Here is a 288,358-nt window from a genome sequence, read left to right on the forward strand (position 1 = left end):
ATTTGACAACCTGCGACTTTTTTCTATGGGGTTACTTAAAAACAAGAGTTTTTCAGAACGATCCACCCAGAACTATCCCAGCCCTAAAACAACGAATTCGGGACGAAATTGAAGAAATACCGATTAATATGCTGCAAAATGTAATGGGAAACTTCCAGGCCCGGCTGCAGAAGTGCATAGATTCCGATGGAGGACATTTGGCAGATGTTATATTCAAAAAATAATTTTTTCAGTTTTTGTACAGTAAATGGCTACCTTTGCACTTTATATTTATAACCATTAAATTAAAAAAAAATTTTCTTAAAGAATTAGTTACTTATTTAAATCTTCCCATTTCACTGGCTAACCCTGTATTTCTGTGTGAGACTACGCAACGACTTGTTGAGTCCATACCGTGTCGTGCTGCTGCAATATGACAGGCAAAAGGAGATCTGGCAAGATATTATGAATATCCCATGGCTTTTGCCACCTCAGTGTACGTCGGAAGTGTAAGTTGTAGTCAGAATTTTTTTTTGTGTAGTTGTGACTGCATTATGTCGGAGTAAAGCGGATTCGAAAGTGGGAAAGTCGTCAGTGCTCGTGTCGTGGTCACGTCTGTAAACAACGTAGCGAAAGTGTTTAGCGTGTTAACAGGCACCGTGTCGAAGATTTATACCGCATACAGGAAACGCGGAGAAACCGTAAGGACTAGGATCACGTGCCGATGGGACGAAAACCTGAACCGATCTTACGAAATTAAACACAGATACATTGCCGTAGTATTACACAATCACCCTTCAAGTCCTTGGTGCCATAATTGCAAATACAGTCGAGAAAGTTTGTAGTGACAATGGAACGCCGTCGATTTAATCACGGGAATCACTGGCAGATAATTCGTCGCCACAACATGATCCCAACTTCTTCGGCTGCGTCCGAAGATATCGAGGAAACACAATCCTATTACAGCATAAGATATCTTCCGGCTATGTATTACCAACGACTATTTAAACTGTTTTAGCGGCAGCAGACCTAAGAGCGTATAAACTTCTAAACGCATTTATAGGCGAAGGACATATAAGGATATACAAAAAGTATTTTTTACGTTTCGCGTTAACAGTCCTCTTTTTATGTTAACCCTCTAGCGTGCACGCTGGTGTATGAAGTACACCACATTTAAAACCATATGGTAGTGGCGCACCAATCAGAGTTGCGTGATTGTTTTGTTTCCACTACTACGGTTGACAGCAATCTTGTGGCGCCCTTCATGGCAAATACCATCACCCGAATACCCAGGAACATCACTCACTGGAAGAAGAGTCAAAATAAGCGAGCAAGAGACTCAGCTTATCTCTAGATACTCTACCGTTTCTGTAAACTCGACGGTCAGAGTTTTCGAAGTATTTGTGAGGTACTTTACGTGTATTTTATGTAGCGATGTTCTTAAATGAAATTGTGACTCAGTGGTTAGTGTTTTCCGACGTGTGTTCGAAACCCGATTACTGTTTTCATTTATTTTATTTTATTGCATTTTTATCGTTCTCATTTACCTACCCATTTCTGTAGAAAGTAACTACATGAATTATCAAATTATGGGAACAATGGCATTATTTTATTTGTAAAATTACAGCTGGATTTCACAATAAGTGTCGCACATTTATTGTCTAACACCTATATGTGTGCATTGTATGTTTGGAGGGTTACTATCTTTTTAAATTCTCATATTTTGGTATTTAAGTCTCATAGCAATTGTTTTATTTTATTTCTACATCTACGTCTACATTTATACTCCGCAAGCCACCCAACGGTGTGTGGCGGAGGGGACTTTACGTGCCACTGTCATTACCTCCCTTTCCTGTTCCAGTCGTGTATGATTCGCGGGAAGAACGACTGCCGGAAAGCCTCCGTGCGCGCTCGAATCTCTCTAATTTTACGTTCGTTATCTCCTCGGGAGGTATAAGTAGGGGGAAGCAACATATTCGATACCTCATCCAGAAACACACCCTCTTGAAACCTGGACAGCAAACTACACCGTGATGCAGACCGCCTCTCTTGCAGAGTCTGCCACTTGAGTTTGTTAAACATCTTCATAACGCTATCACGGTTACCAAATAACCCTGTGACGAAACGCGCTGCTCTTCTTTGGATCTTCTCTATCACCTCCGTCAACCCGATCTGGTACGGATCCCACACTGATGAGCAATACTCAAGTATAGGTCGAACGAGTGTTTTGTAAGCTACCTCCTTTGTTGATGGACTACATTTTCTAAGGACTCTCCCAATGAATCTCAACCTGGTACCCACCTTACCAACAATTAATTTTATATGATTATTCCACTTCAAATCGTTCCGCACGCATACTCCCAGATATTTTACAGAAGTAACTGCTACCAGTGATTGTTCCCCTATCATATAATCATACAATAAAGGATCCTTCTTTCTATTTATTCGCAATACATTACATTTGTCTATGTTAAGGGTCAGTTGCCCCTCACTGCACCAAGTGCCTATCCGCTGCAGATCTTCCTGCATTTCGGTACAATTTTCTAATGTTGCAACTTCTCTGTATACTACAGCAACATCCGCGAAAATTCGCATGGAACTTCCGACACTATCTACTAGGTCATTTATATATATTGTGAAAAGCAATGGTCCCATAACACTCCCCTGTGGCACGCCAGAGCTTACTTTAACATCTGTAGACGTCTCTCCATTGATAACAACATGCTGTGTTCTGTTTGCTAAAAACTCTTCAATCCAGCCACACAGCTGGTCTGATATTCCATAGGCTCTTGCTTTGTTTATCAGGCGACAGTGCGGAACTGTATCGAACGCCTTCCGGAAGTCAAGGAAAATAGCATCTACCTGGGAGCCAGTATCTAATATTTTCTGGGTCTCATGAACAAATAAAGCGAGTTGGGTCTCACACGATCGCTGTTTCCGGAATTCATATTGATTCCTACAGAGTAGATTCTGGGTTTCCAGAAACGACATGATACGCGAGCAACAAACATGTTCTAAAATTCTACGACAGATCGGCGTCAGAAATATAGGTCTATACTTTTGCGTATCTGCTCGACGACCCTTCTTGAAGACTGGGACTACCTGTGCTCTTTTCCAATCATTTGGAACCTTCCGTTCCTCTAGAGACTTGCGGTACACGGCTGTTAGAAGGGGGGCAAGTTCTTTCGCGTACTGTGTGTAGAATCGAATTGGTATCCCGTCAGGTCCAGTGGACTTTCCTCTGATGAGTGATTCCTGTTGCTTTTCTATTCTTTGGACACTTATTTCGGTGTCAGTCATTTTTTCGTTTGTGCCTTATTTAGAGAAGGAACTGCAGTCCGGGCTTCCTCTGTGAAACAGCTTTGGGAAAAAGTGATCAGTATTTCAGCTTTGCGCGTGTCATCCTCTGTTTCAATGCCATCATCATCCCGGAGTATCTGGATATGCTGTTTCGAGCCACTTACTGATTTAACGTAAGACCAGAACTTCCTAGGATTTTCTGTCAAGTCGGTACATAGAATTTTACTTTCGAATTCACTGAACGCTTCACGCATAGCCCTCCTTACGCTAACTTTGACATCGTTTAGCTTCTGTTTGTCTGAGAGGTTTTGGCTGCGTTTAAACTTGGAGTGGAGCTCTCTTTGCTTTCGCAGTAGTTTCCTAACTTTGTTGTTGAACCACTGTGGGTTTTTCCGTCCCTCACAGTTTTACTCGGCGCGTACCTGTCTAAAACGCATTTTACGATTGCTTTGAACTTTTTCCATAAACACTCAACATTGTCAGTGTCTGAAAAGAAATTTTCATTTTGATCTGTTCGGTAGTCTGAAATCTGCCTTCTATTACTCTTGTTAAATAGATAAACCTTCCTCCCTTTTTTATATTCCTATTTACTTCCATGTTAAGGGTTGCTGCAACGGCCTTGTGATCACTGATTCCCTGTTCTGCACTTACGGAGTCGAAAAGTTCGGGTCTGTTTGTTATCAGTAGGTCCAAGATGTTATCTCCGCTAGTCGGTTCTCTGCTTCATTGCTCGAGTTAATTTTCGGATAGTGCACTCAGTATAATGTCACTCGATGCTCTGTTCCTACCACCCGTCCTAAACATCTGAGTGTCCCAGTCTATATCTGGTAAATTGAAATCTCTACCTAAGACTATAACATGCTGAGAAAATTTATGTGAAATGTATTCCAGATTTTCTCTCGGTTGTTCTGCCACTAATGCTGCTGAGTCGGGAGGTCGGTAAAAGGAGCCAATTATTAACCTAGCTTGGTTGTTGAGTGTAACCTCCACCCATAATAATTCACAGGAACTATCCACTTCTACTTCACTACAGGATAAACTACTACTAACAGCGACATACACGCCACCACCGGTTGCATGCAATCTATCCTTTCTAAACACCATCTGTGCCTTTGTAAAAATTTCGGCAGAATTTATCTCTGGCTTCAGCCAGCTTTCCGTACCTATAACGATTTCAGCTTCGCTGCTTTCTATCAGCGCTTGAAGTTCCGGTACTTTACCAATGCAACATCGACGGTTTACAATTACAATACCGATTGATGCTTGGTCTCCGCATGTCCTGACTTTGCCCTGCACCCTTTGAGGCTGTTGCCCTTTCTGTACTTGCCCGAGGCCATCTAACCTAAAAAACCGACCAGTCCACGCCCCACAACCCCTGCTACCCGTGTAGCCGCCTGCTGCGTGTAGTGGACTCCTGACCTGTCCAGCGGAACATACACTCCTGGAAATTGAAATAAGAACACCGTGAATTCATTGTCCCAGGAAGGGGAAACTTTATTGACACATTCCTGGGGTCAGATACATCACATGATCACACTGACAGAACCACAGGCACATAGACACGGGCAACAGAGCATGCACAATGTCGGCACTAGTACAGTGTATATCCACCTTTCGCAGCAATGCAGGCTGCTATTCTCCCATGGAGACGATCGTAGAGATGCTGGATGTAGTCCTGTGGAACGGCTTGCCATGCCATTTCCACCTGGCGCCTCAGTTGGACCAGCGTTCGTGCTGGACGTGCAGACCGCGTGAGACGACGCTTCATCCAGTCCCAAACATGCTCAATGGGGGACAGATCCGGAGATCTTGCTGGCCAGGGTAGTTGGCTTACACCTTCTAGAGCACGTTGGGTGGCACGGGATACATGCGGACGTGCTTTGTTCTGTTGGAACAGCAAGTTCCCTTGCCGGTCTAGGAATGGTAGAACGATGGGTTCGATGACGGTTTGGATGTACCGTGCACTATTCAGTGTCCCCTAGACGTTCACCAGTGGTGTACGGCCAGTGTAGGAGATCGCTCCCCACACCATGATGCCGGGTGTTGGCCCTGTGTGCCTCGGTTGTATGCAGCCCTGATTGTGGCGCTCACCTGCACGGCGCCAAACACGCATACGACCATCATTGGCACCAAGGCAGAAGCGACTCTCATCGCTGAAGACGACACGTCTCCATTCGTCCCTCCATTCACGCCTGTCGCGACACCACTGGAGGCGGGCTGCACGATGTTGGGGCATGAGCGGAAGACGGCCTAACGGTGTGCGGGACCGTAGCCCAGCTTCATGGAGACGGTTGCGAATGGTCCTCGCCGATACCCCAGGAGCAACAGTGTCCCTAATTTGCTGGGAAGTGGCGGTGCGGTCCCCTACGGCACTGCGTAGGATCCTACGGTCTTGGCGTGCATCCGTGCGTCGCTGGGGTCCGGTCCCAGGTCGACGGGCACGTGCACCTTCCGCCGACCACTGGCGACAACATCGATGTACTGTGGAGACCTCACGCCCCACGTGTTGAGCAATTCGGCGGTAAGTCCACCCGGCCTCCCGCATGCCCACTATACGCCCTCGCTCAAAGTCCGTCAACTGCACATACGGTTCACGTCCACGCTGTCGCAGCATGCTACCAGTGTTAAAGACTGCGATGGAGCTCCGTATGCCACGGCAAACTGGCTGACACTGACGGCGGCGGTGCACAAATGCTGCGCAGCTAGCGCCATTCGACGGCCAACACCGCGGTTCCTGGTGTGTCCGCTGTGCCGTGCGTGTGATCATTGCTTGTACAGCCCTCTCGCAGTGTCCGGAGCAAGTATGGTGGGTCTGACACACCGGTGTCAATGTGTTCTTTTTTCCATTTCCAGGAGTGTATGTTTATTCTCCAGGAAGATTTGGTACATCCCCTTAGATGATACCGATCGTAGACACATTCGAAACACAGGTATTCCGAACACCACAAACATCACACGAAGGCAGATTTGCCACACTGGGGAAAGCAACGACGTTAGCACTGGTGAAGATTTCGCAAGATTTTGGCAATAATTTCGCGGCAAGTCTTGCATAACGGATCACTTTTCCGAAAACTGGCGCTTGCAGTTGATTATTAATCAAAATGCTCTACAGGAATTTCACCGTAAGCAAATTCAAGTAATTTTTTTTCATTTTAAAAAATTCATTCATCTAACATACTATTAGGAGAAGAATACGGACAATGTTATATCGATATACACCGGAAAACATTCATGTAGTAATCTTCTGCAGACATGGGTATATAAATGAAAAACAAAAATAAAAGTAATAATCGGGTTTCGAAATGGGGTGCAGAATTATAAAGCTGTGACGCTAACCTTTGCCGCTTTACGTTTAAGGACACGGCAGGGTAAAACGCAGATGAATTACCTGAAAATATCTAGAAAACTATGACCCACGTTTACTTTTTTTTAGAAATTGTCGAGTGTCTACATATAAGCCGAGACATGTTTTATTATTTTGACACCTCTTCCACTGAACGAAGTTTCCGGGAAATCTGATAATAACGCATGCCATGTTGTTCTCGTCAATATTCTCCGGATTTATACACCTCTAACGTCCAGACGCGTCGCCGCAAGCGTTCGATCTTGTCAGCGCAGTTGTCTGTACTATTAACACATGCTGCGCCACCATCAGTGTAAGGTTTTTAGATACAGGAGTTTTGCAGTCTTTTTCTCTATATTGCTCTGCAACTACCTGTGAGTGTGTAGGGACATTAAGTCAATCGTAGAATAAATTGGAGGTACAAAAATATGGATGCACCTAGTACGTGCAACGCCACCGTTCAGGTTGTTTCGTGTCTTTTATTGGAATATGGAGACTTCACGGCGAATCTTCGATGGTGACAAGTCTCAAGACGTTGGCAGACTGAACGAGATTCTGTTTGATAACACTCTGGAGGACGACAACCTTCCTGATACCGACACTGAAGACGAACAACTTGTAGAAAATTCGTAATCCGATCAAAGCTGTGAACAAACGGATGACGAAGAAGAATCAAGCGATCATTTATACTACAAGGCGATACGAATGAGGAACAATAAGGCCATTGACTTGATGCAATGGAATAAACGTCCGAACAGGATAAATCTACACTATGTGTTCAAAAGTATCTGGACAACCTAAAAAACATACGTTTTTCGTATTAGGTGCATTATGCTGTCACCTATTGCCAGGTACTCCACGTCAGCGACCTCAGTAACATTAGACATCGGCAGGCCGGCCGTGCGGTTCCAGGCGCTACAGTCGGGAACCGCGGGACCGCTACGGTCCCAGGTTCGAATCCTGCCTCGGGCATGGAATTGTGAGATGTCCTTAGGCTAGTTAGGTTTAAGTAGTTCTAAGTTTTAGGGGACTGATGACCTCAGAAGTTGAGTCCCATAGTGCTCAGAGCCATTTGAACCAGCCATTAGACATCGTGAGAGAGCAGAATGGGCAGCTGCGCGGAACTCACGGACTTCGAACGTGGTCAGGTTATTGGATGTCACTTGTGACATACGTCTGTAAGCAAGATTTCCACACTCCTAAACATCCCTAGGTCCATTGTCTCCGATGTGATAGTGAAGTGGAGACGTGAATGGACACGTACAGCACAAAAGCGTACAGGCCGACTACGTCTGTTTACTGACAGAGACCGCCGACAGTTGAAGAGGGTCGTAATGTGTAGTTGGCAGACATCTATCCAGAACATCACACAGGAATTCCAAACTGTATCAGGGTCCACTGCAATTGCTATGCCGGTAAGGCGGGAGGTGAGAAAACTTGGATTTCATGGTCGAGCGGCTCCTCATAAGCCCCACATCACGCCGGTAAATGCCGAACTACGCCTCGGTTGGTGTAAGGAGCGTGAACATTGGACGACTGAACAGCGTAAAAACGTGACGAATCACGGTACACAGTGTGGAGATCCGATAGCAGGATGTGGGTATGACGAATGTCCGGTGAACGCCATCTGCCAGCGTGTGTAGTACCAACAGTAAAATTCGGAGAAGGTGATTTTATGGTGTGGTCGTGCTTTTCATGGATGGGGCTTGCACCCCTTGTTGTTTTGCGTGGCACTATCATAGCACCGGCCTACATTGATGTTTTAAGCACCTTATTGCTTCCCAGTGTTGAAGAGCAATTTGAGGATGGCGATTGTATCTTTCAACATGATCGAGCAACTGTTCATAATGCACGGCCTGTGGCGGAGTACTTACACGACAATAACATCCCTGTAACGGACTGGCCTGCACAGAGTCCTGACCTGAATCCTATAGAACACTTTTGGGATGTTTGGAACGCCGACTTCGTGCCAGCCCTCACCGACCGACATCGATACCTCTCCTCAGTGCAGCACTCCGTGAAGAATGGGCTACCATTCCCCAAGAAACGTTCCAGCACCTGATTAAACGGATGCCTGCGAGAGTGGAAGGAATCATCAAGGCTAAAAGTGGGCCAACGCCATATTGAATTCCAGCATTACCGATGGTGGGTGCCACGAACCTGTAAGCGATTTTCAGCCAGGTGTCCGTATACTTTTGATCACATAGTGTAGGTAAACAAAATTTACTTACTCACCTTCCTGGGATCAAAGGTTAAATCCGACGTGAGGCTTCTTGTTTTCGACGATGCAGTTCTGAATTCATTCGTTACAGGGACCAACCAATGCGCGGACAAAGTGAGACAGCCTTCACCCGCCCTAGGAATGCTCATTCAACAAACCTGGTTGAAGTCAAGTTTTTATTGCCTTGTTATAACTTGTTGATATTCAGCACGTGATGCGCCTAAATTTGGAAGAGATGTGTGATACCAACGGTGACGGTGCGGAGTCGTTTAGGCTCACCATGTCGTTTGTCGCTCCCGATTTAAATGAGATGCATCCGATTTGAGGACAGCGAGATGCGAGCAGAAAGGAAAACGACCAACCGAATTGCTCCAATAAGAGAAACATTTGATAATTTGTTGCTAACTGCCAGGTAGGTTACTCAGATGGTGAAAATGTTACTGGAAGCTTTCTGTTTGTATTCTGGTTTTCTTCAGTACATCATGTCCAATTAAACAAAGTGTGGCACAAGATACACTGACTGACAAAAGTCATGGGACAACGATATGCACATGTACAGATGGCGGAGGTATTGTGTATGCAAGGTATAAAAGTGCGGTGCACCGGCGGAGCAGTTATTTGTACTCAGGTGGCCCACGTGAAAAGGTTTCAGACGTGATTGTGGGTGCACGATGCGAATTAACAGACTCTGAACGCGGAATGGTATTTGGAGCTAGACGCATGGGACATTCAGTTTCGGAAATCGTTAGGGGAATTCAGTATTTTGGGATCTAAAATGTCAACAGTGCGCCGAGAATTGCAGTGCAGGCATTACAACTCGCCAGCGTTAAGGGGCTCCGGAACGCCCTATACTTGCAATGTTAAAATAACGCTTATAAATTACATCTTTCCTCACAAAGTATTTGAGGTAGGAAGTTGAACTTTTTACAGATTATTTATTGGAATATGGGCTACAACTTAACACAGGGATTTTACAAAATTCTAGTTCAGTTATTAAAGATGATTTTTTTTTTCGATTGTAATGAAAATTCACAACATTTTTTTGCAATTTTTTATTTATATATTCAAAAATATACAGTTTTTTGGAAAAAAGGCTGTGTTAAATTATGCAGAAGGTACTGTGTAAGATTTACTGAAAGTTTGAAACAAATATGTTTGGAAGATCCTTAGAAAACATGTAATTAGTATGAGAAAATAAAAGTTTTGGGAATCGAGCGACAAAGATTGGATTAACTTTTTAGTGCATTCCAGGTCCATAGGATGGATTATCTTCATCCTCTGCAAACTCCTCCTCCAGCTTCCTCTTGTTCCTCCTCCTGTTTACTCTTGCTTGTATTTCTAGACTCTTTACAGCCCTGTCTGCAGCCCGAAGGCGTTCCTTGTCTAAAGCAAGCATCGCTCGTTGTTGTGTTCGTAGATTTTGCTACCATTTTCTTCAGTTGCAGTTACTGCAACACTGTTCCAAAAGGTGGTCATATATGAACACTTATCACATTTCAGTTGTATTTCACTAGCAAGTCCTACGTGCTTTATTATGTTATTATGGAGAGTTCCAGACCAACTTCACTACAATGAATACATCTTACACAGTTTGAAAAAATTCCTTTGAGAACCGACATATCAAATATTTCATTCACATCCGATTCGCGCATAAAACATTCATAGTTTTCTCTCATTGAACCAAGCTTCTTCTGTGAAGTATTTTCTTTCCCACTTTGACTGCTATCGGCAGGTGTACTTGAGAGGTTAGGTTCACTCACTTGGTTATCGTCTTTATTGTTTACAGTAATAAAACATACCTTTGGCTTTCCAACATTTCTCCTTTTCTTAAAAGCCTTCAGAGGATTTCTAATAACTTTACTTTTACTCATTATTATACTTCAACAAAACAGAGACTCAAGAAACAGAATTAATTACGAATATTTTCGAGATAACGACAGAGTAAATAAACATGAAACAATCGACAATCACACCAGCGATATATATTGAACCATCACAGGTTAGCCACAACACATACTTTCTCACATCACTAAAGTGTACCTGATGAACACGGACGTTAATAATAACACCATTTGACAGCAGTTTAACAGCGCCACAGTGGGTCACGCCCATGTAGAACATATTTCAAAAAAAATTTGAAAGTAGTTGTAGTCTTCGGAATTGAATAAATTATATATCTATTAAAAGGTAATAGTCTGCAGATTCAAAAAACGCAAAAAAGTAAAAATTGAACTTTTCATGATTTTGAGCCTTTCCGGAGCCCCTTAACGCACTGGCCCAAGGTTTTCAGTTAACGACCGAGAGCAGCGGCGTCTGAGTAGAGTTGTCAGCGCTAACAAACAAGCAACACAATGTGGGATGTGCTACGAACGTATCCGTTAAGAGAGTGCGTTAATGGAATGTGTCAACAGACGTGCGACGTGAGTCCCTTTGCTAACGACACGACATCGCCTGCAGCGCCTCTCCTGGGTTGGTGACCATATCGGTTGACCGTAGACGGCTGGAAAACGGTGATCGTGTCAGATGAGTACCGATTTCAGATGACAAAAGTTGACAGTAGGCTCCGACTGTGGCGCACACTCCATGAAGCCATAGATCCAAGTTGTCAACAAGGCACTGTGCAAGCTAGTGGTGGCTCCGTAATGGTGTGTGGGCTCTGTGTTTACCTGGAACTGAGTGGATGCTCTGATCCACGTGAACCGGCTGTTTGGAGACCATTTGCAGCCAGTGATGGACTTCATGTTCTCAAACAAGACGGAGTGTCTTGTCTGCGATTACTTTGAACAACGTCCTGGACAGCTTGAGTGTATGATCTGGGCACCCAGCCGCCCGTTGTAACCGAGCGGTTCTAGACGCTTCAGTCCGGAATCGCGCTGCTGCTACGTCCGCAGGTTCGAATCCTGCCTCGGTCACGGATGTGTGTGCTGTCCTTAGGTTACTTAGGTTTAAGTAGTTCTAAGTCTAGGGAACTGATGACCTCAAATGTTAAGTCCCATAGTGCTCAGAGCCATTTGAACCATTTGGGCACCCAGAACGCCCGACACGAATCTCATCGAACATACACTACTGGCCATTAAAATTGCTACACCACGAAGGTGACGTGCTACAGACGCGAAATTTAACCGACAGGAAGAAGATACTATGATATGCAAATGATTAACTTTTCAGAGCATTCACACAAGGTTGGCGCCGGTGGCGACACCTACAACGTGCTGACATCAGGAAAGCTTACAACCAATTTCTCATACACAAACAGTAGTTGACCGGCGTAGCCTGGTGAAACGTTGTTGTGATGCCTCCTGTAAGGAGGAGAAATGCGTACCATCACGTTTCCGACTTTGATAAAGGTCGGATTGTAGCCTATAGCGATTGGGATTTCTCGTATCGCGACATTGCTGCTCGCGTTGACCGAGATCCAATGACTGTTAGCAGAATATGGAATCGGTGGGTTCAGGAGGGTAATACAGAACGCCGTGTTGGATTCCAACGGCCTCGTATCACGAGATGACAGGCATCTTATCCGCATGGCTGTAACGGATCGTGCAGCCACGTCTCGATCCCTGAGTCAACAGATGGGGACGTTTGCAAGACAACAACCATCTGCACGAACAGTTCGACGACGTTTGCAGCAGCATGGACTATCAGCTCGGAGACCATGACTGCGGTTACCCTTGACACTGCATCACAGACAGGATCACCTACGATGGTGTACTCATCGACGAACCTGGGTGCACGAATGGCAAAACGTCATTTTATCGGGTGAATCCAGGTTCTGTTTACAGCATCATCATCGTCGCATCCGTGTTTGGCGACATCGTGGTGAACGCACATTGGAAGCGTGTATTCGCCATCGCCATACTGGCGTATGACTTGGCGTGATGGTATGGGGTGCCATTGGTTACACGCCTCGGTCACGTCTTGTTCGCATTGACAACAGTCTGAACAGTGGACGTTACATTTCAGATGTGTTACGACCCGTGGCTCTACCCTTCATTCGATCCCTGCGAAACACTAAATTTCAGCAGGATAATGCATGGCAGCATGCTGTAGGTCCTGTACGGGCCTTTCTGGATAGAGAAAATGTTCGACTGCTGCCCTGGCCAGCACATTCTCGAGATCTCTCACCAATTCAAAACGTCTGGTCAATGGTGGCCGAGCAACTGGCTCGTCACAATAAGCCAGTCACTATTCTTGATGAACTGTGGTATCGTGTTGACGCTGCATGGGCAGCTGTACCCGTACACGCCATCCAAGCTTGTTTGACTGAATGCCCAGGCGTATGAAGGTCGTTATTACGGCCAGAGGTGGTTGTTCTGGGTACAGATTTCTGAGGATCTATGCACCCAAATTGCGTGAAAATGTAATGATATGTCAGTTCTAGTATAATATATTTGTCCAATGAATACCCGTTTATCATCTGCATTTCTTCTTGGTGTATCGATTTTAATGGCCAGTAGTGTACATAGGACTTAAGCGAGAGGTCAATCCACGCACAAAATTCTACACCGGGAACACTTTATAATTATGGTCGGCTACAGAGGCAATATTTCTGCAAGGGACTTTCAACGACTTGTTGAGCTAACTTGGAGTTGCTGCATGCGCCGAGAAAGAAGAGGTGCGACACGATATTACGAGATGTCCCATGATGCAAAAATGTACTACGCCTGCAAGATGGAAATATATACTGGTTGATCCTGCCTCGGGCATGGATGCGTGTGATGTCCTTAGGTTGGTTAGGTTGAAGTAGCTCTAAGTGCTAGGGGACTGATGACCTCAGATGTTAAGTCCCATAGTGCTCAGAGCCATTTGAACCATTTTTTTTTTTAGCAAGGATGTGTCTGAAAGTTCGTGAAATACAAAAATTCGTACATCAGCAACCTTCGGCATACGCGCAGGATAGTTGTGTTGATGTAGGAACATTATTGTTCTTCTGTATTACTGAATATGACAGTTAATGGGAATTTGCAGTTCAAAATGATTTACATGCGATTTGCAGCAGCCAATTTTTCGAGCCAGATGATAGTCGATGATCGAAACCGACAGAAAATTAACGAACTGCCAAATGTCACGAGTTTCCTGAAAGATATATCCGCGGCTGACAATTGCCTAAAGGAAACATTTGAATCGTAATGGTCGAAAACGTATTCTTGTATCTCATAAGACGACTTCCTGATTAGTGCAAAATACGTAGGAAAATGCTATGCAGAGGTCAAAGAGGGCATCCATCAGATCAGGAAGTTCGACAAACTGCAGCAGAAATCTACCGTATAAGGACTGTCGCTGGACGCTCGACGGACGGTGGTTAACCTCTCCAGTCACATTTTAAGCGATGCAGCCACACCAATTCTGGCTAAATGGATGAATTTCGCACCAAAACGAGTTTCGAAATAAGACATAATCGAGGCTTCGATTCGTCATCTACCACAAGATGAGGCGGAAGGAATTAAACAAGAAACGGTGCAGGTCCTTGTAATGTTATGTGTGCCTCACTGCTTTTTTAAAAACTAATTTGTGTCTGATTTTATTCTGAGAAGCTCAATAATGTATATAAATACCGTAAATGTAAATGTGATTCAAAAAGCATTGAAGTGAAGTGAAGGGCAGCTGGACAGCAAGAAACTCTTTAGCGCACAATCCCCGCAACGATAGTAGTTATGAATCTTTGAGTATCGACTCCAAAAAAAAAAATTGATTTTATTAAAAAACGACTGTTAATCTGTATCTTGTGGAAAGAGGACGTGTTGCTAGGCCATCGCTCAGAACGTATTGTTACATTTAATGAAAATTGATAGTTTAGTGATAAAACCGAGTAAAGTATGTGTAAGAGTTGCCAAACATTTATGTATACAAATTTTCTGGAAGTGAAGAATAGAAATATCTTGTTTTTGGGAAAGGAGGTGAACTTCATTGTCGTCGCCGTCTATTAATCGACAGAATTGAAAGTGTACAAAGTTCACTAAAATATAGGAAAAGAAATGCATTCTTGATTTTTTTCATTCAATAAGTAACAACCTCTCATAATTTCTTAATTACAGTAACTGGATTATGTTCTTGTACAATAGTATGGTGCTGAACTCCACTGACCAATTTTGATATAGCAGGACGTGTAGTTTGAAGGAAGTTTGTGTGCCAAGCAGTCTCCTTTTCTCACGCAAAGCAGATTGTTGTTTGATCTTATTTAGTTACAACAGTGGTCCCTTACGTACGAAAAGCTACGAAAACTTGGGCTCAAAGCTATCCGCAATACGGCCGAGTAACTAACAGAGTCGTATTTTAAACCTTAAAGAACAATAACTTCCTCCAAATTGTAATACCTCACCAACTGGTGCAGAAGCTGATCATTCAAGGAGGCAGCCACCAAAATTCAGGTACCCGTTACGGCTTAAAGTAAAAATCTCAATCAAAAGTCCGTCTCTCTCTCTCTCTCTCTCTCTCTCCAAACACATACACAAATATTCATATTATTAAAAAAAGTCATTTTATATCCTGACTCACGCAAAGTCTCTGAAACAAAACATCAGCAAGGAGGGACGGCACGCTATCGCGAAAATGAAGAACGGCTCTCATTTAGTAATGACACGAGCAGACAAGGGAAATGAGACATTGTGTTGGACACGGAAGATCGTAACAAACGGATGAAGGATCTTCTGAGTGAACCCATTTATAAGAAGCTTAAGGGAGAACCGACTGCCAAGATAATTAAATCGATGCAAGCACTGCTAAAGCAAACTAGAATGAATTTTCACACGGCCAGAAGACTCATCCCACAATTTCCAAAGGCACCAAGGATACATGGTGTACGGAAAGTCCATAAAGAGGCCTTTCCTTTACGACCGATTGTTAATACCATTAATCCACTAAAGTACAGTCTAGCAAAGGGACTGGCTCCAAAGCTCTGACATTTGGTGAGCCACACACATTCATACGTTAAGGACTCCACTCACTTTGTAGAACTTTTACAAGAAAAGTGTATCTCGGCCACAGATCTGATGGTTAGCTTCGACGGGAAGTCTTTATTCACTAGTGTACCAGTCAAAACACCATGAACATCTTGGAGGAACGCGTGGCACCCAATACCTGTGAGCTAGTGCTCCACTGATGGACGATCATCTATTTCAGGTGCAAAAGGGGAATTCTATGAACAGACAGACGGTGTAGCTATGGGCTCTCCTCTCTCGCCTATTGCAGCAGACATCTTCATGGAAGCGTTTGAAGAAACAGTGCTCCAGTCCGTACCATTGCGCCCAAAATGTTGGCTTCGATATGTTGGTGACACCTTCGTTATATGGCCACATAGGGAGGAAGAGCTACGAAATTTCCACCAACACATCAACCAGGAGCACAGCAGAATCTAATTCACTATAGAGATAGAAAATAGTGGGGTGCTGTCTTTCCTCGACGTGGAAGTTCACAGAAAGCCTGATGATAAACTGGGCTATAGAGGACACGGGATGTCAACCAGTACTGACTGGTACCTGCATCCCTCATCACAACCCTACGCAGAAGAAATCCGCCCTGCACCAAGAGGCCTCACAGGATCAGCGATAAGGAGCATCTAAATGGTGAACTACAGAAACAAGTCCATTTTTGGTGCCAATGGTTATGGGATGAAACTAACAGAAAAACTATGGCGACACAGAATGAAGGCAATAGAGGAGAGCAGAAGGTAGCACGAAACATCGCTCTACTACCATACTTTCGACGTGTCGCTGAACGGTCGGGAAAAGTTCTCCGCCGAGCAGGCATCAAGCCGATTTTCCGAACCAGCAACGGAATAAAAGATGTTCTTCGCACAACGAAAGACGCAGTCGACAAACTACGTGCTGCTGGAGTTAACGAAATCAGGTCAGAATGTGGTTTAGTGTATGTAGGAGAGACGGGGCGACCAATCAGCACACGGATATCTGAACGCGATAGATATATCTCACTAAAACAACACACCAAGACAGCGGTGGCAGAACACCAGGATGAGTGCGGCAAACAGATTGAATTTGGCGAAGCTCGCATACTGTCGAAACAGCCTCCTACTTTTATGGGCAAGATTAGAGAGCCAATAGAAACAGCCAAGCGACCCGCCAAGATGAACAGAGAAGACGGGTACCGACTTCCGACGTCTTGGCTGCCAGCAATAACAGCGTTACGGCACGACGGCCCACGTGAAGCAATGCACAAAAGCGCGTGCAGACCGCGGGTACATAGAGTACTGGCGCGTCTCAGCCGGCGCTAGAAAGCAGGAAATCAAAGTAACGTCACAACTGCCGCCTGGTTTTCCATTCGCCGATCTACACCAATCACAAGCAGTAACGCAAACACCAATCAAAACGTAAGGGTTTCCACCAACGAAAAGAAATAATAAACCCAACAAAGAACTTCTAACATCCCTCCCCTTCATCCCTAACAACCTATCAGAATTACGCTACTGGCCATTAAAATTGCTACACCAAGGAGAAATTCAGATGATAAACGGGTATTCATTGGACAAATATATTATACTAGAACTGACACGTGATTACATTTTCACGCAATTTGGGTGGATCGATCCTGAGAAATCAGTACCCAGAACAACCACCTCTGGCCGTAATAACGGCCTTGATACGCCTGGGCATTCAGTCAAACAGAACTTGGATGGCGTGTACAGGTAAAAGCTGCCCATGCAGCTTCAACACGATACCACAGTTCATCAAGAGTAGTGATTAGCGGATTGTGACGAGCCAGTTGCCCGGCCACCATTGACCAGGCGTATTCAGTTGGTGAGAGATCTTGAGAATGTGCTGGCCAGGGCAGCTGTCAAACATTTTCTGTATCCAGAAAGGCCCGTACAGGACCTGCAACATGAGCTTGTGCATTACCCTGCTGAAATGTAGGGATTCGCAGCGATCGAATGAAGGGTAGAGCCACGGGTCGTAACACATCTTAAATATAACGTCCACTGTTCAAAGTGCCGTCAACGCGGACAAGAGGTGATCGAGACGTGTAATCAATGGCACCCCCCACCATCACACCGGCTGATACGCCAGCATGGCGATGACGAATACACGCTTCCAATGTGCGTTAACCGCGATGTCTTCAAACACGGATGCGACCATCATGATGCTGTAAACAAAACCTGGATTCATCCGAATAAATGATGTTTTACCATTCGTGCACTCAGGTTCGTCTTTGCGTACACCATCGCACGCGGTGACACTTCTTGATGGTCCAGCACTGAAATCTGCAACAATCTGTGGAAGATTTGCACTTCTGTGATGCAGCGTCAAGGGTAACCGCAGCCATGGTCTCCGAGCTAATACTCCATGCTGCTGCAAACGTCGTCGAACTGTTCGTGCAGATCGTTGTTGTCTTGCAAACGTCCTTATCTGTTGAATCAGGGATCGAGACGTGGCTGCACGATCCGTTACAGCCATGCGGATAAGATGCCTGCCATCTCGACTGCTAGTGATACGAGGCCGTTGGGATCCAGCACGGCGTTCCGTATTACCCTCCTGAGCCCACCGATTCCATATTCTGCTAACATTCATTGGATCTCGACCAACGTGAGCGGCAATGTCCCGATACGATGAGCCGCAATAGCGATAGGCTACAATCCGACCTTTATCAAAGTCGGAAACGTGATGGTACGCATTTCTCCTCCTTACACGAGGCATCACAACAACGTTTCACCAGGCAACGCCGCTCAACTACTGTTTCTGTATGAGAAATCGGTTGGAAACTTTCCTCATGTCAGCACGTTGTAGGTGTCGCCACCGGCGCCAATCTTGTGTGAATGCTCTGAACAGCTAACCATTTGCATATCACAGCATCTTCTTCCTGTCGGTTAAATTTCGCGTCCGAAGCACGTCATCTTCGTAGTGTAGCAATTTTAATGGCCAGTAGTGTAGATAACAGCTAGGTCCGGAGGTATAAAACAAAGTTTTCTCATTCAGCAGTAAACAAAAACACACTGAAGAAGGTCACTTGCAACAGTGACCGAAACGTCGGTAGTTCTTCATATTGACAATGCGGTCATAGACCGAGAAAAATTTTATTGGCGTTTGAGACATTTTAATTTTTTTTTTCGTGTAAATAAATCTTGACTACGTTACTTCACAACACCAGATATCTTTCTTTTTACGGTATAACTGATCGCTTTACTTTCTCAAAACACCAAGGTGTCTCACGGATACTGTACGTGTTAACAGCTCAAGAGCCAAATAGTAATTTTTTGGCTTTTACAGAAGCAATTCATTAACATTGAATACAGAGTTTCAAGACAGTGGTGGAACAATCTGCTCTCCGATGACAATCGTCGACTCTACCTGCTGAAGTGACACGCGCCGCCAGACGCTGCTTGGCGGGGAACACCGTTGGAACATCTTGGCTGCGTTCTCCTCGGAAGGGCGAAGTTTTAAATTACACGTTTGAGAAATCGTTCACGCAGGAGAATCGTACAAACTTTTGGCCATCGAACAGAGCCCCGTCTGGATGACACAGTAATAAGCATCCCTGTCGTAGAGAAACAACCAAAGCCGGCCGCTGTGACCGAGCGGTTCTAAGCGCTTCAGTCCGGAACCGCGCTGCTGCTATGGTCGCAGGTTCGATACCTGCCTCCAGCATGGATGTGTGTGATGTCCTTAGGTTAGTTAGGTTTAAGTAGTTCTGAATCTAGGGGACCGATGACCTCAGATGTTAATGCCCAGAGCCATTTCAAACAACTGAAAAAGTTGAAAACAAAAAAGTCGCCAGATCCGGTTGGAACCCCAGATCCGTTTTGCAAAGAGCACTCTACGTGATTGTCCCCTTACTTTGCATTTATCGCGTATCTCTCGACCAGCGCAAAGTGCCAAGTAACTGGAAAAAGTGGAGTTGACTCCTGTATATAAGAAGGATAAGAACAGACCCGCAAAATTACAGACCAATATCCTTAACATCGGCTTGCGGCAGATTTTTGGAGCGTATTCTGAAGTCGAATATAACAAATTTCCTACATCATTCATCCCCACTACGGTCGGAGGAAGGCAATGGCAAACCACCTCCACTAGGACCTTGCCTAGTACGGCGGTGCGGGTCCCCCGCATCGTCCCCTACAATCTGTCAAGGAGTATGGGACCCCATGATCATCATCAGAGACCGAAAAGCTCATGTCCACGAATCAGCACGGCTTTAGAAACCATCGCTCGTGGGAGAGCTAACTTACTGTTTTCTCACATGATATACTGCGAACTATGGGTGAAGGGCAACAGGCTGATTCCATATATCCAGATTTCCGAAAAGCGTTCGACTTGGTGCCCCACTGTGGACTGTTTACGAAGATATGTGCATACGGAATAGGCTCCCAGATATGTGGGTTACTCGAAGACTTCTTAAGTTGTAGCACCCACTGTGTTGTCCTGGACGGCAAGTGTTCATCGAAAACAAGCACAACATCGGAAGTGCCCCAGGGAAGTGTAATAGGACGGCTGCTATTTTTCATAGACACAAATGATTCGGCAGGCAGGGTGGGCAGCATTCTGTGGTTGTTCGCTGATGGTGCTGTGGTTAGAGGAAGGTGTCGAGGACAAGTGGCTGTAGGTTGATACAAGATGACGTAGACAAGGTTTCTAGTTGTTATGATGAATGACAGCTGCCTGTAAATGTAGAAGAATGTAATTTAATGCGGATGAGTAGGAATAGCAAACCTGTAATGTTCGGATACAGTATTAGTAGTGACCTGCTTCACATAGTCAGATCGTTTAAATATGTGGGTGTAACGTTGAGAAGCGATATGAAATAGAACGAGCATGTGATGATTCTGATAGGGAAGGCGAATGGTCGATTTCGGTTTATTGGGTGGATTTTAGGAAAGTGTGGTTCATCTGTAAAGGAGAACGCACATAGGGCGCTAGTACAACCTATTCTTCAGTACTGCCAGAGTGTTTGGGATCCTTAAGAACTCGGATTAAAGGAAGAAATGGAAGCAATTCAGAGGCGAGCTGCTAGATTTGTTACCAGTACTTTCAATCAGTATGCAAGTGTTACGAATATTCTTCGAGATCTCAAGTGGAAATCCCTAGAGGAAAGAAGACATTCATTTCGAAGAACACTACTGGGAAAGTTTAGAGAAACAGCATTTAGAAGCTGACTGCAGAACGATCCTACTGCCGTCAACGTACGTTTCGCGTAAGGACCACCGTACGCTGACTTGTGGAGTATGTATGTAGATGTATGTATGTAGATTGTTGTTCATCAGGGAGAGGAGTCACCATTGCTGAAAACCATAGAAACCTTGAAGAATAAGGAACAGATCAAAGTAGAAGTACAATCAATAAACTAAACATTGTGAAACAAGACCTACGACTCCATAGGGCGGAAATGAGGATTCGTCATTCCAGCTCATTTGCGGCCAGAGATCCTGAAGTATTTCCACTATTTTCCAACATCTGGTAACATAGATTCGTCAAGACACTAGACCGAATCGGACGCAAGTATCACTGGCCAGGTCTCTGCCGATTCGTTAAGCACTATGTGAACCATTTTAAGAACGTCGGTAGTATGGACCGCAATTATCTCTGGGGCGTCTGGTACTAATCCCAACTGTGGCAGCGAGGTACCACAGAACTGAAAATGAACTATTGGCAACATTGCCGAAATCGACCAACGGGCCGGCCGAAGTGGCCGTGCGGTTAAAGGCGCTGCAGTCTGGAACCGCAAGACCGCTACGGTCGCAGGTTCGAATCCTGCCTCGGGCATGGATGTTTGTGATGGCCTTAGGTTAGTTAGGTTTAATTAGTTCTAAGTTCTAGGGGACTAATGACCTCATCAGTTGAGTCCCATAGTACTCAGAGCCATTTTTGAACACACAGTAAGCAGACAGGCAATTAAAAACTCAGTCTGGTTTCTGTTCGCACGAGATAAAAAAAAAGCACAATTAGCGATAGGATGGTAGCTGTTCGCAACGCTGACAGGGGACGCACAACACTGAACATTCACTTAAAACACGGTGGCAGATGGGGGTGGGGGAGGAACAGAAATATTTTTTTTTTTTTTTGCTTTATTGTACTTCAGTTCACCATCCGGGGCGGACTGGCAGCAGCATATGCGCTGCTCTTCAGCCGAAAGACATTAATTATACAATAGAAGACACTTAAAATTAAAGGAGAAAATGTGGTGTACATAAACATAAAAGGGGGAACATAATCGAAGAGAACAGACAAAAAGGGAGCGACTGTAAAATGGAGATAAAAACCTTAAAAAGTATTGCACACAAAAAAACTCACACTGGGACAATTGATAGAAGACAAGGCGAAGTATGGCTGGAGCATGAAAGCAGCGATAGACGGCATAGCACATAACGATCACTGATGGTAACACTAAGTGCAAGTCCAGCACACAATTAAAATCTCAGCTCTGGATGCACAGGAGAACAGCACCAAACACAACACTGACGTAGCACACTGACGACGATGAGCAAACACAGGATCTGCCAGGGGCATGGACATGAGGGAGACGGGAAGAAGGGAGGGAGAGGTGGAGAGCAGGGAGACGGGCAGGGTCGCATCGAAGAGGGCTGGGGAGGCAAGGACGTGGGAGGGACACATTTGAGGATGGGGTGCAGGGACTCAGGGGGGAGGAGGAAAATCCCCTCTGGGAGAAGAAGGGGAAAGGAAAAGGGGGCCATGGGGAGGGGAGGTAACAAGGCCAGGGTACAGTTGGAAGGAAGGGTAGATGTTACGGCGAATTTCCCTAACGAAGGAGATGGAGGGTGTGGAGATGGAGAGAGGGAGGGATAGAGCGGCAACAGGCGGGAGTGGAGAGGAAGGACGAAACCAGGGGTTGGGGGGATCAAGCCTGCAGACAGTGTAAAGGATGCAGTAAAGTTGGAGTAAGAGGAAGAGGTGGAGGAAGGAGATGAGGTCATACAGGAACTGTGTTGTGGAAGGAAGGCAGATACAGAAGGCAAGACGGAGTGCATGGCATTCAAGGATTTGGAGAGCCTTGTAAAAGTTGGAGGGGGGGGGGGAGGGGGCAGAGATGCAGACCACGCTGGCATAACAGAGGATAGGATCGATGAGGGATTTGTAGGTGTGGAGGATGGTGGAAGGATGCAATCCCCATGTGCGGCCAGACAGGAGTTTCAGGAGACAGAGGTGGTAATGGACTTTCTGCTGTAGGGGTCCAGGTGAGGTGACGGTCAAGGGTGAGGCCAAGGTATCTCAGGGTGGGGGTGAGCTGGATGGGATAACCATAAAGGGTGCTGTAGAAATCGTGGAAGGAGTGGGTGGTGTGGCCTATGATGACTGCCTGGGTTTTGGAGGCAGTGAGACAAGGGAGCTACTGGTTACACCAAGTGGTGAACTGGTTGAGGTGGGTTTGGAGGGTGCATTGGAACTGTTGAATGGTAGGATAGAGAGACAGGATGGTGGTGTCATCAGCATATTGGAGAAGGTGGACAGGTTGGGGTTGCTTGAGTATATTGGTGGTGAACAGGAGATAGAGGAGAGGGGAGAGGACGAAGCCCTGGGGGATGCCTGCAGTGGGTTAAAAGATACGGGAGCTGGTGTTGTGGAGGGTAACATAGGAGGGCCATGTGAGAGGTTGGAAACGACCAGACAGACAAATTCGATAGGCAGGGCATAGGTTTGGAGTTTAAAGAGGAGACCAGGATGCCATATGCGGTCATAGGCATTTTAGGGGTCGAAGGAAACAAAAATAAAGGAGCGGTGGGAGTTAAGCTGGAGGGAGAGAAGGTGGACAAGGTTAAGGAGTTGGTCTCTGGCAGAGATGGAGGGTCGGAAGCCACACTGAGTAAGGGGGAGAGAGAAAGTTGCTAATGGATACAACGGGAGAGGATGGATTTGAAGACCTTACTGAAGACAGAGGTGAGGCAGATGGGGTGATAGGAAGAGGCGACAGAAGGGGGTTTGTTGCATTTGAGGAATAAGAGGATGCAGGAAATCTTCAACAGGTCATGGTAGAAGCCGGTAGAGAGGATGATGTTATAGATTGGCGAGGACAGTCAGGAAGAAGGGTCTTTTTCTAAGGTGGCAGTAGGTGACACAGTCGTGACCAGGGGCCATGTTGCATTTGGACTGAAGTTTAATGTCGTGTGCTGTGATTGGAGTGTTGATGTTGGAGGGGGCAACTGCCCCAAGTACTGGAGACTAGGAGCAAGTGAAGCGACCAAGGTATGGGCCCGTTCCATGACAGTGGGGAAGAGAGAATAATCAAAGTGGGGATCATCAGGGATGGAGAAGACCTCGAAAAGGTGGGAAGCGAAGTGATTGGCCTTACTGAGGTTGTCAGGAAGGGGGCGGTCTTTATGGAGAAGGTGATAATGGGGTGCGGACTGGGAACCAGTAGGGCGATGGTAGGCAAACCAGTACTTGGAGGAGTTGACAGGGAGGGTGGTGTTGAGTCACGTACAGGTCTGGCCCCAGTCCCAACGCATCTTTGCTGTAATAAGGTTCTGTGTGTGTCGCTGTATTTGCCAGTGGTGTAGGAGTGTATCCCTATCCCAAGTGCACAGGAAGGAGCGATAGAGGCGGCAGGATTCGCGAAGGAGGAGGACAGCCCACGGATGGAGAGTGGGAAGGTGTGGGTGGATGGTTTTAGTAGGAACATGGGCCTCCACGGCGTCAGCAATAACCTTATGAAGGAAGGACGTGGTGTGGATGATGTCGTCAGGATAGTATTAGGTAAGAGGATGGCTTTCAACCTGGATGGCGATGGAGTCCCAGTAGGTATCCCAGGTGGCACGACGGTAGTCATGGACTGCTTTGGGAGGGAGTGACAACCAGCGGGGGGGGGGGGGGTGAGTAGACATTATGATGAGTAGGACGAGGAGGTGTTCACTACCTGTGAGGTCAAGGATGTCGATAGTGATACACCCAAGGAGGTTGGCGAAGGCAATGACAGCATCAGGGGTGGTGGTGCTTTCATGACAGGCATGCTGGGGAAGGGGAATAATGTCACCTTGGGTCATGAAGAGGTACTGATGCGACTGCCAAAGGGCAGCAGGGGAGTCGCTATGGATTTTGATGTCGGCAGCAATCACATATGTGGAGAAGGTGCAGTCGATGTGGGAGATGAAGTCAAAGGGAAAAGGAACAGTGGACCGGACAAAGATGGTGGTGCAGGTAATGGTGAGGAAGGGGAAGAGGATGCTGAGGATAAGCAGTGGGGACATTGAGGAGGGGTTGTGGCCAGATGGGGATGTGCTTAAGGTGGCCAATGGTGACTCCACCCTGCGCTCTAGGACCAGTGTGGTGGAGGAAATAGGTAGAGGTGCAAAGAGTATGGTGGGGCTGGAGAAAAGTTTCGTTCAGGAGGAAGGTGTCGACCCGATGGTTGGAGAGTGTGTTAATGAGTATTGTTGGTGCTGAAGGATGCAACACTCATGCCACCCATGGTGGGAAGAGAGCGAGGTGAAGAGAGGGGAGGGAAGAGGCTTAAACTAGGGTGTCGAGGTGGGTGAAGGTGAAGTGGGCTTGGTTGTGGGAGTAAGTGACAAAGGTGTTCAGGTGGAAGATGGAGCAGGTGGCAAAGGAGATCTGTTGGAGGGTGTGGGGATGCTGAAAAGAGTGAATGTTTTGGAGGACGATGGTGAGAAACTGGATGATGTCTTCAGCTATGGGTGGTGGGCAGAGGGAATTGATGAGGTGGACGGGGGATCAATGGGACGGATAGGGACAGTAAGCTCAGGGGTGGCAGGAGGGGGTTTAGCTTTACACTTTTCAGAGCAAGTGGGATGGGGGCCATTGCAGGTATTAAAGGAAGGAGGGTTGGCAAGGTTGGGGCAGTTTTTAAGGAAGTGGGAGGCCTTGCAATAGAGACAGGTGGGAGGGTTTTTGCAGTTGGGGGTCAGGTGATCATTGTACATGAGGCAGCGCTGGCAGCAGTATGATTGGGGAGGGGATTTGGAAGATTCAAAAGGGTGGCGACGGTGGAAAATCAGGGCAACCTGGGTGAGGAGGTGGTCAATGGAGGGGGCAGACTGAAAAGACCTGCATGAGATAGGTGGGACTGGAGGTATTGTGGATATGGCAGGCAGAATGGATTTCCAGGTCCAGGTGTGAGTTCAGTTCCACCAACACCTCATCCTCTGTGATCACTAGGCTGAGCTTGGTGATCATGGCAGTGTAGGTGGGGGGAAAACAGGGAGGCTGGGGCCGAAAGCGAGAGAAAGAGGAAAGGAAGGGTGTCAGGGATACATGGGGGCCAAACATAATGTGCGGGAGTTCACAGAGGAGGTCCGTGTGAAAGGAGGTGAAGGGGGACTTGATAAGGACTTATTCCCTGCGAGGAATCAACTGGGAGATGAGAGCACCAGGTGGATACATTCATATCTCCATGGTGAGGGTACAGGCGTCAAGGAACTTAGGGTCCAGGTCGACAGGACAAAGGTGTGGAGGGTGGGGGCTGGAGTATGGATGTGAGGAGGAGGGGTAGTGTCCATAGAAGATGGTGGGGGGGGGGGAGGAGGTGGTGACGTTTTGTTGGAAGAGGCGGGAGTAGAGTCGGCAATGACGCATTTCTGTGGTTTTTTGGAGACTGTTGGAGGAGAGGAGGGATGGGGAGGAGAAGGAGGTGGTGGGCGGCAGATCCCAGAGGCATGGTGGAGGTGCTGTAAGAAGCAGCTGATTCAGTGGTGGCGATTGTGACCTAGTGTGACGTGATGTGTGCGGAGGACACAGATGATGAAGTGACTGGGGGGGGGGGGGGGGAGGGGCGTGAGAGGGGAAGCCGACCGCCTGAGGGGTGGCAGTGGAGGTGTACATGAAGGCAAGGGCAGGAGTGGGAGCTGTTGTGGGTGTGGAGGGTGGGGGAAGGGTGTAGATGTGGGGGTAAACAGCAGGGGAGGAGATGGGGGAATGGTGAGTGGGGAGAGGGGAGGCGAGGTATGAGGATGAAGGCCAGGGGTGGCACTCCAGGAAGTGACAGTGGAAGAGGGGGAGTGTGAGGTGTAGATGACAGTGGAGGTGGGAAGGCTCATTATGGACGGACGACGACGGATGGACAGCAGTCGGTGGCGGCGGCGGCTGTGACGACAGATGGCGGCCGACGGACGGCAACGGACGGACGGCAGGCTGAGGCGAGCACCAGGTGACGTTGGCGGTGGCGGCGAGCCCCGGACGGCGGCGAACAGGCAGGCAGGCAACGGCGATGGCGGACGAATGAACGACAGTGGCTGGCAGGCAGACAGACGGACAGAGAGACACAGCAAAAGCAACAGGCGCTTCGGAAACGCAGATTTCACCCTGAGGGTAGCCCAGGCTCTGCAATCTGTCGTATTCGAAGGAGGGGATGCAGGAGATGCAGGAACACAAAATCATGTTACATAAACAAGTTGTCTCATAAGTAAGTGTGAGAACATATCTGTGATACATAAAAAGGCTGGAAACTTCCACAACTGACAATTGTAGTGAAGCTGTGATGTAAATTAGGTTTCTAAAACAGAGACGTACGCCCTTTTTCACTTTATCTAAACATCAACTAACATGACCGTAAGTGAAACGATCGTCACAGATCGTCACAGAGACATCACAATGTGTATCATGCAGTATATGATATGTCAAAGAATAAGGTAGTGGGATTGTGTTTATTTAATATTATAGTTACATTATCTTTGTTACATTACACTGTTTATAACATGGAGATCCAACATCAAATCTCCCATGGGAATATCGTAAAATGCATTATCGTAATATAGATACCAAGAGTCATGGAGGATGAACATCGTGAGAGAAATTGTTGTCAAATATTTCATGCATTATATAGAATAAGTAAATGGTTATAGATATGTGACATTTACCCTTCCTTCCAGCTGTAACTTGGCCTTGTTCTCTACCCCTACCCAGGCCCCTCCTTTTCCTCTCCCCTCATTCTCCCAGAGCAGATTTTCCTCCTTCTCCCCCCTGCCCTGAGTCCCTGCACCTCCTACTCCTCCTGTTTCCCTCCCACGTCCTTCCCTCCCCAGCCCTTTTCGGCGCGCCCTTCGCCCGCCTCCCCCTTCTCGCTCCCTCTCCTCCCCTCCCTCCCTTTTTCCTTTCTCCCTCGTCTCCATGCCCCTGGCACATGCACTGTTTGTTCATCGTCATCAGTGAGCTACGTCAGTGTTGTGTTTGGTGCTGTTCTCCCGTGCGTCAAGAGCTGTGGTTTTAATTCAAAAAATGGTTCAAATAGCTCTGAGCACTATGGGACTTAACTTCTGAGGTCATCAGTCCCTTAGAACTACTTTAACCTAACTAACCTAGGGACATCACACACATCCATGCCCGAGACGTGATTTTAATTGTGTGCTGGACTTGTACGTAGTGTTATTGTCAGTGATTGTTAAGTATTACGCCGTCCGTCGATCCTTTTATGCTCTGCCCATACTTCGCCTTGTGTTTCTTAATTGTCGCAGTGTGTGTGTTTTTCTGAGCGCTACTTTTTACGGTTTTTATCTCCATTTTACAGTCGCCCCCTTTTTGTCTGTTCTCTTCCGTACTGTTCCCCCTTTTCATATCTACAGGGTGTGTCAAAAATGACCGGTATATTTGAAACGGCAATAAAAACTAAACGAGCAGCGATAGAAATACACCGTTTGTTGCAATATGCTTGAGACAACAGTACATTTTCAGGCAGACAAACTTTCGAAATTACAGTAGTTACAATTTTCAACAACAGATGGCGCTGCAAGTGATGTGAAAGATATAGAAGACAACGCAGTCTGTGGGTGCGCCATTCTGTACGTCGTCTTTCTGCTGTAAGCGTGTGCTGTTCACAACGTGCAAGTGTGCTGTAGACAACATGGTTTATTCCTTAGAACAGAGGATTTTTCTGGTGTTGGAATTCCACCGCCTAGAACACAGTGTTGTTGCAACAAGACGAAGTTTTCGACGGAGGTTTAATGTAACCAAAGGACCGAAAAGCGATACAATAAAGGATCTGTTTGAAAAATTTCAACGGACTGGGAACATGACGGATGAACATGCTGGAAAGGTAGGGCGACCGCGTACGGCAACCACAGAGGGCAACGCGCAGCTAGTGCAGCAGGTGATCCAACAGCGGCCTCAGGTTTCCGTTCGCCATGTTGCAGCTGCGGTCCAAATGACGGCAACGTCCACATATCGTCTCATGCGCCAGAGTTTACAACTCTACCCATACAAAATTCAAACGCGGCAACCCCTCAGCGCCGCTACCATTGCTGCACGAGAGACATTCGCTAACGATATAGTGCACAGGATTGATGACGGCGATATGCATGTGGGCAGCATTTGGTTTACTGACGAAGCTTATTTTTACCTGGACGGCTTCGTCAATAAACAGAACTGGCGCATATGGGGAACCGAAAAGCCCCATGTTTCAGTCCCATCGTCCCTGCATCCTCAAAAAGTGCTGGTCTGGGCCGCCATTTCTTCCAAAGGAATCATTGGCCCATTTTTCAGATCCGAAACGATTACTGCATCGCGCTATCTGGACATTCTTCGTGAATTTGTGGCGGTACAAACTTCCTTAGACGACACTGCGAACACCTCGTGGTTTATGCAAGATGGTGCCCGGCCACATCGCACGGCCGACGTCTTTAATTTCCTGAATGAATATTTCGATGATCGTGTGATTGCTTTGGGCTATCCGAAACATACAGGAGGCGGCGTGGATTGGCCTCCCTATTCGCCAGACATGAACCCTGTGACTTCTTTCTGTGGGGACACTTGAAAGACCAGGTGTATCGCCAGAATCCAGAAACAATTGAACAGCTGAAGCAGTACATCTCATCTGCATATGAAGCCATTCCGCCAGACACGTTGTCAAAGGTTTCGGGTAATTTCATTCAGAGACTACGCCATATTATTGCTACGCATGGTGGATATGTGGAAAATATCGTACTATAGAGTTTCCCAGACCGCAGCGCCATCTGTTGTTGAAAATTGTAACTACTGTAATTTCGAAAGTTTGTCTGCCTGAAAATGTACTGTTGTCCCAAGCATATTGCAACAAACGGTGTATTTCTATCGCTGCTCGTTTAGTTTTTATTGCCGTTTCAAATATACCGGTCATTTTTGAAACACCCTGTATGTACGCCATACTTTCTTCTTTCTGTTATTTTAAATCTTTTCTTTTGTATAATTACTGTCTTTCGGCTGAGGAGCAGTGCCTATGCTGTTGCCAGCCCGTCACAGATGGGGCACTGAAATGTAATCAAGAAAAAAAAGGTTATAGATATGGATACGAATAACAAAAACCTTTCATAAAAGTTTTGAAGATAATTGAATGAGATCAAGCGTTCAAAAAAATAGCAACACAGCCAGGGAAAATGGAGGAGTAGGAGAAGGGTGGGGTGCAGTGCGGAAGGGAGGAAGGGGAAAGAAAAAAGTAATATGTTGGCAGATAGCATCTGCATCAGGTCCAGAAACTGGACACTCGCATTACGCGTTAACATCTTCAGTCCCGAGGTATCACGTACGGCACCCTCAGGTTTCATTTCTTCCTCAGGCGCGTACGTAGCTAAAATTTTTCTCACGTGTGGTATCACGTGCAATATGCATCGCAATTGCGACAGCTGACTTGTTTGTAATTTTGCTGAGCGCCAGGAGGTGATAGCACGACTACGAACTTCGGATTCTACAACAGCTCAGAATTTGCGGCGAAATAAACTTAAAGACATATTTTTCTGCTACAAGTGTTTTCACGTACTTTAATAAATTATTAACGCTGTGTAGTCATTACACAGTTAATAGCTAAGTATAAATTAATATTATAACCGATTTATGGGCTTTATACTTTCTGATAACACGTATGAAGCCTTGGGGCTCAACGCCGACTTTGTTTACGTTAGCGGAAATGAGATTACAATTTTGACAGCCATGTTGAAAAGAACTGGTGGAAAAGCGAGGCAGAAGCCTGCAGAGGCTTTCGTTGCACAGTGTGAGCAGTGCAAAGTGTTCCTTCGCTTCACTAATAACATAAATTGATTTAGCACATTCCAAAAAAAGAAAAAAATTTAAATTAGCACAATTAATGTTAATACTGTGGTAATATAAAGAAAAGCAACAATACGAATTCTTTGAGAGATTTTGCTATTGTAATTTTGTTTAATATTTTGAATTCTTTGCTTAGAGTAGTTGAGTTCTGATGAGTAAGTTCGTATTTTGACCTACACTATGTGATCAAAAGTATCCGGACACCCCCAAAAACATACATTTTTCATATTAGGTGCGTTGAGCTGCCACGTATTCCATTTCAGCGACCTCAGTAGTCATTAAAGTGCGCGTCATTTATGTTGGCGGCCGAGTTTAGGTTCGTTCTGCGCATCTGACGTCAAAAACTACAGTCAGCCAATGAACAGAGAACGACGTTGCCAGATCTCGACTGCAGAGCAGAGCACGGACGAGTGTCTTCAGTTTTAGAAGCGTTCAGTCATAAATAAAGTAATACAACAAAAGCAATGTCTTGATAGCAGACTTTGTTTTATAAAAAGTTTGGAAAAACGATTCTTTATACCAATTGCTTCATATTCTATTAATTAATTAAACCAAACAAGCAATAAGACCCCTAATTCAGGCGATAGCAAGGAAAGGTGTTTGTATCAATTTCACGAATCGCTTTTTCGCGACAAAGAACAGCGGCAATTGTTTATTTCCTATTGTACTTCGACGAAGTGCGAGTAATTCATAGGCATACCAACAGTGTTTGTCAGAATTTTGCGTGAGCTGTTAGAGTCCTTCTGGAAATACGTTGCAGGACGGGCTGCGCTAGCGTAACGGTTAAGGCGTTGGGTAAGGAAACTTAAGGTAAAGAGTTCAAACCTTGAGCGATGCTAAATATTTTCTTCATTTAAAAACAATATCGAAGTGTCTTACTTCACGAATTTTATTCGTTTGAATGCAATTTTTTGAAATTTCTAGTTCTTTGCCTCTTCATTAACCCTTTCGCTGCTATAGACACGTGCTCCCCGCATTCCGCGCTGTGCGCGATTTTGTCATCACTGCACTGCCCGCCTGTGCAGACACATGGTGTTCCCACTGCTTTGACACGCTTATCATTCGATTTCACAAAAACTATTTGGCCCAAAAATTAGATTTTTACACATATTCTTGACTGATACCTTCCCCCCCATAGATGACTTAATTGTGTTTGGATGTTTAACCCCGTTATTGTGCAGCATTAAATGTAGTAAACCATTGCACGAAATTTTGAAGAGTTTCAGAGGTAAAAGTCCATGGCGTATACTTTCCGTATGGTCGATTTTAGTTGCCACAATGTTGAGAATGAAATGTGGACAAGGTACTTAAATTTCATATAAAATTTACTGTATAACAATATCTCATTTAATTTACGTACCACATCGGTGTCGTATGTAATATTGAGAAATATTCCGTCTTTCGCGACTGTAATAAAAGTATTATTTACACCGGGCGCGTTTGGCTTTATTTTAAAGCACTTCAATCAATGAAAGGTATGGTACATACACAATGGTACTCATGTTCTCTTTCTTGTTTTTGTTCCACAGTCCCAGTTTTACCAATGGTATTGAAATATATTCCTCTTTTGCAACTGTAATAAGTGACTTACTTAGACCAGACGCGTTTCTCTCTTTCGAAGCATCTTCAGTGGACAGTATTTTGTCTCCTCCATTGCCAAGTCACCTTTCGTAGTTTTGTGCTGCGGTAACACAATATTCAAAGTTTGTGTCGGCTGTTCAGTGTTTTAGCAAATAAATGCTGTTTGTGTGTGCCACACACAAAAATTACATTTGACATAGCTCTGAGCACTTCGCTGATAGACGGTATATTCAAGTCCTAATGTTTTTGTAAGTCCACAGTTTTGTTTAATGTATTTTGTCTACTTCCTTTTGATTGATTGAAGTGCTTTAAAATAAAGCCAAACGTGCCTGGTGTAAATAAAACTTTTGTTACAGTCACGAAAGACGGAATATTTCTCAATATTACATACGACACCGATGTGGTACTTAAATCAAATGAGATATTGTTATACAGTAAATTTTATATGAAATTTAGGTATCTTGTCCACATTTCATTTTCAACATGGCAACTAAAATCGACCATACGGAAAGTATACTCTATGGACTTTTACCTCTGCAAACTCTTCAAAATTTCGTGCAATGGTTTACTACATTTAATACTGCATAATAACTGCGTTGAACATCGAAACAAAATTAAGTCATTTATGGGGGGAAGGTATCAGTCAAGAAGATGTGTAAAAATCAAATTTTTGGGCCAAATAGTTTTTGTGGAATCGAATGATAAGTGTGTCAAAGCAGTCGGAACACGATGTGTCTGCACAGGCGGGCAGTGCAGTGATGACAAAATCGCGCACAGCGCGGAATGCGGGGAGCACGTGTCTGCAGCAGCGAAAGGGTTAATGCGGCCGTGGTGGCTTTACTTCATGAACTGCGCGCTCCCCCCTAAACGTAAGCTTGCCAACTATATGCTATACTATGGCGCTGCTTCTCTTGGCGCGTGCAACTGGAAACGCAGCAATCTCCCGTGTCTGGGCGGGCATGCGCGAGCCGCCAAGATAAAAGACATCGTGAGAGACCAGGATGGGGCACTCCGCGGAACTCAAGTACTTCGAACGTGGTCAGGTGACTGGATGTCACTTGCGTCATACGTCTGTACGCGATATTTCCACACTCCTAAACATCCCTAGGTCCACTGTTTCCGATGTGATAGTGAAGTGGAAAGGTGAAGGGACACGTACAGCACAAAAGCGTACAGGCTGACCTCGTCTGTTGACTGACAGAGACCGCCGACAGTTGAAGAGGGTCGTAATGTGTAATAGGCAGACATCTATCTGGACCATCACACAGGAATTCCGAGCTGCATCAGGATACACTGCAAGTACTATGACAGGCGGGAGATGAGGTAACTTGGATTTCATGGTCGAGCGGCTGCTCATAAGTCACACATCACGCCGCCAAATGCCAAACGACGCCTCGCTTGGTGTAAGGAGCGTAAATATTGAACGATTCAATCGTGGAACATCGTTATGTGGAGTGACGACTCTCGGTACACAATGTGGCGATCCGCTGGCAGGGTGTGGGTATGGCGAATGCCCGGTGAATGTCATCTGCCAGCGTGTGTAGTGTCAACAGTAAAATTCAGAGGTGGGTAGTATTATGGTGTGGTCGTCTTTTCCATGGAGGGGACTTGCACCCCTCGTTGTTTTGCGTCGCACTATCACAGCAAGGGCTTACATTGATGTTTTAAGCACCTTCTGGGTTCCCACTGTTGAATTGCAATTCGGGGATTGCGATTCCATCTTTCAGCACGATCGAGCACCTGTTCATAGTGCACGGCCTATGGCAGAATTATACTACAGTAACATCCCTGTAATGGACTGGTCTGCACGAGGTCCTGACCCAGCACCTGATTGAACGTATGCCTGCGAGACTGGAAGCTGTTATCAAGGCTAAGCGTGTGCCAACACCATATTGAATTCCAGCATTACCAATGGAGGGCGCTACGAACTTGTAAGTCATTTTCAGCCACATGTCCAGATACTTTTGATCACGTAGTGTATCTTAAAAACTAAAAAATAAGAAGATTATGTGTAATATATGTTGCTGTTCCTTTATAATGAAGAAACTTGGGGCTGCAGGGTTGTATGTGTAAGTGTCCAGCCTGAGTCCTAAGGTATCATATATGACACCGTTTCTAAGAAATAGACTATGGTTCCAAACATGTTTTGAGGGTTATTCATTGTTAAGTAGCATTAACACAAAGCAATTAATACAAAAGTAGCCCACTTCTACTTTTAATAAGTGCTCGAGCCTGAAGAGGTTCAACATGCCTTAATGTTGAACTCAAGCGCTGGGAGCCAGTTCTGCCCATCGTGACACTTGCATACAACATTACAGAGCAAGACACTACAGGTTTCACACCGGTTTTTTTTCCGTTCCATGGTCGCGAGGCCGAAACGAGAATGGATGCTCTGCTCCAGTTTCAACTGCACGATAATCAGCATGATTGCGTTAAACACGTACATCTACATCTACATTTATACTCCGCAAGCCACCCAACGGTGTGTGACGGAGGGCATTTTACGTGCCACTGTCATTACCTCCCTTTTCTATTCCAGTCGCGTATGGATCGCGGGAAGAACGACTGTCTGAAAGCCTCCGTGGGCGCTCTAATCTCTCTAGTTTTACATTCGTGATCTCCTCGGGAGGTATAAGTAGGGGGAAGCAATATATTCGATACCTCATCCAGAAACGCTCCCTCTTGAAACCTGAGGAGCAAGCTACACCGCGATGCAGAGCGCCTCTCTTGCAGGGTCTGCCACTTGAGTTTGCTAAACATCTCCGTAACGTTATCACGGTTACCAAATAACCCTGTGACGAAACGCTCCGCTCTTCTTTGGATCTTCTCTATCTCCTCCGTCAACCCGATCTGGTACGGATCGCACACTGATGAGCAATACTCAAGTATAGGTCGAACGAGTGTTTGGAAAGCCACCTCCTTTGTTGATGGACTACATTTTCTAAGGACTCTCCCAATGAAACTCAACCTGGTACCCGCCTTACCAACAATTAATTTTGTATGATCATTCCACGTCAAATCGTTCCGCACGCATACTCCCAGATATTTTACAGAAGTGACTGCTACCAGTGTTTGTTCCGCTATCATATAACCATACAATAACGGATCCTTCTTTCTATGTATTCGCAATACATCACATTTGTCTATGTTAAGGGTCAGTTGCCACTCCCTGCACCAAGTGCCTATCCGCTGCAGATCTTCCTGCATTTCGCTACAATTTTCTAATGCTGCAACTTCTCTGTATACTACAGCATCATCCGCGAAAAACCGCATGGAACTTCCGACACTATCTACTAGGTCATTTATATATATTGTGAAAACCAATGGTCACATAACACTACCCTGTGGCACGCCAGAGGTTACTTTAACGTCTGTAGACGTCTCTCCATTGATAACAACATGCTGTGTTCTGTTTGCTAAAAACTCTTCAATCCAGCCACACAACTGGTCTGATATTCCGTAGGCTCTTACTTTGTTCATCAGGCGACAGTGCGGAACTGTATCGAACGCTTTCCGGAAGTCAAGGAAAATAGCATCTACCTGGGAGCCTGTATCTAATATTTTCTGTGTCTCATGAACAAATAAAGCGAGTTGGGTCTCATACGATCGGTGTTTCCGGAATCCATGTTGATTCCTACAGAGTAGATTCTGGGTTTCCAGAAATAACATGATACGCGAGAGAATAACTTGTTCTAAAATTCTACAACAGATCGACGTCAGAAATATAGGTCTATAGTTTTGCGCATCTGCTCGACGACCCTTCTTGAAGACTGGGACTACCTGTGCTCTTTTCCAGTCATTTGGAACCTTCCGTTCCTCTAGAGACTTGCGGTACACGGCTGTTAGAAGAGGGGCAAGTTCTTTCACGTACTCTGTGTAGAATCGAATTGGTATCCCGTCAGGTCCAGTGGACTTTCCTCTGTTGAGTGATTCCAGTTGCTTTTCTATTCCTTGGACACTCATTTCGATGTCGGCCGTTTTTTCGTTTGTGCGAGGATTTAGAGAAGGAACTTCAGTGCGGTCTTCCTCTGTGAAACAGCTTTGGAAAAAGGTGTTTAGTATTTCAGCTTTACGCGTGTCATCCTCTGTTTCAATGCCATCATCATCCCGGAGTGTCTGGAAATGCTATTTCGTGCCACTTACTGATTTAACGTAAGACCAGAACTTCCTAGGATTTTCTGTCAAGTTGGTACATAGAATTTTACTTTCGAATTCACTGAACGCTTCACGCATAGTCCTCCTTACGCTAACTTTGACATCGTTTAGCTTCTGTTTGTCTGAGAGGTTTTGGCTGCGTATAAACTTGGAGTGAAGCTCTCTTTGCTTTCGCAGTAGCTTCCTAACTTTGTTGTTGTACCACGGTGGGTTTTTCCCGTCCCTCACAGATTTACCAGGCGCGTACCTGTCTAAAACGCATTTTACGATTGCCTTGAACTTTTTTCCATAAACTCTCAACATTGTCAGTGTCGGAACAGAAATTTTCGTTTTGATCTGTTAGGTAGTCTGAAATCTGCCTTCTATTACTCTTGCTAATCAGATTAACCTTCCTCCCTTTTTTTATATTCCTATTAACCTCCATATTCAGGGATGCTGCAACGGCACTGATCACTGATTCCCTGTTCTGCACTTACAGAGTCGAAAAGTTCGGGTCTGTTTGTTATCAGTAGGTCCAAGATGTTATTTCCACGAGTCGGTTCTATGTTTAATTGCTCGAGGTAATTTTCGGGTAGTGGTTCAAATGGCTCTGAGCACTATGCGACTTAACTTCTGAGGTCATCAGTCGCCTAGAACTAATTAAACCTATCTAACCTAAGGACATCACACACATCCATTTCGGATAGTGCACTCAGTATAATGTCACTCGATGCTCTGTCCCCACTACCCGTCCTAAACATCTGAATGTCCCAGTCTATATCTGGTAAATTGAAATCTCCACCTAAGACTATAACATGCTGAGAAAATTTATGTGAAATGTATTCCAGATATTCTCTGTTGCTCTCCCACTAATGCTGCTGAGTCTGGAGGTCGGTAAAAGGAGCCAATTATTAACCTAGCTCGGTTGTTTAGTGTAACCTCCACCCATAATAATTCACAGGAACTATCCACTTCTACTTCACTACAGGATAAACTACTACTAGCAGCGACAAACACGCCACCACCGGTTGCATGCAATCTATCCTTTCTAAACACCGTCTGTACCTTTGTAAAAATTTCGGCAGAATTTATCTCTGGCTTCAGCCAGCTTTCTGTACCTATAACGATTTCAGCTTCGGTGCTTTCTATCAGCGCTTGAAGTTCCGGTACTTTGCCAATGCAGCTTCGACAGTTTACAATTACAATACCGATTGCTGCTTGGTCCCTGCATGTCCTGACTTTGAACCGCACCCTTTGAGGCTGTAGCCCTTTCTGTACTTGCCCGAGGCCATCTAACCTAAAAAACCGCGCAGTCCACGCCACGCCACGCAACCCCTGCTATCCGTGTAGCCGCTTGCTGCGTGTAGTGGACTCCTGACCTATCCAGCGGAACCCAAACCGCACCACACTATGGCGCAAGTCGAGGAATCTGCAGCCCACATGGTCGCAGAACCGTCTCAGCCCCTGATTCAGACCCTCCACTCGGCTCTGTACCAAAGGTCCGCAGTCAGTTCTGTCGACGATGCTGCAGATGGTGAGCTCTGCTTTCATCCTGCTAGCGAGACTGGCAGTCTTCACCAAATCAGATAGCCGCCGGAAGCCAGAGAGGATTTCCTGCAATCCATAGCGACACACATCATTTGTGCCGACATGAGCGACCACCTGCAGATAGGTGCACCCTGTACCCTTCATGGCATCCGGAAGGACCCTTTCCACATCTGGAATGACTCCCCCTGGTATGCACACGGAGTGCACATTGGTTTTCTTCCCCTCTCTTGAAGTCATGTCCCTAAGGGGCCCCACTACGCGCCTGACGTTGGAGCTCCCAACTACCAGTAAGCCCACCCTCTGCGACCGCCCGGATCTTGCAGACTGAGGGGCAACCCCTGGAACAGGACAAGCAGCCATGTCCGGCCGAAGATCAGTATCAGCCTGAGACAGAGCCTGAAACAGGTTCGTCAGACAAACCGGAGAGGCCTTCCGTTCAGCCCTCCGGAATGTCTTTCGCCCCCTGCCACACCTCGAGACGACCTCCCACTCTACCACAGGTGAAGGATCAGCCTCAATGCGGACAGTATCCCGGGCAACCACAGTCGTAGTCCGATCGAGGGATCCGTGGGACGAGCTGGCCGTCCCCGACAAACCCCCATCCGGACCCCCACAGTGATGCCCATTGGCAACAGCCTCAAGCTGTGTGACCGAAGCCAACACTGCCTGAAGCTGGGAGCGAAGGGATGCCAACTCAGCCTGCATCCGAACACAGCAGTTGCAGTCCCTATCCATGCTAAAAACTGTTGTACAAAGAACGTCTGAACTAATCTACAGAGAGCACAAACAAATCGACACAAAATTTAAACGGTTATTAAAATACAAGATTGCGTAGTAAATGCAGTAATGCTGCTACTTGCGCACTGCTGACACACTGCTCGGCGGCGGAAGGAGGCTACGCGATTTTACACTATTCGGGTACTAAAACGCGATGCTACAACTCTCAAATACTGTAATACGCTCGAAATTTATGAATTAAACAATGTAAGTACCAAAAACACGCAAAGAAATTAAGAATTAAACTATGTAACAAATAAGTGAGCCAGGAGTATACGACTTTCTGCTGGCAGCTGCTTATCCAACGGCGGCAGGGGCATCACCAGCGCCAGAAAAGCAAGGCAGCTGACTCGCATATGGGTCCTGGATGCCAGTGAAATACAGTCCAAGACATTTTTATGCTTGTTCGGACAGTGGGACTAACGGAGAAGAAGCTAATACGATACTTTTGGCTGTCGCATCCTTCATCGCCAGTCGGACGTCGCACCGGAAATGAAGCATTACGAACCTTCATCAAGAAAACGAAAGCTTAGATAAGTCGTCCATGTCCTCAGTACGAAATCCTGCTGCAGCCCACAGGCGCAGAACGACGATGGGAAGTGAACACTCAGTGAACGCTCTCGAAAATGCAATGGGAGGGGATACTTTCGACGCTAATCGTAGTCAAGAGGCTGATACAACACGACCTGTAAACGAGGGTCCGTCAGCGCCCCCATATGAAAGACTGTTGTCAAGACGTAGACCCAGGGTGCTGTAGCCGGCTCCAGTTTGAACATTTGAAACGGCGGATAGCCGTTTCTGTAGGACAGAGAGCAATGCTGTGCGGTCTGGTGTACGCTGGTGTCAATAATAAAAGTGCCTTCGGTTCTCACTGTTGTACTTCGATGTATTGTAGATTACACCTAACAAATCCACCTATGTAAATTGTCAGTATGTTTGTTGTTTTCACAGACAAAATGTTCCACATCGTGGGGAGGATGTGAATATGGCATACGGAACGTACCAAAGGCTAAACTGAACTAAACCTGCTCTCAGTTGCTCGGTTGTCTTGTTTCCTGATCTTCGCACACTTCCGCAAAACGCCGCGCTCCAGACAGTTCTTCTCTGAAATGGCATGTCTTTCTCAAATTAGTGCTCTGCTTGTTACTAGTAGACTTCAGTCGATGAGTGGTGCTCTCTAATTCTTAGGTCTTACTTGTTTCGTCAAATAGGAGCTATTGTTCTTCCAAGCTTCAGCACACTTTCTCTTCGTCTACTACGTGGTCCCTTAATGTTATGTCATTTTTGTTTGTAATCCCTGTTTAGGAACTCCTAAATAATTTCTTCTCCCTTGGGTTTACCATCAAGACATATTCCGTGCTCTGTAGACTGTTCCTTCCGTTCAATAATAATTTTTCCTCACTTTGCTGAGGATTACTATGTCTCCAACAAATGTTAAAATTTATAATTTTTCATCCTAAATTTTAATCCTACTCCTGAACTTGTCATACCTTCATTGTTTGAACAATGAAACAGTAGAGGAGAATACTACATCCCTGCGTTAAGTCCTTTCTAATTCTGTCACTTCTCTCTTTGTCTCATTGTTCTCGCTTGGCCTTTGTAGATATTGTATATTATCCGTTTTCCCTTACAACGTATACCCATTCGGCACAGAATAACAGACATATTGCAGTACTTCACGTTGTCTGATGCTTTGTATATGACGACACATTCTATGAAGGTGTTTTAATTTTTTCTAGTTTTGCTCGCGTTTTGCAAGGGTAACTTCAGAACTGCCTCTCTAATTCCTTTACCTTTCCTAAATTCTGACAGATGTTCATCTAACAGGTCATCAGTTTTCTTTAACATTGTTCTCTATACTATCTGATTAGCAGTTTGTAAGCCTGATCCTTCGAGCAGAGCAGTCCGGAACCGTGTGACTGCTACGGTCGCAGGTTCGAATCCTGCCTCGGGCATGGATGTGTGTGATGTCCTTAGGTTAGTTAGGTTTAAGTAGTTCTAAGTTCTAGGGGACTGATAACCACAGCAGTTGAGTCCCATAGTGCTCAGAGCCAACCCAACCCTTCGAGCAGACGAGATAGCAGTTCTCGCTGTTATTTGTCCCTGACGCCGTTCACAATTGTTTAAAAGTGGAGTTCCTTTTGCACATTTAATTTCCAAGCTTTTGGTTGCTTTTAAATTCTACAGAAGTTATTCTGACGTTTCTACTTGCTTGACTTGTTCTTTACGCTTTCGAAATGTCTCTACGATATTGCTGTATTCATTTATTTTTCTGAATAATTGTTGTATTTACTTCTTGCGTCGATCAAACGACACATTTCGACGTTTCCACCCCTACACTTATATTTTTCTACGTAACTTTTGTGATCGCTCTTTTCAGTGTAATACATTCCTCCTTAACTACTTAATTTGGTATTCGTTATCGCATATGTATAGCCTCAGGCAGCTTCAAAAGCGCATCATGGTTCTTCTTAAATGTTGCAGCCCACTTCATTGTAAATTATTTTTTCCTTGCAACTCTATTAAACTTCACCGTACTACAAAAAAAGTCAATATATGCCCCTCGTACGTCTTGTAATCTAATTTCTGAATTCAAAATCTCTGCACCATGAGGATTCAGATGATAACTTCATCAGTCTTTGTGAAGACACTGAGCTCTAATTCGGGTTGTTGTCTGGTCATCCTGCCAAGCGTAGAAAAATATGAAATTTGTTTAAAAAATACTCATTCGAACTTTCGACTGGATCAGATCTCGAAACTGGACACTTGCGTTCTGCGTTAAATACTCTTAGCAATTGAGCTATATGGACAGGCGAAAGGCGAAGCTCTGAATTCTAATAGAACTATGGCACAAAATGTCAGTCTGTCAGCAAGTTTCGTAACAACACTGCAGGCTGTAAGATTCATTCAGTCTATCCTATGATAGAATTACTAACGAACTCTATGAACAACAGACGATAACTGCGAACAATAGAAGCTTATGTTATTCACTAAGTAATTTCGTAAACTCCATACAGTCAATCCCCAGTACGACCGGAGTGATTTCTCATCTCTTCGCTGTGCGCTTGTAAATCGGATTACTCCACAAAGCAAATGGAAAAGAGTTGCTGGATAATCTAAATTAAAAACAGTCGGATTTCCTATTGTTATCCTCTCACCATAGCTGTTGAAATCCCTAAGAACTTCCTGAGAATGAAATTTTTGGATGTTCGTACGGTCAAGAGATTCTAAAAGATTTAGCTATTAACTGGAATTAATAAAAGGACGCGATCATGTTCCTATCTTAGCTATTTACGTTTGAAATAAATTATTCTTTTATTTTACCATGAGAAGCCGGTTTCAACTCCATTATAAAGTGTAATATATACGATAGCGTGCGTCATTTGTTTATAGCTGACGTTACTTGATTAAGACCATACAGTGTTGAAAGCGGCTAGTCCTGGCGAAACAAATGAATCAATCGAGACGGAAATGTGGCTCTATTCCACGCAGAGTTCGTAACGGTTGCGGAACACACCACGGCAAAATCTTTTGAAATAGGAATAGGCTTATGGAAATAAGTCACAGCAGAATAAAGGAAGGTGAGACGCGTTGACGTATGTTCACTACCAACACATCGAATGCATAACCCAAAAAGAGTGTATAAGTTGAACTAAAGCAATACAGATAGTCCACTAGTTTAAAACCATTTGTGACAAACACATTAATCTCTACAGTTGTTATACACTGACAGAAAAAAATCGCTACACCAAGAAGGAACTGTGCGACATAAACGAAAGTTGGTAGCCGTGTTTCCAAATCCGAAAGATGGTGTCCATCCATATTCTGCGCCAGTCGCATAAGAGTGGCACTAGTAGACCACTATGAAGACGAAAATCAGATTTGCTTTAAATACACGTTGTAACGGTCTCGGCGTTACTTATCTTTGAGATTGGATGCGGTGATTTCATGTTAGTCAAGAATGCCTTTAAGGATACAGGGTACTAATAAATGGTGGAAAAATCGAAATTTTTTATGACCTTATTAAATTCTACAGTCTTTCCTGATTACATTGATATATACATTATAGGGTTTCAAATGAAAAGTACCTATATATACCAAATTTTAAAGTTACGGTCATGTATGGCACCACGCCCCCTTTTTTTCTGTTACAGAAACCAGTATTATTTCGAAAAGAACTGTGAACTTTCTGTTCCCAGTGATTATACGTATGATACATTGTATATGTTGGTAACAGTGCAGGTTTCAAGTGTCTGTAAATGATTCTCTTAGTTAGAATTTACTTTTGTTTCGCTTAAGCAGTTTGTTCACTCGTTACTGAATGTTTGTTGCCCAAGTGTTACATATATTTGTGGAAGTACATATCCTTTAGTGTGCAATAAATACGAACTATGCCACGCATCAAGAAATTCGATAGAAGGAAATTCCGCGGTAACCAGTTCACAAACAAAGCAAGCCACACTGTTGAAAGTAATCTGTGTATCAGTTCTTCAGGGAAGAAACTCCCACATGGCACACCTGCTGGTGATTCAAATTTTTGTGTTAACAATGACGCTGATGTAATAGATTTGTTGTTGTCGATGTGGGCATCTTATCTTCTTTGATAAAGGAAGTGGCGAAATGTAAACAACGTGATAGTGTAGGCTGTCTGGAAATAAATGAACAACAAAGTAGCAGGAAGGGTTTATCGTCAAAATTAGTTGTTCTGGGTAGATCCTGCAACAAATCTACCTCGAAAATGACTTCGAACATTGTGCATAATTCATATGATGTGAATTTGAAGTTAGTGTTTGCAATGCGTGCAATAGGAAAAAGAAAAAAGGCTGCTCAAACGGTTTTTGGTTTGATGGACCTTCCTCCTCCTACTGCCAGTAGGTTCAGCAAGTACATAAAAATACTTTTAGGTGCCTTGACGGTTGTGTCTAAAGCAGTAGAAGAAACTGTAAATATTAGCAGAACCAGGGACATTGCTGTAGCACTTGATGGGACATGGCTACGTCGAGGATATCGTTCCTGGAATGGTGTTTTATGTGCTACTTCTCTGGAGAACGGAAAAGTTGTTGATGTTGAGTGCTTACCTAAGTACTGCCACACCTGCCATGGTAACGCTGAAGGACATATTGAACATCAGTGTTCTAATAATTGTGATGGTTACAGTGGAGGTATGGAATGTGATGGAGCTCTAAAAATATTTCAGAGATCGCTGCCCGTTTATAGCGTTAGATATACGAAGCACCTAGGCGAGGGGGAGTCTAAAGCTTTCAATAAAGTTAATGAGTTCCTTGTTTATGGTGATGCCCTGGTAACAAAACTTGAGTGTTGTGTACATGTGCAAAAGAGGATGGGTGCTAGATTGAGGAAGCTACGAAGAGAAATGAAAGGAAAGTTGCTATTTGATGGATAATCTCTGTCTGGCAGAGGCATATTGACAAATAGACTTTATTCACAGTTATTATGGACTGGTCATTAGACGAACTGCACCTCTGAATGATGTTAAAGTAATGAAAAAAGCTGTATGGGCCACCTACTTTCATAAGTTGTCTACAGATGACCACCCTGTTCACAGACTTTGCTCCAAAGAAGCAGACTCTTGGTGTGGTTACCAAAAAGCAAAATAAAGTGGTCACATATAACATCATAATGGTTATCTTCCTGAGTCTGTTATGAATGAAATAAAACCAATTTTTAGAGACCTGAGTGACGGTTGTTTTGCTTAGTAAATGCCTTCATGGGGATCACTCAGAATACAAATGAAAGTTTCAACCATTGCATATGGGAAAGATTACCCAAGAATGTTTTTGTGGGGCATACATTAAAAGTTGGTGTACTAGATGAAGTGATATGTTTCAATGATGGAGTGATAGGAAGATTGGAAGTCCTGAGAAATTTAGGTACACAGTGTGGCTCTAATATGGAAGACCAATTGCTTGTGTGTGACAGACATGCGTGCATGAAGCAGAAGTATTTGCTCTTCAAGTTACCGAAGAAGCAAGAAGTGCTAAAAGGAATGCCAAGAGGAAGCTTGAATATGAAGACTATCCTTCAGGAATGTTCTGATGCACAGTTTAATTTGACTCATGTTTTCATTCGCAATTTTTCAGAATTCAGATACAAATATTTCCTTAAGTTTATAAAGGATTGCTCGAATTTTTTTCTGTAACTTGCAATATTCCATACATATGTAGTATATCCAAGTTTTATTGCAGAAACAACTAAATTATAGAAAAATAACATTTTAATATACATAATAGGTGGGATTAAATAGGTCCAGTATCTCAGCCATCATGTCATGCTTATCTGGTAAAAATTTGGTCTCCTTGAAATGTATACCATTGGATTAAATGGTACCTCAATTTGAGGAAGCATTTTGGAAAAAAATTGCGTCAATTTCTTTATAATTCTTTTAATAACTCTGAGCATTTTCAAAAATATTCAAAATACTTCTAATTTGTTTAGAAAGTGTGCCGCATTACCTGATAACAACAAAACATCTGTAAAACATAAACATTATAAACAGTGCCTGAAAGAAATAGGTGTTGATTTTTAGATAATATCGAGCCAGAAAAGTACCCTGTATCTTTAAAGCGACATAGACGCTATTATCAACACTTAGTTTGAACGAGGTCTTGAAATAGGGCCATGAGAAGATGGATGTTCTTTCTGCGATACTGCAGAAAGACTTGGCAGGAGTGTTGCCACCGAATATGGATTCTGGCAGCGATAGTCATGAAAACGTGCGGTCGCAAGAAGACCAGTCTCCGGACGGCCACGTGACACTACGAAGAGGGAAGACCGTCGTGTTCGGCATATGGCCCTGGCGCAACGTACTGCGCCTGCAGCAGCAATTTGGGCAGAGTTGGGCACACGAACTGATAGAAATTGGTTACTCCAAGGATAGCTCCGAGCCAGCGTCCCTGTAGCGTGCACTCCACTGACCACAAAACCACCACCATTTGCCCCTTCAATGACGTCAGACGAGAGCTCATTAGAGGTCATAACGGAGGTCCGTTGTGTTTTTTGATGAAAGCTGGTTCTGCTTCGGTGGCAGTGATGGCGATGTGTTGATTAAAAGGGGGCCAGTTGAGGGCCAGCAACCAACTTGTCAGCGCGCTAGACACACTGGACCTAGATCTGGAGTTATCGTATGTTATGCGATGCGTAGTTATCCCACGCATTCTGACGGCAAATCTGTACGTCTGTCTGGTGATTCGACAGGTTGGACTGCCATTCATGAACAGCATTCCAGGGGTGTTTTCCAACTAGATAATGCTCGACCACATACCGATATTGCAACTCAACATGCTCTACAGAGTGTCGACATGTTGCCTTGACCTGCTCGCTCACCACATCCGTCTCCAATCGAGTTCATATGGGTCATCATCCGACGACAACTCCAGCGTCATCCACAAGCAGCATTAACCGTCCCCTGCGTTGACCGCCCGGGTGCAACATGCCTGTAACTCCATCCCACAAACCGACATTTGACACAAAATGCATGCACGTGTGCATCCCTGCATTCAACATTCCTGGCGGTTACACCTGTTGTTAATGTACCAGCATTTGAAACATGCAGTGGCTTATCTCGCGCTTATATTAACCTGTGGTCTTGCAGTGCTGATCAATTAAATTTGTTACCTAGATAAATGTATTCCCGAAATTTCATTACACTACATTCATTATGTTGTGGCTTGGCAAGACAACCAAGCCACTATGAGGAAGCCGAAAAACATGCGTTTAAGCTCACGCAGGCTGGCGTGAGGTCTGGAACAGGTAAAGTAATTGAGACTAGCAAATAAAGTACGTAGCTGCTGGAATACTTAACTTTAATTCATAAATGGTGAACATCGCTCTTGACGGTACATGTTTTACAGCATCAACAGTGGCTGGTAATGGCGCCTTGCTAGGTCGTAGCAAATGACGTAGCTGAAGGCTATGCTAACTATCGTCTCGGCAAATGAGAGCGTAATTTGTCAGTGAACCATAGCTAGCAAAGTCGGCTGTACAACTGGGGCGAGTGCTAGGAAGTCTCTCTAGACCTGCCGTGTGGCGGCGCTCGGCCTGCAATCACTGATAGTGGCGACACGCGGGTCCGACGTATACTAGCGGACCGCGACCGATTTAAAAGCTACCACCTAGCAAGTGTGGTGTCTGGCGGTGACACCACACATTATGTTTTAGTGTTGCGATTATTTCCGCCGTGTATGTGCTAGTGCTTATGGATATTTTTTTTTCAGCGCATATTTCTTAATAATATTATGACAGAAAAATTTTTTACATGTTGATTGTACAAGATACAAGTGTTTTATAACAAGTTTGTTACCATGGAATGTACTATTACGCATTTAATTGATTAAATATTTGGTTAATGTATGGTATAAACTTACGAAATGGGTCACACACTTTCTTTTACAATGTGCTGTGATATACGAGACATATACAACAAGTAAATACTCACAGATCTTTCAAAACTGCAATTGACAAACACATTTTATTAGTCTGGTCAGTCTATTGTGCAGTTTAGTTCCGTACGTGATATACTCTGTTTCTACACAATTGATGCCGTAATGAGTAATGCGTGTGACATTGTTTGACATAGTGCTGTAACCATGGAGTAAAACCTGTTCGTTCCCTTGGTTCAACCTTTTGACATGCATGACTATTTACAAACTTTAAATGAAGGAAACTGGTAAGATTTTTAGTTCTTAAAACATGTTTTTCGTGGCACCTTACGTTTTGTACGTTTCATTGTATTTAAAACTTTATTTTGTTTTCTGATAACCTTTTTGCACTAGGTTTTATTTCCTCAGAAAATAACGCAACGTCTCTGGAATGCTTGTACAGAAGCGAAATTTACGGCCCTAAATATTTCACAGTGGAGTACTTGTTACATACCCATCTGCGATGATGGTTTGGCACTGATACTGTTATCAGAATACTGTTAATGATCTGATGATGGCAGTAGGACGAAACCGCTCATTGTGAATCATACTGTACATGCGATCAGGACGGACATTCATCAGTAAAGAGCCAAATATGACCGTGCACACTTTTGCAGACTTTATTTTTTCAGTGGATATATTTCTTTAATAGTGGTGTTGCGGATAATGTTTACTGCATAAATCATTTTTTACTGTTTTTAATTTAAGAACGTCTGATGAAAATTCCTCAGTACATTTCCACTAACATGAATTCAATGAAATTTAGTGTCTCTAGCAAACCTAATTTTTATTGTCCATACATTACACTGGTTATGTTATATTTTTATTTTGATTCGCAGCTATATGGTTTTACACGAACTTCTTATTATGTGTTCTAGCACGCGTAAAATACGTGCATCTGCACGCAAGCAGGCTGTTATACTCTGAGTTTTGGTGTCTTGATATTCTACGCTCTTGAAGAAAAGTAGAAAAATTATTCAACATTTATTTCACTAGGCATGGGCCTCTTGGACGTGGGATGCAACTTGCCTTCTCTCGACCTAAGAATTTACCTACCCAGTCACTTAGCGGAGGGCCTGCGATTTAACGTTGGAACAGTACCAACGCTGCAACTTGCGATGTTTCAGATTAGCAAATCATCTGTAGAAAATTTACAGAAAAAGAAATCACAGGGCCGACTAAGTATTCGACAGCAGACGTTTGCATTTGAGATCAGATTTTTCTTATATTCCTCTCGACATATCGTTTACTTCTTTTTTAATTACGACATAATACAATTTTATATTCGTTTCTCGATCCTAGCTTCCAAAGTCTCCTATCTTTCTAGTCTCCCGCCTGCAAATTCCATTCTGACGTCTCTCTTCTCACTCCCTCTTCCCATGAGGTTTTTGGGCGGCCTCCTCGTCTTCTGTTACTTGGAACCTTTTCCATCATCTTCTTGGACCATCTTTCGTCACCCAGACTACATACATTCCCATATCATCCCAACCGTTTTGCTCTGATTCATTAGAATATTGCCTAGGTCCATTCTCTTACATACGTCTTCATTTTTCATTTTATCCCGTGGTGTCAACGAAAGCAACACCTTTGAGGTAGAATTCAAGTACCGCTCTATTTCAAATAACTTTATGTAGGTTGAAAGGTGGCTACACTGAGCCACAGCGCCAGAGATTGCGCAGAGATTGCGCCAAAGAGTTTTATTCCGCCGCCTCCACTGGCAGTGCTTGCTGAGATGTCGTAGTGAAAAGTTCTTGTCGAGAAGTCGTGGTGGAGAGTGCTTGTCGAAATGTGGCAGTAGTCAGTGCTTGTTGAGAGGTGGTAGGAGTCAGTCGGTGTTGAGATGTTGTAGTAGGGAGTGCTTGTTCCATGTTTTATGCAGTTGTTTGATGGGCTAGAGAACAAATGTTGTTAGAATGGAGATATTGTAATGATCAGAGTGGTTTTCGTCAATATATATGAAGGTAAAAAATTCCCTTTTTTTCATTATTTCAGTGTCTTAAATAATGCATCATTACAGGTTCAGTCAACAAAGCATCCGGCTCGTGTTCTTGTATTAGAGTGTAATTCTGGTTTTCTTGCGCAATTATAGTATTTCTATTTTTTTTAATTACTTCAATATAAATTGTATTTAAAATTTCTTGTCTTATTGAAGAAGAACCGTGCCAGATGTGTACGTTGAATCACACTTCCACACACAGAACAATTACACTTGTGTTTTAGTTTCGTAGGTTTTATAGTTGCTGGGGACTTAATTAAATAACTGTGTTAACGAAAATTTTCTTTCATTCTTTGTTGTTATTCTATGCAGTCAGATTGCGTACTAAAACTAGTCAGGGCCAACCATTTACGAGACTTCGTAACCGAACAGACAGTTACTAAATCAAAAAATTAAAATTATTTGCATTAAATGTATAATTAAGCCCCCATGCACGTGGCGACCGCTGCTTCGGATCGTCCCTTGGAATTCTTCTGATTGTAAAAATAGTAGACAGTAGTATTGTTGTAGTAATTTGTAGTTTAGTAATTGTAGTCTATATTGCATGTGTAGATTTGGTAATTGTCATTCTTCTAATGGTATTTTTTGTTTGTTTGTAGAATTTAATTTTTGTTGTCTTGTCTACGGGTTTGACAATTTAGTGCAATTATTTCAATTGTTCGTTAATCGTGTTTGAGGGAAACATTTCGTGTGAATGGTATTGTTGAAGATAAGGAGTCATTGTGTATAATTTTCGTACAGTGACGAGTTTTGTACATTTTGTAAATGATTACGCGATCGATGAAAAAGGCAAAATTGATGAATAGTGAGAAGGACAAAATTGTTAACATGGCGAACTCGCCAACACAGGAGAACAGTATGATGAATGATGAAGTTGAAAACAATTTAATAAGTCGGGAAGATAGTCCGGAACCATTTCAAAATTTTTCTCAATCAGAAAATTCACAGAATAAGAGATTAACGATAGAAGATTCTGAAATAGTATCGAACACAGATAGCTTTATGGCTATGCAGCAGGAAGTTAGTTTTGCGGGAAATGTTAGGGGCGAAAAGAATTTCGAACCGGCTAATATGGAGCAGTTGATGGGTGCTATATTAAATTTGGGAGCACGAATGGAAACACACTTTAGATCTGAATTAAAAACACAGATGGGAACAATGGAAATACGGTTAGACTCATTGGGATCACAGCTAGGATCTGAATTGAAAACAGTGGCAACACGGCTAGAAGCTGAGATGGAAACAATGGAAACACGGTTAGACTCACAAATAGGAACAATTAAAACTGAGATGGTAACAATGGAAATACGGTTAGACTCACGAATAGGGACATGTTTCAAAAATATGAAAGATGAATTAAAGAAAGAAATCAAAGAAGAAGTACAACCGATTTTGAATGCTCACAATAATAGATTAATTGCAGTAGAGATTAGACAAAAGGAACAGGATAGAGAACAGGAAGAAAGAGATCGCGTGATAGTACAAAAATTTTCAGAGTTAGATTTACAACGTGCACACGATAAGGAAGAAATATTTGAGAGAATCGAGGAATCCGTACCAAATGACAAAATAAATAACCTAACACAACAATATGAACAGTTAACTACCAAATGTGTCAATACTGAAACCCGAGTCGCGACACTTACGGAAGACGTAAATAAACAGAAAGAAAAATTAAGTGACTTATCGGAAAGAGTTGAGGAGATTTCAGATAAATTGACAAGTCTTAGTTTAAATGGGGACAAAGATTCAGATGATACAGCACCATTGCCATTTGCAGAAACCGAAGAGTATCAGAACATAAATAAGCATGTTGAAAAACAGGGAAAATTTAATGAATGCGTTAAAAGGGAAGTTGAGGCATTACAAAAGCAAGTCAAACAAATTGAAGGCGAAATCGTAGGAAAAGACAGCAGAAGAAATTTAGAATCACAGATAGCAGAGGGCTTTGAAGAAAATAATTTGTTTCATTTACGGGATGCAACAAGAGAGCGCCAGGCGCGTGAACTTGACAATAATCGACATTGGGACACGGACAGGCGCGGTAGGTCTTTGTCGCCACGAGGAGAAAACTTTGACTATAAATACTTCTTAACTGTTCGGAAATTTAAGATCTTTCGTAATTCTAAGAATGACATAAATCCATGTGCATGGTTAGATCAATTTACGTACGCACTTCCACCAAATTGGCCACTAAGTCACAAACTGGAAATTATGTGCGGCTATTAAAGTCCTCAGGGGATTCACTACACTAAGTGAATATGTGCCGTAGCGTGCATAGGGCCCCGATCTGTAGTGGTGCTATTTCCCTTTTAGTTTTCTGCACCGCTGCCTACTCTTTTACTATTCTTTGCATCTGTCAAAACAACTCTTCGATTATCAATCTATCTAGAGAGTCGTTAAAGAATAACCGGATATGACTATTTTACCCAAAGTAGATTTCGGAAATTACCATTTGGACTTACTGTATCTTCTGCAGCATTCATTCGTAGTTTAAACGAAATCTTACCCGTTTGTCTTCGTGACAATATTACTTCATATGTTGACGACATTCTTATTGCTAAACGTTCTTGGAGTGAACACAACAAATTTTGGATTCATTATTACGTATTTTTGCACGAGTTGGCATTACAGTGAACTTGGAGAAATCTGAATTTGGTCGTTCTCAGGTGAAATTTCTCGGTCACATTATTTCTACAGAAGGTATTCTTCCTGATCCAGAAAAACTAGACGCTATTCGTAATTATGCTGTTCCTACCACAAAACGTGATGTTCGTAGTTTCCTTGGTGTCTGTAATTTTCTTAGACGCTTTGTTAAATTGGACGATTTGGCCACACCTCGTTTATGTGAACTATCTGGAAAGAATTCTAATTGGTGTTGGGATGAGGAAGCTCAATCAGAATTTGAACAACTTCGTGATGCTTTAGTTGCTGCTCCACTTCTTTCACATCCGGATTTATCTAAAGATTTTTGTTTGGCGACGGACGCATCATACAAAGGCCTAGGTGCACATTTATTTCAAGAGATAGAAGAAAACGGCGTTGTAGTACAGAAAACTATTGCATTTGGAAGTCGTGTCCTCTCTAAATCAGAAAAGAATTATTCGATTACGGAACTTGAAGCTTGGCTGTTGTATGGGCTTTTACAAAATTTCGCATATTTTTATATGGCAGACATACTAAGGTTTACACCGATCATCGAGCTCTGGACTTTCTTATGTCAACAAAATTAACTCATGGAAGATTGTCACGATGGGCGCTGTACCTACAGGAATTTGATTTTAGTATTGTTTACATACAGGGTTCTTCAAATATTGTTGTTGATGCTTTATCACGTGCACCTATGGGTTTGAAACAAAGTGCTGATGAGGACTGCAAAGAAAACCATTAGTGTTTGATGTATATTCAAGGTGTTGCGTTTGAGAATTTTATTTCGTCTTCGCTCCAGGACATCGCTAAGGAGCAAAATAAGGATCCAATCTGGAAGGACATTAAGGAGAAGTGGAGGAGAAAGGAAAGCGTAGCGATCAGACAGTATTATTTAGTTCGTAATGACATTCTTTTTAAACGAAAATCGGTCGACAACTCTGTTTGGTTAGTTTGTATTCCTGATGAGTCGGTCAATAAATTGATTTGGTACACACATTTCAGTTATGCACACTTTGGTCCCAGAAAATGCTTTCATAAATTACGAGAAAGTTGCTACTTCAGTAATATGGAAAAACGTATTCGATTTGTTCTTGCCAAATGCAAATTATGTCAAAAGGCTAAGCCGCCAACTATTTCTCACAGAGCACTGTTGTTTCCTATCATTCCAGCGAAATTAAAGGAGATGGCTGCAGTCGATTTGTTTGCTCCAGTGGTTCGTTCTACTAATGGTTTTGCGTACATTTTGGTAGCAGTGGAACTAACATCAAAATATGTGTGTTTTACACCTTTACGCAAAGCAACAGCTCGTTCAGTATCTAATGCTTTCATCAAACATTTTCTTAAAGAAGTGGGTCATGTTGATAAGGTTATATCAGATAATGGATCACAGTTTCGCTCTAAAATTTGGCCTCATACTCTACGGCGTCGTAAGATTAAACCAATTTTCATTTCACTTTTTCACCCTCAATCTAACGCTTCAGAGAGATGGATGAAGGAAATCAATAAATCGTGTCGTCTTTATTGTCATCAGAATCATAGAACGTGGGATCAGTATCTTCATATTTTTCAAAACATTCTGAATGAACTCCCTAATGATTCAACTTCTTTACTGCCTGCATTAATATTAAAAAATAAAGCACCGACAAATCGTATTTCTGAAATAGTTCCTCTCCCGCCTGCACGGAAACTGCGGCATTCTGAAGTTGTCAACCTGGCTCTACGAAATATTGCATCTGCAGCTGCTAGAAGAGAGAAATCAGCTAAGCGTCCTGGTCGTTGAAAAACTTTGTCAGTTGGTCAAAAGGTATTAATTAAGTCTCATCGTTTGTCTCACAAAGGAAAGGGCTTGTGTCGCAAATTTTTTCTGCTTTATAACGGTCCATATAGAATTCGCAAAATTATTCATGATAACACTGTCGAAGTAGAAACTCTCAAATCTCGACGCTCGAAGGGAATACATCATACATTGAACGTTAAAATTTTTGTGGAATGACACACTTTGAGAGACTAATAGTTATACGAAAACACACGGAGAAATGCAAGGATATCGCGCCGTGTTCCGGCGGCGGCACATACTCAAAGCAACAGTCAAGTCTGCGCGCCGCACAAGGCAGTCGTTGACCGCAAACAATCACTTTCTACGTCACGCGCCTACAGCTGATCGAGCGCTCAGTGCGAATGCACTGACAGCCGTAAACAAATACACAGTCTAATTTCTCCGAATAAATTCATTATAAAGCTATAGTGACTTGATAAATTATGTTATTAACGTTCAGTATTTTTCAGGATACGGTTGTATAAAATATTTAAGACCTTCAGGTAAATTCTGTGTGTCTCCGACGTTAAGAGGACTTGCTATCGAGAAATTTTCAGGAAGAATGTAATTTCGAAGAAGAAACTAATAAACTAAAAAGGTAACTATTAATTGAGTTTATTTTTCAGGAAACATATTTCCCCTTAGGTACGTACTTTAGACGTAATTTGCTGCTCGCGATTACGTGATTTACACTTTGTGTTAACTGATTTTGACAATGACTGATTAATGAACAGGGTTGTTACTTGTGTATATTATGCATCGCTTGGCTGCTATGCTTTTTCACTGATGTCATATTTTTCTATTATGTGCCTGCTGTGCTTATTTATTTAAACTATAATTGTCACCTGATTAGTTGTGCTGATATGGTTATGTATGTAAGTTATACTTTGTGATTTATCTGCTTGCGCCTTCATGTTTACTTATTAAGATTACATATGAACATTTATTTGCTTATGCTGATATGATGCTAATGACCTGTTTATTATGTAAGATACATATGTGCTGCTTTGCGTATGGATTGCATATTTACACATTTCTGTTTTGTTGTCATAACTACTCTTCAATTTGGAATATAGCAATGCTGATGTACAGTGTACGAACATAGAGTTTAGGTTACACTATGGTATTAATTATTGTTCGCTTGGCAGAGCCACGTTGTGGAGATTGTGCTGCATCCACTTGTTGACATTCTGTTCTCTACTGGTATATTTACTCGCTGTTGCATGTTTTGCTTACGCTCAGTGCCTTATATTTTTAAGATAAGAAAATGAACTGCTATAATTCGACGAACGACATTAGTACAAGAAACTTCATTGAAGTCACATGAGCTGGAGGTTTTATGGAAGCTGTATAAATTTATGCTAATAGGAAGGAAGCTAACGACATGACATACCAACACTAGGGTTAGACCATTGACAGTTATTACACTGCATTCTTCGTGAGCAATTGAAATAGGAAGTGACACTTGACACAAGAAATACTCCACATGTATGTTTCTGATTTGCCATGATTCTTGAAGTGGTGTACACACTGTGAAATATTACGATTTATTCACTCAAAGTCTTATTTGATCTTTCATACTACATACTCGTACTTACTTACTGAGAGTTATTCGAACTAAAGGCTGTTAGAGGTCATGTATGCATTTCTTTTGTTTAATGATGGATAAGGTAACCAAAATGTATCTTATAATTCATAATGTGTAGAAGATTTGGGTCAGATGGATTACACAGAGGTTGTGTGTGGACATTGTGTCTTCGGATTGCATGGGATGATGAATTGAGGTGTGCACTAGGATTTTGTCTGTACTTGTTCGAGGAGACTGGCTAGAGGAAAGAGTTGTTATGGAAGTGAAATGATATTGGCGATAAGGTTTATATGTATCGACGTATTGAAGAGGTATTATTGAGGTATTGAGATTATGTGAAGTTGATGATTATTGGAGTTTTGGTGGACAAGAGGTAAGGTAAATGATATTGATGATGTTTATATGTATCGACGTAAGAGGTATTATTGAAGTATTAAGATTATGTGATGCTGATGATTATTGGAGTTTTGGTGGTTAAGAGGTAAAGTAAGTGAGGAGCATATTTTTTTTTTTGTTGGTTTATATGGAACAAGGAGGATGAAGATAGCAGACTAGAACACTCAAGTAGAAGGAAGATTGTCTACACACACACTTTGTTAAATCACTAAGCAGTATATACTTTTTTTTTGGAGAGAGGAAGCATTTGCATATCTTGGCACACTGACAGTTGTTCAGCAACTGTACATTTGATTTGGCTTGGCAAACATTGGTCTTGACATGATGACTATGACGTTGACTATTATTGACTGTTATACATTGCTGCCACTACTACTTGATACACAAGTTGAACATCAAATTTGGACAGAATTGCATTTACACAGTTAACACTATTCAACTACACAGTATCACTTAATGTAGATGAATGATGAGTGAGTGTGTTTTGTGTGTTTACCTTTCCCAATCCCAAATAATTGGTATCAACCTATCTCTTAAATATTATTTTATTTGTTTGTAGTGGCTTGCACTGACACCCATAAATATTATAGGTTTACTGATATTTGTGTATTTGTAATATTTAATATGACAATTATCTGATATCATTTGTGTGTTTCTTATAATTTGTATGTTTAGTGTAAGAGCATTGATAATAATTTTGTAAAAGCAATTGTGTGTGCATTCAAACTGTTGTTCACACCTGCACCTGTTCAACATTGATGTGTGACACTTAGAAATGTTTAATTTCTCCTGATGAACTGTGTGATTAGTGATAGTGAATATTATGGACTGTTACTTGCACTTTTTCTACATGATTGGTGCCACTAGGAGATGTTTAATTTCTGCTGATAAACTCTGATGAACAGTGTGATTAGTGATAATGAATATTATGGACTGGTGTCTGCACCTGCTCAACATTGCTGGGTGCCATTGATGAAACTGTTTCTACTGACATAATGTCACTTGTTGCTGTCTGCGCCTGCTCAACATTGCTGGGTGCCACAGATGGAACTGCTTCTACTGAAATGATGTCACTTGTTGGTGTCTGCACGCAGATGGAACTGCTTCTACTGAAATGATGTCACTTGTTGGTGTCTGCACCTGCTCAACATTGCTGGGTGCCACTGATGAAACTGTTTCTACTGACATAATGTCACATGTTGGTGTATGCACCTGTTCAACATTGCTGGGTGCCACTGTTGGAACTGCCTCTACTGAAATGTCACTTGTTACTGTCTGCACCTGCTCAACATTGCTGGGTGCCACTGATGGACTGCTTCTACTGAAATGATGTCACTTGTTGGTGTCTGCACCTGTTCAACATTGCTGGGTGCCACTGATGGAACTGTTTCTACTGAAATAATGTCACTTGTTGGTGTCTGCACTTGTTCAACATTGCTGGGTGCCACTAATGGAACTGCTTCTACTGAAATAATGTCACTTGTTGGTGTCTGCACCTGTTCAACAATGCTGGGTGCCACTGACGGACTGCTTCTACTGAAATAATGTCACTTGTTGGTGTCTGCACCTGTCAACATTGCTGGGTGCCACTAATGGAACTGCTTCTACTGAAATAATGTCACTTGTTGGTGTCTGCACCTGTTCAACATTGCTGGGTGCCACTAATGGAACTGCTTCTGCTGAATGATGTCACTTGTTGGTGTCTGCACCTGTTCAACATTGCTGGGTGTCACTAATGGAACTGCTTCTACTGACATAATGTCACTTGTTGGTGTCTGCACCTGTTCAACATTGCTGGGTGCAACTGATGGAACTGCTTCTATTGAAATGATGTCACTTGTCTGTGTCTGCACCTACTCAACATTGCTGGATGCCACTGTTGGAACTGTTTCTACTGAAATGATTTTATTTCTTGCTGTTTGCATCTGTTGACCATTGCTGGGTGCTACTGCTGGAACTATCAACTACTTGTTTTTTTTTTGTTTTTTTTTTTTTTGGATCATTGAAAGCATTTTATGTGAACATTTGTATAAACTGATTTTTTGTGTATTGTGTAAACTATTATGTAAAGTCACATGTATGAAAGAATTTGTATTGCTTACTGTATTTTATATATTAGGTTATTGTAGGTCAGTGCAAAGCCAAAATTTTACTTAACTATGTGATATTTACGTATTAATATTATCTTTTATTTTTGTCTGTATTTTTGTGGACGAATTTGGTGGTATTTTCACCACCAATGCTGGCAAAAATACCATCAAATTCTGGCCCGTGGAGGAAGGGCATATGAAAGGTGGCTACACTGAGCCACAGCGCCAGAGATTGCGCAGAGATTGCGCCAAAGAGTTTTATTCCGCCGCCTCCACTGGCAGTGCTTGCTGAGATGTCGTAGTGAAAAGTTCTTGTCGAGAAGTCGTGGTGGAGAGTGCTTGTCGAGATATGGCAGTAGTCAGTGCTTGTTGAGAGGTGGTAGGAGTCAGTCGGTGTTGAGATGTTGTAGTAGGGAGTGCTTGTTCCATGTTTTATGCAGTTGTTTGACGGGCTAGACAGCAGATGTTGTTCGAATGGAGATATTGTAATGATCAGAGTGCTTTTCGTCAATATATATGAAGGTAAAAAATTCCCTTTTTTTCATTATTTCAGTGTCATAAATAATGCATCATTACAGGTTCAGTCAACAAAGCATCTGGCTCGTGTTCTTGTATTAGAGTGTAATTCTGGTTTTCTTGCGCAATTATAGTATTTCTATTTTTTTTAATTACTTCAATATAAATTGTATTTAAAATTTCTTGTCTTATTGAAGATGAACCGTGCCAGATGTGTACGTTGAATCACACTTCCACACACAGAACAATTACACTTGTGTTTTGGTTTCTTAGGTTTTATAGTTGCTGGGGACTTAATTAATTAATTGTGTTAACGAAAATTTTCTTTCATTCTTTGTTGTTATTCTATGCAGTCAGATTGCGTACTAAAACTAGTCAGGGCCAACCGTTTACGAGACTTCGTAACCGAACAGACAGTTACTAAAGCAAAAAATTAAAATTATTTGCATTAAATGTATAATTAAGCCCCCATGCAAGGTGCTATCCGCATCCTTGTCGTAACCGTTTCGTCAGTGGACTCTTTGCAGATATTTTTGTGCATACTGGATTTCTACAAGTCCTGCCACTATACGGGGTGAATCAGCTAAATCTTGCACCTCAAATACATGGTACATCAAAAAGAATCATTCGATTAAAAAAAATTGTAACTATTATGATATCTGAGATACGTGCGTGAACAATGCACTGTTGGAAAGAGAAAACTCTCGACTTTTACGTGGTTCTCGCTACGTAGCAGCAGTGTGCGCCCACTTCAGTTGTCGTAAAAATGGTGTCGTGACAACAGAAAGCGTTTTGTGTTCTACGTTTTGCGCAGTGCGGGTCAGTAATAACTGTTCAGCGTGACTTTCGTTCTAGGTATGGTGTGGATCCTCCTACAGCACAGAGCATTAGACGATGGTATGAAGAATTCCTACAAATAGGTTGTGCGAAGGCAAATCGCCAGGCCGGCCCCGAGTGTCTGACAAAAATGTCGATCGCATCGGCCATAGTTTCACAAGGAGTCCGCAGATCTCCGTTCGCTGTACAGCTCTACAGCTCTTCATGTCCCCTATGTCCATCTGGCGTCTGGCATCTAGAACTGCGGAAATTGTTAAATCAAAGGATTGCTGAACGATGGATCGGTCGCACTCAAGCAAATGATTCAGCCTTCCATTACTGGCCTCCAAGGTCACCACACCTGACTGTCTGTGATTATTTCTTGTGGGGGTTTATAAAAGACTCTGTTTATGTGCCTCCGTTACCGACAACAATGAATGAACTTAGACATCGCGAAACAGCAGCTGTGGAAGATGTAACCCAAGACGTGCTCGCTGCAATGTGGGAACAATTTGAATACCACATTGGCATATGCTGTGCATTCAAGGGGGAGGGCATACTGAACACCTACAAAAAGATGTGAAAAAAGCTTTTTGAGTTTCCCATTCATCAAAAAGCAAAATTCATTGTATATGTTTATTAGTTTCAAAAGTAAAGACGTGCCAAATAGGATAATTCTTTTTAATACACCCTGTATTACTGAAATGAAAAGTACTATTGATGTGTGGTTTCCTCAGAATGGACTGGTAGTCAGGGGTTCGCGTTGTTAGTCAACAAACGGAATATAAGTTTCATATCGGCGCACACTCCGCTGCATAGTGAAAATTTCATTCTGGAAACATCCCCCAGGCAGTAGCTAACCCATGTCTCCGCAACACCCATTCTTCCAGGAGTGTTAGTTCAGCAAGGTCTATAGGAGAGCTTCTGTGATGCGGAAGGTAGGAGACGAGTTACTGGCGGAATTAAAGCTGTGAGGACGGGTCGTGAGTCGTGCTTGGGTAGCACTTGCTTGCGAAAGGCAAAGGTCCCGAGTCCAGCGGCAGTCTGTTTTCATCTGCCAGGGAGTTTCAATAAAAGAATACTTAGAAGGTGTATTTTTTGTACAAACATACCTTTTTTAACCGCAGCCGTGCCTGTGGACATTAAAAAACTAATAGTGGGGTAAACAACGAGAGTCACTCCAAAAGAAATGCACACTATTTTTTTTAAAATCCAACTTTTATTCTACATGTTTGAACGTTTTACAGTGTGTAGATACATCCTTTAGGAACAATATATTCATTTCTCCACATAATTTCCATCCTTCTGAACTGCCTTACGCTATCTCGGAACCAGCGCCTGTATACCCGCACAGTAAAATTCTGGACCAACCTGTTGGAGCCACTGTTTGGCAGCGTGCACAAGGGAGTCATCATCTTCAAACCTTGATCCACGAAGAGAGTCTTTCAGTTTCCCAAAGAGATGATAGTCACATGGAGCCACGTCAGGACTGTAAGGCAGGTGTTTCAGTGTTGTCCATCCTAGTTTTGTGATCGCTTCCATGGTTTTTTGACTGACATGTGGCCGTGCATTGTCGTGTAACAGCAAAACATCCTGCTTTTGCCCATGTGGTCGAACACGACTCAGTCGAATTTGGAGTTTCTTCAATGTCGTCACATATGCATCAGAATTTATGGTGGTTCCACTTGGCATGATGTCCACAAGCAAGAATCATTCGGAATCCAAAAACACCGTAGCCATAACTTTTCCAGCAGAAGGTGTGGTTTTGAATTTTTTTCTTGGGTGAATTCGCAAGATGCCACTCCATTGATTGCCTCTTCGTCTCTGGTGAAAAATGATGGAGTCATGTTTCATCACCTGTCACAGTTCTTCCAAGAAATTCATCTTCACCATTCTCATACTGTTCCAAAAGTTCGCTACATACCGTTTTTCTTGTTTCTTTGTGAGCCACTGTCAACATCCTGGGAACCCACCTGGCACAAACCTTTTTTAACGCCAGCACTTTCAGTCTTCTGCAAACACTTCCTTCCCCTATCCCAACGTAGCGTGACAATTTGTTCACTGTGATTCGTCTGTCAGCAGTCACCAATTCGTTAACTCTCAGCACACTGTCTGGAGTGTGTGCAGTACGAGGCCTGCCGCTGCGAGGACGATCCTCAATATTGCCGTGCCCGCTTTCATCACGTAACCTGCTTCCCCACTGACTAACTGTGCTGCGAACGACAGCAGCATCTCCATACACCTTTTTCAACCTCTTGTGGATGTTTCCCACTGTCTCGTTTTCAGAGCACAGGAATTCTATGACGGCACCTTGCTTCTACGAACGTCAAGTGTAGCAGCCATCTTGAAGACATGCTGTGATGGCGCCACTCACGGGAACAGGTTGAACTAAGTTTGAAAACGAGCAGGAAAGATGTATCTGCACACTGTAAGACTTTCACACATGCAGAATGGAAACGGTATTTTTACAAAAATAGTGTGCATTTCTTTTGGAGTGACCCTCATAGGATCTCAGTGGCGTTTCTCGTAGGAGTCTAGTGAGAGTCGTTTAAGAGATATCGTAATGTTCAAAGTTTCCTCAGTGACACATGTTTGTGCCGTTCAACCTGCGCAGTTTCTAGGTACGATGTTGTTATGTTTGCTTACAGTGTTCTTGTGTGCTCGTTGCACGCATTGTGACTTACTAGTCAGTGTGTGATAGTCCAGGCAGTAGGTAGTGAGTGAGCGATGGGATTTACCAATGCAGGAAAAGCCGACATGCTCATGGTGATGGAGAGTGTAGGAAGAATGCAGTTCGTTCTTGTAAGACGCATGCGACAAAATATCGCAATAGATACCGACCATCTCGGCAATTATTTATCTGCCTCTTCAATCAGTTATTTGAAAGTGGTAGTATAACACGTAGACCACATAGCAGAAGGAAACACGTGACAGCAGAAGAGGAGGAATTTAATGATCTTGCTGGTGTTGCTGTTGATCCGCACGTTATCTTAACCCACTGTCCCTGCTGTCGAGACATCTTCGCGGGTACCGGGCGCGGTTGGGCCACCCTCTCCCCAAGGGGAGTGGCGGGTTCAGCGGCGTTCGCGGCGCACGAGGCGGAGGGTCAATGTGGAGGCTGGCTGTGTGGCATCGCCCGCTCTGCCTGGGAGTGGACATGTGGCCGCTCCTTCAGCAAGATCCGAGCAGGCACATGGGGGAGGGGTTTATTAGTTATTGGGAGCTCCAACGTTAGGTGGGTGATGGAGCCCCTTAGGGAAATAGCGGGAAGGTCGGGGAAGAAGGCCAGTGTTCACTCTGTCTGCTTGCCGGGGGGTCTCATCCGAGATGTGGAGGAGGCCCTGCCGGCGGCGATAGAGAGCACTGGGTGCACCCGACTGCAAATTGTTGCTCATGTTGGCACCAAAGACTCCTATTGTCTGGGTTCAGAGGTCATCCTCAGTTTGTACAGGCGGTTGGTGGAATTGGTGAAGGCGGAAAGCCTCGCTCGCGGGGTGGAATCTGAGCTAACTATTTGTAGTATCGTTCCCAGAAGCGATCGGGTCCTCTGGTTTGCAGCCGAGTAGAAGGCTTAAACCAGAGGCTCAGACGATTCTGCGGAGATCTGGGGTGCAAATTTCTCGACCTCCGCTATCGGGTGGAGAAATGTAGGGTCCCCCTGAATAGGTCAGGCGTGCACTACACGCCGGAAGCGGCTACAAGGGTAGCGGAGTACGTGTGGAGTGCACATGTGGGTTTTTTAGATTAGACAGTTCCCTCCCTAGGCCCGACAAGACGCCTCATGAGACGCGGCAAGGTAGGAGTAGGCAAAATGCAACAGGGAATAACAATATTAATGTGCTAATAGTAAACTGCAGAAGCGTCTATAGAAAGGTCCCGGAACTGCTCCCATTAATAAACGGTCACAATGCCCAGAATGGACAGAAAGTTGGCTGAAACCAGACGTAAACAGTAATGAAATCCTAAACTCAGATTGGAATGTATACCGCAGAGACAGGCTGGACAGCGAAGGGGGAGGGGTGTTTGTAGCGATAAGAAGTGCAGTAGTATCGAAAGAAACTGACGGAGATCGGAAACGTGAAATAATTTGGGTGAAGGTCACGGTTAAAGTAGTCTCAGACATGGAAATTGGATGTCTCTATAGGCCCCCTGGCTCAGCAGCTGTTGTGGCTGAGCACCTGAAGGATAATTTGGAAAATATTTCGAGTAGATTTCCCCACAATGTTATAGTTCTGGGTGGAGATTTTAATTTGTCGGATATAGACTGGGAGACTCAAACGTTCGTAACGGGTGGCAGGGACAAAGAATCCGGTGAAAATTTTTAAGTGCTTTATCTGAAAACTACCTTGAGCAGTTAAACAGAGAACCGACTCGTGGCGATAACATATTAGACCTGCTGGTGACAAACAGACCCGAACTATTTGAAACAGTTAACGCAGAACAGGGAATCAGCGATCATAAAGCTGTTACTGCATCATGATTTCAGCCGTAAATAGAAATATTAAAAAAGGTAGGAAGATATTTCTGTTTAGCAAAAGCGACAAAAATCAGATTACAGAGTACCTGACGGCTCAACACAAAAGTTTTGTGTCAAGTACAGACAGTGTTGAGGATCAGTGGACAAAGTTCAAAACCATCGTACAGCATGCGTTAGATGAGTATGTGCCAAACAAGATCGTAAGAGATGGAAAAGAGCCACCGTGGTACAACAACCGAGTTAGAAAACTGCTGCGGAAGCAAAGGGAACTTCACAGCAAACATAAACATAGCCAAAGCCTTGCAGAGAAACAAAAATTACAAGAAGCGAAATGTTTGTGAGTAGGACTATGCGAGAGGCGTTCAATGAATTCGAAAGTAAAGTTCTATGTACTGACTTGGCAGAAAATCCTAAGAAATTTTAGTCTTTTGTCAAAGCGGTAGGTGGATCAAAACAAAATGTCCAGACACTCTGTGACCAAAATGGTACTGAAACAGAGGATGACAGACTAAAGGCCGAAATACTAAATGTCTTTTTCCAAAGCTGTTTCACAGAGGAAGACTGCACTGTAGTTCCTTCTCTAGATATTCGCACAGATGACAAAATGGTAGATATCGAAATAGACGACAGAGGGATAGAGAAACAATTAAAATCGCTCAAAAGAGGAAAGGCCACTGGACCTGATGGGATACCAGTACGATTTTACACAGAGTACGTGAAGGAACTTGCCCCTCCTTCTTGCAGCGGCGTACCGTAGGTCTCTAGAAGAGCGTAGCGTTCCAAAAGATTGGAAATGGGCGCAGGTCATCCCCGATTTCAAGAAGGGACGTCGAACAGATGTGCCGAACTATAGACCTATATCTCTAACGTCGATCAGTTGTAGAATTTTGGAACACGTATTATGTTCGAGTATAATGACTTTTCTGGAGACTAGAAATCTACTCTGTAGGAATCAGCATGGGTTTCGAAAAAGACAGTCGTGTGAAACCCAGCTCGCGCTATTCGTCCACGAGACTCAGAGGGCCATAGACACGGGTTCACAGGTAGATGCCGTGTTTCTTGACTTCCGCAAGGCGTTCGATACAGTTCCCCACAGTCGTTTAATGAACAAAGTAAGAGCATATGGACAATCAGACCAATTGTGTGATTGGATTGAAGAGTTCCTAGACAACAACGCAGCATGTCATTCTCAATGGAGAGAAGTCTTCCGAAGTAAGAGTGATTTCAGGTGTGCCGCAGGGGAGTGTCGTAGGACCGTTGCTATTCACAATATACATAAATGACCTTGTGGATGACATCGGAAGTTTACTGAGGCTTCTTGCGGATGATGCTGTGGTATATCGAGAGGTTGTAACAATGGAAAATTGTACTGAAATGCAGGAGGAGCTGCAGCGAATTGACGCATGGTGCAGGGAATGGCAATTGAGTCTCAATGTAGACAAGCGTAATGTGCTGCGAATACATAGAAAGAAAGATCCCTTATCATTTAGGTACAAAGTAGCAGGTCAGTAACTGGAAGCAGTTAATTTCATAAATTACCTGGGAGTACGCATTAGGAGTGATTTAAAATGGAATGATCATATAAAATTATTCGTTGGTAAAGCAGATGCCAGACTGAGATTCATTGGAAGAATCTTAAGGAAATGCAATCCGAAAACAAAGGAAGTAGGTTACAGCACGCTTGTTCGTCCACTGCTTGAATACTGCTCAGCAGCGTGGGATCCTTACCAGATAGGGTTGATAGGAGAGATAGAGAAGATCCAACGGAGAGCAGCGCGCTTCGTTACAGGATCATTTAGTAATCGCGAAAGCGTTACGGAGATGATAGATAAACTCCAGTGGAAGAGTCTGCAGGAGAGACGCTCAGTAGCTCGGTACGGGCTTTTGTTGATGTTTCGAGAACATACATTCACCGAAGAGTCAAGCAGTATATTGCTCCCTCCTACGTATATCTCGCGAAGAGACCATGAGGATAAAATCAGAGAGATTAGAGCCCACACAGAAGCATGCCGACAATCCTTCTTTCCACGAGCAATACGAAAGTGGAATAGAAGGGAGAACCGATAGAAGTACTCAAGGTACCCTCCGCCACACACCGTCAGGTGGCTTGCGGAGTATGGATGTAGATGTAGATGTAGCTCCTGCTCAATCGCACGAGGAAGTGGAATGAGTCAAGCAAATATCCTACCCATTCTCCATCGACATAGTTTGTATCGCATGCTTCTCCATCAAAGCTTCATGGAAATGATTATGACAATCGTGGTAACTTCTGTACATGATCATTAAAACAGGGTGCTCCAGATATATCATTTATCTTGTTTAGGGATGAAGCCACATTTACCCGATATGGCCAGGTAAATCATCGAAACACATACTTTTCGTCTGCTGGCAATCCCCGTTGGCTTCGTCGGATGGAACGTCAGCATCCATGGAATGTAAATATCAGCTCATTTTTCATTGACGCGCACATGCATTGCAGTCTTCTAACAGGCCACCTTTCACGGATAATAGAAGACGTTCCTCTGCAGACTAGTAGGAACCTGTAGCACCAAGCTGAAGCTGTCCAGCCCATAGTGCACAAAATACTACAGCATATATTCAAGAATTGTTTGCAAATCGTTGGAATGGACGCGGAGGACCTGTTGTACCTTGGCCGGCCCTTTCCCCGGATTAGACGCCTGTAGACTTTTCTCTGTGGGAAAGCTAAAAGACGCTCTCTAAAAGGACATACCAACTACACCCGCTGGCTAGCAACGACGTATTACTGCAGCCTGCTCGGACATCTCCGCTGAAATGGTAGCAAGTGTGTAGCAGTAGTTCCATACCAGACTGGAAGCGTGTATTGCCACTGCCGGTGGTCATTTTAAACACGACCTATGATCGTCAATTGTCTCGTTACTGGTCAGAATGCACATAACCAGTGGATGCACCTGTGATGTTCTTTGGTGTGTGTTACGATAGGTATTGTACAAGTGTCGGTGTGGGAACTTTTCAAAATACGATATCTCGTAAACACCATTGACATTCTAATTTACCCTACTTTTACTTTGTTAATTATTTATTTATTTGGTTAGTTACTTTCATGTCCAATGGATCATTTTGCACGATAAATCGTCATGATACGGAAAGAGGCATTTTACATTCATACTGCAGATTTATTTGTACATCTATTTGTATTCTAAACATCACCATATCATTCCCCCCCGAAATGAAAACAAGATATACAGATTCAGTTATCAATTCCTACCCACCACCTTATACACTCTACAAACATAGAAATTCTTCTACGCAATAGAAGGAGTTGTCAAGGAGAAACTTGTTCAATTTATTTTCAAATTTTACCTTGCTGTCTGTAGACATTGTATATCACTGGGTAAGTAGTCAAAAATTTTTGTTGCAGCGTTGTGCACCCCTTTCTGAGCTAAAGACAACCTTAATGTGGAGTAATGAATGCAATTTTTTCTTCTAGTGTTGTAATTATGTACCTCATTGTTCCTTTTGAAATGTAGTGGATTATTTACAACAAACTTCGTGAGGGAATAAATATACTGTGAAGCAGCAGTCAGAATGCCCAACTCCTTAAACAGATGTCCACATGATGATCGCCGCTGAGCACCGCACAGTATTCTTACAGCACGTTTTTGGGCAACGAAGAGTTATGCCAGAACTTTGTTCCATACGACATTACTGAACGAAAATAAGCATAATATGTCAACTTACTGATTTCTCTCTCCCCAAAATTTGCTAAGATTCTAGGTGCAAATGTGGCTGAACTAAATTATTTTAGGAGTTCCAAAATGTGTTTTTTCCAATGTAAATTCCCATAACTAAGGACACCACTCACCAATATGGACACCCAAAATTTTGAAGTTTCCATCTTCGTATTCTTTCATCACCACGTGTTACACTTATCACTAGTGCAGTAGCCCGCATCTCGTGGTCGTGCGGTAGCGTTCTCGCTTCCCACGCCCGGGTTCCCGGGTTCGATTCCCGGCGGGGTCAGGGATTTTCTCTGCCTCGTGATGGCTGGGTGTTGTGTGCTGTCCTTAGGTTAGTTAGGTTTAAGTAGTTCTACGTTCTAGGGGACTGATGACCATAGATGTTAAGTCCCATAGTGCTCAGAGCCATTTGAACCACTAGTGCAGTACCCCTAGAGGTGCACAACAGAATATGATGTGTCTTTGTGAAATTCAGGGTGAGACAACTCGTAGAAAAACAGTCAATGATACTTTTGAGAATGTCAGTAGGCATTGTTCCCAATAAAAATATTTATGCTTCCACAAAAATACGCTGTATTACTACAATCTGTTGATTGGCTAACTATACGAGCCCCTGGCTACCAATCTATTCTGTGAATGCACGTCAAAAGCACTTCCCCCCGCAATTTTTGGGGTGCAATATTTAGGTGATTCACTCTGTACAATGTTCTAATAACTTTAACATATTAATGACCCACCCCCTTCCCTAACATTGCAGTCCAAAGCTTAGAGACGAGAAGGCTACCATATACTTCCTTAATCAATAAAAACCATGTGCCCTACTAAATTCATAACATTGTTTTTTCTGTAGTATCCTCATTGTCACTGTAGAGTCTTGTATGGCAGGAAGCTAGGGACAGGGTGGTGTTATGGGTGGCCGGCATTCTCTTTCTACAACACAAATGGACCCGTGGATTAATAAGGTTCTTTATTTACAAGAACTGGAAATTTTACTTCTGTCGAAAGGAGTCCCCGTGTTGTGGTGCAAGCTGGTCAGTGAGAGTCCTCTTGCAGACAATATAGGTAATCTTGCTATTACAAACTTTAGTCTCACTGCTGGTCCCGCTGTTGTCACTAATCTGGTTGCTATGTACGTTTGTAGCCTGTGAGTAAACTTATAGATGCCAACTGAGTTAGTGAGACCCTCTGGTCAGCAGCGGCGCCCTAAATACATGTTGTCGAGAGGGCGTTGGCTGCCGTTGTTTGTCGGTGTGTCTCTGGTACATCTCGTGACAGACACGCTTTATCGACCGCCTACTATCGATCTTCACGCTTCATCTTTGCCGACCGGTGTGCTCAACGAGTTAAAATTTCATAGAGTGGCTGAGATACTAGTTACAGCGCTCCTAGCGGCAACCAACGCTAACTCGGCCGCCATGTTCTCCTTAGTCAAAACATTAGGAAAGCATTACTGTTGTTTGTGTTGGAAGTGTGTCAGCTGTTGTGATATTACTGCAATATTTAACTTTTCTAGTTGTCTTTTTTGTTACAAAATATAAAGTCAACATGCCTGCAGTGTGTTCAGCGTTCAACTGCACAAATCGCAGCGATAAAACAACAAATTTTTCATATTACAAGTAAGTATATTAGTACCGAAATACGACACACGTTTTTTAATGTTTATTAAAGAGTCATTTGCATTGGAACTGTAATTATGCTTAAGACAAATGCAGGAAGTAATTTATTTATCGTTGGTTACAGATTTCCTTTAAAAGATAAGGAAATTACAAAAAGATGGGTTATAAATATGAAGCGAGAAAACTGGTTTCCTACTACAGCCAGTTACCTCTGTTCAGCTCATTTTGAAGAGAAATATATGTACCACAGAGGCGCCTTTTGTCAAAACCAGTACCTACTATCTTTAACTTTCCACCACATTTACAAAAGCAAGATAAAGTATTACGACCACAACCCAGAAAGCGATCTTTCGACAATTTGCAAGATAGTGCTATTACAGTGACATCATTAGCACAAAGTAAGTCAATAATTTAATTTTACTCCGTGTTCTTATTACTTTGAATTACATACTTTCTATTATAATCTTATGGTGTAACTCTGTTATAAACGTATGATGTAACTACATTCTTTCAGTGCCTGTCGGACCCACATCTGTTTCTGCTGACCACAATTACTGTCTACCAAGCTCTAAGAAGTTGAAAACACAATATAACAGAGTACAAGCAGAGAATGTGCGACTAAAGAAGCGGATAAAGTAAATGAAGCAACTTAGTGTACGACACAAAAGAAGAATAGTGCAGTTACAGACTTTAGTTGCTGGTTTGAGAAGAAGGCAATGTAGTTCAGTTTCTGATATGTTAAACAGTGAACATGTAGTTGGTTTGTTGAAGGAGCTATTGGAACTTCAGTGCAGTGCTAAAGTATGCCATTATTCTCAGAAAATAAGGAAATTTGCCCTGACCCTACACTTTTATTCTGCCAAGGCATACAGCTACTTACGAAAATTTGTGAAATTACCCCACCCAAGAACGCTTCGACTTTGTTATTGAATTACTATGCTTGTGTTAACTACTTGTAACACGTATTTCAAATAAATTCTCGTTAACAGTGTACTGGTTTTTGAGGCTTTGACTGTTTACTTTGAAATAGCGACAAAAATATCGCATTTCTGCGCCCGTTACTGTTTCTAATAGTTAACCACAGCATGTTTAGAAGTTTCACCGTAATATCCTGGTGGTACCTGCTCTACTTGCATTAATTTATGGGCAACAAGTAACGTTATAGTGGATGGACAGACTTATGTGAGTTGTCTTGTAGTGTTATCTACATCGAAAAGTTTAGCCATATTTCGACAAAAACATCTCTTTTTGCTGTCAGTGTACACTGAAATCACTGCGGTCTATTGCTTGTTTTAGAAAAAATAAAGCTAGTATGGGCTATTTCAAGTAAGTCAAACGCAGTTACAAGGGGGCGGGACACAGCAGACGAATGCCTTGACTAAAGAAAACATGGCGCCCAGAACTTCAATTTGCTTCAAACATGGCGGTCCTATAGCCACTCTATGAAATTTTAACTCGTTGGGTGTGCTGGTGACAGCTTACGCCAGCACATCTTCCATTATCTGTTTTAGCCAAATGTGCATGACTGTTGGCATGAATGTTGAATGATCACTGTGATGGACTCGCAGATGCCACATATTCGTGTGAGTCAGCGCTATCAGCACCTAAAAAAGACTAAAATGTGCCTAATTGTGCGTCTCCATACGGCCTACAAATGGAGTGGTGCAATACTAGATTTGTGCCACATTCGGATGTGAGAGAGGTCCGATACTTGACTGCAATGGAACGTGAGGCCAGGTGTACTGGTCGTAAAGGTTCCAGTCGGCCACGTGTGACCTTCAGATCAGCACCTCCCATACGACTACAAGTAATGGACCCTCTTCAGGGTGATTCAGCATCATTGGTCGGGGGCTAGCAGCATCCGGACTGGTGGATTACCGGCCCAGGCGTAGGCTGCTGTGAACACCACAACACAAACGGCTGTGTATTGTGCTATTACCGGACAGCATGGACTGCCCATTAATGGCGTCGTACACTATTAGCGATGAAGCGCGGCTCTTCGCTACCCTGGATGGCCAATTTCAGCGAGTACACCGATGACCTGGGAAGAGGTCACATCCCTCTAATGTTTTGTGGGGGCACAGCGTTGAAACACCTGGTGCGTGGAGCAATCGTGCATGATCTCTGATCACGGATTCTAGTGACAGAGGGAAATCTGACGGCAGAACGGTAGGTCGCGGACGTCGAGCCATCTCATGTCTTACCTCACATCTGACGGTACCATGGTGCAATTTTTCAACAAGGCAATGCTCGTCCATAGATGTCTCTCTATGAAATGTTCTGCGTGATGCTGAGATACTCCCGTGGCCAACAGGATCTCCAGATCTGTCCGCAACACATTAATTAATTTAATTTGTGGTAAGATCTTATGGGACCAAACAGCTTAGATCATCGGTCACTAAGCTTACACACTACTTAATGTAACTTAAACTAACTTACGCTATGGACAACACACACACCCATGCCCGAGGGAGGACTCGAACCTCTGACGGGGGCAGCCGCAAGGACCGTGTCAAGACGCCTCAGACCGCGTGGCTACCCCGCGCGGCCGCAACAAATTCCCATACGATAAGAATGGGAAATAAAACCGCGCTTATCGCTACAATCGAGTTGTTCCGGCATTCTCATGATTCGACTTTAGAAAAAAGATTTCGTGATGAAGGTATAGGGATTTTAATACTGCTCCTCACATCTTACCCAGTGCCATTTCGACGTGATCACTGCGAAAGACCTATCAAACATGTCGTCATGTACGTAGGTCAGTCACTGAGTAGTATTGATTTGTATATCAAGGCAACAAACACACCTCGATAGCGAGAGGAAGCCAGCTGATTACAGGAAATGAACAGGCAATATAATTTCAACAACACTCCATGTACTGGCTATAAACAGTTCTTTTGGATCATCAACACTCATTTAACGCCCACTGCTCGAAACAGATCCCCTCCAAGCATTACAGTTTTAGCAGTTACCTCTGGATGTTTCCGTATATCACCTACAAAACTTCAATTAGGTTGTCGTCTCGTTCTTGTCTCTTGCAATCCAAGAAACTACTATGCGTTTCATTTACTCTTTATGCACTTTCTACTCCTCATACTTACCGTCATTTCATTTTTATTATGGTCATAAGTACGTCACAATTAACCATTCCAGCAGTCATATCTCCTTCTAGATTCTTTATTTGTTAGTTTCCTTAGTAACTACCAACACATATATCTACATTAAAACGGTTCGAACATCAGTTTTAAAAAGTATTTCGTATAAAAGTCCATTTTAATCAGTAATGAAGTGCCTGGCAGAGGGTTCAATGAACCACCTTCATGCTTTCTCTCTACCGTTACACTCTCGAACGGCACGCGGGAGAAACGAGCACTTAAATTTTCCCGTGCGAGCGCTGATTTCTCTTATTTTATCGTGATAATCATTTCTCCCTATGTAGGTGGGTGCCAACAAAATGTTTTCGCAATCGGAGGATAAAACTGGTGATTGAAATTTCATGAGAAGATCCCGTCGCAACGAACAACGCCTTTGTATTAATGACTGCCACTCCAATTCACGTATCATGTCTGTGACACTATATCCCCTATTTCGCGATAATACAAAACGAGCTGCCCTTCTTTGTACTTTCTCGATGTCATCCGTCAGTCCCACCTGATGCGGATCCCACACCGCGCAGCAGTGCTCCAGAATAGGGCGGACAAGCGTAGTAGACCTGTTGCAGTCTTTGGTTTGCTCTACCCACAATATTATCTATGTGATCGTTCCAATTTAGGTTATTTGTAATTGTAATCCGTAAGTATTTAGTTGAATTTACAGCCCTCAGATTTGTGTGACTTATCGCGTGATCGAAATTTAGCTGATTTCTTTTAGCACTCATGTGAATAACTTCGCACTTTTCTTTACTCAGGGTCAATTGCCACTTTTCGCACCATACAGATATCTTATCTAAATCATTCTGCAAGTCGTTTTGATCATCTGATGACTTTACAAGACGGTAAATGACAGCATCATCTGCAAAAAATCTAAGACGGCTACTCAGATTGTCTCCTATTTAGTTAATACAGATCAGGAACAATAGAGGGCCTATAAAACTTCCTTGGGGAACGCCGGATATTACTTCTGTTTTGCTCGATCACTTTCCGTCTATTACTACGAACTGTGACCTTTTTGTCTGGAATTCACGAATCCAGTCGCACAACTGAGGCGATACTCCGTAAGCACCTAGTTTGATTAGAAGACGCTTGTGAGGAACGGTGTCGAAAGCCTTCTGGAAATTTAAAAATATGGAATCAATTTGACATCCCTTGCCGATAGCACTTATTACTGCATGAGTATAAAGAGGTAGTTGTGTTTCACAAGAACGATGTTTTATGAATCCGTGCTGACTATATGTCAATAAATCGATTTGGTTCAAATGGCTCTGAGCACTATGGGACTTAACATCTGTGGTCATCAGTCCCCTAGAACTTAGAACTACTTAAACCTAACTAACCTAAGGACATCACACACATCCATGCCCGAGACAGGATTCGAACCTGCGACCGTAGCAAAATCGATTTCTTCGAGGTACTTCATAATGTTCGAATACAGTATATGTTCTAAAACCCTACTGCAAATCGACGTTAGCGATATAGGCCTGTAATTCAGCGGATTACTCCTACTTCCCTTTTTGGGTATTGGTGTGACTTGAGCAATCTTCCAGTCCTTAGGTACGTATCTTTCTGTGAGCGAGTGGTTGTATATAATTGCTAAATATGGAGCTATTTTATCAGCATACTCTGAGAGGAACCTGACTGGTATACAATCTGGACCGGAGGCCTTGCCTTTATTAAGTGATTTAAGCTGCTTTGTTACACCGAGGATATCTACTTCTATGTTTCTCATCTTGGCAGTTGTTCTTGATTGGAATTCAGGAATATTTACTTCGTCCTCTTTGGTGAAGGAGTTTCGGAAAACCGTGTTTAATAACTCTGCTTTAGTGGCACTGTCATCAGTGACTTCACCGTTGTTATCGCGCATTGAAGGTATTGATTGCGTCTTGCCACTGGTGTGCTTTATGTGTGACCAGAATCTCTTTAGTTTTTCTGCCAGATTTCGAGACAGAATTTCGTTGTGGAAATTATTAAAAGCATCTCGCATTGAAGTACGCGCTATATTTCAAACTTCTGTAAAACTTTGCCAATCTTGGGGATTTCGCGTTCTTTTAAATTTGGCACGCTTTTTTCGTTGCTCCTGCAACAACGGTCTGACCCGTTTTGTGTACCATGGGGGATCAGTACCATCACTTATTAATTTATGTGGTATATATCTCTCAATTGTTGTTGATACTACCTCTTTGAAAACATTCCACAACTTTTCTACACGTACATGATCAGATCGGAAGGAGTGAAGACTGTCTCCTAAAAAGGCGTTAAGAGCATTTTTATCAGCTTTTCTAAATATATGTACTTTGCGTTTCTTTTTGATGGTTGTAGGTGTTACAGTATTCAGCCTAGCAGCAACTGCTTTGTGGTCACTAATCCCTGTATTCGTCACAACACTCACTATTTGTCCTGGATTATTTGTTGCTAAAAGGTTAAGTATGCTTCGAGTTTTCTGAGAAAGCATTCAGTACAATTTCCGATGATGTTTTATGCCTGCCGCCGGCTTTAAACGTATAATTTTTCCAGCATATCGAGGGTAAATTTCAAGTCACCACCGACTATAATTGTATGAGCAGGGTACTTATTTGAAATGAGACTCAAGTTTTCTTTGAACTGTTCAGCAACTGTCTCTTCTGAGTCGGGGGGGGGGGGGGGGGGCAGTAAAACGATCCAATTAATAGTTTAGTCCGATTGTCAGGTATAACCTCTACCCATACTATTTCACATGAACTACCTACCTCAATTTCGCTACAAGGCAAACTACCTCTGACAGCAATAAATACTCCACCACCAACTGTATTTAATCTATCCTTTCTGAACACTGTTAGATCGTCTGAAAAAATTTCGGCTGAACTTATTTCCGGCTTTAGTCAGCTCTCTGTACCTACAACTATTTGAGCTTCAGTGCTTTCTATTAGGGCTTGGAGCTCTGGTTCTTTCCCAACACAGCTACGGCAATTTACAAATACAATACCAATCGTTTCTGCAACTACCTTACTGTGTGTTTTACCTGCCCACTTTCTGACGGACGCCCCCTCTGTGGTTGCCTGAGACCCTCTAACCTAAAAAACCGCCCAGTCCCTTCCACACAGCCCCCGCTACCCGTGTAGCCGCCTCCTGTGTGTACTGGACTCCTGACCTATTAAGCGGAACCCGGAAACCCACCACCCGATGGCGCAAGTCAAGGAATGTGCAGCCTACACGGTCACAGAACCGCCTGAACTTCTGATTAAGACCCTCCACTCGGCTCTGCACCAAAGGACCACAGTCGGTTCTATTGACGATGCTGCAGATGGTGAGCTCCGCCTTAATCTCGGAAGCAAGACTGTCAGTCTTTACCATTTCCGCTAGCCGCCCGAAACCAGACAGAATCTGCTCCGATCCGAAGCGACACACGTCATTGGTACCGACATGAGCCACCACCTGCAGTTGGCTGCACCCTGTACTCTTCATGGCATCCGGAAGCACCCTTTCCGCATCCGGAATGACTCCCCCCGGAATGCACACAGAGTGCACACTGACTTCCTTCCCCTCCTTGGCAGCCATGTTCCTAAGGGGCCTCTTTACGCGCCAAACGTTGGAGCTCCCAACTACCAGCAAATCCGCCCTCTGTGAATGCCCAGACTTTGCGGGCCGAGAAGCTTCCTTGGAACAAGATGGACGACTGCATTCGGCTCAGAGACATCGTCAGCCACAGATAACGCCCGAAACCTGTTCGTCAAACGAACCGGGGAGGCCCTATGACCGGCCCCACGGAAAGTTTTTCGCTGCCTGCCAGACTTTGGAATGACCTCCCACTCGGCCACGGGTGAGGGGTCGTCGTCAGTGCAGGCAGTACCCGGGGAGGTCACAGCAGTCGACCGATCGGAGGACACGTGGGACGTGATCGACGTCCCTCGCATCCCCGCGTCCGACTCCCCACAGTGACGCCCCTTGGCAGCAGCCTCAAGCTATGTGACGGAAGCCAACGCAGCTTGAAGCTGTGAGCGAAGGGTCGCCAGCTCAGCTCGCATCTGTACACAACAATCACAGTTCCTATCCATTGCTGCACTCCTCCTGTTTGGAGTTCGTAAAATTATGTAACAAGCGAACGGTGTACTCGCCTTAGTAGTAGCAGGGACTAGCAATGCGCTCTCTCTGACGGTCTAACTGACACTGGTCAGTCGGAACATGTTGTGATTCTTCAGTTTCTCCAGGCGTATTTGTTGCTCGAACAGTCCACGGGTATACTGGCGGTTCATAGTGTCCAACGGGCACGATATTTCGGCGATCAGACATGTCGGCATCGTCAGATGCGGTGACGAACTCAACTCCTGTGCTCCTGAGAGCTGATGGTACCCTGACCCACGGTGTGTACAGGAAGAAAACGCACACTGACCTGTACCTGCATGCAGACAGCTGCCACCAGCCTTCTCAGAGGAATGGAGAACTAAAAACACTAGTACACAGGGCGCGCAGCACCTCAGACGCAGAGAATCTGCCCCAGGAATTGGAACACCTCAAAACCGTGTTCCGAAAAAACTGGTACTCGGAATGGCACATTAGACGCGCTCTCCGTCCCACCACCACAGCACAACCTGTGGAGACGGATGAAGTCACGGAAGAAGAGGTAGCCACTGTCTTTATTCCGTACAATGGCGCACTATCGGGGAAATTCAGCCGTATATTAAAGAAAGACCGAGTTATAAACGTCTTTTTCCCGCCCAATAAAACACGGGGAATTACTGGGAAGCGTGAAAGATGACCTCGGTTTGAGGAAGGCCGGCATATACCAAATTCCCTGTGAGTGTGGGAATACTTATATCGGACAAACAGTACGCACCGTCGAAGATCGTTGCTGAGAACATCAAAGGCACACTCGACTGACATATCCAAATAAGTCGGCGGTAGCAGAACACTGTTTGTCGGAAAAACACGAGATGGATTATGAGCGCACCATGGTCTTGGCTCAGACCTCTAAATATTGGGACAGCGTTATAAGCGAGGCTATCGAAATTCGCACCAGGGAAGATCTTATCAACCGAGATTGCGGCTACAATCTCAGCAAGGCTTGGGACCCGGCATTGAATGTAATTAAGAGGACTCTCAGCAGGAAGTACGAACTGGCGACCAGAGTAGACGTAGCAAGCACATCGACGCTACGACAGATTCCAACACCCACGCCGGCGTGCGGGCGCGGACGGCGAAGAGAGCGGTCCGCGGGAGGAGGGTATTTAAATCTGCCGCCCGCCCTCAGGAGCTCAGTTCGTCAGCGCACCTAACGATGGCGACATGTCTGATCGCCGAAATATTGTGCCCCTTGGACACTACGAGCCGGCGGTATACCTGTGGACTGTTCGAGCAGTCGGAACATAATTTGTTTACTCTGTTAAATTCCGACAAAAAGCTTTGTTTCCAAAAATGAACAAAAAGAAAGTTCTGTAGGATATTTTCCTGAAAATAAATTAGTAGGCTAGAACCTTAAGAAAATGCGAGAGGACACTTTCCATCAAACTCATATCTTACTACAATCTTAACTCCAAACCTGGAAGGACAACCGCATCTGCCAAGTGCTTAGAGCTTTGTGACAGCTTCGCAGGAGGTAATCCTGTAACTCTTTAATAGAATCATTCTCGTAAGTACAGACCTTGACTATACGTATCTATAATTCAGGATATAAGGGGAACAGCGAGTATCAACTTATCTCTAGAGAAGATAACGAGATATTCTTTGAGATACAGGGAAGGGGATCTAGAAGAAACCGCTGTGAACCGTTGCTGATATTTATCCATGAGTCGAGTGCTCTGTCATTGACTTATACGACGGAATACCCATCTCCTCCTGGACTGACGTAATAATGTATATAAGCAAGGAAGATAAGACTTCTACAGAGCGGTGAATACATAAGCCCACGCACAGAAAACTTATTTATGTGTACGACAGTCGAAAGATACAGCAAGTAATACGCAGACTCACCGTTGTCCGAATGCTTTACGGATATCTGTATATCATAACTGCTTCCAGTTTCTTCCCTATACATCACGCCAGGAGCCCTGTCTGAAGAGAACAGCTCACCGTAGGTCATGGTATGTATTTGTACATACCCGGTGATCGCTCCAAATGCCGCGTCGTTTCAGAAGTAGTGAGCGGATTATACGCTGCTGTTCGCCACCCACGCACGTCACTTTTATCCAACATTCTGACCAAAGTTCGCTATCACGTCGCAGCTTTGACGGCTATAGTTCTGTCATTGACAAGGTATTTCAAATTGATTCCGTATTTGTAAATTTACAGAAGGTTTTTGACAACGTACCACACAAGCGGTCTGTAGTGAAACTGCGTGCTTATGGAATATCGTCTCACTTATGTAATAGGTTCGTGATTTCCTGTCAGAGAGGTCACAGTTCGTAGGAACTGACGGAAAGTTGTCGACTGAAACAGAAGTGATTTCCGGCGTTCCCCAAGGTAGTGTTACATACATACATAGATACATTAATCCTTGTTCCATAGATCACGAATACGACATTTCGTAATGATGTTGAACGTGTTACTTTAACATAAGTTTTCTTTACATAAAATAATTATCAAATTTTTTTTACAGTTACTACTTCATATCTAAGAATTTATCTATTGATTAGAAGGAGTTGTCATTCCGAAATTCTTTTAATTTGCTTTTAAATGTTGGTTGTCTGTCTGTCAGACTTTTAATACTATTTGGCAAATGACATTCTGTGCCAAAGTGAGATTTAATCCAGAATAGTGAAGATCATCCTTTCTTCTAGTGTTGTAGCTATGCACTGTGCTGTTATTTTTGAATTGGGATGTGTTATTAATGACAAATTTCATGAGTGAATATATGTATTCCGAAGGTGCTGTGAATATCTCGATTCCTTAAATAATAGTCTGCATGGTGATCTTAGGTGGGCTCCAGCTATTACTCTGATTATAAGCTTTTGTGTAATGAATTCTCTCTCGCTTAGTGACGAATTCTCCCAAAATATGACGCCATAAGAAAGCAGTGAATGAAAATAGGCATAGTAGGCCAATTTACTGATATGTTTATCACCAAAATTTTGCAATAACCCTAATATAAGAAGTAGCTGAACCTTACTGTTTCACCAGATCATCGATGTGTTTCTTCCAGTTCAATTTCTCATCAATGCACAAACCCAGAAATTTTGAGTAATCTGCCTCAGCAACAGACTTCCGTTCATAGTCTATAATTATCAATGGTGTTATGCCATTTACTGTACAGAAGTGTATAAATTGTGTTTTCTCGAAATTTAGTGAGAGTCCATTTGCAGAGGACCACTTAATAATTTTCTGAAAGACATTATTTACAATTTCCTCAGGTGATTCTTGCTTGGTGGGTATGACTACTATGCTTGTATCATCAGCAAAAAGAACTAGCTCTGCATCTTCATGAAGATAGACTGGCAAGTCGTTGCTATATACAGTATATTAAGAACAATAGGGAACCCAAGTCTGAACCCTGTGGGACACCATTCTTGGTACCTCCCTAGTTAAAGGACTCTGCTGATTTTTGCAGACTATCTGTACTGTTAATTTCAACTTTCTGCATTCTTCCAGTTAAGTATGAATTAAACCATTTGTGCACTGTCCCACTCATATCACAATACTTAAGCTTATCTAGAAGAATTTCATGATTCACACAATCAAAAACCTTTTAGAGATCACAAAATATCCCATATATTCGGTTATACAATGCATTTAATATATCATTAGTAAAAGCATATATAGAATTTTGTGTTGAAAAACCTTTCTGAAACCCAAATTGACATTTTGTTAGCACTTCATTTTTACAAATGTGTGATGCTACTCCTGAATACATTACTTCTTCAAAAATTTTGGATAAAGCTGTCAGAAGTGAGACTTGGCGGTAGTCGTTAGCATCAGACCTATCCCCTTTTTTATGCAATGGTTTAACAATAGTGTATTGCAGTCTATCTGGAAAATGCCCTGTTTGAGTGAGCTACAACATATGTGGCAGAGAATCCTACTTATTTGTCAGGAACAAGCTTTTAGTACTCTCTTGGAAATGCCATCAGTTCCATGTGAGCTTTTACTTTTGAGTGAATTTACTATTTTCCTAATTTCAGTAGGACAACTGAGCTGAAATTCAATTTTATCAAATTTCATAGGTACTGCCTTTTCGATATATTGCTTTGCATTTTCTAATAAATATTTGGATCCTATTTTCTCTACAACACTTAAAAAATGATCACTAAAACATTTTCTACTTCTGACTTCTTGTAACAAACTTTTCATTGAGTTTGATAGAAACACAGTCTTCCTGTGCTATCAGTTGCGCTGTTTGCCTTTTTAACAATATTCAAAATTGTTTTAATTTGTTTATCAGATGTGCTAATCTCAAACATAATGCACATACTTCTGGACTTTTTAATAACTTTTCTTAACACAGTGCAGTAGTTTTTATAGTGTTCCACTGTTTTGGGATCATTACTCCTCCTAGCTATAAGATACAGGGTGTGGTAGATAAGTAATGAGACTGGCCGCCGCGCGGCGCCCCAGTCGCTCGCAGGGCGGTCTCCACCTGTACGTCACGTGGTGGGGGATCCGAGCTAACAATAGAACCGGTTCGCAGTCGCGTCGCAGCTCTGGTGCAGTGAGGGTCGAGCTTCGCGTATTACGTTGTTTGTGTGCCCGTAACACTTGTGAAAACGCTGAAGATGGATCGCTCGATAGAACAGCGGTATGCAATCCAATTTTGCTTTCGCTTGGGCAAAACTGCTTCGGAAACTTTTGCTATGATTACGGAGGCCTACAAAGAAGACTCCCTATCAAGAGCTCAAGTGTTCCGGTGGTTTAATGAATTTAAAAACGGGAGGGAATCCGTTGAAGACATGGAACGATCTGGACGCCTTTCAACGAGTCGTGTGGATGAAACGGTGGCCAAAGTGAAAGAACTCCTGGACTCCAACCGTCGTTTAAGTCTCAAAATGATCGCCGATGAGGTCTCCGTTAATAAATTTACGGTTCACCAAATTGTTACACAAGATTTGATGATGAGGAAAGTTTGCGCAAAATTGGTTCCCCGAGTGCTCACCGCCGAACAAAAGCAACAACGAGTGGACGTTTTCCGTGAGATGTTGAATGATTTGGGAAATAATCAACACTTTTTAGACAACGTAGTAACAGACGACGAATCGTGGACATTCCAGTACGACCCGGAGACGAAAGCCCAGAGCTCGGAGTGGCACACACCGGCATCCCCGCGGCCAAAGAAAGCAAGAATGTCAAAGTCCCGCATCAAGACAATGCTGATTGTGTTTTTCGACAAGCGGGGGTTAATTCACAAAGAGTTTGTCCCTCAGGGGAAGACTGTCAATGCCGAATTCTACAAAGAAGTCCTTCAGCGATTGCACAGAGCCGTCAAACGGAAGCGACGGGACCTTGCTCAACGCTGGCGTCTCCACCATGACAACGCTCTGGCGCACACAGCATTCCTCGTGACCTCCTACTTGACCCGAATTGGAGTTGAAGTTTTGCCACAGCCACCATACAGCCCTGACTTGAGTCCTCCTGATTTCTTCCTATTTCCGAAGGTCAAAAGATGCCTGAAGGGTCATCGTTTCGACGATATTCCGAACATCCAACGTGCTGTGACGAAGGCACTAACTGGGATAACTCAAACGGACTACAGCGGGGCCTATGAAGCTTGGAAAACGCGCTGGCAACGTTGTGTCGACGCCCAAGGCGAGTACTTTGAAGAATATTAACGTTTTGTACAAATTGGATCAATAAATTTGTTTTTCTAGACTGAGTCTCATTACTTATCTACCACACCCTGTACATTTCCCTTTTCTGTTTACAAGATATTTTTATCCCTTTAGTAAGCCATGGCATTTTACATGGTTCCTTACAATTATATTTCACTGTTTTCTTAGGGAAACTGTTTTCGAGTATTCTCACAAAGGTATCATGAAATAGGTTAAATTTTAAATTAGCATTATATTCCCTGTAAATCTCATCCCAGTCTAACTGTTGCAACCTTTTCCTAAAAGTGTGAATTGTTAAATCGTTAATTGAATGCCCTATTGTGGAGGACTGTTTTGTATTATTCTATGGAGCTTTGTCATATACTGTAACTAGTTGTGCATCAAGGTCAGGCAGACCATTCTTATCAGGAAAAGTTTTTATTTCATTAAATTTATTGTGGTCTATAAAAACGTTATCTATCAGTGTGTTGCTTTCCTGTACCATCCTAGTAACAAAATCAATAACTGATGTCAAATTAAAAGAACCAAATAACACTTCAAAGTCAAGCTATCTATTGGACTCTTTCAGAAAATCTACCCTGAAATCCCCACAAACAATAATTTGCGTCCCTCTGTTTGACAGATAGCACAACAAAGAATCCAAGTTTTTCAAATATAGTTGAAAATATCGCAATGGGACCTATACACAGCTACAATTATAAAAGTGCCATTATTTAGTTTAAGCACATACAAAAAAAAATGGTTCAAATGGCTCTGAGCACTATGGGACTCAACTGCTGTGGTCATAAGTCCCCTAGAACTTAGAACTACTTAAACCTAACTAACCTAAGGACAGCACACAACACCCAGCCATCACGAGGCAGAGAAAATCCCTGACCCCGCCGGGAATCGAACCCGGGAACCCGGGCGTGGGAAGCGAGAACGCTACCGCACGACCACGAGATGCAGGCTAAGCACATACACACATGCTTCTACATGTTGCTCTGTGCAAAATGTTTTGGTTTCCAAATTTTTCACACTATGACAGATTTTAACATATATGGCAACTCCTCCTCTCTCCATAGTGTCTCTACTTACATGTGCTGTAAGCTTAGATCAACATCCATTTACCGTTTCCACACCTGTGCCTATATGATGTCCAGACAGGCATAGTACATCTATTCCACCCTACGTTTCTAAAGCTTCTAAACAATCAAGAAGCTCATCTACTTTGTTTTTAATCCCCTGGTATTCTGGTGCAATATACTAACATTATTTTTCACTGTGCTTTTATGTGACACTTGTGACATACTAACATTATTTTTCACTGTACTGTTGTGAGAATCTTGTGATATTTTGACATCTCTGGTACCTGCCTGTCTGAGCTTCTCATTAAGCTTAATTTCAACCAATTTCGGGTGATTGGACACTGATTTAAGCCTAAAAAAGTACTCCCGTGAGTTTCAGTATCTCCCCCTTTAGAGATTTTGCTATCGTCCCAGCCAGTTTACCCTTCCCTTTCCTATTGAGATGCAGACCATGTCTTGCAAAGTCCCACCTACCGAAATCATCAACAGGAACCAAACCTATGCCTGACAAAGTAGCCGCCCGAAGCACTAATCTAGCTCCAATTGACCCTCCTGAGAGAGCTGTTCAATTTGGACCGATCATACTGCATGAGAGCAGGAACCAAGGCAACATTTGTATGGTTCGTTGCAGATGCTATTGTTACCAGTCCACGCTCAATATTGTAGCCCTGATCCCTATCAATATTGTTTCCCGCTCCACCCACTACCACAACATGGTCCTGCTTTGTAAAACCCTTGCACAATGATCCTACATCCTCTATACTTGGCTAAGACATGCACTGGGCTTGAAAATACATGTGATCTGGTACCTGTCACCTAATTTTTCCTGCAAGATCTGGCCCACAACTCTCCCATGGCTACTACCTGACAACAGAACTTTTCTCCTACTTTCTACTTTTATTGCAACAGTTGGTTTCCTAGTGAAAGTCTGTTGAGTGCTGACTACATTTACATCTACTTGAGCCTCTTCCTTAGCTGACTGAGGTAGCAAGGCAAATCTATTGTTTGTGCCAATGGTGAAACTGTCAGATGCTGTTCTCTTTCTGTGGCCCCTATTCCTTAGTACTACCTCCCACCTGTCTTCACCCATCTCCCCCCTTAACCCCATCAGTTCCTCCCTAGCACTATCCAGTTCAGCCTGAAGGGCTCTAATCTTCCTCCATGTTCCGCTATTTTCCTATCCCTTGAACATAATCTGCTATACCATGGAAGAGACCCATTTACTTCAGCGATTCCCATGCCCCTACATTCACCCCAATGTTACCATCTGCCACAACAGCTGCACAGAACGCCAAAACTGACTTTCCTACGGCAGCTGAAACACTTCTTGCTCATAGTTGTATACAATATTTTTACAAAATTTATCTAGGCAATAACGGTAATATTCTATTAACTACAGATCACAATAGTCACTAAAGTTATGTGGAATACTAATATGCGTGTATACTATTATTATTGCAAAGTAATGCAGTTAAAGTAACATAAAAAATCAAAACTTGCATACCCGAAAAAATAGGCCTAAAATCGTATAAGTGCGATACGTACATTGCGCGTTTTGAGAGGAAATAAAAGATAGACTTAAAACCTTTAATTCCCCGAGTAGATACGGCACTACTAAATATATGTGTTATGAAAACAACCTAAATTCTTCGTTTAATATTTAAAGAAATGACATTACTTTGTTTGTAAACCTACGTCCAAACTACGCGGAAACCGGCCCTTAGGTTATGTTTTTTTTTTTTTTTCGAGAAATACTTTGAAATGAGTGAAATCTTCAATACATAATATAAAACAGACTGTAATTAACTTCGTTACGGTTTAATATTAGCTTAATTGACAGTTATTATAGAATTAATTACTTATCTTCACGAGCTTAATATTCAAGCGTGTGCCATCTGCGCCAGTGCTGCTCTGCTGTTCCTTATCTATATAAACGATTTAGGAGACAATCCGAGCACCCGTCCTAGTTTGTTCGCAGATGGTGCTGTCGTTTATCGTCTAGTATAATCATCAACTGATCAAAACAAATTGCAAAACGATTTAGAAAAGATATCTGTATGGTGCGAAAATTGGCAGTTGACCTTAAATAATGAAAAGTGTTATGTCATCCGTATGAGTGCTAAAAGAAATCCGTTAAACTTCGGTTACAAAATAAATCAGCAAAATCTAAAGGTCGTAAATTCAACTGAATAGCTAGGAATTACAATTACGAACAACCTAAACTGGAAATAACACTTAGAAAATGTTGTGGGGAAGGCGAACCAAAGACGGCGTTTTATTGTCAGAACACTTATAACATGCAACAGATGCTATGCTAAAGATACTGCCGACACTACGCATGGCCGTCCTATTGTGAGGTACTGCTGCGTAGTGTGTTATCCTTACCAGATAGGGCTAACGGAGTACATCGAGAAAGTTCAAAGAAGGACAGCACGACTTGTACTGTCGAGAAATAGCAGAGAGAGTGTCACAGACATGATACAGGATTTCTGGTGGACATCATTAAAACAAAGGCGTTTTCCGTTGGGGCGGAATCCTCTCACGAAATTTAAATCAGCATCTTTCTCGTCTGAATGCGAAAATATTTTGTTGACGCCGACCTACATAGGAAGAAACAATCATCATAATAAAATAAGGGAAATCAGAGCTCGCACCCAAAGATGTAGGTGTTCGTTTTTTTCATGCGCTGTTCGAAATTGGAATATTAGAGAATTATTGTGAGGGTGGCTCGATAAACCCTCTGCCAGGATCTTAAGTGTGATGCAGAGTATCCATGTAGATGTAGCTGTATAGTATCGCCAGTTTGCAGCTGTGGAGGGGTCTCGGTCCCCTTATACGAGTACATAACAGCAAATATCAGATTTCGGACTCTCAAACATTCTTGACTAGGTCAGCGAGGTGGTGAAACAGTTGATGGAAATTGTCGCTGCCGGCAAATATTAGTCTTGCGGTCGCCTTTGTCTGAGGTGTACGTATCTCTAACGTTCACATGGCTCACCACCCCAATTCTTACCGTAAATGTTGGGTACTTGAATTAATTCTTGCTGTTTGTCAGTCAGAAAAAGGATGTATATTTATATGTGATGATATAGGGTTATTTATTGAAAGCTGTGTCTTCGGCAGCTACAACCTTTTCTCACTTTTCGGTAGCACATGGATTCTGAGACAAAAAAAAAGAAAAATCGGGTTCTCTCGAGCTGATCCACTCATGGAGCCAGCTTTCGAGATCGTTAAAATATGTGAGGTGTTGTTCAGAAAGACCATACGACATGGTTGAAACAAATGGTAATCGGAGAGGGCAATGTGAGGCTGAATATGGCAGGTGGCGTAAGACATCCTACCGAAATACCTACAAGGTATAATGTGCGCGATTCAATCCGTATGGTTCAGCATTCACCGTCTGACGTGGTTGCAGCAGATCATAGCACACCACAATGATCAGGACGCATTTTTTCACGCATCTGAAAATCGTTGTCTTTGTATCGTCGAAACCGGTCTCTGCACATTGTTCCCGACAGACCACGGTCCCATACGTTTCCACCACAGTGCGTTCACTATCAACCGATGGCTTTCCGCAGCAGATTGCTTGAGGTGAAAGCAGAAGAGTTACACTTCTCGCAAATACTGTTTCGAAGGTTCGAAACCCGACGGCCGCTCTCCCTCTCTGTCCTTTCCTAATCCGAGCTTGTGCCCCCTCTCTAATGACCTCGATGTCTACGGGACGTTAAACACTAATCTCCTCCTCTTCCTCCTCCTACAAAACCCGACATGTTCAAAGCGCTAAGTAGGTATGTCGTTTTCACTCCAGTCGAAAGTTACAGACAGATCTGAAAGCCTAATGTTTCTTCTGTTAAACAGATCTCGTATCGCCGTTCGTTATGTTGCACTAGTATAAGCACTGCCCACTCTTCGTGAACAGCGAGAATAAATTCAAGTTCCCAATATTACCATGACACTGTCACCCAGGTTGTCTTTAACAGCTGGCCCTTGACGCTGCTACCCTCACAATATTGACAGCAGAGCTCAAAAATATGATGCTGCTGTTGCGTACAGATGACATAAGCGGATTTCAGTAATGATGTTTTGCATGTTCAAATTTTATCAAGCAATTCTGTTTTAATAGTTATTTAAGTTTCGTCACGGTAGTTTAAAGTTCGTTAGATTATCATTATAGTTTTCGTGCAATATGTGCCAACTTGTATGTAATTCACTCTTATATAACAGATCGATCCTCATTATAGACAGACAATGCAATTGCTATGTCAGTCGGTCCAAAACACTTATGAGTTGTAGACTCAGTTCGGAATATTGTGTTCATATGCAAGTCCTATAGTGCTTTCCGCTACAAGCCTAGGAACAATATTCTCAAGGAGTTCTACACTACTGGCCATTAAAATTGCTACACCACGAAGATGACGTGCTACAGACGCGAAATTTAACCGACAGGAAGAAGATGCTGTGATATGCAAATGATTAGCTTTTCAGAGCATTCACACAAGGTTGGCGCCAGTGGCGACACCTACAACGTGCTGACATTACCAAAGATTCCAACCGATTTCTCATACAGAAACAGCAGTTGACCGGCGTTGCCTGGTGAAACGTTGTTGTGATGCCTCGTGTAAGGATGAGAAATGCGTACCATCACGTTTCCGACTTTGGTAAAGGTCAGATTGTAGCCTATCGCGATTGCTGTTTATCATATCGCGACATTGCTGCTCGCGTTGGTCGAGATCCAATGGCTGTCAGCATAATATGGAATCGGTGGGTTCAGGAGGGTAATACGGAACGCCGTGCTGGATCCCAACGGCCTCGTGTTACTAGCAGTCGACATGAGAAACAACTTATCCGCATGGCTGTAACGGATCGTGCAGCCACGTCTCGATGTCTTTGTCAACAGATGGTGACGTTTGCAAGACAACAACCATCTGCACGAACAGTTCGACGACGTTTGCAGCAGCATGGACTATCGGGTCGGAGACCATGGCTGTGTTTACCCTTGACGCCGCATCACAGACAGGAGCGCCTGCGATGGTGTGCTCAACGACGAACCTGGGTGCGCGAATGGCAAAACGTCATTTTTTCGGATGAATCCAGGTTCTGTTTACAGCATCATGATGGTCGCATCCGTGTTTGGCGACATCGCGGTGAACGCACATTTGTAGCGTGTATTCGTCATCGCCATACTGGCGTATCACCCGGCGTGATGGTATGGTGTGCCATTGGTTCCAAGTCTCGGTCACCTCTTGTTCGCATTGACGGCACTTTGAACAATGGACGTTTCATTTCAAATGTGTTAAGACCCGCGGCTGTACCCTTCATTAGATCCCTGCGAAACCCTACGTTTCAGCAGGATAACGCACGACCGCATGTTGCAGGTCCTGTACGGGCCTTTCTGGATACAGAAAATGTTCGACTGCTGCCCTGGCCAGCACCTTCTCCAGATCTCTCACCAATTGAAAACGTCTGGTCAATGGTGGCCGAGCAACTGGCTCGTCACAATACGCCAGTCGCTACTCTTGATGAACTGTGGTATCGTGTTGAAGCTGCATGGGCCATCCAAGCTCTGTTTGACTCAATGCCCAGGCGTATCAAGGCCGTTATTACGGGCAGAGGTGGTTGTTCCTTGGTACTGATTTCTCAGGATCTATGCGCCCAAATTGCGTGAAAATGTAATTACATGTCAGTTCCAGTATAATATATTTGTCCAATGAATACCCGTTTATCATCTGCAGTTCTTCTTGGTGTAACAATTTTAATGGCCAGTAGTGTATTTTTCCATTCAATCACCGAGATGATAAATTACTGGAATTTCGAAAGGTTACATTCAGAATTCCATTTTTCAGTGACAGTTTTACCCACATTTGATAATCTCCGAGTGGGTCAAAATTTCATTATTCATCGAAATCGCCATCGACGTGGTTTACGTTTTAGCATTTAATGGAATAATATTTCGATTCCATCGTTAGTGAAAATGTTGTCCGACAAATTGAACCATTTCACGTTCTCGTCTGGAGAAAACCATATGCCCCGCATTTGATCGTCAAATCCATGTAGTGAAATCCATGTAAACATTCGATCCCACACAAAATACAAGGTGTATAACTTTGCATCCGCCGTTTTTTCCCCAACATTTGAGGCTTTAATAAAACAGATTGGTTACACATGTATCATTCAAAGTATCTTCCATCGCTGGTCACTACTTTCTCCCATCTTTCGGGCAGTGTACAAACCTCGCGTCGAAAAAATTGTTTATATTTTGAAGCGATCGACGAATCGATCGAATCTGTCACTTCTTCATGAGATCGTAAGTGTTGGTCAGCCAGAACATGCGCCATTGATCTTAACAGGTGATAATGAAAGCAAGCAATGTCTGGAGAATACGGCGGGTGGGGTACGACTCCCCATTTTAAAGTTTCCAAGTACGTTTTGACCTCTTTTGCAACGTGGTGTCGAGCGTTGTCGTGCTGCAAAACCACTTTATCGTGCCTCTCGCTGTATTGCGTTCGATAAAGAGCACTTGTGATTGTTTCACTTGGTTTTCCCAACACCTCATAGTACACGACGCCGGGCTGGTCCCACCAAATGCAGAACAAAATCTTGGAGCCGTGAATATTCGGTTTGGCCGTCGACATTGAAGCATGGCCGGGATATCCCTATGATTTTTTGCGTTTAGGGTTATCATAATGAACCCATTTTCTGTCCCCGGTTACAATGCGATGCAGAAATCCCTTCCGTTTCTGCCTCTAAAGCAACTGTTCACAAACACACAAACGCCTTTCAACGTCTCTTGGTTTCAGCTCACACGGGATTCAACTTCCTTCTTTCTGAATCATGCCCATAGCCTTGAGACGTTTTGAAATGGCTTTCTGTGTCACTCCCACTAATCGTGCCAATTCTTCTTGAGTTTGACGCGAATCTTCACTCAGCAATGTGTCCAATTCTGCATCATCGAAAACATTCTCTCTTCCACCACTATGCGGTCTACGGCGTTAAAATCACCGTTCCTGAAGCGTTGAAACCACTAATAGCGTCCTTACCATAAGAACGTGAGAGCATTCGATGAAACTCTGCCGCTGTTTTCTTCATATTGAAACAAAACGGTAACACCTCCAGCAAATGACGAGAATTAGGCTCGTAAACTGACATTTTCAATCGAGGACAACTTTATGACGCAGACACAAATCGACTAATGTTTGAATGAGGTTATGTTGACCGAGGTACAGGGTAACTGCCTGACGTCTGGGATCTGTTTCTTTCGACCGCTACTTACCGTTGTCGCCATCCATCGGCAAACGGCGGAAGCAAAGTGGTACACCTTTTAGTAAAATTTTAATTTAACGCTTGCTCTAAATCGAAAGTATTGGGCTCTGTGAAATTACGAGTGTGCAAAATTTAAGGCTCTGCTGCCTGTGGCACATACAGTACCAATGATCGTTCGGCAGTAGGTTGTAAATAGTCACTCGCCGATCGGTTTGATCGTTATAACCGTGGGATCGTAGGCCTAACGGTTCGCAAATATGGCAGTCGGTTCCGAGAATGCATCCTAGATGGGAATACGTTCGTATACGGCCAAAAATGTTGGTCGTCCTTCTAAAACCGAGCTTAAAAGCTACGAGTATAATACTGCTTACCAGTAGAGCTGACGTCGTTTCGATAAATGTTACCCGACAAAGTCAGACATAAAGTGCGACTTAGCATCTGTTTCGCACGTGCTACGAGTAGTTCGTGATAGTCGAAGACATTCCGCCTCACTACAAATAATGGCTGACTCTCCTTCCTTCTCGCTACAGACTAACAACATTGTCTGATGATTTTTAGGACCTGTGACATGAATAAGCATACTTCAAAATACAACTACGCGTTCCATAGGACTCTGTAGACTCCAGGACCCACTATAAAGTCCTTACAAGACTCCTGGAATCCCACGATAGTTCTCTTCCATCTCTTTTCGTCTGTCCTCTTATGCTGAGAACCAGCGATATTCAGAGAATGTCCCATCGCAAGATACCAAATTCGATCGCAGCTTAGCCTAGTAATATTTATTTTCCGCACTTGATCGTCGAACCGTATCGGAATATACTGCAATCTTCAGACAAGCTCTCCAGTCTATTCAGAAGGAACATAACCTGTCTGATTTACAGTTGAGGTCACTTGAAATCATGTCATTTAGAATGTGAAACGGCAATACACCTCATTCTGCATGCCTTTCACAGAATTCTTAAGAGTGAGATATGCTGTAGGCTCAGGGATAACATCCCATTAGCCGGCAAGAAGATTTTCTCTTGATAAACTCGAACGTGGAACGACAACCGCCCCAACTTAGCCTCATAAGTACTGATCTCTATTGTTACACAGTGTTTATCCGACCACTCGACTTCACTGTCGACAGGAACATATTTTTGAAGTACGTATGTAATGCTTAAAATATTTTCACTTAATAATGGAGGCCCAGAATCTAAGATTTTTATTAGTGCCTAAAGTAAGAGTAACTGTGCATTAATTCCGTAGATTCCTTTGGAAGTCACTAATGAGTTTGTCCATACATCAGCTAGACGTTAGTGAGTCATATGTCAGTTCCCAGATGTAAGTTGTATGAAAGCATTTTACATGTAGTTTAATATCTTCGTCATTTCTCATGAGTCCATACGGTTAAAGATTAATGGTCAGGTATTTGTTTCGGTAGGAGTAAAGAGGTTGCTCTAGGTTGAAGATCCGACGTCTGATGAATCGACATGAACAATAAATTATGCGCTAAGTGTTTAGACACTGACGCATATAGAACATTATGCTGAATTCTAGCGAAAACGTTGAATTTAACAGTAACGCGAAAATTACCGCTATCACAGGAACGTACTGTACTAGCCTAACGACAGAGATACAAGTACCGTAATAAAATCGTCAAAAATTCGACTATTGTACTAGATTGGAGATATTTATGGCACACTTTAGTTTCGTGTTTCTATCTCAGAGGGAAGTTATATCGGAAAATTAGTTGGTTACTTATTACTATTAATAAAATCGCCATCAGGTTTAGAGAGAAGTGCTTTAGTATCACATCAATTGACGGTCAAATCTGTCCGTTTAGTAGCCTAAACCACCAAATTAACTTGGCACATTTCTCTGATGATCTAAAGTACAGCGTCTTTATCATCAAATATCTAAATAGTGTCAGCTGACGTATTATAAATGTGCAGAACCACTGTTATTAGGACAGCCATTCAGCGAAATAACCAGATATTTTTTTATTAGGCACCTGTACCGGTGGCTAACTTTCTACACTAGAGCATTGTTCTAGCTGAACTCAAGCTAGCATCCCTGGGCATATATGTTCTCGCTGAACCTAGCACACACGTTACGCCATGATGCACTCAACAATGGAAGACAGATGGCGATCGGTAACGTCGTTTCCGAGGAAACGTTCGCTGTCAGTTGGTTCATGACGGCAAATGCAGTACGTTCTGATCCGACTGCGATTCGCCTGCGAACACTGGAGGAGCTCTTCGCCCACTGGAGGCCGTTTGCCAAGGTATGCCGCGTGACCAGTTCAGCGCACTAATCTACGCCTTGTGCCTTGCACCTTGGGTTGTACAACCACCACGTTTGACACTGTAACGAATGACCTGAAGGTACCGGTAGATAACGCGTTCAGCAGTTGGTCAGCTCTTTGCAGATCGGGATACGATGCGGCGAACGCTTTTCACATGGATATCGCTTTTCATCCAACGATATTACACCTTCTCCAGAGACATGCAGTGATACAGTATTTGTACAATCTGAGCACTATTTGCTTATGAAATAAGTCTTTGTAGGCTCTATTGCGTTTGTAGGACTTTTTCGCGTCTAGAAGAAAGTAACTGGTTTTCTGAATTTGTATCTCATGAAGCGAAGCACATACGCAGTTACAAGGCAAGGAGAGGTAGGAATTTTCAGTTAGTTGGTTGGTTGGTAGATTTGCAGGAGGGGACGAAACAACGAGGTCATCGACCCAATCGGATTAGCGAAGGATGTGGAAGGAAGTCGGCTGTGCCCCTGCAAAGGAACCATCCCGGCATTTACCTGAAGCGATTTAAGGAAATCACGGAAAACCTAAATCAGGACGGCCGGACGCGCGTTTGACCGTCATCGTCCCGAATGCGATTCCAGTGTGCTAACCACTGCGCCACCTCGCTCGCCTTCAGTCAGTTGTTTACGTTAATAACACCATTCGTGTGTGGAATAGCTGCAGTCGTTATTGATTAACGACAAATTAAATGGGGTCTTTCGTAAGTCGTCGTGCGAATATGGTCCAAAATCCCTGCAGAAATAAAGAGTGCACGGACAAATACAAAGGGATTTTTGTTGTCTCTCTCCCCCCCCCCTCCCCCTATTGGTTTATCTACTTACGTATCTATCCACTTATACGTCCGTTCAATCTTTTATTTTCGATTGTTTTCGATTAATTTACAGTACATTTTTATTTCCTACCGTTCGACAGGATGTGATTGGTAAGGTTACCTACGAGTGTATGATTCATGCTACAATGCTCTGTACACAGATACGACACTTGTATGGAAATTAACATTCCATCTTCGAACACATGCACATAATTAACTTGTACTTCGGATCATCTTATCTAATACTCATTCATCTCTACCTCAGTTTTGTAAACATTCTCGCCAATAATACTACAATGTCATAGAGAATAACACCAGTTTAGTTTTACCGTTAGTTGTCAGAAAATTACGTGACAGTATATGGATGTTAGCAGAATTTTACGATACTGAGATACTTATGAACAAATATTACAGAAGAACGTAGACATCTTACGCTGAGCTTTAAAGTTTGAATGAATTTTGTAGCGGTATGTATGCATTCTCGTTATAAATTGTGTTCCAAGGGAATACACCTAGACCAGAACATCTTTACTGTGTCTAAGACGTTATCGAAGTTTGTTTATAAGTAACTTATTGTTTGTATGAATGTCTGGTGCCTGTTCTTTTTGATATGCCTGAAACAACAGACACCACACATTCAAACAACCGATTCGTCTCGATGGTCAATGAATCCACAACGTTCAATCCGGATAAATATTTACGTTCGACCTCCAGCGGGAGTCTAAAATCAACGAGCATAGAGGCCATGGACGGGGACTGAGCATTGGTGGCATTAGTTGGGAGTATGGGTCGGCCGGGGAGCGTGTGTTGAGACAGTCCACACACGTCTGATCAACTCTTTGTCTGCGTGGCGCAGAGCTTAACGCAACTGCATTGTAAGCAGGAGATCCCGCGTTCGAGTCCCAGTCTGCCACACATTTTCTCTAGACGTTGCTGATTCCGCATAAAGCCCGACATCGTTCGTTCCTTCTCTTTCCTTTCCCCTTCTCCACTGACAATTTACATACAGTTATTGTTGGATTCTCACATTGTTATTGTTTTCTAAAAAGGAGGTGAATATGACGAGTGTTCCGCTGGAACACTCTTACTCCAGGGATGAGCTGGAGTTGTTCCTCACCTCAGTGCACTGCACCAGTTGCGAAACGCGTCAGATCGAAGAGGATCAGAATCCCTGGAATGACGACTGGCCAAGATTGCCGTGACGTTACCATAAGTACCTCCAAGCTCAGAATAGTACAGCATTTATTCAATACTTTGTACTCGTAAACCAGATTTTATTTCTTTGGGGATGTAATTACAGACTTGCTCAATCATTGAAGGAAGATGATACATAGAATCTTTTATATATATATATATATATATATATATATATATATATATATATATATATATGTGTGTGTGTGTGTGTGTGTGTGTGAGAGAGAGAGAGAGAGTAATGGACGTGTGTGATGCTGTTACTTAATTTGCAGAACTTAGAGAGCACTGGCTTAAGGATTTTGTGGGAGGGAGAATATTTAGAAGTGTTCCGAATTCAGAATGAGAAGCCACTGTTGAGTACTTATTGTACACTTAATACTTTCTTTGATTATCTCCATTTTTAGTACAGTTCTGAGACTATTATTTTTTCTTTTCTGAGGAAACTGAGTGTATATGTTAACAACGTGAATTAAAGTAAATAGCGCCATCTGCGATTAACAAACAAATGATGCAGGCGATACGGCAACTAGAATCTTGTAACGTTGTGGTAGGTTCCTATGGGACCAAACTACTGAGGTCATCGGTTCCTAGGCTCACACACTACTTAACCTAAACTAACTGAGGACAACACACACGGTGTGCGGACATTTGCCACGCAACACATTTGCCACGATTTTACCTGCTCCGAAGGCTTGGGTCCCTTGTCTCCCCCTCCTCCTCCTCCTCATCGCATACTGAGCCATTCTGCTGGTTTACTTAACATAGAACCAGAATCTCTTTGGATTTTCCGCCACATTTCTAGAGAAAGTTTCGTTGTGGAAACTATTAAATGCATCTCGCATTGTAATCCGCACCAAATTTCGAGTCTCAGTAAAACTTCGCCAGTCTTGGAGATTTTGCGTTCGTCTAAATTATACTTGCCTTTTTAGGTGCTCCTGCAGCAGCTTTCTGTCGTGTTTTGTGTGCCATGGAGGGTCAGTTCCGTCTCTTATTAATTTATTTGGTATGAATCTCTTTCTTTGAACTTAAGCCACATATGGTCTTCACTTACATAGTTTGGAAGGATTGGAGACTGTCTCTTAGAAAGACGTCAACCGAGTTTTGTAGTTGCTTTCATAAATAGATATATTTCGCGTTTAGTTTTGGTGAATTTCTTCGTTACGGAATTGAGGCTCACTACGACCGTGTGTTCACAAATCCCTGTATCCGTCGTGATGCTCAGGATTATTTGTGGCTAAGAGGTCAAGTGTGTTTTCGTAACCATTTAAAATTTGAATGGCCTCGTGAACTAATTTTTCGAAATAATTTTAAAAACAGCATTTAGAACAATTACGGAAGTTGTTTTCTATCTACAGTAGGGTCTGAAAATGTATTTTTGTCAACATACGGAAGGTAGATTGAAGTCACTGCCAACTATAATTGTGTGAGTAGGGTACGTATTTGTGATGAGACTCAAGTTTTCTATGAATTGTTCATCAACTGTTTCATCTGAGACCGAGGGTCGATAAAAGAAGCCAGTTATTAATTTTTTCCGGTTGTCAAGTATAACCTCTGCCCATACTAAGTCACAGGAACTATCTGCTTCAATGTCGCTTGTGAGCTGGAACACTCATTACATTAGTTTTCCTTAAGTTGTGCTTCTTGCTTCTGTTGTAGTGCAGATCATTACAATCACTGCTTATCCCTCCAAAACCTAGGATGCTTTCTCTGTGACCCTGTAAATACCAGGGCTAAACAATGTAGAACAACAACGTACGTTACAAGCATAGCATTCTTTATTACTTCATTTCCTTATTTATAACATTTTAAAATTGTACGTCGACTTTAGATGACACGTCAATCATAGATATTCTTATCTCTATTTAGTGAACGTATTTTCAGTCATGTTTTGAATGTTGTCCCGCTACACTTTATTAACTAATGTTTCGCCGTAAGGGATATCGCATTTTAGAGTGTAAATTAATATGCAGTATGTCGTTCTTCTCTTCAAACATTCACATACCAATTTCTACTTCCCTTATTGTTTTTTGGGCATGCAGTTGTAGTAATTAAAGTAGGCACAAATGCAGTGATCAAAAAGAAATGATTAGCGTACATCCGCATTCTCTTTACATCGTTCCTTTCTCGTTGCTCCCATGGCGATGGACTGTTTCTATCGCAATCAGTGAGTATGAAAGGAAGCTACCGTACAGAGAGAGGGATCTATATTTATACTTGGCAGAACTGATTACATACTGACATAATCGTTGGTATTGTTTTCGTTTCCAAAACGTTATAAATATTTCGATATCGGTAAAGAAGCTGTGTATTTGGCCAAGATGTCGAAGAAGAAGGTCCCTTACGTACTGGAGACGACGGTTTGAAAGCGGACAGAAGTAGTACGAGGAAGGGCGTCCCTTACCTGAGGGATGGCTACCTGGCGAAGGGGCAAGTGTGGCAAATGTCCGGCGTGGCAAATGTCCGGCATTCAACACACACACCCATGCCCGAGGGAGGACTCGAACCTCCGACGGGGGGAGCCGTGCGAACAGTGCAAGGCGCCCCGGACCGCGCGACTACCTCGCGCCCGGCAACCAGAAGAGTGATTAAGCTTTGCGTTGCATTACGAGACGCGAGACAACTATTAATCTGTCCCACCATTACTGATATAACAGCGAAAGAAGAAGCTAGCATTTCGGTACTTGCTATGTGATATTGTAATGCTGTGAAAGTACTGATGTCTCAAAAAGATTTTGAAATCTGTCCGATATGCTCTAGAACGTGTATCACACGTACTTGTAGTTTAAATATAAATGGAGCTATTGTCATATGTTCGGGTAAATTTTATTCTCGGGATCTCGAGAAGATTTAATGATAATAGGGTTACTCTGGAGCGTAAAATGAAAACAGGAAGATAAATAAAAGGAATGCTGATTTCATAACGGCAGTAATAAGTCAGTTTAAGGAAGTTTTACTATGAGACTGTGACGTAATGCAGTTGTGAACAAAGCGAAACAGAATAGTGGATTTGGTTAAAACGCGGCTCATGTATGTCCTTCGCAAAATGGTTCAAATGGCTCTGAGCACTATGGGACTCAACATCTGAGGTCATCAGTCCCCTAGAACTTAGAACTACTTAAACCTAACTATCCTAAGGACATCACACACATCCAAGCCCGAGGCAGGATTCGAACCTGCGACCGTAGCGGTCGCGCGGTTCCAGACTGAAGCGCCTAGAACCGCTCGGCCACAACGGCCGGCTATGTCCTTCGCAGCCAGTCAGGATACAAGACTATTAACATGTACATAGACGCCTGCTGTGCTATCAGTTATCAGTTTATCCATGTGCTTACTACTATCCACACCAAAAAAAATTTACTCAACGCTAATGCCGCGATTTACACTTTCCATGTTCTGCCATATGCCCCTGTATCCTTCTTTTTCCATTATTGCTTCTATCTCAATTCTCCTTCTTTGCTTTGCTCCTAAAATAAATGGTTCAAAAGGCTCTAAGCACTATCAATCCCATAGACTTAGAACTACTTAAACCTAACTAACGTAAGGACATCACACACATCCATGCCCGAGGCAGGATTCGAACCTGCGACAGTTGCAGCAGCGCGGTTCCGGGTTGGTTTGGGTTTGGTTGTTTTGGGAGAAGAAACCAAACAGCGAGGTTATCGGTCTCATCGGATTAGGGAAGGACGGGGAAGGAAGTCGGCCGTGCCCTTTCAAAGGAACCATCCCGGCATTTGCCTTGAGCGATTTAGGGAAATCACGGAAAACCTAAATCAGGATGGCCACTACGCGGAATTGAACCGTCGTCCTCCGAAATGCGAGTCCAGTCTTCTAATCACTGCGCCGCCTCGCTCGGTGCCGCGGTTCCGGACTGAAGAGCCTAGAACCGCTCGGCCACAGCGGCTGGCCCTTGCTCATAGGGTAATGTGTTTTCCACTGCAACATAGAGTAATGTGCTGAAGTAACGAAAAACAAATTTTGCTCTAAGGTAGTGACTGTGGGTCCCTACTAGATTGTTATCAGGAAGCCGCCTCCAGTGGTGCTTGTAGACAAACACATTGGCTTTATTGGTTCAGTCTTTGAGTTATGAAACACAAAATATTAGATGCCTATTGAAAAGGATTACAAGTGTACCACGTGCACTATGAATGCCATATTCTCAACTGACACAATCATTGTTGGACAGGTTCAGAGTTCGAGCAACCCCCGCCACAGAAAAGAGCAGAGGACATACTGACCAGCAAACGTCGGCTGCTGCAAATGGTGGTACAAGAGAAGGAGGAGGGTGAAGAAGATGGAGAGAAAATTGTAAGGAGATGGATGCTGAAGAACGGAACGACAGAGAAGATTCAGCCACTGAAAGACTTGGAGGTGAACGTAAGTAACGCAGAGGAAGTGGATGATGAGGTAACATCTCTGTGTTAGAGTGTAGAAGAGATGCCCTAGAATCTCTGACCCAGGTAAGGTACCAACCAAGGAATAGTTTAATGCGAATCTTGTTTATCATTACCATAGATTAAACGAAGAATTAGTTGCCTTCGTCTAGCGTGAAGTTGTAACAAACTCAGAGAGTAAGATCACGTTCACAACGTGAGTAGGTGGAATGTGACTAATTTTAATCACATCGAAACCAACCATTCAGTAACCTAAGTGTTATTCTTAAGTTTATTTTTTCAGTCAGGTCTGCCGCTCTAAGTCATTAATACCATAAACGACCATATCCCATTCACTGTTGAGTACAGTAAGCCTGGGTTGTTAGCGTAAACTGAAGAAGGTTCTATGAATCCTCTGCCAGGCACAGAAGTGTTAATTGCAGTGTAGTTATGCAGATACAGATGTAAAAAATCGTATTTGGACTTCGGTAAGTTAGCGGGCTGGTTTGTCCTGGTTTGTCATTATTGTGTTGATCAAAACGAAAGGTTACATCGCGACTGAAACACTTGAGTACATCTGGTAATGAGGTTTCATCTGGAGATGTGTAGATCTCCAGTTGGTTCCTTGTATTACCGTAGTCACAACTGTTGCAGAGAACTATCATGTTCTGAGGAATATCGGTGTTGATCCCCGTCAAAAAAGACAGTTCAGCTTTTGTTTCTGTTTAGTTTTACTACGCAGTTAATAATTTGAATTGTTATTTCTGCGCAACACTGTATCTGCTTTTCTGCAACAATACAACTCAAATTACAAAACTGTTACATAATCTTCTGCGATAGACTTCTTAGTGAAACGATAATGTCCTCAATATAGCACTATACAACCTGTATTTTTAGTTGTCGCTCAGAAAGCACATGAGACAGTAGCTTCTATTGATGTGTTACTTTCCTATATTTTCAAACTCTTACACTTTCCCGTTGCTTCAAACGCATTTCATTGAGTGACCACTAAAGTGATCACAACAGATGAATGAAATTTTTCCCAATAATATTACAAATGGTTTCACTGCATTATACATTCTGCGTGATTATTGTTTTGATGTTACTGAGACCATGATAGTGCGACCGTGGCTGCAAAAGATACATATGAATTCTTATAGAAATTAAAAATTGCTACTAGACTAGGTTAATTACTTCTGTTTCTTGAGGACTGTGATGAAACAATCGTTTGTGCGGTGATGTGAATATTCAAACATACGTTTATGCGAACACCATGCGTTCAGAGTTCTGGTTGCAAAAATTAATCGATATTTTCCGAAGCTGTTAGCCGTATTTTTACATGACTTTCTGTACCCTTAAACTATTGTTTTGTACCTATTCTTGCATTAAATTATCTTTCTCCTGCTATTTTAATGGCATTTAGTTCGACTAGGATACTGACGTAATTCTTCATAGAAAATGGTTTTTTGTTTGGTACAAACACTCGAATTACAACGATTTTCATTCCAGATGTATTGATAGTGGTGGTGGTGATAATTCTTTCGTATACACATTAGCAATCTTTAATGTAAGCACTCATAGTTATTTTAATTACAATGCAGTCACATACCTGCTAAATTTCTATTCACGCATCCAAGCCTAGCAAAAACCATAATTTTCAGATTTTTTAGTCCCTTCGTTCTCTAGAACAAACATGTTCACTTTAAATTATTTGATTGTCGCCGTTTGATGACCATGCACGAACCCCAATTTGTCTTTCTTCTGATAGCAAGTGTCCTAAGTTTTTCTGGACCGTATTCCCGATGATCAGATTTAATAAATTTTTTTAGGTTGACATGTCACTATGGTAACTGCCTGGACAGCCGAACGTGCTAAGGCGCTCGCTACAGGGAGGTGAGCCAGCACCAGATCGAATCCTCCTCGCAGATTAATGAAGAGGACTCGTGATCCGGCAGCCAGGATGTGGTTTTTAGGCGGTTTTCCACATCCAATTAGGTGAATCCAAGGTGGTACCCTCATTTCGCCTTGTTTAAACTTTACACAAGCACATAGAAAACGGTACCACACTTGAACATGAGGTCTACACTACACTCAGACAAAAGGGCACACACATTCGTTCCCGGTGGGAGTGGTGGTGTCACCGAATGCCACTAACACCGCCAAAACCGTTGTATAAGAAAGCTGATCCTTTACAGAAAAGGCAAATGGAACAGAAAGACAAAAATATGTGTTGCTCTTCTAGGTAAAATTAATTGCATAGAAATCGAAGAAACTTTTCAGAAAAATGACGGAATACAAGTAGGTGTACTTTCACAACAACCTATACAACGATACAGCTATCTCAACCATTCGCCTATGGATTGAGCGAATATACAGCGTGATTCAAGATGAGTGACGCATAATTTGTGTGGTGGTTCCAAATATAGAAATAAACCGAAAAAGTCCCATGAATATGTGACTGATTTTCGATCGTGACGGGTCCGGAGCAGGTATAAGACTACAATCGTCCAAGACAAGTGTGAATATTACTTACCGAAATGCTATATAGGCGCTGTGGTGGACACAATAAATGTGGGACAGATGACAGGTCCATCCCCAGAGAGGTGTTCAAAAAGTCCCCTACCCATCTCTGTGCACTTACCAACGCGTTGGAGTGTGTGTTGGGTTGCACATCGAACATCATTTCAGTTGGCTTTACTGTGGGCAACTGCGTTAGTGAAGCGAGCGACAAATTCTTCAGCTGCATCCACTTTCGTAGCGGACACATCCCCCCTTTTTTTTGTCATCAGTCTACTGACTGGTTTGATGCGGCCCGCCACGAATTCCTTTCCTGTGCTAACCTCTTCATCTCAGAGTAGCACTTGCAACCTACGTCCTCAATTATTTGCTTGATGTATTCTAATTTCTGTCTTCCTCTACAGTTTTTGCCCTCTACAGCTCCCTCTAGTACCATGGAAGTCATTCCCTCATGTCTTAGCAGATGTTCTATCATCCTGTCCCTTCTCCTTATCAGTGTTTTCCACGTATTCCTTTCCTCTCCCATTCTGCGTAGAACCTCCTCATTCCTTACCTTATCAGTCCACCTAATTTTCAATATTCGTCTGCAGCACCACATCTCAAATGCTTCGATTCTCTTCTGTTCCGGTTTTCCCACAGTCCATGTTTCACTACCATACAATGCTGTACTCCAGACGTACATCCTCAGAAATTTCTTCCTCAAATTAAGGCCGGTATTTGATATTAGTAGACTTCTCTTGGCCAGAAATGCCTTTTTTGCCATAGCGAGTCTGCTTTTGATGTCCTCCTTGCTCCGTCCATCATTGGTTATTTTACTGCCTAGGTAGCAGAATTCCTTAACTTCATTGACTTCGTGACCATCAATCCTGATGTTAAGTTTCTCGCTGTTCTCATTTCTACTACTTCTCATTACCTTCGTCTTTCTCCGATTTACTCTCAAACCGTACTGTGTACTCATTAGACTGTTCATTCCGTTCAGCAGATCATTTAATTCTTCTTCACTTTCACTCAGGATAGCAATGTCATCAGCGAATCTTATCATTGATATCCTTTCACCTTGTATTTTTATTCCACTCCTGAACCTTTCTTTTATTTCCATCATTGCTTCCTCGATGTACAGATTGGAGAGTAGGGGCGAAAGGCTACAGCCTTGTCTTACACCCTTCTTAATACGAGCACTTCGTTCTTGATCGTCCACTCTTATTATTCCCTGTTGGTTGTTGTACATATTGTATATGACCCGCCTCTCCCTATAGCTTACCCCTACTTTTTTCAGAATCTCGAACATCTTGCACCATTTTATATTGTCGAACGCTTTTTCCAGGTCGACAAATCCTATGAAAGTGTCTTGATTTTTCCTTAGCCTTGCTTCCATTATTAGCCGTAACGTCAGAATTGCCTCTCTCGTCCCTTTACTTTTCCTAAAGCCAAACTGATCGTCACCTAGCGCATTCTCAATTTTCTTTTCCATTCTTCTGTATATTATTCTTGTAAGCAGCTTCGATGCATGAGCTGTTAAGCTGATTGTGCGATAATTCTCGCACTTGTCAGCTCTTGCCGTCTTCGGAATTGTGTGGATGATGCTTTTCCGAAAGTCAGATGGTATGTCGCCAGACTCATGTATTCTACACACCAACGTGAATAGTCGTTTTGTTGCCACTTCTCCCAATGATTTTAGAAATTCTGATGGAATGTTATCTATCCCTTCTGCCTTATTTGACCCTAAGTCCTCCAAAGCTCTTTTAAATTCCTATTCTAGTACTGGATCCCCTATCTCTTCTAAATCGACTCCTGTTTCTTCTTCCATCACATCAGACAAATCTTCACCCTCATAGAGGCTTTGAATGTATTCTTTCCACCTATCTGCTCTCTCCTCTGCATTTAACAGTGGAATTCCCGTTGCACTCTTAATGTTACCCCCCTTTAACCAGCTGCATAAACAGAAGACTAATGGGTTTAGGTCGGGTGACCTGGCAAGCCAGTTAAAAGGTCCGCCACGGCCAATCAACCGTTGGGGAAATGTGTTATTCAGATGCTAGTATGGTTGTCTGGTACAGTGAATTCTGACCCATCATGTTGCAGGTACATTTTCCGTCATTACTCTAACGTAATATCTTCCAAAAGTGCAGGTACCGTATTTTACGGACTATAAGACGCTGCAGACAATAAGACGCACCTTAATTTTTAGGCAGTTTTTTTAAAACTGAGAGTTTTACTGTTTTTGTTGTCAGATTACAAAACCAGACTAAAAAATAATTCTTAGTGTATAAAACCGAACTGACCTTTAAAATCCCTGAAAATTGTCATCTGAACTATTTCTTGTCCATGATTGTCCTCTTCATATACAAGATGATTTTCACAGACATCGAGAGTGTTACTTACGCCGCAGTTCTTGAAAGATTTATCAAGAATGTGTGATCTCATTCTGTACCACGACAATTCTATCCACTGACACACTTGTTTGATTGAATGTTGTTTTAAAGCTCTCTTCGGGGTGAATTCATGTTGTGTTTCATCCATCATCCATTTGTTCCATTCCTCTCCCATATACAGTTCAAATGGGTAATTTTTCGAAGCATCAGGAGGTTGCAGTTGTGTAGTAATTTCTCCTGGGATAACAGCAAACTCTCTATTCCCCTGTCTCAGTTTCTCTTACACAGAACTTTTCAAATGACAACTAAACTGATCTATCACAAAAAGACATCTCTTCTTCAATAAAGCACCTTTCCTTTTCTCTGACACTCTGTTAATCCATAATTTCATACCAGCCTCGTCCATACAATCTTTGCCATGTATGTGAACAACACCTTGCGGTATTTCAGAAGATTTTGGCATTGTTTAGCTCTTGAAAATGATCATTAGATCAAGTTTAGTACCCTCTGTATAATATGAAAGGACAACAGTATAGTGCATTTTTTCATGTCCACTTGTTTCTGCCGGCCGGGGTGGCCGAGCGGTTCTGGACGCTACAATCTGGAACCGCGCGACCGCTACGGTCGCAGGTCGAATCCTGGATCGAGCATGGATGTGTGTGATGTCCTTAGGTTATTTAGGTTTAAGTAGTTCTGGGAAGTTCTAGGGGACTGATGACCTCAGAAGTTAAGTCCCATAGTGCTCAGAGCCATTTGAACCATTTTGAACTCGTTCCTATGGTTACAGTTTTAGCACTTTTCATGGCAACAGTTCTGTTAATCGGCACATGAAGTGTCAGAGGAGCTGCTTCCATATTCGCTAGTTGACTTACCTGTAGTTCCACACTGGTTTTCTTTTAAAGTTTAATAACAAAGTGATGGAAAGATGATATTTTCTCTTGATACTCTTGTGGCATTTTCTGAGATATTATGATTTTTGTTCGTATGCTAAATCCATGATGCTTCATAAGCCTGTGGCACCAACCAACTCTACCCTTAAAAGTCTGTTAAGTTCCAATGTAGTGCTAGCTTACGAGCGTGTATTTGAAGCATTTTTGTACTAATTCCCATGCGATTTTGACGGTGGCCTTGAATCCGTTTCAGAGCGTCATCTTCTAGTTTTACTTATTTGAAGTAATGAATATGAATTCAATTTAAATCTAATGAACACTTCAAATAAGCAAAGACTTTCAAGAGCGAGAAGTGAACGATGTCTGTCTGAGTCTTTCGACATGTATGGAACGGGATTATTGCGGCGAGGGTCATTAAGGCCTGGTCAGACAGAACGCTGCCTGCCGGTAGGGCCAGTATTAAACTATCATACTTCTTTGACAAAGAAATATGATTAAATATTCACCAAATTTCTTTGAGAAAGATCTTTGGCATGGCGTTAAAAAGGGGTACTACACTGTCGTCATATTTTTCATCAAATTTGAAGATCACGGACATTTACTTGTTATTATGCGCTGCAGTTGTTTGTACCACAATTACATTTTGTGTGCGTTTGGAAGAAAAGCTGCGGACAAACAGGAAACACAACTGAGTGAAGCCATGGGTATAACGTGGAGATAGTAAAAGCGTACAGCAAAATTTGTTACGAGAGCTCCAAGTGCAGGATGTCAAGTCCTATACAAACTACTTACGAGTGGATGAGAGTGTATTTCAGCATTTGCTCAGTAAAGTGGATTCTCATATTGCGAAACAGAATACTCACTTGAGAAATGATGTATGCGCAGAATACAGGCTCACCTGACACTACGATTTCTTGACACGAGCGAGAGCTACTCTAGTGGCACTCGAATACCTCACTGCACATTCCAGAAATGTTGAAAGGTGGCTACACTGAGCCACGGCGCCAGAGATTGCGCCAAAGAGTATTATTCAGCCGCCTCCACTGGCAGTGCCTGTCGAGGACTCGTAGTAGGCAGTGCTTGGGGAGAGCTCGTAGCAGGGAGTGCTTGCTGAGATGTGATACTGAAAGAGTTCTTGTTGAGATGTGGTAGTAGAGAGTCGGTGTGGAGATATATTGTAATGATTAGAGTGATTTTGGTCAATATATCAAGGTAAAAAAAAAAATTTCTTTTCTCTCTCATTATTTCAATGTCCTGAATAATGTGTCATTACAGGTTCAGTCAACAAAGCATCTGGCTTGTGTTCTTGTATTAGAGTTTAATTCTGCTTTCCTTACGCAATTATAGTATTTCTATTTTTTTTAATTACTTCAGTATAAATGATATTTAAAATTTCTTGTCTTGTTGAAGAAGAACCGTGCCAGATGTGTACGTTGAGTCACACTCCCACACACAGAACAATTACACTTGTGCTTTGGTTTCGTAGGTTTTATAGTTGCTGGGGACTTAATTAATTAATTGTGTTAACAGAAAATTTTCATTTCATTCTTTGTTGTTGTTCTATGCAGTCAGATTGCGTAATAATACTAGTCAGGGCCAACCGTTTACGAGACTTGCGTAATCGGACAGACAGCTACTAAAAATATTTGCATTTTATTTAATTAAGCCCCCATGCACGTGGCGACCGCTGCTTCGGATCGTCCCTTGGAATTCTTCTGATTGTAAAAATAGTAGACAGTAGTATTGTTGTAGTAATTTGTAGTTTAGTAATTGTAGTCTATATTGCATGTGTAGATTTGGTAATTGGCATTCTTCTAATCGTATTTTTCAAAATTTAATTTGTGTTGTCTTGTATACGCGTTTGACAATTTAGTGCAATTATTTCAATTGTTCGTTAATCGTGTTTGAGGGAAACATTTCGTGTGAATGATATTGTTGATGATAAAGTGTCATTGTGTGTAATTTTCATATAGTGACGAGTTTTGTATATTTTGTAAATGATTACGCGATCAATGAAAAAGGCAAAAATGATGAATAGTGAGAATAACGAAATTGTTAACATGGCGGACTCGCCAACAGAGGAAAACAGTATGATGGATAATGAAGTGTAAAACAATGTAATAAGTCGGGAAAATAGTCCGGAACCATTTCAAAATTTTTCTAAATCAGAAAATTCACAGAATACGAGATTAACGACAGAAGATTCTGTAATAGTATCGAACACAGATGGCCTTACAGCTATGACGAAGGAAGCTGGTTTTGTGGGAAATGTTAGGGGCGAAAGGAATTTTGAACTAGTTCATACGGAGCAGTTGATGAGTGCAATATTAAATTTGGGATCACAGTTACGATCTGAATTAAAAACAGATAGGGGAACAATGGAGCAGTTTCGATCTGAATTTAAAACAGAGATAGGAACAATTAGAACTGAGATGGGAACAATGGAAACACGGTTAGACTCATTGGGATCACAGTTAGGATCTGAATTAAAAACAGAGATAGGGACAATTAAAACTGAGATGGGAACAATGGAAACACGGTTAGACTCACGAATAGGGACATGTTTCAAAAACATGAAAGATGAATTAAAGAAAGAAATCAGAGAAGAAGTACAACCGATTTTGAATTCTCATAATAACAGATTAGTTGCAGTAGAGATTAGACAAAGGGAACAGGATAGAGAACAGGAGGAAAGAGATCGCGTGATAGTACAGAAATTTTCAGAGTTAAATTTACAACGTGCACACGATAAGGAAGAAATATTTGAGAGAATCGAGGAATCCGCACCAAATGACAGATTAAATAACCTAACACAACAATATGAACAGTTAACTACTAAATGTGACAATACCGAAACCCGAGTCGCGACACTTACGGAAGACGTAGATAAACAGAAAGAAAAAATAGGTGACTTATCGGAAAGAGTTGAGGAGATTTCAGACAAATTGACAAGTCTTAGTTTAAATGGGGACAGAGATTCAGATGATACAGCACCATTGCCATTTGCAGAAACCGAAGAGTACCAGAACATAAATAAGCATGTTGAAAATCAGGGAAAATTTAATGAACGCGTGAAAAGGGAATTTGAGGCATTAAAAAAACTAGTCAAACAAATTGAAGGCGAAATCGTAGGAAAAGACGGCAAAAGAAATTTAGAATCACAGATACCAGAGGGGTTTGAAGAAAATAATTTGTTTCATTTACGGGATGCAACAAGAGAGCGCCAGGCGCGTGAATTTAACAATAATCGTCATTGTGACTGGGACAGACGCGGTAGGTCTTTGTCGCCACGAGGCGAAAGCTTTGACTATAAACCCTTTTTGACTGTTCGGAAATTTAAGATCTTCCGCAATTCTAAGAATGACATACATTCATGTTCATGGTTAGATCAATTTATGTACGCACTCCCACCAAATTGGCCACTAAGTCACAAACTGGAATTTATGTGTGGGTATTTAGAAAACGAACCGGCGACGCGGATGCGCGCACTCATTAGAGATTGTAATAATCTGAATGATTTTTATCATGCATTTCTATCGGCGTATTGGTCCGAAAACACACAAGACAGAGTCAAACATAATCTGATTATGCAGCGTAATTTTAAACAGTCTGAGTTCCGCACGCCGGCAGAATACTTTGAAGACATGATTCGAAAGAATCAGTTCCTGTCCAACCCTTATAGCCCGACTGAATTAATTCGCATTTGTTTAACTAAGCTGCCACAATCCATAAGACAAATTGCTTTAGCCGGAAGATGTAAAGACGACATTGAGACTTTTAAGACTTTGTTGCAAGAACTTGAGTATGACAACGACGACGGGACATCTTGTAACTTTTTCAGGAACAGTATTTACAACAGATTTTCAGAGAAAAGAGATAGTGATCGGAACGGGCGTTATATGGGTAACTTTGAGAATGACAGACGTAACAGACAGGACAATAGATACCAGCCTTATGACAATAACAGACGTCCTGACAGAAATTACACAGACAATTATAATAGCGGTAATTCGTACCGGAATGATCAATCATACGGAAACAGTAATCGGTATCATCAAGACAGAAATTATTCAAACAGTAATAGAAATTCTTACTACAGAAATAATCAGGGTAGTTGATACAACAATAATTTCAGAAGTGACAGTCGAAATTACACAAGAAGTAGTCATGCAGACAGACAGGAAAATAGAAATTTTAATAACAGACACAACCCAGAATTTGCATCTAACAGACAGGAGGGACCTAATTGGCATCCTCCACGTGACAGAACTTCAGAGAGACAAGTGCAAATCGTAGAAATTGATCCGCGAAATGACGCGAATAATCAAAGACGTGACGCAAACAATCGACAATGACTTGCAGCTTCGGCTTCTGGCAGCAATATAGACTGTTCAGAAAGTAATGACACTACGACTTTACACTACGTACGCCTGGAAGACATGAGAGACATTTTGCTAGACGAAAAGGAAAATAATGTAGACGCATTTTTACATCCTGTTATTGAAGTATGTGTGGGTAAGAATAAGTTCACTGCAGTTTTAGATTCTGGGAGCCCATTGAACGTCATTAGTGAATCAGTTTTTCGTATATGTGAAAGAACTATTGCTTGTCCTGTGTTACCTGTTTCTAAAACTACAATTCGAGGAGTGATTTCTGGATAAAGTGTGGAAGTCAAACAACAGACCAACCTAAATTTCAATTGTCAAGGATACGAATTTTCTGCTAATTTTATCATTGTTCCATTACTCAGTACACAAATTATATTAGGTATGGAATTTCTTAACACACATAAGGCAATTTTTAACTTTAAAGAAGGAAGTGTGAATTTGACTGTTGCTGGAATGCCGAAATGTTTGAAATTTTTCAAGTGTTTAACAAGATCTGAATCAGATACAAAATGTTTAAGGTTTCTTACTTCTGATGTTTTCGTTGAGCATTATGACGACAGTGTGTTTATTCATGACAATGACAATAGATACAGAGACGCGATGGATGATATAATTAATAGCGAAGAATTAATTAATGAAAAGGTTAAGAAAGCTGAAGTGCCAGATGACGTTGCAAGAGAAGAGCTGCACCAAATTTTGACTTCACATGCTACAGTGTTTAGTCATCACACAGGAACTATACAAGGCTTACAATATTTATTTAAAGTAAAAGAACACACACCATTTCGCGGGAAAACGTACGCTATTCCTTTGGCTTACAGAGACAAGGTTAAGAATGAACTTCAGTACATGTTAGATGAGGGCATTATTGAGCCTGCAGTCAGTCCTTATACTAGCCCATTACACGTTGTTCTTAAAAAGGATGGGTCAATTCGTTTGGTTCTGGATTCCAGACAGATAAATAATATCATCATTCCTGAAACTGACCGTCCACAAAATTTAGATGAACTTCTTCAACATTTTCATGGAATTAAAGTTTTATCCACGATTGATATGCGCGCAAGTTTTTGGCAAATAGAACTCCACCCTGATTGTAGAAAATATACTGCCTTTTTAGCCTTTGGTAACTGTTACCAGTTTCGGAAATTACCGTTTGGACTTACTGTATCTTCAGCAGCATTCATTCGTAGCTTAAATGAAATTTTACCTGTTTATCTTCGTGACAATATTACTTCATATGTTGACGATATTCTTATTGCTAAACGTTCTTGGAGTGAGCATAACAAAATTTTGGATTCATTATTACGTATTTTTGCAAGAGTTGGCATTACAGTGAACCTAGAAAAATCTGAATTTGGTCGTTCTCAGTTGAAATTTCTCGGTCACATTATTTCTACAGAAGGTATTCTTCCTGATCCAGAAAAATTAGACGCTATTCGTAATTATGCTGTTCCTACCACAAAACGTGATGTTCGTAGTTTCCTTGGTGTCTGTAATTTTCTTAGACGCTTTGTTAGATTGGATGATTTGGCCACACCTCGTTTATGTGAACTATCCGGAAAGAAATCTAATTGGTGTTGGGATGAGGAAGCTCAGTCAGAATTAGAACAACTCCGTGATGCTTTAGCTGCTGCTCCGCTTCTTTCACATCCGGATTTATCTAAAGATTTTTGTTTGGCGACGGACTCATCATACAAAAGCCTAGGTGCACATTTATTTCAAGAGATAGAAGAAAACGGCGTTGTAGTACAGAAGACTATTGCATTTGGAAGTCGTGTTCTCTCTAAATCAGAAAAGAATTATTCGATTACGGAACTTGAAGCTTTGGCTGTTGTTTGGGCTTTCACAAAATTTCGCACATTTTTGTTTGGCAGACATACTAAGGTTTACACCGATCATCGAGCTCTGGAATTTCTTATGTCAACAAAATTAACTCACGGCAGATTGTCACGATGGGCGTTGTACCTACAGGAATTTGATTTTAGTATTGTTTACATACAGGGTTCTTCAAATATTGTTGCTCATGCTTTATCACGTGCACCGATGGGTTTGAAACAAAGTGCTGAAGAGAACTGCAAGAAAACAATTATTGTTTGATGTATATTCAAGGTGTTGCGTTTGAGAACTTTATTTTGTCATCGCTCAAGGACATCGCTAAGGAACAAAACAAGGATCCAATCTGGAAGGACATTAAGGAGAAGTGGAGGAGAAAGGAAAGCGTAGCGATTAGACAGCATTATTTAGTTCGCAATGACATTCTTTTTAAACGAAAATCGGTCGACAACTCTGTTTGGTTAGTTTGTATTCCTGATGAGTGGGTTAATAAGCTGATTTGGTATACGCATTTCAGTTATGCACACTTTGGTCCCAGAAAATGCTTTCATAAATTACGAGAAAATTGTTATTTCAGTAATATGGAAAAACGTATTCGATTTGTTCTTGCCAAATGCAAATTATGTCAAAAGGCTAAGCCGCCAACAGTTTCTCACAGAGCATCGTTGTTTCCTATCATTCCAGCGAAATTAAAGGACATGGCTGCAGTTGATTTGTTCGGTCCAGTGGTTCGTTCTACTAATGGTTTTGCGTACATTTTCGTAGCAGTGGAGTTGACGTCAAAATATGTGTGTCTCACATCTTTACGCAAAGCAACAGCTCGTTCAGTATCTAATGCTTTCATTAACCATTTTCTTAAAGAAGTTGGTCATGTTGATAAGGTTATATCAGATAATGGATCACAGTTTCGTTCTAAAATTTGGCTGCGTACTCTACGGCGTCGTAAAATTAAATCAATTTTCATTTCACTTTTTCACCCTCAATCTAACGCTTCAGAGAGATGGATGAAGGAAATCAATAAATTGTGTCGTCTTTATTGTCATCAGAATCACAGAACGTGGGATCAGTATCTTCATATTTTTCAAAACATCCTGAATGAACTTCCTAATGACTCAACTTCTTTACCGCCTATACTGGTATTAAAAAACAAAGCACCGACAAATCGCATATCTGAAATCGTTCCTTTTCCGCCTTCACGGAAACTGCGGCATTCTGAAGTTGTCAATCTGGCTCTACAAAATATTGCATCTGCGGCTGCTAGAAGAGAGAAATCAGCAAAACGTCCTGGTCGTTTAAAAATCTTGTCAGTTGGTCAGAAGGTGTTAATTAAGTCTCACCGTTTGTCTCACAAAGGAAAAGGCTTGTGTCGCAAATTTTTTCTGCTTTATAACGGTCCATATAGAGTTCGCAAAATTATACATGATAACACTGTTGAAGTAGAAACTCTTAAATCTCGACGCTCTAAAGGAATACATCATATATCAAACGTTAAAATTTTTTTTGGAATGACATACTTTCGAGAAACCAACAGTTTACGTAAACATGCAGAGAATACAAGGATACTGCGCTGTGTTTTGGCGGCGACATATACTCAAAGCAACAGTCAAGTCTGCGCGCTGCACAAGGCAGTCGTTGTCCGCAAACAATTGCTTCCTACGTCACGCACCTACAGCTGATCGAGCGCTCAGTGCGAATGCACTGACAGCCGTAAACAAATACACAGTCTAATTTCTCCGATTAAATTCAGTATAAAGCTATAGTGACTTGATGAATTATGTTATTAACGTTCAGTATTTTTCAGGATACGGTTGTGTAAAATATTTAAGAACTTCAGGTAAATTCTGTGTGTGTCCGACGTTAAGAGGACTTCCTATCGAGAAAATTTCAGAAAGAATGTAATTTCCAAGAAGAAACTAATAGACGAAAAAGGTAACTATTAATTGAGTTTATTTTTTCAGGTAACATATTTCCACTTAGGTACGTACTTTAGACGTAATTTGCTGCTCGCAATTACGTGATTCATACTTTGTGCTAAATTTCATGTTCTATGAAATTACTTGTGAAGCGACGTGCTTGCGTACGTTAACTGATTTTTACAATGATTATTAATGAACTGGGTTGTAACTTGTATATTATGCATCGCTTGGCTGCACTGCTTTTTCACTGATGTCATATTTTTTTATTATGTGCCTGCTGTGCTTATTTATTTAAATTATAATTGTCACCTGATTAGTTGTGCTGATATGTATGTAAGTTATACTTTGTGATTTATCTGCTTGCGCCTTCATGTTTACTTATTAATATGACATATGAACATTTATTTGCTTATGCTGATATGATGCTAATGACCTGTTTATTACGTAAGATATATGTTTACTGCTATGCGTATGGATTGCATATTTATACATTTCTGTTTGTCGTCACAACTACTCTTCAATTTGGTATATAGAAATGCTGATATACTGTGTATGAACATAGAGTTTAGGTCACATTATTGTATTAATTATAGATTGTTCGCTTGGCAGAGCCTCGTTGTAGGATTTGTGCTGCATCCACTTTTGACATTCTGTTCTCTACTGGTATATTTACTCGCTATTGCATGTTTTGCTTACGCTCAGTGCCTTATATTTTTAAGATAGGAAAATGAACTGCTATAATTCGACATAAACGACATTAGTACAAGAAACTTCATAGAAGTCACATGAGCTGGAGGTTTTATGGAAGCTGAATAAATTTATGCTAATAGGAAGGAAGCTAACGACATGACATACCAAAACTACGTTTAGACCATTGACAGTTATTACACTGCATTTTTCGTGAGCAATTGAAATAGGAAGTGACACTTGACACAAGAAATACTCCACATGTCTGCTTAATTACTGAGAGTTATTCGAACTAAGTCTGTTAGAGGTCATGTATGCATTTCTTTTGTTTATAATTTATAATGAGTAGAAGATTTGGGTCAGATGGATTACACAGAGGTTGTGTATTGACAATGTGTCTTCGGATTGTATGGGATGATGAGGTTTGCATTAGGATTTTATCTGTACTTGTTCGAGGAGACTGACTAGAGGAAAGAGTTGTTATGGAAGTGAAATGATATTGGCGATAAGGTTTATATGTGTCGACGTATTGAAGAGGTATTATTGAGGTATTATTGAGATTATGTGAAGTTGATGATTATTGGAGTTTTTGTGGACAAGAGGTAAGGTAAATGATATTGATGATAAGATTTATATGTATCGATGTAAGAGGTATTATTGAAGTATTGAGATTATGTGATGCTGATGATTATTGGAGTTTTGGTGGATAAGAGGTGAAGTAAGTGAGGTGCATATTTTTTTTTTTTTTTGTTGGTCTATATGGAACAAGGAGGATAAAGATAGCAGACTAGAACACTAAAGTGGAAGGAAGATTGTCTACACACACTTTGTTAAATCACTAAGCAGTATATATATATCTTTTTTTTTTTTTTTTTTTTTTGAGAGAGGAAGTATTTGCATATCTTGGCACACTGAGAGTTGTTCAGCAACAGTACATTTGATCTGGCTTGGCAAACATTGATCTTGACATGATGACTATGACATTGACTTAACTATTATTGACTGTTATACATTGCTGCCACTCCTACTTGATACACATGTCGAACATCAAATCTTGGACAGAGTTACATTTACACAGTTAACACTATTCAATTACACAGTAGTACTTAATGTGGATGAAAGATGAGTGAGTGTGTTTTGTGTGTTTTCCTTTCCTAATCCCAAATAATTAGTCCCAACCTATCTCCTAAATATTATTTTATTTGTTTGTAGTGGCTTGCACTGACACCCATAAATATTATAGGTTTACTGATATTTGAGTATTTGTAATACACTCCTGGAAATTGAAATAAGAACACCGTGAATTCATTGTCCCAGGAAGGGGAAACTTTATTGACACATTCCTGGGGTCAGATACATCACATGATCACACTGACAGAACCACAGGCACATAGACACAGGCAACAGAGCATGCACAATGTCGGCACTAGTACAGTGTATATCCACCTTTCGCAGCAATGCAGGCTGCTATTCTCACATGGAGACGATCGTAGAGATGCTGGATGTAGTCCTGTGGAACGGCTTGCCATGCCATTTCCACCTGGCGCCTCAGTTGGACCAGCGTTCGTGCTGGACGTGCAGGCCGCGTGAGACGACGCTTCATCCAGTCCCAAACATGCTCAATGGGGGACAGATCCGGAGATCTTGCTGGCCAGGGTAGTTGACTTACACCTTCTAGAGCACGTTGGGTGGCACGGGATACATGCGGACGTGCATTGTCCTGTTGGAACAGCAAGTTCCCTTGCCGGTCTAGGAATGGTAGAACGATGGGTCCGATTACGGTTTGGATGCACCGTGCACTATTCAGTGTCCCCTCGACGATCACCAGTGGTGTACGGCCAGTGTAGGAGATCGCTCCCCACACCATGATGCCGGGTGTTGGCCCTGTGTGCCTCGGTCGTATGCAGTCCTGATTGTGGCGCTCACCTGCACGGTGCCAAACACGCATACGACCATCATTGGCACCAAGGCAGAAGCGACTCTCATCGCTGAAGACGACACGTCTCCATTCGTCCCTCCATTCACGCCTGTCGCGACACCACTGGAGGCGGGCTGCACGATGTTGGGGCGTGAGCGGAAGACGGCCTAACGGTGTGCGGGACCGTAGCCCAGCTTCATGGAGACGGTTGCGAATGGTCCTCGCCGATACCCCAGGAGCAACAGTGTCCCTAATTTGCTGGGAAGTGGCGGTGCGGTCCCCTACGGCACTGCGTAGGATCCTACGGTCTTGGCGTGCATCCGTGCGTCGCTGCGGTCCGGTCCCAGGTCGACGGGCACGTGCACCTTCCGCCGACCACTGGCGACAACATCGATGTACTGTGGAGACCTCACGCCCCACGTGTTGAGCAATTCGGCGGTACGTCCACCCGGCCTCCCGCATGCCCACTACACGCCCTCGCTCAAAGTCCGTCAACTGCACATACGGTTCACGTCCACACTGTCGCGGCATGCTACCAGTGTTAAAGACTGCGATGGAGCTCCGTATGCCACGGCAAACTGGCTGACACTGACGGCGGCGGTGCATAAATGCTGCGCAGCTAGTGCCATTCGACGGCCAACACCGCGGTTCCTGGTGTGTCCGCTGTGCCGTGCGTGTGATCATTGCTTGTACAGCCCTCTCGCAGTGCCCGGAGCAAGTATGATGGGTCTGACACACCGGTGTCAATGTGTTCTTTTTTCCATTTCCAGGAGTGTAGTTAATATGACAATTATCTGACATCATTTGAGTGTTTATTATGATTTGTATGTTTAGTGTAAAAGCATTTGTATGTGCATTCAAACTATTGTTCATGCCTGAACTGTCTGATTAGTGATAGTGAATATTGTGGACTGTTACCTGCACTTTTTCAACATAATGGGTGCCACTTAGAAATGATTAATTTCTGCTGATGAACTGTGTGATTAGGATAGTGAATATTATGGACTGTTACTTGTACTTTTTCTACATGATTGGTGCCACTAGGACATGTTTAATTTGTGCTTATAAACTCTTATGAGCAGTGTGATCAGTGATAGTGAATATTATGGCCTGTTACTTGTACTTTTTCTGCATTATTGGTGCCACAAGGACATGTTTAATAAACTCTGATGAACAGTGTGATCAGTGATAGTGAATATGATGGACTGCTCTCTGGACCTGCTCATCATTGCTAGGTGCAACTGATGGACTGCTTGTACTGAAATGATGTCACTTGTTGCTGTCTGCACCTGCTCAACATTGCTGGGTGCCACTGATGAACTGCTTCTATTGAAATGAAGTCACTTGTTGGTGTCTGCACCTGCTCAACATTACTGGGTGCCACTGATGGACTGTTTTTTACCGAAATAATGTGACTTGTTGCTGTGTGTACCTGTTCAACATTGCTGGGTGCCACAGATGGAACTGTTTATACTGAAATAATGTCACTTGTTGGTGTCTGCACCTGCTCAACATTGCTGGGTGCCACTAATGGAACTGCTTCTATTGATATGAAGTCACTTGTTGGTGTCTGCACCTGCTCAACATTACTGGGTGCCACTGATGGACTGTCTTTTTACTGAAATAATGTGACTTGTTGCTGTGTGAACCTGCTCAACACTACTGGGTGCAACTGATGGACTGCTTCTACTGAAATGATGTCACTTATTGGTGTCTGCACCTACTCAACATTGCTGGGTGCCACTAATGGAACTGCTTCTGCTGAGAAATGTGACTTGTTGCTGTATGCACCTGTTCAACATTACTGGGTGCCACTGATGGAACTGCTTTTACTGAAATGTTGTCACTTGTTGCTGTCTGCACCTGCTCAACATTGCTGGGTGCCACTGATGGAACTGTTTTTACTGACATAATGTCACTTGTTGGTGTCTGTACTTGTTCAACACTACTGGGTGCCACTGTTGGAACCGTTTCTACTGAAATGATGTTACTTCTTGCTGTCCGCACCTGCTCAACATTACTGGGTGCCACTAATGAACTGCTTCTACTGACATAATGTCACTTGTTAGTGTCTGCACCTACTCAACATTACTGGGTGCCACTAATGGAACTACTTCTGCTGAATGACGTCACTTGTTGCTGTCTGCACCTGTTCAACACTGCTGGGTGCCACTGATGGACTGCTTCTACTAAAATGATGTCACTTGTTGGTATTTGCACCTGTTGACCATTGCTGGGTGCTACTACTGGAACTATCAACTACTCGTTTCTTGGACTATAGAAAGCATGTTATGTGAACATTTGTATAAACTGATTTTTTGTGTATTGTGTGAACTATTATGTAAAGTCACATGTATGAAAAGAAGTTGTATTGCTTACTGTATTTCATATATTAGGTTATTGAAAGGTCAGTGCAAAGCCAAAATTTAACTAATTATGTGATATTTGGGTATTAATATTATCTTTTATTTTTGTCTGTATTTTTGTGGACGAATTTGGTGGTATTTTCACCACCAATGCTGGCAGAAATACCATCAAATTCTGGCCCGTGGAGGAGGGCATATGAAAGGTGGCTACACTGAGCCACGGCGCCAGAGATTGCGCCAAAGAGTATTATTCAGCCGCCTCCACTGGCAGTGCCTGTCGAGGACTCGTAGTAGTCAGTGCTTGGGGAGAGCTCGTAGTAGTCAGTGCTTGTTAAGAACTCGTAGCAGGGAGTGCTTGCTGAGATGTGATACTGAAAGAGTTCTTGTTGAGATGTGGTAGTAGAGAGTCGGTGTGGAGATATATTGTAATGATTAGAGTGATTTTGGTCAATATATCAAGGTAAAAAAAAAAAATTTCTTTTCTCTCTCATTATTTCAATGTCCTGAATAATGTGTCATTACAGGTTCAGTCAACAAAGCATCTGGCTTGTGTTCTTGTATTAGAGTTTAATTCTGCTTTCCTTACGCAATTATAGTATTTCTATTTTTTTTAATTACTTCAGTATAAATGATATTTAAAATTTCTTGTCTTGTTGAAGAAGAACCGTGCCAGATGTGTACGTTGAGTCACACTCCCACACACAGAACAATTACACTTGTGCTTTGGTTTCGTAGGTTTTATAGTTGCTGGGGACTTAATTAATTAATTGTGTTAACAGAAAATTTTCATTTCATTCTTTGTTGTTGTTCTATGCAGTCAGATTGCGTAATAATACTAGTCAGGGCCAACCGTTTACGAGACTTGCGTAATCGGACAGACAGCTACTAAAAATATTTGCATTTTATTTAATTAAGCCCCCATCCAATGTGTGAAGCGATTTACAAAGCACTGAAGGGGGAATATCTGGACGTAAATAAATGTTTAGTACACTTTCATAAATTATAGAGCGCAGCAATCAGTCATCCTTTTTTTGCAGGTTTTATCTGGCAAATCCAGATTTCGGCTATTGCCTAGCCGTTATCTATGCTCTATTTTTTTTTCAAGGAACTGTGACGGACGCCCAAACAATAGTGAACTGACATGCATTGAGATTAGAAAATAATGCGCTGATAATATCTAGGCACTAACCGGAATCTAGATCCGCCAAATGAGACCTGTAATAAAAAGGACGACTCACTGCTGCGCTCTATAACTTATAAATCAGATCACAGTCGCTGAGCGCACCCACGTTCCTAATGGAAGGTAACCGGGTCGTTTAGTACACTGTATGGGCAATAAGAAGTATTTTTATTTTAGAATAATTTAATTAATAGAATTATTTTTCCAACAACAAAAAAATTAATAAAAAGCACGAAACAGCTGAAGCGCTTTTAACTTCTGGGACTAGAAAGTAAAATAGAAAAATCTAAGAGTTATTTTTTCTTAATTTTAGAGTGTGACCACCTTTAAAGGCACATTTGCACGCTGAGTGGTTGTTTAGGAAAAAGTAGTAGTTATGAGTTGAAAAATAAAGATATATTAAAAAACCAGAGATGAAATCCACGTCTGTGCAAGCATTGCCTGGAGCCACTGGAAAACAGGGGAAGAATTACGATCGTCAGATGACGAAAGTATAGGTACTTTTTGTTGAATAGGTCCTGTCCAGACCGGACGTGTGTGGCACACCGGCATTAACGTTATATTATTTCAATATTTTATTCACGAGTTGCAGTCACCGGCACTCGTAATCACATGATGCAAGTGTATTTTTAATCTATGTTTCTATCTCAGAATATAATTATTACTAATCTATGTATGTTTTGTTTTGTGTCACCAGTTATTTGTAAGATTGTTGAGTGTCTTGGCTTGGCAAAGAAAGGATCCGTAAATTGAAAAGATAGTCGTCCAGCACGAACCATCAACGTCTTCGGGTGCTGAGCGCGGTCATAATTAACATAACGGAGAAAAGATCCCTTGCCCAAGAACATAAAAATGCAAACATTGTAAAATATCAAACATAATTAATATTGCGTACTGTTATCTATCTTCTGTGTGTGTAAAGTTGAGATACGAAAAAGACCAAAAATATATAAATATAAAAGAAAATTATGTTTATACACCTCCATTACAGATTGCTGAAAAGCTGCCAGGAGCCGGCCGAAGTGGCCGTGCGGTTAAAGGCGCTGCAGTCTGGGACCGCAAGACCGCTACGGTCGCAGGTTCGAATCCTGCCTCGGTCATGGATGTTTGTGATGTCCTTAGGTTAGTTAGGTTTAAGTAGTTCTAAGTTCCAGGGGACTAATGACCTCAGAAGTTGAGTCCCATAGTGCTCAGAGCCAGCTGCCAGGATGTTTTGGGATGTAGAAGTGGATGTCTTTTGCTGTGGTTGTGAATGTGAAGTCGCCTGCAGCATATTCCACCTGCCAATCAACACACGGTTAATTGCATGTTTTGTGCCCCTTGCTGACCCCCCACCACAGTCGAAACAAGGTTATTAAAAAAAGAGTCCCAACCATCACTGGTCTCAGCTTCGAAGCCACGTTTACAAACACATTACAGAGACGTAAAACAGCTGTAGCGATGTCAGCACTCCAAGCTGTTACATTTCACATTGCAGTGAACAGAAGACGAACGACTTTTGTGATCAAATCTACCGTATGGCTCTAGACTTGATCAAATTTCTTTGACGCAAGGCGAGGTTTGACAAAGTTCCGTATTACACTGTCGTATTTGTTTGACATAAATATTTGACATACCGACTTTGACGGAGAAATATGATAGTGTGATACCGGCCTAAGCTGTTGGGCAGCAAAGTCCAGGTCCCTTCGTTGAAATGCTCGTTAGTGTACCGTGCCGGCCACACAAAACGCGGCTTTAATGCAGAGGCAACAGTCCTGCCGCACCGGCCGCCCACGAGTTGCACAAGAATGAAGAAGCACCGCATGTGCAGGCGCACCTGCTGTCGCGTCTAACTGCCGTTTGAAGACAGCGGCGGGTGGCATCTCCGTCATTCCACGCAACACAGGCAAGCTAAAAGTGAGGTTTCGGCCACTTTGACAGTGCGGCAGGTGACGTAGCAACAGCAGCCGCTATGGTCAGCCGCTCCTGCCTGTGTGCCGTCGTCTGCCGCTGCAGGAGACGCCCATCCGCTGTTATCAAACCTGCAGGCCGTGTTCTGTGTGGCCAGGCCATCATTAACTTCCAGACTGGAACAGCGGTGCGGGACAGCATCTTGTACAGTACTGACAAATTAGTCTTCGTGCCGATCACCTGCCGTTGTAAAAGTATCGTGCATTTAAAAGATGCTCACGTTGAATGTGATGCAAAGTAGCTGCACCAACACACACACACAACTCACGTGCATTTCAGTAAACGCACTTCGAACCAAACAATAGACCGCTAGGATTGGCAGCAGTGGAGGAATGCACGAAGTGCAGTGCATCTAGGACGCCTGGACTCACCTCAGATTTTAATTCACACACTGCGTGTTGATGTGTCTTTTTTTCGTAGCTCTGTGGCTTGATAGGGATTCCCACAAAATCGTGAAGCGAATCAGTAATAGTTTAATAGTGCTGTATAAATGAGTTGAAAAATATCTTCTGAAAAATTAGTATAACAATTGAATCAAGATATGCCAAATATTCTCGCAATTAATTATAAAGACATGTTGACTTCTTTTGACACTGGTTGGATGTAAACGAAGCAACCAGCCTAGTGCAAGTCTGAATACTAGGGGTTCCGTAATGCAGAAACATAAGCGCAAGAAAAGTGAAATTTATTTGTTATTAAAATTACCTAATTCCCTGTGTTACATTGATTCTGTATTGAATTTAATGTTCAATGTTTTATAATAAATACACCGTGTTGACAATGGGTAAGCACAAAACCTGAAAACTGTTTTCAGGAACCGATTGTTAAACAAATGGACTAGATCCAGTAAGTAATTTTCGGCAATACGAAAAAGTATCTTCTTTTTTACGAAGTGACTGGACAGTGGCATCTCGCTTAGCGAGCGTAATTCGCTTCTGAGTCTTATCCGCAGTGAGAAAATCTCGTTGTGTGAAACATACTTTTCTTTAATAATTCACATAAAGATAGGGTAAAGCGTTCCACGCAAAAAATACATACGTTATTCATAAAATAGTAATATAATGCATAATACTGTAGATTCTTTTTTACAAAGAAATTGTCTAAAGATACTTGTTTTTGTCTACTCTTCAAAATGAGTGTTAAACACAGAAGACGGCTACTTGAATGAAACATGTCTATACGCAGTGCTTAATAGGCAGGTTCATTGACCTCGTGTTGGTTAACGACAGCAAATGACGTATTGGCCAGCTATAGTAGCGGAAAATATCTGTCTAGGTCAGAAGGTGGTTTTTGAAATGGTTAGCAAAGACTAAAAAAGAAAGACACTGAAGGGACTTATACGAAACACTGTTCGTAACGAATTCAACCTTCCCCAGAATTACATTGTGTATCACTCTCTAAAAATGTTGCTCGTTAAGCAATATTTGACTGTACTGTTTATTCATCGTAGTAATAATATTGATATAACCATTGCGCTATTCGTTTTGCCGCGTTTTCTGTTATCTCATTGATATTATTTTTCTGCGGAGCGTAAACCATACCATCAAGGGTAAAGTCAATAGCAGTAATGGTACGATTCAGCGATTATAGACAGATCCATAGCAATTTATCGGCATTGCAATTAATGTCTCCCATTTGCATTCTTTAAAATCATCTTTACACTTTCTACGATTTTGTCGTTTTTACCAGTTATTATTCATAGGGTGACACCAAGTGCCACTTAGATAACAATAAGCGAGGGTTGTAGGTCATACACTGCAATAAACATGTCATAGTTTCAATGAGAAGGCTGTGCCTGTTTATTTGTTAGTAATTCGTTGACTGGTGGTTCTAGTTTTAAGACACAATCCTTCAAATCATTTTCTAAATTAGACCTATTTCTCTTCTTAGTTTTTATGGTCACCATTGAACAGAACACTAATAATTTCAAAGCTTCCCTTGCCAGCTGTGGACATTCTACTTTTCTCTTAATCCAGAAGAAGTCAGTCTTTTGCGAACTGTATTCCATTTTAAATGTGTCATCAGCAGCGACATCTAAAAGAGTTTCTTTCATTCTCGTGTTCACATCAGCCAGTGGGACTGACAGATCCTAAAAAGAATTTAGTGTCCTTCTCTGCCCCTTATCAGCTTCAGAGTTCGGTTCTGGAAAGCAACTTAATAGTTTCTGCTCCAAATTATGCAGGCTCTGTATCATGCAGGGAATGCGAAAACTTGCAACAACTGATGGGTCCATTGCAGTTTCTTAGAGAATCTTCTGAACACAAGGGAAGATCTCAAACGTCATCTTTCGTAAAGAAGTCGGCCACTAGCGAAGTTTTGCGAGGAATCCTTTGATGTTATCCTTGGCCGTTACAACGTTTTCTTATCTCCAGGTTCCTGTACGTAGGAAGTTAAAAAGATCTAGGAGAAATGTTGATTTTACAAACCAAATAGGATCACTAAAGTAATTCGTATGTCCTGATTTAGACTCTTCTAAGATCATAAACAAACAAACTTTTAGTTACGGAACTCGTTTCAGTCCTTTTCCTGTAAAATGCCGCTGATTTCTGTATGATAAAGGTGATTATGATGGAGCAAACCCATGTTTTCACAAATAATTCTGAACAGTCGGGTTTGCAAGACTTTACCTTCAATAGAGTTTACAACCTCTTTAAGAATATCATTTAAATCGGAAGGTAAAACCACGGTTGTCAGAGCCTGACGATGAAGAAAGCAGTGTATCTATGAAACATTTGGTATTATTGATTTTACTTTCGCTACTAGCTTACTTTTATTGACAGCCATAGCTTCAACACCATCGCGACAAATCGCGATGCATTTTGTCCAACCCGTCTCGTAGTTGCGAGTGCTTGGTAAAAACATGTCGTAGAAACTAGTAGTGTTCGCAGGAAATGCTTTGCAGAATACAATGTCTTCCATGATACTTTTATCTGCTTCGAAGAGCACAAATACCATAAATTGAGCACAGTCCGAAACATTAGTAGACTCATCAAACTGCAAAGCAAAACGTGGGCTCTTCTATAATGTTTCGATTAATTGTTCTTGAATGTCACCGGCCAAATCGTTTATTCTGCGTTCAGTGGTATTTTCAGAAAGTTATATGCTTTACAGCCTCCTCCTTATCTAATATGATTTCAACCATATCTAGGGCTGCTGACAAAATCAGGTTCTCGGCATCTGTATGCGGCTTTGCCGCCTTAGCTACTCGGTAGCTAGCTAATAAAGCTTACTCGTTGACACTGGTCACCTAAAATCATAAAAAAGGTTGTTAAATCAGAAAAACAAATAAATAGTCAGTAACACAATATTGTAATTCTTCAGTTTGTCCCGACGTATTTGTTGATTAGAGAGTCCACACATACTCCATGCATCCGTGGAATGTTCGATAAAAAACATAATATTATCTTTAATCTACAAATAACAGTGCTGTTTTATTCCCTGAAGTATTGTAGTTGGCTGCTGGTTAAAGGTTTAACTTTCCTTTCGAAGAAATCCACCGCTTTATCAGCTTCCTTGGAATATTTGTTTGAGATGCGAAACATGAACTTTGATGGTTTCATACTCTCGCGTGAAAACACACTGAAGCGCCAAAGAAATTGGTATAGGCATGCATATTCAAGTACAGAGAATACGGCACTGCGATTGGCAACGCCTATATAAGACAACAAATGTCTGGCGCAGTTGTTGGATCGGTTACTGCTGCTGTAATGACAGGTTGTTAAGATTTAAGTGAGTTTGAACGTGGTATTATAGTCGGCGCACGAGCGATGGGACACAGCATCTCCGAGGTAGCGATGAAGTGGGTATTTTCCCATACGACCATTTCACAAGTGTACCGCGAATATCAGGAATCCTATGATACATCAAATCTCCGACATAGCTGCGGCCGGAAAAAGATGCTGCAAGAACGGAACCAAAGACTGAAGATAATCGTTCAGCTGGACACAAGTCCAACCCTTCCCCAAATTGCTGCAGGTTTCAATTCTCGGCCATCAACAAGCGTCAGCGTGCAAACCATTTAACGAAACATCATCGATACGGGTTTTCGGAGCCGAAGGCCCACTCGTGTACCCTTGATGAATGCGCGCCTCGCGTGGTCCCATCAACACCGACATTGGACTGTTGATGTCTGGAAATATATTGCCGGGTCGGACGAGTCTCCTTCCATATTGTATCGAGCGGATGGACGTGTACGGGTATGGAGACAACCTCGTGAATTCATGAACCCTGCATGTAAGCAGGGAACTGTTCAAGCTAGTGGCAGCTCTGTAATGGTGTGGGGCGTGTGCAGTTGGAGTGATATGAGATCCCTGATACGTCTAGATATGGCTCTGTCAGGTGACACATACATAAGTACCGTGCCCAATCACCTACATCCATTCATTTCCATTGTGCGTTCCGACGGACTTGGGCAATTCCAGTAGGACAATGTGACACCCCACACGTCCCGAATTGCTACAGAGTGGCTTCAAGAACACTCTTCTGACTGTAAACAGTTCCGATGACCACTAAACTCTCCTGACGTGAACATTATCGAACATATCTGGGGTGCCTAGTAATATACTGTTCAGAAAAGATCTCCACCCCTTCGTACTCTTACGGATTTATGGAGTGCCCTTCAGGATTCCTGGTGTCAGTTCCCTCCAGCACTACTTCACACATTAGTCGAGACCATGCCAAGTCGTGCTGCGGCACTTCTGCGTGCTTGCTGGGGACCTACACGATATTAAGCAGGTGCACAAATTTCTTTGGCTCTACAGTGTACTACGTCGCAAATCAAGCACTGAGGTTTATTATTCATGACAGTAAAACCATACTTCAGATAACTGTTGTTATAAAGTCTGTTTATTTTTTCTATTTGATTCGTTTCCTCCGCTACCACTTGTACCAGACATGGAGGAATGAGCATATCTTTTGATAAACTTCTGCTTTTTATGCTCGCTGTGAGCGAAGAGCAGAAATACAATAATCACGTCCACTCTCGCTAGCGTAGTTGGATAATAGAAGCGAGCGAAAACACGTAATTATGCGATCGCTGACCCCTTCTCGGCCCCACCCCCTTTGCGACAAACAATATACACCATGTGATCAAAAGTATCCGCACACGTGGCTGGAAACGGCTTACAAGATCGTGGCGCCAACCATTGGTAATGGGGTGGAATTCAGTATGGTGTTGGCCCACTCTTATCCGTGAGGACAGCTCCCACTCTAGCAGGCATAAGTTCAATCAGGTGCTGGAAGGTTTCTCGGGGAATGGCAGCCCATTCTCCGCGGAGTGCTGCACTGAGGTGTGGTATCGATGTCAGTCGGTGAGGCCTGGCACGAAGCCGGCGTTCCAATACATCCCGAAGCTGTTCTATAGGATTCAGGTCAGGATTCTGTGCAGGCCAGTCCACTACAGGGATGTTATTGTCGTGTAACCACTCCACCACAGGGTGTGTATTATGAACAGGTGCTCGATCGTGTTGAAAGATGCAGTCGCCATCCTAAAATTGCTCTTCAACAGTGGGAAGCAAGAAGGTGCTTAAAACATCAGTGTAGGCCGGATCGCCACATTGCGTGCCGTGATTCGTCACTCCACACACCGTTTTTCCACTGTTCAATCGTCCAATGTTTACGCTCCTTACACCATGTGTGGCTTATGAGCAGCCGCCAGACCATGAAATCCACGTTTTCTCACCTCCTCCCTAACTGTCATAGCACTTGCAGTGGATCCTGATGCAGTTTGAAATTCTTGTGTGATGGTCTGGATAGATGTCTGCCTATTACACATTACGACCCTCTTCAAATGTCGGCGGTCTCTGTCAGTCAACAGACGAGGTCGGCCTGCGCGCCTTCGTGTTATACGTGACTCTTCACGTTTCCACATCACTATCACATCGGAAGCAGTAAACCTAGGGATGTTTAGGAGTGTGTAAATCTCGCGTACAGACGTATGACACATGTGACACCCGATCACCTGACCACGTTCGAAGTCCATGAGTTCCGTGGAGCGCCCCATTTTGCTTTCTCACTATGTCTGATGAGTACTGTAGTCGCTGATATGGAGTACCTGGCAGTAGGTGCCAGCACAATCCACCTAATATGAAAATCGTATGTTTTTGGTGGTGTTCAAATCGTTCAAATGGCTCTGAGCACTACGGGACTTAACTGCTGAGGTCATCAGTCTCATCAGTCCCCTAGAACTTAGAACTACTTAAACCTTACTAACCTAAGGACATCACACACATCCATCCTCGAGGCAGGATTCGAACCTGCGACCGTAGCGGTCGCGCGGTTGCAGCCTGTAGCGCCTAGAACCACTCAGCCACTCTGGCCGGCTTTTGGTGGTGTCCGGATACTTTTGATCACATGGTGTGTATACATATATTGTTTCTCGATGCTGGGTGTACATAAAGTCCGTCAACACCTCCAATTATTTATTGCACGGGAACCAAACATTGTACAGATATCATGCATATGTCATTTTGAAGAGAGACCCGTAGGGTTTTTTTTTCATGTATACCGCCACAGCGTAGTTTGGTAATTTGTCGATAGTCAACTCTAGTCGCGAACGTGGCGAGTTTAGGTGCGGAGCTAACGTTCTGTGCGTTGGAGTTCGACAAAAACAATTGTGCTACAGCTGTTTAACGGATGTTTAGAACAAACTACGGTAAGAAGCCACCAACAACGAAGGCCATTTACCACTGGCACAACAAATTCGTTGCTTGTGCCCGGCGAAGAGAAGCAGACTTCTCGGTGTGAGTGAATTGAATGTGGAACGTCTACGAGAGACATTCATAAGGAGTCCAAAGAAATCGGTGCGTCGTGCATCCCGTGAACTCAAAATGGCTCCAACGACAGTGTGGAAAGTCCTTCGACAAAAGCTGTCTATGAAACCATTGGAGCTAGTGCAAAACTCAATGACGACAAGGGCGACAACCGTTTTGAGTTTTGTTCGCAGTTGCAACAATTGTATGAGGATGGAGATGGCATTGTTGATCGCTTAATTTTTAGCCACGAGGGCAGTTTTCAGACTAATGGGAAATGCAATCGGACCTTCCGTTAATCTTTCATCAGGATGGGGTTCCACCCCATTTTCATCTTGAAGTTCGTGGATACCTGAACACAGAGCTGCCGCATCGATGGATTGGCCGTGCTACAGAAGCGGACTGCTGTTTCATGAAATGGCCTCCCCATCACTAGATCTCACTCAATGTGACTTTTTTCTTTGGGGACACGTTAAAGTTCTAGTGTATGTACCGGCTCTGCCACGTGATGTAGCAGAGATCCGGCAGATAATACAGGAAACGACTGCCACAGTGGTCAATGCCGTGCTGAGACGGGCATGGCAAGAATTTGATTACCGTATTGACGTCTGCCGGGTCACTCATGGTTCGCATATCGAATATTTGTAAAACAAATTCGGAGTTTCTCTTCAAAATGCAATATGTATGACATCTATACAGTGTTTGGTTTACAGGGTACCCCATTTACCTTGACCACCCTAAGTAACTATTTATCCAGATGAAAATTACAAAATGTTTCAAACTAATGTTCTTTAGGCTTCAGGGGGACATCAATCAGCATGATTGCCTTCGTTGTAGCTTTGTTTTCTACAAAGATATGAACAGCGGTATGACTTTTTTAAATGGCGCTCTGTATTTTTTATTCGGTAATTAATTTCTTTTCCGAAAGGCCTATTCAGAAATGTATCACAGTGTACCATTCACTGAAACACAACGTTATGAATTACTTAACATAACATTGACTTTCAGCCCAGGATCACAAACTCGTCCACTTGCTGAAGTTGTCAGAAAAGAAATGAAAACCAAGTAAAAACATGACACAAAATTGGCTTTGACTCTCCTGTACCACTGCCCAGGAGTAGAACATTCAAAGATGCTCAAAGTGGTGACCATGGACCCCGATACACTGGTGCAGTCGTTGAATTAAAAGATTATTTACTGCTTCCAGTGTTGCCTGCTGAAGAGAATAACAAGCATGCACGATACGTTCCTGCATGTCCTCTGGAGTTGTTGGAATATCGTGATAGACAACGTCATTAATGCATCCCCAAAGAAAAAAGTCCAGAGGATTTAAATCATGAGACCTAGCAGGCCAAGTAACTGTTCCGCCTCGACCAATCCATCTGGCAGCATACCTTTGTTTCAGAACACGACGCGCACGCAAGGCAATATGTGCTGGACATCCATCTTGTTGATACCACATAAGCATTCTGGTTCTTAGCAGCACTTCATCCAGAAGAGGAGGAAGAATTCGTCTGAGGAAGTTGGCATAAGCTGTACCGTTTAGACTACCATTGATGAAATAAGGGCCAATAATTGTAGGACCAAGCATCCCACACCAGACGTTAACTCTCCATTGACGCTGATGTTCCACCTGTCTAAGCTATCGTGGGTTGTCACTGGACCAATAATGCGTGCTCCTTGTATTTACCTGTCCTTTGAGAAGGAACATTCAACGGTAAACAGAACATTGGGAAAGAAGTTCGGGTTGGCGAGGATTTGCTGCTGTGCCCACTGACAGAACTGTAGAAGATTCTGGAAATCATTCCCATTCAATTCTTTATGTAGGTGTACATGGTGAGGATGGAACCGTTGACGTGTAAGAATACGATGTACATTGGTTTTAGGAATGACAATCTCGCGTTCAAGCTGTCGTGTGTCACATGTGGATTCATAGCAACGGAAGCGAGAACAGTAACTTCGGCAGCTTCGTCTGCGCGAGTGCTATGACGATTGCGTTGTAGTGGGTTGAAACTTCCCGTTTCCTGAAGCGTCGCAACAAGACGAGAAAACATCCCTCGAGAAGGTGGGTCCTTGTCAGGATATCGTTTTCTGTACAGTTCCACTGCCCGCGTAGCATTTCACCTACCTTCAACAACAGCAACAATAAAAGAAACACTATGTCGATGCAGTTTGTAGGAAGGACAGCCTTTACTGTATGCCTACCCCGCACAACAGTTCTTAAAAGAACCAAACTACTGTACTAAATGTATGTACCCGTACATACGAAAACAGTATTGCAATTACTGTTCTGCTAACTTACATTTCCCATAGATGAGTAGCATTTCCACCTTCTCTTCGTTGGTCTACATTCTACTCACACAACTCTTCAACTGACGATGGTTGACAGAATGACGGGTGTACATTCTGCTCATGTTTACATTTGTCCTCTGTCGACGTCAGCACTTGGATGTGTTCCATTACCCCGAGTACCTGCACTAAGCGCTGGGAGCGTCAATGTCAATGTTGTGTTATGTAATTAATAACGTTGTGTTTCAGTGAATGGTACACTGTGATACATTTCTGAATAGGTCTTTAGGAGAGGAAATGAATTACCGAATAAAAAATACTGGGTGTCATTTAAAAAAGTCATACCGCTGTTCATACCCTTGTAAAAAGCAAAGCCACAACGAAGGCAGTCATGCTGACTGATGTCCCCCTGGTGGCTAAAGAACATTTGCTTGCAAAATTTTGTAATTTGCATCTGGACAAACAGTTATTTAGGGTCGTCACTTGGAAAGGGATCGCGTATTCCAAACGTTTGAAAAACAGTGCTATGAACATCTTAATGTGCATTACTAGGAGGTACTTCCTGTTATTTAACAGGACCTTTGCTGCTCTTTCAGTGTATTGTACGTGGCTTGACACATCAATCCCGTCTAACGATCACGGTCTAAGTTCCCTGAGAGCATTACTGTGGCGACAAGAGCGCTTTAGAGGAGCTAGGCCCTGTGCTGTACCTGCCGGCCGGGGTGGCCGAGCGGTTCTAGGCGCTACAGTCTGGAACCGCGCGACCGCTACGGTCACAGGTTCGAATCCTCCCTCGCGCATGGATGTGTGTGATGTCCTTAGGTTAGTTAGGATTAACTAGTTCTAAGTTCTAGGGGACTGATGACCTTAGAAGTTAAGTCCCATAGTGCTCAGAGCCATTTTTGCTGTACCTGGGGAACTGCATGTAACCAAGGTGCGACATGCGTGTAATGGCCGCTCAATCCCCCATCCTTCAAAATTCTGCCTGACCAACAGCAGAAAGCACGCACGGCCTAAGTAAATCATAGATAGCAATACTATAGTTTCTGGTTAGAGAAAAAGACCAACTTCTAGAACACAGTGTGGATGACCTTTATTAACACAGGATTTGAGCTTATACTTTTCTTGGATAGTGGTGACCCAGTACAAGACGCTTTGCACTCCAGTTTTTATTTTTAAACAAGTATATACCAGTTCTTAGATCTTCTCGATAACTGAAGCGTTATTTACACTGGCCTACGTAAGCAGGGCCGTACTTTAGGCAGTGGTTTTAGGATTATACTTCTAGGCGAATTCATAGTCTAAGGCGCAAAGCTCTGTGCAGTAGTGAAGGCAACAATGCAGATGAGGTGTGACCGACAATATATCCCTAAGTGTACTATAATAAATCATTCAGCAAATACATGCATTAAACAAAGCGGCTCAAAATACAACATACTCTTCAAGTGTTATAACGTCAATGGAGGAAAGTATCGTTCTACTGGACACTGGGTGATGAGGGAAGGACAGGAAATGAGCAAGCTAACGCAGCAGCATAGGGCGCTTGCAACGAAACTAGCGTACTAGATCATGTGGACCCAATGGGTATCTGCACCACATTTTTGACCGTAATTACGTACCAGTGAGAGTAAGAGTGGCCGGAAGATCAAAATAGTTTTTCATCTCATGTTTCGAAATGACAGGCTTTGATACTACTTTTAGGAGTGATGGTTTCGCCTACATCATACTATGCATTGCGAGACGTAATACTGGGAAGCTGTGATTGACGATTTCAAAATTTACACACATCAAAAAAAGTTTTCTTCACCTCGTTTCCGAGAGTTCCGGAACCTACGCAGAAAATTGGTACAGAGATCAACATGAACATCATTCAGCCCTTTTTATTGCTCATGAAAACCACACATTGCATGTTGTACCACCAAACAGCGAGAACTTCAGAGGTGGTGGTCCAGATTGCTGTACACACCGATACCTCTAATACCCAGTAGCACGTACTCTTGCATTGCTGCATGCCTTTATTCGTCGTGGCATACTACCCCCAAGTTCATCAAGGAACTGTTGGTACAGATTGTCCCACTCCTCAACTGCGATCTGGCGTAGATCCCTCAGAGTGGTTGGTGGGTCACGTCGTCCATAAACAACACTTTTCAATCTATCCCAGGCATGTACGATGGGGTTCATGTCTGGAGAACATGCTGGCCACTCTAGTCGATTGACGTCGTTATCCTGTAGGAAGTCATTCAAAAGATGTGCACGATGGGGGCGAGAATTGTCGATGAAGACGAATGCCTCGCCAATATGCTGCCGATATGGTTGCACTATCGGTCAGAGGATGGCGTTCACGTATCGTACAGCCGTTACGGCGCCTTCTATGACCACCAGCGGCGTACGTCGGCCCCATATAATGCCACCCCAAAACAGCAGGGAATCCCAAACTTTCTACACTCGCTGGACAGTTTGTCTAAGGCGTTCAGTCTGACCGGGTTGCCTCCAAACACGTCTCCGACGATTGTCTGGTTGAAGGAATATGCGACACTCATCGGTGAAGAGAACGTGATGCCAACCCTGAGCGGTCCATTCGGCCCATCTGTACCGCGCTGCATGGTGTCGTGGTTGCAAAGATGGACCTCGCCATGGCCGTCGGGAGTGAAGTTGCGTATCATGCAGCTTATTGCGCACAGTCTGAGTCGTAACACGACGTCCTGTGGCTGCACGAAAAGCATTACTCAACTTGGTGGCGTTGCTGTCAGGGTTCCTCCGAGCCATAATCCGTAGGTAGCGGTCATCCACTGAAGTAGTAGCACTTGGGCGGCCTGAGCGAGGCATGTCATCGACAGTTCCTGTCTCTCTGTATCTCCTCCATGTCCGAAGAACATCGCTTTGCTTCATTGCGAGACGCCTGGACACTTCCGTTGTTGAGAGCCCTTCCTGGCACAAAGAAACAAACGGAAGCGATCGAACCGCGGTATTGACCGTCCAGACAAGGTTGAACTACAGACAACACGAGCCGTGTACGTACCTCCTTCCTAGTGGAATGACTGGAACTGATCGGCTGTCTAACCCCCTCCGTCTATTAGGCGCTGCTCATGCATGGTTGTTTACATCTTAGGGCAGGCTTAGTAACATCTCTGAACAGTCGAAGGGACTGTATCTGTGCTACTACACTCCTGGAAATTGAAATAAGAACACCGTGAATTCATTGTCCCAGGAAGGGGAAACTTTATTGACACATTCCTGGGGTCAGATACATCACATGATCACACTGACAGAACCACAGGCACATAGACACAGGCAACAGAGCATGCACAATGTCGGCACTAGTACAGTGTATATCCACCTTTCGCAGCAACGCAGGCTGCTATTCTCCCATGGAGACGATGGTAGAGATGCTGGATGTAGTCCTGTGGAACGGCTTGCCATGCCATTTCCACCTGGCGCCTCAGTTGGACCAGCGTTCGTGCTGGACGTGCAGACCGCGTGAGACGACGCTTCATCCAGTCCCAAACATGCTCAATGGGGGACAGATCCGGAGATCTTGCTGGCCAGGGTAGTTGACTTACACCTTCTAGAGCACGTTGGGTGGCACAGGATACATGCGGACGTGCATTGTCCTGTTGGAACAGCAAGTTCCCTTGCCGGTCTAGGAATGGTAGAACGATGGGTTCGATGACGGTTTGGATGTACCGTGCACTATTCAGTGTCCCCTCGACGATCACCAGTGGTGTACGGCCAGTGTAGGAGATCGCTCCCCACACCATGATGCCGGGTGTTGGCCCTGTGTGCCTCGGTCGTATGCAGTCCTGATTGTGGCGCTCACCTGCACAGTGCCAAACACGCATACGACCATCATTGGCACCAAGGCAGAAGCGACTCTCATCGCTGAAGACGACACGTCTCCATTCGTCCCTCCATTCACGCCTGTCGCGACACCACTGGAGGCGGGCTGCACGATGTTGGGGCGTGAGCGGAAGACGGCCTAACGGTGTGCGGGACCGTAGCCCAGCTTCATGGAGACGGTTGCGAATGGTCCTCGCCGATACCCCAGGAGCAACAGTGTCCCTAATTTGCTGGGAAGTGGCGGTGCGGTCCCCTACGGCACTGCGTAGGATCCTACGGTCTTGGCGTGCATCCGTGCGTCGCTGCGGTCCGGTCCCAGGTCGACGGGCACGTGCACCTTCCGCCGACCACTGGCGACAACATCGATGTACTGTGGAGACCTCACGCCCCGCGTGTTGAGCAATTCGGCGGTACGTCCACCCAGCCTCCCGCATGCCCACTATACGCCCTCGCTCAAAGTCCGTCAACTGCACATAAGGTTCACGTCCACGCTGTCGCGGCATGCTACCAGTGTTAAAGACTGCGATGGAGCTCCGTATGCCACGGCAAACTGGCTGACACTGACGGCGGTGGTGCACAAATGCTGCGCAGCTAGCGCCATTCGACGGCCGACACCGCGGTTCCTGGTGTGTCCGCTGTGCCGTGCGTGTGACCATTGCTTGTACAGCCCTCTCGCAGTGTCCGGAGCAAGTATGGTGGGTCTGACACACCGGTGTCAATGTGTTGTTTTTTCCATTTCCAGGAGTGTATATCACAGTGGACGTCTATCTTCAGGAGTTCTTGGAACTGTGGTGATGCAAAATGTTTTTTGATGTTTGTATTTGCTGCAAGATCCACAGGCAGTAGAACATTTTTGAACAACATTCTGCAACACATGCTGCCATTGGGTGAATTAAAATATTGGTTAATTATGCATTCATTTCTATAGAGTGTCGGCGGTGATCCAATGATTTTGTATCTCATTTCGTTAGAGTGCGATACGAATCAGATCAAACAGTGATAAAAACTTCCATGTTGTTATACACAGTATTATACTTTATTATACCCTGAAGTGTTATTACAGGTAATTGTGAGTTCCGGCCAACCACTCCCTTTGTTACCTCTGTGTGGTTATATTATTATTTTGACTGTAACCACAGTATGTCTGCTTTCAGAGATTACACGGTAAAAACTTTGAAAATTGTTTCACAGGTGACACTGCTTCCCGGACGTACAAATTGAAGAACACTGCAGTAGGCTACGAAGCTATCTCATTCCCTCCTCAATTGCTGCTTCCCGTTTCTGTCCTCAGACTCTTTATAACTGCAGCCTGATTACTGCACAAGTAGCAGATTACCGTTCCATCCCTGTATGTTACCCCTGCTACCATCAAAGAGTGTTTCCTGTCAACACCACCAAAAGCTTTTTCTAAAGCCACAAGTGCTATACGCGTATCTCTTCTAAGATAAGTCATGAGGCAAAAATGCCACAAGTGTTCCTACATCTAAGCAGCATTTTCATTCTTTTATAAAAAATTGGTGTCAGTATTTTGCAACTATGACTTACTAAACTGATGATTAGACAGTTCTTTGCAAAGGCAATTTGCTCTTGAAGAATGAGCAAACTTCGGCTCCTTAATTTGTCTTCCAAATCAGGTGGAATAATTTTGTCATACCATGTTCTTCCAAGGACCTCATTAATTTTGACTCCCACACTTAATTTATTTCCTCTTGTGTTTATGTGATCCTGGCTACAAGATTGTTTTCCTTGTAGACCCCTTCTGTTATGTTTTTTTTCGACTTTCACTTTCCGTTCTTTGCTCAGTACTATCTGAAATCTGCGTAGCATATTAATACAGCTGCCTCTACTTTCCCCAAAGTTATCTTTAACTTTCGTATCTGTGGGATCTTTCTTTGTGAAAGAAATGCATGCTTCTACAGCTTCACTTTTCTAATCATTCCTGCAGTTTCATTTTGCACTTCCCATCAGTTTCATATTTTAGACATCCGTATTCCGAGTTCCCTGATTTACTTTCCCCTTTTTTGTATTCTCTCATTTCGTTGACGAGATTAAATATCTCATTTCTTAGGCAAGAATTCCTGCTATATCTTGAATTTATATCTATTTGCTATCCCACTACCTTCAGTAGCTCATCTCTAAAAGCTACCTGTTCTTTTCCGACTGTATTCATTTTCCAAGTTTCAGTCTATTCCCTAATGCCCTCTTTGAATCTCACGAAAACAACCGGTTCTTTCACTTTACCGAGGTCTCATCCCCTATATGTCCAACATTCCTGCACTTGTTTTAAATTTTTAATTGATATTCGGCTACCAATAAACAGTGGTCATTGTTACATCAGCATCTGGAAACTGTGCAATTTGAAATCTTCTTTGCAAATCTGTATCTTACCATATAATGTCGTGTGACTACGGTCTCCCGTCGGGTAGGCCGTTCGCCTGGTGCAAGTCTTTCGATTTGACGCCACTTCGGCGACTTGCGCGTCGATGGGGATGAAATGATGATGATTAGGACAACACAACACCCAGTCCCTGAGCGGAGAAAATCTCCGACCCAGCTGGGAATCCAACCCGGGCCCTTAGGATTGACATTCTGTCTCGCTGATCACTCAGCTACCAGGGGCGGACTATCTTACCATTATACAATATGTCTGAAACCTACTGGTGTCTTTATAAAAAAAGTGTTCAGCTTAACCTTCCTTTTAGTCCTCCACAAATCAAACACTGCAAAACGTTCTTGTGTTGGGCTGAGACTAGACAAGCCGATATGTAAAGGAAGGTACATGCTTAGAGAAGCAAATGGTGATCATAGAGCACAAAAAAATGCAGCAAGTTCATTGGCATATGTGTTATTTATGCTTCTCTTCATACAACTTTCGTTGATATATAATGAGAGCTATGTAACAAACCATGTAACAATAAATGTGCAATAATCATCCAACTTAGACATATGTGAAAAAGCATCCTAAACATTAATCTTGAACATCAAACATATGTCTCTTGTCATAATTAGTGTTATTCGGAAAGAAAATATTTATGTTCACCTCAGATGCAATTCCAGTAATATTATCATCAGTGTCCAAACAAAATTAATTTTAGAAATAATGACTGAGGTGCAATTAAATGTCTTGAAAGGATTCAACAACAAAATCAGAACCACAAGCTTACAGTTACAATTCTAATTATTTAAAAACAGTGGTAACATACATTCTGATTCCGAAATATTGTTGTACATCAATGTAAATTAACTAAGTGTTATCACAGTGTAGAAATTATTATAGATAGGAAAATTTTTCCAGAGATACAAATCCGCATTCCTTTACTTAATCTTCAGCTATAGATATCGTGTTTACATTACATCCAGATGGTATTCCAATGGGCAGCAAATACTTAACAGTTAATCATCATTATTCCATTATACAACACACTGTTCATTATTGTTGACTGTAAGTTCAAAATTTGTATTTCGTTCCTCTTGCACTACAAAACTATGACCCATAAATACCATATTGTAATTCGCCTTGTCTGTGACCACAATTGCAGTTCCTCACTTAATTTATTTATACTTCTTCGTAAATACATTTCACATGAGTCAATGTATACAATTCACTGTATTTCAGATTATTAATCTCTGATAACACCTCATCATCACATCATTCCCTTCTTAAACATAATTTTAATCAACATCATCAATCTATGAAAAATCCAACACCTCATAATAATCCGCAAAGAATCCTAATGTTTCATCGCAAACATAATTACATCAGTACTTCATTTCACAGCTGTTTAAGGATATCATGAACAAAGTACATGAGTATCCAACTCATCACAACTTCACTGAGGACAAAATATTCTCTACATCACAGGTAGTGCATTTTAAACATTATTTTATCCTGATAATGACATGAACATACATTTGTTCCATGGTTCAAGATCCTCATTAAATAATGTGGTCTGAGATTACAAATAAAATTTTAGTATCTAACAGTTACTTCAGATTATGAACAGAAGGAATTTAAAACTCACATCTCTTTGTCCTACGCAAAACTTGGCAACACTTCCGCTCTACCATAATAGCATATATAACATGACTGTAGAAACAAGTCAGATTCCCTGTTTACCATTAACTAATACCACATAATTCGAATTTCTTCAACACAGCATAATTCTTATTCAAAGGTATTCTAAATCGTTGACATTATTTACTTCCAGTCGCTTTGTTAATGTTACCTCAATGCAAATTATATGTGAACTTAACTACCGACGCAATGGTTCAGAAAATATAAAACGTGATTTCAATTCAAGAAGTTGTAGAAAAAATTCACGAGGTAAGGAAAACCATAGCCAGATCTTAAGCAACAGGAGATCATAGTAAAAATAGCAAAATGTCATGTTATTAGCACTTTCTAAAAATAAGAGGACAAGATTAACAGAAAATGATAGTTGAAATATCTGCGCAGAAAAGATAAAGAATATAAAGGGACAGTCTTCCGTGGCTGAAGTCAGTAACTAATTGTACGACGTGATAACGTGAAACACTTGGAGAAACCAACGTTCGGCCACGGTTACAGCGGTCTTCTTCTGGGTCTGAGTAATTCACCTTGAAGAAGACCCAGAAGAACAGCCCTGTAACTGTTGCCGGAACGTTGATTTCTCTAGTACAGTTTTTTTTTCATTATATCGCTGTACGATACTCAGAAAAGTCTTATGTTGAGGTAATCAATGATACAACATAGAAAATGATATTGAAAAATATCCATACGTGATTTTGGCTCTGCGATCATCAATACACATGCCATTCAAAGAGTGTATGTCTCCCTGGCGGTTTATGCCGGCACAAACCACAATATTTTAGCAGAAACAAAAAACTTGAAAACTCAGAAGCAACACAAAATAGTCCAGGGCGAAATCTAACGTGATATAACATGTAATACATTAATCATGGCTCAAAATCTATCCTACAATACAGACTGTGGAATCATCAGTTAATCATCAAGTACTCATAGTACATCGTAAATCATGCCATAAAACGTAAAGCATAAAGACTTTATTTTACCAAATGAGCTTTGCTTAGCTCATTGGGTACAATAAAGTTAAAGTCTTTAAACTCTTCCTTGGAGACATATATGTATACACAACAGCATTTTTCCTATTGCACATTAATATGTCTGGTTATATTTTCATTTTCTTAATCAATATAGTCTGTCGATCCTTTGCATTACATTCCTATCAGTTTACACACACCTGCTTTATCATTTTACTGGTAGTCTCTTCCTTAATTCAACTGTCGAATTAAAATTGTATAACTTACGATGCGAGTTCCATGAGGAAAGACATTCGTGGCCGTAGATTTGCTCGAAAGTATGCGTCTGGTGCAATCGTGATTCCGCAGGCAACCACAGGAAACCAGAAACTTTTCTCCATGAAGGCGTTGAAACTCTTCTCACAGTAGGATAAATTTATCACAGTCGTCGCTATTACTTTTGAAATAACAAACACATTACTTATTTTTTTCGATCTGTCTCATTCTCATTTGACTGTCCCTTACACTATCGAAACCCATTCCATACATATTTTAAATCTTTAACGTAAATTCTTAGAGATTCTCAATGTGTTGCGCACACGAGAAGAAAATTGTCCTTCTACTACTGGGCTTATTATTTACTAGCATTATTATTTACAAGATAAATGAAAAAGCTGAACTATCTAAGTACACATTGAAGATCTCAGTGGCATCACATCACACGAGGAAAATACGCACACGAGAAAAATACAATAAAATACTCACTTCATCTTAGAGTATAGATAATTGTATATGAAAGTGTAACGACGCGTTGCCGAACTTGGCAGAATTTATAGTCCCGTGCCATGAGTAGTTGGAGCTGTCAGCGGAAAGGGTGGCTTTTGAAGACTTCTAAAACTCTCGCCAGTTGTGCAATATTTCCGCCATTTTCTCCTGGCGTACGGAGACGCACAAGAACGCTCAAGATCTCTGCCCGGTGTTCTCGGTTTTACAAAACTCATTTACTTTGCCACTTTCATTTCAGTAGCCTAACATGTGACGCTAATTATTTCTCACTTATGAATGACACTGCTTTCTTGCGACCTGCTTTACGGACTAAAGTGTCACGTGACAGCGCAATACTGTCGCTCCAGTAATTTTACCTGGAAGTCGAAATTTCCTATCGGTTATTCTCGGAGTTACAGCAGAAAGGGTCAGTCCAACGTGACTCACTTTAAATGCTCCGTATACTAATCATACATTGAAAGAGTATGCTATAGTTATATTGCATTAAGCTTTAAGTAGACAACAATGGATCTTCAGCTGAAGCAGCAGATTTCATGGTGCATTTGGTGAACAGAGTGTTCCGAAACACATATACAGAGTATCTTGAGCTGTCACCGTAATCTCTTCATATATTGGATGGACGTGATTTTCACTTTCCTGGAAGTAATGAGAATGGCGAACAAACTTTCGTCTGCAATCGCTTTTACCCATAAAAATCCACTTTCTGCAGATGTTAATAACTATAATACCTGAACAGCCTACACACACACACACACACACACACATATATATATATATATATATATATATATATATATATATATATATATATATATATATATACACCGGGTGTTACAAAAATGTATGGCCAAACTTTCAGGAAACATTCCTCACACACAAAGAAAGCAAAGATGTTATTTGGACATGTGTCCGGAAACGCTTAATTTCCATGTTAGAGCTCATTTTAGTTTCGTCCACATACGCTCAATGGAGCACGCTATCATGATACTCTACCTGTGCTGCTAGAACATGTGCCTTTACAAGTACGACACAACATGTGGTTCAGGCACGATGGAGCTCCTGCACATTTCAGTCGAAGTGTTCTTACGCTTCTCAACAACAGATTCGGTGACCGATGGATTGGTAGAGGCGGACCAATTCCATGGCCTCCACGCTCTCCTGACCTCAGCCCTCTTGACTTTCATTTATGGGAGCATTTGAAAGCTCTTGTCTACGCAACCCCGGTGCCAAATGTAGAGACTCTTCGTGCTCGTATTGTGGACGGCTGTGATACAATACGCCATTCTTCAGGGCTGCATCAGCGCATCAGGGATTCCATGCGACGGAGGGTGGATGCATGTATCCTCGCTAATGGAGGGCATTTTGAACATTTCGTGAAACGAAGTGTTTGAAGGCTGGTACGTTCTGTTGCTGTGTGTTTCCATTCCACGATTAATGTGATTTGAAGAGAAGTAATAAAATGAGCTCTAACACGGAAAGTAAGCGTTGCCGGACACATGTCCACATAACATATTTTCTTTCTTTGTGTGTGAGGAATGTTTCCTGAAGGTTTGGCCGCACCTTTTTGTAACATCCCATATATATATATATATATATATATATATATATATATATATATATATATATATATATATATATTACCTTCTTATTAGTTCCTAGTCTTCCAGCAGTCAAAATCAATCCTTCGCTAAATCTCGCTAAATCAACGCTTGACCTTTGCCCGACACACTGAGTCGTCATTTACGTCATTCGTTTCACATAAACTAGTACACATGGGCCTCCTCCGACTTTCAGCCAATTTCTTTCATGTTGTTCCTGCTTATTTTCTCATGCCATTAAATGTTGAAGCCTCACGGTCATTATGTCAAAACTGGTGAAACCCATTGATTTTAAACTTTCCGTTTGTATCAACGCAGACATTGGTTTCTAAGCTATGGAGTTTACCAGAAGATCCATCCTTCGCTGCCCGTTACGTCACATTTTCAACTGTCCTAAATTCTCAAAAACTAATTCTACTACTTCTTTCGCAAAATTTAAAAACTTACTGTAAATTATCCATTAATTTACTATTATTATTGCTGATTTTCAGAATTAATTTTAACTAGTTCAATTTCGTGCTTTCATTAGGTGTTGAAGATTATCTGCACTAAAAACAAAAGAGAGAATACTAAGGTCGCCAGCTTGATGATATGCTCCTTAATATTTTATACCTTTTCCCAGGTTTTGGGATGGAAGTGCTTCCTCTGCGGCAGCTGAGAACGGTCCTGTTCGCACGGAACGTGCGTGTCTGATTCCGCTTTCAGTTACGGATTACCCACTACTCCGACGATAACTAATGGCAGCTTTATTAATTCTTCAGCAATAGCTGCTTCCTCAAGCTATAATATCATTCTCAGACTCTTTACTGATCAATCGACGAATGAAACGAACAGGGAAAGAACTACTGACAATATTGCACCGCGTACGACTACAATTTATTTACTTTTCCCCTCATGAATATTACGCGAGATGTGATTCGGAGAAAGTAATATATTACTCCACTGGTACTGATTTCCGGACTTTGCATTTATTCGAGTAAGGCATAGCGCGGTGTACAATACCATTTCCCGTAGCGGAGTTTGACTGGTATTCTGTTATAGTCTCACGTTGAAATTCGCGCAACACTTTAGTTGAACCTTCCCATTCTCTTACGTTAACCTAACTCAGTAACTGTCCCGGACATACACTGGTTTCCAAAATTAAAGCAACAAATGGAAATTTTCCAAGGTTGCATTTACTTTGCCGCAAAACAGTATCAACAGGTGATAGTAAAGTAGCAACAACGTTAGAACACTGTTGCAGAAACAACGAAACAAACATGCCAAATTTAAACAGACACAAAATCCCCAAGATTGGTGATCCTTTACAGAAGCTCGAAATTTAGCGCAGACTTCAATGCGAGATGCTTATAACAGTTTCCACAACGAAACTTGGTCTCGAAACCTGGCAGAAAATTCAAAGAGATTCTGGTCGGATGTCAAGTATGTTAGAAACAATCAATGCTTTTTCTGCACGATACGATGGAGATACCATCGAAGACAGTGCTGCCAACACAGAGTTACTAAACACAGGCTTCCGAAATGCCTTCACAAGAGAAGACGAAGTAAATATTCCAGAATTCGAATCGAGAACAGCTGCCAACACGAGTAACGTAGAAGTAAATATCCTCGGAGTAGTGAAGCAACTTAAATCACTTAATAAAAGAAAGTCTTCTGGTCCAGACTGTATACCAATTAGGTTCCTTTCCGAGTATGTTGATGCATTAGCTCCATACTTGACAATCATATACAACCGCTCGCTCGACGAAAGGTCCATACCCAAAGACTGGAAAGATGCACAGGTCACACCAATATCCAAGAAAGGTAGTAGGAGTAATCCACTAAATTACAGGCCCATATCGTTAACGTCGATATGCAGCAGGATATTAGAACATATAATGTGTTCGAACATTATGAATTACGTCGAAGAAAACGGTATATTGACACACACAGTCAACATGGGTTTAGAAAACATAGTTCTTATGAAACACAACTAGCTCTTTATTCACATGAAGTGCTGAGTGCTATTGACAAGGGATTTCAGATCGATTTCGTATTTCTGGATTTCCGGAAGGATTTTGACACTGTACCACACAAACGGCTCGTAGTGAAATTGCGTGCTTACAGAATATCGTCTCAGCTATGTGACTGGATCTGTCATTTCCTCTCAGAGAGGTCACAGTTCGTAGTAACTGGCGGAAAGTCATCGAGTAAAGCAGAAGTGATTTGTGGAGTTCCCCAAGGTAGTGTTATAGGCCCTTTGCTGTTCCTTATCTATATAAACGATTTGGGAGACAATCTGAGCAGACATCTTCGGTTGTTTGCAGATGACGCTGTCGTTTACCGACTAATAAACTCATCAGAAGATCAAAACACACTGCAAAACAATTTAGATGAAATATCTGAATGGTGCGAAAAGTGGCAGTTGACCTTAAATAACGAAAAGTGTGAGATCATCCACATGAGTGCTAAAAGGAACGCGTTAAACTTCGGTTACACGATAAATCAGTCTAATCTAAAAGCCGAAAATTCAACTAAATAGCTAGGTATTACAATTACGAACAATTTAAATTGGAAGTAACACATAGAAAATGTAGTGGGGAAGGCTAACCAAAGAATGCGTTTTATTGGCAGGACAAAAATGTAACAGACCTACTAAGGAGACTGCCTACACTACGCTTGTCCTCTTTTAGAATACTGTTGCGCCGTGTGGGATCCTTACGAGATAGGACTGACTGAGTACGTCGAAGAAGTTCAAAGAAAGGCATCACGTTTTGTATTAGCGCGAAATATGGGACAGAGTGTCACAGAAATGATACAGAATTTGGGCTGGACGTCACGAAAAGAAAGGCGTTTTTCGTTGCGACGGAATCTTCTCACGAAATTCCAAACACCAACTTTCTCCTCCGAATGCGAAAATATTTTGTTGACGCCGACTTACATAGGGAGGAACGATCACCAAGATAAAGTAAGAGAAATTAGAGCTCGTACGGAAAGATATAGGTGTTCATTCTTCCCGCGCGCCATGCGAGATTGGAATAATAGAGAATTGTGAAGATGGTTCGATGAACACTCTGACAGGCACTTAAATGTGATTTGCAGAGTATCCATGTAGATGTAGATGTAGACGTAAAGAATACAGAACGTAATCAACTGCAACACGTATAACGGTGGACACAAATGTTCTTCCCTTTTTTTCCAACTTAAAGGATTTGCATACAACATTCCGACAACTGGTTAATGTACTCAGCGTGGGGCGTGACCACCTCTGGAAGCAATACAGGCCTGAAAACGAAGGGACACGATGTAAATGATGTCATGAATCTCATGTTGAGGCAATGATGTCAATTCTTCCTGCAGAGCCGCTCACAAGTCTTGGAGAGTGGTTGGTGGATGCTGACGTGATGCAACCCGTCTCCTAGTGCATCCTAGACATACTCTATGGGATTAAAATTGTGAGAGCGGGTAGGCCACGCCTTGCGAGCAGTATTCTACGTTTCCATAGAAACGTTAACCACCCGCCGAGGTCGAGCATTACCGTCCATCAGTACGAAGTCTGGGTCCAGAGCAACTCGCAGCAACCCCGCATGAGATCCCAAGATCTCCTCGCGGTACCTGATAGCAGTTAATTCTTCCTGATTCACCAGTACAATTTCATGAAGAGGTATTCGAGTGGTCAACATAATCCCTGTCCACACCATTAGCGATCCTCCTCGATATCGGTCTCTTTCCACAATGTTTGGGTCCCGATTCGTGCTCCACGTTCCCTGCAGATGCGAAGCCGTCAAGAATCACTCTTCAGACCAAATCGAGCCTCATCTGTGAAAATAACATCGGCCCACCGTTCGACAGTCCAGGTGGCATGTTGATGACTCCACTCTAGCTGTTCCCTTCTGTGGAGACACGCCAGATGTAAACTGACAGCAGATCTAGAATGAAGTTTTCACTCTACAGCGGAGTGTGCGCTGATATGAAACTTCCTGGCAGATTAAAACTGTGTGCCGGACCGAGACTCGAACTAGGGACCTTTCCCTTTCGCGGGCAAGTCCTCTACCAACTTAGCTACCCAAGCACGACTCACGCCCCGTCCTCACAGGAGACGAGGTACTGGCAGAAGTAAAGCTGTGAGGACGGGGCGTGAGTCGTGCTTGGGTAGCTCAGTTGGTAGAGCACTTGCCCGCGAAAGGCAAAGGTCCCGACTTCGAGTCTCGGTCTGGCACACAGTTCTAATCTGCCAGTAAGTTTGACAGCAGGTCATTTCCCTCGATACAATATGTCCAGGGGATGCTGCGAGGTCAGATGCCAGGTGCATTGCAGCAGTAAGGCTGTACCGTTGTGCCCTTACAGTCAAATTACGGTCCACCCTTTCTGACGTCACACTTGGTCGGCCCTGTCCTGTTCTCCGGGATACAGTTTCGGTCTCTATAGAACTGTCGCTTCATCCGAGAAACGGAAGAACGATTCACATTAAGCCATCACCCCGCATCAGTATGCGACTCTGCTGCTTCCATTCTTCCTGTGGCCCTGCACGGCGGAGAGTGTGGTAGGCGTCTTTTCTGTGCCATACTGCACCGTCTGCGACTGTGTACAAAGCGATTGCGGATGTTGGACTACCCTGAGACACTACTCCGCTTGATTAGTGTTCTGACGTCGTGGTTGTCCATTGACTGGGATGCCATCTTCCGTGCAGAACACGATTGTAACGACATCTGTTGACAGTTTGAATGATTATATCGTAAATTAGACACAGGACTGGGAAACAGCAGTTTGTTGCTTCAGTTTTGGACACCTATGTGTGGAATATTCAACAACTGGCTGTTGGAGGGCTATGCAATCACTCATACAATGTAATATCTTTCTGATAAATATCTAAGTTTCATCGGGCTTTCTTATGACTAGCTTCACGTAGTAATGCTATCTTAAATATTTATCAATGCCCGACCACCCGTCTTATCGTTCCTTTTTTGACGACTCTCTCGACCGTCAGTACGGGTTGTATGTATCTGCCCTGCTTCCCCCTGGAGTTCGCTTTCGTCGCCTCCTTCAGCAACTTGATTTTCCACTCCCTGCAACTTTTAGAGTGGGTGAGAGCCAAACGCCACCTTGGCTCCATGCTCAGGTTCGCGTTCACCTTGACCTCAGCTCGCTCCCAAAGGAGGTTACCCCAGCTTCGGTATACCACTCGCGGTTTGTCGAACTTCGTTCGAAGTTCGTTAATATGATCTTCATCTATACAGATGGCTCTAAGACCAAAGACGGTGTCGGGTGTTCTTTTATTGTCGGGGCACACAGTTTCAAATACCGGCTCCATGGCCATTGTTCGGTCTTCACAGCTGAGCTATTTGCCCTCTGCCAGGCTGTTCTTTACATCCGCCGCCACCGACATTCTGCTTATGTCATCTGCTCTGATTCCGTGAGCGCCATCCAGAGCCTCAGTGATCCGTATCCGGTTCACCCTTTCGTGCACCGGATCCAACGCTCTGTTCAGCAGCTGGCGGACGACGGTTTTCCGGTTACCTTTATGTGGGTTCCTGGCCATGTCGGTATCCCTGGGAACGAAACTGCAGATGCCGCGGCCAAGGCTGTGGTCCTCCAGCCTCGGACAGCTTCTTGTTGTGTGCCTTCATCTGATTTTAGCAGGGTCATTTATCAGCGCATTTTATCCCTGTGGCATGCCGATTGGTCTACACTTACTGAAAACAAGCTTCGGGCCTCGAAACCTCTCCCCACGGCTTGGACGACCTCTTCACGCCCTTCTCGGCGGGAGGAGGTCGTTTTGGCCCGGTTACGGATCGGACACAGCCGGTTCAAAAAAATGGCTCTGAACACTATGGGACTTAACATCTGTGGTCATCAGTCCCCTAGAACTTAGAACTACTAAACCTAAGTAACCTAAGTACATCACACACATCCATGCCCGAGGCAGGATTCGAACCTGCGACCGTAGCGGTCACGCGGTTCCAGACTGAAGCGCCTAGAACCGCACGGCCACACCGGCCGGCACAGCCGGTTCAGCCACCGCCATCTGCTGACGGCTGCGCCGGCGCCGGCGCCGTTCTGCCCATGTGGGCAATTGCTGACGGAATGCCAGCATTTTAACGTCCTGTCCGAAGTTTAATACACTGCGCATTGATCTTGGCCTGCCATGTACTCTGGATGAAATTTTAGCGGATGACCCAGGACCAGCTGCTCGCGTTCTTCGTTTTATCCACTTGACAAACCTGTCTAAGGACATTTGATTATGCTGTTTTCTTTAAATCCCTTGCCTGTTAATGTGCCTTTTATAGTGTTGTCCTTTTTAGTTGCTGTATTAACAACGTGCCTCGCAGTGCATTCACAATTTAGTCTGGGCGCTAATGACCACTTTAGTTGTGCGCTCTGAAAACACAAAAAAAACTTAAATATTTAAGGACAATTCAGCATCTGATCGCCTATCGTGTAGTCGAATGATGTACGGCCTTTTAGTCTATGAACACAGATATTTCATTACTGTTATTTGAGTCTAGGATCAGCTACAAGTCTTTTTGCGTGTCGAAATGATCCCCTAAGAGTGTAACTTCTCCATACACAAGGTCGTCGTTTGTGAACATTCTTAGATAGCCACTGTTCACACGATACTGGTAATTGAAAAAGTGTCGATTGCCAATACTAAATCTTCTGACTGCAAATATGTTGTCAAAATGGTTCAATTGGCTCTAAGCACTATGGGACTTAACATCTGAGGTCATCAGTCCCCTAGACTTAGAACTATTTAAACCTAGCTAACTGAAGGACACCACACACATCCATGCCCGAGGCAGGATTCAAACCTGCGACCGCAGCAGCAGCGCCGTTCCGGTCTCAAGCGCCTAGAACCACTCGGCCACAGCGGCAGGCAAACATGTTGTCATCCGAGCATAAACTGTCCGGAGAGTCCTATAAGAATTTGATGTAAATAGTACATTTATCTTTGCGTGGTGCGTCGCATTAGAATTCTGAACGGAATTTTTACCATAGTAGTGGTTTTCTCTGCATCTCCGAGGGATTTAAAAATTCTTCATCGTAGCTGCTAGCTAGCAGCCCACACTGAGTTCGAGTGCGGAATTGCAGGATTCCCCTTGATAGGTCAGTGGTGCACTTCACTAGGGAAACAATTTCTCGGGTGTCAGAGTACTTGTGGTGTGCACACGGTTTTTTTAATTAGGCGGTAGTCTGAGGTACTCTGATGAAAACTCGCCAGTCGATACGCGGACAGTGAAATCAGACCGCTTTCAGAGTAAAGATTTTTGTAGAACTGAGGATGAAAAGTTGTCAAAGTTTAAGAACGCCCACCATCAGGAACGATGTCCTTTTGTCGTATACGCTGACTCTGAGTGCTTACTGGTTCCTGTGGTGCGTTGTGAAGATGACCCTAATGCCTCTCACACCATTTCACAGAACGACAAATACCGTAGGCAGTAGACTAAGACGACAGTTGCAACAAATTCGAATCATACGTCGGAGACAATCCTGGGAGATGGCTGCTCTATGAGTTCGAAAAACGTGTGTGGGATGTGTATGCTTTTTTACAGCAAAAACGTTTCAGTGACCAAAACGCAGGAGAATGATGCATTGTACAAGCAGTTAAATGATATATTTATGGACTGCCTTTGGATATAACAGCCGAAACTCCACGTAGAGAGCACTGTTATCTGACGGGGAAATTGTATTGTGTTCCTCACAATGCATACAACTTGAAACACCATTGCCACCTTACATACACGTCTTCTTTCATAATGTGAGTGGGTACGATAGTCACTTATTTGTTGAACACTTGGGTATTTTCGGATTGGAGAATAATAGGGTCAGTATCATACTTGACAATATAGAAAAATAGACTCCATTCTCCAAACGATTCACGCAAAAAAGGGCGCTCTGCTTCCTGGGTTCCTTCTGATTCATGCACGTATCTCTTCAGAAAGTTGATGATACAATGCGTTGGGAAGACATGAACACCACCAAAGCCGCATATCACGCCTAGTCTCGCGAAATGATTCCGTCCGCAAGCTGATGACAACGCTGGGGAATTAGCAGAGAGATATTCCACACTACAGAAACCTCCAGCAGTGTCTCAGGTTGGGGATGCGACTTCTTTGAATAACCGACGGCATCTCCTTCAGACAGCATACCTGGCCGAAGGAGTACATTGATCTTAATACCAAACAGAGGGCTCTTGCGATATGTGGTTTTGAGAAAGATCTTAATAAATTAGTGAATAATTCACTTTCCGCAAAATCATGGAGAATGTTAGAAACCGTCAAGCAATTAGTTTACTTTACTGTTGAGATGGGTGTTATGGCGGAAGAGCTTATGTCGCCAAGCTGAATTTTAAATGGGCCACAATATTCAATGAAGGACTAGTCACTGTTGACATGACTAAGGTTTCAGTGAAGTTCGCAAAGCCTGTTTATATCGGAATGTGCGCTCTGGACCTCTCCAAAATCTACATGTATCATTTACAATTCGAGTTTGCGAAACCAGACGTTGCTGATGTCAGGTTACTTTATATGGATACAGACAGTCTCGTAAACTGAGTGGAAGGGTGTGATCCATATGAAATAATTAGGTGCAATCCCGAGGAATTCGCAACGTCTGGATATGCGGCCGATAATCCTTAGGGCAAAACATCTCATAACAAGAGGGTTATCGTCCTAATGGACGACGATCCGAATGGCTGCCGGATTGTTGAATTCGTAGGGTTCAGATTGAACATGTATACTGTGTAAATGCAGGTGCCACCCAGAGGTGAGTTAAGGGTGTACACTGTGCGGCCTGACAGGCTTTTACGCTTGAATACTGTAAGGAATGTCTGCTCAGTGATAAATGTAAATGTCGTGTGACTAGGGCCTCCCGTCGGGTAGACCGTTCGCTGGGCACAAGTCTTTCGATCAGACGCCACTTCGGCGACTTGCGCGTCCATTGGGATGAAATGATGATGATTAGGACAACACAACACTCAGTCCCTGAGCAGAGAAAATCACCGACCCAGCGGGGAATCGAACCCGGGCCCTTAGGATTGACATTCTGTCGCGCTGACCACTCAGCTACTGGGGACAGACTGCTCAGTGATGACGACTCTCCCTCATATGGTGCAGCAAGTGGTCTTTCAGTCAAGGAACCGTGAGGTGCACACTGCACTTAACGGAAAGTTGGTCTGTCGCCCTGCGATTACAAACACTTCATCTGTGTGCATGGTGTTGGGACCCTCCCATTCTTACGCTACTCGCTTGTATGATTTTTTTCTTGTGTGTATGGGCACGTTCTTTTTTCGCACACTATGTGCGGTTGTGTATATGTGTGTGATATGTGGACCTTCACCTACTGCTGCTAGTCCCCATTCACTGTAAATATTGTATAATCCATAGTAGTTGATCAGCTGCTGCTTTGTAAATATTGTGTATATGATACCATCCTTCTTCTCAACTCCTAGTACAATATATTTCAGCTAGTGATGCATAGTGTGTGACAATTTAACCGGCCGGTGTGGTTCAAATGGCTCTGAGCACTATGGGACTTAACATCTATGGTAATCAGTCCCCTAGAACTTAGAACTACTTAAACCTAACTAACCTAAGGACAGCACACAACACCCAGCCATCACGAGGCAGAGAAAATCTCTGACCCCGCCGGGAATCGAACCCGGGAACCCGGGCGTGGGAAGCGAGAACGCTACCGCCGGCCGGTGTGGCCGAGTGGTTCTAGGCGCTTCAGTCTGGAGCCGCGCGACCGCTACGATCGCAGGTTCGAATCCTGCCTCAGGTGTGGATGTGTATGATGTCCTTAGGTTAGTTAGGTTTAAGTAGTTTTAAGTTCTAGGGGACTGATGACCCATAGCACTCAGAGCCATCTGAACCATTTTTTGACACTGTAAATACTGTATATCAAAAATCCATATACTTGAGCAATTGCTGTTATGTAAATATTTTATATTAAATAGTCCTCCGCTGTCTTAGTATGATGTATATCTACAATCTCTTCTTGAGAAAAAATATATTTTTAATGATAATAAACCACAAGTTAACTTGTATATCTGTGTCATTATTTGATTGTTTCACCCTTAAAGCCATTGTAGGGTGGCAGCAAATATGAACAGTTTTTTGTAGAACTTTTTTATTTACACAATCACTCAGTCTTACAGTACTGTCCAAATTATTGGTTTTTTAATGCCTTGAATTAAACTTGAAAAGTATTCTGGCGTAGTTATATAAAGTACATGGGCAATCTTCAGTAAGTTCAGCCTTCATGGATTTTATAGCTACATCGTCAACATGTACACCCTTTGGTAAAGGGGAATACAGACATAGATGGTTTTCCTCCACTCGCTCTATGTTTACACTGTTATTGCTCAAATATTCGACAAATTCATAGCATGCCCCACTCATATATGGACGCCAAGAGCACAATCTATCTGTTGCAAGCGATGATGCACATCATAAGTCTTGCAGTTTAACAGCACTTGAATGTTTTAGATATACATTCATGTCCCATGGGGTTAATTCTAGCATTGCCTCACCGTCCATATCTACTGTAGGATTTTTACAACCAAACACATGAATGTCAACGTGTGGAATGTATCATAACCATCTATTATCTTCCGCTCTATATCATATTGCATACACAGTCCCATTCGTACCAAGAATACAGCACTTTAGCACAGACACATTGTGCATACTCTATTTCTATAACTACTTCTCAGTCATCATCAGGTGCCAGGTCTACATTCACACATGGCAGTCTTACTGTATGTGTTGGTGAGTAACAGTACCCTTCTGGAGCTTCACTGCTGTGGTTGTGCTATGGCACAGTCAGATGACACCAGGCCAGAAAGCTTGGAAATACATCATGTGGAGAGTGTCTGCTGCTGTTGTGGATTCTGCAGGAGGTCTGACTGCCTTCCAGTATTGGATTGGGCACTCGTTTTTGCTGTTGCAGCGACAGTGCTACATAAGGCTGAACAGTGCTACGTTGCGAAGACATCCTGTGGGCAGTGGCTGCTGCTGTCATGTGTCAAACACCTGCATGTTCTCGTTTGTAACAATAACAAAGTACTAAGTATAATGATACATCCACACACACACACACATAATAATAACAATAACAATAATAATAATAATGATAATTAGAGATGGACTGACAAACTACATACGGATATCTGTCTTCCTAGGTGATTGCTGCTGCTGGCATTGTTTCATGCTGAACAGCAAATCATGATGCACTTGCAATCAAATTATTATGAAATAGGTACTCGAAGGGTGGAGAGCTTCACTTGCATGCTATTGACAGAGCAGGGGCATGGAGAGGACTAGGCATGGGGGTTGAGCACATGAGGGTCAGAGTGTGGGGTGTGGCAGCACTGGGACAGGGAGCATGGGTGCAAGGAGTGGGTGTGAAGAGGGTGGGGCACAGAGAATAGGTTGCGGAGCGCAAGGTATGGGGTGTCTTTGATAATAAAGACACTGCTGATGCTGATGTCAGAATTCCCTAAATGGCCTTGGCGCACGTGGCCGGATGTCGTGAGAAAAATGTGCTGACAGTTGACGAGTCAGTGAATTCCTCCAGAATACCCAGTGACCCGCTATTCTTCTCCTGTGAGTCTTCTTCATCTCGGTGCACCACTTCCGCCCAATGTCTGCAATTATCTATTGTGTATATTCAAACCTATGTCTTCCCCTTCAGTTTTTGCCCTTTGCAAAAAAAAAAAAAAAAAAAAAAAAAAAAAAAAGAAATGGTTCAAATGGCTCTAAGCAGTATGGGCCTTAACATCTGAGGTCATCAGTCCCCTAGACTTACAATAACGTAAACCTAACTAACCTAAGGACATCACACACAACCATGCCCGAGGCAGGATTCTAACCTGCGACCGTAGCAGCAGCGTGGTTCCGGACTGAAGCGCCTAGAACCGCTCTGTGCCCCGCCCTCTTCACACCCACTCCTTGCACCCCAGCTACGTGCCCCAGTGCTGCTGGCTTGCCCTTTGCAGCTGAGTCTAGTTCAGTGGGTGTTATTCATCGACATCTAAACGTAAGTCTGATCATCCTGTCACTACATCTCTTCAGTATTTTACAAACATATTTTCCTTCGCTTGTTCTGTAGAGAAACTTCCTATTTCTTATCTCATCATACCGCCCTACTTTCATCGTCCTTCTGTAAGGCGACATTTAAAACGCAGCGATTCTTTTCTTTGCCTCCTACAGATTTTGACTGAATTTATACAATGATGTGTGCCAGATGCACATTCTCAGAAATTTATTCCTTCAATTAAGACCTACGTTCGATATCAGTCGGCATGTCGTGGACAGAATCCCCTCTTTGCTTGTACTATTCTGCTTCTTATGTCCCTGCTTTGTCCACCATGCGTTAATTTCCTTCCAACGTAGCAGAATTTTGTCACGTCCATCGTGTTCCTCGTAATCCAAAATTTAATTTCAATTTCATTGCTAATCACATTTATGGTACTCATCACTTCATTCCTCCATGTTACGTTTACTCGCAACCTATATTCTGTGCTCATTACACTCTTTCATGTAACAGATCCTGCAGGTCCACCTCACCTTCATTGAAAATAGCAATGTCATCAGTGAATTATATCGTTGATATCATTCACCCTGAATTTTAATTCTGAACTTCCATATTTCCTACAGATTTATTATTGTTCCTTCAATGTCCACAATGAAAAATCAGGTAGATAGACAGCATCCTTGCGTTACGTCCTTTTTGATCCTAGCGCTTCCTTCACGGTCTTTACTATTGTTGTTCCTTCTTTGTAACGAATGCTATACGTCTTTCACCACAGCTTATAACAATCTGCCTGTGAATTTCAAACGCCTTGCACTGATTAACATTTACATATGCTTCTTCTATGTCGATAAATCCTGTGAAATGTCTTCGTGTAACAGATCCTCAATTTTCTTTTCCATTCTTCGACATATTATTCTTGCTAGCACTCTGATGAGTGAGATGTTGAGTGTGCAGTAGTTTTTGCACTTTTCTGCCCTAGCTGTCTTCGGGACTATGTGTTTCCGGAGTCATACGCTCTACGAGCCAACGTGAATAGTCTTTTGTTTGCTGTTTCCCCCAGAACTGTTATTCATGCCTTCTGGCTTATTTGGTCGCATGTCTTCCAAAGCCCTGTTAGGCTTGATTCTATTACTGGCAAACTGATATCTTTATGTGTATTGAATGAGTTACAAAATGTCGTTGATAGGCTTCTTAATGATAAAGAAATTTAAGCATGGCAATGTGTTCTAATGTTTTATGATTGATGACTATATTTCTTTTATTCCTGATGGCTGTATTTGATGGGATCAATAATGTTGTCTTTGGTACCTAATGGTCGATATAATGAATGCCTTTACCTTATTACGTAGATTGGTGTAGAGCTCTACACCACGTGGTACAGCTTTGTGGCAATAGAGACGTGTCAGTGTGTGCTGGCAGAAGGACGTGAAGCCATGCAACACTGCTTAATGGCAGTCATGAGGAGCGAGTAAAAAATGGTTCAAATGGCTCTAAGCACTATTGGATTTAACATCTGAGGTCATCAGTCCCCTAGATTTAGAACTAGTTAAACCTAACTAACCTAAGGACATCACACACATCCATGCCCGAGGCAGGATTCGAACCTGTGACCGTAGCAGCTGCCTGGTTCCGGACTGAAGCGCCTAGAACCGCTCGGCCACAGAGGCCGGCAAGTGAGCAAAAAGAAAAAGTAATCTGGCTTGGGTTGCGATCTGTTAACAGAAGTATTAATAATACAGCCACTTTTGCGGTCTTGTAATGTCTGCATAACTTCTCAGAAATAACTTTGTGTATTACCGCAGCTCCAGTGTGTGGCCGAGCGGTTCTAGGCGCTTCAGTCCGGAACCGCGCAGCTGCTTCAGTCGCAGGTTGGAATCCTGCCTCGGACATGGATTTGTGTGATGTCCTTAGGTTAGTTAGGTTTCAGCCACTTTTGTGGTCTTGCAATGTCTGTATAACTTCTCAGAAATAACTTTGTGTATTACCGCAGCTCCAGTGTGTGGCCGAGCGGTTCTAGGCGCTTCAGTCCGGAACCGCGCAGCTGCTTCAGTCGCAGGTTGGAATCCTGCCTCGGACATGGATTTGTGTGATGTCCTTAGGTTAGTTAGGTTTAACTAGTTCTAAGTTCTAGGGGGCTGATGACCTCAGATGTTATGTCCCATGGTGCTCAGAGCCATTTGAACCAGCTCTCCATTTCCTCTGAGAAAGTACATAGGTTTCGACGGGACTTCAGGATAATATCGACACCCTTTAGCTATAATAAAATGACCTAGATTCGTGTGGTCCTTGGAGTCTATCCCTTATTCGTCAGTATCTGTTATAACCAAATAATCCCTTTCCACTGGGTGACGATCTCGCGTTCTCGACATAAGGGAAAAGCCCGACTGGCGAGCGAGACTATCTTTCCCGTCCGTCGTGATTTCATGTACGCATTGGATACGTTGTACATCTTAGCAGTATCCTGAGTAAAGTACACTCTAAGACAAAAACCGAAGCGCCACTAAGGAATTATCTGAACGGGACGGAAATCTCTAGATATGATATACACGTACGGACAGACAAACGATTATAATTTCAGAAAAATTGGATGATATACTGAAGAGAAAGAGTTTCGCAAATTGAGCAAGTCAATAACACTCTTCTGGTCCTTATGCAAGCAGTTGTTCTGCTTTGCACGGACTATAGAGTTCTTGGATGTGCTGAGGGATATCGTCCCAATAGAGCGGTAGATCGTCGAATTACCGAGATGGTTGGCCCATAATGCTCCGAACGTTGTCAACTGGAGAGATATTCGGCGATCTGCTGGCCCAAGGTAGGATCTGCCACGCAGTAGAAGCTCTCGCCGTGTGAGGGCGGGCTTTATCTCCCTGAAACGTAAGCCCATGGTGGCTTACCATAAACGGCAACAAAACGGAGCTTAGGATATCGTCGACGTACAACTGAGCTGTAAGAGTGCTGCGGATGGTAAGCAAAGAGGTCTTGCCGTGAAGAGAAGTGCCCCCCCCTCCCCCCCCCCTCGCCTATCCCTGTTGTCGGGGAGTACGGTGCGTGACAGTCGGGTTCGCACCCCACCTCCATCTGTGGCGTATCCATACACGTCTCAACTGGTTGTCGTGGTTCAGATCGAAGCCGGACTCATCGCTGAAGAGAATTCTAGTGGATTCAGTCATAGTTCGAGGCCGAATACGTGTATGGACATGTTCCGTACAGTGGTGGGATGCCAACCTGACTGTCCCCCACAATACAAGGAATGATGGTGTTGGGTGCCATTGCTTGTCATAGAAGAGTCTCTTTGGTTGTAATTGTGGTGTCACCGCCAGACACCACACTTGCTAGGTGGTAGCCTTTAAATCGGCCGCGGTCCGTTAGTATATGTCGGACCCGCGTGTCACCACTATCAGTGATTGCAGACCGAGCGCCGCCACATGGCAGGTCTAGAGAGACGTCCTAGCACTCGCCCCAGTTGTACAGCCGCCTTTGCTAGCGATGGTTCACTGACAAATTACGCTCTCAATTGCCGAGACGATAGTTAGCATAGCCTTCAGCTACGTCATTTGCTACGTCCTAGCAAGCCGCCATTATCAATTGCTATTTATCTTGTGATGCATGTACCGTCAGACCGATGTTCACCAATTATGAATTAACCTTAAGTATTCCAGTAGTTACTTACGTTCTTTGCTACTATAAATTCCCTTACCTGTTCCAGACCTCACGCCAGCCTGCGTGAGCTTAAACGCGTGCCTTTCGGCTTTCTCTCCTAGTGGCTTGGCTGTCTTGCCAAGTTACAACAGTAATACGGGGCATCCTTACAGCACAGCGGTACGTCGACGATGTTCTACGAGCCGTTTTGTTGCTGTTCATGGCAACCCATTCTGGGGTTATCTTTCAGCAGGATAATGCTCACCCACCCACAGCAAGAGCTTCTGCTGCTTGTCTCCGTGCTTGGCAGACCCTGCCTTGGCGAGCAAGGTCGCCGGATCTATGGTTCAAATGGTTCAAATGGCTCTGAGCACTATGGGACTTAACTTCTGAGGTCATCAGTCCCCTAGAACTTAGAATTACTTAAACCTAACTAATCTAAGGACATCACACACATCCATGCCCGAGGCAGGATTCGAACCTGCGACCGTAGCGGTCGCGCGGCTCCAGACTGTAGCGCCTAGAACCGCTCGGCCACTCCGGCCCGCGGTCGCCGGATCCCTCCCCAATTGAGATCGTTTGGAGCTGGGCCCTCCAACCAGCTCCGAATTTTTGCGATCTACGGCGCCAATTGGACAGAATATGGCAGACTGGAAGACGTCCAACAGTTGTATGAATGAATGCCAAGTCGAATAACTACTTCCTCCAGCGCCAGAAGTGCTTCAACACGTTATTGGCTTTCTCAATTTGTGAAGCTCTTTCTCTTGAATAAATCATCCAATTTTTCTGAAATGGTAATCATTTGCTTGTCTGTACATGTACGTCACATCTACCGATATTCTCCCAACTGGTTAAATTTCGTTCTTGGTGCGTCGTCATTTCTTCTCAATTGTTTATTACCTCTCTATGAAGTAATTATGATCAATAATGTTACATTTATCTTTGTTGTTAAGAAATAGTAATTAACAAACTTGGAGGCTTTCATATGTGGTAGCTGATGAAGTTGTTAACATTGATATGTCATCTTTACGTCATATAAATAAGATGTCACTACTATAACATGTAGATAAGATTTATAGCACCAAGATTATAGCCATATGTATCAATACCAAGGTGCACTCACGTTTGTAATTGTATCTCATCAAGCATTAACAAATACTAGGATATCCCCACTTTTTATACAGGGTGCGTCAAAAAAATGTATACACATTTTGAACTGTCATAGACAATTTATTTCCCGTTCTACAAGGTTAAATATCTGTGAGAAAGTGATGTTATGTTTCTTCAACAGGTGGCAGCAGTGGCAAAGAAGTAACTCAAACATGGCGGACGTGCATTTGAGCTTTGAAGCGCGGAAGCAGATAATTAAGTGGTACTGGAAGTTTGAGAATGTAGCTGCGGTCCGAAGACAGTGGAGAAGTGAGTATGGTGCAGAACCACCTTCAAGGTTAACAACTACTCGTCTACGAGACAAATTCTAATTTCATGGAACAGTGTGTGATGTGCATAAAGGTCGATCAGGGCGACCTCGTACAGCTACAAGTGATGATTCCACGACTGCGGTCTTGGAACTGTTTCAGCGTTCGCCTCAAAAATCTTCAAGGCAAGCGGCACGTGAGAGTAATGTAAGTGCTAGTAGTGTCCTACGCATTCTGAAGAAAGGCAAGTTTCGTGTGTACATTCCAAGGCTGGTGCAACAGCTAAGTGACGACGATCCAGATCGAAGGTTAGAATTTTGTGAATGGGACCAATCGAGTTTCCTGCACGCTCTCCAGACCTCATGCCGCTAGATTTCTTCTTATGGGGCACAGTAAAAGATGAGGTGTACAAACGTAAACCACGTAACCTGGGCACACTTTGGAATGAGATTCAGGCAGTGTGTGCAGAAATCTCATTGGACACTTTGGTACGATGTACGGAATCAGTGGTGACTCGTACTCAGAAATGTATTGACGCTGAAGGCCACCAGTTTGAACATTAATCACTTTTGTAAAGTACATTTATTTGTCCAATTGGACTTTAAGCTTTCCATTTCCAGAAATTTAACATTGTATAACGGGAAATAAATTTTCTATGACGCTTCAAAGTGTGTATACATTTTTTTTTGACGCACCCTGTGTTATGTTACATTTAAATGTGGTGTTTAACATGAAATCTTTTAATTCTTTTATTTGCTTAAATGCTTTTATGTACATGACATGTTTCACATACCTGTGTTATTTGCACTTATTTGTAAGTAATGTTCCAACACATATAACAGGATTTACATGCTTAATAATACGTACATCATAAATATCGCTTCAAACCTCACTGGTTAATTAATGAGTGACTATAATAAGTAATTGACTGTATTGTATTAATTCTGAATTGAGGCAAAATTACACAACTTAGAGTTGACCATGCGTTAATTTCACGTATAAAACTGTATATTTACCTACTAAAATCTACTTTAAACAACATCAATGACTAGCTTGACTTTGGTATTTATGGATGCAGCGAATATTATCGAGAGGTTTGTTACTGTTTATGTTTGTGAGCAGGCAACTTCATTGTATACTGTACTAAGATAAACAGGTACGGCAAAGATGTAATAACCACCAAAGAAATAAATTGTTCCTAACCTTTCCTGTTCTACCGAAGACTGAGTCCAAACTATCATTCAGTGAAGATTGTGTTCTCAGTAATGAAACAAAGCAGTAGGCTCTGCCAGAAATATCGACTCTAGACAATGTGTCTAATAGTGTATTTTAATATGACAGTATGCCATCTTAGGCAATTTATAACACTTTTAAGTAAGCATTACAAATATTGATTGTTAGACGGTTATACCACTTGTAATGTATTTCACTGTTATTGTCTACCCTGCTTTCAGAAAACACTTGATAATGGCACTTTGAAGCCGAAATCATGATTGTGTAAGTGTGAATGTAACACTGTAAATAAACAACAGTCAAATGGCGGTACTGACTTTAAAGAAATATCACTAAGGTTCCCCTATAAATACCGATACTTTTTCGACAGTATACTCCATCGTTTCCCACCGAAGAGAGGAAAACAGACACATCACGTAGGAAGAATCACTGACAATCTGCGATGGCCTCCTGTCGTTGGAATTGAACTGCTGCATGAATGTCGGCATTACAGGCGAGCTTCGCAGGGCCGCAAACTCGGTGCTTCTGGGTGAACCAGCTGACTGTGGACAACTCGCAGACACAAACAACTGCAGCTCGTCTCGTCCCAGCCCCTCTCCAGTTCGCTCGCGGCCTTCCGATGTCACTAGTAGTCACCAGTACTTATTTCGTTCTGCCGTGTTTTGTATCTATCAGCTTAACATTTTGTTGGATCTCCCTACTTTCATGTTCCGTATAGAGCAGTCTTACCTGTTTCCGGAACTGCCTAATTCCACTAACGACGAATTAACTACTTTTCTGAAACAGTTCTCATGCAACAGAAAACTTGTTGGAATAGGTGATTCACTGTACATCACAGTCTGATTGTCACAACAAAATACTTGACTCAATTTGCCCCATTTACAGTAATTTTTCTATTCACAGGAAATTTTTAATAACGTTTTCGAGTAAAAATACCCCTTGTCCGGATGCTGTCCTGCCTAGTTCGCTTACTAAGGGAAACTATATCCCCCCAAGAATCAGCAGATACTGGTTTACTAAATACTTCACTTTGGAACATTAGTCCATAACGTCCTTATCTCTGGTAAGGAACTTGTCGTACTGCATTACGTTGATGTACCCTGCATCATTTGAGAGATCGGTGTACTTAAAACAACACAAAAGCAGTGGAATAAGTCTGAACTAGTATTATCTTATCTACTTCTCTCATTTTCCCTCACCAATGGAAGTTATTATGCTCCTTCTATATCATACTTACCTTTTGAGCTGTTGAATGCATGTGATTTTTTATACAGGCACTTACGAATGTTCTTCAAAATTCGTATTCACGTTAACATTGCACTATCTGGAGACTTCTATTACTCCCTACATATGCTCTCATACAGCGTCTCATTTCTGTAAAAAGTCAGTTCTGTGTAATTCTTAATTTTGTCTCATGATTGATACTAGTGAGCAAACGTAACTAGAGGAGGACGTAACGGATTTTATGATATCTGCAGTAGGAGTCCTCTCACATTTTTATCAGTTAACTTCTGAAGATAAGACTTATCACTTCATTAGTGTCCATGTACCAGTTCTGGACCAAAGAGAGGGGCGGGAGAGGAGACAGCGTTCTCTCGAGTAAACACACGAGGCACTTCCGCAGGTCCAATTTAATGATCCTTATGTAAACAAACTGTTGACTTGGGTTCATGTTTTGAGTATTCATGCCATAATTAATGGCCAAGTACTGTCATGACAATGGCAATTAATGGACAGTAACTGTCATGATAATTACCACAATTTATGGACAAGATGGCGGACTAGTGGGTTAATGTTTACTTAGGTGCTAATGATGGTGATTTATGGCCCAAAAAAAGGACACCCCCACTGCTCACACTGTTCTGCTAGTGATGTTTGCCCCTCCCCCCCCCCCCCCCCACCATCCCCACCACCAACCATCACCACGAGTGCTCCCACTGTTCCTTACAGTCTCTGTGACTGTTATTTTTAATTTGGACCTCACTGACGCAGCAGGAGCATCACCATTAATTCAGGTGATGTTGCACATGTCCAGCATAGCACAGCACCTAGTTTTCGCGGATTTTCTGCACCAACAATGTTTTCTACAACACACAACACTATTCATAGTAACGTGGCTATCTTTTTAAAAAAATTTAAAAAGACGCTCATTTCGTTGCTGTTTTACTGATTTTCCTGTACTTTTTAAGAAAATATATGTAAATATTGGTTTCTCCCACTTTTTAAGAAGATAAGCGTAAATATAGGTTTCGTGATTATTTCACCTATTTTTAAGACAACACACGCAAATATCGCTTTCTGTACTATTTAACATAATTTCAGGAAGCACAACTAAAATGCATTGCTTTAAATGTTGAAACACTGATACCACCAACATATGTCACTATTTATAGTGTGTAGGCAAATTTTTTTTCCCTAAAGGACGAAGTACACAAAAAATATCGGTCAAACATTCGCAATATCGCGGTAATCAAATAAATTACACGGATATTTGCCTTTTCGTGTACAACATAACTGTCAGGTTTCCCAACACCATACATTATACTAAACGTATAAAAAAACATAGGCCTGATAGAGGTTTATGTTATACACATCTGATTCGATTGCTCTGCTGAATTACTGGGTATTTTCTTCCGAAATCATGGTCGAGTCTATATGCACGTATATGGCAGTGAAGATTGTAATTTTAATCGAAAATTTGTTAATGGTGGGATGGATTACCACACACAGCACCACAATATTTAAATAGCCCTTACTGGCACTTGGAAATTAAGTTACATACATATGAAACCATTGCTCCGTTGGATGAATGGGTATTTTCTTCATAAACAAACTACATTTCGGTATCAGGAGGGAGTGTATATGCGGATATGTGGCATGGAAGACTGTAATTTTAATGGAACAGTGGTTAGTGGGTATGGGGAGAGTACCCTCTACCGCCCGCCCCCCCTTACACACACACACACACACACACACACACACACACACACACACACCACACACACCAGTAGTGTATTTAAATAGAACTGACAGATATTTTGAAACTATGCGACAATATTTCACATATAATTGTTTTTTGCATACTTCGAATTCCACATTTATTGTATCCAAAACCTGTTGGAGTAGGTATGTCATCTTGCACTGAACTTTTATTGATCTCAGAATGACTGCATGACGTGGATCACACACAGCACATCTCTTCCTCAACGATTCTGTTATCAACACAATACCGCAATTCTTCTCTCAGTCCACTGCAGTACATATAGCTTCCTGCAAACCACATCTGTTCACGACACTTTGATGGCTTAGAAATACGTTCTACGATGAATCTCGAGCCGTTAATTTTAACGTAGCAACACCAAACACAATGAGTATTGATGCAGTAACCATGCTGCTGTCCAAGATAGGAATGTCGAGACAGCATGTGCTGTATTTCGCTATCAACTGCTCCTTGATGTATGTGAGTTTCCTGCACAGCTTATCCCACTCTATTTGAATGAGTTCCTCCTTTGCACCTCGCCATACATCCTCAATTTCCATTATAACTTTGAGGCCACTGTCAGCACAGTAACACGCATAGACCCGTTTGTGGTTAAATGAGACTGGTGACAGTAACATCGATACGAAGGCTCGACACTCCATTGTCACTGTCTACCAATCTTGTGAGCCTACATGTATTCATTTCATGTGACTGACCTGCGAGGCAAAAGCATCATGTAGATGTTGCTAAGATCGTACAGGTTGGTATACTCCATTCGAATATGCAACCAGCCGGCCGGTGTGGCCGTGCGGTTAAAGGCGCTTCAGTCTGGAACCGCGTGACCGCTACGGTCGCAGGTTCGAATCCTGCCTCGGGCATGGATGTGTGTGGTGTCCTTAGGTTAGTTAGGTTTAATTAGTTCTAAGTTCTAGGCGACTGATGACCTCAGAAGTTAAGTCGCATAGTGCTCAGAGCCATTTGAACCATTTTTTGAATATGCAACCGGGAAAAAATATCTGGGAAAGACAACGTATTTCTCCCAGGAACGTAAGGGTAGATTAGGGTATGTATCGTCGTAAATAGTTAAACATTTCGGCGCGTGATCGTGGGATGGAAGGGCAATCGATGATATTGGTGCTTTAACGAAATTGCTTTTATTTTCGTTAAAGGTAGTATAATAATTATTGCTTTTAGTTAATTAATTTGCCTCTCTTTAACTGTCTTCTGTAAGTACGAACTTTGTTGTAGAACCTCTCTCTTATTTATCTGTGGTAATAAAAAAATTCACTTTCAAAAGAATTACGTACATTTAAAAATTACGTGAACTCATATTAACTGATTAAGAATATTTAGTTGAGGATTAAATCCTTTACATCATTCGGCCTTGGCACACATTTTTTAAATGCAGTGGATTTTTTTGTCAAATATTTACTGAATTCTATCCCGGCGTTAACTATGGAACACAAGATTATCTCTATTAGCAGAAAATGGTTAATTATTGCCAAGCCGACATTTAATTATCACTGATCAAACCTACTTCGCTATACATTTAAGTTATTTGAAAGAACCAAAATTGTTAAATTTCAATGTTAACTAACATTAACTATCCGCCTACGAATGCACAAACGTATAATTAGTTTAAAATTCATCAGTCTCAGGATCACTGTAAAAGAAGAACAATTTCTTAATTCACTGTTAATTTTTATCTATCTGTTCCCGATTTACGGGTTTGGTTGATTTTTCCTTTAGCGGAACAATTTTTTAAATGTGCCGCCGCTGCAAATCGATCGGTCGCGGCACAGCCCAGCAACACCGCTAAAAATGCTGAAAATTCTTTAAAGAAATTTTATAGATGACATGGGCAAGCTAATTTACATTAATAATACACACTTTTGATAAATTCTGATATATTTAGATCAAACAATAATTGAACTCACATTAATTTGTAACGCCTCCCCTAATGGCGGCTAAATCTAGACAGAGACAAAAGAAGTCTACCCACTGATAAATCGCTTCGACACAGCTTCCTCTCGCATTCAGCTCTATACAGAGAAGACCAAAGAATACGCTGTACATGGTTCTTTTATACTACTGCTGACTATTAACATTTCTTTGTAATTTGACAATATTATTCTCCTCTGGCTAAATTTCACATCTCTGTTATCGCAGATACTGACACATTTCACAATCACATAATAAATATAGAAAAATTACTATCCTAAATACAGAGAGAATATTACTACAAAAAATATTACGATAATAACAAATGTCTTTTACGCAAAATTCAATAATATTTTTTGTTCAATAATTACGGTATATACAACTTGCTCAGAGCGGCGTATATGTTACAAATAAACTCTTGTCCATTAATAGCGTGAGTTTGCCAGGGAACGTTACAGTGCGACGTATCCCCCACCGTGCATTATACAGTAGCTTGCGGTTTAATTGTTTAGATATGGAGTGGTCACAGGAGAAACGTTCCAGCTATTATTTTTTTTAGACTTTCAGTATAATGATTCACTGAGGTGACAAATAACGTAGGGTACCTCCTAACATAGTGTCGGATCTCCTTTTGCTCGGTGTAGGGCAACAGCTCTATGTGCCGTAGACTCAACAAGTCGTTGAAAGTTCCCTGCAAAAATATTGAGCCATGCCGTCGCTATAGCCGTACACACTTGCGAAAGTATTGTCTGTGAAGGATTTTGTACACGAATTCACCTCTTCATTGTGTCCCATAAATGTTCGATGGGATTCAAGTCGGGCGATCTGGGTAGCCAAATCATGTCCAGAATGTTCTTCAAAACCAATTGCGAACAACCGTAACCCGGTTCCATGACGCATTGTCATTTATAAAAATTCCATCGTTCGTTGGAACATGAGGTCCATGAATGGCAGAAAATGGTCTCCAAGGAGCCGAATGTAAGTTTTTCAGTCAATGATCGGTTCTGTTTGACCAGAAGACCCAGACCGTTCCATTAAACCAGCCCACATCGTTATGGAGCCACCGCCAGCTGTAACAGTGCCTTGTTGAGAACGTGGGTCCATGGGTTCATGGGGTCTGCGCCACACTTGAAACATTCTGTCAGCTCTTAACAGCTGAAATGGGAATCCATTTCGCCAGGAAACGGCTTTCCAGTCGTCTAGGGTCCAGCTGATATGATCACGAGCCGAGGACAGGTGCTGCAGGCGATGTCTTGCTTGACATCGCTGGTCGTCTGCTGCCATAGCCCATTAACGATAAACTTCGCCGCACTGTCCAAGCGGTACGTTCGTTGTCCGTCCCACACTGATCCCTGAAGTTATTCCACGCACTATTGCTTGTCGGTTAGCGCTGACCGCTCTACGCAAACACCGATGCTCTCGGTCGTTAAGTGATGGCTGTCGGCCACTGCGTCTCCTGCGTTGCTAGGTAACGCCTGAAATTTGGTATTCTGGCAGATTCTCGACAGTGTGCATCTAGGAATATTGAATTCACTAACGATTTCTGAAAATGAATGTCCACGCTTCTACCTCCAACCATAATCACGCGTTCAAATTGTGTTAGTTCCCATCATGTGGTCATAATCGTACTAGAATCCTTTTCAAATGAATCACTTGAGTACACATGACAGTTCCCATAATGCACTGCCCTTTTATACCTCGTGTACGTGATACTACTACCGTCTCTATATTTGTACATCGCTCTCCCATGACTTTTGTTCAAATGGTTCAAATGGCTCTGAGCACTATGGGACTTAACTGCTGAGGCCATCAGTCCCCTAGACTTAGAACTACTTAAACCTAACTAACCTGAGGACGTCACACACGTCCATGCCCGAAGCAGGATTCGAACCTGCGACCGTAGCGGCAGCACGGTTCCGCACTGATGCGCCTAGAACATCACGGCCACAGAGGCCGGCATGACTCTTGTCACCTCAGTGTGAAGTGTAAGTGGACCTAATAGTTACGTCATACACAAAAAGTGCAGGGGATAAGTTCGTATAAGCGAAACGTAGGCCACGAGCATATTTTGTTGTTAAATGAAAATTGTTTAACGGTGAATATCCGTGTAATTTATTAGATTACCGAGGTGTGGTGATTTGTTTTTACGTGTGTTCGCTTGAAAAAAATTATTTCTGAAGAAAACACACAAAATTTTAACGAAAATCCCACATTTGCATGCGTCATCTTAAAAAGTATTTAAATTATAGTTCATTGCGGCATACTGGGGGAGAATCGGTAAAATTCGGCAAAAACTGTAAATAGTGTCATATGTTGGTGGTGTTGGTTGTTAAACATTTAAAGCCGTGTATTTTGCGTGTGTTTCCGGAAAATCAATAAAATATCAGAGAAACCCACATTTCTGTGTGTTGTCTTGAAAATAGGTAAACTAATCGCAAAATGAGGCCTTAGTTTCTCCTGGCGTATACAACTTTCAAATAACTTCCGGGAATTCAGCCAGATAACGCTTTCAGCGACCGCCGATATTTCGGCGGGAGAACACCCCGCCATTTTCAAGGCAAACTGCAACGGACAGGCGGCGTACATACAAATTTAATACCTCGGTTCTCGGACAGAAGCAGGAAAGATAACACACACACACACACACTGAACACTAGTGCCACCAAAGATGACCAAAGTCAGAGCTATCGATAGTGAGACTATGAATTCGCAGGTGAGGCAGCATTGACACCGAGATACTGGCATGCACGTCCAGCTATTGGGACAGTGTTATTAGGGAGGCAGTTGAGATTAAATTAGCGAGCAACCTCGTTAACAGGGATGTTTAAACTCTGTTTGGAATCCGGCTCTCTCCCTTGTCAAAAAACAGAGGAACAGAGTCAATGCTGCCTCACCTGCGAATTCATAGTCTCACTATCGATAGCTCTGACTTTGGTCATCTTTGGTGGCACTAGTGTTCAGTGTGTGTGTGTGTGTGTGTTATCTTTCCTGCTTCTGTCCGAGAACCGAGGTATTAAATTTGCATGTACGCCGCCTGTCCGTTGCAGTTTGCCTTGAAAATGGCGGGTGTGTTCTCCCGCCGAAATATCGGCGGTCGCTGAAAATGTTACCTGGCTGAATTCCCGGAAGTTATTTAATCGCAAAATCCTTATTGGCACGCAACGTCTTAAAAAGGAGGGTGGTGGTGGTGGGGGGGGGGGGGGGGGATAGCAACGAAACCACCAATATTTACGTGTATTTTCGTAAAAAGTGCAGGAAAATCAGTAAAACGGCAATGAAATGTGTGTCGTCTTGAAAAATTGGTAAAAACTAGCCTCAAAACCAGAAACAGCGTCTTATGATGCAGAAAATAGTGTTGGTGCCGAAAATTCACGAAAACCAGACCAATATCTCTGGGTGGTATGCTATGATGGAAATTTGCAATGTTATCCGAATTTAATGATGCTGCTGCTGCTGCTCCAGTGGGGTGCAGATTGAAAATGACAATCATGGATACAGTAAGGAATAGTTGGGGCGGTGGTGGTGTTGGCGGAACGACCAAAAGCAGCGCACTGTGAGCGGTAGGAGGGTATCATTTTTTTGGGTCATAAGTTACCATCATTAAAATGACGGTTAACACTTTAAGCTAAAAGCATCAGTAAACATGAAATCACTAGGCCGCCGTCTTGCCTATAAATTATGATAACCACATGACCATTAATTATGGCATGAATAAAGAAAGCATGCATCGAAGTGAACAGTTTCTTTGCAGAAGAGTCATTAAACTCGGTTAGCGCAAGTGCTGATTTGTTTACAATGCCCCCACAGCGCCAGAACGGGTTCACACACAACAGTTTGCTACACTTAACCTAGTCCTAGATATGTAAAAAGAGATCAGTCTAATGGCTACTAGTTTTCTTAGCCTTGTCTTGTAATTAATTTAGAAAGTAACAAAGCACTGGAATAAGTAGCTTTGTAGGTGGGTTAGTGTGCCACATTGTGATGAATTAAACAGATATAGGGCGTTCCAAGGTTTCACAGTTCCCAGAAAAATATATGAATTACTTAACAGAGATTTTGTCATTGCTATTCTTAAGGGGCTCCGGAACGCCCTATACTTTCATTGGGCCAAACATATGGAAATCCGACGGTGCGTGATCGGGGCTGTAGGGTGCATGAGGGAGAACAGTCCACTGAAGTTTTGTGAGCTCCTCTCGGGTGCGAAGACTTGTGTGAGGTCTTGCGTTGTCATGAAGAAGAAGTTCGTTCAGATTTTTGTGCCTACGAACACGCTGAAGTCGTTTCTTCAATTTCTTAAGAGTAGCACAATACACTTCAGAGTTGATCGTTTGACCATGGGGAAGGACATCGAACAGAATAACCCCTTCAGCGTCCCAGAAGACTGTAACCATGACTTTACCGGCTGAGGGTATGGCTTTAAACTTTTTCTTGGTAGGGGAGTGGATGTGGCGCCACTCCATTGATTGCCGTTTTGTTTCAGGTTCGAAGTGATGAACCCATGTTTCATCGCCTGTAACAATCTTTGACAAGAAATTGTCACCCTCAGCCACATGACGAGCAAGCAATTCCGCACAGATGGTTCTCCTTTGCTCTTTATGGTGTTCGGTTAGACAACGAGGAACCCAGCGGGAACAAACCTTTGAATATCCCAACTGGTGAACAATTGTGACAGCACTACCAACAGAGATGTCAAGTTGAGCACTCAGTTGTTTGATGGTGATCCGTCGATCATCTCGAACGAGTGTGTACGCACGCTCCGCCATTGCAGGAGTCACAGCTGTGCACGGCCGGCCCCCACGCGGGAGATCAGACAGTCTTGCTTGACCTTGCGGCGATGATGACACACGCTTTGCCCAACGACTCACCGTGCTTTTTTCCACTGCCAGATCACCGTAGACATTCTGCAAGCGCCTATGAATATCTGAGACGCCCTGGTTTTCCGCCAAAAGAAACTCGATCACTGCCCGTTGTTTGCAACGCACATCCGTTACAGACGCCATTTTAACAGCTCCGTACAGCGCTGCCACCTGTCGGAAGTCAATGAAACTATACGAGACGAAGCGGGAATGTTTGAAAATATTCCACAAGAAATTTCCGGTTTTTTCAACCAAAATTGGCCGAGAAAAAAAATGTGTTGCATTACTTATTGAACTGCCCTCGTAAATTACATCTTTCCTCACAAAGTATTTGAGGTAGGAAGATGAACTTTTTACAGATTATTTATTGGAATATGGGCTACAACGTAACACAGGAATTTTACAAAATTTTAGTTCAGTTATTAAAGATGATTTTTTTCAATTGTAATGAAAATTCACAACATTTTTTTGCAATTTTTTATTGATATATTCAAAAATATACAGTTTTTTGGAAAAAAGGCTGTGTTAAATTATGCAGAAGGTACTGTGTAACATTTACTGAATGTTTGAAACAAATATGTTTGGAAGATCCTTAGAAAACATGTAATTAGTATGAGAAAATAAAAGTTTTGGGAATCGAGCGGCAAAGATTGGATTAACTTTTTAGTGCATTCCAGGTCCATAGGATGGATTATCTTCATCCTCTGCAAACTCCTCCTCCAGCTTCCTCTTGTTCCTCCTCCTGTTTACTCTTGCTTGTATTTCTAGACTCTTTACAGCCCTGTCTGCAGCCCGAAGGCGTTCCTTGTCTAAAGCAAGCATCGCTCGTTGTTGTGTTCGTAGATTTTGCTACCATTTTCTTCAGTTGCAGTTACTGCAACACTGTTCCAAAAGGTGGTCATGTATGAACACTTATCACATTTCAGTTGTATTTCACTAGCAAGTCCTACGTGCTTTATTATGGAGAGTTCCAGACCAACTTCACTACAATGAATACATCTTACACAGTTTGGAAAAATTCCTTTGAGAACCGACATATCAAATATTTCATTCACATCCGATTCGCCATAAAACATTCATAGTTTTCACTCATTGAACCAAGCTTCTTCTGTGAAGTATTTTCTTTCCCACTTTGACTGCTATGGGCAGGTGTACTTGAGAGGTTAGGTTCACTCACTTGGTTATCGTCTTTATTGTTTACAGTAATAACAGATACCTTTGGCTTTCCAACATTTCTCCTTTTCTTAAAAGCCTTCAGAGGATTTCTAATAACTTTACTTTTACTCATTATTATACTTCAACAAAACAGAGACTCAAGAAACAGAATTAATTACGAATATTTTCGAGATAACGACAGAGTAAATAAACATGAAACAATCGACAATCACACCAGCGATATATGTTGAACCATCACAGGTTAGCCACTACACATACTTTATCTCACATCACTAAAATGTACCTGATGAACACGGACGTTAGTAATAACAACATTTGACAGCAGTTTAACAGCGCCACAGTGGGTCACGCCATGTAGAACACATTTCAAAAAAAATTTAAAAATAGTTGTAGTCTTCGGAATTGAATAAATTATATATCTATTAAAAGGTAATAGTCTGCAGATTCAGAAAACGCAAAAAAGTAAAAATTGAACTTTTCATGATTTTGAGCCTTTCCGGAGCCCCTTAATGCAATAAACTGTTCTCATTTCACTCACAAAGCAAATTCTAACTTCTCTGAATCAAACGAAAGTTTTAAATTATAGTGTTCCATAGCCCTCCCTGCAGAATTGTGATGTAGTAATTCCCGAATTACTATGCTCATACTAGTCGCGCGAGATTCTACTAACCTTCACGTACCTACCAGTACCATCTTGCAGGCTGTTCTGCCGTGTGTAACTTCTCCACTGCTCCTCTAGACCACAGATACAGCTAATCGGAAAGCTAATCACATAAGCCGCGCGGGGTAGCCGCGCGGGGTAGCCGCGCGGTCTAGGGCGTCTTGTCGTGGTCCGGGCGGCTCCCCTGTCGGAGGTTCGAGTCCTCCGTCGGGCATGAGTGTGTGTGTTGTTCTTAAAGTAAGTTACTTTAAATTAAATTAAGTAGTGCGTAAGCCTAGGGACCGATGACCTCAGCAGTTTGGTCCCATACGACCTTACCACAAATTTGCTAATTTTTCCACAATCACATAAAAGTTATTGTCGCTTTCATGGCATTCGCAAGTTGCATTCTGTTAATGTAATATCATTAAAATTTCTCGTCGTCAGTAATCGTACATCCATTAGTTACACTCTAAGGAACAAGTTTAAGTGGGCTGTTTAGGTTTTTATGTTGGTAAAGCTCTGTAGCGCTCTGTATGAAAATCAAGTAGCGCTCTGTATGAAAATCACTGACTGTGCTGTGTGCAGTGTGTGGTTGGTTGGCATTGTTGAAATATTCGCTATTGTAGTGTTGGGCAGCTGGGTGCGAACAGTGCGTAGCGTTGTGCAGTTGAAGGTGAGCCGCCAGCAATGGTGGATGTGGGGGGAGAGATGGCAGAATTTTGAGAGCGGACGATCTGGACGTGTGTCCATCAGAAAGAGTAAATCTGTAGTACTTGATATCATGAACTGATATATATATGTTGACTTCTGAACATTATTAAGGTAAATGCATTGTTTGCTCTCTATCAAAATCTTTCATTTGCTAACTATCCCTGTCAGTAGTTAGTGCCCTCAGTAGTTAGAATCTTTTATTTAGCTGGCAGTAGTGGCGCTCGCTGTATTGCAGTAGTTCGAGTAACGAAGATTTTTGTGAGGTAAGCGATTCATGAAAGGTATAGGTTATTGTTAGTCAGGACCATTCTTTTGTAGGGATTATTGAAAGTCAGATTGTGTTGCGCTAAAAATATTGTGTGTCAGTTTAGTGTTGATCAGAATAAGTAAAGAGAGAAATGTCTGAGTATGTTCAGTTTTGCTCAGCTGTTTTAAAATCAAATAACGTAGAGGTTTTCCAGCACCGTCATTTTTAAAGTTTTTTCCAAGGGGACGTTACATGCAAGACAAGAAAACTATGCACCGTGAAGGAGCTATGCAAATTAGTCACAAACTGATATTGATACAGGTAACGACGGAAAATGCAAAACAGTAAACTTTGGCGGCTGATGGGTGAATGTGTGACGCTGCAGCACAATTTCACCGCGCAACTGGCAAGGATAGTAAACAGGGGACATGTCGATACCAAGGCATAAAGTCAGTGCGAATTTCATTCTTTGTACGCAGCTGGACAGTAGCTACGTCTTACATATAGGCACGTGAACTATATACGTAGATGTCAGCATTTGAGAGAAGACATGTAGTTGATCTCAAAGAAGCCGGTTGGAGTAATTGGTGAATAGCTCGGCATTTGAAAAGGAGCGACTGCCACTATCCGACGATGCTGGCAAGACCAAATGAACTATTTCCAAAAACAGCGTCCAGATGGAAGCGATCACTCTAGAGAGAGGAGAGAAGGAGAGGCCACAGCAGTCATCAGAGAGACACGCTCAGCCTAGGACTCAACATTATCATTGATCCGACGTGCAACTGGTGCGTCAGTGACGAAAAGTACCATTAATAGGCAGCTCACATAAGGGGAACTGTGCTTGTGGCACATGTTGCACCAACTACCACCTACCTCTGCCACTGACATCTGAACGCCAACAAGCCTGTTTGCACTGGTGCTGGGCACATTCGACTTGTAAACAGTACTTCTAGGCCGTGAACTCAGTAGGTTACATCCGGGTTTGAACTTGATCACATCTAGCTGCCCACAGTCGTTCTGGCAGCATGCGGAGCTGTAGTTGAATCATTCACTGGAGTAGAATTGCCTTCAGTGACGAGTCCCCTTTCGAAATGAGCCCCGCCGACCAGCGAACACGTGTCTGGAGAAGCCCCAGACACCAATAGGATGATGCCAACCTTAACAGTTGACCGCCATATGGCCCCACAACCAGAAGTGATGGTGTGGGGTGCCATTTCTTTTCATATCAGGAACCCTTTGGTTGTTGTACGCGCCACACTTACAGCACAGCGGTAAGTCGATGATATCCTTCACCCCGTTATGTTGCCCTCCACAACAAGCCGTGTAGGGCTTTCATCGCAGCAAGATAATGCCCGCCGCGTGAGAGTTTCTGCTTCTTGTTTTCGTGCTTTCCCAACCCTATCTTGGCCAGCGAGGTCGCCGGATCTCTCCCTAATTGAGAACATTTGGAGCATTATAGGCAGGGCCCTCGAACCGGCTCTGGATTTTTACGATCTAAAGGACCAATTGGACATAATTTGGCACGATATGCCTCAGGAGGACATCCAACAAGTCAATCGATTATTGTCAGAGGTGGACCACAGCGTTATTGACTTGCTCAATTTGTGAACTTGAAACACTTTCTTCTCAATACTGATCCAATTTATAATCACTTGTTTGATTCTACATGCACACATCTACCAGTACCCGTTCTTTTTTTGTGTTAGTGTGTATAAGCTCGTTACCAGAGAAAAATCACCATTTCACAGGGAACTATGTGAAGGGGAAGAAATACATAACGTATAATTATTATTAAGTGTTGTCACAGCCTCGATATTTTCTACCCTTCTGGGGCAGGGAGGCGAAAGCGGACGTGCCGTATCGCCAATGCTGATGCTTTGGAGTCAGCACTGATGGAGCGGTGCTACCCAGCCGACCAATGAGATTTCCCCAATAAGATTGGGAGAGCTGTGGACCTGGAAGACAGCTCGTTCTCTTTGTTACTGCCCTAGGAATTTGCCGGATTGATCTTGCAGGGACTAAAGTTTCCCTTAATGCCTTTCCCGATGTAGGGTCTCCGTATTCCTCCTATTCACTTAATCAGTTTGGTGTGAATAATACCTTCATCTTATTGCCCCTAAATTCACAGCCTACCCTGTCGCCCACATTCTTACCTTGGCCATCCTGTACAATAAATAACAATCAAAAGGTTTTCAATGCTAACCAATCGCCTAACTCCAACGCAGGCAGTTGTTAAAAAATTCTGTGCTTCACTCCCAATCTTCACTTCAGCCAACAAGCTAATCTCCACGTTAGATTGTCCTCGAAACGGCCATCCTGACTTCCTTTCCGTGCTGTTTCCTTAGACTGGCCAATGAGAAGCCTTCATACAACTTTTTACACAAGAGCGTGGTCACACCGCGATAAACAACGCCACGAAGTCGGACTAATGCTTTGTCGTCGTTGTTGTTGTTGTTGTTGTTGTTGTGGTCTTCAGTCCAGAGACTGGTTTGATGCAGCTCTCCATGCTGCTCTATCCTGTGCAAGCTTCTTCATATCCCAGTACCTGCTGCAACCTACGTCCTTCTGAATCTGCTTAGTGTACTCTTCTCTTGGTCTCCCTCTACGATTTTTACCCTCCACGCTGCATTCCAATACTAAATTGGTGATCCCTTGATGTCTCAGAATATGCCCTACCAAGCGATCCCTTCTTCTAGTCAAGTTGTGCCACAAATTTCTCTTCTCCCCGATTCTATTCAATACCTCCACATTAGTTATGTGGTGTGCCCATCTAATCTTCAGCATTCTTCTGTAGCACCACATTTCGAAAGCTTCTATTCTCATCTTGTATAAGCTTTTTATCACTCATACTTCACTTCCATACATGGCTACACTCCACACAAATACTTTCAGAAACGGCTTTCTGACTCGATGTTAACAAATTTCTCTTCTTCATAAACGCTTTCCTTGCCATTGGCAGTCTACATTTTATATCCTCACTACTTCGACCATCATCAGTTAGTTTGCTCCCAAAATAGCAAAATTCATTTACTAGTTGAAGTGTTCATTTCCTAATTTAATTCCCTCAGCATCACCTGATTTAATTCGAATACATTCCATTATCCTCGTTTTGCTTTTGTTGATGTTCATCTTATATCCTCCTTTCAAGACACTGTCCATTCCGTTACGTACAATAAAGCTGCATGCCCTCGGGAAAAATTATGGCTGTAGTTTTCCCCTTGCTTTCAGCCGTTCACAGTACCAGCACAGCAAGGGCGTTTTGGTTAGTGTTACAAGGCCAGATCAGTCAATCATCCAGACTGTTGCCACTGCAACTACTGAAAAGGCTGCTGCCCCGCTTCAGGAACCACTCGTTTGTCTGGCCTCTCAACAGATACCCCTCCTTTGTGGTTGCACCTACGGTACGGCCATCTGTATCGCTGAGGCACGCAAGCCTCCCCACCAACGGCAAGGTCCATGGTTCATGCTTTACAAAGACAGAAAAGCATCAGACAATGTAGCTGCGTTGCCACCCACAGAACGCAGAAACCAGTATTGTGCGCACTTCCGCCTCCATAGGACTGGCTAACGAACAAAGTCTTTTTTTTTTTTTTTAAAAAAAAAGTGTTTTCTCTGGGTGGCGCAGTTAATACATACTAAGATTCTGCACTAGCATGGATGCCCGTTACTGGAGCCTAATCCCCATATTGCGGAGGTCACGTTATGTTAAGAGCGGTCAGAGTGCGACACCTTGGCGCCCAGGCGAGATATATAGTGCTTCGGCTGTAGCACTGTATCTACCGCAAGCTGATACTTCGCTTCATCCCTCTCACTTTCTCTTCTGGAGGGCTAGCCAAGACTCCCAGGGGGCCCGACCGGTCAACAAGTCACTACTCTGGTCTTCTCTACCTAACCTGTCTCATCATCGATCCAACTGAACTACAGAAAATACCACATGCAGAACTGCCACCAGGAAAGAGTATGACTTAGCATAAAAATAGATGGATTAATCCTAGCCAACCGCCGGCCGCGGTCGTCTCGCTGTTCTAGGCGCGCAGTCCGGAACCGCGCGACTGCTACGGTCGCAGGTTCGAATCCTGCCTCGGGCATGGATGTGTGTGATGTCCTTAGGTTAGTTAGGTTTAAGTAGTTCTAAGTTCTAGGGGACTGATGACCACAGATGTTAAGTCCCATAGTGCTCAGAGCCAATCCTAGCCAACCCGATGTTAATTACTACTAGCATTAAATATGTATTAACTGACAGGGACAGAACTCAGACTGATGAGTTTAAATTACTTTTAAACATGTGAGTGCCAGCTCAGCAATGGACTGAAGTGTATCAGTAGGCAGAACACATAGAAAATACGATAAATCCACTAAAGAGACTGACCGCCTACACTACGCTTTCCTGTCCTCTGATAGAGTATTGCAGTACGATACGGAATCCTTTACAGATAGGATTGACGGAGCAGATTGAAAAAATTCAAACAAAGGTAGCTCGTTCTGTATTACCGCGAAATAAGGAGACAGTGTCACAGATATGATACACGAGTTGGGGTTGCAGCGAGAACGTTTAACGAACTTTGTCTCCAGGTTTCTCCTCCGAAAACAGTGATGCCCGCCAAAAAAGGGAAAATGGTCGTCATAATAAAATAAGAGAAATCAGAGCTCACACGGAAATAATTAAATGTTCATTTTTCCCGCGCGCTTTCGAGAGTGAAACGCTAGAGAACTAGCGTGTAAGTGGTGCATCATTGAGTCCTCTGCCACGCACCTAAGTGTGAATTGTATAGCTGTCATGTAGATATAGATAGATATATCTACTTTACGGTCAGCGCCTGAGGTGCTATTCATTTCCAGTCGTTTATTATTAAATTATTTTTTCGTCCCCTTATGGACAAAATATGGTGGCTTGCGTGCCTCAAGGATACAGATCGTCACAACCACAACGGAGGCGTATCTGTGCATAGGCCAGACTAATACGTGGTTCCTGAAGATGGGCAGCAGTCTTTTCAGTAGTTTCAGGAACAATGCTGTGGATGATTGATGATCTGGCCTTGTAACATTAGCCAACATGGCCTTGCGATGATGGTATTGACAGCAGCTGAAAGCGGCAAGGAAATACAGCCATTATTTTTCCCGAGAGCATGCAGCCCTACTGTACGGTTAAATGTTGATGGCAACTTCTTGAATAAAATATTCCGAAGGTAAAACAGTCCCCCATTCACATTTACGGGTGGTGACTACTCAGGAGTTTGTCATCATCAAGAAAAACAAAACAGGCATTCTACATGTCGAGGTGTGCAGTTTCAGATCTCTGAATAGGGTATGCAGATTAGAGAATTTAAAAAGGGAGGTGAAATTAGATATAGAAATTAGATATAGTGGGAATTAGTGAAGTGCGGTGGAAGGAAGAACAGGACTTCTTGTTAGGTCAATACAGGGTTATCAACACTAAATCAAACAGGGGTAGGTCTAATAAAACAGGAGTAGGTCTAATAATGAATAAGAAAACAGGAATACAGGTAGGCTGCTATGGACAGCATAGTGAAAGGGTTATAGTAGCTAAGAAAGACTCAAACTCAATGACCACTAAGTCTGTATCTAGAGATTGAAACAGTTTACGATGATATAAAAGAAGTCAATGGCCATCAAGCATGTTACGAAGAGATTGAGAGAGTTTATGCCGATAAAAAAGAAATTATTCACATAGTTATGGAAGACGAAAATTTAATTTTGCAGCGGCAGTGGAATTCGATAGTAGAAGAAGGAATATGCAGTGGGCAGAAAGGACTAAAAGAGGAAGCTGCCTGGTAGATTTTGCACACAGAATAATTTAATCATCATACTTGGTTCAAGAATCATGAGAGATGGCTACACTCGTGGGACAGGCCTGGGTACACTGGAAGGTTCAGATTATTTATATAATGGCGAGAAAAAGATTTCGAAACCCGAATTTGAACTGCAAGATATTCCCAGAGGCAAATGAAGACTCTGACCAAATTTATTGACTATGAGCTGCACAGTAAAACTGAAAACATTGCAGGAAGATAGAAAACTAAGGAGATGGGACGTGGATAAATTGAAAGAAACAGAGGTGGTTGAAAATTTCAGAGGGAGCTTTAGGCATTAATTGACTGAAACAGGAGAAAGGAAAACAGTAAAAGACGAATGGCTAGCTTCGAGAGATTATTATAGTCAAGGCAAAAGGCGATCAAACACATAATGAGGCAAAGCCAAGTAGGGATATTTAGATAATGCAGAAGATGAAGGTCTTGAATATAACTGAGAAGAGGAGAAACTATAAGAATGCACAAAATGAAACAGATGAAAGGCAATACGGGCATAAAAAAATTGACAAAAAGTGCCAAATGGCTAAGTAGGAATGCCTAGATGACAAATCCAAGGCTACAGAAGCATGTAATCAAGGAAAAAATTGATTCTACCTAGAGGAAAACAAGGAGAGACATTTGGAGAAATGAAAATCAACCGAACTTAAACGAATTTCTTTTAGTACTCCTGCGAATAATCTCACTTTTCATAGTTTATAGCCAATTGCCAACTTCTCGAACCATACAGATATCTTTTCTAAATCATTTTCAATTGGTTTTGATCCTCCTATGACTTAACTTAAAACGACAGCATCATCTGCAAACAATCTAAGAGGGCTGTCTCCTAAGTCGTGTGTGTGGTTAGGAACAGCAGACGGCCTATAACACTTCCTTGGGGAACGCCACATATCATATTTGTTTTACTCGATACCTTTTCGTCAGTTACTATGAAATGTAACCTCTCAGACAGAAAATCACGAATTCAGTCGCACAACTGAGACGATATTTCTTAGGCACCTAATTTGATTAAAAGTCGCTTGTGAGGAACGGTGTGCAAAGCGTTCTGGAAATATAGAAATAAGGAACGGTGTCCCGAGCCTTCTGGAGTTATAGAAATAAGGAATCAATTTGAGATGTTCTGTCCGTAGCACTCATTACTCTGAAGGAATATAGATGTGTTTCACAAGAACGATATTTTCTGAATCCCTGCTAAGTGTCAATACATCTTTTTCTTCGGTTTAGTTCTTAATGTTCGAACACAGTACCCTACTGAAAATCGACGTCAGCGATATGAGTCTGTAATTCATCGGATTACTCCTATTTCCATTCTTGCATATTAGTGTGACCTGTGCTACATCCAGTCTTTAGATACAGATCTTTCTTGAACGAGTGCTTTTATATGGTTGCGAAGTATGGGGCTATTATATCAGCATACTCTGAAATGAACCTAATTAGTATACAATCTGGCCCGGAAGACTAACCTTTATTGAGTGATTTAAGCTTCTTCGCTACACCGAGCCGGCCGTTGTGGCCGAGCGGTTCTAGGCGCTTCAGTCCGGAACCGCGCTGCTGCTACAGTCGCAGGTTCGAATCCTGCCTCGGGCATGATTGTGTGTGATGTCCTTACGTTGGTTAGGTTTAAGTAGTTCTAAGTTTAGGGGACTGATGACCTCAGATGTTAAGTGTTTAGAGCCATTTGAACCATTTTGAGCTACACCGAGGATACGTGCTTGAAAGTTACCGTGTTTGCAGCTGCTCTTGACTAGAATCCTGAAATGCTTACTTCGACGTTTCTGGTGAAGGAATTTCGGAAAATGGGATTTAGTAACTTCATTTCAGTGGCACTGTCATCCACAATATTACCATTGCTGTCGCGCTGCGAACAATTAATAATGCTATTTGCTTATGTTCATCTTCAGGCGGCTATTCACGTTCATAGTACACTAGCGAAACTAGCAATGCTTCGGATTTGTTCAATACATATCGGAATTGGATGTACGTCCTAATTACATTGTTCTCCGTCCGTCTCATCCTTTCCTTTCCTCTCGCTTTGTCCATCTCCTTGTCCCCCCCCCCCCCCCCCCCCCCCCCCGCCACTCTGACACTCTGACCATCTCTCCATCTCTACTTACCCTCTTTCTCTGACTTCAAGCCTTGTTCATTGTTATTTCAGAGGAAACGTTCATTGTTAATAGAAATCCAAGTCACTTACAATGAGAGGGATATGACAGTGACCTCTCCAGCAGCAGTATCTACCAGGATAGTAGCTTCAATGAGAGCCTACCACGTAGTTTTAATCTGGGAATGTGTAGGATTACAAACCTTTGGACGATTCAGATTTCGATGTAGTATTCCAGTGACAAGCCGATCCACCAATACAACTTTAGTGTTAAAACCGAAACGGAGGTAGAAAACAAAAGAGCCTACAGTCGTGTATAAAAATTCTCATTAAAACTGAATATAAGAAAAAAAATATATATGAAACAAACAATTTGTATAATGGTTTAAATTCCCTGCTACTGCAGCTAACACTGACTGCGGGAAAAAAAAACGAAACCGCACATTTTCACGTTACAGCCAGGAAAGCATTTTCATTCTCTCAGTCGGTTTTAACAGAAAAACTGTACAGTGTTGTTTAAAAGAATATGTAGCCTATTGCCGTCTGAATGTTTATTAGAGTATCATGCAAAAATTGAAAGTAAATAGGCCAGCATTTTTCGCTTTTCTTACTACATTTACCATGATATTGAGGATGTTTCAGGACGAATGGTAAATATTTTAGGAGACGGTAGTGCAGGCAAATTGCAATAATACGCCACATAATCTGTGTCCAATTTTTATTGAGTGCAGAGATACAGCGGATTTCAATGCATTTTCGTTTCGTGTGTTGGTACACCGATTGCTGTGGGCGTATTTATCGAATGTCAGCAGTAGAGCGTTATGTTCACGTTGTGAAGTTGTGCTTTAGTTTACATTGAAGTTTGCATCGTGATTTGTTGGCCAAGTCTACTGCATTGTAGCGTGTAAACATACCGCACTTATTTATGCGTACTGAGGATGACGATACGGTATTTGTGTACGGATTTTGTTTGGAAATGTGGAAATTTGTAGTATATTCCTATGGGACCAAACTGCTGAGGTCATCGGTCCCTAGCCTAGGATTACACACTACTTAATCTACCTTAAACTACCTTACGCTAAGGACAACACACACACCCATGCTCGAGGGAGGACTCGAACCTCCGAGGGATGGTGGGGGGGGGGGGGGAGGGAGGGGGGCAGCCGGGCGAACCGTGCAAGCCGCCTGACACCGCGCGGCTACTCCGCGAAACCACAGGTTTTGTTTTGTAACGGAGGAGTTGCTGCTGCTTGTAGCGAATACAGCATACGATTTCCTAGCCGCAGACGACCGGATTCAAGAGTGTTCATTCGTGTCATCCATACACTACGTGACACCGGTACAGTGCTGAGCAGTCATATTGCATCTGAACGTGTAAATGAAGAGCCTGTGGATGAAGTAGTATGAGTAGTGTATCCCTCATAAAAGATCGCCAAGACAACCTTAGAAGAGCTACAAGTAGTGTTATCAAGGGAAGTCAGTCGGTAGAACGTAGTCCTTCAACAAGCACATGTACAATTTCTGCACGTATCTGTGTTCCACATAGAAGAGTATGGCGGACATTACGTAAGCATGGGTTCTGTCCGTATCATTTATAGCTCATTCAGCGCCTTCGAGCAGGAGATGAAGATATACGATAGGAAGTTCGTCACTGGAAACTTGAAAATCGCCAGGTAATTCCATTTTTACTCTTTTCTGGCGGAGCGACTTCCACTCGTGACGACATCAATAACACTCGTAATTCACATCAGTGGTGTGGAGAAAATGCACGTGTCATTGTGGAGAAACATCTTTAACAAGGCTTCTCTATAAGTCTGTGGTGTGGTTAGATAGGTAATCAGGTGACTGAGCCTATTGTGTTACTGCGTCGTCTTACAGGACCACCTTACCTACACTGTCATGAAAATGAGCTTCCAGAATTATTAGAAGACGTTACTTTGGCTACAAGAATGCTTATGTTCATCGAGTATGATTGGGCTCCTGCACATTGCAGTCGTCAGGTGACACATCGTCTAAACCTATGACTCCCCAGAAGATGGATCGGTAGATTTGGGCACGTTTATTGGTCACCAACGTCCTCGGACCTTATCCCTTTGGATTTTTGCCTGTAGGGATGGTTGAGAGGCCAAGTCTACAAATAAAAACGAACCACAAGAGCCGATTTGATCGTTCGGATTACGAGTAGTGCAGCCCTCATAAAGGAACGCAAAGACGACTTGAGAAGAGCTACGCGTGGTCTTACCAAGAGAAGTCAAAAGAGCGTTGAAGCTAGTGGTGGAGTTTTTGAAAGTTGTCATTTGCGTTTGCTTTAAGTTTGTTTGGGTTGCATACTAACAGCTGTATCTCTGCACTCAATAAAAATTGGACACATGTTATATGGCACTTTATTGCAATTCGTTTATACTACCGCCTCCTAAAATATTTACTGTTTCTCCTGAAACACCATGTATATTAAAATATATAGATCATGTCCGCGCATGCGTTTATTAGGACATTGTGTTAAAATTCGAAGTAAATCAGTCACAAACTTTGCGACGTTTTTACTAACAACATTCCCCCTTTATATACTGGTGTCCCAGGAGTCTTTCCATCATTACAAACATTCTTAAGGAGAAAATTTGCCACATACACAAATATATTTTTTACCTTGAAGTGCAGGTAACATATTCAAGTTTTTATGTACACACATACAATTAATAAATTTCGGCATGTGCTCCGTTCGCTGCCCGAACGATGTCTAGGCGATATTCCAATTCCACTCATGTGTTGGTCAGTATTTCGTGAGGGATGGATTTTATTACGTCAGTAATTCTGCGCGTAATGCTGTGATGTCGTTCACTGATATCTGGTAAACCTCGTACTTGACATAATCCCAGACGAAGAAATGCAGTGCCGCGCGGGATTAGCCGAGCGGTCTCAGGCGCTGCAGTCATGGACTGTGAGGCTGGTCCCGGCGGAGGTTCGAGTCCTCCCTCGGGCATGGGTGTGGCTGTTTGTCCTTAGGATAATTTAGGTTAAGTAGTGTGTAAGCTTAGGGACTGATGACCTTAGCAGTTAAGTCCCATAAGATTTCACACACATTTGAACATTTTTTTGAAGAAATGCAGTGGTTCTACGTCCGGTGATCGCGGATGCCAATTCATGTGACCACCACGCACGAGCCTTCTTCCGGGAAATGTTGTATCCAGGCGTACCTTCTTGTTGGAAAATTCAGTCAAGAATGGCCCGAATCAGTGGCGCCAACAAAAAAATGCAACATATCATGAAAGGAATTGGTGTGATTGTCGTTTCACCGAAGAGAAAAGGTCCTATGATTTTATGGTACGTAAGACCGCACCCCACTTTGAGCTTAGGGCTGTCTCTGACGGTGTCAAACACAGAGTGGTGATTCTGGCACCCCCAGATCCTAGCACTGCGTCGGTTGACGACACCTTTCAAATGAAACGTTGCCTCATCCGAGAAAAGGCCACGTTTCAGATAGTCCTCGTCCTCCTCAGTCTCAGTCAGGAGCCGCGTAGGGTAGCGGCGCGGGGTAGCCGCGCGGTGTAGGGCACCTTGCACGGTTCGCACCGCTCCCTCCGTCGGAGGGTATGAGTGTGTGTGTGTGTTGTCCTTAGCGTAAGTAAGTTTTAGCTAGATTATGTAGTGTGTAAACCTAAGAACCTATGACCTCAACAGTTTGGTCCCATAGGAACTTACTGCAAATTTCATTTTTCCCAGTCAGCATGTGAACAGCAAAGTCATAATGAACACTGTAATCCCTTGCTTGGAGGATACGCGGTTGCGGTGCACTAATGTCTTCAGAATCTACAACTCGCAGGAAGCTCTGCGGGCTGACTTCTTGTGACTTCTCATAAAGGCGTGTCTCAGTGATTGAAATGTCTGCGCATTAGGTCCAGGCATGCGTATTCTAGGCAGATCACAGACGCTCCCCGCTTCCTTAAACAACGCTCACCGTATCTTGATGGTTTTAACATCTGATTGCTGTCTATGGTATGCCCTTAGGAATTTTCAATGAACTTATTTTGGTGAGTGTGTCTCTTAGTATCAGAGGACACATCGGGCTTTCTCACGGTTTGAGTACATGATGTTTGCAAATGATGTCCGATTCCACTGTTGTTACGTCACTTACCCCTGTAACAAACAAGATAACAGTAAATACTTATATAAAAACTTGGATGTGTCACATGCAAATCTAGGTAAAAAGTATTTGTCTATGTATCAAATTTTATGCATTATGAAAGTTTGAAATGAGGGAAAGAATTTTGTATATATTAAAAAACATTAGAAAAGAATGAACCACATGTACGTACGAATGTTTATTAGGGCACTGCGTAAAAAATTTGAAGTATATCAGTCAATAGCTACTCGATATTTTTGGTAGTAACGTTTCTCCTCCTACAAGTGTGTGTATTTATACAGGGTGGTCCATTGATTGTGACCGGGCCAAATATCTCACGAAATAAGCGTCAAACGAAGAAACTACAAAGAACGAAACTCGTCTGGCTTGAAGGGGGAAACCAGATGGCGCTATGCTTGGCCCGTTAGATGGCGCTGCCATAGGTCAAACGGATATCAACTGCGTTTTTTTAAATAGGAACTCCCATTTTATTATATATTCGTCTAGTAAAGAAATATGAATGTTTTAGTTGGACCACATTTTTCGCTTTGTGATAGATGGAGCTGTAATAGTCACAAACATATGGCTCACAATTTTAGACGAACAGTTGGTAACAGGTAGGTGTTTAAATTAAAATACAGAACGCAGGTACGTTTGAACATTATTTTTCGGTTATCCCAATGTGATACACGTACCTTTGTGAACTTATCATTTCTCAGAACGCATGCTGTTACAGCGAGATTACCTGTAAATACCATATTAATGCAATAAATGCTCAAAATGATGTCCGTCAACCTCAATGCATTTGGCAATACGTGTAACGACATTCCTCTCAACAGCGAGTAGTTCGCCTTCTGTAATGTTCGCACATGCACTGACAATGCGCTGATGCATGTTGTCAGGCGTTGTCGATGGATCACGATAGCAAATATCCTTCAATTTTCCCCCCAGAAAGAAATCCGGGGACGTCAGATCCCGTGAACGTGCGGGCCACGGTATGGCGCTTCGACGACCAATCCACCTGCCATGAAATATGCTATTCAATACCGCTTCGACCGCACACGAGCTGTGTGCCGGACATCCATCTTGTTGTAAGTACATCGCCATTCTGTCATGCAGTGAAACATCTTGTAGTAACATCGGTAGAATATTACGTACGAAATAAGCATACATTGCACCATTTAGATTGCCATCGATAAAATGGGGGCCAATTATCCTTCCTCCCATAATGCCGCACCATACATTAACCCACCAAGGTCGCTGATGCTCCACTTGTCGCAGCCATCGTGGATTTTCCGTTGCCCAATAGTGCGTATTATGCCGGTTTACGTTACCGCTGTTGGTGAATGACACTTCGTCGCTAAATAGAACGCGTGCAAAAAATCTGTCATCATCCCGTAATTTCTCTTGTGCCCAGTGGCAGAACTGTACACGACGTTCAGAGTCGTCGCCATGCAATTCCTGGTGCATAGAAAAATGGTACCGGTGCAATCGATGTCGATGTAGCATTCTCAGCACCGACTTTTTTGAGATTCCCGAGTCTCGCGCATTTTGTCTGCTACTGATGTGCGGATTAACTGCGACAGCAGCTAAAACACCTACTTGGGCATCATCATTTGTTGCAGGTCCTGGTTGACGTTTCACATGTGGCTGAAGACTTCCTGTTTCCTTAAATAACGTAACTATCCGGCGAACGGTCCGGACACTTGGATGATGTCGTCCGGGATACCGAGAAGCATACATAGCACACGCCCGTTGGGCATTTTGATCACAACAGCCATACATCAACACGATATCGGCCTTTTCCGCAATTTGTAAGCGGTCCATTTTAACACGGGTAATGTATCATTAAGCAAATACCGTCCGCACTGGCGAAATGTTACGTGATACAGCGTACTAATACGTTTGTGACTATTACAGCGCCACCTATCACAAAGCGAAAAAAGTAGTCCAACTAAAACATTCATATTTCTTTACGTACTACACGAATATGTAATAAAAAATGGGGGTTCCTATTTAAAAAACGCAGGTGATATCCGTTTGACCTATGGCAGCGCCATCTAGCGGGCCAACCATAGCGCCATCTGGTTTCCCCCTTCAAGCTAGACGAGTTTCGTTTTTTGTAGTTTTTTCGTTTGATGCTTATTTCGTGAGATATTTGGCCGGGTCACTATCAATGGACCACCCTGTATAACAGTGGTCCTATGAGACTTCCCTCGGGCGCTCCTGACGGTACTCTTGTCCTTCATGAACACTCGCCGTCCAGTACAACGTACTAGGTTCTGTTACTTAAGAAGTCTTCGCACCACTCACTTATCTAGGATCTTATTCCATATGCTCGTACCTTCGTTAACAGTCTGCAGCGGGAACCCATTTCAAACGCTTTCTGGAAATCTAGAAATATGGGCTCCGCCCTGTTGCCCTTCGCACATAGTTGGCTGTATATCATGTGAGAAAAGGGCAAACTGAGTTTCATGGGAGCGATGCTTTCTACAGCTATGCTGATGTATGGGTATACGCTTCTCGATGATAAGTAAATTTACTATATTCGAACTGAGAATATCTTCAGGGATTCTGCAGTAAACCATTGTTAGGGAAATTAGTCTGTAATTTTGCGGGTCTGTTCTTTTGCCCTCCTTGTTTACAGTAGTGGAAATCAGTATGAAGACAGGGTTCCTACGAAAGTAATAGTACCATGTCTGTAGCATACGGCATGGAATTCATTATGAAAGTAGTAGATCCATACAAGACATAAACAGTCATACAGAATTACATAGTTTGTTTCATAACACGAATACAAAATACGGCGTTTGCATTTCGTGGGTGGAAACTGGTGTAAAGGCGGTCACTGTCATGTTGTGTTATTGCACTGTTAGTACTTCGTTCGAACTCAGTTACCCTAATTACCTCAAAAGTTCTCTTCGGTATTCATTCTGTCAAGGTTTGTAGTTCCTACAGCGACATTGTCGCTACTCTTCTCGTGTCACACTTTTCAGCTCACATAAGGCCTCAAATTGCCTCCCATTGGGATAACGACGCCTCGCAAGTATTGTATTCCCCAATGGTTTCCAAGGGATTCATATCCGGGCTACTTGCAGGCTAGGGCAAGACATTGATATCTTTATCTTCAAAGCGCTGTTGCTTGTAGCAGAAACATGTAGAGATGCATTATTATGTGGAAACATTAGACTTTTGTTCCCTAGGTCCTCATTCGCACTAATCAATTCTGTCTGTATCATCTCAGTGTACATGTTAAGAGTTCAGTGCAGAAGACTGCCCAAGTCATAACATTTCCACCTCCAGACTCTCTGTTCATTCTTACCACGTGCTCTGTTATCAGATCACGCCAGCAATATCGAAATCCATCTACCCTATCTCAATTAAATTTCTTCTCGTCACTGAAGATGGCTTTATCCCATTCTGAAGCCCATGACATGTTTTTCAGCAACGTCCAATGTAGCGTATTTATGTTTGGTGTTAGAGCAGTTTTCTGCAGTCGTTTCTCGAATGCAAGATGTTTGTGATTTGACAAAATTTGTCGTACAGGTCTGGCAGTTACTGACAACTGTAAATCGGCAACAAGTTGAGAAGAGTAACGATTTGTGGCCCTTTCTTTGTGCAAAAGCAACCGTTTCATTATCAACCACTGTACCTGAACGGTTCAACTTCTTGGTGATTTGACGATTAGAGATTCCGATTTCCTTGTACGCACCATTTTTCGTCTCATGATAGCTGTTTTCCGCATGGCATTGTCACAATCATGGTTTAGGTACACAATACGAAGTGCCTTTATCGAATTCCACCCTCTGCCACCTCAATCGTTGATGTGTTGTTAAATAATGTACTATTTATTGACTTCAAGTGTGATACCATCTGACTGCATTTGTCGGTATAGTGGATCTCATAACATTGTTTATACACTATTCAAGACGAAAATTTTAATTTTCATACAAATATCCATGCCTTTATAATAACTGTCACCACTGTATAAGAGTCGCTTGTGCTTTTTCCAGGCGCTTGGAACTTCGCGCTGGTAGAGACATTCGCGATAAACGAAGCCTAGGTAAAGGACCAATGCCGCGGAGGACTCTTTACAAACCCGAATGCGGATTCCATCCGCACCCTGGTGGCTTACTTGTTTTCAACTCTTTCAGTTGTTTCTCTACGCCAAGGATGCTTATTACTATACCGTCCATATGGGAGTTTGTTCTATGGTCAACCATATATGTGTTTGTACGACCCTCCTGCGTGAACGGTTTCTTAAAGGTGAAATTTAAAAAATGGCTCTGAGCACTATGGGACTTAACTTCTAAGGTCATCAGTCCCCTAGAACTTGGAACTACTTAAACCTAACTAACCTAAGGACACCACACACATCCATGCCCGAGGCGCGAAATTAAAACTTCTGCTTTCGTTTTGCCCAACGAGTGACTGGATTGAAGCCTTAAAGCCACTTTGCGATTTGACAGAGGATCTCAGAATTTTGAGAATTTTGTCTGGTTCTCTGTCAGATCTTTTGCTAAAGTATGACAGTGGTAGTTGTATGCTTCCGCATTTGTGTGGATAAATAGTATTATTAACAGTGCCTGGTATCTCTGTTCTTCTTCGTAAACAACAACCTGTAAAAACTTTCTTATTGGTATTGAGAACCAGTCAGTTTCCTTGTATGCGACGTAGAAAGTTCTTAATAAAGTATTTACTTCCTACCATGACTCATTATTTTTTTACATTGATGTGGTGAGCACAATGGTATCAGAATACCTTCTCAACATTTTACATAAAAAAATCAGTTACCTACAAAGACAGACAAATTATTTTTTCATTCTCCTGACGAATATCAGATTTGGTCTTTAGAACTTTCTCCGTTTCCACCCCTCCTTTTCATTCATTCGACTGCGCTTAAGTGAGTTTTTGATAGTGAGAAAGTCACAACTCCCACATACGTTCTCTATGTTCGACCATGTTTCTGACGTATATTCCATTTCCAAACGAAGGATTCAGGCAGCTAACTGCTTCTAAGAATAAGATGTGAACATTATCGGGACTTGCAGTGGAGATTTTGTAACCTTACCTCGACTCCTCCTCAGTTTCATCGGTGGCATTGGGCTATTAACCCTCGCTCTCAGCACACAAAAAGAAGACGGATAACAGAAGAGCAAAACAATGGGAGGAACACTACAATCACTAAAAAGAGGCCCATGGAGCTAATATCATATTTTTTTCTATGAGCAGTTAGTGAATCTTCGTTCGTCATACAATCGCTCTCATTGATACATCTTACTTCATATTCGAAACTTGATGCAAGAAAAAGCTTGTCGGGTGTGGCGTGCGTACTGTAAGACCTTCGGTACACACACCATCAGATTATTTGACTTGTCGCTCTAGCGAAGTAGGCGAGTGTCAGCAATATGTCTCGTGGTCTTATCGTGGCGTATTTATCTTCTGCCGTTAGGTCAGATGATAGAAATACCACTTGCACGCTTAGAGTAGCAGATTGACGGTGACCCACTTTAAACAGAAATTGATTAATTTTCACACACATTTATTAAAATAATAAGCATAAAATTACTTAACTTGATTCTGGATGCTATTTACAATTGACAATCTGAAGTTCCTTTGGTCTTGGTACGTTAATCTTATTCTCACATATCTCTGATACTTGACAAAAGTGTCTATACATTTATCTTCATGGCTATGTACAGGAATATGGTAATCTTATTAGGCGCAGACTGAAACTTGACTATAGACTGTCACAGACTAATGCAGACTGGTGCAGACAAGTGCAGACTGACTAATCGGAGGTCTGTACACTCGTTATAATACCTCGCATGTTCAGGTATCACTGCGCGAGTGTGATCCGCAAGGAGAAATGGTTCTACGTTAGCAACAATCTCATTGGCTGCGTTACATATTAATACGCGGATCAACGGAAGCAGAATTTGGTCCATCTCTAAGGCAGTGCCATCTCGTAGTGCGGAGACGGACGAGCGCTGCGCCTGCGCTGTTGTGCTTAGCGGGGCGCGCTCTAGTGGGAAAGTTGTGTACGTGCTGACTACGTGGAACTATGTACACAACATCGGGGAAATAGGAAACACTACTGAAAAAACTTATGAGACATTTCTTGGAATTTATAAAAGATACAGGGTGTTTCAAAAATGACCGGTATATTTGAAACGGCAATAAAAACTAAACGAGCAGCGATAGAAATACACCGTTTGCTGCAATATGCTTGGGACAACAGTACATTTTCAGGCAGACAAACTTTCGAAATTACAGTAGTTACAATTTTCAACAACAGATGGCGCTGCGGTCTGGGAAACTCTATAGTACGATATTTTCCACATATCCACCATGCGTAGCAATAATATGGCGTTGTCTCTGAATGAAATTACCCGAAACCTTTGACAACGTGTCTGGCGGAATGGCTTCACATGCAGATGAGATGTACTGCTTCAGCTGTTCAATTGTTTCTGGATTCTGTCGGTACACCTGGTCTTTCAAGTGTCCCCACAGAAAGAAGTCACAGGGGTTCATGTCTGGCGAATAGGGAGGCCAATCCACGCCGCCTCCTGTATGTTTCGGATAGCCCAAAGCAATCACACGATCATCGAAATATTCATTCAGGAAATTAAAGACGTCGGCCGTGCGATTGTCCGGGCACCATGTTGCATAAACCACGAGGTGTTCGCAGTGTCGTCTAAGGCAGTTTGTACTGCCACAAATTCACGAAGAATGTCCAGATAGCGTGATGCAGTAATCGTTTCGGATCTGAAAAATGGGCCAATGATTCCTTTGGAAGAAATGGCGGCCCAGACCAGTACTTTTTGAGGATGCAGGGATGATGGGACTGCAACATGGGGCTTTTCGGTTCCCCATATGCGCCAGTTCTGTTTATTGACGAAGCCGTGCAGGTAAAAATAAGCTTCGTCAGTAAACCAAATGCTGCCCACATGCATGTCGCCGTCATCAATCCTGTGCACTATATCGTTAGCGAATGTCTCTCGTGCAGCAATGGTAGCGGCGCTGAGGGGTTGCCCCGTTTGAATTTTGTATGGATAGAGGTGTAAACTCTGGCGCATGAGACGATACGTGGACGTTGGCGTCATTTGGACCGCAGCTGCAACACGGCGAACGGAAACCCGAGGCCGCTGTTGGATCACCTGCTGCACTAGCTGCGCGTTGCCCTTTGTGGTTGCCGTACGCGGTCGCCCTACCTTTCCAGCACGTTCATCCGTCACGTTCCCAGTCCGTTGAAATTTTTCAAACAGATCCTTTATTGTATCGCTTTGCAGTCTTTTGGTTACATTAAACCTCCGTTGAAAACTTCGTCTTGTTGCAACAACACTGTGTTCTAGGCGGTGGAATTCCAACACCAGAAAAATCCTCTGTTCTAAGGAATAAACCATGTTGTCTACAGCACACTTGTACGTTGTGAACAGCACACGCTTACAGCAGAAAGACGACGTACAGAATGGCGCACCCATAGACTGCGTTGTCTTCTATATCTTTCACATCACTTGCAGCGCCATCTGTTGTTGAAAATTGTAACTACTGTAATTTCGAAAGTTTGTCCGCCTGAAAATGTACTGTTGTCCCAAGCATATTGCAACAAACGGTGTATTTCTATCGCTGCTCGTTTAGTTTTTATTGCCGTTTCAAATATACCGGTCATTTTTGAAACACCCTGTATAAGTGCCATCATTATTTTGGGCTGGTGCAAAGTTATGCTCTGTCCATTACCTCAAAATACTGGCGTATGTAACACCTTGCTGTTCCAGAACACTGCTCCCTTATATCTTCCTGACGAGAGCCAGCGATCAGTCTCCCTTAGATTGCAGGGGACCTTTATGTTGCACTCCAGACTGTTTTGTGTACTCTCATATATTAAATAATAATTCATATCTCATTACATGTGAAAGCTGATTACACCAAACTACCGCCTTTGGTTCGTACCCTATTCAGAAATTGTTCTACAATCATGTTTCTTGTTGTTTTCTTCTGAGTGTACGTGAGCTGTCTTACCACCCACCACGCACACATATTACGTAGGAACTGATACTCCTAGATGATTGTCTCGATACATATTTTAACCTCTGCTGCAATGTAATAAAATTCATTGTTACTCGAAAGCTCACACTGATGAATTGTAGACTGGGGTGACAATACTTATAATACCGTTCCGAAGTTGTTAAGTTGTTCCAACATTCACTATTCGTATTATTTCGTCCTTCATAGCATTCCTCGCTTATTCTAAACTGCCACTTCCATAAAAGTTTATCGAATTTCATATTATCCTAGACGTAAATTTTATCACTTATAATTTCACGGCGGATGATACAATGCTTTCGTTATGTTTGTTTACTCAGGATGCGCAGTCTGTGTCATGACAGACGATTCCTATTTACGAAGCTACTACATCCATATTAAGGAAATTTGGCTCACGTCCCGCATAACTGGGAAAATTCAGCCTCGTTTATACGAGTGTTATTTCTTTTTTTCCAACCTCCTGTCGATCGCGAAATGGAAACCAGAGTGAAAATCAAAAATGTGTTATTTGCAATATTTAGCTACACCTTCCAACTCCTTCGGAACATTGTCGCCGCTACGGCACAGACATCTGTCGCAAAAGGTACCAACTTTCCATTGCCTTCGTCATGGAAGAATGTGATTTTCGCTAATGCCCTACGCGGGCCGGCAATTCGTTCTCTGTGCCAAAATGCTGTCCTCATAGCTAGTGGTTCATGTGAGAGAAGTCAGAGAGAGCCAATTATGGGCTATATTGTGGGTGAGCAAACGCTCCCCACCGAAAACTCTGCAGGAGCGACCTCATTGACCCTGGAGCGTGCGGCCGACAACTATCATAAAGAAGTAAACGCGCGACAGTTATGTTAAGTGTGCCGCATGAAATCAGACTGAACGTCTCACGCTGCACTTCATCCTTGGTGAGAGACACACTAAGCATCTTTGCGTGTTCACTGTGCACACAGAACTGAAAAATGCGACGTGATGCGATAGACGTGCATACTACATCTACAGCTACTCGCTAGAGACAATGCGCAACACCTGCGCAAAGCATCATCGGATTTTCGCTGTGGTTTTAATTTCGCGACCGATCTCAGGTTGAAAAAACAAAAATGGTCTTCGTATTACACCTTCGTAAACCTAGAATGGCACATATGTGCGGCTACTGATAGTGTTCGAAATGGTAACAGATAAAATATTCGTTACATCTGGGAAAGATCAAACGTATTTCAATGACATTGTTGCAACTAACTTTCGATTTTTAAATGTGCGATAATCCACATTTTTGTACGGAAGGTATCAAAAAGTTGTCGGTATCATACGGGTTAGGAAAAGATCACACTTTCATACGATTGGGATGCAAAAAGTTATAGTTCTGTGCTCGAGTAATGTTTGCTACCACTAGATGCCTCTACTAAGCAGTAATTCGGATCAGCTGACCAATGGAACCTGCACGGCAACGACAGGGTGAATGGAGCGCTTATTTTCACGAACATCGTTTCACATGTTTGGAGATCTTTCAGTGGCAGAGTTTATTTGTATCGTGTTATATATTCCGGCCCCTGCGGCTCGACTGTCAGGTGAAATTAAGTTGTTTCATGCATTGTCTTGCAGTTGAACGAAATGAGATCGTAGTAAACAGCGTTGGTTTCATGAGGAGATCAGTCGGTAAATTTTTGAAAAATCGAATCGAAGGAAATGAAAACCCAAACGCGACTTACATTAGGCTGCAAGAAAAATATAAAAATGAGACTGGGTGTAATTGACACCTCAACTTCACGATACCATATAACTTTGCTGAAGACAGACGTGTAGACGTATTCAAGGCACAGATATGATACAGTCATAGTTAACCACAGACGTGGCTTCTCATTTGGTGTCAGTTCATTATATTATATTATTAAAGACAATATCAGTTATAAATGGTCTTTACAAACCGCTACATCACTGCAGATCGAAATATCTACTAGCTCATTTAGAGTGGATTCAGAGCTTTTGGCTTTGGGGTGACATGTTTCTATTTTTTTCAGTACTTCAAAGGACGTATTACTGTCTTCTATTCAGTTAACGGCGTGTTCTTAGTGACGACCATACGCTGACTTTTCGAAATCATTTAATTTGAAGAAACTCATACGTTGGTGGAACCGGTTTTCGGAGATTCCTCCTGATTCTCCAATATGAGGGTGATTCTGCCAAGCGCCGTCGGGCGCATTTTCTCTTCTGCTTCGGCAGATATTTGCCATTTCGTTCCTACAATATGTAACTGGAGTCAAGAGAAACAAATTCTGCTCATCACACGTTTCATGCAACGCCTGTGTCGACAGAAATAGTAGGGCGGGTTCATTCAAAGACAGATATATATCAGGTGACATATCACTTCTGTTGACACGATAACGCTGTCATGACGAGCAGTAGGTTATCAAGAACAGTTCTGGGCCAGATGACGATCTTATCTCAAGGTCACTGATAAGGGCTCCCGGTTTCATATTACACTCTTGGGGAACTTACATTCGTGGTCACCGCTCCTCCACCCCCTTACTCCAGGGAACCACCGGTGATTGATCAAGGTCAACAAGAGTACCTCCACCCACTGCCCTACTCCCCCTTCCTTCCGTCCCCCCGGGATCAACGAGATACAAACATCTGCTCGCCCCCTCTTCATATTTTATAACTGTGGCAGTTGAGTGGATGGGTTCACTCTGGAGCCGTACAGACATAGGGAGAGGCTCAGGCAGTGGCTAATAAAAATTATAGTATTTACGTTAAGCCACGTCACTCGGGATCTTTCCGTTAATAACGATATTAGATGAGATTTGTCATTCGAGGCACCGGCAGAGACCATACGCAGACAGCTATGTGAGTACGCTTATTTTTCCATATTTTCCAACATTTTTCGTATTTTTCCCTGTTTTCTAGCATTTTACGTGTTTTCTCGATATTTTTTCGTATTTTTCCACGATTTTATACAGTTACATGAGTTCCATCCCACACCTTTTAGTGACAAGTCAACACCGCATCATGTCAAATCACGGCAACATCTACATCTGGTACTAACAGTTTGTAATCTCCCCCCTCCTTCCTAATTCCATCTAATGTCCACATTGGTTCCTTTATGAAGATTTGAGAGAAGCGAAGATTACAACAAACTTTCTAGTTTACGTAGTTTTTCATGTAGAGTTGACTCCAGTTCTTCTTGTTTACGGAGTCTGATTCTCGAATCTGAAAATGTCACATTTGAGGTCCTCATGGTTGGATTTGAAGATTGTTGTAGAATTTTTGTTTTTACGTTAATATATTTTCTCACATTTTAGTGTATCATACAGACTTCGGAGTTTTCACATTAACAAAGCGGAAATTACGTTGTTCGCACAAAATACAAAAATACGTCCGATCACGTCAGAGGCATGCTTACGACTCCCACACTCTGCGAAAATAACGATATTCCAAGGGTTTAAAATTTTTCTTAACAAATGAATTTCTACTAGTTTCTGTTATATTATTACTTTCGATTATTATTTCATAAATGAATCTAGAAATAAACATAGTAACTGGTGCAGTATTGCGTAATTAATAATAGAAATTTTACGTGCGCCAGTTATTCGTAATTTCAAACGTTTCTAAAAAAAAATTAACTTTACTTTCAGAACTAGTACGATATTCATTTTCATAAATTTCTGTGTATAAAATTGTATCAAAGTTTACAGAAATGCAACTGAGATAATATTCACCGTCCAAAATTCGAAAAATAATACTGGTATCGACAACTACTATTGAGGAAACGTAATGATAGAGGAGGATGTCCCGTTACAAGTTGATCCACTTTCTGTGAAATGCTAATGCTAACATATGGGCAAGAAATGTTCCTTCCAGCTTATGTGGTAATTTCTTATGCTTTTGCTTTTAGTCTCCATTGTTTTTATTTTGTTTCATTTTCCCCTATTCGCGAATTTTAGTATCTCAGATATTTCCTTGTCGTGACAGAAACGAGCATTTACTACCTCATCCTGTTCAAGCGCAAGACAACTGGTATAAGATTTTAACTACATTGGCCATGGACCTGCAAGAACCGAAATACATAGAGTATTGCGAAAAAGGTAAACATTTCTGACCGAGGGCGTTTGCTATTGCACTTCCAATCCTCAAAACACAATACAGTCACGTGCCCAAGTGCGATCTACGTTTAAAACGAGACCAGTGTTGATTTGCGCGTTTAGAGATGAATGAACTAGCGTACAGCGCACTTCTACTTCAAGCTACCGAGTTTAGCGGCGTTACTGCCATCAAGTGCTAACACAATTCTGCGAGACTGTGCTGAAGAAGAAGTCCTACACTGTGGCGGTCGAAGCGTTGCCTCTTCGTCCACGTCAATGGTTCCCATCACTGTGCCATGGAGTTACTGGACGAAACTAAAACGACAAAGAATTCGCACTTACCGATTCTGGCATTAGTCGTGAGACCTTCCTAGAGACGTAAAATCTGCTCTGCGGTAATCAACATGAATTGCACCAACAATGGCGGAATGAAACCCTGCTTGCTGCGTTCGTCGGCGAGACCCAGAAGACAGCAGACACCGGCGCCTAGGTTGCTGCCGTTTCCTTGACCTCCGGAAGGAGTTCGACTCTGTTGCCCGAAGTGAAAACAATAAGACCGTTCTGTCTAGCAGATCAGCTGTTCAGGAGATCCTAGCAAACACAACAAAGAATGTCGTCATTCTTAGAACAGATGCGTCATGTTACGAACTCCTATGGACTGTCCGCAATAGAGAAAAATGAACTGATAAGTAACATTGGAAACTCCATTGGTTTTCGGATAGTGCTGTTGCATACAGGGAAGTCGCAACGCTAGAACACAGTAGCTAAATACGGCAAGACAAACAAAAGGTGGACGAATGCTCCAGGGATTGGCGGTTAATAATAGAGATAAGCAAACGTAGTGCGAGCAGAAATGTGAAGAAAGTCTCGAGTACCTGTTTGCTAAACAGTGACGTGAAACTGGGAAAAAGAAACCTCATATTTTCCGGGCACCTGCTACAACGTTTTCTAATCTGCGTACTTATTTCTGTTAACTGAGATGAGGTAACTTTAGAAGAAACCTGAGTAGCGATACAAAATAAGACTATCTCAATATCTATAAGCACGTAATCATGTAAGAATAATCATGAAGATATATTGCACAGGCAGTAGGCCTAAATGAACCTACGTTTTAAAAAACGCAGATTTCGGTCGGAATTTATTTATTACTACCTAACAGACATGGCGTTGCCCGCGTAATATTCATTTTGCCAGTTTTCTTTTTAGAAACGGAAATGAAAAATGACCTGCGTTTGTAGCGTATCATCGAAAAAAAAATTGCATTTCCATGCACTCGTGAAAACAAGTTTGAAATTATGAAACAATCGTATAAAGAAATATGCATAATGTACAAATGCACATTACTGGCAATTAAAATTGCTACACCACGAAGATGACGTGTTACAGACGCGAAATTTAACCGACAGAAAGAAGATGCTCTGATATGCAAATGATTACCTTTTCAGAGACTTCACACAAGGCTGGCGCCGGTGGCGACACCTACATCGTGCTGACATGAGGAACGTTTCCAACCGATTTCTCATACACGATCAACAGTTGACCGGCGTTCCCTGGTGAAACGTTGTTGTGATGCCTCGTGTAAGGAGGAGAAATGCGTATCATCACGTTTCCGACTTTGATAATGGTCGGCTTGTAGCCTGTCGCGATTGCGGTTTATCGTATCGCGACATTGTTGCTGGCGTTGGTCGAGATTCAATGACTGTTAGCAGAATATGGAGGGTAATACGGAACGCCGTGTTGGATCCCAACGGCCTCGTATCACTAGCAGTCGAGATGTAAGGCACCTTATCCGCATGGCTGTAACGGATCGTGTAGCCACGTCTCGATCCCTGAGTCAACAGATGGAGACGTTTGCAAGACAACAACCATCTGCACGAAAAGTTCGACGACGTTTGCAGCAGCATGGACTATCAGCTCGGAGACCATGGCTGCGGTTAGACATGACGCTGCATCACCGACAGGAGCGCCTGCGATGGTGTTCTCAACGACGAACCTGGGTGCACGAATGGCAAAATGTCATTTATTCGTATGAATCCAGGTTCTGTTTACAGTATCATGATGGTCGCATCCGTGTTTGGCGACATCGCAGTGAACGCACATTGGAAGCGTATATTCGTCATCGCCATACTGGCGTATCACCCGGCGTGATGGTATGGGGTGCCATTGGTTACACGTCTCGGTCACCTCTTGTTCGCATTGACGGCACTTTGAACAGTGGACGTGTTACGACCCGTGGCTCTACCCTTTATTCGATCAACGCGAAACCCTACATTTCAGCAGGATAATGCACGACCGCATGTTGCACGTCCTGTACGGGCCTTTCTGGATACAGAAAATGTTCGACTGCTGCCCTGGACAGCACATTCTCCAGATCTCTCACGAATTGAAAACGTCTGGTCAATGGTGGCCGAGCAACTGGCTCGTCACAATATGCCACTCACTACTCTTGATGAACTGTGGTATTGTGTTGAAGCTGCATGGGCAGCTGTACCTGCACACGCTATCCAGGCTCTGTTTGACTCAATGCTCAGGCGTATCAAGGCCGTTATTACGGCCAGAGATGGTTGTTCTGGGTACTGATTTCTCAGAATCTATGCACCCAAATTGCGTGAAAATGTAATGAAATGTCAGTTTTAGTATGACATATTTGTCCAATGAATACCCGTTTATGATCTGCATTTCTTCTTGGTGTAGCAATTTCAATGGCCAGTAGTGTATAAGTGCAATTGCTTCGCGTGTTTACAACGCCCCTGTCCTTATGGCAAATCCCCTTCATAGCTCTATAGATGGCTATTACTTTCCACTACGGTCGTTTGCACTTCGCTGTTGACAACTGTCAAAAGTGATGCCAAGTGTCAGGGATTTTCTTAAGTTGAATCAACTGTGCAAGTATCTTAGTAGTAAAGACTTAATGTATTAAAACTTCATGCAAAATGCGAAATTTTTTTCACGCATTTCAGTGTTTATTACGTCATATCTTCTGAACTATGCGTGATACAATGGCATAATTTTGTAGGCGCAGCCGGCCGCGGTGGCCAAGCGGTTCTGGGCGCTACAGTCCGGAACCGCGTGAGTGCTGCAGTCGCAAGTTCGAATCCAGCCTCGGGCATGGATATGTGTGATGTCCTTAGGTTAGTTAGGTTTAAGTAGTTCTAAGTTCTAAGGGACTGATGACCTTAGATGTTAAGTCTCATAGTGCTAGAGCCATTTGAAACATTTTTTTTGTAGGCGAATTTAGCGGCTTACGTGGACACTATCTGCGAATACTATTGAGAATAGAATTAATACTACAGAAGTAACATATTTAAACGTCATGCATGGTGTGGCAGGTCTCATTCCTTACAATGTCATATCTGATGAACTGTGATAGCTAGGTGGTTCTTACCCCACACCGATTGTTACCTAACAGTGAGGAATATGTGTTCCAAGTTTGGTCGAAATCGGCCCTGCGATTTAGGAGAAGTTGCGGAACATAGATACACGTATATACACACATACACACAAACGTTTTTATGATACGTATGGACTGTGCACAACTTTTGGGAACCTGTAGATCCGTCTTGAAGTTTCTGTGACATTTGGATGTGGCCTTTTACACGATTTCGTGTCAGTGTGGCAACGTGATTAACACCGTATGTAACAGCATGGCCATGATTGGTAAGAATGAAACACAGTTCGATGTCACAACAATTTACATGAGGTGGTACTCTGCGTAAACATTACACGTGATGCTGCAGAAATAAAATCACTTGAAGATAGAGACACTCCGGAACGATATTGTGCGCAGTCTAACACAAAATGGTTTGCGACTTCACACGGAGTTTGCGTATCCATTCACCATTACACAGAAAAAGATCTGTTAACGTTGTACCGAGTAAAGTGCAACACGTTCCGACGTAACTGAATGTAAATTCTGAAAATGTATTGAGAACTGCATGTCTAAGTGGAAAAGGGACGTGCAGCGGTAGTGGATGCAGTTTTGAAGCTCTGTCTGGTAACGAAATTACCACTCGCATAGCCTTAGTATCGATCGAAACCCCTCGCCTGCAATAACTTCTTCCTTTCATTACCGGGTTCGCTTACAAGTTTGGTAATTTCATTACCGACAGGTCTTCAGTTCCGAAGTACCTCGAAGCTGCCTTCGAAGACGGCAAATTTCATTCCGCACGTTAGTAACCCGATCGCGTACAGGTCCCCGGGACATCGGGAAAGACGCGCCGAGCTTCCTGCACGCTGTTAACGCCACGTTGTAGGGTATGAATCTTGGAGCAAGATGCATAATAACCTTTCTTTAATTTGTCACAAGTCTAGAATGTTAGCTCTGCTTAAAAGGCTATACTAACTTGTTAGGCATCAGGCTCGTACTGTATAATAGAGTTGTTTCTTTTGATGAAAATACAGATAACTATATATTTTGCTCCTTTAATTCTCATCTATAATCGCAAATAAATTGTCGTCAGATTAACCATTTCGGTCCATGATGACTACCCTCAGATCTGGCAGGGAAAGGGAAACCAAATACACCTGCTGAACAGTATACTTTCTGTAAACAATAAATTATGAAATAATGGCAATGTAGTAATAATTTCATGTATATAGAAAATATGAGCTTAAATATGTGGTGATTTAAGCAGCCGAAAATTTATATTATTCTAATACGATGTAGTAAAAGTGGCACCGTCAAAAGATATAAACAAAAGTAGCTTGTCATCGTTGAACAAATATAATAATATAGTACAAACCAGTCCTCAGTACCGGGAGTGTCATTATGTGAACTGCGCTGCTGCTCACAACAAATGCCTACAGTAAAATCCGAATAAAAGAAACTGTTAAAAATCATCAAAAATAAGGTGTTAATCCATGATACGGTTATTACTGTAGAACGTACAAAACTAATTGAAATTTTAGTTTCTTTTAGCCTACAATAATAAATTACGTTGTATGAAAGATGGTCGGGGATGGGTAACAGTCTATTACGTAAGCAGATATTTTTGCAAGTGATGTAGAAAGTGAGTTTTTTGCCAAATTTCCACAGCTAAGATACAAGTATTTTATTATATCCGCTTTATGTCAAAAGTTGTTGTAATCAACTTAACGCATTTACTCAAGCAATAGGCAGCATGCACGGAAAAAATAACAGTAACATGTACACGGATCATTTGAACGATTCCTTTATCAAAATGATATGGAACGAGTCAGTTTGCAGGAAATGTACAAATGATTAGCGTTTCCACTAACGAATATGTTATTATATTTAGACCTACTCAAGCAGCTTCACATATTTTTTTCTGGCTACGAGTTGTTAAGCAGAAAGTCGTCACTGGAATAGAAGAGTTGTGCATCAGAAATGTTCTTAAATTGGATTTTAAACTTTACTTCGCTACCTTTCAGACATTTTATGTCATTAGACAAGTGATAAAAAATGTTCCTGTATATTGAAATGCTTTTGAGCCATTGACAGCTTTAACATTGGGCAAAAAAGGTCATTTTTTCCTCTTGTGTTGTAGGTATGGACTTCACTGATCTTCTCAAACTGTAATGGATAATTTTCGACGAATTTCATTAGCGAATATACGTAGTATGAGAGTGCAGTTAAAATGCCTGGCTCCTTGAAGAGGTAGCTACATGACGTCCGTGGGTCAACAGCACATATTGTTCTAACTGCTCGCTTTTATGCATTCGGTACATTCTTTATAAGTGATGAGATACACCAGAAAACTTTTCTGTTAATACAGAGGAGATAAAAGGAAACTTCATTACCTACCTAAATAATACCATTACGAAAGTCAACAGAAAAAATATGTACTTTCGATTTCCGAGGAATCTACATTACAGATTTCATTACAACTGACAATTCCTGTCATCCACCACGATACAAAAGAGCACTTTACGTACCACTGATACATCGTCTCTTCAGTTTACCCTTAGTCAACAGTAGAGAATTCAGTACTTTAAAACAAATGAGATTATGTTCCTGCACAATAGGCTAAAGAAATAAAAAAATAGCAGCAAAAGCGTACTCACTCAGAATATAGAGGTAACAGAGATAAAACGAAAATCGTTGTAGCGGAAATTCAAGGAAATATGTCGCAGCAAACGGAGAAACTATTGGGAAATCTAGTATTAGATGTGGTTCCCAGTTAACATCGTACTAAAATTTCAGGTGAAACTTAGTTTGAGATGCCGATATGACAAATTGGATTGCTTTGGGGTATACAAGATTGACTATAATAATTGTGATTAGTATTACATTAGCCATAGCGTGAGCTTTATAGACCATTTACAATCATGTAACAAACCTGCCTTGGGAATACGCTTAGCAAGTGTCACGTGGTATGAGGTTTTACAGATATATGATTTACACTCAAGAACATATCATTTCAAGATACATCAATCACCTTTGTCTTGCTCTATTAATTTCAAGGACATATTCTCTAACAATGTTAATTATTCTGTTTGTCATGTCAGTTATTTTTTCCATTTTGATTTCAGGCGCTCTAATGTAGGCGTATTACACTTTAATTGTAACTTCTGCTTCTGATTTACAATCAGTCACTTCTGACGATGTCTGTACATACAATGCCTCTATACATGCTGAGCATTACAGGGGGCATGTGAAAAACTTTTAACTCCCTTCTCTCAATTGCACGGTTGTAATAATCAGTCTTCAAGCATATACTTCTTATTCATTGCATGTTTTCGACGTGGCTTGGTAATTCGTAACCCATAAAAATAAAAGACTGTAACATCCATAAAATATGAGCTTTTTAGTTAAGGAGACAGTAACAAAAACGGAATGCTGTTATTCTTGTGGTCTTCTCTTACATCGTTATTAATCAGTATGGACTTCCGTCAAGATATCATAGTCTTTCTGGTATTAAGGATGAGAGTAATACCAACAATCAGATGATAGTCCGCCTAAGTCCAATTGCATCTATGTTATAATGTGCATATTAAAATCCCCTATGGCTGTGCCAACATAATACACCGTTGTTGAAATATCTAGATTTTTCTAACACAGGAAAACCTTTGGAGACTTAATTTTCGTTCCTTACGCAATCCCCAATCACATGCCACAGCAGCTCACTCCTCTACTAATCAGCATAGCTAAATTACCACTGAAAAAAATATTTCCACAACCATGAATCGGAATGGCTGCTTACAGATTAGTGTTATGTTACCAACACAACCGTGAAATGTATGATGAAATAAAAGAAGTTATTCAGATAGTGAAGGGAGACGAAAATTTAAGTCATGGGTGACTGGAATTCGATAGTAGGAAAAGGAAGAGAAGGGAACGTAGTAGGTGAATAGGGAGTCGGGGTAAGGAATGAAAGAGGAAGTCGCCTGGTAGAATTTTGCACAGAGCATAACTTAATCATAGCTAACACTTGGATCAAGAATCATGAAAGAAGGTTGTATACATGGAAGAATCCTTGAGATACTGAAAGCGTTTAGATAGATTATATAATGATAAGCCAGATTCTAAATTGTAAGACATTTCCAGGGGCTGATATGGACTCTGGCCACAATCTATTGGTCATGCACTGTAGATTAAAACTGAAGAAACTGCAAAAAGGTGGGAATGTAAGCAGATGGGACCTGGATAAACTGACAGAACCAGAGGTTGTAGAGAGTTTAAGGGAGAGCATTAGGGAACGATTGACAAGAAGGGGGAGGGGGGAGGAAATATAGTAGAAGGAGAATGGGTAGCTTTGAGAGATGAAATAGTGATGCAGCAGAGAATCAAGTAGGCAAAAAGACGAGGTCTAATAGAAATCCTTGGGTAACAGAGGAGATACTGAATTGATGAAAGGCGAAAATACAAAAATGCAGTAAATGAAGCAGGCAAAAAGGAATACAAACGTCTCAAAAATGAGATCGACAGGAAGTGCAAAATGGCTATGCAGGCATGGCTAGAGAACAAATGTAAGGATACAGAGGCGTATATCACTAGGGGTAAGATAGATACTGCCTAAACGAAAATTAAAGAGACCTTTGGAGCAAAGAGAACCACATGCATGAATATCAAGAGCTCAGATGGAAACCCAGTTCTAAGCAAAGAAGGGAAAGCAGAAAGGTGGAAGGAGTATATAGAGGATCAATACAAGGGCGATGTTCTTGAGGAAAATATTATGGAAATGGAAGAGGATGTAGATGAAAATGAAATGGGAGGTATGATACTGCGTGAAGAGTTTGACAGAGCACTGAAAGACCTGAGTCGAAACAAGGCCCCCGGAGTAGAAAACATTCCATTAGAACTACTGACAGCCTTGGGAGAGCCAGCCCTGACGAAACTCTACCATCTGGTGAGCAAGATGTATGAGACAGGCGAAATACCCTCAGACTTCAAGAAGAATATAATAATTCCAATCCCAAAGAAAACAGGTGTCGACAGATGTGAAATTACCGAACTATCAGTTTAATAAGTCACAGCTGCAAAAAACTAACGCAAATTATTTACAGACGAATGGAAAAACTGGTAGAAGCCGACCTCGGGGAAGATCAGTTTGGATTCCGTAGAAATGTTGGAACACGTGAGGCAATACTGACCCTACGACTTAGCTTAGAAGAAAGATTAAGGAAAGGCAAACCTACGTTTCTGGCATTTGTAGACGTAGAGAAAGCTTTTGACAATGTTGACTGGAATACTCTCTTTCAAATTCTACAGGTGGCAGGGGTAAAATACAGGGAGCGAAAGGCTATTTACAATTTGTACAGAAACCAGATGGCAGTTATAAGAATGGAGGGGCACGAAAGGGAAGCAGTGGTTGGGAAGGGAGTGAGACAGGGTTGTAGCCTCTCCCCGATGTTATTCAATCTGTATTTTGAGCAAGCAGTAAAGGATACAAAAGAAAAATTCGGATTAGGTATTAAAATCCATGGAGAAGAAATAAAAACTTTGAGGTGCGCCGATGGCATTGTAATTCTGTCAGAGACAGCAAAGGACTTGGAAGAGCAGTTGAACGGAATGGACAGTGTCTTGAAAGGAGGATAAAAGATGAACATCATCGAAAGCGAAACGAGGATAATGGAATGTAGTCGAATTAAGTCGGATGATGCTGAGGGAATTAGATTAGGAAATGAGACACTTAAAGTAGTAAAGGAGTTTTGCTATTTGAGGAACGAAATAACTGATGATGGTCGCAGTAGAGAGAATATAAAATGTAGACTGGCAATGACAAGGAAAGCGTTTCTGAAGAATAGGAATTTGTTAACATCGAGTATAAATTTAAGTGTCAGGAAATCGTTTCTGAAAGTATTTGTATAGAGTGTAGGCATGTATGGATGTGAAACGTGGACTAAATAGTTTAGACAAGAAGAGAATTGAAGCTTTCGAAATGTGATGCTACAGAAGAATGCTGACGGTTAGATGGATAGTCCACATAACTAATGAGGAGGTATTGAACAGAATTGGGGAGAAGAGAAATTTGTGGCACAACTTGACTAGAAGAATGGATCGGTTGGTACGACGTATTCTGAGGCATCAAGGGATCACCAATTTAGTATTGGAGGGCAGCGTGGAGGGTAAAAATCGTAGAGAGGGAGACCAAGAGATGAATACACTAAGCAGATTCAGAAGGATGTAGGTTGCAGTAGGTACTGGTAGATGAAGAAGCTTGCACAGGATAGAGTAGCATGGAGCGCTGCATGAAACCAGTCTCTGGACTGAAGACCATAACAACAACAGTCAGGTGTTACAGTAACAGAAAAGACAACATTTTATCAAATTACCGTGTACAGACTAACCTTTTTTTAAATTACTTAACACCTGAAACTTCCTGGCAGATAAGAGCTGTGTGCCGAATGGAGACCTGAACTCGGGACCTTTGCCTTTCGCGTAAAAGTGCACTACCATCTGAGCTACCAAGCACGACTCACGCCCCCTCCTAACAGCTATACTCCCGCCAGTACCTCATCTCCCACCTTCCAAACTTCACTGAAGCTCTTCTGCGAACCTTGCAGAACTAGCACTCCTGGAAGAAAGGGACGGGGCGTGAGTCGTGCTTGGGTAGGTCAGATGGTAGAGCACTTGCCCACGAAAGGCAAAGGTCCGGAGTTCGAGTCTCGGTCCGGAGCACAGTTTTAATCTGCCAGGAAGTTTCATTTCAGCGCACACTCTGCTGCAGAGTGAAAATATTTTTCTACTTCACACCTACCCACCCCTTGGACCTGTTGTGCCTTTGTACCACTCATACCACAATTCCCAGGCCTTGCCATTAGAGCAACAGGTCCTTCTCCAGAAACGCAATAAAACTACTACCAGAGGTTCTCCCACGATAGTAGGTAAACCAACGGAAACGGTGGTGGTGCAAGGCTGTGGCTGACTCGCCCCTGGTTACGTAGGTGAACTTAACCAAACGTGTTAAAATGAAATGAATTCATCGATAGCCATGAAAGGAGTAACATACAATAAGAAGAGAAAGATGCCTTCACGTCATCTAGATGGAAACTTCCTGTAGTAACGCAGACGACACGTCCGTGATCTGCCACCATGGGAGAGAAAAACTCCATGACTTCCTCACACATCTAAACTCCATGCAACCCAACATCAGATTCACTATGGAAACCAGTGCAGAACGGAGATTAACATCCGTGGACGTTATAGTCAAGAGAACAACAAATGGCACGCTGGGCATGCAAGGCGTTAAAAAAAGTGTTCGATATGTAGAAGGTGGTAGTATAGTAGTGAACATGGGATCTAAAGAGCATGCCTTAAGACAGTGGTCGTCAAATGTTTCTTGCCCAAGAGCTAATACTGACATTTTTGGCTGGTACCTCGGGCCGTGTAAGTGGCGATGTTATTGTCTGTTTATAACCTACATAATTTAGTGTGTTACGAACCCGCAGTAGACAAGCTACAGTAAGGGCATAAAAAGTTGGCCACCAGCCTCCAAGTAGTTACCGATCATTAAAGATTGGCACCACTTGGAACACTTCGCGTCGACTGTTCTCTGATTCGCATTGCTACCACCCTCAGGGACCCCAGTGCTGTGACGCTGTAATTGCCTGATGAAGTGTTGTGATGTCTGTGTGAGTGAATAATTAATTGATTAATAACAGTAAGTGTGTTTATATTTAAATGCATTATGCAATAAGTGACACATTCAGAAACGTTTACTGAATCTTTTGAATGTCATTTACTCGTGGCCTTGTATTACAACAGCCTTAATTTAATTACATGTGTCTTGTCACATACACAGATCAGCCAAAACATTATGACCTCCTACCTAATAGCCAATATGTCCACATTTGGCACGGACTGCAATTCTAAACTCAGATTGGAATGTATACCGCAGAGACAGGTTGGACAGTGAAGGGGCAGGCGTGTTTATAGCGATAAAAAGTGCATTGGTATCGAAGAAAATTGACGGAGATCCAAAAGGTGAAATAATTTGGGTGAAGGTCACGGTTAAAGCAGACTCAGACATGGTAACTGGATGTTTCTATAGGCCCCCTGGCTCAGCAGCTGTTGTGGCAGAACACCTGAAGGAAAATTTGGAAAATATCTCGAGTTGATTTCCCGACCATGATATCGTTTTGGGTGCAGATTTTAATTTACCACATATAGACTGGGAGACTCAAACGTTTATAGCCGGTGGCAGGGACAAAGAAACCGATGGAATTTTTTAAGTGCATTATCTGAAAACTACCTTGAGCAGTTAAACAGAGAACCGCATGGCGATAACATATTAGACCTTCTTGTGACAAACAGACCCGAACTATTTGAAACAGTTAACGCAGAAGAGGGAATCAGAGATCATAAAGCGGTTAGAGCATCGGTGATATAGAAATATTAAAAAAGGTAGGAAGATTTTTCTGTTTAGCAAAAGTGACACAAAAGTTTTATCTCTTGTACAGACAGTGTTGAGGATCAATGGACAAAGTTCAAAACCATCGTACAATATGCATTAGATGAGTATGTGCCAAGCAAGATCGTAAGAGATGGAAAAGAGCCACCGTGGTACAATAATCGAGTTAGAAAACTGCTACGGAAGCAAAGGGAACTTCACAGCAAACATAAACATAGCCAAAGCCTTACAGACAAACAAAAATTACATCAAGCGAAATGTAATGTGAGGAGGGCTATCCGAGAGGTGTTCAGCGAATTCGAAAGTAAAGTTCTATGTACTGACTTGGCAGAAAATCCTAAGAAATTTTGGTCAAAGCGGTAGGTGGATCAAAAATAAATGTCCAGACACTCTGTGACCAAAATGGTACTGAAACAGAGGATGACAGACTAAGGGCCAAAACACTAAATGTCTTTTTCCAAAGCTGTTTCACAGAGGAACACTGCACTGTAGTTGCTTCTCTAGATTGTCGCACAGATGACAAAATGGTAGATATCGAAATAGACGAGAGAGGGATAGAAAAACAATTAAAATCGCTCAAAAGAGGAAAAGCCGCTGGATCTGATGGGATACCAGTTCGATTTTACACAAAGTATGCGAAGGAACTTTCCCCCCTTCTTGCAGCGGTTTACCGTAGGTCTCTAGAAGAGCGTAGCGTTCCAAAAGATTGGAAAAGGGCGCAGGTGATCGCCGTTTTCAAGAAGGGACGTCGAACGGATGTGCAGAACTATAGACCTATATCTCTAACGTCGATCAGTTGTAGAATTTTGGAACACGTATTATGTTCTAGTATAATGACCTTTCTGGAGACTAGAAATCTACTCTGTAGGAATCAGCATGGGTTTCGAAAAAGACGATCGTGTGAAACCCATCACGTGCTATTCGTCCACGAGACTCAGAGGGCCATAGGGACGGGTTCCCTGGTAGATGCCGTGTGTTTCTTGACTTCCGCAAGGCGTTTGATACAGTTCCGCACAGTCGTCTAATGAACAAAGTAAGAGCATATGGACTATCAGACCAACTGTGTGATTGGATTGAAGAGTTCCTAGATAATAGAGCGCAGTATGTCATTCTCAATGGAGAGAAGTCTTCTGAAGTAAGAGTGATTTCAGGTGTGCCGCAGGGGAGTGTCGTAGGACCGTTGCTATTCACAGTATATATAAATGACCTTGTGGATAACATCGGAAGTCCACTGAGGCTTTTTGCGGATGATGCTGTAGTACATCGAGAGGTTGTAACATTGGAAAATTGTACTGAAATGCAGGAGGATCTGCAACGAATTGACGCATGGTGCCGGGAATGGCAATTGAATCTCTATGTAGACAAGTGTAATGTGCTGCGAATACATAGAAAGAAAGATCCTTTATCATTTAACTACAATATAGCAGGTCATCAACTGGAAGCAGTTAATTCCATAAATTATCTGGGAGTAGGCATTAGGAGTGATTTAAAATGGAATGACCATATAAAATTAATCGTCGGTAAAGCAGATGCCAGACTGAGATTCATTGGAAGAATCCTAAGGAAATGCAGTCCGAAAACAAAGGAAGTAGGTTACAGTACACTTGTTCGCCCACTGCTTGAATACTGCTCACCTATGTGGGATCCGTACCAGATAGGGTTGATAGAAGAGATAGAGAAGATCCAACGGAGAGCAGCGCGCTTCGTTACAGGATCATTTAGTAATCGCGAATGCGTTACGGAGATCATAGATAAACTCCAGTGGAAGACTCTGCAGGAGAGACGTTCAGTAGCTCGTTACGGGCATTTGTTGAAGCTTCGAGAACATACCTTCACCGAGGAGTCAAGCAGTCCCTCCTACGTACATCTCGCGAAGAGATCATGAGGATAAAATCAGAGAGATTAGAGCCCACACAGAGGGATACCGACAGTCTTTCTTTCCACGAACAATACGAGACTGCAATAGAAGGGAGAACTGGTAGAGGTACTCAAAGTACCCTCCGCCACACACCGTCAGGTGGCTTGAGGAGTATGGATGTAGATGTAAATGTAGTTGCAGATAACAGCGGCGGCGTGTCGTGGCTTGGAAGCAATGAGGCTTTTACACACAAGTCACCTAACTCTCCTAAATTCCGGGGAGGGGGGGAAGCGATGAGTTCTGACGCCATGTTCAGTCACATCCCAGATGTGTTCGATCGGGTTCAGGTCTGGAGAGTTGGATGGTCAGCACATCCATTGGAACTCGTCACAGTGTTCCTCGAACCACTCCAACACACTCCTGGCATTGGGACATGGCGCATTATCTTGTTGAAAAATGCCACTGCCGTCGGAAAACATGATCGCCATGAAGGGGTCTACGTGGTCTGCAACCAGTGTTCGATACTCCCTGGCCGTCATGGTGCCTTGCACGAGCTCCACCGGACCCATTGATTGCCACGTGAATGTTCCCCAGCGCATAATAGAACCGCCACCAGCTTGTCTACGTCCTGCAGTACAGGTGTAAAGGAGCTATTTCCCTGGACTACGACGGATTCGCACCCTCCTATCGACATGATGAAGCAGGTATCGGGATTCATCAGACCAAGCAACGATCTGCCACTGCGCCAACGTCCAGGGCCGGTGGTCTCGTGCCCATTTCAGTCGTAGTTGCCGATGCCGTGGTGTTACCATTGGCACATGCATGGGTCGTCTGCTGTGGAGGCCCATCGTTAGGGGTGTTCGGTGTACTGTGTGTTCAGACACACTTGTACTCTGCCCAGCATTAAACTCTGACGTTAGTTCGCTGTCTGTCCTGCCCAGCTGACGACGTCCGACTTCTGTGATGAGGGGTGGCTGACCAACACCGCGACGTCTGGATGTGGTTTGACCTTGGTTACATCACGTGTTGAAGACACGTACCACAGCACTCCTCGAACACTCGACAAGACGTGCAGTTTCCGAAATGCTCGTACCGAGCCTCGGGACCATCACAATGTGCCCCCGGTCAAATCAGATAGACCTGCCCCATTCTACACAGGGATAGCAGTCATTCGTCGCCAGGTGTCTCTGCGATCGCTTGGACGGCATTGTATCGAAAGTAGGTCGATGGTCATGATGCTCTCGCTGATCAGTGTACGAGGGGGGACCCAAAACAAACCGGACTGTTGTCATAAAAAATTTATTGACGAACCTTTTCACAAAATTACGTCAGTCACCTTCAAAATACTCTCCATTACATGCGATGCACTTGTCAAGTCTCTTTTCCCACTGTTGGAAGCATGTTTGGAACTCTTCAAGTTTGATATTGTCCAGTGTCCTTTGCGAAGCTGTTTTTACCGCCTCCACATTGTCATAAGGTTCCCCTTTTAGCGTTTTTTTCATTCGTGGAAATAGGAAAAAGTCGCACGGGGCTAGGTCCGGTGAATACGGAGCGTGGAGAACGACAGACCACCTCTGAGAAGGCAAATAGTGGGTCACTCGTAATGCCGTGTGTGCTGGAGCGTTGTCGTGATGCAGAAACCAGTCATCTGATCGCCAAAGTTCCGGGCGTTTCCTCCTCACATCCCCTCGCAGACGCCTTAAAACATCCAAGTAACAGTGCTGGTTAACAGTCTGGCCACGGGGTACGAATTCCCGATGCACAATTCCACGAACATCAGAAAAGACAGTGATCATCGTCTTCACATTTGACCTCACTTGCCTTGCTTTTTTTGGTCTGGGAGAGTTGGGAGTCCTCCACTGGCTTGATGCTTGCTTGGTTTCTGGGTCATACCCTCAGCACCAACTATCATCCCCTGTAATGACTTTGTTCAAGAAGTTTGGATCACGTGCAATCTCTGTTTTCAAGTCCTGACACCCATTCGTGTGGATGGTTTTTTGCTCCTGTGTGAGAAGGCTCGGAACAAATTTAGCAGCAACGCGTCTCAGGTGCAAATCCTCACTCAAAATCCGCTGGCACGAGCTCCAACTGATTCCTGTCTCTGCTGAAATTTGGTCGATCGTTTGGCGACGATCCTCGTTGATCTTTCGGCGGACCTTTTTCAATGTTATCCTCATTCCGCGATGTTAAAGGGCGTTCAGAACGAGCTTGGTCTTCAACACACATCTCACCACGTTTAAAGCGCCCAAACCACTCGAAAACCTATGTGCAGCTCATAGCGCCCTCCTGGAAAGCTTCCTGAAGCATTTGGTGTGTCTCCGTTGCAGTTTTTTTTAAGCAGTAAACAAAATTTCACACACACTCTTTATTCTTTTAAAGTTGCCATAACGACTTCGCAGAGGTAACCCGCCAACAGTCAGAGAAACACAATACCACACTTGCACGTTCAGCTCTACACTGACGCCGTCTGCACAGCTGTTTCATGAAGGTCTCTACTAACACCATCTAGCGTGAGAACCCTGCACTACGTCTATGAGTGGCAGCACCCTCGGAGTCCGGTTTGTTTTGGGTCCCCTCTCGTATATTGTCACGTTGAAACCACAATGAAGTCAAGATCCGTACACAATACTGTCAGTTGGGTACAACACTTAGTGCTCAATGCACATTTATTAATAAAATCATTACAGTCACAACAGAACTGAGCTCCCACAAAAGCAGTGCAGATATTTATATAAAGATCGACTATTCCAGACAATACACACACTACAGACTTAGGACATTCCAGGTACCTTCCAGAAATGATAAAAAATAAAGAAGTCGGCATTTGACTTAGTTGATAGGGAAACACTAAAGAAAGTGATCAGAGAATTTGCCATCAAATCTAAATCAGCAAGCCTTATTCATGAAACGCTCACAGACACCAAATCAAAAGTAAAGTTTAAGTATGAAATATCTAAGGCATTCAGCATAAAAACAGGTCTAAGACAAGTTGATGGCCTGTCTCCACTCCTCTTTAACTACGTACTAGAGAAAATAGTAAGAGAATGGAAACAAAAACAAAAAGAAGAGAAGCTATCACCAATCAGACAGGGAACTAAAAACAATGGTATTTAAATTCGCTGTTTAGCATTTGCGGATGATTTTGGCATTCTTTCTTATAACCTAACAAACGCTGGAATACAAATCAATGTCTTAGAAGAAATAACCAACAAAGCGGGTTTAAGAATATCTGTGGAAAAAAGCAAAATTTATGACAAATATAAAAAAGGCTCCGGAATCCCTAGCAACACGTATTGGCCAGATAAAGGGAGTAAATAAATTTAAATGTTTGGAAGAAATTATGCAAGAAAATGGCTTAGAAAAATTCGCTATAGAAGAAGGAGTGCATAAAATAGAAAGAGCTTATGGAATAACTAGAAATGTCTACAACCAAAGGTGTCTGTCTAAAAATTTGAAAGCACAGCACTACAACACTACAGTAGTAAAACCAGAATGTCTTCATGTAAGTGAATGTTTAGTACTGAAATACACATTACACAAACTTTAAGTCCTAGAAAGAAAAATCATTCGAAAAATACTTGGACTACCAAAAAATACAGAGCTATGGAAATTAAAAAGCAATGAAGAAGTTTATCGCAACATAGAAAACATAACTGAAACACTACCAAAGAGCCGACTACTATTTTTTGGACACATATACAGAATGAACAGCCAAACAGATCTTTAAATTTCTTTGGGACAAGAAGTCAAATGTTTAGTACTTGGAGTCGAGAAGTTAGGAAATGTTTGTAAAGAAACAACATAAGTGAAAAAGATGCAACAGAAAGAAAGATTTTCAAGAGGAAAGTGTTAAAAATGGAAGGATTCCAAGGCAAGAGGGAGAAGAAGACAGGGTCAAAATGGTGCAAGGAGAGCAAAAGGATACATATTGAAAATATGAAACAATAACTGGAGGAAAAAGAAAGAACAACAAAGAAGGAAGCACTGAAATTGGTGCATCGTTTTTAGATGACACAAACGAAGAAAGAAAGAAAGAATAAAGAAGTAGTTATTTTCGGTTGTCGAATTTGAACTGGTGACTTACAGCACTACGCCACGCTGCACGCACAGCAGCTAGTGACAATATGCAGTACATTTGCCGATGTCGTCTGTACAATACGTATTCATGAATCCATGTTACTTCGTGTCAAAAGTTAGATAATAGCAGCCAATCGGGATGAGTCACGCATGCCCGTGAGTTGTCACTATTGGAAGACAAACAGTAGAACATATCCCCCCCACACTTTCACATCCTCTAAAGCCGCAGTGGCCGCGCTTACTTACTGTATGATTCTGACGTAAGTGGCCAGCTTTCATTAGCTCACAGCCGAATTCACCATCGTCAATTAAAATTAAGCACATCTTAAAATATTACTCTTTCTGTAAGATTTATTGTTTGCTGTTAATAAGGGAAACTACCCATCGCACGTCCCCAGAATCTAGTGGCAAATTGTCCCTTTGGGTAGCCCGTCAAGAGCTGAACACTGATCAGGCATGGAAACAGGAAGAAAGTGTACTGAACTGTGGAAAAAAGAAGCAAAATAGAAACAGTCAACGGGCCAAGATCAACATGTGCAACACCGACCAATTCTGAATGACAGTGGGGTTGTGGGCACGTGGTTCCGTTGTTGGACTGTTAAGAGCGAGATCTACGTTCAAATCTCCTTCATGACCCTTTTTTTCACGAAATTATGAAGTGTCCGTCCGATCATTCACGTGTCCGTTTGCAACAGCGACGTGTTACGAACGGACCTTCAGATTTACATACCTCCTATCTGTTCTACACAAGTACCAAATGTTATGTCTCTTACGTTCCTTTCTGAAAGTTTTGACTTTGAATTTCATCGTTGTAACATAGTTAACATATTTTTCATTTCTGTGAGAGGTCTATGCGGCATCTCGCCAGCTCTCACTTGCGACGATAATGTATTCTCACCACATGACTCATATTCTACAACCAATGTATAGTATGACAGTTGCCAAAATTACAGTAGAAGAACAGACACGTCAGTGACCGACCGGACAGTTAATAAATATGTGAAAAAAGAATGGGACACGAGGGAGGTTTGAACACAGATTTCCCCTTCGCAGTCCGACACCGTAACCACATAACCACGACGCCATGCTTCTGGAGAATCGCTCGATGTTACACATCTTGAGCTTGGACCCTTCACTGTTTTTATTTTTCTTCTTTTTTCACTGTTCACTACACCTACTTCTTGTTTTCATGCTTGATCTGTGTTCAGTTTTTGATAGGCTACCCACTGGGTCACTTTACTACTAAATCTGAACGGGGTGCAATGGGGAGTTTCCTTTGTAAGCAGAAATACTACACTCTTACGAATCTGTTAACCTTAGTCAGCGTTTTCGGATTGGATTGTTAATTGCTGGATGCATATTATTACAAAACACGGCGGAGAACCGCGGGCCACATGAACACTTGATTCGGGCTACATGCGGCCCGCGGGCTGTAGTTTAACGACCACCACTTGGTTATCTACGCTACTAAGAAACACATAATCTTCTGCTAGTATGAAACACATCATCTTCTACTGCAAGCTCTTCGCTGTTACAAACGACCTGCAGAACGCAGTAATGTAGTGTATAAACGAAATAGAACACGTTGTTTGTTACTGCGAAACTGCAGAGCTTCTAATTTAATCTGCTTGCTATTACAGACGACCTAGACTAGTCAGCCATCGCTAAAGGAGGAGCCCAATAATATGGCTTACTAACGTCCGACGTCTTCGGTAATCTCGCGATTTCTGAAAAACTCCGGGTTGCTCCCGGATGAGCTGGCAGCCGCTGATGACGCATTTCGATATCAAGTTCAAATTCACACGTCGAAGTCAGGTGTATTGGATCTCTCAATTCAGTTGAGATATTTTTTACCGAACGACTGACTCTGAAACTGACTTTATACGGTCCCAAAAGTTAGGACACAGTGGGTCTCTACCTCATCTTTAATAGCCGCGTAAGGAATCGTGAAGACAGAGCTTAATAACGTTATTGGCCTTACCGCTCTTTGGACAGCACTTTACACTTAACAATGTTGTTCTTCGAGATGAAGAACAAAGTAAGAGCATATGGACTATCAGACCAATTGTGTGATTGGATTGAAGAGTTCCTAGATAACAGAACGCAGCATGTCATTCTCAATGGAGAGAAGTCTTCCGAAGTAAGAGTGATTTCAGGTGTGCCGCAGGGGAGTGTCGTAGGACCGTTGCTATTCACAATATACATAAATGACCTTGTGGATAACATCGGAAGTCCACTGAGCCTTTTTGCGGATGATGCTGTGGTATATCGAGAGGTTGTAACATTGGAAAATTGTACTGAAATGCAGGAGGCTCTGCAACGAATTGACGCATGGTGCAGGGAATGGCAATTGAACTTCAATGTAGACAAGAGTAATGTGCTGCGAATACATACAAAAAAAATCCTTTAACATTTAACTACAATATAGCAGGTCAGCAACAGGAAGCAGTTAATTCCATAAATTATCTGGGAGTAGCCATTAGGAGTGATTTAAAATGGAATGATCATATAAAGTTGATCGTCGGTAAAGCAGATGCCAGACTAAGATTCATTGGAACAATCCTAAGGAAATGCAATCCCAAAACCAAGGAAGTAGGTTACAGTACACTTGTTCGCCCACTGCTTGAATATTGCTCACCTATGTGGGATTCGTACCAGATAGGGTTGATAGAAGAGATAGAAAAAATCCAACGGAGAGCAGCGCGCTTCGTTACAGGATCATTTAGTAATCGCGAAAGCCTTACGGAGATGATAGATAAACTCCAGTGGAAGACTCTGCAGGAGAGACGCTCAGTAGCCCGTTACGGGCATTTGTTGAAGTTTCGAGAACATACCTTTTTTAGGTGTTTGCATGTGGTACCTGTAATGCGACTTTCATGTCCTTCCATGATCACCTTCCTTAGAGCTGTGACTATATTCAACCCAGCTGACGCCAAATTCTGGAGTGCGTCAATACGAGTTTGCATATTATTGTTCTATGTATTTGCGTATGTGCGTTCGTCTACATAGAATGTTTGCAATCAGTTTTGCTGCCCCCCTCAACATTTCTCTCGAAATATGATGCAGCGATGTGGTCTCTCTTTGGGAGTTCATCGCATTACGCGTGTGCACGTGCTGCTCAATGAGTGTTTTTTTGTTTTTATTCGCCGAAATATAAGTATGCTTCAGTCAGCTTCTTGGATTTCCTATATAAATCATTTAATACAGTGAACTTCAGTTCTAGGGTATCTTTTTCTCCAAAATGCTTTCTCTTGACGTACTGAAAGCGGCACTTCCTAAGGTTGAGTTTAACATACCCAGTTTATGAGACTACTCTGTTGGAATATCTTTCCTACCACGCAAGTGCTTTCCTCCAGCTTTCGAAATATGTCGTTCAGTAACGAGTTCCAATAGAAGTGTTAAATTGAACTGCCAAATCCCGCACCCTCAGTGAACTGGTTGGGTTTTATCTTCCGTTTTTATATCATATGCTCTATTGTACGATAAGTCTTGCGGCCAGAATTCACCTGAACCAACACTCTGGTACAACTCTCTTTGCACAAAAATCAATGAGAACCTACCTGCTGTAGTCATCGACATGTGACAACAGGCGGCAGTATTAGGCAGCAGATACTGCCAAGTATAAACTAAATTTATAGCGAGTGTCAACATTAGCTGCACGTCTCTCATGCTATAGTTTGGGTCCTGATTTACGTTGCACTGTATACAGTTTTAATATCCTTCTGAGATGATATGTTCGTTTTAGCTATGTAACTTCATCTCCACAAAATCTGTTCATGCTTTGTACGTCCACTGGATTCTGAAGGCTCGTACGCATTAATAGACAATAAATCCTGGAGTTAAGATGAAATATTTATTACTCTTTAGAAAATCGCATGTCGTCCATGTGTAATAATGTCTCTGAATAAAATACGTAGCTGTGGTAACCCCATTTCCAGTGTTGACATCTAAGAGATTTCTGTATTTCATGGAAGCCTCACTTTTTGAAGCATCGATGTAGTTACTTGCGGCGCTTGGTACTACTGCGTTAAACTGCATACCTTTACTTCAGAAATGATGCAGTTAGTGTTTAAAGTAGCTGTTTTGAAGGTTTGCATGTTGACAGTGTACATCGTCAAAGAGTCACGTATTCCGACCGTATAAAACTTCTGTCATAGTCCGTTTCGCCGGCCTGTGTGGCCGAGCGGTTCTAGGCGCTTAAGTCTGGAGCCGCGCAACCGCTATGGTCGGAGGTTCGAATCCTGCCTCGGGCATGGATGTGTGTGATGTCCTTAGGTTAGTTAGGTTTAAGTAGTTCTAAGTTCTATGGGACTGATGACCTCAGATGTTAAGTCCCATAGTGCTCAGAGCCATTTGAACCATTTTTTGATGGTCCGTTTCCTTAACCCCATCTATTGTTTTCGGTTTCTGACTTCCTGAGCTAACATCTGTATGTGACACCCAAGCGCAAGCGTCAGCTGTGGTGACATCCTTTATTTCTGTTTACCATTTTCTATTTTTTTTTTAGTTTTGAATTCCTTGCTATTAGCAATATTTTTCTCCCTTTTATCATATTCTGCTCGTTCTGTTTGCGTTTTGCCCTTTTTTTCGAGTGTCACTGTTGCCTGCTATCTTAGACTTTAGTAGAGTGTGTATCTGCCCTCCGTCGATCTGCTGTCGTCGACTTCTCTGACTTAAGATATTGATGTTGTTATCTACTATATATCCCCGACATTTCGTTATATCTATACATCAGATGAAGCAGCCACAAATATCTTCACTGTAACAGCACCTAAATTTCGGGTTTTCGTAATAATAATTTATATTGACTTTTTGCACTGTCGATCACCCTTCATTTGTTGCTGCGTTACCGAAGACAAGATAATTAGTAACGTCTTTGGATGTTAGTCGTTTTTTCAGTTTCCTATTTCCGACGTTACTACTTATCCGCACTATTTCTGATTTTGTATTATTTGAAATTTTAAATATATTTTAAGTCACAATTTACACATCGTAATATTTCATAATCGAACCTTCCGTCACCCAGAGACACACATTGCAGATTGCCTATGATTATCGTTGACTAATACGCACGCTATTGTGGAAATCACTTTAGTTTTTTTATTAACAGCAGTTGATAATAATTAAATGATCATGAATGATTGCGTTTTGCATATAGAGAAAGGGAAGGTAGATCCTACAATTACTCTCAGCAATTACGGCAACTAAAATCTCCTTGATTTTTATAGTTAGCCACTCAAAGATATTGTAGCAAAGATTATGGTCCATTACTATAGAGGAAAGGTGCCCAATATGAGACACATTTTTGTAAACCCATTTGAAAGACCTAAAAGTAAATGCAATTGTATATTTTATGATGGTAATAATATCTTGCATTATTTAATTTTATCATACAATTATCGTGTTTGCAATAATAAACAATTTTTCAGAGTAGTTATTAAATCTTCACAAACAAGGCATTTCGTAGAAATGAGATCAAGGATTCCTAATACGAGACAGTAATAATATTTTGCTTTAACTATTTTATTACAGAATAATGACATATGAATATACAATTTTTACATGTTCATTCATTTCTGTTATCCTTCACTCATTTCACACTACTTAGGTTTATATTTATGACATCCGGGGCAGACAAAATTGTCATCTGTGACACTGCAATCTTCATGAGCCCGGCGATAACATTTCGTGCACTGTGCCCATTTCTCCCCGTGTTTGTCTTCAGAAAAGCGCCCAGTACAGAACAGACACTCTGCTTCATCATCACTGCTGTCTGAATCCCCACTGTCATCAAGATGGACATCGGATGTCGAGTCACTAGACGATTCTTCTGCGTTAAGTCTAGGATTTGAAGATTTTCCACTCTTTTCCCCAAATAACTTTCTGGCTGCTTTCTTAGTTTCAGCCTCTGATTTCTTCTGTTTAGATTCTTGCAATTGCTTCACATAAAGAGTTGAAGTTAGTAGCGCAGCAGAGCACGAACGCGATGTCTGACCTACTTTACTATCTCCAGGTGGTTTTGCGATGTGTGAGGTGTGATGTCTGCCGGGCTGACAGCTTGACAACCACCATCAGTAGTTTTATTTTAGTTTTTGGCATCTCATTCTTGAAAAGCGTCAGCATGGCGATGAATTGAAAATTCATGTTCCCTAAAGATGTTTCTGTTGCATGGGATGAGACCTGTTTTTCTGAAGGCATTCATAGATGCTTCCATTGTTGCTGCTCGGTTGTAAGCTGCCTTTTAATAATGGGGTGATAACACAACCTAGGTTACTTGCCAACCACGTTTCTATCTCCTGGGCATAGTAGGTTTTCCAAGGCCCCGTAAATCCGACCTTAAGTGGCTGCATTTTATGCGTTGAGTGAGGTGGCAAACATACAATATGAATATTATTTTCACGTGCTTTATCCAACACATCGAGATTTTTTGTGTGGGAATAATGCCCATCAAGAATCAAAATGACAGGGTCATTTGAAGATGGCTTTACATGACTCACAAAATGATCAGACCACTGAGTAAAAATTTGAGTTTGTAACCAGCCACTTGGGTGACAAGCTGATATTGATGCTGCAGGTGCACCGTCCATCAATTCCTGCTTCATATTCTTCCTTGGGAAGACGATTAGTGGTGGAACATAAGTGCCAGCTGCGTTCATACACGTTACAACTGTGATGAGATTTCCCCTTTCTGCTGAAGTCAAGGCAGCGACTTGTCTCTTCCCTTTCATAGCAATAACCTTGCTGTGTTTGTGCTGCACAGTCGTCACCCCAGTTTCGCCAACAGTGAGGACTCGATGCGGCTTATGGTTGACTTTAGATAGCACAGATTCGTAAATATCAAAAAAATCCACCCACTTTTCTGGAGTGAAAGCTTTCACTCTTGCTGCTGCAAGACCCTGAGGAGTTCTCAATGATAAAATGAGATGTCTCGTAAGGAAAGCTCGGAGCCATTTCTTTCCGGCTGAAGCCTTTACTGAATTGAAGGGATTCTTCAGCCTATTCCTGACAGCTAACTGGAAGGCCATGCTTCGTACGTCTTTACATTTAAGAACATAAAATCGCTCTTCCATTGCAAGGCAGTATTTCACTAGTTCATCTTCCAGTTGAGAGAACAGGACTTCTGCCAAGATTAACACCAACCAGCTTCTCGGGTGAACGAGTTTTATCCTTCGCATACCTTCCCAAACTACGTTTTGGTACAGAAAAAATTTTTGAGGCTTTTAAGTACCCCATCTTCCCATTTCTCACACATGTAATGGCACGAACCATGGTGTCTTTATCCCATGTTTTCCTTTTAGGTACCAATGCCATCTACAAAGACTAAATACAATAATCAGACATACTTCTTAAAGGACTTCAATTTCTATGATTTAATTTGTTAGATTATTTTTTATATGTACTGTGAACGGTCGTGTGAAACCCAGCTCGCGCTATTCGTCCACGAGACTCAGAGGGCCATAGACACGGGATCACAGGTAGATGCCGTGTCTCTTGACTTCCGCAAGGCGTTCGATACAGTTCCCCACCGTCGTTCAATGAACAAAGTAAGAGCACTGGACTATCAGACCAATTGTGTGATTAGATTGAAGAGTTCCTAGATAACAGAACGCAGCATGTCATTCTCAATGGAGAAAAGTCTTCCGAAGTAAGAGTGATTTCAGGTGTGCCGCAGGGGAGTGTCGTAGGACCGTTGCTATTCACAGTATATATAAATGACCTTGTGGATAACATCGGAAGTCCACTGAGGCTTTTTGCGGATGATGCTGTAGTACATCGAGAGGTTGTAACATTGGAAAATTGTACTGAAATGCAGGAGAATCTGCAACGAACTGACGTATGGTGCCGGGGATGGCAATTGAATCTCAATGTAGACAAGTGTAATGTGCTGCGAATACATAGAAAGAAAGATCCTTTATCATTTAACTACAATATAGCAGGTCAGCAACTGGAAGCAGTTAATTCCATAAATTATCTGGGAGTAGACATTAGGAGTGATTTTAAATGGAATGATCACATAAAGTTTATCGTCGGTAAAGCAGATGCCAGACTGAGATTCATTGGAAGAATCCTAAGGAAATGCAGTCCCAAAACAAAGGAAGTAGGTTACAGTACACTTGTTCGCCCACTGCTTGAATACTGCTCACTGGTGTGGGATCCGTAACAGATAGGGTTGATAGAAGAGATAGAGAAGATCCAACGGAGAGCAGCGCGCTTCGTTACAGGATCATTTAGTAATCGCGAAAGCGTTACGGAGATGATAGATAAACTCCAGTGGAAGACTCTGCAGGAGAGACGCTCAGTAGCTCGGTACGGGCTTTTGTTAAAGTTTCGCGAACATACCTTCACCGAAGAGTCAAGCAGTATATTGCTCCCTCCTACGCATATCTCGCGAAGAGACCATGAGGATAAAATCAGAGAGATTAGAGCCCACACAGAGGCATACCGACAATCCTTCTTTCCACGAACAATACGAGACTGGAACAGAAGGGAGAACCGATAGAGGTACTCATGGTACCCTCTGGCACACACCGTCAGGTGGCTTGCGGAGTATGGATGTAGATGTAGATATAGAACGGAGAACTATGAATTTTGAGTAATATTGATCAACTTCTGAGCAAAATACTGCCTTGCAAGAAAGTTCCAGGAAACATTCCAATTTCTGATCATAAGACTAGTCAAAGTAATCCCTATTTATGATTATTTAATGGAAATAAAATAAACGCAGTTGCCAAAATTTTACTGCAATAAATGATAAAATATTGTTATCTCATGATAATATTGCGTCAATTACATATAACAAATCGAGATAGAACGAGTACCCCCAATATGCGATAGGTATCGTAATATGCGACACTGTCCCTTATTTGGATCCCCATACTATCGCATATTAGAAATTTCGCCATCTTATACAAAGAATCACGCACTTGCTAACAACGTTCGTTGGAAAATGAACCTAACTGTCAATAATTATAGGTAATACCGTCACAAATAATAACAATAAAACAGTGCAGTAATATTCACTCACCTTTAAGCCGAAATATTGTCTTAACACCGATGTCGCAAAAACTCCAAACAGAAGAAATTTTATATCAACCTCTACGTACTGTGTCCGGCTCAACTATGGCGTCCTACTCGCTGTGTCGTCGTCTGGCGCGCAGTAGACGTGTTTAAGAAACTCTCCACCAGAGTGCAACCCCTAACATGAGCACACAGTTGGGGTGTCTCACATGAGGGAACTATTTCGTAATAGGCACCTTTCTTCTACTTCGATACAGTCATTCAAACTTCGTACGCTTTTACATTCACAAAGCTAAGGGTCCAATTCCGTTCTTATATTCAATTTAACGTCCCTTCGTATATCCCATAGAACCTATTATGGGTTATTCGACATGTAATAGAGTTTAATACCGAGCGCCACTTTCTCTCGCGCACACTATTCCTCAGATATTCTTAGTCCGTGACCTTGCGGCAAAGATCTACCTTCAGTATAAGTTTCAACGCAAGTCTGTCCTGTATAAATGAACTATAGTCACTTTTCTTGCAGTTTAAGAGAAGTGCCCTGATCCTTTCCGTAGCATATCACAGCGAAATACCAGCTATATCGCACGCCGCAGCTACGTAGACTTATTCAAAGCGCAGAAAACAAGACAAGAGAACTAATAATAACCGCGCATGGTTTATATAGTAGAATTCAGAAACAAATGTAGCCATGTTGAACCCTCTTTGATTTCCCTGAGGCGCTACTTTGCTGCGGGCGTTATTCTGATGAGATTATATATCAGTAATTTTAATTAAAACTTTTTCACTGCTATTAATTATTTCCGATATTACCGATCACCTCTTCCCTATATGAGAATAAGCCTGATAATATTGTTCTCAATTAACAGAGTGGTTATAAGTGGCTCTCCGAGGTTCTACGCAAGGAGCTGGATTTTTAAGCAGATCCGTGTCTTTGGACCACCTCATTAATGTCAACGTTTAGTAGTATAGCGTATGGTATGTCCTTAGAGTACGCCTGTTTGCGATATCGTGTGGATTGCAATCTGTGGTTTCGCCATTTATGTCAGTCACGTTTTGTCGTCTGTTGGTTTTTGGGCGCTGTGTAGCTAGTTAGACATCACAAGAGTTTGCAGCGACTTGGGCCATGTTTGTCTCTGGGCTTGTAGGCTCTCGGCTTGTCAATTTACGCAAACGTCTTGTACGAACACACATAGGTTCATCAATATAAAAATTTGCACACGTGTCGCTCCTGTTGCAGCCCACGATTCATTGAACATAAATTTCCTGTGGACAATAACGTCACGAGGTGGAAAATACTCCAAACTCGTCACGAAAGATCGTAGAGCAGAATCAATGCACACAATAGCTACAGTAAGCCATGCTTGGCCCTCTACTTCTGAAACGTTTGTCAGTGCAAACACCACTCGGCCACCACGAAATACATCAGGCCCATGGAGAGCGTCGGTAACTTTTCTAGTGTCCACATTCATATTGTAATTAGTCTCCACATCGAGAACAGTTTTTTATACGGTAACTCGCCAGCGATATACACGATGCACACTTGGGCGAGGCAACTTGTCGACTCACTGCCGTCTTTCCAGATTCAAGGCCTCATACAGCAACGTACAATCGGAGTGCGCAGGCCGTCTGCAATGCTAGCATACGTGGTTTTTCGGATCGCTCTCCCTTTTATCTTTTTAATTCTTTAGTGCAGCGATTGCTCTGTGGAGGCGTGTTACTAGTGGGCATTTTGTCTAAAAGTAGTGTGGGGCACTACATTTCAGACTTGCGCATGGCTCACCTCCATCAAAAAAAAACTCTGTATCACAACATACACTACTGGCCATTAAAATTGCTACACCACGACGATGACGTGCTACAATCACGAAATTTAACCGACAGGAAGAAGATAGTGTGATATGCAAATGATTAGCTTTTCAGGGCATTCACACAAGTTTGGCGCCGGTGGCGACACCTACAATGTGCTGACATGAGGAAAGTTCCCGACCGATTCCTCATACACAAACAGCAGTTGACCGGCGTTGCCTGGTGAAACGTTGTTGTAATGCCTCGTGTAAGGAGGAGAAATGCGTACCATCACGTTTCCGACTTTGATAAAGGTCGGATTGTAGCCTATCGCGATTGCGGTTTATCGTATCTGGACATTGCTGCTCGCGTTTGTCGAGATCCAATGAATGTTAGCAGAATATGGAATCGGTGGGTTCAGGAGGGTAATACGGAACGCCGTGCTGGATCCCAACGACCTCGTATCACTAGCAGTCGAGGTGACAGGCATCTTATACACATGATTGTAACGGATCGTGAGGCCACGTCTCGATCGCTGAGTCAACAGATGGGGACGTTTGCAAGACGACCATTGCGCTGACTATTGGTCTCAAAGGAACATCAGGCTTATGTATCTTTGGTAATCCATATAATCTCGGAGGATAAGCTTCCGTTTTACAAAGATACTTTTTAACTTCTGTAGGAATGGAAGACTGTTTTATCAGACGATTGGTGGCATTCAGCACATTCGTTGTGGGGTCCTTTTTCAACTTCTTATATTTGCTGGGTTCCAGGAGATCACTGATCTTCTTGTGATAATCCTCAGTATTCATTAAAACAGTAACATTTCCCTTGTCAGCGGCAACTATAATAACATTCTTGTCTGCATTGATCTCCCGCAATTGGAGTTCCTACCCAAGAACTAGCCAGACACCTTGCCTCTTTGTTACAACCTTACATAGGCAAAACTGAGACTCATATTAAAAACTCTCTACACTTCATTGAGAAATTGAGGGAGATTACTGTCGGTCCTAATGACATCCTTGTCAGCTTTGATATAGTGTCTTTGTTCACTATGGTTCCAGTTGATGAAGCTCTCTCTCATATAGCCGATATGTTCCCTACTGATATAGTGGTCTTGTTCCAACACTGTCTATCCTCGACCTATTTTCAGTACAATGGTGAATTTTATGAACAGATTGATGGGGCAGCCATGGGAAGCCCCCTAAGCCCCGCAATTGCGAATTTATTCATGGAATATTTTGAACATCAAGCACTGCAGTCGGCCAAAAAAAGCCCCTCGAAGTGGTATCGGTATGTGGATGATACCTTTGTAATATGGAATCATGTGGTAGAAGACTTGAATGATTTTCTGGTACACTTAAATAGCATCAACCCAAAGATTAAATTTACTATGGAGAAGGAGAAGAACGGACTACTTAACTTTTTGAATGTATCAGTATTCAAACGGGCGGATGGGACCTTAGGCCATAAGGTCTACAGGAAAGGTACACATACTGATCGCTACCTCCATAAGAACTCAAACCACCACCCTAGGCAAAAGAGGGGGGGTCATAAAAACACTAGTGGATAGGGCCAATAATATTTGTCAACCAGGCTACTTACAAGAAGAACTAAATCATTTACGAATGGCTTTAGCGAAAAATGGTTATACGAAAAACGAGATTAACCGAGCACGTTTCCGACTTCGATAAAGGTCGGATTGTAGCCTATCACGATTGCGGTTTATCGTATCGTGACATTGCTGCTCGCGTTGGTCTAGATCCAATGACTGTTAGCAGAACATGGAACGGGTGGGTTCAGGAGGGTAATACGGAACGCCGTGCTGGATCCCGACGGCCTCGTATCACTAGCAGTCGAGATGACAGGCATCTTATCCGCACGGCTGTAACGGATCGTGCAGCCACGTCTCGATTCCTGAGTCAACAGATGGGGACGTTTGAAGACAACAACCATCTGCACGAAAAGTTCGACGACGTTTGCAGCAGGATGAACTATCAGCTTGACGACCATGTCTGCGGTTACCCTTGATGCTGCATCACAGACAGGAGCGCCTGCGATAGTGTACTCAACGACGAACCTGGGTGCACGAATGGCAAAACGTCATTTTTTCGGATGAATCCAGGTTCTGTTTACAGCATCATGATGGTCGCATCCGTGTTTGTCGACATCACAGTGAATGTACATTGGAAGCGTGTATTCGTCATCGCCATACCGGTGTATCACCCGGCGTGATGGCATGGAGTGCCATTGGTTACACGTCTCGGTCACCTCTTGTTCGCATTGACGCCACTTTGAACAGTAGACGTTACATTTAAGATATGTTACGACCCGCGGCTCTACCCTTCATTCGATCCCTACGAGACCCTACATTTCAGCAGGATAATCCACGACCGCGTGGTTACAGGTCCTGTACGGGCCTTTCCGGATATAGAAAATGTTCGACTGTTGCCCTGGCCAGCACCGTCTCCAGATGTCTCACCAACTGAAAACGTCTGGTCAATGGTGGCCGAGCAACTGGCTCGTCACAATATGCCACTCACTACTCTTGATGAACTGTGGTATCGTGTTGAAGCTGCATGGGCAGCTGTACCTGCACACGCTATCCAAGCTCTGTTTGACTCAATGCCCAAGCGTATCAAGGCCGTTATTACGGCCAGAGGTGGTTGTTCTGGGTACTGATTTCTCAGGATCTATGCACCCAAATTGCGTGAAAATGTAATGACATGTCAGTTGTAGTATAATATATTTGTCCAATGAATACCCGTTTATCATCTGCATTTCTTCTTGGTGTAGCAATTTTAATGACCTGTAGCTAACTGCTGAAGAACCTCCCACCAGGAGCAGACAAGCTTTTAGCTGACATGTTCAACGAGTACTCCGCACAGGCAGTTACCCAGCAGTGTGGAAGCACGATGAAGTTGCGGCCATCCCGAAGACTAGCAAAGATCCACACCAGGTCAGCAGCTACCGATCCCCCAGACTGCTCCCGTCCCTCTCGAAAGTTTTCGAGAGACTGTAAGCGAAAAGTCTGATGGGACATGTCACCCAGGAGCAGATGAGCAGTTTGGTTTTCGTAGCAGTCATTTCACCTTGTAAGGTGGCAACTTGAATGTATCTTAATTTCGCACCTCACACGAGATTTTATACTTCGTATCAAGTAGAAGGATATGTCACCTGACATTCTTCGGCGATAGTGAGCAGATTTGCCTATCAAAATGTGCATTATGTAATGCGAAGGGATGACACTCGATTCGACGGCAGTAACACACCGAACCCAAATCCTGCAAATCAATGGGCAAAAGATGAAAAAATCTATTGGAAAAAACGTTTTAGTTTGGGGCAGACGCGGGCTGCGCGTCACGGCTCGTGTACAATGGAAGGGTTCTAAGAGGGGTTGGTGACATGCAGCGAGAGAGACAATGCACCGGGTGATACTGCGAGGGGAACAGGTAGCGACCCTGTGCTGCTTGCCATGGAGAAATTCTTTAGAAAACTGCGTTGGGAAATTTCCAGATGGACACAAACAGACCAGCGACGCACTTGATCACATGAAAGGCCCGTGGTATGTTCGTGATATGCGCATGTAAGTCTTAGGGGTCAGGAGCGGGGACAAAATGTTCGATTGGCTGAAATGAACTCGGAAGGAGAAAAAGGGTCGATATTACGACGCAATTTAAAGGTAGGTCCTTTGCGATTGGCTGGGGTAGTTTCCACAAGATGAAAGGAACGCTCCCATTGGTCTGAAAAAGCCATGACGTGAAGCACGAAAATACATAGGTGGGGGACAGTTTGCTACGAAAGACACAATACCAAAAATTTCAGGGACTCACCTCTGAACCAGCGTCAAGTGTAGAACAGGGAGCATCACGCTCTGTACGATGCCAAAAGAGTAAGTTTTGTGTGAACACTGTGTTCACTTTGGCTGACATTCAGTTAGAAATTAGCTGAAAAGTCGTTGAGCTCCGATATTCTCGCCTAACGAGAAACATAGGACAGTTGCAGCTGATGAAACCAGTAAAGATTTTGATTTGCTTTTTATGGGACTTTCAGAGGTTGTGAGCATCCATGCAGCCGACAGCATGTCGCAGCTAAAGGTAAATGCCCCCGGCAGAGGCGTAAAATTTTTGGATCACCAGCTTGCGTCCACTGTGAACATGAGCAACCTTGAGTAATCTTTTGCTCATCTTGTCTCAAAAACTAACCACCCTGCGTAGGCTTGATTGTCATCCTAAACAGTACTGAACTTAGAACCGGAATCGGATGATTTGCCGAAATATCGGCCAACTTCACTGTCTAGAAGTAAGGAGAATCTTGTAGAGAATCTTCTATTTAAATTTGATATTGTTGTGTTCAGTGTCATTTCTGCTAAACAGGACGCAATGCATTGTATTGACAACTGTCCTGTAATTTTCATGTCACAGTCTATGTAAACTCGTGTGCTTCTTTTACAATAATAGAGAAATTAAACCAATTTTACAGCTAAACACCGACGTGCTGTGTTATAGAATAAGGGTTCTCTCCTAACCTCAGTCATTTATTCTACTGAAGCTAACACACTCATGCTGATGGCTGACAAACGTGAAAAGGAGTAGAGTGTCAGAACCTCTCGCCAGCTTCTGAGACTTGTAGAGCCGGCGATGAGAACGCTGTAAACAAGAGAATACCTTAGGGCAGAATTCCTCGACATGTCCAGAGAATTCGATTGCATCTGGCGCGACGGTCTCGTGTACAAACTCTGTTCTCGGGATACCGACGTCGCACGCAGTCCTCCTCAGGTCCTACCTAGCGGAGCCAAGTTCCACCTCAGGGCAGGCAGAAGATGGTACGTCCACAGACCGGTCGGTGTTCGGCCCCTTGCTGTATTCACTGTACATTGCCGATATACTGCGGCTGGCTAGCGTCGAATTGGCTGTCTACGCCTATGACACAGCACTGTACACCTGCAGCATGAACACTAACACGATGCAACGCCGTCTCCAACTCGGGTGCGGCACTCTGGGTTTGTGGTCAACGAAATGGCGGCTGAAATTCAACACAGTGAAGAGTCAAGCGAAAAGCCAGTACCTAGGTGTCACCGTAGACCAAAGACTCTTCTGGGCGTCTCATATCCGAGACGTCACAAGCAGAGACATAGGGCGTCTTCGCGTTCTCTACCTGCTGCTGAACCCGCAGTCGACACTGTGCCGCAACACAGCACCACGCTGTACCTAACACTGGTCCGACCACTGTAAAAATACGCAGCTCTGATGTGGGGAAAGGCCACAGATTCGCCCATCGTAACGCTGCTAAGGATCGAGAATCGAGCTCTGAAGACCGCTCTACGCCTTCCGAGGGAATTCTCCCCCCCCCCCCCCCCCCCCTCCTCGACTGCTGTACTAGGACACAGGCATCCCGCTCCTGCAGGACAGGTTCACGATCATCGTGAGATCCTCCTACAAGAAGGCGGGACAATCGCGCAACCGGCTCGCCCGTGGCCTGGGCCACCAACCACACCACATGCCACCAACACGTTGGCCTGACACAAGACACAGAATATCATCATCACATCACCCAAGGACAATTGGTAGAGGTAAGGTTCGTTTCTTTTCTTACCCACAGGAACCGCAGGGTGGTTGGTTTGTGGGATTGAAGGGACCAGACTGCGAGGGCCATCTGTCCGGGAACTGCAGGAACAGCATTTTGATGCTTACTCTGCTCAACATGCCGAACAAGGAAAGCCCGCCAATGGAGCGTCAGCGCGGGGAGCCAGTTACGCCCCGAGCTCTGAGCCACCGACAGCCACCTCAGGACTCCGCTACGGACAAAGCCTGCCGCCGCCACTTCGCTGCCCGCCTTTGTCGGAGGATGCTAAGTTCACCCAACCTGGATATGCTGTGACGTCATTATGACGTATATACGCTTTAGTCGATTAACACACCTATCGACTTTTACGAACGTTCGAGATTCTAAACTGTCGTCAGCTAGTGGCTTGTTTCGACACGTGCGATTCTGAAAGCAGCTCAGTGTGGTAGCGTATATGTATTTCGCCAAAATAAAAGAGCTGGATATTAATAGAAATATTCCTGACCGTGGCCTTGAAAACACCACGTAAAAAAGTGAAGTCTTCTTATGTCCCGACCAGATTAGATTGTGTGATTGTTGTATTGAATGCTTACGCCGAAAATAATATTTATTTATTATCAACATTTTAGTATGGTTTCATACAATTTGTCTTGTCAGTACATATTAGAATGTAGCAGCATACTCTTGCCGACTTTTTTTTCTTAATTTATATAGCTGAAAGAGAACTCGTGCAAGTTTGTTAGCTAAGTAATTTATATGTCCATCCCAAGATAGTCTTTTATCAACCATAATTCCAAGTAATTTTACACTTGGACCGCAGAGACAGGTACCTTAGTGTCCAGTAATGACTGATGTGTAGAATGATTGATTTTCGAACTTAAAAAGAAAAATATGAGGCATTGTTGAAGAAAAATCGTCGACCGGAGATGAAATACGAGGGGAAGTGGATTTCTCAATGTAATCTTAACCAAAGATTAGTGTCTAGTACTGATTGACGTATGAAATGATTGAATGCAGTGTCAAAGCATTCCATGGCGGTATGATAGTGTCAAAGCATTCCATGGTAGTAAGCTTTTCTCTCATTAGTCTCTCGAATGCTGAACACATAATTAGAGACGAGCAAACGAAAAACAACGCACAGGACACAAACACAGTACAATAAACGATTTAAACGCAAGGAACGCAAAACACATTTAAACGAATGGCGCAGAGCACAGCGCTACCCTGTCACAATCTCTCGAAAGTTCACAAAAGTCGAATAGTCGATATACGGTTTCTATCGTTTTCGATGTAGCGTGTATACGTCATAATGACGTCACATCGTATCCAAGTCCGGTGAACTTAGCATCCTCCGCCTTTGTCCTGACGCTGCGCTACCACCAGCTGATCCGAGGGCACCGCTTCGCAGTATTTGTTGTGACTGCCGAAGTGCTCATCATCTCGCGCGACTGTGTCGATACCAGTAGACTGCCTACGAGCTCTCAGCCTCTCAGGACCGTAAAGCCACAGCACCTGCTGCTCGTCAGGAGACTGCCTACGCGTCTCAGGGCTGAGTCGTTGTTAAGCTTCGCTGCCTCTCAGCACATTGGTGTTCTCAAGTTTCATAGATTTTATTCCCAGGACTGTATGCTTCACTTCGGCGAGTCTCGCTCCTCTAGAAGAGAACAGAACAAGTGTAACAGTGAGTATAAGAGCATTCACCTTCGTTGGGAGAAAAGGAGGGAAAGAGTGATAAGAATAAAAATCACGCCAACTTACGTCTATGTACTCCTACTTAAATAGTAGGTACTCGGGATACAATCAACCAGATAATTTCTGGTAGATGGTGTCGTCATTAGTCTCGTAGCAAAACACTATGAGATGACACGCGCCAAGTCACCAACCATACTGTTCCCTGCTACGTCTCTAATGGCGGGACTCTTTTCCAGTTTCCAGAATGAGATTTTCACTCTGCAGCGGAGTGTGCGCTGATACGAAACTTCCTGGCAGATTAAAACTGTGCGCCTGACCGCGACTCGAACTCGGGACCTTTACCTTTCGCGGGCAAGTGCTCTACCAACTGAGCTACCCAAGCACGACTCACGCCCCAGCCTCACAACTTCTATTCTGCCAGTACCTCGCCTCCTACCTTCCAAACTTCACAGAAGCTCTCCTGTCTCCGCAATATCCTCTCTTCCAGGAGTGCTAGTTCTGCAAGGTTCGCAGGAGACTTCTGTGAAGTTTGGAAGGTAGGAGACGAGGTACTGGCAGAGTTGAAGCTGTGAAGACGGGGCGTGATTCGTGGGTGGGTAGCTCGGATGGTGGAGCATTTGCCCGCGAAAGGCAAAGGTCCAGAGTTCGAGTCTCGCTTCGGCACACAGGTTTAATCTGCCAGGAAGTTTCTTTTGCAATTGTTTGAGGACGCAATGCTACGTAATGCTCATTATCTCCTGCGTTTGCTTGCCATATCTTTTACATCATTCGGTTTTTAGTCACGAGTGGCGCTCGTCACTTTAATTAACGCTGAATATCATGTATTACCAGTTTCCTAAGAAATAGAGGACTAAGGGTGTCACTACTATCCTGACAACGATACAGCATGTCTACAGTTACGTAGGCAAAGAGAGGTAGCCCGGTACACACGTACAGAATTCCGTATTAAAGTTGAACTCTTGTAGATCTGTAGGTACTTAAAGTAATTTTCTGGCAAACCTGGCCAGTCGTCATCCCACGGATTCTGGCTCTCTTCAACAGGGTTTGTATCGCCACTGGAACAGTGTACCGAGCTGCGGAATGATTTGTGCTCGTCCGTGGAATGAGAGTGAAATGAAATGCCGTGTGGCTAGGGCCTCCCGCCGGGTAGACCGGTTGCCTGGTGCAAGTCTTTTGAGTTGACGCCACTTCGGCGATTGCGCGTCAATGGGGATGAGATGATGAGGAAAAGCAGAGAAAATCTCCGACCCAGCCGGGAACCGAACCCGGACCCCTTTGCACAGGATTGCGTAGAGCTGACCACTCAGCTATCGAGGCGGAATGAAAGAAGAGTGTACCAGCGGTACAAAGACAACCGTCCAGTTCACCTTCCGTCTATAGAACTATAAGACAATATGTTATACAGTTATTTGTACACAAATTTCAATACCGTCTTGACCACAGTAAAGTTATTTTGAGGTATGGGTAAATTCTCCTGGAACACAATTTGTAGTAAACATGACGACAAATAAATTATTCAGATATCAAATTTCGCCGCGCAACTATAATATGCTCTCTATTAATACTTCATCTACATCTAAATACTGCCAATTTTCCCAAGACATCACTACATCATCGGGCAGCTTTCCAATTATGTACAGTAAAATGTACTTCTTCCGAAACTTCAGTGACAATGTCGTAATATTTTGGTGGCGGGAGGGGGGGGGCGGCGGCTATTCACTATTCTACTATTCTAACTACATTATATAATCCCTTCACGATTATACGTATAGTTCGAAGATGGTGAAGTTGTAACTATTTTCTCACAAATGTTCATATCTGTGAAGGGATCATTGCAACACGAATCACAAAGTCATAGGTAAACATACCAATCACATTTTTCATGAGCAGTAGAAAACAATAACATACTTCAGTTGCATCTCAACTGTAAAAAAGAACTAATGGATTGGGAGGTAGATAGAGAGATAGGTAGATAGAATGAGAAAACGGTTTTTGTAAGCTTGTGTGTGTGTGTGTGTGTGTGTGTGTGTGTGTGTAATAGAGAGTGAGAGACAGACAGAGGGGGAGGGAGGGCTCTAAGTGCATAGTGGTACAACCTCTTGAGAAAGACCTTACCATATATGCTTCTTATCGATTCCGAGAGCAACTATTAAAACATACGATTGGGTGTCATAAGCGATCGCATGTAGAAACATGCATGGTACCCACCACAACTAGAAGGAAAAACTTGAAAATCCCTACCCGTCATTACTTCGGTTCAAAAGAAAAAAAGTCAGAAAACAATATATGTTTATAAGTCTCAGACTCACGTACAACTACTACTACGACAACCTTCAGAAGCAAATAGTGCGCAGACTAAACAGAGACTGAATCGCTGCTGGTCTCTGGAGAATGTGCAGTATCGTTGGATGAAAAGCGAAAAACGTTCGCCGTATCGCGAGCTGCTAGGAAGTCAGCTACTGCTGAAAAACAAGTCTAGCCGTTGTCTTCAGGTCATTCGTGCTTGTCTCCAAATTCAACGCCTAGACGTAATTCAGTGTTACGTACACAATTATGCGATGAACTGCACACGTGGCTTACCTTGCCTAACTGCCTCCAGCGGAGGAAGTACTTCTCCAACGTTCGCAGCCGTATCGCAGTCGGGTCACAACCGAGCGCGTTGGCCATAATGAACCAACTGAGAGGATCGTTTCCGAGGAAACGACCTCACCGATCGCCAGTTGTCTTCCATTGTTCTGTGCATCATAGAGTAACGTAGGTGCCATGTGCCGTCGCATTCAGTGGGAACCAAAAGCATTCAGGTATTTTTGTGTTCTGGTAGAAAAATGCTGTGATATAGATCGATAGGGCAAAGTGTCTAGTGAAAATGGTAGATTATGGAACTAAACTTAGCCCTATCGATCCAATTCAGAACCCAAGACATCCAGGCATTAAACCGTCAACTGTAGTGCTACTGAAATGCAACTCTCTTTAGCGATAGTTATCCTATTACTGGTAATAAGTAGTCTAAATATTTCCCAAAATTATTTTTTACACATCGGAACCTCAGCGGTGCCGTAAATATCAAAAGGGCAGTAGTGTACGCGAATTTTTTTGGTAACAGTGCGTTACCTCTAGCTTCAACCCTGTATTGTTAACAGTGATGATGTGAGAAATTTTGGCATTACTATCAATATATTTTTTCAGTGTTCGGCATAATGTTAAATATGCTTCATCTAAAGGCTTAACGTGTAATATATTGGTCATGATTATCCGTCAGTTCGAACGGATCTTCACTCTACAGAAACCTCGTTACTCCTACCGAGACAGGCGTTTCAGTAGGTTTATATTACACTTGTCATTAACTTTTCATGTTAATGTAAAATAAAAAAGTTATTAAACCACATTCTTTCATCCACCACACATCTGTTGACTGACGTCAAGTGAATGAACGGACAAAACCAGTGGCAATATTCTTTGTAAGCTACGTAATTAATTCCCAGCTGCTCTAACTTTCAAATGCATGTCAAAGATTGTTAGTTTCTAATTATAAGAGGAAATATTTCAAGCGTTACACGCAGACGTGTAGGCTGCACTTGTCAGTAGTGAAACCAAGTGGTCTGGCAAGCACTGCCCATCGACAAAATTACGCACTTCGAAAATTGAGATGGGGTGGTTGCCGTTACATCTTCGAGATGAGTATGGAGATGTCTAAACACAGCTACTGGGAAGTTTTCCCTGAGCATACAAATACGTTCTCAAAGTCATATGGAGGTAATTTCCAAGAATACTTACAAGCGATATATATAGAATGCGCGACTGTCAAAGCTCTAGATATCGATTTTATTTCATGATATCGATGTTGTTTGTATATGCCAATCGCTTGGCAGCGCTGCAGCAGCCAGTGGAAAAAAATTGCTGAAGATCTTCCAATAGTGTTATAGGGACGAGTTGTAACATTACGGGTCAAGATAGATGTAACTGAATTTGAATAGCGTATTTGCCTCTATCGGTTACGGTAGAGAGATCGATCTTTCGGTCCTGTCTGTGCATTTATATATAATATTGCAGCCGACCGCGGTGGTCTCGCGGTTCTAGGCGCGCAGCCCGGAACCGTGCGACTGCTACGGTCGCAGGTTCGAATCCTGCCTCGGGCATGGATGTGTGTGATGTCCTTAGGTTAGTTAGGTTTAGGTAGTTCTAAGTTCTAGGGGACTGATGACCACAGCAGTTGAGTCCCATAGTGCTCAGAGCCATTAGAACCCATAATATTGCATGAAAAAGGCTGGGCGAGTGTAAAGCTATCGTTAAAAACGCACGCCGCGCGATTTGTTACGATTTGGTCGGTCTTAATAATAATAACATGCTTTTGAATACAATTAAAATATAACGGCGTTACCTGTTTAGTGTTATTGGAAATAATATGTAGTAAATTAATGAGTAAGGTAACCGATCCTATAAGAAGAGGTAAAATTGGGCATATTGAAGTGTTTTGCTTTATATCGACGAAGCCGATAATGCGGCGCCATTTTTTCCGTTTACTCCTTAGAAAAAAAACAAGAAGTGCTAATTGTGCGTTGTAAAAAAATATAGTGGGGAGTTTTAAATAACTACGGTATACGATCAGAGTAACAAAAAGACATTTAGGTACACGAAACCGTGGATAGCGAAGTGTGGTCATTAAACTGGGTACAGCGGTCAATTCCGGGATAAATCTGTACGCATCTCACGAGGGACGCGGTATTGAGACAGTTTTTTTTTATGAAAAGGAGAAAAACGTTAACTTACACGCAAACTCTTAATAATTGCGGATCGGAGAGAAAAGTGTGTAATTGTCTTACGCCTAACAAACATTCGTGGAGGCGGTGGCTAAGCTGGAAGAGTCAATTACAAAGTACTGTATCATTATCATTGACTGTTGGTGTCGAGCAACCAAAACTGTTTATCAAAGGGTTTCGATGAAACTTGGGTTAGGGTTCAGGCACTCGCATATACTCCACATCAGAGTGTGAATGAGTGGTGAATGCGAAATAAAACTGTGAACTAAGTTACGTTAAATGAAACAGAAGAGACAAGGCAGTTTGGTCGTATCTGTTATTATTCCATAAACTGAAACATTTCTTATTGTTGTACGAAGCCTTTATAGACGATCGTTATGACAATTTGCTTCGAAGGGATCTCGTTACGAGTTAAGTTTTGGGGACCTGTTCAAGAGGGGGTAGTTCGTAAATCCTAACTACTGCAGCTATTCTGGAATCAGGTGCTACCGTGACCGTTGTGTGTTGTCAATGACTTAAGGTTACCATATCCCATGCTCTAAGATCGACGCGCCTTTCCACTTGGTATAACGGTGCCTCACGCAACGACAACGCCGACGACGAAGGAAGATACGGTAGAGAGTAAAGCCGGCGCAATTTCGATTTGTAATATTCTCGCATGGCACGAGTTAATTCCGAGCCTGAGCACTGTATAAATTACGTACAGTTCTTTTGGGAATACCATTTTCTGCCGACTAAGGATAAGAGGAATTACGTGGATTGTAGTGGTGAGACGTGTGTCAAACTGGGTACGAGTGATGTTTACTACCGATTCCAATTATATCACACCAATGTCCCTAAAGTACTACAATAAGAAAAAAAAACACATGGTTTGAGACATATAAATTACCGATAGAGCAGAGCATCATTTTGATGTTTTCTGGGCAAAAAACTATACATTGGAAAATACAGCTTCGTAAACTGGCTTACACACTAACACTGTTTTCAATTACTATGGTTTCAATAGTAAGGAGTGTTACGTCACTGTGACGAATGAAAGTGCTCCTGTAGGTAACAAAAACAAGGTGGTAAAAGTTGATGAATTGCTCATCACAACTCGTAAATACTATAAGGACGACTTTTGAAGAACGGAATTGAACAGATGTGGCTGCTTGGAGGCTTAGAAAGGGAGTCTCGGAAGTGTTTCATAAAGAGTATTTAGGAGATAAACGAACTTTAAAGGCTCTTATATTATATTATTAGTAATTATAGTGCGTGCAAAATGCCGTGGCCGCTAGATGTGCAGTCGGCTGGGGAAGTGTGGGGAGACTGGCAGTGGTGGGGGGTCGCTCGTAGCGCAGTAGGGGAAACGCCGAGCGCTGGAGGGGAAGTGCAGTTCTAAACTGAAGCCTACGCTCACATTTTTTTGTAAATATTAAATGGGGCCCCTCGACACCCACACCTGCATGGTGACCAATCAAAATAATCAACTGTCACCTCTGCTTTCGTCAGTATCTAAAGACAATTTTGCCGAAAATGCAGTGATTTATTTTCAAAAAAAATGTTCAAATATGTGTGAAATCTTATGGGACTTAACTGCTAAGGCCATCAGTCCCTAAGCTTACACACTACTTAACGTAAATTAGCCTAAGGCCAAACACACACACCCATGCCCGAGGGAGGACTCGAACCTCTGCCGCGACCAACCGCACAGTCCATGACTGCAGTGCCTAGACCGCTCGACTGATCCCGTGCGGCGATTTATTTTCGCCTGGCATGTTAATCATTTGTAACTTTCAGAGAAGAGTTATGAGTGGCAAATTTTGAGTAAAACCTACACATTTCTCTCGTTGCCATGTCAAAATTTGCTCCTTTTGCCAAAACACGGTAGAGTTTACACTGCCTCACCCCACTAATATGTTGTGCAGACACAATTGCGAGACAATTCTGAAACAATTGAGTAGATTAAGTGGGGAACTGAGGAACAGTGAAGTCAGTAGTTTATGAAAAAGAACATTCTCGGTACAAAAAAGTATAATGTCTTCACATGTGTTGTTCCAACACCCATAGCTATCGATGGCCCCCTTAAAAACTACATTCTTTCGCTGAAACCCTTGTAGTTATTGGTACGACACGGTAGATACTGAAGTTTTATGGAATAACGATATGATAAAATACTCTCCTCGTTCTGTGCTATCATTTGCCAAACTCTCATTCCGACATCTGAAACTGTTTATGAAATATGAGGAATATTGTGGATATTTCACTCAGGCCTTATCACTGGGCCGGCCGGAGTGGCCGTGCGGTTCTAGGCGGTACAGTCTGGAACAGAGCGACCGCTACGGTCGCAGGTTCAAATCCTGCCTCGGGTATGGATGTGTGTGATGTCCTTAGGTTAGTAGGTTTAATTAGTTCTATGTTCTAGGCCACTGGTGACCTCAGAAGCTAAGTCGCATAGTGGTCAGAGCCATTTGAACCATTTGAACCTTATCATTGGCGCGGCGCGATCGCAAATGAGTGTGGTACATCAGATCAGTTTTCTTGATGTTGGTACCTAAATTTTATATGCAGCAACATGTTATGTAATATGCACCAAACGCAAAATCATAGCGACCTCTGTTTTTTGCAAACTTTTCCGAATTTCGCGAAGTGTCTTACTTTCGAGTAAGTATCAAATTAAATATGACCCATTAACGATATGATGGGCACATCATCATGAACCTGAAATATAAAGCTATAAGTAAAGCAAAAATGAAATTTTTTAACGAATATTTTCTGTAAAATGCTCTACCAGAAGAGAGGCCACAAGCTTCCCTGCGAGTCTCGCACAGTTTTGCTGAGAGATATAGTTACAGTGTACCATGGCTAGGGCAAAAAAAAAAAAGATCGCTCCCGGAATTGGAATTGTCGATGCTGAAGATATGAAGATCAACTGAGCAAATATATACTTAGCAAAATATACTTAGCTTTCAGCCATCATGAAAATGGTGCCTCGTGTTGTTAGGGGCTGCACTTTTACTTTGTGCTGTTTGTTGAAAACTATTATACTTCCTTCTTCTCCATGTATTACAACTAACCGGCGAATTACGAAACCGATTTAGAACTTCCTTCAGATATACTCTCATTTGCTGTTGTAAGACGATTCTCCCAAAAGATTAGAAAATCATCAGTCTGCGTGGAATGTTCACTACTGTAAAATGTGTCATGATGTGGGCTCATTTGCCAGATAATACAACATCCAGAGGTTTCTTTCCGACGGCTGCATATGCGTCACCTATTTATTCGCTTATGTATTTATACAAAAAAGCATTTTCAGTATTGGGTAGATTACTTAAAGTACTCCTATTGACATTAAAAACAGAAGTGAAGTGATGTCGGTTCATCCTCAGGAGACAACAGTCTTACATCTGGATCGAGACTGAAAGACGACCGCTCTTCAGAAAGGAACGGAGCGCACAACTTTCTTCTTGTACGCCACATCCAGCAAAAACGAGTGACTGGTAATTAGATCACACAGAGCTACCAAATGGCGGGGATGTTGATTTGTCAAATTTTCTACCCTGTTCCAAATACTCCAAGACATTTGCTTTGAAATGAAAATCAGGCTGTTTAACGGCCCATGTAAAGAGCAATAGGGTATCTAAGTTTACACCAAATCAGCAACATATGTATGCAACACCGTAAATACGGCTGTCATCGTCCTGGAATACGAGGGTGGCCACAGCGTACTCTTTAAGAAGATAGAGAACTAACAATAACACTAGGACTGATCGCCGTGAATGTTAAAATGCACATCCTGGCTCATCTTCACGGTAATCTAGATGGGTGGGCCCATGTTATGCTATTCACAAACTTCGGATTAAAGGTCTCGCTCAATCGTCGCTGCAGTTGATACCTGGCTTCCTTTGAAAGGAGGCAACACCGTGACTCACCGAACTACGCTACATGACTCCAGTGAGTTACTGTCTTTTTTCATGCGTTTGTTTGCCCCTTGAAAACACGCAGCTTTGTGCCTCTGTGAGCAGTGACCTTTCCCACGGGCCCCGACTACAGCTGTCCGTTGTATGCACCTCTCTTGGCAGTATTCTCTAGGAAACTGCTTGGTACGGACATGCGCTCACTAATAGCAGCGTATTCTGTGTTATTTGAATGTGGCTGTCATTGACATGGAATAACACTCGTCTCCGCCACCCATCGGTCGGGATCTTTTTTACGACCACTGTCGTTGCATCGTGTTGCAAGGCCGTAAGAGGTGTGCCATTACTCGTAGATACGTTGGACCAGGTGCACTGATATCCCAACAAATCGGACAGCTTCAGTCACGATGTGGACATGTCCAAAGGCGAAAAGGCCTGTAGGTACCAGTGCTACCCCGTGTACTACCCGCTACAGCAAATAGTTCACTCTTTTAATAGGATGACTTATTTCAGAGCTTCACAACATACGTGCTCGCGGAGCAAGATGTGAGCAGCAGGGCGCGAGCACGGAGCAGCGCGAGCACGCTACCCCCACTACCGGACCAGAGCGGAAAGTGGGGAGAGTCACGTGGGGTACACAACAGCTGCCGCCAGTCGATGTAAATCCGCGGCCACCTGCAGCGATATCACTCAGGAATTATTACTGCGACAAATGAAACAAATAAAGGAGAATGTACATGTGTCACATAATTTTATTAGCTTAGTGTATGCCTCTACCATCTGTAGACACTGAAACTAAAGAATTCCACGACAATCCTATATTTTCAACACTTTCTTCAACACTACTTAAAATATCACCTCTGGTTGTAGTGTTCTTCATGGCTACTACATCGAGGAGCTCCTCCCTCACCTGAAGATCTCTATTAACACCTCTAATAAATATGGCAAGCTGCGCTGTTCCAGTCATATCAACACTTTCGTCCAGAGCTAGAGAATACGCCATAAAATCTTTACAGATATTTGCAAGCTGGCTCTGGACGTCGTCTGCCATGTCCCGTATGCGACGCATAATGGTCATTGTGGTGTCACCGCCAGACACCACACTTGCTAGGTGGTAGCTTAAATCGGCCGCGGTCCATTTAGTACATGTCGGACCCGCGTGTCGCCACTGTGTAATCGCAGACCTAGCGCCACCACCAAGGCAGGTCTCGTGATACGAGAGAGCACTCGCCCCAGTTGTACGAGAACCTAGCTACAGCCCAGTTGTACGAGAACCTAGCTACCGACCAGATGTACGAAGCCGTTCTCTCTCATTAGCCGAGAGACAGAATAGCCATCAGCTAAGTTAATGGCTACGAACTAGCAAGGCGCCATTAGCCATACAGTGATTGAACTTAAAGTCTCCTGTGTATCTTCAAGATCGATGTACCACAAGGAATGAGTAAAGTTAAGTATTAAACCTGCTCCGTACTTTTCTTCCTAACATTAATTACGTATCCTGTTCCAGTACTTCACGCCCGTCTGCGTTAGTCTAGAGTGCCTTTTCAGCCATCTCAACTTCACGGTGTCGGCCCAGCTACCGACACAACATTGGCGACGATTTAAAGTGTTCTTTCTGATTGCTTACATTTAATTGTGTCATGGCTTCGCCACATTCTCCAGATGTACTGTCCGAATTTTATCGCTTGCAGAATCAGCAGACGCAGGCGTTATTGGATGCCCTTGGACAGCTCGTCCAGGGTCAACGTACCATTCAAACCGATGCGGCCGCCGCCGCTTCTTCGCTACCGCTGCCACTAAACGCTGTTGCACCTCCCTTTCGACCATACGTGGCAGCCGATGAGACCTGGCACGAGTGGTCTCGCCAGTTCAACTTTCATCTAGCAGCCTACAGAATTCAAGGTAAAGAGCGGCAGCCGTTTTTGCTTTCTTGTGTCGGTGTGTCCACATACCGTGTGATAGTGAAATTGTTTCCCCGCCGCGACGTAGCAACTCTGTCCTACGAGGAAATTTTGTCTGCATTAGATGCCTATTTCAAAGAAACAGTTAATGTGGTTGCAAAACGGTATACGTTCTTTCGTACAAAACGTACGGCCGGTCAAACTAATAGGGAGTGGGTAGCAACATTGCAAGGACTTACTAGGGACTGTGCCTTTGAATGTGACTGTGGTCTTTCTTATTCAGATACAATGGTGCGTGATGCAATTGCACAGAACGTTTCTGATGTTCGCATACGGGAGCAAATTTTGAAACTAGTTAATCCCTCCCTTCAACAAGTGATAGACATATTGGATAGACAGGACACACTTGACTGTGCTCAGGAATCTTTTGAAACTTCGCCAGCTGTGTGTAACATTAACCGGCCCGCCGGGCGCGCTCGCGCAACGCGGCCCGGTCAACTGCCCTCGCGGCCGTCCGCACAGCTGCCGCCGCGCGCTAAGCCAGGTGTGCCGCGCCAGCACACACATGTAGTGAAATCGTGCCCGCGGTGTGCTACTAGACATTCGCGTGAACATTGCCCGTCACGCCAAGCTATTTGCTTTTTCTGCAATAAGAAAGGACATGTTCAAAGTGTTTGCCAGAAAAAGCTCAGATCAGACAATCACGATCGTTCCAGGCCCTTTGCTTCGCGCCGGAATCGAACCAAGGACACTCAGGCTCGTGGACCTTCGCCTATGGACATTCATGTCGTTAATTCCGCTTCGTCCAGTGACACTTTCTCTAACAGTAACTGTGATCGTCCCACAAAAACTGTGCGTCGACGTCGCCGGAAATCACGTCAATTAGCAAGTGATTCTGTACCAGTGTCTGTTCCACTTGCACAAAACAGTCGCTCTTGTCGTCAGCAGGACAATAAACTTTTTGTGGACTTAGACTTTGAAGGCAAAGTGATACCATTCCAGCTCGATACCGGAGCTGCAGTTTCATTGCTCAATCACGACACGTACAAACAACTGGGCAAACCTCCGTTGCGTTCCGCAAATGTTAAGCTAACTACATATTCCGGACAGAAAATTCCTGTGTTAGGACAGTGCAGCCTTCTTGCAACATACAAGGGACAAACAAAACTTGTGTCATTTTACGTTCTTCGTTCTTCTTCTACAGTGAACTTGTTTGGTCTAGATTTATTTCAGTTGTTTAACATGTCTATTGTAAATCAGGTCCTATCAGTGAATCAGACTGTGCCTACAGACAGTGTTTCTCGGCTGTGTGACGAATTTGCAGACATTTTTGCACCGGGCTTAGGTTGCGCTAAAAACTACGAAGCACATTTAGAACTGAAGGTAAACGCGCAACCGAAATTTTTCAGGGCGCGCAATGTTCCCCACGCATTGCGTGATGAGGTCGCAAGAACGTTACACGATCTCGAATCACAGGGTGTAAATTGAACGTGTGCAAGCTTCTCTCTGGGCCTCACCCTTAGTAATTTTGCCAAAACCTTCCGGAAAATTGAGACTTTGCGTGGACTTCAAGGCCACAGTGAATCCACAGCTAGTGACTGCTACTTTTCCTTTGCCCCGCCCGGAAGATCTTTTTGCTAAACTGTGCCCGGGAAAATATTTTTCAAAGTTGGACCTAGCCGATGCGTACTTGCAAATACCGGTGGACGACGAATCCCAGCGCGTATTGGTGGTTAACACGCATCTTGGATTGTACCGCTTCAAAAGACTGCCATTCGGGTGTGCATCCGCCCCTGCCTTGTTTCAGCAATATTTACAAACTATTTGTGCGTCGGTCCCTACTGCAGCAAACTATCTGGACGATATAGTGATCTCAGGACAGACAGAAGAAGATCATCTTGCGAACTTACGAACTTTATTTCAGGTCTTGCGGCAAAATGGTCTTCGCTTGAGGAAGGACAAATGTGTGTTTTTTGCTCGTGACTTACCATACCTGGGACATGTCATTAATGCCCAAGGCATACATCCGAGTCCAGAGCACCTCCGTGCCATACAAGAATTGCCTTCCCCTCAAAATGTGAAACAGCTACAGAGTGTGTTGGGTAAAATTAATTATTACAATAAATTTGTGCGCAATGCCTCTTCCATTTCAGCTCCGCTTCATCGCTTACGCCGTAAAGGTGTTCCGTTCGTCTGGACGACGGAATGCGAACGCGCCTTTCGCCAGTTGAAATCGGCGTTGCTTTCTAATACTTGCCTTACGCCATTCGATCCCCAGAAACCCCTTTTGTTGATGGTAGATGCATCGGATTTCGGGATCGGTGCTGTGCTTGCGCACAAAGTTGGCTCCCATGATCGCCCTATTGCCTTTGCGTCCAAATTGCTCTCGTCTGCGAAAAGAAATTATTCACAGATAGAGAAAGAAGCTTTGGCTCTCGTGTTTGGTGTTACTAAGTTACATGATTTCTTGTATGGTCGTCACTTTACCATCATCACAGACCACAAACCTTTGACATCGCTTTTTCATCCGACCAAGCCTGTACCTCCACGTACAGCGCAGAAATTCATTCGCTGGTCTATTTTCCTCTCGCAGTACCGCTACGATATCTTGTATCGGTCCACTGCTAAGCACGGAAACGCCGATGCGTTGTGCCGTTTGCCTGTTGCTGAGGATAAAGCATTCGATTCTTCCGAACTTGCTTGCATGTTCATTGATTCGGAAACCGATGAAGTGGTCGAATCGTGTCCGATTGATTTTCGTCGTGTCGCTACAGCCACAGCTGCTGACCCGGTCCTTGCTACTGTTTTGCGTTTTGTTGCTACGCAATGGCCTTTGTCAAAGTCTCGGATCGAGGATCCGTTGGTTCGCCGATTTTTTGCTCACAAGGAGAGACTTTTTGTTCGACGTGGTGTTTTGTTGTTGCGTTCTGATAATGATCAGTCCCGAGTCGTGGTCCCACGTTCGTTACAGTCCTCTGTCTTACGGCTTCTTCACCAAGGACGTTGGGGTATAGTGCGAACGAAACAACTTGCTCGTCAGCACTGTACTTGGTTCGGAATCGATGCTGCGATTACGAATATGTGTTCTTCGTGCCCGGCGTGTGCCGAACAACAATCCGCACGGCCGCGGACAGTCTTTGCATGGCCAACAGCCACTTCCCCTTGGCAACGCTTGCACATTGATTTTGCTGGTCCATTCTGGAATGCTCGATGGTTGGTTCTGGTCGATGCCTTCAGTAATTTTCCTTTTGTTGTCCGGATGTCTTCCACGACGTCCTCCGCCACCATCCAAGCGTTGTCTGCTATCTTTTGCATTGAAGGTCTTCCGCAGACTATTGTTTCCGACAATGGCCCACAATTCATGTCCGCAGAATTTCAGTCATTCTGCCAGGCCAATGGTATTCAACATCTGACATCCGCGCCGTTTTCGCCTCAGTCCAACGGTGCCGCTGAACGATTGGTCCGGACTTTCAAGTCACAGATGTTGAAATTGAAAGAGTCGCATTCTCGGGAGGACGCATTGTTGCTCTTTTTGTCTTCGTATCGCTCTCAGCCCCGAGATGGTCGCTCGCCGGCTGAGTTGCTCCACGGTCGTCCTCATCGCACCTTGATGTCTTTGCTGCATCCGCCGCATCAGGTTCCTGTGCAGCGGCAGACTCCTGCTTTTGCTCCAGGCGACGTTGTATTTTATCGCAACTATCGAGGTTCACGGCGTTGGCTCGCAGGGCGCATTCTTCGCTGCCTCGGCCGCGCGATGTATTTGGTTTTGGGGGCCTCTGGTGAGGTGCGTCGGCATCTCAATCAGCTGCGCCTCTGTCGTCGCTCGGGTTCTGCCGCTCCCCGTCTGCTTTCAGCGACGGTGCCGTCCGGTCAGCGCCCTGGGGACCCATCTACTGGCTCGCCTCATCCCCAGGTGTTACCGACGATGCCTTCCATTTTGCCCCATGGCGACGCGCCGCCGCCGCCGCAGCAGCAGCAGCCGCCGCCGCCGCCGCCGCTTGTTCTCCCGCCGGCGCCGCCCGCATTCGACGCTTCGTTGCAGCCGCCAAGCGCCTCCCAGGGTCACGCGCCGCCGATCGCTTCCCGTGACCAGCTGTCCTCCGCCATGGAACTCCCGCCCGCTCCGGACCACATGACGTCATCGCGCGTCGGCTACCCCGACGCAATGGAGGTTGATCCTTCGGTCCCTCCTGTCTCTTTACGGGCGCATACACCGCATGTTGACGTGCACCCTGGACTTGTTTTTCAGGCGTTTCCTAGCTCCCCTCGGACCGAATGGCCGGGTGCGGGTGGCACAGCCTCGCCTGTTGTTAGGCTCCCCACCTCATCGCATACGTCAACATGTGGTCCTCCCCACGGCGGGCGGAAGCCTTATCACACGACCGTTCGCCGATTTGCGGGGGAGGAATGTGGTGTCACCGCCAGACACCACACTTGCTAGGTGGTAGCTTAAATCGGCCGCGGTCCATTTAGTACATGTCGGACCCGCGTGTCGCCACTGTGTAATCGCAGACCTAGCGCCACCACCAAGGCAGGTCTCGTGATACGAGAGAGCACTCGCCCCAGTTGTACGAGAACCTAGCTACAGCCCAGTTGTACGAGAACCTAGCTACCGACCAGATGTACGAAGCCGTTCTCTCTCATTAGCCGAGAGACAGAATAGCCATCAGCTAAGTTAATGGCTACGAACTAGCAAGGCGCCATTAGCCATACAGTGATTGAACTTAAAGTCTCCTGTGTATCGTCAAGATCGATGTACCACAAGGAATGAGTAAAGTTAAGTATTAAACCTGCTCCGTACTTTTCTTCCTAACATTAATTACGTATCCTGTTCCAGTACTTCACGCCCGTCTGCGTTAGTCTAGAGTGCCTTTTCAGCCATCTCAACTTCACGGTGTCGGCCCAGCTACCGACACAACAGTCATGTTAGATAATGGCACAATCCTAAACTGTTCAACTTGAGATGGACACAAATGTTCCGCTGCAACTACCAAACATTCTTTTATTAAATCGCCATCAGTTAAGGTGCGCAGGGACTTTGCTAAAAGCAAAGCAATTTTGTAACCCACTCAGAGCTGCCTCAGTTGATTTTTCTTCGTCGTCCAGATCTTCTTCGGATAGCTTCCTTTTAAGTTTAATAACTTCCTGTGCACGATCTGATCAATCATATTTTCCACGTCCGTAGTCTTTCGCGTGGTACGACATATAATGTCGCTGCAAATTAAATTTCGTAAAAGAATTCAGCGTTTTGTGACATACTAAACATTTTGCAACACCATCTTTTCAGTAAACAGATACAATTCCTCCCAATGGGGGTTGAACTGCGAAAGCATGGTTGAAGTTACACAACGGCAACTTCACATGATTCTTAACCAGCGAAGTGCCTGTTAAGTGCTGATTGTAGTACTTTAAACGTTACACAGTCGGCGCGAATTCAATAGGCACGCTGCGGCCCTATTCAAACGTGCGCGCGCATTTCCCCTCCCTCCCCTCCCTCCCCACCCTCCCTACTCCACGACCTTGCACCTGCTCGCGAGCACGTGCCTGAGCAGACGCGAGTACTCGCGCTCAAAACTGGCCAGTTGTTAAGCCCTGACTTATTTTGTGTGAATAGCTTGTTTCTTACCTTCTCGTCTGCTACAGCACTTCCTTCCTCATGTGTACTTTTAAGAGTTTATACACACACCAAAAAAAGTTTTTCATCACCCCGGTTCCCAGAACTCCTGAAAACAGACATTGACTGTGGGTACTGTATCACAGACGCAGTCCCTTTGACTGTTGAAAGATGTCACTAAACCCGCCGACAGATGTAAACAATCACGCATCAGGAGCGCCTATTAGACGGAGGGGATCCGACAGCCGATCAGTTCCAGTCATAACACCAGGAACGAGGTAACGGCTCGTGTTGTCTGTAGTTCAACCACGCCTAGACCGTCAATACCGCGGTTCGATCGCGTTCGCGTTGTTACTTTGTACCAGGAAGGGCTCTCAGCAGCCGCGCGGGATTAGCCGACCGTTCTTAGGCGCTGCAGTCAAGGACTGTGCGGCTGGTCCCGGCGGAGGTTCGAGTCCTCCCTCGGGCCTGGGTGAGTGTGTTTGTCCTTAGGATGATTTAGGTTAAGTAGTGTGTAAGCTTAGGGACTGATGACCTTAGCAGTTAAGTACCATAAGATTTCACACACACTTGAACATTTTTTCGGCTCTCAGCAAGGAAAGTGTCCAGGCGTCTCAGAGTGAACCAAACCGATGTTGTTCGGACATTCGGACATGGAGAAGATACAGAGAGACAGGAACTGTCGATGACATGCCTCGCTGAAGCCCAAGGGCTACTATTGCAGTGGATGACCGCTGCCTACGGGAACCCTGGCAGCGACGCCACCATGTTAGATAATGCTTTTCCTGCAGCCACACGACGTCGTGTTACGGCATCACGTTCTCTTCACCGATGAGTGTCGCATATGCCTTCAACCAGGCAATCGTCGGAGACGTGTTTGGAGGCAACCCGGTCAGGCTGAACGTCCTATACACACTGTCCAGCGAGTGCAGCGCCTCTATCGTGCATATCTTGTGAATGACTCCCTTCAGGACAACGACATCGCTCGACTAGAGGAGCCAGCATGTTCTCCAGACATGAATCCTCTCGAACATGCCCTGGATACATTGAAAAGAGCTGTTTATGGACGGCGTGTCCCACCAACCACTCTGAGGGATGCACGCCGAATCGCCGTTGAGGAGTGGGACAATCTTGACCAACAGTGCCTTCTGCACTCCGTCTGCACTTCGCAACTAAAAGCTGTCAAAAGTTCTGCCGCGTGTCAGGAAATTTCCTTAAGTTGGCTCGACTCTACCACTGTCTTAGCAGTAAAGAGCAGATTGTAGAAACGTCTTGCATGATGCAGTATTTTTCACACCCATCAATGTTTATGACGTCATATCTCTTGAAATATGTGCCGTACAATGATGTTTTTGTGTAGGTACATTCAGCATATGTGGATACTGAAGTGTTGGCAGAAGAGCCAACACCGTGTTGCTAGAGGAGGCCGAAATACACGCTTTTAAGCTCACGTAGATTGGCGTGAGGTCTAGAACAGTTACATGTAATTAATATAGCCAATAAGGTACATTGTTGCTGGAATACTTAACTTTAATCCATAATTGGTGTACATCGCTCTTGACGGTACATAATTTCCATTTTCAATATAAACTGGTAATGGCGCCTTGCTAGGTCGTAGCAAATGACGTAGCTGAAGGCTATGCTAACTATCGTCTCGGCAAATCAGAGCGTATTTGTCAGTGAACCTTTCCTAGCAACGTCGGCTGTACAACTGGGGCGAGTGCTAGGAAGTCTCTCTAGACCTGCCGTGTGGCGGCGCTCTTTCTGCAATCACTGACAGTGGCGACACGCGGGTCCGACGTATACTAACGGACCGCGGCCGATTTAAAGGCTACCACCTAGCAAGTGTGGTGTCTGGCGGTGACACCACAGATACCGTCTGCGAATCTTGTTCTGAATAGAGTTAGTAGCATTATAAACTTATATGTCTTGCACAATGCGACACTTTTTCACGCATCCCAGTGTTTATTACGTCACATACAGGTAGGTGGTTCTTACCCCGACAGCGACTGTTGCCTAACAGTAAGGGATATGTGTACCAACTTTGTTTGTGATCTGTGCAGGAGAGATGTGGGGGGCGCACGCACACACACACACACACACACACACACACACACACACAAATACATAGATACATTCTTGTAATATGTATGCGTTACTAGCTTGTAGAATTCAGACTTTTTAGCCATGAAAAATTAGAAGTATTGACAATTATAGCAAGATAACATCTGACTTTCATCATTCGTACATTTTAGCACATTCGTAAATTTTGTTTCAGACTGAAATTATTATACGTGTTCCGTTAAATTACTAGATACATTTTGTGTTACTAGATACAGTTTGTATTAAAGCAGCTAATTCAGTTTGCTAATTAAGTACTGTGCATCACTGCCAGTCACTCCTCCTGCTACACTCGCAGTTGTAGTGGGCGGCGAAAATGCTTGCTTGTTTGCCTCCGTACCAGCCCAGCTATCTCCTGTTTCGACCGTACGCCATTTCACTAGGTGAACGATGGAGACTGCCGAGTTTGGTTCTCTGAGCATCCTCAACAGCCTCTCACAGTGCGATTACCTCCCTCTCCCCGAGGAGTCTGGCTTGTGCTTCTAGTTAAGTACCACAGTGTCAACTGTGAAGGCTAATCTATAGACACAATGATGTTGGTTTACAATAGATAAATACTTTCTTCTCGTAATATCTGGCACCACTGAACAAAAAGTTCCTGATATGCCCATTAAACCCGATGGACAGAACAGGTAATAGGATTGTGGAAAGGGTCAAAGGTTGAGGTCAGTTTCTGCTTCTAACTGTCATTTATTGTAATTTAGTAACCATTACAACCAAAGCGGCGCATGGCCGGACCTTTACCGAATGCAACTCTTTCACCGCTGAAGGCCTCTAAACAAGATATCTTAACAAATCAACAAGATAAAAATCCAGTTAAGATAGCAATATAATAATTAAAAAACAGCAAACATAGCAAAGTGCAATACAAATTGCTGAGGGCCACAATTAAGTTTCAAAATTTTAAAATATATTACCATAATCTTTTAAAGGCAGAAAGCCGCAATCTTTAAGCTTGAAAGATAAATTTAAAAATTAATTTTGCAAAATTTTAAGAATAAAAAAATAACCATAAGCCTTGAATTTAAAGTGGCTGACAACAGATAATTAAACACCAGTGATACTCAGAACCCTCCAGGAAAGTCGGTCTGCCCTCGTTCACTTAGGCGAGACAGGTGGTGAGCCCAGCTATACCTGATTTGTCGGAACCCAACCAGGGGACAGCCACGGACCGACCGACACAACGACTTGCCTCCCGCTAATCAGTGCATGAGAACTGAAACCGGAAAGGTTACAAACGTGATAATCCAGAATGGAGTATTTATTAGCTGTCAAAATTACACATCATGTTGGACAGCGAGAACAGGTGAGGAAAGGACGCTGCCTGATATTACATTAGTGGCCAGGGCAGGTAACCGGAACACTAAAGGCCACTAGGCAGAAAATGCCGCTGGTACACTCAAATCGTAGTCGACCAAAATAGTTAATTGCACAGCATGGCGGCTAAATTTCAGCAGTAGAAACACTCGGTTTTGCTCACAGGAAAACCTCCCCAGCAGCAAACCACCAAAACGAACCACCACAACATGAATGGACGTGGCTTGGGTAGCTGAAACCACTACTCAACTTTGACGTCCTGAGTCGGTGAGCCACGAAGCTCGTAGCGATCGGGCAGCTCCACACGCGCTCCTACACTGCGCTGGAGCTGCCAGCGGTCCCAGCCGACTGCCCCACGCGGAGACATCTTCCTTGGTCCACAGCAACCGACCGACTGCCTGCTGATCCGTCGCGACTGCACTGCTGGTCCGTCTCCCACTCACTTCCAGACACACGACGGCGGAAATACTGGCTCGGACCCAACCATGCTGAAGAAACACGCTCACTGGCTAAACGACATCCTTGCACCAGAAAAGGTCCGACCTAAGATCCACAAGATGGTAATTGAAGGGGACCAGAAGCGCTCAGAGAACCAAGTTACACGTCGCCCGATGAGACGGAGCACTGCCCTCACAATTCCGACTACACCTATAATACTCGTCAATGGAAATAACGCCAAGTGCACACACAACCTGACAAACACTTGCACGAAGACCTGAACGATACCCAACAGTCACTAAGGACGCACGAAGACAAATCGGGAGTCGATGCACTCACACATAGACGACTTATGAACGATCGGCGAGTCAAAGTGCGACGTCCCGTATGACGACCGTCCGACGATCCACCAAGACCGTAGTACGGCTCAACTGATGCGTGGCGGCAGTGGTCAGGCGAGCAATGTCGACGCAGACCTCATTGCTGCTCCAACCCGACTGCACTACTGCCGCATTGCAACTCCCCTACTGGTAGGGCCGGTCTGCGCTCCAGACGCGTTCCAACTGACAAGGGAACCTCCCCATCGCACCCCCCTCAGATTTAGTTATAAGTTGGCACAGTGGATAGGCCTTGAAAAACTGAACACAGATCAATCGAGAAAACAGGAAGAAGTTGTGTAGAACTATGAAAAAAAATAAGCAAAATATACTAACTGAGTAGTCCATGCGCAAGATAGGCAACATAACAGCAAGTTTGTAAAACGAGGAGCGCCGTGGTCCCGTGGTTAGCGTGAGCATCTGCGGTGGGAGATGTCCTTGGTTCAAGTCTTCCCTCGAATAAAGATTTATTTTCAGACAATTATCAAAGTTCAGGCACTCACACACAATCAACTTCGCTCTCCAAAATTCCAGCACATGTTCAGATTTGCTTGGACATATGCAGGATTTGACGGTCTACGCACGGAAAAATTTGAAATCGTTAAAAACATATGTTTTGACAAAACACAGGGAAAACTGTGCGACTGTGAAACTGTTGCATTCATTTGTTGCAGTTTATGTGACAAACTCTTTATGTTTTCATCACTTTTTTGGGAGTGACTATCACATCCACAAGAAAACCTAAATCGGGCAAGGCAGAAGAATCTTTTTACCCATTCGCCAAGTGTACAAGTTAGGTGGGTCGACAACATAATCCTGTCATGTAAAGCACATGACGACACCAGTGTCGTATAGAATATATCAGACGTGTTTTCCTGTGGAGGAATCGTTGACCTATGACCTTGCGATCAAATGTTTTCGGTTCCTATTGGAGAGGCGCGTCCTTTCGTCTACTAATCGCACGGTTTTGCGGTGCGGTCGCAAAACACAGACACTAAACTTATTATACTGAACAGAGACGTCAATGAACGAACGGACAGATCATAACTTTGCGAAAATAAAGAAACAAAAATTTTTCACTCGAGGAAAGATTTGAACCAAAGAACTCTCGTACCGCTGTTGCTCACGCTATCCACGGGACCACGGCGCTTCTGAGCTCAGAAATTCCTGTGATTTTGCCTATCTTGCGCGTGGACTACTCAGTTTGTATATTTTGCTTATTTTTTTCATAGTTCCACACAACTTCTTCCTGTTTTCTCGATTGATCTGTGTTCAGTTTTTCAAGGCCTATCCACCGTGCCAACTTATAACTAAATCTGAGGGGGGGGTGCGATGGGGGGATTCCCTTGTGAGTGGCAGACCAGAACTCGCAACACGAACTCCGACCAACTAACTTACAACAGACAACGAGCGGGAAGTAATAGCAGTCGAGCAAACATACTACGAGAGGGCATATATCGATGCGCGCTGCTAGCGTCGCTCACGGTCAGGGAAAGCAGAAACTCAGTGACAGAAGTAATTTAAACTAACGTAGTGAGGTGGAAGCACGTTAAAACCAGGGTATAAAATACATGTTGGAGGGAACACCACGCATGGCTCAGTTGCATTAGCTGTAACGAAAGAAATAATATAAATTAACTTTTGACTACTGAAGCATACGTGGTAATGAGATTTCTAGTTTTACATAAGACAGACAAGAGTGAGATCAAGAGTATTCGACAAACAGTTTGACAGTAATGTACACAAATTTGTTTTATTTGTCGCTGTTAATTCACAGTTAATGAGCGTATTCCTTAAGCTGCGTTGAGAAGCGTTACAAATTTGTCTGCGACCGAGTTCCCAAATTATAAAATCCGTATAAGGATGATTTTGTAAACTTTAAAATAAATGAAAATAAAAACGTGGATATAAACTTCAAAATAAATTGAAATGGTAACTTAAATTTAAAAAGTACTTTCATAAACACTGTTTAATTAATTATCTGTCTATGTGTAGATGCGAAACATACATTTCAAAATATGTTCAGCATTACAAACATGCAGAACTGTCGCCCATAATGCTAGATATTCGTCCCATACAGATGACGTATATTCAAAGGTTACTGTCAAAACTTTCTGAAGAAATGAGTGATAGATCGATACTTCTTATGCCGCTTGATGCAAGCGGTGACAGCCAGACCTGCAACAACACAATGTTCTATGATACTTATATATTTACGCTTATCACTTACGAACTATGAAACAGAAAATTTAATGTAACATACACAGCTTATTTTACACCATCAGAAATGTTTAATTTTCATCTACACTTTTGTGAATATTGGAAGTATGGAGGTATAGATGAACATTGTATTAATATAAGTAGTGTCAGGTCCACATAAGAGAAATTCTTTCCTATTAAGGTATTTTTATATTACAGCAAATGATACGGTAACTGATTATCTATTATTTAATCTTGGAGATTACCGGTCTCGGCCGTTACAAGTCATCTAGAGATGTTTTCAGACTAATTACTGTGTAACACATTAACTTCGTTTCCATGCTACACTGTAAAGGTCGGTGACTGTAATAGATAATTCTTCAAAGCTTTCCAATAGTTCCTGCATCCCTCGATAGACTAGAGTAGCTGCTATGAGATGACGACCGTACAAGATCGGCGAGATACTTAATCGTGGATACAAGATGTATTACACGTCTTATATTTACAATATGGCGAATGTCACGAAAACTATTAATTATTATCGCTAAAAAAACGTCCGTTATTACACGATACTTTAGTTATTACTGGAATAAGCAGTCATCCGTTGACAAACTGTTATCTCAGCGTTACCACGAAACATGGTGGTTGCCGCTATGGCATGTTTTCAGTGCCTCAGTGATACAAATAGGTGAGACCCCGTGGGAGGTGTAGGCCTACGTAGTATCTGAAGAAGAACTGTAGCCTACTCAGTAGTTGCAGGGCGAACAATCTGGATGATTCACTGCTCTTGCCCTGTAACATTACCAACACTGCCTTTGTAATGTTGGCACTGCGAATAGCTGGAAGCAAATGAACAGTAGGAGGTGAAGCTCTACTTTTTGGTTCAAAGATGGTGATGTCCAGTTGGGTAAAATATTTCGGAGGTAAAATAGCCTCCTATTCTAATCTCTGATCGGAAACTAATCACGAGGATGTTGTCATCACGAAAAACAAATTTCGTTCTCTATGGGTTGCAATATTTTAGAGTTACAAAAGTTCCTTTTTTTCCGAGTCGATCTCTTCAGTTGAGTTCGTGAAGTACTGTCAGTAAGTTCATTGTCATTTTCCAATGTGGAATTCTGTTAAACCACCGATCACCCCTTATGACGGAAAAGTTGTGTAAATAACGGTGATGTGTGTGCTTTTGTCTCACCCAAACTGGCTTCTTAATACATTCTTCTAATCACTGAGACCATCCCAAGTTTGTAAAGAATTTCAACTTGAGAGATGGGAGAAATATCTGACAGAATGATGTAAACCGTTTCAAATAATGTGAAACAACTTATCAGCCATATAGTAAATGATATATGTTTCAGTTGTGTGAGTCAAATCGGAAAATACTCAGTTGTAAATACGCTCATCATAATTTTTTACAAATGGTCGTAACCGAGTTCAGAAAGCATGGATTAAATACTGTTGGTACTGGAGTGTTTATTGCTCTCAGAAATAGTTTACCTTGCAGTGAAATTGAAATAGATAGTTCCTGTGAGTTAGTATGGGTAGAGGTTATACTTGACAACCGAAATAAATTAATGATTTCAATAACTGGTTTCTTTTACCGACCCCCTGTCTCAGATAATACAGTTGCTGTTCAAAGAACACAAGAATATCATTACAAATCGATACCTCACTCATAGATTGCAGCTGGAGATGACTTCAATCTGCCTCGATATGTTGGTGAAAATACATGTTTAAAGTCGGTGTTAGCTACTGAATGCCGTCCGAAATCGTGCTGAATGGCTCTTCCGAAAATTATTTTGCGCAATTAGCTCTGGAGCCCACTCGAAATGTAAATGGCTCCACAATCACACTTGACATCTTAGCAACAAATAATCCCGACCAAATAGGAAGCAACAAGACACATACAGGGAACGCTTGACGCGTTCCTAAGAAACAATCTCCTCTCCTTCCAAACTGTCTATGTAAGCGTAGACCAGATGTGGTTATAAATTCAAAGCAATGGATATATATATATATATATATAAGATGAGTTAATAAGAGATAGTACTGATCCCCCATGGTACCCAAAACAGGGCAGAACACTATTGCAGAAGCAACGAAAAAAGCATACCAAATTTAAAAGAACGCAGAACCTCCAAAATAGGCGATACTCGAAATTGGGCGCGAACTTCAACAAACGTTGTTTTCAATATTTCCACAACGACACTGTTCCTCGAAATCTGGCAGAAAACCCAAAGAGATTCTGGTCGTATGTAAAGTACACCAGTGGCAAGATGTAACCACTATCTTCATTCTGCGATAACAATGGTGATGTTATTGATGACAGTTTCACTAAAGCAGAGTTACTAAACATAGTTTGGCGAAATTCCTTCATCAAAGAAGACAAAGTAAACACTTCGGAATTCGAATCAAGAACAACTGCCAACATGAACCAACCTGAGTAACTTACAAGTAGATACCCTCGAAGCAGCTTAAAAAGCTTAAGAAGGACAAGACTTTCGGTCCAGATTGCATACCAATCAGGTTCTTTGCAGAGCATGCTGATACAGTAGCTCCATACTTGGCAATCATATGCAACCGCTCACTCGCAGAAAGGTCCGCACCCAAAGGCTGGAAAGTTGCACAAGTCACACCAATAGCAAGAAAGGAAATATGAATAATCCACTGAATTACATACCCCCGTAACTAACGACGATTCGCAATAGGATTTTGGAACCTATACTGTGCTCTTACTTTACGAATCATTTACTGACAAATAGCCAACACGGATTCAGAAAATACCGTTCTTGTAGAACACAAGTAGCTCTTTATTCTCACAAAATAATGGGTGCTATTGACAGGGGACGTCAAATTGATTTCATATTTTTAGATTTCCAGAAGGATTTTGGCACCGTTCCTCACAAGCGAATTCTAATTAAATTGCATGCCTATGGAGTATCATAATGATTGGATTAGTGATTTCCTGTTAGAAAGACCAGAATTAGTGACGAAAAGTCATGGAGTAAAACAAAGTAATATTTGGCATTCCCCAAGGAAGTGTTATAGGCCCTCTGTTTTTCCTGTTAGCCGGACGGGGTGGCGGAGCGGTTCTAGGCGCTACAGTCTGGAACCGCGCGTCCACTACGGTCGCAGGTTCGAATCCTGCCTCGGGCATCGATGTGTGTGATGTCCTTAGGTTAGTTAGGTTTAAGTAGTTCTACGTTCTAGGCGACTGATGGCCTTAGATGTCAAGTCCCATAGTGCTCAGAGCCATTTGAACCATTTTTTTCCTGTTCCACATAAGCAATTTAGGAGACAATCTCAGCAGTCCTCTTAGAGTGGTTGCAAATGCTGCTGTCATTTACTCTCATGTTAAGTCGTCAAATGATCAAAAGGAGTTGCAAAAAGATTTAGACAAGATATATGTATGGTGCAAAAAGTGGCAATTGATTTTAAATCATGAAAAGGCTGTAAACTCAACTTAATTATTACAAATAACTTCAATTGGAACGATCAGATAGATAATGTTGTGGGGACAGCAAACCAAAGACTTCGAGTTATTGGCAGAACACTTGGAAAATGTAACACGTCTACTAAATAGACTGCTTTCACTACGGTTCTCCGCCCTCTTCTGGAGTACTTCTGAATAGTGAGGGATCTGCATCAGATAGTGTTGACGGAGGGCATCGTAAAGGTTCAAAGAAGCGCAGCCATTTCGTATTATCGCGAAATAGGAATGTGCCACGAATATGACAAGAATTGAGGTGGCAAAATCGTTTTTATTTGCTGAAGGATCGTCTCACAAAGTTTCGATCATCAACTTTCCCCTCAGAGCGTGAAAACTTTTGTTGGCGTTCACCTTCATAGAGAGAAACGATTAAGAGAAGTCAGAGCTCGCACGGAAAGATTTAAAGGTTCGCTTTTCCCGCACGCTGTTCGAGAGTGGATCGTTAGAGAAGTAGCATGAAGGTGATCTGAAGAAACCTCTGCCAGGCACTTATTGTAAGTTACAGAAATATCATGCAGATGTAGATGTACTTCAATGAAATATATAAATGAAGTAGGTAAAAATTAACGGAGAGAGTCGCTGTGCAATGTAAAAATAGAACTGTGCATACTGATGACATCGTAACACTAAAGGTAGCTCAGAATGTGTTAACTAAGAGAATAAGAAAATGGACATATAAATTAATTTGTGATAGCGAGATGAAAGTAAGACTCCTAATTTTTGTCCAAGACAGAATTTAAAGACTTTTCTTTATGTTTTTTCAATGAACTACGAATTTTAATATGTTGTGCTTTATGGCATGATGTATTCTGTGCTTTATCTACTTGATGATTTACTTATGATCCACGGTACATGTTGTCCAAGGCCTAATGTTGTTCTGAGATTATTGCCCTGTGTTTCATGTTATGCTAGTGTTCGGCCTGATTATTTTGTTTTATTTTTATGATTACATGTTTTTTATTTTGGTACAGTATTAGGATTATATTGTAATAAACTATGAGGAGGAGATACACTGTTTTTTATGTCATGTGCTTGAAGAGAACGGGTCTCCAAATCATGTAGGATTTTTTTTCATTATCATTTTCTGTGCTCCATCATTCTTTATCTTTTCATATGTTTGTAGGTCAGTTGACATACAATTTGCTTTGAAGTAATATTTTGGAAGGGATGGCAGTAAATTATGCCAATGATTTGGAATATTGGAACCTCCGTATAAATATTACACAGTGTTAGAAAAAACTGTCATTATATCATATCAGTTAATGAGAGATAGGGAGTCCAACTTATTATTTCTATAGTCATGTTACATACGTAGTCAGTGATTAAAATATTATATTATAATATAATATATATAATAATAATATAATATAATTATATATAATTATAATATAATTTATAATATATAAAAAATATTATATAATATTATGGCAGAACAAGAATGTTATTGAGGTCTGTTTTAGAGATAGAGATCCATGTGAAAGAGTGTCATACATAACACACGTTAAATCTGTCCCATTCACATTTTAAAGTACTGTCTTTTCTATGTCAAACCAAATAATTTAATAAAAATCTTAAAGGATGGAAGGAAAATATGTTCCTCTCAAAGTGCAGATGAAGTACACCACTGGCCATTAAAATTGCTACACCACGAAGATGACGTGCTACAGACGCGAAATTTAACCGGCAGGAAGAAGATGCTGTGATATGCAAATGATCAGCTTTTCAGAGCATTCACACAAGGTTCGACACCTACAACGTGCTGACATGAGGAAAGTTTCCAACCGATTTCTCATACACAAACAGCAGTTGACCGGCGTTGCCTGGTGAAACGTTGTTGTGATGCCTCGTGTAAGGGGAAGAAATGCGTACAATCACGTTTCCGACCTTGATAAAGGTCGGATTGTAGCCTATCGCGATTGCGGTTTGTCGTATCGCGACATTGCTGCCCGCGTTGGTCGAGATCCAATGACTGTTAGCAGAATATGGAATCGGTGGGTTCAGGAGAGTAAAACGGAACGCCGTGCTGGAACACAACGGCCTCGCATCACTAGCAAGTCGAAATGATGGGTATCTCATCCGCATGGCTGTAACGGGTCGTGCAGCCACGCCTCGATCCCTGAGTAAACAGATGGGGACGTTTGCAAGACGACAACCATCTGGACGAACAGTTCGACGACGTTTGCAGCAGCATGGTCAATCAGCTCGAAGACCATGGCTGCTGTTACCCTTGACGCTGCATCACAGACAGGAACGCCTGCGATGGTGTACTCAACGACGAACCTGGGTGCACGAATGGCAAAACGTCATTTTTTCGGATGAATCCAGGTTCTGTTCACAGCATCATGATGGTCGCATCCGTGTTTGGCGACATCGCGGTGAACGCACCGTGGAAGCGTGTATTCGTCATTGGCATACTGCCGTATCACCCGGCGTGATGGTATGGGGTGCCATTGGTTACACGTCTCGGTCACATCTTCTTCGCGTTGACGGCACTTTGAACAGTGGACGTCACATTTCAGTTGTGTTACGACCCGTGGCTCTGCCCTTCATTCGATACCTGCGAAACCCTTCATTTCAACAGGTTAAAGCAAGACCGTATGTGCAGGTCCTGTACGGGCCTTTCTGGATACAGGAAATGTTCGATTGCTGCCCTGGCCAGCACATTCTCCAGATCTCTCACCAATTGAAAACGTCTGGTTAATGGTGGCCGAACAACTGGCTCATCACAATACGCCAGTCACTACTCTTGATGAACTGTGGTATCGTGTTGAAGCTGCATGGGCAGCTGTACCTGTACACGCCATCCAAGCTCTGACTCAATGCCCAGGCGTATCAAGGGCGTTATTACGGCCAGAGGTGGTTGTTCTGGGTACTGATTTCTCAGGATCTATGCACCCACACTGCGTGAAAATGTAATCACATGTCAGTCCTAGTATAATATATTTTTACAATGAATACCCGTTTATCATCTGCATTTCTTCTTGGTGTAGCAGTTTTAATGGTCAGTAGTGTAATTTTGAAAATGAGTAAGTTATGAGGTTGAGAATATTTTGTGTACAGTTGCGATGATATCGACATTAATGTACTTTGCTCGTGAAATTCTTAGTTATGAGGTGAAGTATCGAGAATTATTTTGAAGTAGTAAGATTTATGTTGGAATGTTAGGATTCTTTTTTGGTTATTGCTGGGTTTTGTGTTTCTTCGTATACTGTTACAATGATAACCATGATTACGTGACTTTAATATCCCCTCAGCAGACCTGCGTGATAGCGGAGCGGGGGCACTACAGTTAAGACTCAACCAGGAACCACCAGGCGCTCCGCCGCCGGGTCACGTGGTCTGACCTCTGACGGCCACGGGCTAAGCCAGCCGCCGCGGCTCAGTGTAGCACAGCACGTCGCATCAGTAAATACCTGTCACACTGACAGTTATTAGGATTTCGATCTAGCTTTGGACACTGACTCGTAAGTTTGCTGCCTTTTTGTTACCACGTGCAAATTTCGTAAACAGCCATACATTTGCGTGGTTAATCCACCATTAGAGTCAAAAATGTAATAAAACAGGAACGACACCAGCCCTAGCACTTCCTAAGTATTAATAATGACTGGACTGAAACATCAGTTGAATAATCAATTCAGTGGTAAATATTAATTTCTTAAAGTAATTGGGGCAACTGATGAAGGTAATTGATATGCCAAGGGCCTGAAATATTACTCATTCCTCCTTAGCCGAACATGTTATGCTCATGATTTTAGCTGGTCTCAGCTCTTCAAAGGGAACAGATATAAGGAGCATAAAATCGCAATTTTAACATGGGAAGGGCATTCAAACTATTGTAAATGAGCGAACAGGACACAGTAGGTTAACTTTCACGAATAAGGTTTATTCATTGAAAAAAAAAAAAAAAACATTAAAATGGCACGGAGGGGGGGGGGGGGAGTTATTCAGTTAACATTACAACCTGGCGCCTGAACACTAAAGCAGTAAGATGATACAGTAAGGTGAAGCACTTCATGCTGTAACTTGGGTGAAGGAGCGAGAGAATAAAGTGCGGGAAACATTCACTCATATACAAAACAGATCAAGATGCAATTTGCCACCAGTAAATGCACGTACGAACCCGCAAAGAGATACATAAGTCATATCAAACCATTATGAATCGCGCCCGACAACCAAGACTCGACCTCCACACGTGGCAAGTTACCATACACATTTAAACGAACTGAAACGTTTCCAAGAAAACGGATACAGCAAGAATACCGGAAAGCTGACTAACACCACGACAAGATTAAACGATCGCGAATCACACGGGAAAGAACTAACCTCGATAAAATGAATGCTGAGAACGATTTTACGGTACAAGTGGCTCTCCACTGAGCAAGCCAACTCACAGATTCGCATAAAACGCCCAAATGTGAAAGTTCAAATAATCTACCGGCACAACTGAAATTTAAATCGAATCAAGTAACACAATTACAAATTAGGAACAGTACACATTGCTCGTCGCCTAATGAACATGGACGAGATACAAAAATCATAAAGAAAAATACGGAGAATCAGAAAAGTAAAAGCATACGCGCGATATTTTGTGTTACTGACTCACTTTAAACACCCTCCACTGTTGATTATTCTACCCCGCTGTTTCAGAGGAACAAGGGAAATTTCGCTCACTGATAAACTCCGAAACAAACATATCCCAGTTCGAAATTTACAACGAACAGAAAAATAAATACGGCTCTTCAGCTAACTTGAGGGAACTCGAATATTTTTAACAATTTCTTTAGGAGCTACAAAAGCACTTGATACCACATTGTAACTCAGCAGAAGACGTACTTAATCCTATGACCATACCGCCGGCGACCAGACGAATAGTGCCGTTCTGCACAAAGATCGCAGCTACTCCGGATTACAGACGGAACTGACCAAAGGGACCGCTTCCGCCGCCAACCTAACAGTAAGCAACCCCCGTGCATAAACAGTAGGCCTCTCTGTTCAGATAAGAGACTCTAGGTTGGTCATCCTGTACTCAAAGTAGAGGACAAGGAACTTCTCTTCCACTCCGAGAAAACGACACTGCACGCAACGACTCCTGCCCAACAAACCGCTAAATATACATGAAAACGTCCATTCCTTCACATTCAGACACACAAACAGTAAAATAAGGGAAGAACATGATAGGCAGATGTTCGGATTGAGGTTTCAACAATGAACTGCTGACACAGGCTGCTTGTATTCATGCCATGCAGACATAAAATTTGGTTGCTCAGTCCTTTAGGGGTAGTTGAAGACCTACACCGCAAAATTAAGTGACATAAGGTCACAGCAGGCAGTAGCCTTATGAAACGGCTGTACTGAGACGTTTCAGACTTCCTGGTTTGCATTCTTGGGGTTTGTACCATGCTCTGCTCACGATAACTTGGCATTGTTCATGGATCATGAATGTCTATCAGGTGGGAGTGCTTTAATTATGTTGAGGAAGATTGAGTTATGGTTAACAAGATAGGGTTAGGGGTTAAATAGTGATGAAATATAGTCGTCTGCATTCATTGGGCACCAATTGAATCAGGTATTAAGAAAAGAGAAGACGTTGTCAGCATCAGTGTGAAGTTTTTGCTTTCCTGAAATACTTTCGATACTGTGATCAAACTTTTTTGATTAAGATTCATTTACATGATTTTCATTAGAGATCGAAAGCTACAGTTCATTTTAAATCATAATCAAATAATTGTAATCTTGTGTTCCTGTTTTTTATTGTTTCATACCTGGAAAAATGTAATTTTATCTTTATTTACTATCTCTAGAATTAATTTTTCTCTGGTTGTTTTCAAAATTGTTCAGTACAAATGTTCTCTTTGCATTGACACTAATTATTTTGTGAAAAGAAAAGCACAACTGATATACAGGGTGTGACGGGTCATCATCATCATCATCATCATCCTCGTCGTCGTCGTCGTCAGCCAATGAGATCAATTAAGTGAAGTGACTCCTCTGAGTCGGCATCCAACACATGTTCCCTGCGAGGTATTCCATTTCTGCCGATCTTGACCTTACCGTTGCCAATTCAGTGCTGTTGTCTTTCTGAAATCTCTGTCATCTCTGTCTGGTGGCCTCCCCTTAGTCCTCTTTGCTAAACTGAGCTCCAATGCAGTACTTGTTTTAACCACAAGCCATCGTTTCTTGGAGTGACATGATCAGCCCACTGCCATTTCAAGGCACTCACAGTTTCCATTACGTCACTGATCTTTGTTGTCTGTCTGATATCAGCTGCTTTTTCGTTTTTCTTTCTATAGACCAACTTTGATCTTTCTATTTTTCTTTGGACTGCTATTAGATCTCTAACAATGAGTTCATTAAGGTCCATGTCTCACAACAATTGGTCAAAAACTATTCTCCTCAGCTCGACCGACATCTTAGACATGAAAACTGAAGCGTGTCTTCCAACACTTGCCAGCCTTATTAAACACGTCCTCCTTTCATATTCACCTGTTGACTCAAACAGAGTCGGTGACCATTTACAGTTGCGTACTTCCAACAGATGTATTTCCCTCTGCTCTCCATTCACCATGATGTATATTTTAAAATAGATGTAGATATTTTTATATGTGATACCTTAATACACACAAACATCAGCGTTTTGGTTCTTTTTCTGTGCTTGAAACAGTCTTCCCACAAGCACTTCACATAGTTTACTATGTCATGTCTGCTGAACAGTCATAATTGCACCACTAAATGGGCTACGGTTATCAATATAGGCTAACCGTTTAGCATCCACGTGTCACATTTCAACACCTGAGTAGTAGAGCAAAGTATGGACACCCCATTTTCCATTGTTGCCAAATTCATTCAAGATGGCAGCGATGGCGCCATCCAAGATGGCGGTATGTAGACTTGGCAACACTGCATAACAAGGAGAATATAGAAGCAATTCAGAGGCGGGCTGCTAGATTTGTTACTGGTGGGTTTGACCATCACATGAGTGTTATGGAAATGCTTCAGGAACTCTGGTGGGAGTCTCTGGAGGAAAGGAGGCGTTCTTTTCCTGAATCGCTACTGAAGAAATTTAGAGAACCAGCATTTGAGGTTGACTACAGTACAATTTTACTGCCGCCAACTTACATTTCGCAGAAAGACCACAAAGATAAGACAAGAGAGACTGGGGCTCGTACACAGGCATATAGGCAGTCATTTTTCCCTTGTTCTGTTTGGGAGTGGACTAGGGAGAAAAGATGGTAGTTGTATTACGAGGTACCCTCCGCCACGCACCGTATGGTGGATTGCTGAGTGTAGATGTAGATGTAGATGTACATGTACATGTAGATAGAGATGAAGATATCTGTAGGATGTGCAGTGATTTTTTGACGGTTTACGATTAGCAAGCGTGTGTGTAAAGCCTTATACATGAGTTATGTAGGAGTAGTTTGCAGGTCTGTATGCTGTGGTGGCATGTCAGAGTGTGTGTTCTGTGATACATATACTCCATCCCTAAATAAATTGCTCCCAAATAAATAAAGTACACTCATTCCTCCTTCCATCAGCCTAGTGCAGGCTGAGTCCTTTTACCACTTACGAAGTGGTGGTGGTGGTGGTAAGCTTCGTTTTCAGCAATTTTCTTACGTAGATAGCGAAGACGCAAGTGAGGTTTGTTTACTGGGAGATTTCACACTTGGCACCTGATCCTAGGAGGATGTGGTGGTAAGGTGGATGAGCTTAGTACAAGTGTGCTTCTTTTACCCGCAATTTTCTTAGGTTGGTAGCAAAAGCGCAAGTGACGTTTCTTTACTGACAGAATTCAAACTCGGTGAGGGTTGTTAGGAAGAGGTTGCGGTCTGGTCCTCTAAAAGTATTTGAAAGTAGGTAGTTCAACACCTTTGCAAACGTGTATGAAATTGTAAATTGAATTATTTAATGTGATTAAAATTGAAATGGAATTAAGTACTTAGGTAACTGATAGGTTAGATGCGCGATGTGGGTGATAGCATGTTTATGCATGACTATGTCCGTCATGTGTATGGAGGGGGCGATCGAGGGTGTGTGACGTAAGTGGTTGGTCGTGAGCGGGGCGGCGGCGCAGCACGAGAGAGAGTGAATTAACTTAGCAAGGGGTCTTGCGGCGACCAAACGTGTTCTTGTACAGTCATTGCGGATTCAACTGTTGAGCAAACTTTGGCGCCAAAAGTGTAGCACGGCGTTCTCGGTCGCACAAAGACAAGTGGTGGGTGGCGAATTGTCAGCATCGACAGGTTTGAGCCTCTACAGGAAATCAACTTTCGCGCCAAAAGTGTGGCAGGGCGTTCTTTGTCGAACCCCGTACTGAGCCGAATGGCCGACCGTTTTGTGAGTCAGCTCCCAGGCAAACAATTTTGGCGGGAAATGTGCGGAGGTGACGAATACACGTTGTGAACGGGCAAGGGGCCGTTGTGATGTAAACCTCGGCAAGTTCCAGCGTGTCCAGTGAAAACATGTTTACGACGTGGGAGCGATCGCCGGTCCAGCGGCTAGCGCGGACCGCGTCACCGCCATAGGCAACAGCCCGCGCGCTGGCCAGGGGGGGCCAGGGCGTGGCAACGATTTTAACTAATTCAGTTGGAACGCGGACGTCGTGGCGACTGCATTGGGCGTTGCTGCGATTTCGAAGATGTGTACTGATTGTGTTGGAGAACAAGTGATGACTGTACTGCTTGAAATAAAGACTTGAGTCCCTTTCCCCCTGCAAAATCAAAGGACATGACTTAGGTTACTACAAGTGCACTTTATTATTTGACGCGATTTTGATAGTTTACCAGTGAGAAAGTCCGTACGTGTGATCGATTATGGTGTTATGGATGTAACGCAAATGGCTTTATGACCGAGAAAATTGGACATCTTGAATAAATAATAATAATATATGATAATAAATAATTAAAAATAGAAGTACAGTTTTTGAGACATTATCGTGTTTGAATCTGGCGCGAATTTTCTAGTGGAGCTAGGCCAATAATAATAAATAATGATAATAATAATAATAAATAATAACAATAATAATAAATAATGAATGATAATGAATAATAATAAATGATAATGAATAATAATGAATAAAAATAAAGAAAAGTAATGTTTTGCATGCATTATCATGTTGGAACTCAAATTTGCTGCGATTTTTTCTGGAGGCTCAGGTTAGTGGACGTAGCCCAATTGACCTATTTTCCCGTCAAAATTCAAAATTCCCGCCATTTTTTCCAGGGGCTAGGTTAGTGGACATAGCACAATTGGCCTATTTTCCCGCCAAAAGCCGCCATCTTGAATAAATTTGGCAACAATGGAAAGTGGGGTGACACATACTTTGCTCTACTACTCACCTGATCTACTGCACAGTGGAAATTAAGCATTAAGGGCATGCTCTTGCCACTTGTACTTGGAGGTACTAACCAGCCTAAAAACATCCTATTCGTGAAAACTATAATTACTAATCTGCAACTTATGTAAACACTGAAATAATGTTATTCAATATTGTGCAGCCGTATGCCACAGTGATAATCGTCGTCTCGCACTTTAGTTAGCTGTGAGGGAACTTCAGTCACTGTACACTGAAGCGCCAAAGAAACTGGTATAGGCATGTGAATTAAAATACAGCTATATGTAAACAGACAGGATATGCCACTCGGTTGGCAACGCCTACCAACAAGTGTCTGGTGCAGTTGTTAGATCGGTTACTACTGTTACTTGTAGGTTATCAAGATTTAAGTGTGTTTGAAAGTGGTGTTGTAGTCGGCGCACGAGCGATGGGACACACCATCTCCGAGGTAGCGATGAAGCGGGGATTTTCCGTATGACCATTTCACGAGTGTACTGTGAATATCAGGAATCCGGTAAAACATCAAAACTCGGACATCGCTGCAGCCAGAAAAAGATCCTGCAAGAACAGGACCAACGACGAATGAAGAGAATCGTTCAACGTTACAGAAGTGCAACACTTCCACACTGGTGCAGGTTTCAATGCTGGGCCATCAACAAGTGTCAGCGTGCGAACCATTCGATGAAACATCATCGATATGGGCTTTCGGAGCTGAAGGCACTGCACAACACAAAGCTTTACGCCTCGCCTCGACCCGTCAACACCGACATTTTGCCTGGTCGGACGACTCTCCTTTGAAATTGTATCGAGCGGATGGACGTGTGAGGGTATCAGGAAACCTCATGAATCCGTGGACCCTGCATGTCAGCAGGGGCTGTTCAAAGAGGTGGAGGCTCTGTAACGGTGTGGGTGTGTGCAGTTGGAGTGATATGGGACCCCTGATACGTTTACATACGACTCTGACACGTGACACATGCGGAAGCATCCTGTCTGAACACCTGCATCCATTCATGTTCATTGTGCATGCCGACGGATTTTGGCAATTCCAGCAGGACTATGCGATACCCCAAACCCCACAGAGCGGCTCCAGGAACACTCTTCTGAATTTAAACACTTCCGCAGGCCACTAAACTTCCCAGTCAAGAACATTATTGAGCATAACTTGGATGCCTTGCAACGTGCTGTTCACAAGAGGTCTCCACTGCCTTGCACGCTTACAGATTCATGGTGTCAATTCCCTCCAGCAATATTTCCGACATTAGTCGAGTCTATGCCACGTCGCGTTGCGGCACTTCTGCATGTTCGTGGGGGCCCTACGGATTTTGTCAACGGACAAGATTCAAGGATTAGTACATCTTATTTGATCGTTCTTAACCGCAGAACTTCAGACTGGACATCACTGAAGTTAAGTACTCAACTGGTTCGTGTAATAAAGTGTATTTCAACCAGGTGTGCATTTTGTGTTGTAGTGGGAGGAAATCGGCTACCGACCAATCATACCACCCTCTCCTTATCCAGCCACAAAACATTACAAGAGGGCACAGCATCGACAAGTCTGATCAACGTCTATTGTTTGCTTTTCAATACAGTAGAGGATCAAGTAGGTAAAAAGATGAGAGCTAGCAGAAATCCTTGGGTAACAGAAAAGATATTGAATTTAATTGATGAAAGGAGAAAATATAAAAATGCAGTAAATGAAGCAGGCAAAAAGGAATACAAACGTCTCAAAAATGAGATCGACAGGAAGTGCAAAACGGATAAGCAAGGATGGCTAGAGGACAAATGTAAGGATGTAGAGGCACATATCACTAAGGGTAAGATAGATACTGCCTACAGGAAAATTAAAGAGACCTTTGGAGAGAAGAGGACGACTTGCATGAATATCAAGAGCATAGATGGATACCCAGTTCTAAGCAAAGAAGGGAAAGCAGAAAGGTGGAAGGAGTATATAGAGGGTCTATACAATGGCGATGTTCTTGAGGACAATATTACAGAAGTGGAAGGCAATGTAGATGAAGATGAAATGGGAGATATGATACTGCAGTGAAGAGTTTGACAGAGCACTGAAAGATCTAAGTCGAAACAAGGCCCCGGGAGTAGACAACATTCCATTAGAACTACTGACGGCCTTGGGAGAGCCAGTCCTGACAAAACTCTACCATCTGGTGAGCAAGATGTATGAGACAGGTGAAATACCCTCAGACTTCAAGAAGAATATAATAATTCCAATCCCAAAGAAAGCAGGTGTTGACAGATGTGAAAATTACCGAACTATCAGTTTAATAAGCCACGGCTGCAAAATACTAACAAGAATTCTTTACAGACGAATGGAAAGCGTTTCTGAAGAAGAGAAATTTGGTAACATCGAGCTTAGATTTAAATGTCAGGAAGTCGTTTCTGAAAGTATTTGTACGGAGTGTAGCCTACCTCGTCTGCCGACCCACTCTCCTATGACGAAGTAGTAGCTGCGCTAAGTCAGTATTACGAACAGCAGATTCAGGTCGCGGCAGCCAGATTTCAGTTCTTTCGCGTTAAGAAAAAGCCGGAACACAAGTGCGGGCAGTGGCATTCCGACTTACATGGCCCCACTAGGAAATGTAAATTCAGGAGTAATTGTGGCAACTTTTATACACTACTGGCAATTAAATTTCCTACACCAAGAAGAAATGCAGATGATGAACGGGTATTCATTGGACAAATACATTATACTAGAACTGACATGTGATTACATTTTCACCCAATTTGGATGCATAGATCCTGAGAAATCAGTACCCAGAACAACCACCTCTGGCCGTAATAACGGCCTTGATACGCCTCGGCATTGAGTCAAACAGAGCTTGGATCGCGTGTACAATTACAGCTGCCCATGCAACTTCAACACGATACCACAGTTCATCAAGAGTAGTGACTGGCGTATTGCGACGAGCCAGTTGCTCGGCCTCCATTGACCGGACGTTTCCAATTGGTGAGAGATCTAGAGAGTGTGCTGGCCAAGGCAGCAGTCGAACACTAACTGTATCCACAAAGGCCTGTACAGGACCTGCAACATGTGGTCGTGCATTATCCTGCTGAAATGTAGGGTTTCGCAGGGATCGAATGAAGGGTAGAGCCACGGGTCGTAACACATCTGAAACGTAACGTCCACTGTTCAGAGTGCCGTCAATGCGATCAAGAGGTGACCGAAACGTGTAACCAATGGCACCCCATACCATCACGCCGGTTGATGCGCCAGTATGGCGATGACGAATACACGCTTGCAATGTGCGTTCACCGCGATATCGCCAAACACGCATGCGACCATCATGATGCTGTAAACACAACCTGGATTCATCCGAAAAAATTACGTTTTGCCATTCGTGCACCCATGTTCGTCGTTACGTACACGATCGCAGGCGCTCCTGTCTGTGATGCAGCGTCCAGGGTAATCGCAGCCATGGTCTCCGAGCTGATAGTCCATGCTGCTGCAAACGTCATCGAACTGTTCGTGCAGATGGTTGTTGTCTTGCAAACGTCCCCATCTGTTGACTCAGGGATCGAGACGTGGCTGTACGATCCGTTACAGCCATGCAGATAAGATGCCTGTCGTCTCGACTGCTAATGATACGAGGCCGTTGGGATTCAGCACGGCGTTCCGTATTACCCTTCTGAACCCACCGATTCCGTATTCTGCTAACAGTCATTGGATCTCGATCAACGCGAGCAGCAATGTCGCGATACGATAAACCGCAATCGCGATAGGCTACAATCCGACCTTTATCAAGGTCGTAAACGTGATGGTACGCATTTCTCCTCTATACATGAGGCATCACAACAACGTTTCACCAGGCAACGCCGGTCAACTGCTGTTTGTGTATGAGAAATCGGTTGGAAACTTTCCTCATGTCAGCATGTTGTAGGTGTCGCCACCGGCGCCAACCTTGTGTGAATGCTCTGAAAAGCTAATCATTTGCATATCACAGCATCTTCTTCCTGTCGGAAATTTGACATCTGTAGAACGTCATCTTCGTGGTGTAGCAATTTTAATGGCCTGTAGCGTAGTTACATGATGATCTGTGATGGGATCACATACAGTGTCCCTGATAGCAGAACTAGAGAAGAGATTCTCAAGTACTCAAACCTTTTGCTCCATCATCAAGTGTCGCAAATATTAGAACAATTTGATTCCGGCGCGCGCCATAGCCGCCGATAAATTTGATCAGGTCCCAATTTGTCGGGTCGGGTCTCCTCTTATCCGCGACTGCCCCTAGCGCTCCCACAGACGCGCAGACAGCCTACTAAACAGGTAGCCACGCATGTAAATGTAGTGAAGTTTTCCCTCGCTGTTTTGCTCGCAATAAGAGGCAAGATCACCCGTCGCGCAACGCGACATGTTACTCATGTGGAAAGAAAGGCCGTGTCCATGCAGTGTGCTCGCAACAACAGGTCTCATCTACATTCTGTGAATGCAGTGTTTTCAAAACCGACTACAGGTTCTAGCAGTAATTCAAGTAAGGATGTGCCCTCACCTCGCCACAGTGCCATTCCAACAAACTACAGATGGCTGGCCGTCGTGTTGGCTTCCAATTGGACACAGATTCTTCAGTAATTCTGCTTAATCGTGCCACGAACAGTTCGGCTCACCGCCCCTGTCAAAAACTAGCTCGCACCTCCCTGCATACAACAGACAAGGGGTCGACAGAAGCGTCCGATCCCACGCGTCGGCTTTGACCCGTGACGTAAGGGTGTTGTCGTGTGTGACGTCTTGACGGCGCGGAGTTTGGTTTGAGTGTGGCTGTCTCTAGTTTTTTTTTATCTTATTTTATTTACTTTTCTGATCTGTGCGTTCTATCTCGTGAGATTCTTTTTTTAAATTTAAAAACACTTATTTTAATTATCTGTTTCCTCCAATTTCTGTTTTAGTTTATTATACACTCCTGGAAATGGAAAAAAGAACACATTGACACCGGTGTGTCAGACCCACCATACTTGCTCCGGACACTGCGAGAGGGCTGTACAAGCAATGATCACACGCACGGCACAGCGGACACACCAGGAACCGCGGTGTTGGCCGTCGAATGGCGCTAGCTGCGCAGCATTTGTGCACCGCCGCCGTCAGTGTCAGCCAGTTTGCCGTGGCATACGGAGCTCCATCGCAGTCTTTAACACTGGTAGCATGTCGCGACAGCGTGGACGTGAACCGTATGTGCAGTTGAGCTAGTTTTTGACAGGGGCGGTGAGCCGAGGGCGTATAGTGGGCATGCGGGAGGCCGGGTGGACGTACCGCCGAATTGCTCAACACGTGGGGCGTGACGTCTCCACAGTACATCGATGTTGTCGCCAGTGGTCGGCGGAAGGTGCACGTGCCCGTCGACCTGGGACCGGACCGCAGCGACGCACGGATGCACGCCAAGACCGTAGGATCCTACGCAGTGCCGTAGGGGACCGCACCGCCACTTCCCAGCAAATTAGGGACACTGTTGCTCCTGGGGTATCGGCGAGGACCATTCGCGACCGTCTCCATGAAGCTGGGCTACGGTCCCGCACACCGTTAGGCCGTCTTCCGCTCACGCCCCAACATCGTGCAGCCCGCCTCCAGTGGTGTCGCGACAGGCGTGAATGGAGGGACGAATGGAGACGTGTCGTCTTCAGCGATGAGAGTCGCTTCTGCCTTGATGCCAATGATGGTCGTATGCGTGTTTGGCGCCGTGCAGGTGAGCGCCACAATCAGGACTGCATACGACCGAGGCACACAGGGCCAACACCCGGCATCATGGTGTGGGGAGCGATCTCCTACACTGGCCGTACACCACTGGTGATCGTCGAGGGGACACTGAATAGTGCACGGTACATCCAAACCGTCATCGAACCCATCGTTCTACCATTCCTAGACCGGCAAGGGAACTTGCTGTTCCAACAGGACAATGCACGTCCGCATGTATCCCGTGCCACCCAACGTGCTCTAGAAGGTATAAGTCAACTACCCTGGCCAGCAAGATCTCCGGATCTGTCCCCCATTGAGCATGTTTGGGACTGGATGAAGCGTCGTCTCACGCGGTCTGCACGTCCAGCACGAACGCTGGTCCAACTGAGGCGCCAGGTGGAAATGGCATGGCAAGCCGTTCCACAGGACTACATCCAGCATCTCTACGATCGTCTCCATGGGAGAATAGCAGCCTGCATTGCTGCGAAAGGTGGATATACACTGTACTAGTGCCGACATTGTGCATGCTCTGTTGCCTGTGTCTATGTGCCTGTGGTTCTGTCAGTGTGATCATGTGATGTATCTGACCCCAGGAATGTGTCAATAAAGTTTCCCCTTCCTGGGACAATGAATTCACGGTGTTCTTATTTCAATTTCCAGGAGTGTAATTACCAGTCACTCGATTTTGCTGGATGTGGCGTACAAGAAGAAAGTTGTGCGCTCTGTTCCTTTCTGAAGAGCGGTCGTCTTTCAGTCTCGATCCAGATGTAAAACTGTTGTCTCCTGAGGATGAACCGACATCACTTCACTTCTGTTTTTAATGTCAATAGGAGTACTTTAAGTAATCTACCCAATACTGAAAATGCTTTTTTGTATAAATACATAAGCGAATAAATAGGTGACGCATATGCAGCCGTCGGAAAGAAACCTCTGGATGTTGTATTATCTGGCAAATGAGCCCACATCATGACACATTTTACAGTAGTGAACATTCCACGCACACTGATGATTTTCTAATCGTTTTGGGAGAATCGTCTTACAACAGCAAATGAGAGTATATCTGAAGGAAGTTCTAAATCGGTTTCGTAATTCGCCGGTTAGTTGTAATACATGGAGAAGAAGGAAGTATAATAGTTTTCAACAAACAGCACAAAGTAAAAGTGCAGCCCCTAACAACACGAGACACCATTTTCATGATGGCTGAAAGCTTAGTATATCTTGCTAAGTATATATTTGCTCAGTTGATCTTCATATCTTCAGCATCGACAATTCCAATTCCGGGAGCGATCTTTTTTTTTGCCCTAGCCATGGTACACTGTAACTATATCTCTCAGGAAAACAATGAATTCACGGTGTTCTTATTTCAATTTCCAGGAGTGTATTTATCTTTCTGATCTGTTCGTTCTATCCCGTGAGATTTTTTTTAAAAAAAAGCCAAACAACACTAATCAGCTACTGAAGCATCTTTATCTTCTATGGGTTGCAGGGGTTACGACCCCTGGGGAGGTGGGTGGGTATTAATGCATGGCTGTCTTCACTTACACGTTGTAGCTACGCAAGGCGTCTAAATTTGTTTGTATTTAGTTTGCCCCCCACCCAAAACACCCCATTTGCCGCGCTTGTCCCGTTAGTGTCATTAGGCTTCCTGTGGAAAGTGTGTGTGTTTGTTTTTGTTTCCGCCATATTTGTGACGTCATGGGTCAAAGCAGACGGGCGGGATCGGACGCTTCCGTATTTCCCAGACAAGAAATCCCTGTATTTGGACAGTGCAGATTGCCTGCCACTTACAAGTCCCACACTAGGACAGTGAAATTCACTGAGTTGTAATCAAGAGACAGTGAAAATATTTTGGCTTAGATTCATTTTACTTCTTTGGCCTTAGCATCCATGACAATGTACTTTCAGTGATTGCTTTCAATCCAAAAGGCAGTATAGCTAGTTTGCTTTAGGAATTTCTGTAACTCTTTTCAAATTAACATGGCAAAGCTAGCGGGCCGGGGTGGCCGAGCGGTTCCAGGCGCTACAGTGCGGAACCGCGCGACCGCTACGGTCGCAGGTTCGAATCCTGCCTCGGGCATGGATGTGTGTGATGTCCTTAGGTTAGTTAGGTTCAAGTAGTTCTAAGTTCTAGGGGACTGATGACCTCAGAAGTTACGTCCCATAGCGCTCAGAGCCATTTGAACCATTTTTTTTTTTTAGAAAAGCTAATAATTTTGTAGCGCACATTACACTGAAAGACAATGCACAGCCTAAGTTTTTCTGGACTCGGGCTTTTCCACTGCTTTAAGACAAAACTAGCCAGTGAATTACGAGGGTAATCCCAAAAGAAAGCTCTCCTACCTTTTTATAAGTACATAGTCCTGCATATTTCTACGACGGTTTACATCAGTTTACATCTTGAACTTTTAGCTATTATTCGACATAATCACCATTTCTGTCGATGCATTTTTGTAGACGCTGTGGCAGTTTCTGTATGCCCATGTCATACCAGCTCGCCGCCATGCTGTTTAGACAGTTATGAACCTCTTCTTTCACATCGTCGTCGGAGCTGATCGCAGGGACCACAGTTAACGCAGACAGGTACTGTGAGACTCTGAAAAGACTCGAACGGGCAATTCAGAACCGGAGAAGAGAAATGTTGAGGAAGGGCGTACATATTCTCCATGACATTCAGTGGAATTGAATCACCCACCCACCATATAGTCCTGACTGGGCGCCCAGTGACTATCACCTGTTCCCTAACTTAAAAGAACATTTGGCCGGAAAGCGATTCAGCTCCGACGACGAGGTGAAAGAACTTTCTAAACAGCATGGTGGCGAACTGGTATGACATAGGCATACAAAAACTTCAATCCATCGACAGTAATGGTGATTATGTCGAAAAATAGCTAAATGTTCAAGCTGTAAACTGATGTAAACCATTGAAGAAATAAAGTCTATGTACTTATAAAAAAATAGGAGGCCGTACTTTTCGGATTACAACTGCAAGACAACGGTGTGATTACTCCAGTACAAGCAAGTCCATTGGTTTTGATGCCACAACAAATATACCGTCCTCACTCAGCAACAGAAATCAGAAATATCTACATTTATACCCGTTACACCCTATAGACGATAATGCTATCTCTGAATGTTTTGCATTTTACAGACACCATTCGTCTCTGATTGTTTTTACCTTTGATACATTGGTTTAATTTGATTTATCACCTATGAGCCCATCCATAAACTAAAGTTTGCTTCCAGGGCAAAACAAGCATGTTTTACGCTGTTTGATTCATGGAGGATGAGATGATGGTTGAGCCAAACATTTTATGGTAAAGGCATTGTTTCAGATACATTATATAATGATAATATGGGCATTTAGAAACCAGATTTCAAACTTTATAGTATTTCCAGACTCTGACCATAACTTATTGGCCATGGACTGCGAATTAAAATTGAAAAACAAGTATAGAAATGTGAGGAATTGAGGAGATGAACCCTGGATAAACTGAAAGTGGTTACAGAGAGGCTCAAAGAAGCGTTAGGCAGCTACGACTAAAAGGGGAAATGTAACACAACAGAAGGGAAATAGTTGGCTTTCAGAGATGAGATGCTGAAAGCAGCAACGGATCAAATGGATATAAATTCAGTATCCAGTAAGAATTATCGGATAACGTATGTGATGCTGAATTTCACGAAGCGAACACTAAAATGCAGCAAATAAAGCAGGGAAAGCAGGGAAAAGGATAGCTGAAGTCTAAAAAAATTACAGAATGTGGAAAATCACAAAGAAAGAAATGCAAAGCTTTAGAATAATGTATTTCTATTAAAATTATAGATACTACATATAGCAAAATTAAAGAGAGTTTTGAAGAAAACAGAAACAGTAGTGAGAATATCATATACTCAGATGGCAAGGCAGTACTAATCAAAGGAAGATGGTGCAAATGTATTGGAGGACCGTACAGGGGAAACGAACAAGAAGATAATATAACAGAAGAGGAAGTAAATGAAGTTTGAAAGGGAGAATTATTCAGGTCCTTGGGAGAACCTACCATGACAAAACTACTCCATCTGATATGCAAGACATATGGAGCAGTGTAGCCTTGTATGGAACTGAAACTTCGACTATACGCAATTGAGAAAAGAAGAGAACATAATCTGTTGAAATGTGGTGCTGTAGAAGAATGCTGAAGGTCAGATGGGTAGGTCGAATAACAAATGAGGAGGTACTGGATGGAACTGGGAAAAAGACGAATCTGTGGCACAACATCACTATGAGAAGGGATGATGAGGCGTCGAGGACTGATCAGTATGATAACGAAGTGAAGTGTGGGGGTAAAAATTATAGAATGAGATATAGGCAATAATACAGTAAGTACGTTTAGGTGGTTACACGTTGCAGTGGTTATGCAGAGATTAAGAAACTTGCGTAGGATAGAACAATTTGGTCAGCTGCATGAGTCTCGTCCTCATGCTGAAGACTACAACAGAAACACGAGCTGTGAGCTGCCTACCTCACTACCCTACAATATATCTGACGTCAATATACAACTGATTTGTTAGGTATGTCGCAGAGGTCGCTAATGTTTGGATGTACTACTTAAACGAACTGTACCATGAACTAGCGTTGATCTGATCTCAGCAACATACGTACATGTTCGTTTGTATTTTGTGGCTGAAAACATCTTCCCTTGGATGTGGAGGACGATATGTCTTGTGGGCCCTGGTGCAGTTGTTTCGAATAATGACTGGGATGTCATTAATGGACAGTTATTCCAGGCACGAAATTTAAATAAACAACTCGTACAAAATGTTCATTTTTTGCCTGTACCACCTACACATATCAAATTAAAATCAGTCGTGATGTAGCACAGCTTCCAAGTTCCTAAAGTGTCTCATAAGTAAAGAATCGCTTAACTGTTCACAAAGTCAAAATGGAATAAAAGTTTCAGCATAAGTGAAATGATATGTGTCCAAGAGCAAATCAGAGTCAAGACGGGCATCCTGTCGCTTTAATTTTCTGTAAGACTCTAAGAACGGCCACCTGTTGCTCCTCAAATGCAGTCCAGCTCACGACCTTTACTCTTTCAAATCTTACAACTCGTGTCAAATTTAATATAACTTTTAATAAAGGACAGAAATACACAAAATGTTGGGTGCGTTGCGATGGCTGCCACAATTAGTGCACCGTGGTAGGTCGAAAATGCTTTGAAACTTCCACGGTCAACCTTATTTTTACATGTCACCCTTTTGCACTCATTTTGCACACCTGTCGTTAGATGTTAAAGGGGTATCTTACGCCCATAAATACTAAATCAAATGCGTACCAAGTTTTGTTCTCAAGTTCTACGTATCAACGTAAAACATCCATACAAATACATATACACATTTTTTTTGTGTTGTAGTCTTCAGTAACAGGACCAGTTTCATGCAGCGCTCTACAGTAGTCTCCTGTGCAAGTCCCTTCTTCGCTGTACACGTACTGCAACGAAATTCCATTTGAACACGCTAACTGTAGCCACAGGTTCGGCTTCTAGTAGAATTTTTATCCCTGACTCCTCCGTCCATTAGCAAAGTAGCCATTCTTTGATGTCTCAGTCTTCGAGTTAACAGCATACCACTTCGTCCTGATTCATAACAGTACTTCATTAGCCATTCGATGTATCACTCTACCTTCTGTTTGTTACTTTGCCTATTCACACTGTATTTCACCCTCGAACTACACATGTTGTAGATCTCTAACATATTTTCTCTGTAAGGCTACCTTCTGACTGGCTGAATTCCCAATGCAAATAACATTTTCACCTTAAGGATTTTAACTTTTACGTCAGCAACCTTGGACACAACAATGAAGGTATATATAGTCTTAAGAGTAAACAAGTTAATTCAGCTGCCGCTGAGTTTTACACAACCCACACCGCCAGATACCACGTGTAAGATTTTAATATTCTCTCCCTTGTGAAGCACAGTCCCACAGACTAAATGAACAGGACCTTTTAGTAGCAAATCGTTGTCGTTGTGGTCTTCAGTCCTGAGACTGGTTTGATGCAGCTCTCCATGCTACTCTATCCTGTGCAAGCTTCTTCATCTCCCAGTACTTACTGCAACCTACATACTTCTGAATCTGATGAGTGTATTCATCTCTTGGTCTCCCTCAACGATGTTTACCCTCCACGCTGCCCTCCAATACTAAATTTGTGGTCTCTTGCTGCCTCAGAATATGTCCTACCAACCGGTCCCTTCTTCTTGTCAAGTTGTGCCACAAACTCCTCTTCTCCCCAATTCTATTCAATACCTCCTCATTAGTTATGTGATCTACCCATCTAATCTTCAGCATTCTTCTGTAGCACCACATTTCGAAAGCTTCTATTCTCTTCTTGTCCAAACTATTTATTGTCCATGTTTCACTTCCATACATGGCTACACTCCATACAAATACTTTCAGAAACGACTTCCTGACACTTAAATCTATACTCGATGTTAACAAATTTCTCTTCTTCAGAAACGCTTTCCTTGCCATTGCCAGTCTACATTTTATATCCTCTCTACTTCGACTATCATCATTTATTTTGCTCCCCAAATAGCAAAACTCATTTACTACTTTAAGCGTCTCATTTCCAAATCTAATTCCTGCAAATCACCCGATTTAATTCGACTACATTCCATTATTCTCGTTTTGCTTTTGTTGATGTTCATCTTATACCCTCCTTTCAAGACACTGTCCATTCCGTTCAACTGCTCCTCCAAGTCCTTTGCCGTCTCTGACAGAATTACAATGTCATCGGCGAACGTTAAAGTTTTTATTTCTTCTCCATGGATTTTAATACCTACTCCGAAATTTTCTGTTGTCTCCTTTACTGCTTGCTCAATATACAGATTGAATAACATCGGGGAGAGGCTACAACCCTGTCTCACTCCCTTCCCAACCACTGCTTCCCTTTCATGTCCCTTGACTCTTATGACTGCCATCTGGTTTCTGTACAAATTGTAAATAGCCTTTCGCTCACTGTGTTTTCCCCCTGCCACCTTCACAATTTGAAAGAGAGTACTCCAGTCAACGTTGTCAAAAGCTTTCTCTTAGTCTACAAATGCTATAATAACAAATGATATAATTTCAATGTACACACACATCCCAACAGAAGAAACCATCAACATAATAGAAAGAAACCTCCAACTGCAAGGAAACATACCCACAACAAACATACAAGAAATGTTAGCCATACTCAGGCTCATCACAGAACAGAACTACTTCACATTCAACAACAGATTTTACTCTCAACAAGATGGACTACCCATGGGATCCCCAATCAGTGGCCTCCTAGCTGACATTTTCCTCAACCAGATAGAAAAACAAATCTTTGACAAAATAGTAATACCAAAACAGTACAAAATAATATATTGGTACAGATACGTAGATGACATAATTTGCTTAATAGATGAACCACTGTCCCGCATAAAAGAACTTCATGATAACACAAACTCCATCCACCGACAAATACAATTCGCCATAGAAACACAAACAGATAAAAAACTTAATTTCTTAGATCTCACTATACACAAGAGAAACAACAAACATGAATTCACAATCTACAGAAAACCCACACTCACCAGCACCATTATTCATAACCAATCCAGTCACCCCATAACCCACAAAGAAACCAGCTTCAGACATTTGCTTCACAGGCTGAACAAAATACCCATGAATAAGCATGACTACACACAAGAACTGAACGCAATAAAACAAATTGCACAGGAGAATGTATATGACGCAAAGAGACTAGACAAAATAAACCACAAAATACAAAAACAAACAGCACATAACCATGAAACACACACACATACAAACACAACTCATCACACAACAAATCAGCAGACAGTAACCAACATATGGCACATAATGACTTACAACAACAAAGTCACACACAGGGTGGGTAATATACTAAAGAAACAAGGACTCAACATAGCATACAGAACCAACAACACAATACAGAGCAGACTCGGAAGAATTATCACCAACACTGATAAATACAGCCAGTCTGGCATCTACTAACTTACTTGCAACTGCTGTCAATCTGTATATGTGGGACAAACATGCAGGACCTTCAGAACCACATATAATGAACACCTCAGAGCACTGTAAGGCAATAGCACACACTCAACATTTGCAGACCACCTGGCAGCACACAACCACCACCCAACAAATATTGAAACTGACCTTCACATCCTAAAAACTAGCAGCAGCCTATACCAAAAATTAACTATAGAAGAAAACTACCACATCCAAAAATCAATAGCCCAAGGAAAGAAAGTACTCAATGAATACACATCACTGTGCAACACAACTCTCTTCGCCACAATAGAAGAACTATACAAGTAACACACACACACACACACACAAACAAACAAATCCTCTCTCTCTCCTTTCTTTCTTTCTACCTTTCAGTCTCTCTCTCTCTCTCTCTCTCTCTCTCTCTCTCTCTCTCTCTCTGCCCCAGTACTCATCACACACACGCAAACCCACATAAACCCAGCAGAGCACGCTACGAAACAAATGAACACCACACAGCCACAACAACACGTAATGGCAGCGAAAACTCCGCCTATGTTTTGAGTAATCGGAAAAACTGCATTGCCACGCGAACACAGGCAAAGAAGCAAGCCTATTTACTTCGCCAATAACACAGGAAAACGTACCACAACTTCAAAACTGTAAGTTGCAAAAAGAAAACGTGATACAGTCTTATTTCCGTTCGTAAATGCATAACAAACAGGAAATAAATAACGTTTTGCTGTTTGCAGATGACAAGTTGTATATTGTGTAGCATAACAGCTACCAAAACAAGAGGACAATAACATAATGTAAGGTATGTTACTTTTCGCCAATTAAGTTATAAATGCAACTTTTACATAATGTTGCAAACGACGCAAATGTTAATATGTTAACAACAAATTTGCAGTTAAAAATAAAAATAGAACCCACTGACGATAGCACAAAAGTGATGAAACATGCATGGGTGAAACAAAACAAAAAAGGTGTCTAGCATAAGGCGGAACTTCTCATCCCCTTTTCTTAGCAAGCACGGAGACAACAAGAACAACTGCACCACAAGATGATTATTAATGCTAGAAACGTAGGTTTGCCTTTCCTTAATCTGTTATCTATGATAAGTCGCAAGGTCAGTATTGCCTCACGTGTTCCAACATTTCTATGGAATCCAAGCTGATCTTCCCCGAGGTCGGCTTCGACCAGTTTTTCCATTCGTCTGTAAAGAATTCGTGTTAGTATTTTGCAGCAGTGGCTTATTAAACTGATAGTTCGGTAATTTTCACATCTGTCAACACCTGCTTTCCTTGGGATTGGAAGTATTATATTCTTCTCAAGAACATCGCCCTTGTATAGACCCTCTATATACTCCTTCCACCTTTCTGCTTTCCCTTCTTTGCTTAGAACTGGGTTTCCATCTGAGCTCTTGATATTCATTCGAATGGTTCTCTTTGCTCCAAATGTCTCTTTAATTTTCCTGTAGGCAGTATCTACCTTAACCCTAGTGATATATGCCTCTATATCCTTACATTTGCCCTCTAGCCATCCCTGCTTATCCGTTTTGCACTTCCTGTCGATCTCATTTTTGAGACGTTTGTATTCCTTTTTACTGCATTTTTATATTTTCTCCTTTTATCAATTCAGTATCTCTTCTGTTACCCAAGGATTTCTACTAGCCCTCGTCTTTTTACCTACATGATCCTCTGCTGCCTTCACTACTTCATCCCTCAGAGCTACTCATTTCCCTTCTACTGTGTTTCTTTCCCCCATTCTTGTCAATCGTTCCCTAATGCTCACCCTGAAGCTCTGAACAACCTCTGGTTCTTTCAGTTTATCCAGGTCCCGCCTCCTCAAATTCCCACTTTTTTGCAGTTTCTTCAGTTTTAATCTACAGTTCATAACCAATAGATTGTGGAGAGAGTCCATATCTGTCCCTGGAAACGTCTTATAATTTAAAACCTGGTTCCTGAATCTCTGTCTTACCATTATATAATCTATCTGAGACCTTCCAGTAACTCCAGTCTACTTCCATGTATACAACCTTCTTTTATGATTCTTGAACGAAGTGTTAGCTACGATTAAGTCACGCTCTGTGCAAAATTCTACCAGGCGGCTTCCTCTTTGATTTCTTCCCCCCAATCCATATTCGCGTACTGCATTTCCTTATCTCCCTTTTCCTATTATGGCGTTCCAGTCACCCATGACAATGAAGGTATATATAGTCTTAAGAGTATACAAGTTGACTGAGCTGCCGCTGAGTTTTACACAAACCACACCGACAGATACCGCGTCCAAGATTTTAATATTCTCTCCCTTGTTAAGTACAAACTATTAGTCCTACAGAAAAAATGAACGGGACCTTTTAGTGGGAAATTAATGTAGTTAAATTTTGCACTGGAATAAGTTTTCGCTGCAGGACATCGTTTTCGAGTTATTCAAAAAAATGCGTTTCGGTCGCTTTTGCACTTTCTTGATGAATAATTCGAATACTACAGCCTCTAACGACAACGCATTCCAGTAAAAAATTAACTACATTAAATTTCCTACCAAAAAGATGCTGCTCCTTTTTTTCAGCGAGAGAGAGAACACGAAACTCTTGTTTGTGGTGCTTAAAAACGTTGCAGATTGTATAAAACTCAGCAGCAGAGGCAGCTAAATATGATCACCAGTCAGGGATTAGTAAATATTTTTATGCTTAGCTTTACGCAAGCACGGGTCTCAACAAGACTTAAATATAATCAACTGATTCAAGCTCGTATTTAGAAAGAGTTGACATTCACTGGGCTTTACTTGCTTATCCAATAAAATCAATGACAACCGTATGAAGTCGACGAAGAAGGAGCACGGAATCACACTACAGCTTAACATTAGCGCTAGACTGGTGACTAATCTGTGCGCTCAGTTGTTGGAGCTCCCTTACTTCAGCAGACAGCGCAGGAGACTGCGTCCCCACTGTGCTCCACTCTTCTCCTCCTGTTTCTCCAGGTTGTGCTCGCCGCCCTTCAGGTCTTGCAGTCGACTCTTCCTGGCCGGCGTGTCCGCCGCCTCCGCGCCCACCCACTCTCCCTTCTCGCCCTCTACTCCGTGGCCCTCTTCTTCCTCCAGCAGATCCCGTTTGTTGGCCACCATGTCGCCTGCCGCTCCTTGTGGCCACTGTTGTTCAATCTCGGCACCTGTCAGGCAAGAGCGAATGCAGCTTTGTGGAAATTCTTCATCTCATGGGTTTGAGAAGCCAGAAAATTCAACGACACTGATCAGACAAAACATTACAGCCACATCCCCAATAGCAAGTTGGTCCATGAGCCGTGTATCGACTCGTGCTACACCTTGTGTTTAGATTGCATTGGTTTTTGCTTTTCTTCCCCTGATATGTTTGTTTGATATGTAGTCTGTCATTAAGTCGCTGCTTGGTTGTCTTTCCCCTATGCTATCGATATCTGCGTTTGTTTCCGGGAAACTGTTATGGAGGGAGTGAGATCTTTGACCGGTGGGAACTTCGTGTGGTGGCGCGGAAGTAGGGGCGTGCGCAGTGAGTCTGGTGGACACGCGAGGGTAGTGTGGCCCACCAGCGCGAAGCAGGCGTGGTCGGTTGTACCGAGTCGCCACGTGATGTGTGTCGATTGTGTGTACCGAGCGGGTCGAGTTGACGGAAGAGCTCCCCGCGGGTTGGTTGTATTCAGAATCGCGCCACGAGTAGTTGCTGTTCATTTCACCTTGGTGGGACGTTGACATCCTTCTTTAAGTCCTCCTGTTCAACACTGGAGTTTAAAAAGGAGATACCACATGGAGGAGCGGTCACTACCCGTCAACGTTGCAGAGAAGACGTGAACTCCGGTGACAGAGCGTGTTGTCGCGTGACCGTGGCGTGTTGGGTACGCTGGCGACGCGTGCGCGGTCGGATGTGTGGATCCTTGCCATCGGAGGTCGTGTGCTGCCTGTTCGAGCATAATTGCAAGTTAAGTTAGTGGAAGGTTTAATCATTAAGTAATAATTTTGGGTAACGAGCATCTCTTCTGCCTTGTGGTCTCCGGCGATCGGGTTTCCTGTCCCCGGCACCGGTGTAATTGAAGACAGTGGTCTTTCCTCCTCCTCTCGTTACTGCCCGATGTGACGTGTAGTTTTGGCAGTTTAATTGTTTCGCTATTCTGTCGTGTGTTATGAGTAAATTCATGCTTCTTGTTGGTTGATCACGTGGTCGCTCATTCAGGACTGTGTGGTGTAATGTTCCCTTGCACGAGGTTAGCTCTAATTATGTCAGCAAGTTAAGTCATCTTATTACAAGTTTTTGCTGGCTAAAGGTCGGTGCAGTGACCAGCCTGGGAGTAGCAATTGTGTTTACGGGCGTATTTAAATTGGTCAGTATTCTGCCTAGCCTGAGCGTCTCTGAGTGGGCGATTTGTGGCCGCCTTACACGTCCGTCATATCTGTTATGTTCTAATGACATTCCAGGACACTTTTGTTTAAAAACTTTTTAAATTCCTCCCTTCCTCTATTGCCAGTAATCGTGTGTTTCCTGAGACCTTTGATTTTTTTTTAATAGCGGTGTTGGTAGCTTCATTACCTCACAGTACTTTATTAACAAACTTCTGTATTAACTTTAGTAGCCTGTTTATTAATGTTCTTTAAATTTTTTTTGAACTGCTGTATTGCTATAAATGACTTGATTGCCGTTAGCGGCCGTCCTGGAAGACATTAGACATGAAGGAGTGCAGACGGCCCGAACTAACTTCCTCTTCGTCTAAAGCTGTCAACGTGTCTTAGATTACACCCTTGGAGCCCAGATCAATGTCCCCCCATAACATAATACTGCCCACAGTGGTCTTTTTTCGTGGCGCATTGCATGTTCCCTGCGGCTGTTCGCTAGGATGACAGCGTATCCGCGCACAACGGTCGACCTAGTTCAACGAGAAAGTTGACTCATTTGACCATTGATCCATGGTCCAGTCCGATGATACCGCGGTCAATGCAATTGTAATTGACAATGTCGTTGAGTCAACGAGGCAACAGGTTGGGATTTTCTGTTTTAGGAGCCTATGATCAACAATATATGCTGAACTGTGTGCTCCGCAACACATGACTCAAAATGTTGTCCACATTTGAAAATTCACTACCCCACAGAATAATATACACTACTGGCCATTAAAATTGCTACACCAAGAAGAAATGCATATCATAAACGGGTATACATTGGACAAATATATTATACTAGAACTGACATGTGATTACATTTTCACGCAATTTGGGTTCATAGATCCTAAGAAATCAGTACCCACAAAACCACCTCTGGCCGTAATAACGGCCTTGATACGCCTCGGCATTGAGTCAAACAGAGGTTGGAAGGCGTGTACAGGTACAGCTGCCCATGCAGCTTCAACAAGATACCACAGTTCATCAAGAGTAGTGACTGGCGTATTGTGACGAGCCAGTTGCTCAGCCACCATTGACCAGACGTTTTCAATTAGTGAGAGATTTCGTGAATGTGCAAACTAGGGCAGCAGTCGAACATTTTCTGTATCCAGAAAGGCCCGTACAGGACCTGCAACATACGGTCGTGCATTATCCTGCTGAAACGTAGGGTTTCGCTGGGATCGAATGAAGGGTAGAGCCACGGGTCGTAACACACATGAAATGTGACGCCCACTGTTCAAAGTGCCGTCAATGCGAACAAAAGGTGACAGACATGTAACCAATGGCACCCCATACCATCACGCCGGGTGATACGCCAGGATGGCAATGACGAATACACGCTTCCACTGGGCGTTCACCGCGATGTCGCCAAACACGGATGCGACCATCATGCTGTAAACAGAATCTGGATTCATCCGAAAAAATGACGTTTTGCCATTCGTGCACCCAGGTTCGTCGTTGAGTACACCATCGTAGGCGCACCTGTCTGTGATGCAGCATCGAGGGTAACCGCAGCCACGGTCTCCGAGCTGATAGTCCATGCTGCTGCAAACGTCTTCGAACTGTTCGTGCAGATGGTTGTCTTGCAAACGTCCCCGTCTGTTGAGTCAGGGATCGAGACGTGGCTGCACGATCCGTTACAGCCATGCAGATAAGATGCCTGTCATTTCGACTGCTAGTGATACGAGGCCGTTGGGATCCAGCAAGGCGTTCCGTATTACCCTCCTGAACCCAACGATTCCACAGTCATTGGATCTCGACCAACGCGAGCAGCAATGTCGAGATACGATAAACCGCAATTGCGATAGGCTACAATCCGACCTTTATCAAAGTATGAAACGTGATGGTACGCATTTCTCCTCCTTACACGAGGCATCACAACAACGTTTCACCAGGCAACGCCGGTCAACTGCTGTTTGTGTATGAGAAATCGGTTGGAAACTTTCCTCATGTCAGCACGCTGCAGGTGTTGCCACCGGCGCCAGCCATGTGTGAATGCTCTGAAAAGATAATCATTTGCATATCACAGCATCTTCTTCCTGTAGGTTAAATTTCGCGTCTGTAGCACGTCATCTTGGTGGTGTAGCATTTTTAATGGCCAGTAGTGTAGACAGGAAAGTAAAAATTGACACACGTGCTTACTGAAACCAAAACGTGCACAAAATGACCAACAGATGGCGCTTCATATGATAAAAAAGCAATAATCAGCGTAACAATTAATTTTTGGCAAAGACTATGTCGTTTGTAACAAATGCTCAGCATGTAGGCCGTCATTCGTTATGGGATAATGTTGTGAACAGCACTGTACAACATATCAGTAGGAATAGTGGGAAACTGCTATCGGGTGCTGTCTTTTAGCATCCCTAATGAGGTCGGACGCTCGCTGTAGACTTGCACCTTCAGGTAACCCTAGAACCAATATCACACGGACTGAGGCCTGGGGAGCTGGGAGCCAAAGCGTGACGGAAATGGCGGCTCAGCCCGCGACCCCCACCAAACGATGTGCGCGAGAGATCTTTCACGCGTCTAGCAGTATGGGGTGGAGCACCGTCCTGCATGACTCACACCCGGCGGCAGGTGTTTGTCGGCCAGGGTAGAGATGAAGCGATTCTGTAACATATCGGCATACCTCACACACGACACGCTGACAACGACGTCATTGGCGTGTAGGCGGCCAGTCTTTGGACTCATTTTCGGTTTCATTAAAACATGTCATTTCAGGAATGTGTGTCAATTTTTTCATGTCTATCCACATTATTCCGTGAATTTGTGCACTTCCAGATGTTAAAGACTTTTATGTCCCCCTGTACTTTTTCGTCAGTTCCGCCTAAGTCACAGCCTATTCCACTTTAGAGAGCTACTCGAGT

Source organism: Schistocerca piceifrons, chromosome 3 (assembly GCF_021461385.2).
Source record: "Schistocerca piceifrons isolate TAMUIC-IGC-003096 chromosome 3, iqSchPice1.1, whole genome shotgun sequence".
In the NCBI taxonomy this organism is placed as follows: domain Eukaryota; kingdom Metazoa; phylum Arthropoda; class Insecta; order Orthoptera; family Acrididae; genus Schistocerca; species Schistocerca piceifrons.